Source organism: Heterocephalus glaber, unplaced genomic scaffold (genome assembly GCF_053883595.1).
Source record: "Heterocephalus glaber isolate CG9 unplaced genomic scaffold, H.glaber_assembly_v1.0 deba00001104, whole genome shotgun sequence".
Lineage (NCBI taxonomy): Eukaryota > Metazoa > Chordata > Mammalia > Rodentia > Bathyergidae > Heterocephalus > Heterocephalus glaber.
The window spans coordinates 4,364,876-4,625,743 of NW_028258193.1; the positions used below are offsets into that span (position 1 = coordinate 4,364,876).

The 260,868-nt window shown below is 49.4% G+C and overlaps 2 protein-coding genes, 2 long non-coding RNA genes and 1 pseudogene across 8 annotated transcripts; 1 reads left to right on the top strand and 4 right to left on the bottom strand.

Moving 5' to 3' along the window:
• Positions 1-11,648: 11,648 nt before the first annotated feature.
• LOC147828403 (uncharacterized) lies at positions 11,649-23,459 on the bottom strand. Its single transcript, XR_015450874.1, has 3 exons — positions 23,211-23,459; positions 22,774-23,024; positions 11,649-12,478 (listed from the first exon to the last, which is right to left on the bottom strand). It is a non-coding gene; the product is annotated as an uncharacterized LOC147828403 (long non-coding RNA).
• A 15,480-nt stretch (positions 23,460-38,939) lies between these two features.
• Positions 38,940-221,978, top strand: Mcph1 (microcephalin 1). Of its 3 annotated transcripts, XM_004869587.4 has the most exons (14): positions 38,940-39,036; positions 39,912-40,003; positions 41,716-41,834; positions 56,516-56,603; positions 57,792-57,906; positions 58,674-58,811; positions 61,195-61,284; positions 66,192-67,331; positions 75,501-75,610; positions 101,877-101,920; positions 104,134-104,296; positions 122,401-122,478; positions 213,404-213,641; positions 221,698-221,978. In XM_004869587.4, the coding sequence occupies exons 1-14, from the start codon at positions 39,006-39,008 to the stop codon at positions 221,829-221,831; spliced, it is 2,580 nt and encodes an 859-aa protein (XP_004869644.1). In that variant the 5' UTR covers positions 38,940-39,005; the 3' UTR covers positions 221,832-221,978. The 3 variants fall into 3 exon arrangements, with proteins under 3 accessions (XP_004869644.1, XP_004869645.1, XP_004869646.1); XM_004869588.4 differs by lacking the exon at positions 213,404-213,641; XM_004869589.4 differs by lacking the exon at positions 66,192-67,331.
• On the bottom strand, positions 57,915-58,003 carry LOC147828404 (small nucleolar RNA U3; annotated as a pseudogene).
• On the bottom strand, positions 122,603-174,837 carry Angpt2 (angiopoietin 2). 3 transcript variants are annotated; one of them, XM_004869583.4, is made up of 9 exons: positions 173,914-174,837; positions 148,598-148,753; positions 145,013-145,134; positions 139,883-140,115; positions 137,949-138,076; positions 133,042-133,143; positions 132,414-132,580; positions 128,173-128,303; positions 122,603-125,348 (listed from the first exon to the last, which is right to left on the bottom strand). In XM_004869583.4, the coding sequence occupies exons 1-9, from the start codon at positions 174,199-174,201 to the stop codon at positions 125,188-125,190; spliced, it is 1,488 nt and encodes a 495-aa protein (XP_004869640.2). In that variant the 5' UTR covers positions 174,202-174,837; the 3' UTR covers positions 122,603-125,187. The 3 variants fall into 3 exon arrangements, with proteins under 3 accessions (XP_004869640.2, XP_012922824.2, XP_021103849.2); XM_013067370.3 differs by lacking the exon at positions 173,914-174,837 and adding an exon at positions 158,233-158,631; XM_021248190.2 differs by lacking the exon at positions 173,914-174,837 and adding an exon at positions 151,250-152,567.
• On the bottom strand, positions 215,419-221,699 carry LOC147828405 (uncharacterized). The gene is made up of 2 exons (XR_015450882.1): positions 218,087-221,699; positions 215,419-217,517 (listed from the first exon to the last, which is right to left on the bottom strand). It is a non-coding gene; the product is annotated as an uncharacterized LOC147828405 (long non-coding RNA).
• Positions 221,979-260,868: the final 38,890 nt, after the last annotated feature.

Here is a 260,868-nt window from a genome sequence, read left to right on the forward strand (position 1 = left end):
CCTCTTCCTCCTCCTCCTCTTCTTCATTTTTTTAAGTGCTGGGAACTGAACCCAGGGCCTTTGCACTGAGCCTCATCCCTAGCCCTCTTTACTTTTTATTCTGAGACAGGCCCCTTGCTAAGGCGCTGTCAGCCACTGTCCTCATCACTGAGGCACAATCAAGACTCCCACAACTTAAAGGAAGCGACATCACTATGGCCCACAGCTTTAGGAGTTTCAGTCCTCAGTCAGCTGGCCCCAAGGTAGAAACCGCATGATGTAAGTGCCCTGTCCGTACAAAGATGCTCACATCATGGTGGCCAGAAAGCTGAGAGGGAAGAGCAGAGCCAGGAGGAGACACACCCTTCCAGGCCACACCCAGGGACTGCCTCTAACCAGGCCCCACCTGAGCAGCACAGTCAGCTGGTGAACCCATTACTGGATGAATCCACTGATGAGCACAGCGACCCCGTGATCCAATCACCTTCTAAGCTGGAATTTGAGATCACCCTGCCTCAGCCTCCCAGAATGCTGGGATTGCAGATGTTTGCCACCACACCCAGCTCTTGGTGCATTCTTACAATGAGTAGAACAAATGTTTGCAGAGAAGCCCTATAAGCTGCCGCCCAAGTGAGAACCAATAGCTCTCCTCCTCAGCTTGGTTGCAGTAAATGCTAATGCGATACAGGTGGAAATGAGAGCATTGGGACTCCCTCCCAGCTGAGATCTGGATGTAATGGCCAAGGAGGGAGAGTACAGTGGAGTGACTTCGCACACTGCCACAGCCTTCCCGGGTCCTGCTAGCTCCACATGGCCCTTCCCCAGGGCACAGCTCCCCACTCCCGGGGCTGAGCCCAACCCATTCGGGGTCCACCTCTGCCTCCCAAACTGCTGACTCCACTGAGAGTCAAGGAACTCAGAACATTTGCCCTTCGGGAGCAGGGGAAAGACTGCAGAGCAAAACTAGAATATTCTCTCTGCGACTGGTGTGAAGTGTGCTGGAGGGGCTTGTGTCCCTATGTGATGCACACGTGCACACACCTCGCAACAGAGGTGGTGAACCCCTGCACCTCACACCCGCGGCAGGAGGTGCAGCTGTGTTCCCACAGCTGCTCCTCCACCCCTGCCCAGCGCAGCGGGGCAGCAAAGGGGCCCTGTGCCCAGGAGGGTGCTCCACTCCCTTCCACCAGCCTTTGCAGCCCAGCCCTCCAGGATATGATGGCTGTGTCCTTCTTGTCCTTCTGTTGTGTGAATCAAAACTGTGAAAGGAGTATTTGCTCTTTAGGTCGATCTGCTCTTTAGACCGAGAAAAACAATTCTTCTGCACTGTGAACCAGCCTCTCAGCCTCCTCCACTACCCTCTCGCCCCCAGCCCTGGCCAAGGCTGCAGGGCTGGGCACCGAGGCCGGGCCCGGAGCTGCGTCTAGCACAGCAGCCAGCACCCAGGGAAGAGGCTGAGGGTGAGTGAGGCAGCCAGAGGCGTGAATGGAGGCCGACGAGTGCAGATGGACGGGGATGGGGCATCGAGGCACGGGGTCCCCCAGAACCAGAGAGCCAGGCAGCGGGAGAAGGGGCGGGAGCATCCACATGTTGTTCCGAGGACAGAGGGGTGGGACCGTGTGTCTGGCAATCAGAGAAGGCTGGGAACACAGAGAACAAACCCTGGGGCACCTGGATGCCGAGTGTCAGACTGAGGGAGAAATAAAGTTCCCTCCAATACAGTGGGAGAAAAGTGACTGTGGACCCAGGGGCCCCTAAACAAGGCTGCTACAAATCCCGAGGATGAGCACAGGGCTAAACGGAAGGCAGCTGTAGAGGAGACCGGAAGATGAGAACTGTATCAGAGGTGAAGACTTTATACACACGTTTCAAGGGAGAAAATATTTCTGTTTATTTACATATTTTATTCTTAGCTCCAAAATATTTCCTGGTCGTGCTACTATGTGCTCAGGAGAGAAAGACTTTGATGAACACAACCAGAAGAAAGAAAAGCCAAAAGCCAATTGCTGTATAAACAGATGAAATCAAATGAGACAAGATGGCAGGAAAATTAATTATATACAAACAAAATAACAACAAAATTATAGTACAGGTAAAGTATGGTGAACTTAAAATCCTTTTAAAAAATAGTACCAAGTGGTTCTTTTGTATCCTTTGAGACAATAATTTTTAAGAAAAACGAGTGTCCCTTAGTGATTCGTTTTGGTTAAAAATTGAAAGCAGAGTCTACAAGGTAAAGAAAATTGGTTTTATCCTCTTATTCACAGTAAGAATACAGATTAAATAATGGTAGAACTATGTCATTAACGTTCTATCTTTTTAAAAATAAATATTTACGGGCTGAGGGTGTAGCTCAGTAGAGTGCTTGCCTAGCAAGCACAAAGCACTGGCTTCATCTTTAGTACTGAAAAGGGAAAGAAGCAAACACTGCCTCTGCTGAAACTCTAGACTTCCGGCCACTTACAATCAAAGCAGAGGGTGAAGTTCTGCTCACCCTCACCCTTCCTCTGCCCTCATTTACAGAAACTCCTGACACAGATCTCCTCCAACCTGAAGCAGTGCAGCTCCAAACACCGCGGCTCCACTTGCCCACGCCTGAGCCTTGTGCTCTTGACCTGAAGACTCTGCCACCCTCTGGTTCCGAAGAGTCACAGGAGCCCCTTCATGACGATGCCTGCTCAGAGACTAGCTCCTGCCCCAGGCAGAGGTCTTCACCCTCACGGGCCCAGCATGGATGTCCCAAGTCCTTCTAAGTCCTATGGCTTGGCCCCCTTAGGCGCCATCCCTCCAGCCACTCTCCCAGTTCCACAAGTTCCCTGGAAATGCAGCCCCCCCCCCATGGAAAGGCTCTGCCATTTCCCTGGGACACTCCTGCTCATCTTGCAAATTCCAGAAGAGGTAATCATATTTAGATATTTTAATCTTCCTTGCAACAGAAGTGTGTTACCTGCCACAAGTCTACAAAACATTGAAGGAAGGAGGAACCTTCTGGGCTGCCGTACCACTGGCTCCAGCACCAAGGAGGTGTCTTGAGGCCACCAGCAGCACACCAATACCCACCCCCTGCCCCGTTGAAATGAGAAGACACGTAAACAAGTCTCAAACCAGACTCCCAGATCACCTAAACAACCCCAAAGGGAAATGAGATGGAACAATCTGATACTCAACCACCTGCACTCCCTGAACTGGCGACAAAAGAGGATCTGGAAAAAATGAAGTCAGAAATAATTTCTCAGATAACAGCAGAGATTGTGTCCATAGTGCAAGACATGATTAATAATCTAGAGAGGACACAGATAAAAAAATAGAGGATCTGAGGAGCATGATGAAATCCCAACATAGGAAACAAATGGAATCCATAAAACAGATCCAAACAGATTTCCAGGAGATTAAAAAACTCCATTGAAGATTTACACAGCAGAATGAGCCAATGCGAGGACAGAATTTCAGATGTAGAAGATAAGATTGTAATTAGTGACCAGGAAAAGAAAAATTACTTTAAAATAGTAAGGGACCACGAGAAAGCAAGCCAGGAGCTGCTAGACGATGCCAAGAAGAATAACATAAGACTAGTCGGAGTCAATGAAGAAACAGGAGAGAGTGCAGAAGACATAAAAAACTATTCAGAGAAGTGATGGCAGAAAACTTCCCACGCAGGGGAAAAGAACTTGACATACAGATAAGTGAGGTATATAGGACTCCAAATAGCCTTGATCAAAAAACATCTACACATAGTCATATAATAGTTAGGATTCCAGAAATCCAACAGAAGAACAAAATTCTACAAGCAGTGAGAGAAAAGAAACAAATCACATACAAAGGGAAGCCCATCAGAATCACAGCAGTCTTCTCAATGCAAACCCTCGAGGCAAGAAGAGCTTGGAGTGATGTATTTCAATCCCTAAAAGAAAACATCCTCCAACCCAGACTGATGTAACCTGCAAAACTGTTTTTCAAAATTGATGGAGAAATAACATACTTTCATGACAAAGAGCACCTTAGGAATTTCATGAATACCAAACCAGCACTCCAGAAATTTTTAGACAATATCCTAGGAAAAGACAATGAGGATCACAACCCCAGGAAGCCCAGCAGAATGAATCCATTGGCCATGAAAAGAAATTAAACACAATGGGGAAAAATCCAACAGAAACAAAAATGCATGACAATGATAAGTCAACACATATCAATTATAACCATCAATGTTAATGGCCTCAAAACACCAATCAAAAGACATAGACTGGCAGAATGGGTCAAGAAGCAAGATCCAACAATATGCTGCATACAAGAAACACACTTAATTCAAAAAGAAACTCATAGACTGAAAGTTAAAGGATGGAAAACAATACTCCATGTGAGAGGAACCAAAAAAAAAGCAGGAGTAACTATCCTCTTGCAGATCAAGTGGATTTCAAACCACCATTGATTAAGAGAGACAAAGAAGGGCACTACATCCTTGTAAAGGGAACAATCAAAGAGGACGAGATAACAATCATAAACATATATGCACCAAACACTAGTGTGCCCAACTCTATAAAACAAAGACTAACAGACATGAGAAAATCAAATAAGCATTAATACAATAGTAGTGGGGGACCTCAATACCCCACTGTCACAAATAGATAGATCAACTAGACAAAAAACAAGCAATGAAATACTAGAACTCAATCAAACTCTTGAACAAATGAACTTTACAGATGTTTACAGAGTGTTCCACCCCACAAAATCAGAATGCACATTCTTTTCAGCTGCACATGGGTTGCCCTAAAAAATAGACCACATACTTGCTCATAGAACATGTTTAAGTAAGTGCAAAGGAATTGAAGTTATCCCCTGTATATCATCAGACCATAGTGCAATGAAATTGGTGATCAATAGTAAAAGAAACCACAAGAATTTCATAAACACATGGAAATTGAACAACACACTTCTGAATAACCAATGGGTCACAGAGGAAATTAAAGAAGAAATCAGACAGTTCCTACAATTCAATGACAATGAAAATACAACATATCGGAATCTATGGGACACAATGGAAGCAGTCTTATGAGGGAAATTCATAGCAGTGCATACTCATGTTAGGAAAGCAGAGCGAGCCCAATTAAACAACCTGATGCTGAACCTCAAGCTTCTAGAAAAGAAGACCAGGACAAACCCAAAGCTCATACAAGGGAGGAAATTACAAAGATCAGAGCAGAAATCAATGCAATGGAGATTAAAAGAATGATTCAAAAAAACCAATGAAGCCAAGAGTTGGTTCTTCAAAAGAATAAACAAACTTGACAAACCTTCAGCCAAACTTATCAGAAAAAGGAAAGAAAAGGCCCAAATCCATGTGATTAGGAATGAAAACGATGAAATTATAATGGACCCAGCAGAAATACACTGGATCATCAATACCTACTTTGAGGAACTATATGCCAATAAGATGGAAAATGCAGAAGAAATGGACAGATTCCTAGATACATATGAATTACCAAAGTTTAACAAAGACCTAAAAATTCTAAACCACCCAATATCAACCAATGAAATTGAAAATGTAATTAAAAACTTACCACAGGGGCTGGGGATTTAGCTCAGTGGTTTCACCGCCTGCTGTGCAAGCACAAGGACCCGAGTCTGATCCCTGGTACCAAAAAAAAAAAAAATTTACCAAGAAAAGTCCGGGTCTGGATGGTTTCACTGCTGAATTCTACAAGACATTTAGAGAGGAACTGCTGCCACTACTGTTTCAACTCTTCAATGAAATTGAAAGGGAAGCAGTATTCCTCAATTCATTCCTAGAAGCAAGCATCACCTTAATCCCCAAAGCAGAGAAAGACCCAAACCAAAAAGAGAACTATAGGCCAATCTCACTAATGAACATAGATGCAAATATCTTTAATAAGATACTGGCAAATTGGGGACCGGGGATTTAGCTCTAATGGTTCTGCTGCCTGCCTCGCAAGCCCAAGGTCCTGAGTTCAATCCCCAGTACCGCAAAAAAAAAAAAAAAAAGATACTGCCAAATAGAATACAGAAGATCATCAAGAAGATCATATACCCTGACCAAGCGGGATTCATCCCAGGGATGCAGGGATGATTCAATGTATGCAAATCAATAAGTGTAATACACTACAACAACAGAGCCAATGACAAAAACCATATAATCATCTCAATAGATGCAGAAAAAGCATTTGACAAACTCCAACACGCATTTATGATAAAAACCCTACAAAAAGTTGAAACAGACAGTCTCTAGCTCAATCTGATAAAAGCTATCTATGAAAAACCAACAGCCAATATCATACTAAATGGTCAAAAACTGAAATTCTTCACACTAAAATCAGGAACAAGACAAGGATGTCCACTATCATCATTCCTGTTCAATAATGTTAGAAACATTACCCACAGCAATTAGACAAGAAAAAGAAATAAAAGGAGTAAAGATAGGAAATGAAGAAGTCAAACTGTCATTATTTGCAGATGACATGATACTCTATATAGAAGACCCCAAGAACTCCACCAAAAGTCTTCCAGACTTAATAACCAAATTCCGTAGAGTAGCTGGATACAAGGTCAACACACAAAAATCAATAGCTTTCCTCTACACAAACAACAGGCTCATTGAGAGAGAAATAGGGCAAATAATTCCTTTCACAATTTCATCCAAAAAATTGAAATACCTAGGAATCAACCTAACGAAAGAAATCAAAGACCTCGTCTCTGAAAGCTATAGCATTCTGAAAAGAGAGATTGAAGAGGATATCAGAAAATGGAAAGATATCCTGGGTAAGAAGAATCAACATAGTGAACATAACCATACTTTCAAAACTGCTATATAGATTCAATGCAATCCCAATTGAAATTCCAGCACCATAGAAAAAGAAGAAACCTAGAATAAGAAAAGCAATCCTAGGCAACAGAGACATGGAAGGGGGTATCACAACCCCGAACTTGAAACTATACTACAAAGCTACTGTGATAAAAACAGCATGGTACTGGCAAAGAAACAGACCTGAGGACCAGTGGAACAGATTAGAAGATGCAGAAACAACTCCAGACATACTCAGCCATCTCATCTTTGACAAAGGAGCCAAACACCCTCACTGTAGGAAAGATAGCCTCTTTAATAAACAGTGCTGGGAAAATTGGGTTTCACCTTGCCAAAGATTAAAATTAGACCTATATTATGACCATGTACTAATCTAAAATCAAAATGGATTAAAGATCTAAAAGTTAAAACAGAAATGCTGAACCGGTTGGAACAGAGGTTGGGTAGAACTGGTGAAGACACTGGTGTAGGAAAAGATTTTATGAACAAAATCTCACTTGCCCATGAACTAGCACAAACAATCAACAACTGGAATCTCTTCTTACTAAAAAGCTTCTGCACAGCAAGAGAAACCACCAGCAGTGTGTAGAGACAACCCACAATGTGGGAAAAAATCTTCACCTGCTCTTCCTCAGACAAAGGTCTACTATCTAAATCTATAAAGAACTTGAAAAAATCAGACCTCCCAAATTTAAAGACTCAGTCCAAAAATGAGCATCTGAAATGAACAGGCATTTCTCACACAAAGAAATAGAAATAACAGATAAACATAGGAAAAAATGTTCAACATCACTGGTCATTCAAGAGATGCAAATGAAAACAATGCTAAGATTCCACCTCACTCCAGAAAGAATGGCTGCTATCATGAAATCAACCAATAACAAATGCTGGTGGGGCTGTGGGGAAAGAGGAACCCTGCTCCACTGCTGGTGGGAGTGTAGACTGGTGCAAGCACTGTGGAAATCAGTATGGAGATACCTCAAAGAACTAGGACTGGAAGTCCCATTTGACCCCGCTATTCCACTGCTGGGGATCTTCCCCAAAGAATTAAAAGAATCATACCACAGTGATATATGTGCACCCATGTTCATAGCAGCACAGTTTGTAATAGCTAAAACTTGGAAACAGCCCAATTGCCCATCAACTGGAGACTGGATACAGAAAATGTGGGATTTTTATAAAATGGAGTACTACTCAGCCATAAAAGAATGAGAAATTAGAGACATTTAGAGCTAAATGGATGCACATTTAGGCGATACTCTTAAGTGAAATAAACAGGACACACATGTGTAAATACCAAATAGTTTCTCTGGTGTGAAAAACTGAAAGTGTAAATAAGGACTAAAATGTATAATAGGTAATGTAAAATAGGAAGAAAAGGGGCAAAGGGGAAGGGGGAGTGGGAGGGGTAGGGGAAAGGAAAGAAGGGAATGGAATTAATATGAAAAAATGAAAAATGGAAACAAAGTCTTCATAAATAGGGAGGGTTGGAGAGGTTGAAGGGAGGGCAGGGGATGGGGAAAAAATAAGAACCAAGAGACATTATGTAAAGGTGCAAATTTCCAATGATGAATGTCATTATATTGTATACCTAAAATGTACCAATAAAATTAGTTTTTAAAAAGAAATGAGGATCCCAGTTAGAAAAACATGATATGTCTACATATGAAATATCCTGGATTATGTACATTTACAATTTAAATAAAAGTGCAGGTAACGTGAGTTCCTTAGCAAAGGTTGGAATTCAGTCACAGAAGGTTGAATGATACAATCAACAGGAATCATTCTTGTTATACAAAGGTGACAGATGAGTCAGCATAAGCTAAGTGGACTCGCCAGGAGGTAAAAATAAATTCTCCTTGTCAGCAACTTGAGTGAAGAGAGGCTTTCAATGTCCCTCCTTTACCTGCAAACCTCTGATACAAAGGCGGGAAAACCCATTATTACTTAGTAGCCAACGGCAGAGCCAAGGCTCAGGCCAGCCAAACTACAGATTTCACACTTAAAGACCTCACCTCTGTCCTGGACACCCCAAAACACCCGCTTCGTCCCACCGTGAGCCAGCGTCTCCATCGCTGAGAAAACCTGCAGGAGACGTGGGGGAGGCGAAGGGGCTGTGTGTTGAGTGGACCCGAGGGTCTCTGTGATCCGTAATTCTGAAGCAGGAAAACCCAAATCCTCCTGGAGGGACGATATTCCTCCCATTGCGAGGATCTGGAGACGCAGAGAAGTCAGCAACTCGGCCAAGAGGGGACAGTCACACCAGGTAAGTAACAAAGAGGAAGCGGACGCAAGCCCGGACTTGTCCTGCGCCTGCTGTCTGCCCTCCCTCATCTCGCCAAGAGAGACTTCCGGGAGGTAAATCAGCCCAGGAACCTGACCCCGGGCCCTGCAGAGAGCTCGCCTCCTCACACGTCTCCAAATGTGTGTTTATGTAAATGGCGGTAAACAAGCTTGATTTACATCGGTATCGTCACTATGAGTTTCACTTGGCTTTGCATAAATCATTTTAACCTTCGACTCTGGGTCGGTGAAATTCAGACTCAAAAGTCACAGCAGTGGAGGAAAACATGCCTGAAGAAAAGGGAAATATCTGTCAAGAAGCCCTTGCCAGCCTCCAGGAAGACTTGAAGAAGAAAGGGAGCCGTGTCCCGCAGATCCTAGGGAAGTAAATACGAGACAGCAGAAGTGGAGCGGGGCAGGCTGAGCCACGGCACGGCCAGCTTCCCAACCCCTCCTGGCATTGCCTCCAACAGGACAGCAGCGGGCCAGGGCCCTCGGAGGTGGGGCTTCAGGGAGCCCTGCATCTCACACCTCCTTCCTGGGCTCAAAAAGCCAGGCGAGTCCCTGGGTCTCCGGACCAGAATATGAGCAGTGTTGACTCTGCCCAGTGAGCTTTTACCTCCCAGGACCCAAAGCCACCTCCTGACGGTTCCTGGAGTCCACGGAGGCGATGGCTCCTTCCAAGAGGAGGAAAGAGTAGCCGTCGGCTTAGATTCGGATTGAGCCGCATTCAGCGCATACTTTTAAAAGCCAGATTCTGATAGCTCTCATAGTAGTTCTGGAGCATGAGTGGTCCCTGCTTGTTGCCTCATAATTATCTACACTGAGGTACAATTTATATAGAAATAATGTTCCCATTTCTGAGTATCCAGTTTGATGGGCTTCTGAAGTGAGCACAACCCGTGTGACCCACACAGCCACAGGGTGGGGTATTTTCATCCACTCACGAGGTTTCCTCCTTTCCCCATGCCAGCGCCAGCCACCACCGATGTACCTTCTGTCTCAGAAAGTTGTTTTTACCTTTCCACATTTTCATATAAATGAAAGCACAAGTCTGAACACACTCATACTTACTCTCTTTTGCTCCATGTCATGTTTTCAAGGTCCATCCACGTTGCTGCTGGTACCAATAGTTTGGGTTTTTTCATGACTGAGTAGTGTTCCCCTGCCTGTTTTGTTTGGACATGTATATTTTACACAATCACCTGTTGACAGACATTTATGTAGCTTTCAGTTTGGGGCCTTATGAGTTAACATATTATAAACACTCATAAACAAGTCTTGGTTTAAACAAAGGTTTTAATATCTCTTCAGTAAACACCAGGGAGTGAAATTCCTGGGTTGCTTGGTACGCATGTGCTTAATTTTGTAAGAAGCCACCGTCCAATGTAGATCCATCATTTTGTACTCCTACTAGAAATGAACAAGGGTTCTATTTGCTTCCATGAGCAGCTCACTCCAGTTGGGCTCCTATCAGCCATCTCCTCATGTAGTGTGTTCTTACCTTCCAACCGCTAGGAAACCATGAGTAAGCGGGCATTTATAAAATGGGGGGTTTGAGCTTTACTGTGGAGGCCCCGGGCTGCCCTTCTGCAGGGAGACTTTGCCTCAAGGATGAGTTTTATGTTTTCCCTGCAATCTAAGCTGATTCCTCACCTTAGATGTGTCCTATTTTGTTTTTGTAAATTGTGAATTCTGGACATGTTTGTAAAACAATTGCTCAAGATTTGTGTAAAATGTTTGCAGATTTTTAAATAAATAAAGACATAAAATCCTTTTGAAAGACTCTTCATTGTCCTACATCTTCATCAACATTTGGTGTCGTTAGTTTTTCCTTTCAGCTATTATTGTGGGTGTGAAATGGCATTACACTGTGGTTCTAGTTTGCACTTCCTGATGACTGAGGATGTTGAACATTTTTATTGCCATTTGCTTATCTTCAATTCAGACCTTTTGCCTAGTTCTATTAGATCTTCTTATTAAAGAATTTAAGTTATTCAGTTATTTTATACAAGTTCATTGCCTGATATATGTACTGTGAATATTCTCTATCTGTGGCTTTCTCTTGTATTCTCTTAGTAGTATATTTTAAGAACAGAAGCTTTAAATTTTGATGAAATCCAATGTTTCCATGCTTGTATAGTTCATATATCCTAAGAAACCTTTGCTTTCCCTAAGACCACTAAGAATTTCTATGATATTTTTCTTCTAGATGTTTTATAATTTTAGTTTTTACATCTAGGTCTATGATCTATGTTGAGTTCTGTGTATACTATAAGGGTTGGAGTTCTTTTTTCCAAATGGATATCCAATGGTTCTATCATCTTTCACTTTTAACACTATCCTTCCCACATTGTATTATCTTGGCTCTTTTGTTGAAAATCCATCAATCACATACAGGTAGGTTTCATATTAAAATTAAAGAAACCAATGGGGAGAAGTGACCCATGCTGGGTCTCACTACGGTTTTTTTCTTAATTGTTTACTAATTTATATTCCCAGTCTTTGGAAAGTTTGGAAGTAGTTTGCCAAAATGCTTGCAGCATAATAATAACAAGGAATAAGAACAGAGAAGAGTTAAATAGATCTTTTAATCCCAAATTCAGTGCCTTTTTCCTTTCCCTAGACTGCCAGGCTACGCAGGAGATGACAGACACTGCACTCAGTCCACAAGGGAGGCTCCATTAGGTCCCCACCAGCTCCCACACCATTCCAGGGGCTGGGGACGCAGCATGGCGGAGAGCAGTCTTCTTTGCCCTTCAGGAGCATATATTCTAGTAGAAGGACACAGAAAATAAACACACAGGAGACAGATAGATGGAAAGCCAGAAGAAAACAGAGGTGGGCAAACATTGCAGGCACTGCCGAATCCCTGAAGACTGACTGAATGAAGGGTATCATCTTTAGGAAAAGGCTACCAGGCTTAAAAGAGTGGGAGAGTAAAAAGGGCCAGCAAAGGGCAGAGGACACAGGAAGGGTAAGGGTCCTCAGGGGCACTCAGGGTGGCAGGTGTTAGATGCAGAGAGGCGGGGACAGTGTGGCTGCGGGAGAGACAGAGGCCATGCAGAGGCATGCAGCCTCCCGGGCCACAGCGAAGTGTCTGCCCTTCATTCTGAGACTAATGAGAAGGCCCTGGGGGCTCTGCAGCGGGGCTGGGAAGACCTGATTTTCACTTTGCCAAGGTCACTTCCAGCTGCTCCTCCGTGAGGGCGGGCGACCCCGGGAGCTGCTGGGGGCGGTGGTGCAGACGACGTCTCAGCACTGGAGATGCCAGATGCTGGGAAGGGTCGCAGCCAGGGCAGACTTCGATGCCGGAGCCCCCGAGATGCACTGCAGGCCTGGGTGTCCCGCGGAGAGGAAGAGGAGGCCGCGCCTGGACAGTGACACCCTTTGTGAGGAGGCCTGTCGGGGGGGAACTGGATTTAGGAGAGGGGAAGGACACCAGTCGCTTCTCTTGGGAACACATTAAGTTTCAGGTGCTCAAGAGACACCTCAACACTCCCTCATTTCCAGGGACAAAGTTTGCTGTGCCCATGGGAACGCGGCAGGAGGTCCAGAGCCCCAACCCTGGCATCAGCCCACAGGAGTGGAGGAATCAGCCAGGGTGAGTGTGGATGGAGGACTCAGGATCTGGGGGAGAGAAAGAAGATTTTTATAAGACTGCCATGGCTGTGTTATATAGTAGAGCCCAAATATTTTAGAATAAAGGATGACTTGTCATGGTGTCCTCTATGTCCAGTGATCAATGAATTGTTCACACCTCCTGGTTGTCTGCTGAACACCTAAACAATGCTGAGTTACACGATTATCTCCGGAGAAGACAGACACTGTCATCACCTCTCCTTAATGGAAAGGCAAACCAAGCATTAGAGAGGCTGAGAGACCACTCAGAAAGGGCTGCGAACCTGGTCCTATGACATTAAAGTGGGTGACATTTTATCCACTACCCTGCACTCTGTTAACACGGGAATAAGAAGCTTACATTTGCTACCTCGATGCCGTCTAATTTAAGATGTCACTGACCATAAGAGGCACCATTCATATAAGAAAAAATTCCTTCCATTTAAATGAAGACATAATTATCACTTAGAGTACTCATAAATAATTCTGGAAAGAACTCATTTACCCTTCATTAAACAAAGATTTGTTTCATATATCAATGCGATACATTAGAAAAGGAAAATATAGGCGAAATAAATCAAGATTTTTCTAAAACTTTTTCATGTTTGAGTCCAGTGCTTCTGAAACATCTTTTTCTCAGTAATATTCGTATCAATATATTGTTTCACAAAAAACATTCATCCTTTGCAGGATGCAAAGTGTGGGGACGAAGCCTTTCTTAATCCTCAATTCAGCTAAAGGCCATTGCTGTGGGGCTGCTCAGCCTGCTTCACCATCAGGCAGGCTTTGCCCTGCTCCGACCCTGCCTCCGAACGCTGCTGCCACACCTGCTTCCCACCTTCCTCCACGCCCGCTTGCTTTATAGTTTTGCTCCCACATCTTCTTTTCTAGCAAATGTTGTTGCTGGGTGTCTGGGGCGCTGAGGGGGACAGACAGCTGCTTCGTGACTGCCACCTGGCCCACGGAAAGGGAAAGACAGCCGGGAGCAGAGTGTGCCGGATTTCACAGGAGTGGAGCAAACACCTCCCTCAGGGTCCATCTCGCAGCTCCTAAGGCAGAGGGAAGGGAGGGATGCGGGAGGCCAGCTCGGGCAGGGGCCACACACGCAGCTCTAAGCTGGCCTTCCTGCACCCGCAAGGCGGGCAGCCCCGCAGTTACCTAAAAGCTGTGCTGAAAGACTGCCAGTGACTGTGTTGTTGTTTGTGACTATCTGCATTTCTCACTTTCCTAAATCGGACCTGCCTGGTGTGTGTGATATTTCTGAAGCAATGCTCCACAGTTTGACGTTTTCTTGCTCCACCTAGGTTGGTTTACCAGTGCTTGTAAACGTCCCAACAGAGCGCCTGTGTGCAGAAGAGCCGCCAGGTCGGAGAGGCTGGAGTGTGCACCCTGTCCGATGGGGGCCACCTCTCAGGTCCACACGCTGTCAGCTCGCTGGCCAGGGAAGGAGCTGCTGCCCGCCGGCTGGGCCACCGCGCCTGTGTGGTCCTCGGTGCTTTCAAAGCGAAGCAGCGCACTCTAGTGGTGGAAACAGGAACCGCGGGCCCTTGCTTGTAGGCGTCCGGGCCACCTTGAGCGGTTAAATAAACAATTACACAGCTGGGTTCTGTTAGTGGCGCAGTCTTATATATAATAGCAAACGTGTCAAGACCCAAAACTTCTTCACAACTAGCAGCTGTACCCTCCAGCGACTCGCATAAACCTTCACAGCAACTTTTAGACCCTTTCACACAACTCGGGCGATGTTGGTAAGAATGTACGCATTTTGCCTAAGGACAGGTGTGTTTCCATGGTCAGAGGATTATTTATTTTTAGAATTACATCAGACAGTGTGACTCCTAAGCCATAATTCACCTTTCCCTACTACATGATTTTAAAAATTACTGTAAGAACCCTATCGACAGATTTATTGTCTTTTTATTGCTTATCCCTTCATGCCTCCTTAGCAATTTTTAACTGGCCAGGCTCCATGAAGAAAATGTTTTCCGTTCTCCCTTCTTGAAATGGACACTTTTCTGATCGTTTAACAAGTGGTGTTTCTGGGATAATTGTAAAATACAACATATAACCTATTCTATATTGCATATTAACAACTACATGTAAAGCTGCACTACTTTCCGAGGAAACCGACTTTATCTTGATCTTTGGTTTCCTGATTCTTTTGGCTTCTTAACCACAATTTCATACTTTTTAATTATTTTCCTATCTTGTTCCCACAGTGAATGGCAGCAACAGTATGAAGGGTTTCATCCAGAATTCCGTCTGCTCAGAATATCTTGTTATTTCCCGATTTCTAATGCATAATGAAACCGGCTATTCCTGAGCGTGCCCTCGGCTGGTGAGGTCCCCTCCCTTACCACCCCAGACCCTCGGTACTGTTGTCCCATTTCTGGCGGATTGAGACCTGGAAGCCCCACCTGAGGAGGCTGTGGGGACAATGACCCATGTAACATGTCCAGCACTGAGCAAAGTCCCCAGCCTCGGTAAAGATGCGTTTTAACACAGACTTTTTTCCAATGGACAGAAAAGAACATCCATTGTGAGAAAAGGATTCCCAGGAGGCCGAACAGGAGGCAGTCTCCTATCCTGCCCCCCATCTTACCCTAGCCTTGTTGCTGACTGTGCAGAACCACCCTGCAGCGGCACCAGTACCTCCCCGATTCCCTGGGTAATAAGCAAGCTGATGCTCTCCGAAACCTCATCTCCCTTGCTGCTTGGTTACCTTCTGAAAACCAAACTTCCAGCCTCTGAGCTGTGACTGCTCTGGCTGTGTCCTGAGTGCCCTGGCGAGGCTGGGTGGGTGCTTAGGACCTGGGCAAGGCGGGGCTGCAGGCAGCAACCTCCCACGGTGGAGGGCGGGTGCTGTCGAGGGGACCTCTGTCTGGTTTGACACCCTGTTTGGTTTCCTGTCGCTAAAAAGTTGCCACCAGTTTAAAGGCATTGGCAGGCACAAGCTTAGTCTCTCAGGGATCAGAGGCCAGAACCCGCGTGGGGTTCGCTGGGCTCTAATGAGGGCTGCATCCCCAGGAGGCCCAGGAGAGCCCGCCCACTGCCCCCACCCCTGCCCTGTCCTGTCTCCTCGGCTCTGACCTCCCTAACACAAGGGCCTGCAATGCTCAGGGCCTCTCCGCCTACCCAGCCCCAGCCCCTAACGCCAACCATCTCTGCTAAGTCTGTTCTGTGTGATCGTAACAGCTGACCTGTTTCATGAGGAAGTAAGCCTCTTCCAGGGGAAAGTTATTGACCTCACTCACCTGTTACTGTCCTAATACACTGAAAATATGCATTTGGAAATATTGTAGAAAAGGCCAGATGAGTGGATAAAGACAATATGGCACTTACACACCATGGAGCACTACTCTGCCATGAAGAAGGATAAACGAGTCATTTGTAGGAAAATGGATGCACTTTGAGACCACAATGTTAAGCGAAATGAATCAGACACACAAGCTTAAATATCACATGGTTTCTCCTATATGAGAAACCCGAAATATAATTAATTTAAATGGCAAAATAAAAGATAGATAGTAGGACACAGGAAAATGATCTTTTCCAAATGGAAAGGGGACTAAGTGCCATCATCTACAGACAACTACTGTCCTCCTGAAAAAGAGCTCTTGGCTTGATCCTGGGCCTTCATGGAGACTGAACACTTCCCCATGGGACACCAGCTCACCTCATGGGATGCCAGTGTGACCTGATCAGCCCATCGTGGATTGGGGCTGTCTGACCCACTGAGTCATAAAGTTGGACGTGCACACCAACGATCCGTCATCAAGTAGAAGTGGTGTTTGTGTTCAGGCCCAAGCAGGTTCTGAAGACACAAGTCAGCTGCATGAGGAAGTGGCCCAAATGCCCATGGTTCCTACTCCTGCTATCTGCCTTCTGTCCCAGCCCATGGCCTCATGGAGAGCACACTGCAATCAGATGACAGAGGACGAGAAGACTAGGGTCTGGCCTACATATGATTCTGCACGTTATACAGGCACCACCAAAACCAGACAGCTGCAGTACCAGTCTCTTTCCAGGATATCCCTGAAGGAAACAGGGAAGGGAAATCTTCACAGTGGGCAGAACTTTGGACATTGCACCTGGTCGTACATTTTGCCTGGATGAAAATATGGCGAGGAGTGTGACTATACACTGACTCCTGGGCTGTCACCTTTGGCCTGGCTCGATGGTCAGAGAGACGGAAGGGCATGACTGGAAAATGGGTGACAAAGATATTATGGGACTAGGTACGTGAGTAGGCCTCTCATATGAGCAAAGGACTTAGATATTTTTGTCCCATGTAAATACTCAACAACAAAAGGTGTCCTCAACAGGAATTTAATGATCAAGTGGCTAGGACGACCCACTCTATGGCTAGCAGTCAACCTCGTTCCTCAGCCACACCATCATTACCCAACGGGCTCATGAACAAAGTGGACACAGAGGCAGGGATAGAGGCTATGCATGGGCTCAGCAATGTGGACTTCCACTCACCAGGGCTGCCCTGCCTGCCGCCGCTGCTGAATGCCCAGTCTGCCAGCAGCGAAGACCAGCAGGAGTCCTGGTATGGTACTCTTCCCCGGGGTGATCAGCCTGCGACCTGATGGCAGATTGATTATATTGTTCCACTTCAATCATGGAAGGGCCGGGACTTTGTCCCTCCTGAAACAGAGACTTACTTTGTGTGTTGATTTGCCTTCCCTGCATGTGATACTGCTGCCCCAAACTGCCATTCATTATGGAATGCTGCGTCCACCACCATGGTAGTCCTACAGCACTGCTTCTGATCGAGGAACGCCCTTCATGTCCAAAGAAGTGAGGCAATGGGCTCATGCTTGTGGAATTCACTGGTCTTACCATATTCTCCACCACTGAGAAGAAGCTGGGTCATAAGACAGTGGAATGGCTTTTTTAAGATCCAATTACACGTGCCATCTAGGTGACAATACCTTGCAGGGCTGGGGCAAGGTTCTCCAGAAGCCAGGATATGCTCTAAATTAGCGTGCAATACATGGTGCTGTTTCTTCCATAGCCAGGATTCACAGGTCCAGGAATGAAAGGGTAGAAATGGGAATAGTACTGTTCACCATTCCCCATAGAGACCCACTAGCAAAATGTTTTCTCCTTATTCTTGTGGCCTTACACTCTGCTGGCCCAGAAGTCTCAGCTTCAGAAGGGGGAAGGCTTCTACCAGGAGGCACAACATGACTTCATTGAACTGGAAGATGAGGCTTTCCTCTAGCCATTTTGGGCTCCTCATGCCCCCGAGTCTACAGGTTAAAAAGGGAATTACGAGGGCCAGGGATTTAGCTCAGTGGTTCTGTCTCCTGCCTCGCAAGCACACGGACCCGAGTTCAATCCCCGGTACCAAAAACAAACAAACAAAAAAGGTTTCAGTTTTTGGGGGCTGGGGATTTAGCTCTGTGGTTTCACCACCTGCTGTGCAAGCAGAAGGACCTAAGTTCTATCCCTGGTACTCAAAAAAAAAAAAAAAAGGGAATTATGGCAAGGGTGATGGATCCAGGCTACTAAGGGAAATTGGACTGGAATTCCACAAGAGACTTAAGGAAGAGTATGTTTGGAGTGCAGAAGATCCCTTAGCATTCCCTGCTATTACCATCAGTGGAAAACTACAAGAACACAATCCAAGGGAGAGGACAAATGGCCCAGAACTTTCAGGAATAAAGTTATAGGTTGCCAGCCTTGTAAAGAACCAAGACCTGCTGAAGTGTTTGCTACCAAATGGGTAGTAGAATAAGGTAGTTATAAACACCAACCATGATTGCATGACCAGTTACAGAAACAGGATTGTAATTGTGTGTTTCTTTCCTATTTTGTTAATATTGTTGTGCATATATACACATAGATTCAGCAAATATCTTTTGTTTTCTTTCTTTTTGCATTCCTACACCATGTAACATAACACAATTGCCTTACTACTGGGAATTAAGTATTGTTTAATCTACATTATAATATTTAAGGAGAAGAGTAAGCATTGCCCAAATAAAAGCTTTGCCTCCTATTTTGGAGAGGGAATCAGTGCATTTTCTATTATATACAGGATAGTTCTATCATGTTGTATAGAATATGAACTTGCTATTGCTGGGATTCGGAGATTAAGTATGGTTTAAGGAAATGCATTTGGCTGTTGAGTTGACAAATGGTGGGTTGTGACTGCTAATCATGATTGTCAACTTGATTGAATTAAGAAAGGCCTAGTGGATCGGTAAGGCACACATCTGGGTGTGTCTGGGTGGGTCTTTTCAGAGATGATTGGCATGTTGGCCAGCAAACTGAGGGTGAAAATCCCACCCTAACTATGGGTGCCAACATCCAATAGCCATGAAGCCTGGATGGAAAGAAAGGAGGAGGAAGTCAGCCTGCCTTTGAAAAGCTCCACGCTGCTCAAGTAGGTGCACCTTTTGCTATTGCTGTCCTCAGTGGACATCAGCCTCCAGCTTCCTCAGCTTCCAACATGGACTCGCGCCAGTGACTCCCCATGGTGTGTCCAGACCATCAGTGTCAGTCTGACATTGCATCCTTGATCCTTCTTGTCCTGCAGATTCCAGCTTCTCAGACTAAGCAGTACTGGGTTCTCTGTCTCTCCAGCATGGAGACCATCACCGTGGACTGTCCTGCTGGGACCTGTGAACCTACCTGTTAGTTACTTTTCTCTCCTTGCTGAGACAAAATACCCAACACTCAAAGTTAAAGGGGAAAAGGTGTATTTGGCTCACAGTTCGTAGAGGTTTCATGGGTCCAGGAATGAAAGGCTGGCTCCATGGCAGACAGGCCTTGCAGAGGAGAAACAACATGGTATGCACAAGGTAGCAAAGACCACAAGAGAGTTTAACAGCATCTTTCTGCCTCTTTTATTTTATTCAAACTACTGAGATTAGAGTGGTGCCAAAGCAATCACTCTCGTGTAGTGGTTTAGTAATCACATGCCTTTAATCCCAGAATCATACACTCTAGATTCAGCCACCCCCAAAATAGCCCCACCTCATTCACAAGAGGCTTTGGGGGACCATCTAAACACAAGCCACAGCACTGCCTAATAAGCCCCCTTGCATAAATATATATACTTTCCACTACTTCTGCTTCTCTGGAGAACCCTCATACACTCGTTGGAATGTAAAAGGGTGCAACCATTTTGAAAAATAGTTTAACAGTTTCTTAACAGATTAACCATAAAATTTTTATAGGACCCAGCAATGCAATGCCAAAAAACTGCTCAAGAAAAATGAAAATGTACAAGAGAAGACATATGATTGTTCATAACAGCATTATTCATAATGCTAAAAAACTAGAAACAATTCCCTCATCAAACAGGGACCAAAGAGGCAAATGTACACATACAGTGGGATGCTGTTCAGCAGTGAGAAGGAACTCACTGCTGATCTGTGCTACACCGTGGACCTACCTACTGCAGGACATTATGCTGGGGCACCACACCAACAGCAGAGGAAGAGCCTCCAAATAGCTGCTTCTCCAGAAAAGTAAAAAAGAAATCAGCAAAATTATCAAAATCAGCTCATTCACCACGCTGGGGATTAACCAGAGACTCGCTACAATCTGGGACATGTTCACTCAAGGAAAACAACTGAACTTCAGACAATCACTGAGTTTCTGTGCCTGTTCTGTCCCTAAGCCCCTCTGTCCAGCTGTGCAGTCATGAGAACCAACAGCCCCTCTAAGATAAAAACAGCAGCATTACAACCTCTGGGAAGGAACAAGGAATTTGGAGCCTCCAGAGTTTCCCATTCCCAGAGAGGCGTGATTATTTGATCTGCATAGCAGTTCCCCGGGAATCTCTACTCATAGGATTTATATGTATGCGCTTGCCCTCAGACCTGACTTTTACTGAAATGGCCTGTTCTCCAGGAATTTTGTAGCTCTCTGTTTTTTAAACTTGTTACTCTCTGAGAGGCAGTACTACCCATTGGTGTTACTATGAGGCTGACCAGAAAATTTCGGGGAAGATTGCTGAATGAGATGTGCATGGGGGCTTTGAAAAGCTCTGACAATGTATTTCATTGTTTATAAGGTTGTTACAATGAAAGGCCTGAGGAGGTCCTGAGCTCTCACCTGAGGGCTTAAAGCTTTGACCAACCCAGAAGTGAACATTAAGGCGGAATTTTTCACTGCCGGAGTGTGGAAGGTGCATGCAAAGCACCCTGGCAGACTGGGAGATGTGCTCCAGACACTGAAGGAAATTTCATAGCCATCAATAGCTGACCACTAAGCTAGCAGGGCAAAGACTGCCTCAACAAAAACAAAATTATGCATTTAGCTCAGAAAAGTCACTAAACAAAGAACTATCAGTAATAATCACAAACACTAAGGAGGGAACAGAATTTGATTTCAGGTAACGTTATATAATTTTAAATGTACAGTTTTCAACAAGGAGTTATTAGCCATGCAAAGAAATAAGATATTAGACTTAATAGACAAATATGTAATCAACTAACTCATATCTTAAAAAGGAACCCACCGTTAAAAGGAACCCATCATAGGGCCAGGGATTTAGCTCAGTGGTTCTGGAGCCTGCCTTGCAAGCGCAAGGTCCTGAGTTCAATCCTCTGTGCCAAAAAAAAAAAAAAAAAAAAGAACCCATCATATCCTTGAAAGGAACCCATATCTTAAAAACTAAAGCAAAGTATGATCTCACCAAAGAGAGAATGCAAAGAAAGCAATAGACATTATAAAAAGGATCCAAGGGGCAGGGGATTTAGCTCGGTGATTTCGCCTCCTGCTGCACAAGTGCAAGGACCCGAGTTCGATCCCGGTACCAAAAAAATAAAATAAATCAAAATAAAAAGGATCCAAGTAGAAAGACTGGAGTTGAAAAATATAATAATGGAAATGAAAAATGCATTAGAGAAGCTTGGCCATATATTTGAATAGGCAAAAGAAAGAACCAGGACCTGTAAATATAAATTGAAACTACCCATAGGAGGAACACAAAGGAAAATGAACAGAGCCTTGGGGCCCTGTGGGACTCTAGCAAGTGTATAAACACATGTATCATATGACTACTTGGAGAAGAGAAGAGAAAAGGAGACCAGAAAAAAATCTTTTGAAGAAATATTGGCTAGAATCTGCCCAAACTGGTGAACTAAACTAATCTACACAACCAATCAGCTCAACAAATTCCAACTAGCATAAACTCAAAAGAGACTCATGCCTAAATACACCGTAATCAAAGTGCCAAATCCCAAAAGCAGACAGAATTTTGAAAGACAGAAGACAGGATATTTCTCACATACCACAGGTCCTCAGTAAAATTAACAGCTAACTTCTCATCTGAAACCTTGGGAGTCAGAAAGCAATGGGAGGACATACTCCACATCCTAAAAGACAAGAACTGCTAACCTGGCAAAACTTCAGAAATGAAGAGAAATCAGCAATACATTTGTCAATAGCTTATGTGTCTACTCACATTTAGCAGTATACAAAAATTTAGGGGATACTTTTTTAAAAAACATAAGAAGGTTCTGATATTAACTGTACATACTTATTAAATTTTGATATTGAGCAAAAGGTTTTGCTGTGTCTTTAGTTTAATACAGATGCTTATTTCAGAAGGCAGATTATGAACATCAAAGTTATTTCAAGTCATAGAGGAAGAAATTTAAAGTTCACCCACCAATGATCTTCATAAAATCTCCAGAGAAAATGAATTAAGGCAACATGTTAATCTAATCTGAGTATTTTTACCTAAAATCAGAATCAGAATGTTTTTGTTCATTGTCTTTCAGCACTATAATTTCACCAAAAATTTGTTTGGGTATTTCACTTACATAGTGATACAATCTAGCAATTCTGTTTGAGATACTTATACTAATATAGCTAGAAATGTTTTCTATTTCCTGAATAAACACACATACATAAACACACACACATTCTATTTGTTTTTTATCACATTCTACCTAAATGAAAAGCAACTGAGTTGGCAATAACCTGACTTGATTATAAAGCAGCTGATAACCTTTAAAAATGCCTCAGCCTTTGTTGGTTTAGTTGTCTATTTTTGCACATCAATGAACTTGAATTCCAAAGCTGAGCCAGATTATAACTGTTACCTTTATAGAAGATCTCCTTGAGCCAGATCTGGTGCTTTCCTCATGTCTAATTCTCCGAACAGCCCAGAGGCAGACGTCATTGTTACCCCCATGTTGTAGATGAATAACACAAAGATCAAGTAGAAAAAGACAAGGCTGGGGTCTGAGCCAGACCCCCAAGCCACTGTGACCGAACGAGAGGACTTAACCCTGAAGTTTGCCTTCCATGTGGCTCACTCCTCTGACTGCTCTCCAAGTCACCAGAGATATCCCTGTCACAGAGTAAACAGACACTTAACGCCCTTACCTGAGTTGACCCTCGGCTCCCTCCCTGTTGTTCAGCCCCCTCTCCTTCCTCCCCAGCAGAAAACTCTCCTGCTTGGCCTCCCTGGGAAAAGGCGGAGCCCTACCAAATAGTTCTAAGCTGTTGTCTTGCCTTGTTTCATTCATCTACTCACTGATCCAGCAAATACCCATGGAAGCTCTGCGGGGAACCAGCGCTGGAGGCCGTTCCAATCTGGCAGTGATCGAGAGGCAGCGTCAAGCAGACGACCTGACATGGTGACACAGTTGTCCCTTGAAGTTGAGAAAGCCCTGGAAAAGAGAAGCAAACGGTGCCCGTGCCTTGGTGAAGTGTGGTGGCGAGGTGGGGTGCTGCTCAGGGCCACTTTCCTGAGGAAGCAGCATTAAGTTGTTGCTGGGGAGGGAAGTGGAAGTTGCCTCTCGGGAGAGAATCATTCTGGCAAAGGCTCCAGGAAAGCAGATAAGAGCTTTTGCAGATAGGAAGGCCAAGAGATGCAGGGAGGAGGAAGGGAGTGAACTGAGATGTGTTATACGCACGTGCACATGCCGTGCTGACACTGTGTACTGTGAACATGTACTGATAAAAGTTTGCAATGAGGAGAGCAGATAGAAGGCCCCGAACGAGTAAAAGTCGGGCATTTTCCAAAAGCTCAGGAAAGGGCAGAGCCAGATGGGAGGCTAAAAAGCAGTGAGGCCCAAATCACATAGCGCCTTCCCGTCTGCAGCAAGGGTTTTGCAGGTCCCTGAGGAGAGCAGTCACTGAGGGCTCTGAGCAGAGGAATGACAGGCTCGTTTTCACAAGGCTATGCTGGCTGCAGCGGGAAGGAGGGATTGGGGTGGCGCTGTTGGGAGACCCTCAGCACTCTTCATTGGGCCTACTTCTATAGCCTTTAAATACTCTCTTTATTTCCATTATTGCTCTTCTGTAATGTGGCTGATGTGATCTTCCCCCCTCCCAACATCTTTGTTGCATTTTTAAAAATTCAAGTGTAATTCACAGTTACACACTCATTGTAAAAACAATGTTGAGCATAAAATAAAAAGTGAGCATCTACTTTGGTTCTCCACTACAAAGCACTTCTCCCCGCAGAAGTGAGGGTCAGTCTGGAACCCACTTTTATGCATTTCCATGTCAAAGTGCAAAAGTGAACAGGCTGTCATCAGGATATTTTGGGCCATTTATTTCCATGTGATGATGTTGGGATAAATGTAAAGCTGTCCTTATTAAAGACAGTCGTAGCTATGGTAGGCAGGAAGCTAGACATCTGTGGGCTGAGGGACAAAGGAGGGACATCCAAAGTAGCGTGCTTTGCCAGATGTAGCTCAGCAAAGACGCAAAGACCTCAACACATTTGTAACCACGTATTAGGCCTCAGACCTGAAGTGACCCCACAGAACACAATGACACCCTAAGGTCCCACTCTGAGTACATTCTATCTAATATCTGGCCACCTGGCCATCTCTTTCCAAAACAAGGCACACAGCATTTCTGGGTCCCATGGCCTACACCCAGGGATACCAGAAAGGGGAATATTCTTTCAGCACACTCACAACAGGGCTGTAATACATACATCTCATTGCCAGGCTTTGAACCACCAGGGTACATGCATGACTGTCCCATCCATGACTCTACCCCTTGGACCACCAGTGGTAAAAGCCACCCAACAGGGCAGTCATGCACGTACCCTGGTGTCAAGTTGGCAGGAACTGCTAAGGACCCTCCCTCCCAGAGCTGAGACCTGACTTAGATTCTTATGACTAAGTCCCCCAGGGAACACTGGCCACCGCAAAGGAACAAAGAAGATATTAACTTTTGAGATATTAACTTCCAAAGTAACCTCTAAAGAAAATGGCAATAAACATCATAATTCCCTGAACCCCAAGAGCAGCCTGTATGTGCATAGGAAGTTGTTCAAACACACATTTCTCACAGTTCTGGAGGGTGGAATTCCAAGGTCATGTGGCAGCATGTGGGGTTCCTGACCAGGCCTCTTTCCGGATTTTATACATGGCCCTCTCACTGAGGACTCACCCCGGGATTCTCTCTGTGGCTTCAGAGGGAGAGAGACCTCTGGTGTCTTTTCCTCTTCTTATAAGAACAACAGTCAGGGAGCTGGGGATTTAGCTCAGTGGATCCACCACCTGCCTCAAAAGCACAAGGTCCAGAGTTTGATCCCTGGTCCAAAAAAAAAGAACAACAGTCAAATTAGGGCTCAGTCTTATGACTTCACCTTAGTTACCTGCTTAAAGTCCCATAACCCTGTAGATTAGGGCTTCAATGTTCAGGGTCTGAGGCCAGTCCATAAAAACTGACCATTGCTGCTTTCTTTCCACCTGTGACCTTCGAGTATGTATTTCTCCTTCTGTACTGCCAGACTAGGATACAAAACGTTCCTCTGCTACCAGCCCTCGAGATCTCTTACCCAAAACACTGACTCGAGGAGACAGACTGCAGGTAGCCAGGTGAATACAAAAAGCTGGACACAGCTTCAGTGCACACCCAGATGCCCACCCTTGTCTGCAGAGGCCAGCTGCCCGGGCAATCAGTACGGCTGCCAACTTGGAGCCGGGACAAGGTCATCACAGCAAGGGATTCTGGGATCCCCACATCGCGTCGGATCCCAAATGCCAGGACCCTCACCTTCCACTTCTGAGTAAGTTTTCAGTTTTACACACCACTTAGAGCTGTCTATGGTCCCGAGACATTGGCTCAATCATCATTCAAATCATGCATTTGTCCTCCATCTAACCGACCCTGAGGAGGACTGGGGTGGCAGAACGTAGAGTCTATGCCACAGTCATGGAGCTGGCCCATCCCACCTGAAGACTCGGGAGCTGCTCAGTTTGAGCCTAGGTCTCCCTCTGACCTTGCCTCATCTTCTTTGCAATCCGTCTACATGTGCTGAATACAGAGTTTATGAAAACCAGTGACGTTTTCCAGCCCCAATTCATCAGTTGGAATTTTTTAAAGGGTTGATACTGGAGAAAGAGCCATCTAAGTAATTTCTCTTCTAGAGAATATGAGTGAAACACACTACCAAATGAAGCTGAGATTAAAGGAAAAGAGTTTTAAAAATTAAAAGAGCAGGTGAACTGTTGAGGCCTTCTGCCCCAGAGAATAACGGGAAGATGCTGCTATGCCACAGGCTCCGGCGGGCACTCCGGGGCAGAGCTCTGGCTCTGGTAGTTTTTAAAGCATTTTTATATTACTGTTTGATCTGGATTTTATATGAAAAGGTCACCTAAAAATTTAAATGGGAATGTAGATAATACTTTCTTCCACAATTTCAAGGTAGTGTTTTTATTTTGTCTCAATATTTTTCTTTCAAATCCATTTTCGACCCAGTTTTCATTTGGTTGTTTCAGTTCCTTGGACCTGTGAAATTGAATATTCCCTCTGAGATGTCATATGTGTTCTGCTCTTACCTGGCTGGTTAAGTATATCTTCATCTTACTACTGAAGTATTAAGGGGTAACAAGGCCAAGTTGCAGTGCCTGAAAGAAAAGCAGCAAATCATAGGCTGGGGATTTAGCTCAGTGGCACTGCACCTGCCTTGAGAGTGCAAAGTCCTGAGTTCGATCCCTAGTACCAAGGCAAAAAAAAAAAAAAAAAGAAGAGTAGCAAACCATAATGAAGGCATTTGTACTTACACATGCTGATGTTTCCAGGTTCTGTGACTGGGACAGGTTATAACGCCATGTGTCCACCAGTGTAACATCACACAGTGAGGTGGCATTGCCCTAACAGTGCTCTGTGGTCCACCTGTCCATTCCTCCTTGCCCCAACCCGTGACAACAGCTGAGGTCTTCACTGTCTCCGTAGCTTGATGGCATATCGATGGCATCACACGGTGGGAGGCACTCCAGACTGGCTTCTCTCACTTAATAGTAGGCATTGCAGGTTCATCTGTGTCTCTGCCTGGCTTGGTAGTGCGTTTCTTTTTTAATACTGAATGACATCCCATTGTCTGGGTGTACCATGGTTTGCCTATTCATATATTGGGAGGCGTCTTAGTTACTTGCAAGTTTCCAACTATGAATAAAGCAGCTATAAACATCCATCTGCAGGTTTTACGTGTTTGTTATCTTCAAAAAATTTCATTTGGGGTCTAGTAGTATAATTCACTGACAGAGCACTCACTTAGCATGTTCAAGGACCTGGGTGTGATCCCCAGCACCATACACACACACACACACACACACTTTTCACACCTAGCACTATCATCAGGGATCATAGCTGTTATGATGTTAATCCTTTAGCATCCTTCGTGGCACAAAATAGCCATGTAGATGTCTCACGGGTGCAAGAAAGACTACATTTTGTTTCTCTTAAGTCATTCATTCAGGAAATCCTCCCATGAAAGACTGGTGTGCAGCGGGGAGGTGTGGCAGGGAAGAATAGGCCAAGAGGGAGTGCAACCTCAGGAGACAGAGCTGGAGGAGGTGGCTCTGGTCTCATTCTGCAGGAGGACGCTGCGCCCAAATTGTCCTGCAGAGCCAGGGCCCACACGGACAGTGACTGCCAGAGAAGCAACCCAGCTAAGTCCTCCAAAGATAAGTGCAGCAGGCCTGGTTCTCACTGCAGAAAGCACATGCCCTCCGCCCCACCATAGCACACCTGTGCCTGGCATGCACTCACACAAGTGGTAGAAAGGAGCATGACGCCATCTGAGAACACTAGAAATAGCGTATGTGAGTTTGTGTAAATTTACATAAGCAATACAGGTATGTACATACAGTTGCACATACCATACAGCTAACAAGTATGGCATTCACACATATGCAATATGCACACATATTCACATACCATACACTGTAATATATTTTAAAGGAAGTGACTGTAGGAGAAATCCCTGCCCAGTGCAAGCGGGCTATGAGTGGCACATGCTTCTTGCTTTCCATAATTCAGCCATATTGCTTTATATCAGGAGTCAGACTAGCTCTATGTGACTCAAGTGGGCGTGTCTGACGCTGGACCTGGCAAGTAAACTCCCTCCCTCAATGGCTGCCACGGAAACCTAGGCCCTGGTCTGGGAAGTGGCAGGGCTCTGCTGAGTTATGTGCAGCTGAGGTCTGCGTGACCCCAATTAAAACCCTTTCCCCCAGGCTGGGGACTTAGCTCAGTGGTTCCACCACCTGCCTTGAAAGCACAAGGTCCTGAGTTCGATCCCCAGTACCAAAAAAAACCTGTCCCCTGAATTATGGTTTCTCACTGACCTTGTGTGTTCCATGCCAATTCCGGCCGGTCCCAGTACAGGGGTTTGTTCTATCCAAGCAAGATAAACAGTGCTTCCTCCCTAACAGCCCTGCCTGGCGCCCTTGTGCCAGGTGTTTAGCAGTGTCTCACTAGGTGACTTCAAGGCACACCCTGCTCCCTAGTCCTCCCACGATTGTACTCAATAAATACTGGATGCTCTTGGGGGCCTTTGTCTTTGCTGCCATTAGCAGCACTGACCAGGACCCAAAACTCAGCTTCTCCACTCTAGGTCCCGTTTCTGTCTGTTCTTGAATTCGCCTTGCGCTGTGGTGGCTCACAGGAGGCCAGGACCCACGGCGCAGGTCCTGATAATGACCCCTTCCCTGTTCCCTACACTTTCCCTCTAGCTGTTAAGCGCTGCCCCTGGCCTCTTCCATAAGCCTGGAAGACCAGTTGACACCAGAGCCCAATTCCTCAGAAGCTACTTTCAGTCCCACCTGCAGAGCACAGCCACTACTGGGCTTCCCAAGGGTGCTGGTGTCCACCTTCTTTCTCAACAGAGTCCCCACCACTGTGGAGGATGGGCCACCTTTTAACTCCCTGAAGTGCACAGTTAAATGGTGGGATTGGCGATCTGACATGATGTGTCCAGCTTAGCAACTAGCATAACTTCTTGGGCCTTTTGACTTTTCTTTTCCATACTCCTTAGTTCTAGATTTCCTACTTCTTTTAATGGAGACCTTCATTTCTCCTCCAGTTTCTAAGAACCACTGCAGCAGTACATCAGGGCTGATCCCTGGGACTGCTGTCCTGGCATTAAGTCTTGGGGACAGAGAGACTGTCCTCACATGGTCAGACTCTTACTCCCCCTGCCATGTTTCATGTCCTCTCTGCATGAAAGCCACACCTTTAGGATCTATGTGGCAGATGCCTCTGTTTCCTTCTGGTATTATTGATCAGACCCTGCAGCCTTTGAGTGTGCAATACTTTTTCCACTTGGGTGATCGTATAGTTTGATCTGAGTGTCTTATTCCATTTTCTATTGCTATAATAAAATATCAGGGACCAGGTAATTTACAAGGAGCAGAAAATAATGATGCAGACATCTGTTCAGCATTTGGCAGGGGCTTCTTGCTGCACTGCAGCATGGTGGAGGACACCAGCTGGTGAGACAGAGCAAGTGCAGTGCGCTGCTCTGGTCTCTTCTCTGTACAAAGAGATGAATGCCACCTTGAGGTCTCTACCCTCACAACCTTGTCTGATCCAAATTACTTGCCAACGGATCTACTTCCAAAACCTTCAGCATATGATTTTGGGAACTGAGCATCTGAGACAGGGATTCCAAGCGACAACCACAGCACCTGGTTAATGGTCTGGTGGCAAAGACACGAGGGGGCAATGGAGTCTGATGAGCACTGTCCTGTGGGCAGTGTCCTGGGAGACAGCTGTCTTACTGGAAGCCTCAGCAGAGCTCCCAAGTACGAGGGGGAAGGGAGTTCTATCTCTAACCAGTCAGAAGGGAGCACTTTGCAGGCTGTGGAGAGAGCCCGTCTCACACGAGTCCTGAGAGGCCCTGCACATCCTTGCCGGGCACGCCAAGAATCAGGGCCTGGCCCTTTTTATCCAGGCTGTTTACCGCAGCTGAGCTTGAAGTGAGTCTGAGCAACGGCTCCCCTCCAGAAAAGGCCTGCTCCCTGTTATGGCTTGTGTTTAGATGTTCCCCAAAGTCTTGTGCTTTTTCCCAAGTGCTGAATCTAGAGTGTGTGGTGCCGGGATTAAGGGCGAGCGGTTACTAAACCACATGAGTGACTGGTTTGGCACCGCCCTAATCCGAGGAGTCTGGATGAGATAAAAGGGGCCGAAAGACCCTAAAGCTCTCTTGTTGCTCTTGCTGCCTTCTGGCACCATAAACTGTGGCCCCTCTGCACCCTGTCGTGGAGCCAGCTAGTCACAGACTGAAACCTCTACGAACTGTGAGCCCTCAGAGGCCTCTATGCCCGGCTGCTGGAATCAGAGGGCCTGGGGAATGGATGTGGACCGGCGCTGAGCTCTCTGGCTCTTGCCCTTGCTTGAAGTAATACAGTGCCATCTCTGACCTGAGGGTCCGCATCCTATGCTGGCATCCATGCAACTGTGCGGGTTGATTTGTGAGCTTGTAAATGAAACAAATTCCCAGACTGCAGAATTCTTGACGCAGGTGCAAGGGATACAACTACTCCGACCCTGCCACTCTGTGTCTGAGGTCCTGCTCCTGGGTGTCCCGTCCCCTCGGACCTGCAGGGAATGCAGAGTCGCTCTTGAGCAGGAAGTGTGCTGAAGTGACACGCGTGTCTCCTGGGACTTGCCCTTGAGGCCTCAGTTTCTGCCTGGATGCCTTGGAGCACTTGCCTGGGGGAGCAGGCTCTTCTCTAAGGAGACCACCACCCCACTCCGCCCACTGCTCTGAGGAAGCCCAGAGTCATGGCTTCAAATAGCACCCAGCTCGCCCTCCGTCCACCACGCAGGATCACCATCAGAATGATCTGCTGCCTGAGCTGAATCTGAGACTCAAGTCGAATCCCTCCACTGGCTTCCCATGGCCTTGCCGGTGACACCCGCTGCCCTGCCAGGAGCAAGGCAGCACTCACCCTGCGCCCCCTGCCTCACTGTGCCTGGTGGTCTCTCTCCAGCCCTCCAGCCCTGTGCTGGCTGGGAGTCCTCTGTGCTGCTGGTCCTCCTGGAGAGCTGCGGAAGTACAGGGGAGAGCAAGTAAGTGGGAAGGCTTTGAATAACAAAGGCCCTCCCACGCCCAGTACTGCGATTGGGCCTCTGGACTGAGCCAGCCCCTTCTCCCTTTTTATATTTTACCTTGAGACAGTCTTCTGAAGTCACTGAATTGCATAGGCTGGGATCAGACTTGTGATCCTCCTGTCTCAGCTTCCCAGAGTGCTGGGATTGCAGGCACATGCCACCACACCCAGCTAAAGCATCTTTACTTGAAGCAAAATTTAAAATTTGCCTTCGTAAAAGATAACAAATGCTGGTAAGGATGTGGAGAAAGTGGAACACTTACACTCTGTGGGTGAGAATGTAAGTGGGTATAGCCATCATGGAGAACAATGTGGAATTTCCTCCAAATGTTAAAAATGGGGTGACCATAGCATCCAGCTACACCACTGCTGGGTAATGTCCAAAGGAAATGAAACAAGTCTGTTAAAGAGGATCTGTTTGCCCATGTTCATTGCAGCACTACTTAACAGAGCCAGGAAGTGGAATTGACCTACGAGTCCATCGGTGGGTGAATGGATTATAAGAGTGTGGTGTATACTCATAATGGAATATTACTTAGCGAAAGAAAAAAGAAATGGATTCTGTATTTCGTGCTAAAGTGGATGAACCTGGGGAACAGGACACTAAGAGAAACAAGACAGGCACAGAAAGACACATAGGCCATGATTCACCCATGTGGAATGAAAACAAGATGACTTTAGAGAAACGGGGAGTAAATTGGTGATGATGACCAGAGAGCAGGTAGGACAGGGGGTCTGGGCAGAGGAGGACAGGCTGGACAAGAGGTGCAGACAGGAGGAATCGATTCTGGCAAACAATTGTACAAAACAGTGATTACAGGTACAATATGGAGGTGTACGTTTCAAAACAGCTAGAGAAGACCGCGACTGTTCCCCCACAGAGAACTGATAAACGTCTGAGGTGGAAGGTGTGCCATCGGCCCTGACTGGACCCCTACACAGTGTATATATGTATGAAAACGTAGCATATCAATAAGCAAGTAAAATTATGTTCATTCAATTTTTAATGTAGAAAATTAAAAGCGGGAGATAGGAGTGGTTGCAGTCATTTTTTGTAGTAGGAAAAATATCGGCTCTGCATATAAACAGGGACAATGTTAAACACTTAACAGCAAGTATGGCACAGGCACAACTCAGAGAGACCCCGGCAGGCTTAGGGTTAGCCCTGGCTGGAGCACAGGGGAGCCAGGAGGGATGCAGGAAAGGGGCACAGGCGTCTGGGGCAGCGAACCCTAGGGATGTTCAGCACAGCGGTCACTGTCCAGCAAGCGAACTGCAGCAACTCTCCTGGCTTGAATCCGGGGCCTGAACAGTGAATTTTTCAAACATTTGAGGTCATACCACCCTTATTTTGGTGGCCTGCTTTTTTCAGTTTAACGATATATTGTAAGAATTTTCCCACAGGGAACATTTTCTATGTTTATCTCTTGGTTTCTACAAAGGATTTGAGGCAATTTGGTTTTGAATCAGAGTAAGAGCATTGAGGAACAATTGCTTTAGGCCTCAGAAAATTCTTTTGAACAACTTGCTTTGTAATGGTGATTCTTGTCCCTTGCCTACTTGGTTCACAGCTGTGTTTGTAGGTCCTTCCATGATGCCTGAACCACAGGAGATGAGAAGTAAACATTTGTGGAATAAACGGGGGGAAGGGACATTCTGTGTGCAACAAGAAAATGAGGGAAAGAGCTAACCACATAGGTAACCAAAGCTAACAGTTTTTTTAAACTAGCATTTCCCAATCCCCTGGCAATCTGTCGGACCATGTCCATGTATTCAGCTCATAAAGGGGTCATCATTTTAGGTTTTCTAAATGAGTTTCACATAGATCCTACTAGCAGTAAAGATTATGGGCCACATACATCTTGGCACTGAAGTTAAATTGATGTAGGATAGAAGAAATAAAAGTAGGTAGAAAGGAGACAAGAGGACTGTAGCTTTAAGGAAATGGTAGTTTTAGGCATAATCAAAGTGTAGCTTTAGGCATAATCAAAGTTACAGTTTCCCTTACCTTTACTCCTAGGATGTGTTTCTCTTCGGGACCCATCAATCTGAAATTCCTGGGAATCTTAAACATACTATGAGGCCATGAATTCCAAAAATTATTTCAAACACTTCCATTTTCAAAAGAAACAATGCATAAACAAAACTATTCCATGGCTATCATATCTGTAAACTTCAAACACTATAAATGGTTTGTATTCTAACCTAGCTGATAAAGCCAAGTTTTGTTTTAATGCCCTAAAGATGAAAGATTTTTTTAAAACCCTAAAGATTAAAAAAAAAAAAAGATGCCAGGTAAATGATAACTGACTCAGAGAATGTCTTTAGGCACAACATCCTGCATGGTGTATCCTCAGGATGCCCCAGCCCCAGACCACGGTGCATCGCAGCCCAAGCACCGACTGACTGAGTGTGTCCCTTCACGTCTCCACCTCCCAAGTCTGCTGTGCCTCTTGGCAGCACATCTGGAATTCCTTTTCTGCACTGACACCTCAAGAACCTACTTGAATCGAGCTGAGGTCCCCGTCACCTCAGAGGACCTTGTCCCATGACAAAATGGCCAGCCAAGGAAAAGACTTCCCTCACAGTGACTCCTCACTTATTTTGACTTGCATTTGAGTTAGCTAGGATGAGAAATCTCTACTACCTCAGTTTCCAATTGATAGATTTCCCTCCAATTTAGGGTGGCTGCTGTATATAACAGCTACCTTCTTTCCAACACGCCCCTGCACCCACCAAAAGAGCAACCTGATGCTTGCTCTCCTCCTGGCAACAGTGACGTCACTGGCTCCTCCAGTCCCTGGCCACTACCTCACTCAACCCTGCCTCAGCTCCTGCAAGCCCCTATAAAAGGCGCTTGCTGTCCTGGCCATATTGCTTTTGTCTCTCCTTTGTTCAGAGACAGCTCGGCAGATCTATTCCCCTAATAAAGGCTTGTCCTGGCCTGGTCTGGTCTTGGTCTTCGGCCTTTTACCTGACACTGATGGCAGCCACTAAGTCCCATTTTTTATTGCTTTAACACAGAACTATTTTTCTTGCAATTAGTTCTCCAGTCTTCTGTGACTTCTGCCTTTTTGGTCCCCCTCTACTCAGTCAGCTCAGCTCATGTTTCCCTGGTTTGAAAATGTTGCAATGTTTGTGAGTACAACGGTATTAGTTATTCTACATCATTAAATCATATGTTCATTTTGGAACCTAGAAAACCTTTGCTTTTCAAAGGAGTATTTTGGTATTATTATTCAAAAAAATGTCAGATTCACTTCCGATACACAGAACACTACACAGCTACAGTTTTGCTGGAAAATAAAGTTTTCTATTTCCTGTAATGCGTGCTGGCCAAGTCCTCCTGCTCCCTCCTTCACAGCCCCTTTCTTTTTTAGGTGTTTTAGAAAATGCCATGAGGGAAGTGTACCTGCATGGTCTGCGTGTCACCTTTGAAGTTCCTGAGCTCCTAGGACCCCACATCCATGGCTGTCTTACATGTTTATACGGCACTGTTGAGAATCGAAGCTTCTAAGGGAACTTCAGACTCAGGGGCACCGGATTTTCCTTCTGAAGCGCCAAGTCTTTTATCCGACTTGCTTGCCAGGACTTCTCAGGGATGTGCTCATCCCAATCCCTGTCCAGGCTGTTAGAAGGAAATCTCTGAAAGCTAAAGTCAACATGGGCCGCTTTTCCTTTGCCCTGCGTGCATCTAAAAGGGCTTCTCGCTGCATCCCTGCATTGTGGGTGACTGCAGAGGGGGAAATGGCTTTCATCTGGCATGCTTTACGGAGAGTAAAACATGAAGAAGCAGTGTGGCCCTGTTTTAGATGTTACCAGATCCTTTCGTTAATTGCAATTGTTTTATTAAAAGCCCTGAAGAGAAATCCAATGCCAAAAAAATAAATAAATAAAACTGGAGCATATTAGTGCAAAGCTAGTTTCCCTTGAGCTCGTTAATTTTTATTCCCTTTGTTCTTAATACTGAGCTTTGAGTCCTTGTGGTTTGATAACGGATATTCCTTCTAATATGAAGAGGGAGCCAGTGAAGTGAGCATTGCATTGCCGTATATCTATCTAATCGAAGCTCTGTGGAGTAGAAGGTGCTTGGTAAAAATCTAGAGACAGACTAGCGGATGAACACATGAGCCTGTGAATGAGATTCTGAATTCTAGACCTGACACTCATTCATGTAAGGGGCTCTGTGCTCCTGAGCTGTTGGCCTTGTTTCTCTAGACTGAGAAACAAGTATGCTGAAATGCAAGATAATATCCTTTAAATGTGGTATTTGTGGCAAGGACGGGCCTTTGACAATATGATGCCCATTCAATTCTTTTTTTAAAAATTTCAAAAAAAAGAAAGAAAGAAAGAAAGAAATGAGCTCAGTGCCCATAAAAGAGGCCCAGGAAGCCCACAGTCTTCTCACCAGGTGAGGACTCAGTGAGAGGGCTTCACCTACAGAGAGCAGACGCTCACCAGACACTGGCTCGCTGCACCTCGGTCTTGAACTTCCAGCTCCTAGAACTCTGAGAAACAAATTTCTGTTGTTTGTAAAGCACAGGGCTTGTGGTATTTTGTAGCAGCCTTGATTAGACTGAGAGATTACATCCACACATTACATGATCGATTCGATCTCTTCTTGCACACTTTTGGACTCTCCACTGGCCATTACCATGCTCATAAGCAAGGGTACTACTGTGCTCAACTTCTACTGACAGAGAAGTGCTACACAGTAAGACGGGCCCTGGCCTTGCCTCCGTGTTTTTTCCCACAGAATGTTTTGTTTTGGAAATCTAAGTTTGTGCTGCTCGGCTCCCGCCCAGTGTATCAAAATGGTTTGAGACTGTTTGAATTGTGTGACCTTTCAGGAAGGTTCTATAACTCCGCACCCCTGCTTCAGTGAGCATGCTCACCTACCCTGTAGATCCCTATATAAGGAGGGTCTCAGTTCTCGTAGGGAGCTCAGACTCCTCTGAGCCCGCTAGGGCTCACTGGCATAATAAAGGTTTATTTCCTCCACCTCTTCAACTGACCATGGGATTCTCCAGTCTTCAAATTACAAGAGCTGTAACCCAGAACCGCCACCCTGAGCTGTAAAGCTCAGCTGTGCCTCAGAGCTTTGGCACTTAGCTTCAATACTGAGCTGTAACACTTAGCTATAGCACAGAGCTGTTCTGCTCTGCTGCAACACTATCCTGAGACATTAGCACTATTTTGGACAATGGTAAGTGTCTTAATCACTTTTCTCTTTGTGAGACAAAATATGCAACACCCAATGTTAAAGGATGAAAAGTTTATTGTAGCTCACAGTTGGTAGAGGTTTCAGTTCATGGTTGCCTGGCTCCAAGGGAGGGTGACATTGCAGAGGGGGATCACAGAGGAGAAACAGTCCATAGCAGGCAGAAAGAAGCCAAGCAGCAAAGGATCAAAAAAGCAAGAGCAGGCCTACCTTCCTTCTGTCCCTTTGTATTTATCCAGGCTACCTGCCCTTTGGGTGATCCCACTGATACCCTCCCATTATCCACACCCAGAACAAGCCAAGCCCATCAGTGACTCCTTTAGTAATCACAGGCCCTTCGTCCTAGTCTCATACACCCTAGATCCAGCCACCTCTGAAAAGCCCTCCGACCTCGAGGCCTTGGGGGACATCTGGACACAGGCCATGGAAGTAAACTAGCACCTTCAGCTCTTTTATTGCCAGAATTTTAATTTTCTACCAGTGTTAGTGATTGAACTGAGGCCTTCATCCCCAGCTCTATTCTGAATTTTTTTTTTTGAGACGGTCTGGCCAAGTTGGTCATGCTGGGTTTGAACTTGTGGTTTCCTGCCTCAGCCTCCCAGAGTGCTGGGATTATAAACATGTGGCACCATGCCCTCTCAGAACTCTTTTAAAACTTTCTATTTTGCAATAATTTCAAACTTACAATAAGAGCGCAAAATAGTAAAATAACTATTCCCATAATTCCTCTGCCTGTTTACACAAATGTTAATATGCCTGCATTTGCTTTGTGGCTTCTGTTCTATCCTCCTTCTCTCATGGGAATGTCTCTGTTAGCTAAAGCCCCTCTCCACAGCTGTGCTGACCGGGTGTTCTGTCCCCATGGCTCTAACCTGCTCTCAGTATCCTTCCCCGGCCACGTGACTTTCCCAAGGATAATTCAGAATCCATGGCTCCTCTGGAAAACTTACAGCTCTCAAGACTGATGTGTTGAGACCGGAAACCCAAAACGGTATCACTGAGTGTAGTGCTGATGCCCTAAGTTTGGGGTGAGGGTGTGAAGAAAGGGGAGAAATTGTTAAAAATTATGGGAGGCCAGTGTTTTGGACTGAGGTCCCATGCTAGGCCAAGCAGAGCAGACCAAACCAAAATGGAGCCACTCATGCTAAATGCCACACTAACTGAAAGGTTAAGGAAGCAGATTCCAAAACAGATCCATTCCTCCGGAAAGCATCAGCATCCATTCTTCTTAAGCCACCAGATAAGGAAGTGCCTCTGCATTTGCTCTTACACTGGGGCGACTGATGCTAACTAGCCTTTTCCTATCATTCTGCCTCCTCGTTCCCTCCTAAGCCCACCATTGTTTCTGCCCAATGACAGCACCGCTTTATTGTGTAGAATGGGAGCCACCTCCGTCTATAACCAAATTTGTGCCAATTTTGTCCTTTGATAGAAACGAAGGTTGGGACAAGACAAATTCCCTGAGAGCTGGCAAAATGCGACAAAGAGCTCTAGAGTTTCTGAAGCAGGAAAGCGAACCTTGGTGCTGCAGTACCCGCTCACGACCCCCTTGCTAGTTAGTGGGCAGTATAAACTTCCAAGCAAGGCCCAGCGTGGCTCCCAAAGGGCACCTGCTAAGGAGCACCAGGCCAGAAGGGGAGGTCCTTGAAGGCAGCTAGCTGCTCATCCAGAGTGGGATTTTTCACTGGAGCAAGTCTGGCATTCAACTCATTGGTAAAGGTTTTTACACACTTGTTTCATTTTTGAACAAACCGGGTGTGTTTACAGGCTTGTTTCAGGGAGATTAAAGGGGGCACTCTATCAACACACACGCAAGCCCTTCCGTGGCCAAGCGTCATCCGTGCTGAGCAGCCTCGTCCTGGCAGCCACACAGGGAGGCCGGACAGAGATGGTCCCCGTGCTATTGGACAGTGGGGGCTCCGTGGCTGGGAGATCGAGGGCCTGGACCCCAGCCCTCAGGGCTCCCCACTGAGCCCACCAGGAGGGCACCCAGTCCCCACTGGGATCTGCGCCCTGCTGCCTGCCTGGACAGGGGTCTCGGGTCCTCTCCTGTGACCAAAGGACACCGTGGGACCTGGGGTCTCCCCGCTGGACTGGAGATGTCAGCTTGCCTGTGGGGGTCTGAGGTCTTTGGGTCCCCCTGCAAGGGGAGAGGTCTCAGGGTGCTTCAGGGGTGTTCTCCTGCAGGGTTCTGGAGTCTCAGGGTCTCCGTGGGACCTGGTTCTCAGATCCCCCCTCCAGGACCCGGAGTCTTGGGGTCCCCGTGGGGTCCGAAGTCTCGGGTCCCTCTGTAGGCTTCTAGAGTCTCAGGGTCCCCTGCGGGGTTTGGAGTCTCAGGCTTCCGAGATCTCGGCCCCCCGCCGTGTGAGGTCCTCCCATGGGGCCAGGCGTCCCGAATTTCACTCGCAGGGAGACCGCGTTAGTGGGGATTCAGAGCTCAGGGGCACTCAGGTCCCGCGAGAGTGACCGGCTGGGACGGCGCCCCGACCCCCGCCGCCAGGTGAGCCCAGAGGCGACTCTAAGTCACCTCTCGGAAAGCCAAGGGCTTAAACGCGTTTGCCGGACACCGGCGAGGGAGGACCTAAGGCTTGCGGGCCAGTGGGACGCGGGAGGGGAGGAGCCCGAGGAAGCCTCGCCCAGCCGCCAGCCGTCCACGCCCCCTTTCCCATCTCCCAGAGCGGCGCGCTCGTCTCGCGCATGCTCAGTGCCGCCTGCTGGCCTCTCGCCCGCGCCGTCGCGCGCCATGGCGGCCCCCGCGCCCGCGGTACTGAAAGGTGAGGGGGCTTCCGGTCCCGGCGCTGGAGGGGGCGTGGGCGGGCTCCGGGGTCCGCGAGGAGGCGGGCGCCGCGCGTCCCCGAGGCGGGCCGTGCAGACCCCGAGCGGCCGCCCGCGCCTTCGGGTTTCCCGCCGGTGTCGGGGCGGGCGGCGGAACCCGGCGGCCGGGCTTCCCTGTTTCCGGGTGCCGCACGGTATTCTGTGGAAGGAGCACGGCCTTCCGTGTCCCGGCTCTCACTCACAAGGGGCACACCTGGAAAATCCTTCCGGGAGGGCGAGGATTTAGAAGCTGCCCGCCCAGAGCGGGGTCCACAGACCGCTCCAGGGCCAGGGCCAGCCCAGTCCTGCCCTGTTTGCCGCCTGTGGTTGTCTGGCCAGCGAGCTAAGAAGGCGTTGTCATTGTTAAGTGGTTAAGTGAAATAAGGAAATGGAAGATCGACAAGCGAAAGTTTGATGGACTTTCCTTCCCCGTGAATAGTTTTACTAGAACGTAACTGTGCTGGCTCGTTCACTTTTTGCCTATGGCTACTTTTCTTGCTCTGCCTGTGAAGTTGGATGATCTACCTGGCCCACAAAGCCCAAAATATTTACTGTCTCTTTATAGAAAACCACTCCTGCGCTGGAGTAATTAAACTTTGTGTAGGAATTAGGGAAGAGTATTAAGGGTTAAGATTGTAAACCAGGATGTGTATGAATAAAGTTGTTCTTTGTTTAAAGTTTTATGTACCATGAATAGCACTGGTGCTCTGTTGAATACGTTTTTAATAGAAGTTTCATATTTACTTTTTAATATAAATAGAACAAGAGAAAAACCCTTTGGGCAAGGGATGCTGGGATTACCCATGTGTACTTCATGCTAATATCCTGTTTTCAGATGTAGTGGCCTATGTTGAAGTGTGGTCTTCCAATGGGACAGAAAATTATTCAAAGACATTTACAAACCAGCTTGTGGAAATGGGGGCAAAGGTAAGAAATTCCTTCTAATGTTGATACGTAGGACAGTTTTCTGGGAGGTAGAGAGATACATTTCTGTCTTCTGTTTTGGGACATTAATTAGAACAAGAAGGGCATGGCCTTGGGGAAGTAAGTGGTGGAAGAAAAAAACAAAGCTCAAATCTAAAGAATTGAGAGCTGCCTTACTGACAGAGCAGTTGGTTTTGTAGGTATTGAGTGAGAGGAGGAATCTAAGATGAAAACTGGATTTTGTCCAGTTACGCAGGTGTACTGGGCTGTTCATCACAGCAAGGAGCACAGGAGCAGGTTTCTAAGGGAAAGGGAAAGGCTGTAAGTGTGGGTGTGTTGAAAACATCAGGGCATTGAGTAGACACTGGAACCCGAGGTGGTCAGGGCTGGACCATTAGATGTGGGGTCAGGACCCCAGGGGTCAGGGAGGCCATGAATATCCCTGTGGGCCCTCTGGGTTGTGGTTAGCAGGAAGGCTGGAGCAGGAAGCCTGTTGAAGATTTAAGGGCAAGGATGGGAGCAGGGAGCCCACAACGGAGATAGGGGAAAATGTCAGGAGAGTGAGAAAGCAGGTGTGGAAGACTGTCATGTCTGCTTTGATTGCTCTTCCTCATTATTTGACCATGACTCATGACCGCCACGCCCCTCCACTGTAATATTTTTTTAAATTCTGGTCTTAATGAAGCTTCAGGGTGACTTGCTTGGTGTGACACTGTTTACATTCTTGTGCTGGGCGCATGGGAGGGTTAATTCAGAACGAACAAATGTCCTTTAGTTTGAGAAAGTTTTCTGTACTCATTTCTCTTGTTCATTTTCCCTGCTCCTGCGTTCCTTCCACCCTGTTGCTCAGCTGTTGGTCTGAGTTTCTGTGTCCCGTGTTTTCCTCCCTTCCTTCCTTCCCATTGTGCTCTAGGCCAGGGAGATTTTCTCAACTTCATTGTCTGACGTTTCTGTAGATTCTGTTTTTCACTTGTGTCATATTTTAACTTCTAGCAGCTGTTTAGAATTTCTGATCCTTTTGAAAATGATCTGATCTTACCACCACATGAACATGAGTCTTATATTCTGGAAGTATTAAGCACCTTTTTTTGGAGACAGGGTCATTCGCTGTGATCCCTCCTGCTTCAGCCTCCTGAGTGCTGTGGTTACAGGCATGCACTACCATGCTCGTTTTAAGCACTTTCAATTTTAATAAGCTATGTGTTTCCTTTGTTGTCTGTTTCCTTGGGATTTCGTGTTCTTTCTTTTTGGAGTGGAGAGGTTTGCTTAAGTATCTTTAGTTGTCTGACTTGCTCTTTCTCTTTCCAGCTGCTAAACATGTGGTTCCTCTTGTCCACTTCTCTTCTGTTCTCTTTTTCCTCATGGGGTTGCAATTCTGTTCTTTTCATCCCACTTCGAGCTTTTCCTGGAGTAGAGGTACGCACGAGGCATGATTCCACTACAAACTGGAGCAGGTCTAAGATGAATGTAATTATTGTAGATAACAAACATACACTCATAAAAAAAATAAAAAAGGGAGAAACTGGAGCAGATGTGTTTTTAGCAGTGTTACATATTTGCCAGAGTATTTCTTTGATGGATTCTGAGACTAGGAATGCTGGGTTAGGAGTTTTAAACATTTATTGTGAAATATATTGAATAAAGGATCCCTTTTTTTGAGCAATTATACATAAGAATCTATGAATAAATATTAATGTATATTTTGTTTTCTGCAGGTTTCAAAAACTTTTAACAAACAAGTTACTCACGTTGTCTTCAAAGATGGCTACCAGAGCACGTGGGACAAGGCCCGGAAGAGGGGGACAAAGCTTGTTTCAGTGCTCTGGGTTGAAAAGTAAGTAGCTGTCTTATTTTTTCCTGGAATTACCTAGTATTGGTAAAAGTCTAGTGTTGATATTTTGCATTGATCGTAGAACCAGAAAAGGCTTGATGTTCATCTTTTCTCTTTCTCTTATTGAGCAAGTAATTTAAAGTCTTCCAGCTTAGTGTGTGCGGCTGAGAAGTAGATGTAATACAGTACCTAGTCCTGCCCAGACGGTAGAGGATGTGGAGTGGAGGCCCTGGGTGTGTGCAGGAGACAGTGAGAGTGCACGGAAGCAGAGTGAACAGGTCAGCTCCGGCTGCCGTGCCCTGGGCCCAAGCCGGGCTGAACTGTCTCTCTCTCCTGAGGCTGTCCTTGTGGCTTGTAGACGCTGGTGTGTGCTCGTGTCCTCAGAGGGTCTCCCCTCTGTGTGTCCTAATCTCCCTTCTCATGAAGACATTGATTCTAGTAGATTAGGGCCCACACCAGTGACTTCATTTGGCCTCACTTATCTCTCCAAAGACAGGTACATTCTGAGGTCCTGGGCTTAGGACCTGTGAGTTTCGGGATTTGGGGACACGACCCAAGTGCCAGAAGAAGGCCAAGGGAAAGTTTAGGTGGAGAGTGAGGTCAGGGTGCAGTGGGTGCAGTGTGCGGCCTCGTGGGCGAAGCAGTAGAGCGGGCCAAGGGCCGAAGCCACAGTGGTGGGGACCAGGTGGATGTCAGCTTGGACCAGGGCAGAGGCCGTGGAGCCAGAGTGCAGGGCATTGGTCAGGTCAGGTGAGTGATGTCAGACCAGATTCCCCGAGGGTTTGGGTGTCTGTAGAGAGAGGAAGCAGGGGTGGTTTTATCAGGAACTGGGACTGGGAAGCCTGCTGCAGACAGGGCGGGGGACTCAGTTCTCCTTGGACATGCCGAATGTCAGGGCAAGGCCGGCAGGTGGGTGGTGTTGGAGTTAGTAATGTGGGGATTGCCAGGCACAGATTTCTTTACAGGCACAAGGCAGGCATGATGCTTCCTGCTGACTGCATGGGGACTAGCACTCCTGGGTTTTAGGTTGGGGAGGAGACTGAGGAGCAGCAGCAGACTGCTGATGGTGAGGCCTTTGCTGTTAGTTTTCTGAAGTTAGTAGACTTTCTATTCTGGAAAACACCGATCTCTTTACTCCAACATTCTGACACCAGATATGTGGATTTTTCCAAGCCAAGCAACTCTTCAGCTTGCTGTACCCCAGCTTGGTGCCCCTCAGTTCGGTCCCATTTGGATAGACTGCCTGGAGTGACCATGAGATCCTATGTGGCCAAGGTTCAATCCCACAGGTCTGCCCACCTCAAGATGCCAGTCCAGGCCTCAGGGCCAGGGATTTAGCTCAGTGGTTCCGCCGCCTGCCTTGTGGGTGCAGGGTCCCGAGTTTGATCCCCAGTACCAAAAAAAAAAGTCCAGGCCTCTGCCAGTCTGCCCACCGGCTATAAGTCGGTTCCCCAAGCTCCTCTTGGGTCTGGTCATTTCCTGGAACAGGGAACCGCTGTCCTTCCCTTTTGTTGGTGTTGTGAAGGGCGTCTCTTAACAACCACGTGGAAGAGGTGCTCAATAGGAGTGGTGTTCATGAAGCTTTAAACGTCATTCTGAAGAACCATTGTGTCGTCCAGGGCACAAAGATTTATGCCTAGATTCTCTCATAAGACTTCAGAGAGTTCTCTCACGTTTAAGTCTGTGGCCCCCCTTGAGTGGACCTCAGTGTGTCAGCTAGGGCTCCCCCGTGGCTAGTTTGCCTGTGGCCAGCTAGTTGTCCGAGCACTGTGCTGCAGAGATAACAGTCTGTGCTCATCAGTGGTCTTGGTGCTCTGGCTGGATGTTGCTTGGCCAACATACATGGTTCCTTTCTGGACTCTCAGTTCTTTGTTTATCCTTGTCACCAGCCCCTCATCTGGATTATAGGAGCTCTGCAGTCAGTTTTGAGATTGGGATGTGAATCCTGCAACCTTGTTTTTCTTTTGCAAGATTGCTTAACGTTGTGGGTCCCTTCCATTTTCATGTGAATTTTAGGGTCAACTTGTCACTGTCTTTAAAAAAAAAAAAAGGACAGCTGTTTTTCATCCCCCCCCCCCATTCATTCTGACAGTTGAACCAGGGCCTTTGCACTGAGCTACATCTCCAGCCCTTTTTAATTTTTTATTTTGAGACAGGGCCTCACTAAGTCACTAACTTACCCAGAATGGGCTCAAATTTGGGACCCTTCTGACTCGGCCTCCTGGAGTGCTGGGATTACTGGCGTGCACCACCACACCCTGACCAGCCCTTGGTAAAGTCTGCCTTTTGGATAATAGCCATGCTAATGGGTGAGATGATACCTTTTTTTGGTTTATCCTTTTCTTTTGTGGTAAAGGATTAAACCCAGGGATCTCAAACTAGTTTCTAGCCCTTCTTTATTTTTTGTGACAAGGTCTGACCAAGTTAACCAGACTAACCTCAAACTTCTGATCCTTCTGCTGTAATTTTCTGAGTAGCTAGGATTGCAGGCATGTACCACCACACCTGGCTAGATAATAGCTTGTTATGGTTTCAATTTGCATTTCCGTGATGATTACTGATGTCAAGCATTCTTTTTTTGTGGTACGTGGGATTGAATCCAGGGCTGAGCTGTGTCCCATCCCTTTATTATTTTTTGAGACAGGTCTAGTGAAATTGCCCAGGCTGTGCTCAAACCTGTGATCCTCCTGCTTCAGCCTGCCACAGTGGTAGGATTATAGGCATATGCCACCACGCTGGGCTTGTTCATACACTTTTTGGTTATTTGTGTACACCTTCTTTTGCCAGTATTTTAATGTACTTTCTATCTATGTTCCTAAGAGATACTGGTCTAGTTTTCCCTTGATAACTTGTCTGATTTTGGTATTGGGGCAATACTCCCATTACTGGGATGGGTTCTTCAGTTTTTTAAGAGTTGGAAAGGATTGATATATTAATGTTTTTCTTTGAACATTTGGTAGAATTTATCAGTGACACCATCTCCTCCTGGCTTTCTTTTGTGCTTTGATTGTTAGTTCCATCCTTTTTTAAGGTCTGTTTAGGTTTTTCACTTCCTCTGAAAGCTCAGTCGGTTTCAGTAGTTTGTGTCTTTCTAAGTTTGTGCAGGACATCTAGGTTGTCTGTTGGCGTGCACTTGCTCATAGTTCTCTCTCAGTCTGTTATTTCTGTGAGGTGAGAGAATTGGTTCTTGACTTCAGTCACCCTCTTCTCTTTGGCTTGGTCAGTCTAAGCTAAAGACTTGTCAGTTGGTTTTTTTTGGTACGGGGGATCGAACTCAGGACCTTGCACTTGCAAGGCAGGCGCCGGAACCACTGAGCTAAATCCCCAGCCCAAGACTTGTCAGTTTTGATCATTTGAAGACCTTTTTATTGATTTTTGTCTATTTCCATTATTTAATCTCTATTATGACTTTCTTCTGCTTGCTTTGGGATCAGTTTGCACTTTGTCTAGTTCCTGAAGGTGGAAGATTAGATTATTGATTGCTTCTTCTTTTTTTAGTAGAAGATGGGTTTCCCTTATCTGAAGTGTTTGTGATCAGAAGCTCTTTGGAGTTTGTGTTTTGATACATTTGCATATGCATAATGAGTTGTCTTGGGGGTGGGACTAAAGTCCACACAGGAAGTTCATCAATAGACACATCTTAGAATTTTTGCTGCATCTGTAGTTGGAGTGTTACTCATCATGCGAAGTTATGTGCGCAGTTTTCTGTGTGTGGTATCAGGTCAGCACCCCAAAAGCTTGAGGTGTTTGGATTAAAGAAGCTTAATATGTGATTACAGAAGTAAATTTCTTGCTAAGCACCACTTTAACTGCATTTCACAAGGTGTTCTTTTCTGTTTGTTTGTTTCATTTATTTGACTTTCTAATTTTATTTGTAATGTCTTCTTTGACCCATTGGCTATTTAGAAGTGTTAGGATTGGAGCCTGGAAGGTCTGCCCAAAAGACTCAGGTGTTCCAAGGCTGGGCTTTGTGATGGCAGGCAAGGTGAGTGGGGCTGAATGTGCTGTTAGGAGGGAGGTGGGTCCTGCAGTGGAGAAGGGGAGCTTCCTTCTCTCCCTGCTCCCTGGCGCCGGGTGTGAGCACCTCTGCTCACCATGCGGTTTCTGCCTCTGAGCCCAGCAAGCATGAACTGAACCTTCTGAAACTGAGCCACAACAAGCCTCTGCTCCTTGAGTTGGGCTGTTAGGTATTGTGTTTCAGTGATGAGGGAGGTGACTAAGACAAGGGTCTTCTTATTTCATTTTCCCGTATTGGTAAATTTGAAAAAAGAATTCCAGGCATTTAGAATTTGTTTCAGCACCTAACGTGTTGTGCATCCAGGAGAATGCTAATTATGCATTTAAAATGAATGTGTATTCTGCTGTCGAATCCAGTGTTCTACGAATAGGTGTCTGTAGATCTCCGATGCGATTGCTTTTTCAGTTTTCTCTTCCATCTTGCCCTCTGTTTGGCTCCGCACCCACCAATAGAAGTGGGTGTTGAAGTCTCCAGCTATTACCACAGTGTTCATTTCTCCTTCCATTTTCTCTCAGTTTAGCATTTTGTTTAGTGCTTATCAGATTTAGTGCCAGCAGATTTCCTTAGTTTTTCTTTCCCTTAAGTGTCCATATTTGCTATTACTTGTGAGTAGTATTTTCCAGCCTCTTAATGACACTTGCTGCACTCTTTTGTCCTACTTGTATTTCAGAGGAGTCTGGAGTCTGTCAGATTGTTTCTCCCTTGTATGCAGGGTGTCGTCTTTCTCTGACTTCGCTCAAGATTTTCACCTTGTCTTCATTTTCAGAAATTTGCCTTCAAGTTCTGTGGATTGTGCTTTTTAATTTATTTTGCTTAGATTTCATTGAGCTTTTTGAATGTGTACTTAGGTTTTTTCTTTCTTTTTTTTTTTTTTTGGCACTGGGGATCAAACTCGGGACCTTCCACCTGCGAGGTAGGCAGCAGAACCACTGAGCTAAATCCCTGGCCCAAGGTTTTTCATTTTAAATTTGGTTAGTTTAGGGTCATTATTTCTTTTTTGCTGAATTTCCTTTTTTTTCTGCCTGATTAGCTGCATACCCGTAATGGTTTAGATCTGGCATGACCCCAGAGCCTCATATGTTTGGAAGGTGATTAAGTTGTACGTCTCACAGCTGACCTGCTGTTAGGTGAGCCCTGAAGAGGCAAGTCACAGGGGGCGTGGCCTGGAAGGCTGCTTCTTCCTCCCTGGCTCCTCCCTTCTCCCTCTGCTTCCTAGCCGCCATGAAGCGAGCAGCCATTTGTCCCTCATGCCCCTCTGCCACACCGTTTTCTGCCTTGGAGCCAATGGACTGTGGACTAAAAGCATGAGCTAAAATAAACCACTCCTTTAATTTGCAGGTGTTGGGTATTGTGTCTCAGCAACAAAGGAAATGACTGTGACAGTACCTTTTCTAATTTGCTGTGTATCTCGGGGTGGCAAAGCTTTCCTGTAAAAATACAGGTAGTAAATATTTTAGGCACTGGGGGCTGTAGGATCTCTATTCAGCTACTCAACTCTCTTGTGGAATGAAGGGAGCCATAGAAAATAAGTAAAAGCATGAGTGTGGCTGTGTTGTAATAAGCTTTGCTTAAAAATCCAGTGGTAGGCCAGGCCAGGTAGCTCACTGGTCCCTCCTGTGTAATGTACCTTTTGGGGGCTTGATTTGTCCCAACGCTGTGTCACATCAGAGACCATGCTCCGACCCCACACTGGGCGGGACCAGTGAGCTACCTCGAGCTACACCTCCAGGCTTTTCATTTCACCATGTGGACTCTGGGTTCCTCTGTGCTGCTGCGGACTGTGGCTGTTCTTGTTTTAGCAGGCAGTTAGCTGTCATTGGGATCCCAGGCAGAGGGGCACTAGGTTGTTCCCTATGCCTCACTGCAGGCTGGTGTTTGGCTCATTCATTTCCACTTCAGGATCAGCCAGCGACCTGGGCTTTCACAGGGTGCCTTGTGGTGCATCCTCTGGTTCTTCATTCCCTGAGTCCTGGCATCCCTCTCCAGTGGCCCTTGCTGACCAGCTCCTTCTCTGGCCTCTGTTGTGACCCTTAGCTGCCCAGCAGCCCACTCCCATGGGGACGCTGCTGTGGGGGTGGTGAGGAGCAAACTGTCCCCCACCCCCACCCCATGCAGCTTCCACAGCTCAGGTGGTTGCTACTGGTTTCCCCATAGTTCCAGCATATTTGTGTGAGCTGGCTTGGTGGGAATTAGTAGAGGTGGAACCTCAAGAATGAGTCTAATTCTTTTTCCCTTGTATGTTATTTGATCTCTTTTCCTTAGGACTCTAGATTTTTTCTTTTAAAGTTGGACAGAGCCAATCATAGTGGTGCACACTTGGAAGGCTGAGGCAGAAAGATCAAGAGTTCCTGGCCAGCATGGCTACATAGTGAGTTCAAGGCCAGCCTGAACTACATAGCAAGACCCTGTCTCAATAAAACAAAATAAATGATGGTTGAGGATTTAGTTCAGTGGTGCCACCACCTGCCTCGCAAGTGCAAGGTCCTGAGTTCAATCCCCTATACCAAAACAAAAAACAAAAAAAACAAATGAAGTTGAACAGGTTTATTATAACGTGGTATGGTTGATGTTGTTTGTACTGGGGATTGAACCCAGGGCTTGTGTAATGCTAGGCAAGTGCTCTGCCACTGAAGTGCACCCTGAGCCCTTTTTATTTTGAGACATGGTCTTCTGAAGTTGCCCAGACTAGCCTTGAACTTGAGATCCTCCTGCATCCATCCACCTCTGAGTCACTGGGATTACAGGCATGTGCTACTTCACATGTCTTTTTGGTACCTTTCAAAGTTTGGTTCTGCCTTCTACACTACTGCTATTAATTTAGAGGTTAGGTTTGGAGGGTGTGTGCTTTGCCTTTGGTTTCTGTAGCACTCTTAAATGTTTTTCTTTTTCCTCCTTGCTTGGCATGCTCCCCTACAGCTGTTGGTTTACAGAGCCTGTCAGTTCTGGTCCTGCCTGTCCAGGCCCCTTCCTGGAGCAGAGCTGTGACATGTATGTGGGATGTCCTATGAGGCTACCACTTTTAACACACCGTCTCACTGTTCTGCCCAGTGATCCTCCTGCCTCAGCCTCCGCAGGATGTGGGACTACAGGACCATGCCACTGTGCCTGGCGTTAGGCCTCTCTGTTCTTTATGGAATCTTCGGCCTATTCTCCCTGCATGGTGTACCCACACAGATTTGCAGCTGTAGTGGAATCTGTATGAAATATTTCTCTGTGCAGAGTTCATTGAATGTGTGCCATCACTGAGAGTGTAGCTCACTCACATGTGTCCTTTAAGTGCCTTTTCCATTTCTGTTTTCCTGAGGCAGGTGTGGGGGCAGTGCAGACCAGGCAGCTGCCATTCTTCTTTTCTTGTGGAGTCCACCATGACAGCCTGTTAGTCCGTCCAGGTGGACCTCTGCTTCCTCTTCCTGGCTGGCCGCACCCCTGGTCCAGTCAGCTGCCAGTCTGTTACTGCAGCCAGTGCCTCAGTCCTCCTTGACCTCAGTTCTTCTGCATCAGTGTTTGGGATCCGTGGGACACAGACAGGCCTCAGCTTTGTCAGAACTTCTTGCTGAGATGCAATGACTTAGAGTCGAATCTGGCTGCTGTCACCCTGCCCCCTCCCCTGCCCGCCGCCTTGTGGAAATGGTTTTTAGAGTTGCCCACAGACGTCTAAAGTGACTATTTCATGATGTATTTAAATTATAAAAATTAAAATTTCAGTGTTCATAAACAGTCTCACTGGAATACAGACCTAATCAACACAGTTGATTAGGCATTGCCAGTAGCAGCTTTTGTATTGTAACTGGCAAGACCAAGATCTGTCTTAGTTATTTTCTCATTGCTGGGACACAGTACCCAACAGTCCAGTGAAAGGAGAAAAGGTTTACTTTGGTTCACAGTCTGTAGAAGTTTCAGTCTATGGTCCGCTGGCTCCAAGGCAGGGCAGCCTGGCAGAGGGGAAACAGTCCATGTCAGGGCAGGCGGAGGCAGTGGCCTTCCTTTCCCATTTCATTGCATCAAGGCTACAAGCCAATTGCTCGGTGCCATCTACACCTAGGGTGGGTCTCCCCTCTCCAGTAAATCCATCATCCTCAGCAGACACTGCACCAACCAGTGCACTCATCTAGTGTCATGACCCAGTCACCTCCCAGAAGCCCCTCTTACGAGCACATGAGGCTTTGGGGGCATCTAGATACAGTGGAGGAAAATGTAAAACTGACTGTTAGGCATTTCTGCACCTCAGGGAGGTCTCTCACCTAATCCTGACATTGGGAATTCTTGCTAACAGTTTTTCTCTCCTGAGTCCTGACTTCTTGCTCTTATTTGCTGGTTTTACCCTAATTCTCTCATTCTTCTCATTCCCTTTTTCTCAGTTTCTGCCCCTTTCCAAATGACTGTTTCTCAAGGGCTCTTGAAAATTCCAAAGTACTTGTAACTATTATTCAAGAACAAATTTTTAAGGTCCCTTTAAAGTGCATTTCGTCCCCTAACGTGTAATACACATTATTTTCTTATTTATTATGGTTCATTTTAGTCATAGTTTTGTACATTTAATTACTGGTTATTAGATCTCCTTTGCCATCTATAAGCTATCATAAACTTTGAAACAAGCACAGTGGCGTACACCTGCAACCCCATGTACTCTAGAGACTGAAGCAGGAAGGTTGCAAGCTTGAGGTCAGCCAGGGCAACTTAGCAAGACCCTGTCTCAAACTGAAATTATAGAAGGAGCTGGGGATGTAGCTCAGTGGTAGAGTGCCTAGGTTCAATCCTCAGGAATGCAAAAAAAGAAAGAAAGAAAAACAAACTTTCTTTTGAGTTACGGGTATTTTTAAATGTATATTTTAAAGTGAGAAATCCTCACTGATCTACCTCTTGCCTGATCTTTCTTTCCCTACACTAAGACCCACTGCACTGTGGAGAATTTAGGGTATATAGTTTCAGACTTTTACTAAGCAGTTAAAGGTACAGAAGTGTATACATATACATTTGTAGGTTCATATTTTATATAGTCCATATAAAGAACTAGATTTTTGTTTTTTGGAAAATACATAGTCCTTCCGTTAACCTTATATTAGAGCACTTCTTTCCATGTATGTCCCACTATATGCGTCTGTGTGTGTATGTGTGTGTGTGTGTGTCAGTCTTTTGTAATAGATGTCCAGTAATTCATGTAATTGATCTGTCAGCATAAAAAAGTATAAAGTTTTTGAATTTGTTTTTCCCTTTTTTCCCACTCAGAAATAGTATGGTGTTGTGCCTCTGCATATATTGCTCCTCTGCATGTATTAAACTTTCCATAGGTTTAAATTCTAGACATGGATTTTCTAGTTCACAGGGTTTGGATACTTAAGTATATGATAAGTGCTGCCAGATGACTCCTAGAAAGAATGTGCTAGTTTGCCTTCTTTAAAGCAGTATAAAGGACACCTGTTCCAGTACCTTTCTTTCCTCATTTGTAGGTGTAAAATAAGTTTTTATTTGCATTTCTTTTGATTCGTAGTGAGCTTGAACTTTCTCCCTCAGAACATGAGGTAAGAGCCAAGCTCACCTTCCTGTGCAGCTGTCTAGTCCAGCTTTGTCAGCTGCCCCACGTGACTCCTCCTCCCTGGTTTCCACGCTGTGAATACTAAGAGCATGTGGTCACTAGATGTCACTAGAATCCCGCTTTGCTGGATTTGTTCTGGGAGAAAGAGCCAGTTGTGTAACAGCCACTGGTGAAATTCTAGCATTTCCTATGGACAATAGGAATTTTTATATTGGATTAAAAAAACAAAGGTGAAAGATAATAAAGGCCAACTTGGCCCTCACCTCCAGGTTCTTTTGAAGAAGTTAATCACGAAGGTCAGCTTTGTAAACAATCACTATGGATTGAAAAGCTGTTCACGAGTTTCTGTCCTCACTGGCCTGAGAGACAGCTGCTGGCCAGAAGCCGTCAGCCCACCCTGTGCGACCCTGACTGAGCCGGGCTCCTTCGGACCACAGGGTCCTCAGGCCCCAGTGGCCAGAAAGCAGATTGACTAGAGGGTACGAGTGGAGGCAGCGAGGGTGGGGTGGTCCCCGATGGCCACAGCTTACTTGGTCAGGATCTGGACTGAGTCAGCCTCTGTCCTCAGTCCTCCTGCAGGGCGGGCCAGGGTCTCATATCCAGCTGCCCTGGCTCTGAGGAGGTGGGGTGAAGGCAGGCGGGGAGGACTAGGCTACGGGAGAAGTGACGGATCCAGCACATCAGCTGCTTCTCCTGCAGCTGGGGGGGCCGTATCCTGTGCGTGGGTGTGAGGGTCCCAGCACTTCTGTTGTTAAAGTAAGTGGGAAGCACCATTCCAGCCCCTGGCCTCCTGCTCTCTCCTCCACGGATGTGCAGCATTTGCTGTTGCTGGGAAATGCAAGAGGCTGACCTTTCTCCCACACCACTCTAGGGTTTCCCTCACTGCCATCTGTGTAGGAGATTCATACACTTGCTGAGCAAACGGCTCAAGGCCTGGCGGAGGAGGGAGAAAGCGAGGGGGCCTGCTGAGTCGAGGGCCACAGGTGTGCGTGCGGAGCGCACCAGGGCAGAGCCTTCCCCTGGAGGGAGGCGTGTTCCTCTGCGCTCCATCAGCCTGAAGGAGCAGCGGCTGGAAAATGCAGGCCCGCAAGTTGGTTCTGTGTCTAGGGCATCCTTGTTACACTTCTGCTTTTGACCACTAGATGGAGGGCTGATGTTACTATTTTATATTCTGAGGAAAAATTGAAATCAAATACGGAGCTTTTTTATCTATTCAGTACATTTTCTTTGTTTTGTTTTGTTTGGTACCGTGGATTGAACTGAGGACCTTGCACTTGCAAGGCAGGTGGTGGAACCACTGAGCTTAATTCCCGGCCCTATTCAGTACATTCTGATGGGGCACTTTTTAAATGTGTTTCCACATAGCAGTTTCAGTGCTCTACCATGGAAGGCAGTGTGCAAGTTGCTAACATGCAGTGGTGCTACATTACCACTCTCTCCTCAGTGGGGGAAACATTCGAGCCCACGCAGATGGAATTTAGCAAGTGTGTCTCTGTACATCTTTCTGTCCTCCCACTCTGATGGTACATTGCTGGGAAGCTTATTTGCCAAGGGACAGAACATATCTTACACCTCTTTTGTCTGGCACAGTTCTGTGGATTGAACTGAGCCTTTCCTGAAACTCACTGTGAAGCAGGGCTTCCTGTAAGTCAGCTGTCTTGATTTGGCAAAGGATCTGCTAGCTGCACTTTCTGTTGTGAAATAGAAAAGGTAGTGCTTATCCACAAGGGCAGGTGACACTTCTCACATGCCAGCTGTGCTCCATCGTGACGTCGGGTGTCTTTAATACTGCGCCACCACCCAGACTCTGCTCGTCGCGTCTTCTGTGAGCCACTTCCCAGCCACCCTCTTGCTCTTGCTGTTTTGTTACTGATGCAGTGGTACGCAGGCGGTTAGAAACTGTCCAGGGCTAAAGCTCCGTGACATACGTGTGTGGGCACACCTGAGCACACCTCCCTCCCGGTGGTCTGGCACTCTTTCTGCTCGTTGCCATCTCCTTCATTAGGGCCAGTGCTCTAATCTCCTTACCTCCGGACTCTACACTTCCTGCAGGCTTAGGTGCTCGGTTTGTTTCTTACAGTCAGCCTTGTAGATAGAAGATTTATATAAAATCTACCCATTGTAAATGTACAGATCACTGACTTTGGACAAACTTTTATTCATGTCACAACTACCACAGCCACATTATAGACTTGCATCACTCTGAAGTCCACTCTGTCCCACTACATCAGCATCTCCCGGCCCCGGCCCCCACCCTGGGCAATCCACTGGTAGCCACAGAGGAGCCTGACATTCCGGCTCTCGTATGGTGGACTCCTCCAGCATGTGCTGTTCTGGGGCTGGCTTCTGCTCATTCGGTGTGATTTTTTTTTTTCTTTGAGATTTTTATCCATGTTGTATACAATGATAGTTTATGTCCTTTTAATAGCAAAGTAGTATTCTGTTGCATGCATATACCACAACTGGTCATGCATTTACCATAGATGGAAAGCTTGGATAGTTACCCTTTTTTGGTTATTATGGGTAAAGTTGCTATGGCCACCCATGTTTGTGTCTGTGTTCCCATGTCTCTCGGGTCATTACCCACTCTTGGCTCTGGAGCAGGCGGTTTCACATTCCCACCAGTAGTGTTTGTGTGCTCCATTTCCGCCACCTCTTCACCAACACTTGGCATTTATCCATGTGTTGACTTTGAGCTTTTTGAGTGAGGATGTAGGGGTTTTCTCTTTTTCTAAGTGTTTTAAGATCTAATTGCACACCATACCATTTTCCCACTTCAAGTAGGAGATTCCTGGTTTTAAACATACTCATAGAGTTATGCAGCTATCTCTACAACTTTAAAACAGTTTCCTCACCTCAGGGCCTTGTACCCTTCAGCCATCACACCCCATGTTCCCAGGCCAGGTGACTGCCTGTCTGCTCTGTCTCAGGACTTTCCTCTTCTGGACATTTCCTACAAATGGAGTTGGATGCGATTTGTTGCCTTTGTGCTGGCTTCTTAGTAGGGGCCATTTGTGTTGTCATGTGAGCAGATCTTCCTTTCTTTCTCTGGTCAAATTCCGTGCCACCCTGTGGATTGCATGTACACATCCTAAGGAGCACCAGACTGCAAGGCTGCAGTGAAGACGGTTGTCCTGCAGCCAGAGCTGTGGGGTCCAGTTGGCTAACACTGGCACGCTGCCTGGCACAGCCCTGGCGGTGCCCTGGTGGCAGATGAGGGGCTCCCTGCTGTCACATCCTGTGCATCTCCACACCTGAGCACCCCCACCGGGGCTGGAGGCTTCTGGCCTGAGGCTTCCTGTGGACTCTTCCCTGCCTCCCAGCTACACTGGGGTTTCCTTTTTATTTGTTTGCTTTCCATTCCCTAGATAGCTCTTATCAAGTCCTTACTTTTATTGGTTTATGTCATTTTGTTTTCCTTCACTGTCATTTTATTGGGGTTTTGAGGAACAAGGAAAATCACTTGTTTATTCTACCAGATTTAACCAGAGGTCAAGGACTTTCTGTTTTTATTACCTAAGTATTGCTCAGTCCCCTCCCCACCCCACAGCCCTGCTGAACTCTGTGTCTCCCATCAGTCATGCCGTCCCCAGGACAGTCTCCCACCTTGGCCCGTCCTGCCCCTCCCTCACATCTTTCCTAGCTGGGGCCTGCCAGGGGTCCTGCTCCTCACTGGCCCTGGCATAGACCCTCAGGAAGTCCTGCTGCTTGCTGTTCCTTCACTCTGTCATTCAGGCGTTATTCACGCAGCACCACTGCTTGGACCAAGGTGCTCTGCCCTGTGTCTAGCGCAGTCCTGTGCTCCCAGACCCTGTCTGCCAGAGCCAAGACACCACTGGCACCTGGTGTGCTCCCCTTGGCCCGGCCCTGCCTGCTTGCTCTTCTCTTACTGCAGTTACTGCTGTTTGACTGCAGGTTTGCACATTTCTGCTGTGCCACCTTCCTGGATAACATCTGCACTTTCACATCTGCCTCTTCCTGAAGGTTTTAGGGTAGCACACACCTCTTGGTTTCCATATACATCATGTGTACCCGTAGAAAGGGAAAAGATGGATTTGTCTTGTTAGGAAAATAGCTTTGGTGTCGCACAATCTCGGAAGGGTGGCAGGGATGCCAGGGCTTTTCTGAGCAATGTAGATTTGTCCCAGCAATGCCCACTGTTGTCAGTTACCAGGCTGCATAGAACATGCTGGATCATACATGTGAGTTTCCAAAACTTCCTTTTCATCCATTACATGTCTTAGAGACCTTTCAGTATCAATATGAATTTTCATTGCACTGTGTTGTAATGTTTTCCAAATCTGTGTTTACATATTAGATGTTGTGCAGTGGTAGGATTATGAAAGATAGTGGGAAATGTGGTTAGAATCCATATCATAAAAACAGCAGATGTGTGAGTTTTTTCTGTAGTCATGGGAGTGATGGAAGGGTTTTGACCAGTGGGGAGAGATGACTAAAATGTTCTGAGAGTAATATTTCAGTAATATATGAGTGAAATGGAAGAGGAGAAACCAGAGGCAGGAGATAATTTGGAAAATGAGTGCAATGTTTAGATTTCAGTGGCTGAATGCTTGACAGGAGGTAATGATGGGAGGCCCCAAGACTGAAGGGGGAGTGGTGCCAGCAGAGGAGATCTGGCAGGTGTGAGGACACAGGTGTGGAGAGGGGCGCGCACCTGATGGGGATACACAAAGCCACGCCCGAGTCTGGAAGAACGACAGTCTCCGGCTTTAATTTCACTAGGTCCCTCCTGGCTCTGACTTGCCCATGTGATGGCCTGTTTACTCTCACTTTATATATATATATATATCTAATAGCATCTGATTTCGCCTTTGTAAGTAGATGCACTGGTAGTTTTGAAGTACAAATCTAAAATTGTTGCATAAAAATGGTACTTCCCTACCTGTCTTTCTCTTCTGCTCTTATACTTAAAAACTCCATATGGAAAAGATTTGGGAAAGTTTACGTTGACTTTTGCATTTGGGGTCAAATACATGTATTTTAAAAAGGAATATCTGTTAAAATGATCTCCTCAGGGATTTCCTAAAGTGCCACTGATGGATGTGCAGGTCTGACTCCGGGTGAGTTGGGCAGAGACCAAAGCTTACCAGACTCTTCACCTTGCCTACGCAGGTGCAGGACAGCTGGTGTGCATGCTGACGAGGCCTTATTCCCCGCAACTAACCCCAGTGAGCACACAGTGAGCCTGATGAGGAAAAGGGTGAGTACGCAGGCAGCGACAGTTATTTATTAGCTTCTTTTAATTCCTAGAAAATCATTTTAGAATATTTTTCAAGAGGTATATATACCGATTGTCATATAGTTCTTTGCAGGTATTTTTAGATAACTGAAGATTTCTTCAGCCCCATGGTGGTGAACATATGGTACGCATGCCACAGCGGGCTGTTTGTTATCATTGAAAGCTCTCAAAGGTTCGCCATCCCTGCATTGATGTCATTTGTAAGGCATGGAAGAGACTGGTTGGCCTTCAGCTGCTTTTGCGCTTACTTCAAAATTCAGCGTGTTGGGTCCATAGTAAAGCTAGAGGACCAGCTGCATAATGGCCAGGCGCCAGGCAAGTTGCAAGATGAAGGCCTGTCACATGATAGCCTTTGTTAACGGGGCACGGGCAGGGAGGGCCTGGTGTTCTGAGTGAAGAACACAGCCTGGGCATAGTCAGAAAGGCGAGAAGAAGCCCTGTCCTTAAGAAGTTAGACTGGAGCCCAGAGAAGCACGTTGGACTGTCGCTTCACCCTAAACGCAGAGAGCACGCAGCAGAACACAGACTTCTTTGGGGCCCTGCTGGGTGCACACGGTAGAGTTGGCGAGCATGGTGACGCCAGCCAGCAAGGAGAAGCAGACTGGCGGCGCCGGAGGGAGTGGGTGTCTCAGCGGAGTGGCTTCCTCTCTTCTCTGTGGCTTGTGACCAACCAGGACTGCCCCGGGCATAGCCCAGGCTGCAAGGGCTTTGGGCAGTTCGTGTGTGGGGTGAGTGGGGCTGCTCTGACTGAGGAGCAAGAAGCTGTGACTAACAGTGGCTCTTTCCTTCGGTAATTCTGAGATCATTGCTTTTGTATTTCATTACTTATGTCATGATTTTGGAGGGCAGATGATGTGACAATAGCCAGAAATGGTAAAAAGGCTAGTTCCTAGGTCTTCTGTGGAGACTAAGGATGGTGGTATCCTGAAAAATGTCTTAGAGGACAGTGACTTAGCACACGGCCTTTTATTTAATCTTCGAATTCCACTTTTTAAAAAATGGCGCAAAAAAAAAAGGCACAAAAAGAAATGCTATCAGTTCATAAATAGTGCAAAAAACACTCTTTATTATTGTTATAAAAGTATCAGAAATGTATGAAAAAGGGTTTTTTATTGCAGCATTATTAATTTTTATATCCTGTCTGCACAGCGTAAGTGCATGCAACCCAAAGATTTTATTCCTAAAACACCAGAAAATGATAAAAGACTTCAAAGGAAATTTGAGAAAATGACTGAAGAGCTTCAGAGACAAAAGACAACCCTAGGTAAGGGTGGCAGCACACTTGCCCTTTGGTGCTCTATACGATCAGAGAAACTTCTCTAGTAATGAACTATAGAAACGATCCCTGAAAGTATAGCCTTGCACACTGGCCCTCTGCACTTGTGATTAGGTCTTCCTCGGTGGGCCTGGGGGCTGTGGTCCAGATGGTGAAGGGAGGCGGCCTGGGTTGGGCCGGAAGGAGAACAGCGGAGGTGGCCGCAGACACTTAAAGAGGAGCCCTGTGGGGCTGCACAGACTCTCTACTGTTAGGAGTGACCAAGGAGGAAAAGCAGTCTGTGATCAGCCTTACTGAGATAAATCCTGAGGTATTTCTTGACTGTGTTCATCCTGACTGCGTTCCTACTTGGTCTTTTTGTTTTGTTACCTGAAATAGACAAATTGTAGATAATGTCGTTTTTTGAGGATGTGGAGAAATGCCCAGCCCGTCATGCAGTGGGTCGCGTGTGGCGTGGGCGTGCATCTGGCCGTGAGCAGTGGGTGGGGGTGAGCTGACACCTGGGTTACTGTCACATCAGCGAGCCACCACGCGTCCTGGCTCTGCAGCTTCCTGCTAGTCATGTAACTTCTGTGCCTGGTGTCCTCATTGGCTCCTGGTAGGACGATGAGTCCAGTACGGTCAGGGGAGATGTCTGGGGAAGTGCGGGCAGCAGCAGTGGCGGTGGAAGGCTGTGGGCTCCGTGTCCCGAAGGAAGTCATGCTGAGAGACTTGAAATGTTTTCTGGAGCTTGAAGTTGAATTTTGTCTTTTCAGATGACAGCATGCCTGTTTTCTTATTTGAATCTCATGGCTCATTGACGTCTAGTTCCTCAGTTAAAATTAGTCACCACCAGGCAATGGAGCAGAGGTTACAGGAGATGAAGGAGAAGAGGGAACAGCTTTCCCCTACCTGTGAGTGATCAGTATGTAAAATGAAAATTATGCAAATACGTGAAGGAATTATAGTGTAAATTTTTTTCTTTTCCTAGATATTTTTATTGTTTCTTGGCATTTCAATGAAGACCTCACTAATATTTCTTCTAGAAAATTGTACACTTCGTTAAGATTTTTTATATTGGGATATATAGTATTCTCCAGGTTTAAATCCTCCTTGTCAGAGCTCCTTTTCATTTTTAATATCACTGGAATATTTTCTTTTCCTTTTGAAAGAAGTTACTCTGGATTAGTGCATACAGTGTATCAGTTCATGAGTTCTTTATTTTAATGTTTTTAACTACTTAACTAGTAATTGAACATCTAACAGTACAACTAATAGTAACTCCATCTTGGTTCCCACAGCAGTTCTTTTCCCCTGCAGTGTGGGTGGAGGTGACCTCTATTTTAACTTGTCTTCCAGAACTTCTGCAGAGTATCATGTCACTTTGTGTGTGTAGAAATGGTAGAGATTGGGTTTCTGTGTGGAGGTGCATTTTTTTTTACTTAAATTGGATCCTGGAGTTTGCATTTTTATTTAACCTTTTCCCTACTTCTTACTATTATTACCCCTACATGCCTCTGCCATACACCCTTATATTTCTGCGTACTTCTTGTGTTTAAATATTAATTCATAAAGACATTTAGACGTTTTGATGTACAAAGTACCCTTCAAAAAATTTGACCCATAGATGCCCTTCATTGATTGTTTATAAAAATCCCAATTTTTCCATACTTAGAAAACTCAAGGGCATTAGCCTTGAGTCCTTTTTCAGTTTGAAAGAAATCTGAATATTGAAAAAGTCTAAATTTAATTTGCTTCAATTATTAGTGAAGTTGAATATCTTTCTGTATGATTGTGACTTGCTGAGTATAACTTATTATCAACACTTGTCTCTGAATTTTGTGTCTTTGTCCATCTGCCTATTGTTTTTCATTTCTTTCTGATTTGCAAGGGCTTTTTTTAAGGCAGCATAATCTATCTTGCATTTATATCTTATATGATACACATGGACACTGTATCAGCTGTTAGTTTTAGCTGCATGTAATAATAGAAAAACTGGTGACTTAACTTAGGTAAGATTGCATTTCTCTGTATATTAAGTCCAGAAATGGCAGCCAGGGCCAGGCTGGCTGTTCAAGGTATTTCTAAGAATCTAGGCCCCATCTTCGTGTTTTACTTGCAGCCTGGCTTCCGTTGCTGAGCGTGTGTGCCTCCTGCCCAGCCATCCCCTCTAACAGTCTCCCCGACTTCTTGTCCGTATTCCGCCCTCATGTCAGGCCTGGGCCTAGTCACAAGTCTCCCCTGGTAGCCAGCAGGAGTAAATGCAGTCTGAGTCCTGTTGTTAAGAGAGAGCTGCTAGAATGGGTCTCAGAGAATCCATCTTTGTCCCAGCTGGAATTGCAGTTTTGACATCGTTCTGCACGTGAACTAGTGTACCTTCAACTCATGACCCCGTTGCTTCCCACTTAACTACATTCAGCAGTTACAAACTTAGCAGCCTGTGCTTGCCTTCTTTGCCTACATTTATTCTGCTTTTACAGTTGTTTGATCAAGCTGTCTCAGAAAGGTTTCCTTTTGAGTCTTTAAAAAAAATATCTTTGGGTATGTGATCACAAAAAATGTCTTTTGTTTCCTATGTGTCGCATGCATCATGTTTAAAGATAACGTTTGCAGCCTTGCTTGTTAACATCGTTGCTAAATGTCGGGATATTTTCTGTGAGACCTCTAGGGTTTCTCACCCTCAGCGCTATTGGCATTTGGGCTGGATAATTCCTTGTTGTGGGGACTCTGTATCAATACCATACCTCACCATCTATCCCTTGTGACACCCCAAAATGTCTCCAGACGTTACCATATTCCTGCTGGGGATCCACATCGCCCCTGGCTGGGCACCGCTGCTCTGGTTACAAAGGTGACTAGAAGGGGTTCCTTGAAGAAAGAACCAGGTTATCAAGCGGGAGGACAAGCAGAAAACATCCGTTTACCTTTCTTAAGCTTTGACTAGATTCAGGCAGGTTAGCTTTTCAAGATCCCATATAACTTTCATGGATCTGTCATTTAATGATTTTTAAGTAATATGATTAGTAGAGGTATTTTATGACTTTATATGTAATAGATTGTCCTAAAATTTTCCTTTATTCTTATTGTTTCCTGTTTAGTCTAGAATATGCAGCAGGAAGATGTCCGTTAGTTCGGCGTATATGTTGTGTAAGGCCAGGGAAACCCTGTCTCCAAATAAGCAGTTTAAAGGGGCTGGGGATCAAGCTCACAGGAAGGGCCCAGGTCCAGGCTCCAGCACTGCTGCGTCACGCTCTAGAAAGCACTGAGGCTTGTGACATGTTCTGATTCTCTTGTCAGCTTCCCAGAGGACTGAGCAGGCTCACAGAAGCCCCAGCGACTCTCTGTGTGAGGCGTCTTTGGACATTTCCCGGGATACTGTGTGTGCAGGTAAAATTACTATTTTCCTTGTGTTACATTTACGATACAGAATTGAATGATTGTTTTACCTAGAATTTCGTGTTATTTCTGATGATTTGAACAACTGGGTAAAACTAGAACACCAAGATTTTTTTCTGAACCCTGTACTGTAATAGAATGGACGCATGAAAAGTTCCTGAGTTCTGTCTCCCCTTCGACCCTGTGGTTCTCCTCCTGGGCATTTGCTTTCTCGCTGTGGAATTAATTGCTCACTTTTTAGAATTCTCATGACCTCATGTGAACCCCTCTGTGTGCACTTTACACAGTAGAACAGGGAGCAGCCAGGGCTGAGTAAATGTTGCCTCACACAGCGTATGAAGAACAGACCTCTGGAGTGCACACATGCTTGTGTTTGTACTGTGGGGCCCCAGATTGACTTGTGGTGAGAAGATCTCAGAGTTATCATTTGCCAATGGTTATTTCGGGTTCCTTGTCCATTTTCTGAGCCAGCAGTGGCGCGAGAGAACTGTGTTCAGAGGTACGTGGGCTGTGGGATACCTTGCCAGGAAAGCAGCAGCAGCGATAATGCACAGGGTCTCGATGGCAGAGGTTAAACCCAGGTTTTCTCTCAGTGCACTGTTGATTCTGTTTCATTTCGTTTTGTTGAGAAAGGGTCTTGCTGTAGAATCCAGGTTGGATTTGAACTTGCTGTATATTCCAGGCTGACTTCAAACTTGAGACCTTCCTGCCTCAGCCTTCGAAATGCTCAAATCACAGGCATGTGCCACCATAATGCATTGTTAATTTTTCCTATTTCTTCTGTGCCTGTTCGGGTTATTTACCCATTTAAGTAATGTTTTTTATGCTTATACATTTACAGTGGTGTATCGGTTCACAAATGCTTGTTTGTAAACAATTTGGTTCACAAACAGAAGCTTTTGGCAAAATTTTGTTTTTGTTTGCAAACTCTGCATCAGGGGACAAACAGGAGTGTGGCTGTCTTCCAAAACTGTAGACAAATGAAGTTCATGGACCAAGGTCCCATTGTGTTCCTGTAGGCTGGAAACAAACGGTAACAGCTAATGCTGACTTCATTGTCCCCATGTGCCCGCCCTGGTCTGAGCCTTGCTTCCTGCAGCCCGTTTAATTCTCCCATTAGCCCGAGGCGTAGGCGCCGCCACCAGCCCCATTTTGTAGAGAAAATGTCAGGACACAGAGAGGCCCCGGCTTGCACAGGCTCGCAGGCTTATGGGTGCCAAGTGCGGGGTTTTGACTTAGTCTGGCTGCAGTCTCCCCTCGTCAGGAGGTGTCACTGTGTGTGTCTCTTTCCAAAGTATGATGAACAGTCAGCTGCTAAGACAGAAACCTGGACCCCAAAGATGCACTGGCAGAGGCACTGCATGCCCGGCTGCTGGGCCTCCTTGCGTTCCCAGAGCATAGCTTCAAGGGAAGGGCTTCTGTGATTGCCCTGTTCTCCTTTGTAAGGGAGCAGTTCAGTGAGTTCAAAGGAATCACACCTGCATTGCCTCCAGTTGTGTGGTTTCTCAAAGGCAGGGCCCACCCTGAGCCAATGTCATCAGATGAAGAAAGGTGCATGTGTTCTCTAGCAAGATGACCCCGCTGGCTGGGCACCTGTCCCCCTTACTAGGACGGGTGTGGCTGACACACAGGGTGCTGACCTCCAAGTGGTGTTGGAGCATGAGCAGAGGCAGACGAGCATGGGCATTTCTGGAGCTGGGTAGCAGCTTAGTCTTGCTCTCAAGGAAAGTGTAAGCAGCATGGCAGGGCAGAAAGTTAAGTTTCCCTCGTGGTTCACTTTTTAATATAAGTATAGTATAAGGATTTAATTACAGGATTGGGGAGGTAAAGATGAGCTGTACTAATTAGGGGGATGTTTTGTGGAAGACTAGAGCTCAACCCAGATCATATGGCTGTAGTTCTTAACATCTTAGGTACCTGACTTCCTGGAGAATTTGGTGAAAAGCTATAGAAAAAAGTGCACATGCATATGAAGATATGCTTAAAGCTCTTAGAGCTTCTCCATACTGTGTAGAAGCCCACATTCCCTGGTTGAAATGAAACTACTGGCTTTAAAGATGGCCCTAAAAGGAAATGAGAAGAACCAGAATTGGATCAGTAGTCTTCTTTTTTTTTTAATTTTAATTGTATTGGTACAATTTAGATATATGTAATGATCACGTAAATCATAGGGAATTTGTACCTGTACGTGATGTGTTTTGATCTCTCTTTTTTTTCCCATTCCTTTCCTCTCCTTTCAACCCCTCTTCCATTCCCTATTTTCAAAAGCCCTGTTTCCATTTTTTCCTTCTTTTCTCATACCCCCCCCACCCCATTACCCTTTCCTTTTAAACAATTTTTCCTATTTCACATTATACATTTTGGTCCCTATTTACACTTTGTTTCTTACAGTGAAGAGACAATGCAATATTTACACATGTGTCCAATTTATTTCACTTAAGGGTACAGCTTCAAGGTACATCCATTTAGCTCTAAATGTTTCAAGTTGATCCTTTATAGCTGAGTAATACTCCATTGTGTAGAGAAAAACCACATCTTTTTTTTTATCCATTCATTGGTGGATGGGCATTAGGGTTATTTCCAAGCTTTAGATATTACAAATGGTGTCACTATAAACATGGTTGGGCATATATCGCTGTGGTATGGTGCTTTTAATTCTTTGGGGAATATATCCAGCAGGGGAATAGCTGGGTCAAATGGGACCTCTAATCCTAGTTCTTTGAGGTATCTCCATACTGATTTCCGCAGTGGTTGCACCAGTCTGCACCCCCACCAGCAGTGGAGAAGGGTTCCCTTTTTCCCACAGCCCCGCCAGCATTTGTTGGTGGTGGATTTCATGATAGCAGCCATTCTTTTTGGGGTGAGGTGGAATCTCAGCGTTGTTTTAATTTTCATCTCTCGAATGACCAGTGATGTTGAACATTTTTTCCTATGTTTATTTGCCATTTGTACTTCTTCATCTGAGAAGTATCTGTTCATTTCAGATGCCCATTTTTTGATTGGGTCTTTAAATTCTGGGTGTCTGATTTTTTCAATTCTTTGTATGTTCTATTAGTCCTTTGCCTGAGGGACTACTACTGGCTACAATTTTTTCCCACTCTGTAGGTTGTCTATTCACTCTGCTGGTGATTTGCTATGCTAAAGCTTTTTAGTAGGACGAGATCCCAGTTGATGATTCTTTGTATTGTTTCGCATGTGATCGGAGTTTTGTTCATGAAGTCTTTGCCTACACCTGAGTCCTCAAGAGTCTACCTATTCTCTCTTCAGCAGATTTAGTGTTTCTGTTTTAATATTTAGATCTTTGATCCATTTGCATTTTAGTTTAGTGCATGGGGAGACATATGTAACTAATTTTAGTCTTTATCATGTGGAAAGCCAATTTTTCCAACAGCACTTACAGGAGAGGCTGTCTTTTTTCCAGTGCATGTGTTTGGCTCCTTTGTCAAAGATGAGGTGGCTGAGTGTGTCTGGAGTTGTTTCTGCACCTTCTAGACTATTCCATTGATCCTCAGGTCTTTTTTTGCCAGTACCATGCTGTTTTTATCACAGTAGCTCTGTAGTATAATTTCAAGTCAGGGATTGTGATGCCCCCTGCCTTACCTTTGTTGCCCAGAATTGCCTTTGCTATTCTAGATCTATTCTGGTTCCAAATGAATTTTAGGATTGTTTTCTCTAATTGTGTGAGTTATGTTGTTGGAATTTTGATGGGGATTGCATTAAATCTATATAACGATTTTGAAAGTATGGCCTTTTTCCCTATATTGGTTCTTCCTGCCCAAGAACAAGGGATAGATATCTTTACATTCTCTGATATCCTCTTCTGTCTCCTTTTTCAGAGTACTAGTTTTCAGTGTAGAGGTCTTTTACTTCCTTCATTAGATTGATGCCTAGGTATTTTTTTTTTCTTTTTGGATGCTGTTGTGAAAGGTGTTGTTTCCCTAATTTCTTTCTTAGTGAGTTTGTTATTTGTGTATGGAAATGCTGTTGGATTTTTGACTGTTTACTTTGTATCCAGCTATGTTACTGAATTTGGTTATTAAATCTACAAGTCTTTCAATGGAGTTTTTGGGGTTTTCTATGTAGAATATCATGTCAGCTGCAAATAATGATAATTTAACTTCTTCCTTTTATTTTTCTCTTGTCTAATTGCTCTGGCTAATGTTTCCAGAACTATATTGAATAAGAGAGATAACAGTGGACATCCTGCTCTTGTTCTTGATTTTGGAGTGAAAGCTTTCAGGTTTTGACGGTTTAGTATGATATTGGCTGTTGGTTTGTTATAGATGGCTTTTATCAGATTGAGATAAAGACCATCTACTCCAATTTTCTGTAGGGTTTTTATCATGAATGGGCGTTAGATTTTGTCAAATGCTTTCTCTGCATCTATTGAGATGATCATGTGGTTTCTGTCCTTGGCTCTGTTAATATAGTGTATTACATTTATTGGTTTGTGTATGTTGATCCATCCCTGCATCCCTGGGATGAATCCTGCATGGTTGTGGTATATGATCCTCTTGATGATTTGCTGCATTCTGTTTCCCAGTATCTTATTGATGATTTTTGCATCTATGCTCATTAGGGAGATTGGCCCGTAGTCCTCTTTTTTGGTTGGGTACTTCTGTGCTTAAAAAGTCTGATTTTGGGAACAGGGATTTAGCTCAGTGGTTCTGCCGCCTCCCTCACAAGCACAAGGTCCTGAGTTTGATCCCCGGTACCAAAAAAAAAGTCTTATTCTGGGCTGGGGATTTAGCTCTACGGCACTTCGCTTGCCTGTCAAGCGCTAGCTCCTGATTTTGGTCCTGGTAAGGCAAAAAAACAAAAGTTATTTTCTCGGTCAACTGAAAATTCTGTTTATAATTTAAACCATTTTAAAGTTAACTCTTTATTAATATTTCCAGATGAATCCTTTGCTGGTGGTTTGTACTCATCTTTGGGTGATCTCTGTGGAAGATCAGGATGTGGAAATCAGGACAGGAAATTGGGAGATTCTGTTAAGGAAATTAAAAGTGACACGTGCAGCTCCTCCCCTGTACTGAAAACCAGTAATATTCATCCACTGGCATCATCCAGCTGCCTCAGCGAGTTAAGTCCCCAGAAATGCGCGAGCGATCTTCCAAAGGCAGAGGTCGGTCGGCTGAGAGACCTAGGTGGTGAAACTGTCACGCCAGACAGAAGACAGGCCCAAGGGGTATCTGACCTGCATGAGGTGAAAAGCAGTCCTCCTGCAACATCTGCAGCCAGAGGGCATCTCTGGCTGCATTCAGTGCCCGGGAGCTCCTCAGCAAAGGGAAAAAGGACATCCGTGGACCTGTGTTCACCTCCAAGGTCAACACTGAAGAGGAGGAGGAGCGGCCAGAGGCCTGTGGGCCCCTGGGAGCAGCAGCTTAGATCTAGCAGAAGCCTGCGGTTCCCCACCTCAGCCGTCATGGGCACTCCTGACTGTGGGGTGTCCTCTTATGAGGATTACTTCTCCCCCGAGAACCTCCAGGAGAGGACCTCAGCGGGCCACCCTCCTGTGTCTCGGCCATCGCCAGGCCCTGCTCACTTCAGCTGCAGAAGTCTTTCCAAGAGGGAGAGAGCGAGCATCCTAGAAATGTCTGACCTCTCCTGCATTGGGGAAAAATCCACACTGGTCAGTATCACCGATTTGACAGCAAAAACTACCTCCAGCCTCCAGAGCCCTGCGTGCCTGGCTGCGGAGGACACACCTGCTGCTGAGGAAAGCCCAGGATGCCGCGGTCGGGCTGGGAGTCCCCAGGGAGACGATGCAGGCCCCACAGGAAGTCACCATCCCCACAACACCCACGACCCTGCCGGTCCAGGGCAGGAGAGCAGCTGCTCCCCCGTGCAGGGCAGGAGAGCAGAGAGAGAACTAGTTGGCGGGAGAGGCACCCAGAAAGAGGGCCCTGAAGCTGCAGTGCCCAACTCCCCTGGGAGGCACACACAGAAGGAGTTCGAGCTGCACTTTGGAGGTGACCCTCATGAGGAGCAATCTGCAGAGGAAGAAAAAGAAAACCTAGCCCTGGGATACAGTGGATGTATGTCAATCTCCTTTTCCCAGTGTCTCTGTTACACAAACACATCATAGCGATCCGCACTTTAAATGCATCACAACTTCTTCATAATGTATTTTCCTTCCCTTAACACTTTTTATTTTTTTTAAATGTGTGTTTGATATTTCCCAAAGATAAATTCTTTAAGGGTAGATAGCTTGTCACCTGTGAGGCTTCTGGGCTTGTTGGTCAAGTCTGTCGTTAGGAATACATTTCCCCCTCGACCTCTCAGTGTTTAGGTCAGAAGAGTCGGCAGTACCTCCGAACAGTGGCCCAGAAGGAGTACTTTTCCTAGCCAGTGCAGTCCCTCGTGGCGTGGCCGTGTGTGGGGAGCCACTGGTAGGACCTGTCAGACCTGGCATCATGCTAGTGAGATTGCGTCTTTAGAGAGAAATTAAGATAGCATAAGCCATTGATTATTCCTAGAAAGAGGAGGTATGAAAAAGTAAATCTTGAAATTTTGACATATTTTGTTATCAATAATTTTTGAAAAAACTCCAGGTAATGTTAAATATGAGGAAATATTTATAAAGCATTTTCCTCCAGTAGAAAGTTCATTTTTGACAGTACTTGTTTGACTTCTACTTATTTGCTTTAAGCATATTATTTAATTGATTTTATTCCTATCTTTAATTGTGCGTATTATAGTGACTTATTTATTGAACATATAATAACGAACTATATAATTTTAGTAATTGTACCAAAAGTAGCGATAATATAAAACATTGTGCACTTAGGTTCTAGCAAAGTTAAAGAAATCTTGAGCTGTGACCATGTTTCCCTGAAGATTTGGTTAAAATTTGAATAACAGCTGGGTGTGGTCAGGCTGCCTGTAATCTCAGCACTCTGGAGGCCAGGCAGGAGGATCAAAGGTTTGAGCCCTGCCTTAGGGACTTAGTGAGACCTTGTCTCAAAAAATAAATATTGTAAATAATTTTTAAATGGGCCGGGGCTGTAGCTCAGTGTGAAGGTCTAGGTTCAATCCCAAATACTGCCAAAACAAACAAAAAAATGAATAGGACCAACTTTCTCTACTCTTCAAATGATTTTAACCGGCATGGTCAAGATAGAGAAGTCATTGGGGTTAAAATAACTGCAGATGTCTTACATATCTTTTCCTTGAGCATAAACTCCCCAAAATTATCTCACAAAAAGAATTAAAACAATTTTTTATATTTTAAGCCTACTTTTTATATATTAGCTTTCTGAATGTATATTTAAATCTACAAGAAACTATGTTGCATTAGGCTTAATGTGTTTTAAAAATATTTATAAAATCTTGGTGATTCTGAAGTATTACACAGTATGTAGAATTGTTTTCATAGTTCAGAACACCCTGAGATTTTTTTGTTTTGGTACCGGGGCTCGAACTCGGGTCCTTGTGCTTGCGCAGCAGGCGTCAAAACCACTGAGCTAAGTCCCCGGCCCCGTTCTCAGTTTTCTCCAGTGCATTTAAGCTTACGATGGCATGAACATTCAGGGGGGAAGCCTGGTCTCCCCTGGTGCGGCACATTTTGGCCCTGGTGTCCTCTGGCGTGTGATAGTCCCGAGGCAGCTGCAGTTCCCGCCTCTGTGTCCACAGCCCGAGCCTCTGGCTAAACAGAAGAGGAAGCAGGGCAGCGCCGTGGGCTCCCTGGGACCTGGAGGAGATGAGAAGCCTTTGGAGGTCCTGTGGCAGAGTGAGCCATCCGGGTGTGACTTGGTGTGGCTCGGGTAGAAGCTTCCGTCCGCCCTGACACAGGACATCTTCTGCAGCCATCTGCCTTAGTTCACTTTGTCCCGGAGAGGCAGAAGTTCACTGGAGCCTGGTGTGAGACTCTCGTTGCCTCGCCTGAACATAACCCTTTCACTGATGTTTGAAATTGTGCCCTGGGACTCAGCAGATCTACCCTAGAGAAACTAGAAAGCCTTCAGTCTCTGTGGACATGCCCTACCCAGCAGAGATGTGGGGCACAGAAGACTACTTTCTATCCAGCTGGACCTCTCCACTCTTTCCTGTTGGAATAAAAGTCTCCCGATGTCTGTTTTCAGCGCACTTGCAGTTGTTGCTGTTGTCGCCAAGACAGTGTGTAACAAAGGTCTGCAGAAGAGATTCAGTAATAAACATTAACAACAGGAATGGAGGAAGACTTAATTTCTTAAAATAATCTGGAAATATATATTTTTTTCCTTTTTTCATTTTTATTCCCAATTTTATAAGCAGTACTCAAGTACATTCCCATTGTAACAAAGACTGTTAAAACAATAAAGTTTTCCTCCTCATAGTCCTTACCACTTGTCTTTCAATAGTTAACAGCTGTGAAGGAGTACACATGTCCGCACTCGGTGCCCTTCTGGTCGGTAGGGAGGTCGCAGGGAAACAGCACCCTTCATGCTGCCCCCTGCCCCTGAGGTGCATTCCTGGGGCAGGTACGGAGCAAATGCTCACATCAGGTGGTCAGCTGGGGAGCAGCAAGTATGGAAGGACAAAGGCAAAGGGAAGGAGGTGACATTATAGAGGAGGGGCCTGTGACCGGTGCTGAAATCACACTTCAGCTCAAGGTCAGGCGTGTGTAGGTGTCCTGAAGTAGACAGAAGCCTGCAGGAACGAGGAGGCCAGTGCCCCAGCAAGCCTGGGAGCAGAAGGAGGGTGGGAAGAGAGCGGAGAGGCGGCAGGAGTGCCTCATCAGTGCCTCCTGTCCCCACTGAGGTACGGCTTGTTTTAATTGGTTTTCCAGTGTGTTCAGAAGCCACTCGGAATTGGAACACAGGGAGACCAAATCAGATTTGTTAAGTGTAACCCTGGATACTTTGGAGGGCAAACTGTGGTTTAGGTGTTTGTCACTGGAGGCAATCACAGCAGTGTTTCTTTCCAGACATCTGGGAGTGTGGACACACACAGGTGCAACTAGAGTTTACAGGATGCTTGTGCACACATGGAGTTACCTCACTTTAGTGCCTTCACATTTGTTACTTACCATTTCTGATATATTTACTTCATTTTTTAGCATAGCCTATTTCTGTAATGTTCTGTCAGTAAATGCTTGAGTTTATGGGCCAAATCAAGGTATATAGGTACTTGTTTAGATAATTAAGTGTTAGGAGAGAAAGACACTTTCACAAAATATATATTGATGCAACTCAAAATTGAGTAAATTTTTTGTAATGCAGGTCTACCACTGAGAAGAATAGAATTCTTGGAGGAAAGGGAAAATTGCATTTCATTTAATTGAGGGTCAAATTAAGTGTTCTTGAGATTTTATGTATTTCCCTCCGACAGTGCCTTTTCACATAATGTCACATCCTGATAGCAGTCCATAAGCAGAGGTTCCTCATCATACTCATTCCTTAGGAAGATATTTACAGAATTCTGTTGGATTTGAGCTGCCTTTCAGTGTGTAAATTGGTCATTGCAATTGGGGGCTAAATGGAAGCTGTTTCATTTTGCAAACAGGGATTTTAAATTACGAAACTCCCTTTGCTCTTGTGTCAGCCCTGGAGATGCTGCTGGAAACAGTCTGAGCTCAGGAAAAATGTTCACAGCAAATGTGCATGGGAATGGAGACCTTGTTTTTGTGACTTTCGACAGGAATAAAGCACTTTGGTGTTATTGAAATGACCCCTTTCCGATTCCGACACTGCTGGCTGCAGCTCGTAAACCACCTGGTGTCACTTTGAACCACCACATGGATAAAACCAGTTATCATCTTGAGATGCCTGGGGGTCCAGTTGCCTATCACTCATAAAGAGGAAGAGAGGGTTTCCCAGGAGCCATGTGACCACCAGTGGAAACAGGACCTTTCTACACCCCACTGTCATCCATTGGTTTAATACATTCCTGCCAAGTTGAACCACTGGTGGTGTGTGCATGACTGTCCCATCCGACGGCTGGTACCACTGGTGGTATGAACAGATCTAATTACTTTTTTTCATCTTTTTACTAGTAAAATTAAGCTGCCCAATGGGACAGTCATGTATGTACTACTGGTAGGTCAAGCCTCCCAGCAGCAAGACATATGAACTATGGCCCCATTGTGAACATGTTAATGCAGATTTTCTTCAGTGTGATGAGATTTTACCTGTCAGCATTTTACACATCCATGTTTGCTTCTTTAAACAATGTGGACATGTCCAGACTATGTGACCATTGATCATGAGGTCCATCAGCTTGATTGGGTTAAGAAAAGCCTAGCAGATTAGTAAAAGTATGCTTTGGGTGTGTTTTGGTAGGTCATGGAGGCATCTCCTTGTGTGCTATGTCTGGTTCTTGGTCCTGTCGCCTCTGGTGTTGTTTCCCTCCTGTCTCTGAAATAAGCACCTCTGCTCTGCCATGATGTTTTTCCTTGGAGGCAACTTACCATGGACTGAATCCCATGAAACCGTGAGCCAAATTAAACCTTTAAGTTGTGGGTGTTGGGTATTATCTCTGTGATGGGAAAGCTAACCATTAGGTTCTCTTTCAGACAGTTGTCACCAACTACTGGAGGGGAAGGTAGCTGTTCTACCCACACTGTCTACTAGGCCTTTGTGGAGCCAAGATTCAGACACAGACATTTACTGAACAAAAAAGTTGGCAAGCAGATAGAATAGATACTGAAGTCCCAGTCCGTCCCTTCGTTGTCTGCCTTACCTTATATGAAAAGTTGCAATGGAAGGCAGATGATGTTCTTGGGGCAATTTCTGTAAACATCGTTAGCTTCAGGCTACTAAATATCCTGTGACCGTGCATTTTATCTATATAGCCATTGGATGTCAATCCCTGGGGTATGAGCTTCTGCCCATTCTAGGTTTGCATGCCCTGTTCACGTGTTGGGTAGGGGATGTCCCTGTAGTGTGTAAGTGAATCCATCCTTGAGTTTGTGAATATAACCAGTGAGATACTGACATGCTGATAACCTAGCTGCTGATGTTACTAGTTTCAGCTCATTTCTCTCACCCATTTTAGCAGCAAAGACTTCAGTACTGGGCCTGCAGACTGGAACTGTTTCTGGAGTATGGTGTCTGTTAACTTGGTAGTTGATCACTCCTGGAATCTTTTTGGGAGGGATGAGCTAACATATACTTCCTATCACATAGTCTGCCAAAACTTCCAAACTGTAGTACAGCGATTATCACAAAAAGTTTCATCACAGTGCACCAGTCGCCGTGCTGACTCAGACTGCTGTGGTCACTGCCTACAGCTCTGAGGCTGGAAGGATGGTGAGGCTCTGGAGGAAAAATACTGGGATTAATTAGTGTCTGTGTAGAGGAGCGACTGGGTTTAAGGTGGGGTTTACTTAGATGATCACTCTGGTGGAGAATGACAGGCAAAAATGCTGCCATAATTGTAAAAGATGTATTTGTAATCCTAAAGTAATTACTTTTAATTTTAAATTGGATTTGTAGCCATAAGAATTTGCAGCTGTTTTGTGTCATTGAAAGCAGCATGAGGAATCAGTTAAAAGTGTTGTGTGTGAGCTTAATAAGAACTGAACTTAGGGAATCATAGACACTTTATATTGTTTGATACATGATACTTTGCATATCTTGGGTATTCGGGGGGAGTATAAATGGTAGCAACAGGCACCTTAAGTATTTTAAGTTGAGGAGTAATTATTGTACTTTCTGGCAGTTCACATAATCCACAAATATGTTCGGAAGCATGTTTCAGCCCTTACCCCAGAAAGACTCCGTCCCACTCACTGGGCGTTAGGACTGCAGGCAGGCTTCCGGCTCACCATGGGCTTCGCAGCCTGAACAGGAAGGCTGGCCTCATGGAGAGAAGACTGTTGGCTGCTCAGCTGCTTGGTACGTTCAGTCCAGTAATGCATTCTGTCCCAAGGTTCACATAGACACAGCAACATAATGTTAATAGGAAGCCTTTCCCTTAAGGAGAACAGACAAGTAGGCAAGATATGGTCAGAATAATGTATATTAAAGTAACAAGTCAAAGGATACAAATAACTCCCGTGGGAAATTATATAAAACTTTTATATATTTAGGAAACTCGTATTTAGCTGTTCCTACAATAATTATAAGGGAAAATCTTACACATTTGTTGTTGAAGAACATACTCAATTTTGCCTTTTCCCCAAGGTAACAAAGCGAACTTGTTATTCTGACAGATGAGTCTGAGCAGAGGCTCAGCTGAGATTCACTTGTGCAGAACCGCTGTGTGTCTTTCCTGGACCCCAGAGGTTTATATGGAAAGGAGTTTTTCCAGGTATCTTTTAAGGTTCTTTCCACAGTCTTAAGATTTTACACTCTGTGTTATTAAGTAATTCATTCTGAATTTTAGAGCTCAGAAGAAATTTCCCATTAGGGTACTATCATATACTTGTTAGATGTTAAAATGTTGGATTCTTAAATCAGCCTTAGAAGTGTTCTTAGTCCTTGGCTTTGGCATAATACCTGTTTCTGTGGGTTGTTGGAACTGTGGACATTCATACCCTAGCTGGCACATCTGGACCGGGGATGGGGAATTGGAACTTTGATAATGGTGGTTTAATGTGAAGCAGCCAGGTGAGAGGAGATCCGGTGACAACAGGAGCACCTCAGGGGTGAATGTGAAGCAGCACTCACGGCTGGCAGAGCTGGAAATGGGAGGTGTACTGTGCCCTGACCGGTAGCAGGAAAGTCGGCCTGCTCAACACTAGGCTTGCAGAACCCCCTTGCATTCTCAGCTGCCTTTGGTTTCCTGTTAACATCCTTAAGGAAAACCTATCGCTACACTAGCAGAATGTGTAAAATGTTTTAATAACGGAGAAACCATTTACTTCCATCATTTTGTCCCTGTGTGCTTTGAGGAATCCTGAAAAATATCCATCTTTCTTAAGTTTTAGAAGGTTATGATGCATTTTCTAGAGTTTTTTGTTTAATGCTTTTCAACCTGTTTTATTGGTAGCAAGAACTGAGGCAAGTGACTAAAATCTTTTTTGAAAACATGGTAAACTGCAAACTTACTCATGGTTGAGTAACAAGAAAACATTTCTTTTAGTTCACTGTTTTAATTTTTATATACTCTTTAGTTATATTTTAAAAGCCAAATACACAAATTAGTATTAGTTAATACTAATTCTAAACATTTAATTACTTTTCATCTTAGATCTTAAAGATGAAAAATAAGTTCTCTTCATCTCCTACCCTTGAGGTTAGGAGTTCTAAGCATTTAAAAAGAAAAAGATCCTTGAAAGTGTAGGAAGTAATGCATAAATGACGGATAATCTTTCCTTCAAAGAAGCGAGTTTAGCTAGATCTTACAGTAAGAAGCAAATTACATGATATGCTGTTCATGGCCTCCTGGCCCACCTGCTCCATCAGTGCCTGTACTGAGCTGGTTGAGGTCACTGTGGCCTCGACCCCAGGCTGTAGCAGGGCTAGGACTCTGTGACATACTGAAGACTGTGGAGGAGGTGGGACATCAGTCTGTGATTGGTTTGAGTCTCCAAAGGAAGCAGTTTGGAGATTCATATGCAAAGAATGTTGGTTTCTGGCCCAGAACCCAACCTTAAAGTGTTTATGGGGGCCAGGTTGCAAATAACAACTCGCTTGAATTCAGGAAAACACTTGACCATAGTTGTTCTGCATTTTTCACTTTAGCTAGAACTCTGTTTTGGAAAACAGTAAAAGTTTTCCTATCAGATTCTAAAACTTAACTATATCTGCTTTTATCATACTGTCCAGTAGGTTTGAGGTGGAAATGTGAAGGAGCATAATCAGTAATCATTTGTAGACTGAAATCTGAAGCCTTGTACTGGAGGTTATTTCCTGCAAAATCTCAAACCTGAGGCTGAATTATGTATTGCCTCTGACACAAAACTGCCTTCTCTCAGGAGCTGGTTTTTATCCTTATCTTAAAATCTAAGAATTGAAGGTTGGATAATGCATAAGGAGCAAGCATACATTTTCTTGCATTATCAAATGGACTAATGTGATCCTATTCAAATTTTAACCAAATAGGCAAAATGGTATCTGACCATTGGTTTATCCCATTGCTTGGGATGTTTGCACAGATTAAACCGAACAATCTAAACAAATCTAAAGCACCAGGCATAAGTGGTATTTACTTAAAGGGCCTATAGTTTTCTGTTAACCATTTGCATAAATAAGTATAATTTTTAATTTTTGTTTTGTGTAAGTTGCATTAGCAATCAGGCCACCTAAGCTCTAACTAACCTTTAGTCTATTGGGTTTTAGATGTTAAAAATGGACCAGCAAGGCACGACGTTTCATACAGCTCACAGGAAGGTGTTCAGGACCTCGTCAGACCCCACGAGGAGTCAGAGAAAAGCAGGAAAAGCAAAAAGGTCAGTGAGTCCAGATATTTTCAGCTTCCTAATGCTGCTACGTGAAAATTTCTACTCTGGGTTATGAAGCAAACTAGGCTAGGCTACTGTGTTTGTTTTTTAAATACAGGTAAATGTTGGAAAAGTCTGAATATAAAACTGAGAGCGCCGATAACATTCGGGACAGAGCTGGTATTGGCACTTTCAGCTCTCACGTTGCCTGTGCACCTCTGGCTCGTGAAAATGTCCACAGCTTCCCTCCACAGAGAGTGTGGGCTGCACCAGTATTTGTTACCTTTCAGATCTGAATGAATATTTACAGGATAGGAGTACAAACTAGTAAATCTTTAATTTCTGACCTAGGCATGTTTGTTTTAACCTAAAACCCTCACAGTCTCATTATCATGAACACTGATTCAGGACAGTAGGACACTTGACAGACTAGCAGCAGATGCAGAAGACAGTAGCAAGGGGAGCTTTTCCTTATGGGGCGAGTGTTTAAGAAGTGCAGATTTAGATAGTAAGATACACAGATCTTGGCTTATAGCCTAGAAGGAAGAGTGATTCAGATTTCATCATATGCATTTTTAAAGGCACAACTTTGCAGTACTTTGAGGTCTTTAAATGTGGAGAGGGGAGAGGCGTTTATGTTGACATCTTATGTTGTAATGAGTCAACAGCAACACAGAATTTAGTTTCCTGGTATTAGAAGTCTAGGGCAGAACTCTAGAAGGATTGAATTGGTGAATTCAGTTCCTGACCTGTATCTTACATATGTAATGTTAGTCTTGAGGGCTCACTTAATATGTCAGTAATTGTCTTCCTGCTTATTTTTGTTGCTATTAGATTTCAAGTTAATCAGTGTTAAACTGAAATCTGAGACTTTTTAACACAGTTGCTTTTCATGTATAAGTACAAGTGGTACTTCAGTTCATGAATGCTTCTGTTCGGGAACATTTCCTCTTCTTTTTTTTTTTTTTTTTTTTTTTCCTTTTTGATACTGGGGATTGAATCTAGACCCTTCACTTTTAAATTGTTTATTTTCAGACAGGGTCTCACAAAATTGCTGAATTGCCCAGGTTGGGCTCAAACTTAGGATCCTGCTATCTCAGCCTTCCAGAGTGCTGGGATTACACCCATGCCTGGCTCTATGATCCTTTTGTCTTTAATCTTAAACTCGAAGTAGCACATATAGGTAGTATCCTGTCTCGGCAGCCCTTAGGGGCAAGCTGGATGAAAGTGTTAATCCTGAATTCTGTGTACCATGAAGGCAGAGGTATAAAAGGAAGGAAGGTCAGAAGGACTGGAAAGCCTGGAGCCTAAACACAAAGCAGCTCAGCTGGAAAGTGGAGGCCTGGGAGTAGATGCCAGAACCTGCCCAAAGAGATGCTGCTCAGCCCAGGAGCTCTGTGCACAGTTGTTCTCTTCGGTTCTGTGGCTTCACTGTGGGTTGTCATACCATAGTGGTGTTTTTGTTCTTAGCCTTCTTCTGAGTCACAGCTTTCTGGAAAAGGCTCAGCAGCAGCCTCTTCTGCCTGTTTTCCAGTGTCTCCACCGCTGGGAATGCAGTCACTGGTGTTACCCCGTGCAGCTGAAGCTCTCACCTCAGGGTTTCCTGTATCTTGGTGTCTTATAGCTCTCGTTTCTTTCTGAGTTTTTTTTTTAATTTTTATTTTTATATTTCATCTTTCACTCTTTGTAAGTCTATTATGATGCTAAATGTACATGTTTAGTTTTAACATCTTTATTGTACTTTTCAGCCTATGTAATTCTGTACTTGCAGTACTCTAACAAAATCATTAATCTTTTGTTTTGAATATGTGAAGCATATTTAGTTTGAAATTTATACCTGTTAAGTTCATTTTCTGGCTTATTTTCTGTTCGTATCTGTTTTTATTATCTGTTGTTTCTCTTAGTTTTCAATCATATGTTCTGCACCTATCTGCCTGCTTACTTTTGGCTTACCTTCCTGTCAGGAATTGGGATGATTTGAAGCTTGGCTTCTGTCTCCGCGACGCAAACCGTACCCCGGGAAGATGAGCTTCACAGGCTGTTTTGCCCCTGAGGGCTTCTGCCTGGCCTCACTCTGCGAGCTGAAAGTGTCTTCCCATAGCTGGTGCTTGCTTATCTGCACCTTCTCCAGCTGTTGGAATTGATCACAGTGAAGAGGCTGCTCCCAGCTGCTTAGTCGCCCATTACTGGAAATAATGGGTGGACTTTAATGGCCCTTTCTAAAAAAGAAGGCTTTTATAAATAGTATTTTGATAAAAATCCTTCTTAAAAAAAAGCAATGAAAGAGTGAAGAGAAAGGATTTTTAAAATGAACTTTCTAGTCATAGTTTTGCAAAAGACACACTAAACAAACATCTGAAATGACCTTAACTCAGTTTCTATTAAGGAGAAAAAGCAAAAATGAGTCAATAAAAAAGTAGGAATCTCAGAGTTGCAATTTCCATTAGAATGTTTCTGGCTTAGTGAAAAGTCACATGTAAATTAGCGAGGAAATCAGTCTTTTTAAAACTTACTTTATTTTTTCAGTTTTTTGAGACAGGGTCTTACTATGAAGTTCAGGCTGGTCTTGAACTCACTATGTAGCCCAGACTCCCTTAAACTCACAATGGTCCCCCTGCCTCAACCTCTTGAGTGCTGGGATTACAGGCACGTGCCACCACGCCTGGCTTAGACTTATTTTAAACACATATTTATAAACTTGTTGAGGGGCCGGGGATTTAGCTCAGTGGTTTCGCTGCTTGCTGTGCAAGCACAAGGACCCGAGTTCGATCCTGGTATCCCCCACAATAAATAAATAAATAAATAAATAAATAAAATAAACTTGTTGAGCCTTTCTGATTGTGACAAGCAATTTTAGTACTTCTGTACTCTGAGTGTACAATATGTATGCCTTTTCAGAGGGAGAAAGGTAAAATGTGATGACAAACTTAACCTGTTTCTTACTTGTTGGATGTTGTCAAACATAGACCCTGAAAAAGCAAAATGTAGATTTAATGCTAGTACTCTCCAAAGGTACATGAATGTTTTTCCTCCAAGGTCTTTTGTTTATTCTACTACTTTTGGGCTTGTTGTTATTGTTGTTGTTTAAAAGATTATCTTCAGCAAAATTTTTAACCTCAGTCTGGACAGCTTTTCATAAGTGGCTGAGTCATAAAATCTCATTTTGAAGCTGTCTCTGCCAATCCTGACTGTCCTGAGAGAGGGCAGGCTGTGGGTCAGAGCCCAGAAATGTTTGCAGATGGCTTTCATAAGCTTGGAGGCCTGGGGAGAATCGAAGGACCAAACGCAATGCACTTATTGTGACAGTGGTTAAAAAAAAAGAACTACACGTCAGATAGAATGCTCACATTCCTGAAGTTTCTTAAATAGGCTAGGAAACAAATGAATAATAGCTTGCATATGTTTTGATAATTGCTTATTTTCACATTTTTGCTAAAACGTGAACCCATAAGGACATAGACTGTGTCCTGTCCATCTGTTAATACTCAGGATAATACAGTAGCACACACAAAATACCTTCTGTGCAAATAAGGGATGCATTAGCTTCCTTTTTACTTTCTGAGTGAAAATGTTGAAATCGTTTCTAGTACTCCTAACCATCATTCAGTAATGTTGTAGTCATCATCGTGTATTTGTGCGTATTCCTCAACTTGGGAGATGGTTTTGAATCAGTTAAGTATGTATTCTCAGGCGGATGTGGTGGCGCACACCTGGAATCCCAGCACTCTGGAAGACTGAGGCAGGAGGATCACAAGTTCCAGCCCGGCCTGGGCATTTTATCAGCTTAGCAAGACCCTGTTTCAAAATAGAAAAAAAGGCAGGGGAGAAAAAGAGAGAGAGACAGACAGACAGACAGACAGACTGGGGGGATGGAGCTCAATGGGAAGGCCCTGGGTTCAATGCTGGTACTGCCCTCAATCCGTCCATCAGTAGGGTGTGGTCTCTTGCCCAAGTGTTATGGGCGTTGTTGTTGAAGTATTGACTCCTGGGTTCATTGCTGCTATTTCTCTGCTCTAAGAAAGATGGCCTTGAAATGAGTATTTCATTGTTATAATGGAGGTAATAACACTTTATAGGGCCAAGGATTTAGCTCAGTGGTTCCAACACCTGCTGCACAAGCACAAGGACCCAAGTTCGATCCCCGGTACCCCCCCAAAAAAACCCAAAAAACTTTATGAATGTGATTTTCCATTTTGCAGTCATTCCAGGACCTTGGCTGTTTGCCATTAGATAGTGTACTTGGCTGGAAGCATATATTTTTGTGAGTGGTTTTTATTTTAAATTTAACTTTTAAGTTGCAATAACAGTGACTCATTAAAATGACAGGTGATATTTATTTATCTTGAAAATTCATTCCAAATATTTTGTTATTAAACACTTAGGGGAATTGCAGCACTTCCTCGAGGACGACACACTTTTAGAATGTCCATGTAAATAATTTCCCATTGTCCATGCCTGCTGGACACGGTGAGATAGGGCCTGTCTGGTGGGTCCAGCTGCCTTCCCGGTTAGACTAGCTGAGCCCAAAAGTGTCCCTGATTCCTAGCACTGGTGTCCAGTGACCTGCAGTTCCGTGGTGACCGTTTGGCAGTGAGCCCAGTGTGGGCAGGGCGGGATGTGCTCATTGTGACAGGTGTGGGTCTCGTCCACCCACAGATGTACTAGAGATTATACAGGTTTTCCCCAGAAGCTTACAGTTCCCACTAGCAAGCATGTTATTTTTTTATTATGTATGAGAGAAAATATTTCTGTGACAAACATGAAATAGAATCTCCAAAGCACTCCATCTTTTCTTGAATGTGCTTTCGTGTTCGATGCCAGATGGCTTTTACTTGCACGCAGGACGAAGCACCTAGTCCAGAAATCATCAAACATGCTTGGCCTGCAGGAGGCACAGTAGGTCCCCTGTTCCCTCTGCTCACCTGGGGCCCATAAAAAGCTGGCCGCCTGGGTCACAGGGTGCACTTCCCACGGAGAGGAGAGGCCTTTGCGGCTGGCGGGGGCTGTGTGCGGGCTGTGCTGGGGAGACAGAGCCGAAGACCAGGCCCTTAAGCACTTGTCCTTGTCGGTTTCCAAGGTCCAGCTTGAGAGGGTCCACTGAGGTGAATGATAGCAATCCATGTTAATTTGCCTTAATCACTTTCTTTTTTGAGACTTTGGGGAACATTCTTTTTTTTTTTTTTTTGGTACCGGGGATCGAACAAGGGACCTTGCGCTTGTGCAGCAGGCAGTGAAATGACTGAGCTAAATCCCCGGCCCCATTCTATTTATTTTTAATAAATTTTATTTTATCCCACACCCCCCTCAAGTTCCCTCCCCTCCCTATGTACAAAAGCTTTGTTTCCATTTTTTCCTTCCATTTTCACTTTTTTCTTGTCCCTTCCTTCCTTAATCAGTTTTGAGATGGGCCGGGGATTTAGCTCAGTGGTTCCACTGCCTGCTTCGCAAGCACAAGGTTCCGGAGTTCGATCCCCATTACCAAAAAAAGAAACACTCAGTTTTCAGATAAACAAAAATAATGTGCTAAAGTAACATTTAAATCCTTATGTTTAAAAAATAAAACAAAAAAGCTTCTTTGTGTGTACAGGAACTAAGGTAAGTAAACCGATGCTCAGTTCTGGCCTTCCCTCAAGCAGACGCCTGTCCTGTTGTCAGGGAGCAGCCCTGGCAGGGAGCTGTTCATATTTCAATGCTGTCCCCAGGCAGCTCATCGCATCTCACCCTGGTCACTCTGTTCTTGACCAGTAATTAGTTTGCAAACATGACTCACTTCTGTCCAATAGGGTGTGAAAGGAAGTCTTACTGGGAGGTTTCTGGAAAAGCAGTCTCACTGCAGATAGCCCTGGGAAGAAATGGCTGGATGGGTCCCCTGGAGCACTACAGCCAGAGGTGGAAGCCAAAGGAGTGAACCCGAGGGGAGGGAGCGGGAGGCCGGCGGGCGGGAGTGCTGCACATCTTACAGCTTCTTTCCACTGACATCAGAGGGATGTTCTCTTCAGGGACTGCTGCTTCATTCATTGTGTGCCTCAGACATGATGCTACGGACACATCCAGGAAGACATAGTGGCGTCCATCTGTCCAAAGGGCCGGACCCCACTTCAAGTGCGGGGCATTTTCCCAGGCAGGTTTTAGGCTCTTCTTTGGAGGAACACGATTTCCTCCCCAATCATAAGGTTTTTATTACTTTGCCTTTCCTTAAGTCTGTTTCATACTTTACTTGTTTAAAAAGTTATTGCTTTCTAAATATTTAGGAATATAAATTATTGGCTGTTAATCTAGGAAATAATTTTGATTTTTAAAAAAGAATAAAATCAGGTTTATTCAAAAGCAAAGAAATTAAATAGAAATGACAGGTTAAAACCACAATTTAAAATTAGTGAAGCATTATTATAATTTGCTAAAAAATAAAATATGAATACTTTCAGATAGATTTTTGGCAGTACTTTTGTGACTTTTGGATATGAGTTAAGATTCAGTTCATATATCAATGGTGTCTCCATGTAAGAAAATAATACCAAGTTCAGGGACTAGCAGAGCGGAGCAGTTTGGTTTGAAGCACTTATTTTATCTTCATTGTCAGTGCTTTTCATTTCAAATATGCTATGCTTTTGAAATTATGCCTTTTTATTTTTCTGCAGAATTATCTCCTATTTTTATTTTTTAAATATATTTGCACTCATAATCTAATTCTGTTCTGTAAAAAGACACTAAGACCTGTCTCAGTTTATAAAGTTGTATCTTTGGTCTTTTTTACTAATTTGTTCCACTTCCTTAGCTGGATTTTAATGAGGAGGAGGCACAGATAGGAGACTCAGTCAGAAGCAGTGTAAGGGTAGGCTTTGAGGCACAGTCCTCAGGGATTTCTGCCTCTCCTTGAAACAGGTCTACTAGCCAGGAGCCCCAGGACCTTTTGTCCCCCACCTGCTTTGGTGAGTTGGGAGTGTTGAGGGGTTGGCAGAAGCTGCTTCTGCCTGGACTTGGGCGAGACTCTTGAAGGCCAGAGCTCAGGATCTGAAGCACAGACGCTGTGCCCACAGCCGTCCCTTTCTGTGGTGCCAGAGGTGGACTCCTGGGCCTTGCTCCCTCTCCACAGTGCGCAGCCTCTTCCTGGCCCACGCCCTCAGTGCCTCCTGGGGCTGCTGCATTCCCAGGGCTGTAATGCACTCTCGCTCCTAGAGGAAGGCGTGGTTGGCCCAGACCTAGCCACCCAGAGCCCTGTGAAGCCGGGCTCCTGTCCCCTGACCCTGTCCCTGCTCCGGCTGCTGTCCTGACAGAACAGGGCTGGCCTGAGGTCCCCCTTGCTGTGGCATCTCCACGGCCCTGGCGAGCTTAGCACCAGAGCCCGAGATGGCTTGTGTAGGCCCGGAGTGGGTTTGAGTCCTAGGCGTGCAGTGTGCTGGGTGACACATCTTAGTGAGGTGACACATTCTTCTTAACAACTTGGACATTAATGGCAAATTATTTGGATGTACATTTTGTTTTTTAATTTCGTAAATAAATCTTTCTTCAGTACAATGAACATTCAAACCTGCTACTGATGCTATACTGATCTCTATTATTGTAGTATTTGAAGACATTTAGGAAAAGCATTATATTTTTTAGAAAAAGTAATCTAAATAATAGGAGTCTCTGGGATTCTCCAAATAAAACATTTCACTTAAGGAAGGATAATGAAGTTATGGAACAATTGGTTTGAGAAGTTAAAGAATTTGCACCCAGTGTTCTGCATTCAGCCCAGCTTTGGAGCATAGGATTCGTCAGATTGAAGATGGGTGTGAGCTGCTTGTGTCACAGAACTGGGCCTCGGCCCCCAGGTGCAGATGTCAGAAGATGCCTCAGGTGGTGTGGCTGCCAGGCCGGTACAGGATGTCCTCACAGGGCTGGAGGACTCTTCTGTCACATTTGCTTCGTTCTTTTTTATTTTCTCTGTATTCACAATACATACAGTCAGTTGATTCTGATAGTTCCCACATGTCTAGATTACTTCTGTCAGCAGTGAACAAACTCAGCAATATTTGTGAAAATGTGGATCCTGTTCTTATTTTATTATTTTTAAGGAAAAGTAGTTTTATTGATTACCTAAGGCATTTTAAGGTCACATCTCCTCACACTTCCAGGAATCTGGAAAACCTAAACCCACCCATAAGATTTCAGAGAATATTTTCTTTTAAAATGTTTCCTTTTATCACTAATAAAACAATACATCTGTTTAACTTGACTGACCTTTGATCTTACTAGAGCAAAGCCCCCCCCCCCCCCGTACTTCCCACTGTCATGCTCTCCCTCTCTTCGTCCTCCGTGTCCCTGGGCACTGCCCCTTTACAAGTTCCCAAGAATGCTTTGCCCCATCCTGGCTTCCCCTGCCTGGGGTGGCTCTGCACCCCTGTGGGTGCTGTGACTTCATGGTCCAGCACTTTCCTGACTGTCGGGAATCCAGCCCTGCCTGCTCTTTCTCCACTGTACTGGAAACATACTTTCTGGAATGGCATTCTATAACAGACAGCTGGAAGTGTGAGAGGAGGTGACCAGAATAGAATTGGGAAAGTTCACTTTTACATTAACGAACTACAAATAATGTAGCAGTTTCACTCAGAATTGAGGCTGCCCATATATTGCAGTTTTATTTATTTTTTTCATTTCTGAGGTCCTCATACTTTTTTTTTTCTGGTACCAGGGATTGAACTCAGGACCTTGCACTTGCAAGGCAGGTGGCAGCGGTACCACTGAGCTAAATCCCCAGCCCAGGTCCTCATACTTTTAAACTAAAATGTTAGAATGTGTGCTTTATGCTTTTGTTTCTTCTTACATTTGATGAATACACATTCCCTTTTTTTTGGTACTGGGGATCAAACTTGGGACCTTGTGCCTGCAAGGCAGGCGGCAGCAACACTGAGCTGAATCCCCGGCCCAAACCCCTGAGGTCTCCAGGCTGTGTCCCCAGCAGTCTCCTTCCCCTCACTCCATGCTTAGCAGGGTGAGAGCTCTGGTTGTGAGTGTAAGGAGGCCCCCTGTGTTGTCCCAGACTCTAGGAGAAAATCTGTGTATAATCTCGAGGAGAAGGGGTGTGTTAGCTGAGTGAATCATTTCTTCCATCCTAGTGAGAATTAGACTCCCTGTTTTCTTATAAACTTAGCCATGTCACAGGGGCTTGTCTGTCTCTTTCTCTAGATCCCTTCCTAACAGACTGCTTCCCTGTAAGTATCGCAGCTTTTAAACAATTTTTAATTTTGTGTAAAATTTTGGTAGGCAAGTGCTTTACAGGTGAGCTACATCCCAGCCCTTTTTAAAATTATGTTATTTTGAAACGAGGTTTTACTAAGTTGCCGGGCTGGCCACAGAGTTGAGACCCTCTGGCTCAGTGTCCCAAGTACTGTAGCTGAGACTATACAAGGGTGTGCCACCATGCCCAGTGCAGTCTCCTTTTAAACCCAGATTGGACTTCCTGTCTTGTGTTGAGCAGAAACAAAAGGTGTTCCCTGCTAATTGCATAATCCTCAGCCTCTGCCAAGAGTAAGCAGTTCTGGAGGCGGGCTGTGTTCAGAGCTGCAGCTTTTATCTTTCTTCCGGACTTGGAGCTCCTTCTGTCTTCGTTCACTGCCTCCCTCCCTCTCCCTTGCTGCTTCCCATCTCCCCAGGGCAGAACCCGGGCCACCCTGGATGCTCCCCTCTGCTTTAGCCCAAGCCTGGCATCTCTCTGTCCCAGCTGCCCAGGGCCAGGTGCTGTCTTATTCTATCTCTGCCCCTCCCCTCCAGTGTTGCCCCAGTTTTTCCCGAGTTACTTTCTCTTACCTTGAGGTAGCTTTTAGCATGTTGATCTCTAAGTGCTATGGTGGTGAAGCCTCAGAGCTGCTTTCAGGCTCCCACAGTTGTGTGTGTGTGTGTGTGTGTGTGTGTGTGTGTGTGTTTTCACCCTGCCCGGGGGCAGTCAGCACCCATCTCCAACAAGCTCCTTTCCTTCCTTGGAGCCTTAGCTCGCTTGCTGGTCTCTTAGCTGTTCCCAGCCGTGCCCCCACTTCGGGCCTGGAGTTTCCTTTCCTTTGCACGCTGGACCATACTCATGTCTGAGGACAGCAAGACTTTGATTGGGTTTTGGTTTCTTATTGCAGTGCTGTGGCCCTCAGAATCCTGGGGCCTCTTAAGCGCAGGGATGGCTGTTTGCTGGGGCCCTCCTGTCTGCCTTATGCTTGGCGCATTGTCCCAGCTCACTGAATACTCCTCCCTGGACACTGAGTCCCTTTCTCGGGCTGAATGATTCTGTTTTCATTAATTACACAAGAGTTTCGTCATGTTTTCATCACTTTTCCTAAAAACTGACTGAAGTTCGCGTGAAGTTTGAAATTAAAGCCCTCCATCAGTGACGTGTTTTACTCAACTGTTGTTACAGGCTCAGTGAGAGACCCGCAGGGCCGGTTGTGGCTTGGGCGTCTGTGGCTGTGGTGGGAACTGTCTTCCCAGGCATCGACGCAAGCACGTGGGTGTGTGCGGCGGGGAAGGCACTGCTTTCCTTCGGATGTGGCAGTAGAGGGACACTCGATGCAGGACACTCAGAAGTGGGCAGGTCCTGGGCCACCAGCCAGGAGGGCAGGTGCTGCGGGGGTCAGCAAGAAGGGTGCTGGGGCTCTTAACTAGTTCTCCAGCTGACTGTTGGGGACACTGCCGAGGTCTCTGTCCCCCGCCCTGCAGCAGCCATCGGGGGTCCGGCCCCGTGAGGCTCACGTCAGGGTGTCCCGCTCAGCTCGTGGAGCCAGCAGCTCCGGTGTGATGGGGCCAGATGGGGTGTGCTCTTGCTCACACTGAGTCATGTGGGAGAAATCACAGGGCTGCTAATGAGGTGTCAGAGGGAGCTGAGCAAGGTGCAGTCAGTGAAGACTGGTAATGTGATAGCCTCTGGCCCAGTGTGCAGTGGCGCTCAAGCTGGTTTTTCCATAGGGAGAATGAAGTCATCTAAGGCCCTACCAAGCCAAACAGTTTTCATAGCCAGCAGTTACCTGCGGTGTAGAGAGGCCCAGTGTCACTCGGAGACGGCAGGCTGGAGCCTGACAGCCGGGGGGAAGTGCTGTAGATGCTGCCCAGCACCCCACAGGGGCATGTGTTTCCTGCAGGCTCCACTGCTGACCAGATAATCTTGGAGACAGATCGTTCACAGGTGCAGAATAAGGCTGGACTCACTGGATTTATTCACATAGGTGCAGCAAGATGTAATTTGCCAGGGAGGCCTTAAGTTGGATCTGTGGGATCTTTTCTAAAGGATTCTCAGATTGCTCATTTAAAAATCAAGCCAAGAGCTTACCAGCGGATTTCACCTTCGGTACCGTGAATTGGGTGGATTCACTTTCCCCAAGGTCCCAGCATCCCTGTAGCTCCTGGGCCTGGCACAAGGTGCCCCTCCTTGCCTTCCTTTGAGTCTAGGACCTGCTGAGCCAGGCCTGGGCTTGTTTCCAAGGGGACTTGATAAGCACTGGCTGCACAAGGCCAGCCGCGGATCCGTGGGTGTCCGACCCCTTCTGAGGGGAGCATTGTTCCTCAAGTCCACATTCTGGCCAGGCCCATGCTGTGAACCAGTGTTTCAGTTGTATGTTATTTTCTGGTAACAAGGAAGGCACAGGTGTGGATCTATGCCGGTGGTCATATTGCCCTGAAGACGAGAACACTGAGTGCTGTGTCTGAATTCTGGAGAGGTGAGACAGGTGCACAGGCACCATCCCATGTGCTTCCTTCCTGCTCAGAGTCACGGGCTATGAGCTGTTAAGGGAGAGAGCAGAGAGCCAGCCAGCTTCCTTTAGATGACAGTGCAGAACACCAAAAGATTAACAGTGCTCCAGGTGAGTCCACAGTCCTCCCTCAGTGGCTTAGGTAGGCCTGGTAATTAATTCTTACTCTGCCTGGTCCTGGCTAGCAGCCCTAGGAATCTATCTGTTTCTCAACTAGAGTTCTAACAACCCTGATTTAATCCCTTGGCAGGGCCACAGTAAAACCGAAATCTGTAGATTATTGCTGTGAACTGGTTATTGACAGTTAACACAACTAAAAGATATGAAGAGAGTTCATTGTAAGAATAAAGGCCATGGGCCAGGATGTAGCTCAGTGGTGCCACTGCCTGCCTTGCAGTGCAAGGTCCTGAGTTCCATCCCTGGTACCAAAAATAAAAAATAAAAAAAGAATAAAGGCAGATAACAAGTAAAGTTGGTCATGGTATTCAAAACACAAAGTTTTAGTCAAAGCATAGAATTAGTGGGGAGTACAACTCTCACATGTGGGTAGTAAGAACATTTTAGCAATACAAATTGAACTGTGGAAAACTGATCATTTTTTTTGGTTTGAAAATTTCTCCTATACTACTTATCAATAGTAGCACATCAATTGGACCCAATCATTTCTAGCACCTGTTTTTTTGCTGTTTTGTTTTTGGTACCAGGGATCAAACTCAGGTCCTTGCACTTGCAGGACAGGCGGTGGAACCACTGAGCTAAATCCTCAGCCCTGTTTTTTTTAAATAAAATAAAGGAACAAATGTTTGTTATTTTCCAGGTGTCTGGGGAATTTCAGACACCTTTAGGTGCAAAAGATATTTAGGATTTGACTTGGGGAAGGCAAAACATCAGAAGTTGTTAGGGAACTTTGAACACCCGATTTAAGACAAGGTCATGGGTTACTTAGAAATGTCCACTTAGCCAGCAAATCCAGATAGCTTTGGAATAATATCCATGAGTAGAATAAAAATGTACATTCTTATACTTTATGTCAGTACCTCACAGAAGACATAGCTGCTTATATTAAACTGGGAGTTCAGTGTCCTTCATTTCTTGGAATTTTAGGCATACTCAGTTTATAAGTGCCTGTTTATCACTGTGCCAATCACAATAGAGCTTCTTTAAGAACTGATATAATCTTGTCTGGTAACACATCTCCCTAACAAGCATAATCTCTTTGAGAGCTCCCAGCTAAGTTGCGATTTTAGTACCATAGTGTTGAGCACCCTGCCCTGATGGGCAGTGCTGGGGTGCTGGACTGGGTGCTCACCCTGTGTGCCTTTCATGGAACCTCTTTTACCTGCGGGATGGCCTACTGCCTGGTTGTCCAGCCTGTCATGGGAGGTCCCTCACATGGGAAACTTGTGTATCTATCCTGGTGGATACTGTGCGCTGTTGTCTGATCTGTGTCTGGCTTGTGCCACTTGGCATCACTGTGCTGCCGGCCTGCCCTGCACACTCCTTGGCCTTCCAGCCAGCCTGGGGTGGCCCCTCATTCTTCACATGGGAAGTGAAAAGTCAGCGTTCCCCCACAGTGGGGAGTACGTCCACAGGCTCATTGCTCCTGTGTCCTGGCCAGGGAGGGTGCTGAGTCAGGAGGGTGTTCTCCACTCAGGCCATGAAGGGCAGTCCTAGAGAGTCAGGCAGAGAGCGTGCGGATGGACCCACAGGCAGGGCCTTTCCTGAGGCCCAGGGCATTATCCAGACAGGTTTCCTGTGGGAGGTCATCATTAGTGGGTTTCAAGCAAGCTGGGCGAGTTCTTCCAGTCACACTGACTGAGAGGTGGGCATGGAGGGGGTCTGCACAGGCCAGGCAGGGTGAGGGGCGGTGGGACTCGTCCCGTTGGCATGTGCGGCTTTCCCCTAGGAGGACACTCCCTGGGAGGAGATTGTGTAGGGCAGACATCGGAGTTGGCCACACTGGAAACTGGGAGAAGGGGTGCAGACGTGGAACCTGCCTCGGTCTGAGTGGCTGAGCACCGTTTCTTTCTGTATGAGAAAGTTAGGGTTGAGAGAGGCGCCGTGGCAACATGGAGTTGTCAGTACTCACTGTGATGGCCTTCCAGGCGTACGGGCGTCTGTAAGCATCCAGACAGGTGCAAAGAAGGTGTAGCTTCAGCTCTAAAAACTCAGTCGGGTTAGGCGTAACAGAAACACAAAAGTCAGTCCATACATCTACTTTCTGGTGCATGAAGTCCTTAGTTCTTTTGAGCTCAAAGTAGAGAAGCAGACATACTGAAGAATTAAGCCGAGTCTTATTTTTACCAACGAAGACAAGATCTCCATAAACTATGCACCCATTTACTGAGATCATTAAATGATCAGACTGTGAAGCCAAGAGAGGCTGGCACCAGAAATCAAGAAGAATGGAAATCCAGTTCTCACTGTGCCACCAACAGAGGGGAGTCTGGAGCACAGGACAGGAGCCAGGCTCTGTGGTGAGTCCCTGACGTCCCGCAGGAAGGAAGCACTAAGGACCACTGTGGCCGACTCCCCTAGACCAGAAAGCAAGGTCAGGTCCACAGCACCCACTCTGAGAGAGACAGGTGCACAGCTACAGCTGTCCTTGCTGCCCACTCATGGGAGCATGGTCCTTCACGAGGAGTTTCCCGAGGAAGGAGGGTCCAGGGCTTTGTGGAGCAGGTGGACCAGAGTCACTTAGAGTCTCCTGGGGAACATGAGGGAGCTGGCCATCATTCTGAGTCCCTGCCCAGAGAGAGAGTGCAGGTAGTGTGGTCCTTTGGATGAGCCTCTGCCGAAGGCATAGAGCACTAGGAGAGTTTTTACCAGGCTCTGTTTCCCAAGAGCCTGCTGCTCAGGGAGTGCTCAGCTTTGCCATGAAGAAGCAGTTGTCAGCAGGGCAGGAATGTGCCTCCTGCCCATCCACATCTCAGTTGTAAAGATCTGTCAGACTTTTAGACATTTAATATCTTGGTCCTTATGAAAGTTAACTTGTGATTTGCTCTTTCCTGATGTTAAACAAGGTGTACTGATTCTCAGTAGGGTTGTGCATTATGGCTACCATCTTACCCCGCAGGTTTAATTGGAGTGGGGTAGTGAAATTGGGTTGCCATATCATTCAAGAGAATAAACTTTATTCGCTTTTTAAAAATGTGACAGCAATGAAACTCGAAGTTTTAGATGGTCGAAGCTTAAATAGCATTCTGACCTTCTGAAAGAAATAGAGGCTAGGGGTTTCTGGGGGGAGGGCACTAGGAAGGCATTTGATCAGCCTTCACCTCAGATTGACCCAAACCTTGAACACTGACTGCATTCTTTCACCCCTGTCATGGACCTGCTTGGTTTCACTGTGGAACTCACAAATCACAGTGTTTAGGGTCTTCCTGACCTGGTCAAAGTGAGACCGTTCAGTGGTCCATGGAAGCCTTCATACATTTAAGATGTGAGAGGATATGGCACATCAGGGGGACCATTAAGATGACCATCAGGAGGCTGAGCCCAAAAGACTGAAGTGTATTCCTTACTGTGAGCCAAACAAAATGAAACATGTCAAACTCAAGGCAACATAGACAGTTCAGTAGTGTCTGCACCCAACTAGCCATGGTCTGTGCAGAGTGTGATGGCAATAAGGACTATTACTGCACTGTCCCATGGCCTGATTCAAAGAGGTATCCAGTTGCTTTGTGGCCTGGTAACACAAGCCATGGTAACCTGGACTCACTAGAGGAAACATTAAGATGAGGAAATCTTGGAAACACAAGCTTGTTATCCACTGTTTAGGGTACTTGGGTTTGATTCCTGGGTTGATGCTTGTAAATTGCTTATGGACAGTATTCAGAACCCTTAAGAAATGATTACTTCTCAGAAGTGTCTTCCAGGTGTAGCTGGCTTCGGGGTTTTGTTTTGGTTTTGTTTTTTTGGTACCAGGGATCAAACTGGGGTCCTTGCGCTTGCGAGGCAGGTGGCAGAACCACTGAGCTAAATCCTGGCCCATAAGGCTTTGGGGTTTTGAGTCAGTTGTAAGATTCTACCTTTTGGATTTATTGGGGATGAGAAGTTTCTGCCTACTTTTGGCCAAGCTGCCAGTTCTTTGGCGCTGGCCTATGGGGATTTTTTTAAAGACCCTTAGGCAATCTCAGTCTCGGTATACCAGGAGGAACAACTGGTTAGCACAATTAGGTCACCTTGGCTAAAGTAGTGCAATCAGCAATAACAATAGCATTAAATACAGCCTAGAAAATGACAAACTGTGGTAACTGTTAATTTGCCACCTTTAACCATATGAACTAGATTTGTGGTCATATAACGAAGTCTAGAACGAATCTGAAAATTGTATGCAATGAATAAGGCTTTAATATGGCGATTTTTACCTTTAAGGGAGCCATGATTTAATAGGAGTGGGGGTAGGGCAGAAATAGAAGAGGAAGAGATCAGAACCAAGACAAGAAAACGGGTGAAGACAGGTGGGAAAGAGAAAAGGAAGAACATTTTTTAAAGAATAGAACACAACAACAAAAAGAAAACATGTTCAAATAATCGAGAAAAAAAACAACAAGAACCAGAAAGGAGAAAAAAAAGGAAAAAAATCCAATTCAAAGTGTGTGTCTCTGCTGTCGCTGGTAGGCAACACAGGCAAACAGAGTCCAGAGCCAAACTGGTTAATCCCAGCAAGCCAGCCGCAGCTTCACGGTGGGGCAGTGGGTATCCCGGGCAGCCTGCCCCTGTAGTTCCTCTGAGGTTCAGGCTGTTCCTGGCTGTGAGGCTGGAACCAGATTCCTTGAGCCTACAACAGTCTGTGTGCCTCCTGCCAGCTTGAACTCCACTCCCTGACCTCCTGGTGATGCCCTCAGCACCTACAGCGAGGCACCAGGCGCCATTAGATGGAGTCTGCCCATGGCTGTTCTGAGTTCCAAGCTCAGTCGGCCCCTCTCCAAGATGGCTACCAGCCAGTCACCCTCTCCTGGGTGACACCTGAGCCCAGATACCTCACCAGCCGCCGAAGTCCCCTGCGTCCACTGCTCTGTTCCACTGGTGCACTTCTCCGTGGAGGCTTCTGGGCTTGCCCGCAGTCACTTCCCCTGCCAAGGCGCCAGGCTCTGGGAGAGAGTGCTGCTCGGCACCTCCCTCCTCTCATTACAGTCTCTCTCTTCACTCCCCGTGGAGTTCAGTTCTCGCCTCAGATCCTTCCCAGGTCCCAGAGACCCACTTCCTTCTTTTCCTCCTTCTCCTCCTCACTCCGCACCGCTGGATTCCAGTGTCAGGACACCAAACCTTGGGGAGGCTTTCTCTGCTGCTCACCACTCCGCCATCTTCCCGGAAGTCTTTCTATTTAGGGTAATTGAAAACCAACTGTTAGTTGCTGCCTTTAGTACATCATGTCTTTCTTTTTCTTGATAATTTCTTTAATCTATTTGATAGCCATGTCTAAAGAAACATCACTGTCAGCACCTTTTAAATTAAGCTTTCTGTAGTAGCATTTAAGGGAAAAGATAGGTACAATGTTCACTTTTGTTCAGTATAAAACACACGCCCCCAGCATAAGGGAAAAGGAGACCAAAAGCTGTGTGGTGCTCCATTAAATGATTTTGTTTAACTCATGTGTTATCATCCATGGTGACTCCTACCCATCAGAACCATGGTTTCTCCCTGTAAGACCGAGGGCCTTACCAAACGCTCCGAGGAGCTGACTGCAGCGAAGAACACCCAGGAAGGAACATACCAGACAAGTTGGAAAGTAAAACAGACCTTTATTAGTCTGGCCAGACGGCACTCCCAAAGCAAAATAGCTTAGAGAGGCAACTGGCTCAGAGTCCGAGGCTGTTCTTATAGGGGGTTGAGGGGGATGTTAACATATAGAATTAAAGAAAAGGGGACAAAGGTTAGTGGTCGACTGTCATGTATTGATGGTCAGCAGACATTTGCAGCTTGTTCTATAGATTTTGGTGTCCGGAACATTAGTTCGGGGCAAACGAGGAGTTGAGTAGTTTACTTTGGGACTTTAGGTCTGTTACAGATTTTTATCTAGTGTCCCAAAACTAACAAGCATCTTTATCCATTAACTCACATTTAATCACAATGGGGCTGGAGAAAAGGAACAAAGGTTATGCAGTCCCACATCCCCAGTTTATGGGTTAGTCTCAAATCCAAACCATCAATACGCCACAGCGGCCAGGACTGTGTCCCTAGAAGCCCCACTGAAATCTTTCCTCAGTGCCATGTAGAAACGAACTTATGGTTGTAAACCCAACAGTCAGTCATGCTGGGTTGGTTTGTTTGTTTGTTTTTGCTGGAGTGTAAGCCTTGCCTGAAGCCATTTACAAATTGTGGTCCCATTGCTGATATTGTGGGAAACACGCAAGAATTAGGACAACTCTCCAAACCAACCTGTGTTTTCAGCCAGATCTCGGAGTTCAGAGTGGAGCCCGTTAGTGAACAAGGCAGACAACAGCTTCCATGCCACCTGGGATACCTTTCACTCTTATCTGGAGCTTAAGATTTTGGCCAAGGCCGAAGGGAGGATCAAGAACCAGGCCCCAATCTGAGGGCCCAATTTCCCTCATCTTTTAGCTGAAAAACTAACTAAAAGCTTCATAAATTCAGAGTTGGCAGAAGAAGACAGATAAAGTACAGTTGCATTTGGAGTCAGTTTAGACTTTCAAAACCCCCTGCACGTCAGTTGTTCATGGGGCATTCAAGATTTCTTTTCCCCCTTCCTCCCTCCCAACCACCCCATAGTTGAACAGTTTGGTTTAGGCTAAATCCTCCCCACTGTAACTCTGTTATTCTGGGAAAGACTCACCTGCTTCTCGAGTTCTGTGCCAAGAGGAAAGCGTTGCAGGCTCTTGCTTCCAGGTGAACCTGTCCCTCCCGTCTTCTTGTTTCACTCTCCTCTGCTGTGGTGTGGACCAAATATGCCCCCCAAAAGGTTCCTGTGTTCAAACAGGGGGCTCTTAGAACATGACAGGGTCACGAGGGTGCTGCTTCCATCGTGGCTCCATCGCTGGGAAAATTCATGGCTGAGTGGGTTGTTAGGAATTGGGGCCCAACTGGAGGATGTGGGTCACTGGGTGTGTGACCCAGAAGAGCTCATCGCTCGACTTGGTCTCTCTCTCCCTCCTCCCTCCCCCCTTTCTTCCTCCTTTATTCCCAGCTGCCGTGAAGAGAGCAGCTTCACTCCACCACCCCCTTCCATCCTGATATTTCTGCCTCACCCAGGCATAAAAGCAGTGGAGCCTCTGAAGCCATGATAACCAAAATAAACCTTTCCCCTTTAAGTTGGGTTTTCTTGGGTATTTTTTTCACAGAACAGAAAGCTGGCTAACATATCCACCTACTGAACCTAGTCCAGTTTCTTCCTACCCCATCAGACATTTTAAGTCCTTTAACTTGATCCAATCTAATTAATGATCAGAATGCAATCCAATCCTGAAATGTGTGTGGCCCAAACGTTGCTCAGAGAAGCTCAGAGAGCTTGAAACAGAAGGACATGGAGCTGGAAGCCAGGAGAAGACTGACCCAACCCAGTACCAGGAGAGAACAGTGGGCACCTTGGGCCTGCTGGGCCTTTCATTTGGTCCCTTGAGACTCCGGGGTTGCCTGGTGTCTCTGGTAGACCCCATCTCTGACACCAGACTGTTAAAATTAAAGTTTTAGACATAACCAGTTCAACAGAGTTTCCCAGAACAGCGAACCATTTGTGGCTTGGGCAGCGCTTGGACCCAGGAGCTGCTCTACGAGCTCCTCTCTGCACCAGGGGCAGGCAGCATCTTGGACATAAACAGGAGCAAGTGTTAGCAGGCTGCGTGGTCCCAGCCTGGCGACTGCCTCACTGAGCATGGCCTGAGCGACTGCTGCTGCACTTAGCTGTGACTCGACTTTGTTATGGAAGTTTGCTCCATAACATCATCGCAGATCTACCACTGGGTTAGATCGCAGTTCACTGTGTGAGATCTCAAGGTACAGGGGCCTCCTCGGGGCAGCTGTAATCTAATTCAACAATTGCAAAAAGAGATTAGCAGGGCTGGGGATGTAGCTCAGTGGCACCACATCTGCCTGGGAAGCACAAGGTCCTGAGTTCAATCCCAGGTACCAGGGTGGGGAGGGGGGAGATTAGCAAACTGGATCCTCAGCTGTCTCTAACCAGAGAGACAAGATCTCTGCGTTGCTTTAGTTCCTCTGTGCAGAGTCCCAGGTGACCAGAATGAGATTCCCCAGCATTGCAGTGACCTGAGCTTTCTCCCTAGGCCCTGCCACTTCCAAGTCCTGCCCTCCCTATACCCCACTGGGACCAAAAGCTTAACACGTGGCCCTTGTGGGTATTAATGACCCATACTGTACCAGACAGGGGAGTCAGCTGAACCTCCGCTGGGGGGATCTTGTGTTTCTGTACACAAGAACTATTTGCATAACTATCAGTTTCCTACAACTTACAAAGTTGTAAAATAGCTCAGAAAGAGTGATAGGCATAAACCCCCTAGAATGTAAGTAAACAGTGCAAAAAGGTTCACTGTTCCTCTCCAGCCTTGATTTTACAGCAGTTACCTTTTTGGCTGTATTTACCATATCACATATGCTATTTTCCCATCCATCATTTTTAAATTCATTTCCAGGTAGCTTCAGACATCCATACCTGCCATATTCTTAGGAGCTTCCTTGATTAATCAAAGACTCATACTGGATATGTTTTCATATATCCCTCACTTGCAAGATGTGCTTACTGCATTACAGATCACCCTTTCCATTTCACCATTGCGTTTCAGGCCGGGGCCCATCCGCCACACGGGGCATTTGCTCGCTTCCTCTGGCTTCCCCAGCTGGACCGCATCGAAGAGGCTTTAAGGGCTTTCAGCTCTGAAGCCCCCACCACCTCAGTAGCTGTCTGTCCTCTTGCTTTTCCATCTTTTCTCCCCAAAGAAACTTTTTTTTTGTTGTACTTTAAAAAAAAAAGAAGCTTTTGTCTTTTCGATTTCTTATCAGACATCTGCAAGACAGAGGATATAAATGCACAGTGTTAGTTTTTACTGTATTCTTGTCTTCTGCATATTTTTTTCTCTCCACTTTGGGATTGGAGTTCCCCTGTCAAAGGTTTCTCTCCTTGAGCCTGGTCTGGGATGTGAGGCAGGCTTCGGGTGGACTTGGAATCACGCCCGCACTGACACAGGCCCCGGCATGGTTCTCTTGCTTGGACCATGTTAATGGCTGTGGTCGTAGAATGTGTCGTAGAATAGGTTAATAGATGATATGAAATATATGTGTATATATAAAGTAGGTATATAAAGACGGATCAGTAGACATCAACTTTTATTCCCTATTTTGTATTGCTCATTTATAATGGAGAGCTAACAAGTATTTTCTTACTGTCCGCTAGGCGCTGTTCCAAATTCTGGCCATAAAGTAGGAAACAAAGTTCCTGCATGTGCGGACTCGCCTTGTGTTTCTGAGGGAGGGCGGAGGACAGACAGTGAGAGATGAACGCACACAGGGCGCGGTGTGGGGTGTCGGGTGCAGGTGTTGAGCAGGGAGGAGGGAGGGTGGGTGGAGCGCCGTGGAGCTGCGGCCAGAGGGTCTTCCGCGTGGGGAGGAGCTCAGACTGGGCGTCTGCCCGGGTCACCTGTGGGGTGAGGACCGAGAAGAGCCTGCGAGCCTGCGCCCAGGGAAGTGGCCTTCAGCCTGCCGAGCAGAGTTGCGGTACCAGTGAGGCTGCGGAGGCAGTGGGCTGGGGAAAGGAGCAGCGCTGGGTTCTCTGTGCCCGCGCTGTGCTGTGTGGCGGACACGGCTGTTCCGACCGCGTGGGGTACAGCTCCGAGGCCGTGCGTGTGCGCACGGTGTTGCGCAGCCTCGCCACTGTCTGTTCTCAGACCTTTGCCTCAGCCCCAGCTGGGCCTCTGTCGGCCTGGCCTGTGTCAAAAGCCGCCCCCGCCCGCCTGGCCCCGGTAGCTCTCGTCCTCTCTGCCCTTGCTGAGGGCCCTTCCCAGGACCGAGTGGACAGGAGTCTGGGTGTCTGGCCCTGCGCGTCCGGCTTCTCCAGTAGCACGGCGTGCTCCGCTGACCTTCCTGTGCGTGGCTGCTCCCTCGTCCCGGGGCCGGGGCTGGGCCGTGCTGTGAAATCCAGATTCCGTGTTGGGAGGCGGGGCCTCGGACAGGTGATCGGGCGGCCCGGTGGCGCACGCCGTGATCCTGGCCCGAGCCTGGGACTCACTCTCCAGCACAAAACACTTATGAAACTGAAAAATAAATAGCCATCCTGAATGGATGAGTCTTGTCATCGTGGGAGGGCGTTCTTTATCACAAAAGGGGGTTTTCATGAAGGTGAGTTAAGCTCTCCCGAGACACAGCACGGCCCCGGCCAGGTGCTGGCGCCTTGGCCTTAGCCTTTCCGGTCTCCAGAGCTGCGGAAAGTCAATCGCTGCTCCTTCCGGATAGCCCGGCCTGACCTTACAGCGTCATGGAACACAGTGGGACCGGCGGCTGCCTCTCCTGGCTGCTCAGGGTAGTGCTCCAGCGAAAATTCAGCGCAGGTCTCGGGGCCTCGGTCCTTTTGTCCTGTGCGGAGGACGGTACTGCCAGTCCATGGTGGTTCTTCCTTCCACCTGCTGAGCAGCCACCGAACTGTTTCCTGCAACACCTGGCTGGTCTGCAGCCCCTCCAGCAGCACGCTCAGCTTCCAGCTTCTGCACATCCACCAGCGCTAGTTACCCCGCTCCGTCCGTCTGTCTGCTTTTAAATATGCAACCCGGAGGTACGGAGGGTGCTCTCCCGGAGGCCGTGATGGAAGCCCCGTGACTAGTGATGTGGGCGTCTGTTCCCCCGCTTAGTGCTCATTGCTTACTTTCTTCGGGGAAATGCTTATTCAAATGGTTTGCGCACTTTTCTTTCCCTTCTGCTTGTTCACTTTTTTTTTTTTTTTTTCTTTTTTTTTTGGTACCAGAGATTGAACTCGGGTCCTTGCGCTTGCGCAGCAGGCGGCAAAACCACTGAGCTAAATCCCTGGTGCTTGTTCAATTTTTAAATTGGGCTTTGATTTTTTTATTGAGTCATAGGAGTTTTTATATATTCTGAATATTAAGCCCATGCCAGATACACGGTAGCAAACGCTTTCTGCCATTCTTTAGGCTCTTCTCACTTTCCTAATAGTGTTGATAATATCTAATGTAGCTTTTTTATGTTTTTGCCTGTTCTTTTGGTGCCTTATTTAAGGAACCATTGCCTTTTTTCTCCTAAGAATTATATAGTTTTCAGTCTTAGATTCAGGGATTTGCTCTGTTTTGAGTTAACTTTTATATGTGGGTTAGGTAAAGGTCCAGCTTCACTCTTTTCCATGCAAATATTGGTTTTCCATCATCCTTTATTGGAGATAGTGTTCTTTACCCATTGAACAGTCTCGGTGTCCTTGTCAGAACAATGGGCCATCGATGCAAGAGTTTGTTTCTGAGCTTTCAATTCTGTTCTGTTCTGTCCTTCCACCCATCTGTCCCTGTGCCTGTGCCTGTGCCATATAGTTTTGATTATGTAGTGTTGCACTGAGGTTTGCAAGTGGGAATTACGAGTCCTCCAACCTTGTTATTCACCTTCAAGATTGTTTTGACTGTTTGAGATTCCCTGGAATTCTGTATGAATTTGGCTCTGGATTTTTCCATTCCTGCAAAAACAAGAAACGAAAGCACCATTGAAATTTTGATAGGGTTTGCACTGAGTCTGCAGATTGCCTGGGGTAGTACTGACATCTTAAAAAAATTAAGTCTTTCAATGCATGAGTGTAGGATACGTTTCTATTTATTTGAGTCATGTTTAATTTGTTTCAGCAACTTTTTTTTTTTTTACTTTCAGCACATAACTCTTACAAATTTATTACTAAGTATTTTATTCTTTTTTGATGCTATTATAAGTGGAATTGTTCGTTTCATTTCCTTTTCAGATTCTTCATTACTAATTTATAGAAATATAACTGACTTTTTTTTCCTTCAATTCTTTTATCGGTACATTTCAGGTATACAATACGTTTACATTTATCATTGGGTGCTTGTACCTGTACATGATGGATCATGGTTCTTATTTTTTCCCCATTACCTGTGCGCCCTTCACCCCCTCCACCCTTCCCTATTTACAAAGACTTTGTTTCCATTGTTTTTCTTTTCTCATAATTTTTCCTTTCCCTTCTTTCCTTTCCCCTTCCCCTCCCACCACCCCTATCCCTTTGGACCTTTTCTTCCTATTTCAGATTATCAATTATTCATTTTACTCATTTTAATCCTTATCTACACTTTCAGTTTCTCACACTAGAGAAACTATTCGGTATTAACACATGTGTGTCCTATTTATTTCACTTAGGAGTATGGGCTCAATATGCATCCATTTAGCTGTAAATGACTAATTTCTCATTCTTTATGGCTGAATAGCATTGCATTTTATGAAAAAACCATATCTTCTTTATCCAGTCTCCAGTTGATGGGCATATGGGCTGTTTCCAAGCTTTAGCTATTACAAACTGTGCCCCTATAAAGATGGGTACACATATATCTCTGTGGTGTGATTCTTTTAATTCTTTTGGGAAGATAACCAGCAGGGGAATAGCTGGGTCAAATGGGACCTCCAGCCCTAGTTCTTTGAGGTATCTCCATACTGATTTCCACAGTGGTTGCAGCAGTCTGCACTCCCACCAACAATGGAGAAGGGTTCCTTTCTCCCCACACCCCTGCCAGCATTTGTTATTGGTTGATTTCTTGATAGCAGCCATTCTTTCTGGGGTGAGGTGGAATCTCAGCGTTGTTTTCATCTGCATCTCTCCAATGACCAGTGATGGTGAACATTTTTTCATGTATTTATAGAAATACAACTGACTTTTGTGTGTTGACTTTGTATCTGACAATTTTGTTGAATTTATTAGTTTTCATAGTTTTTCTGGATTCCTTGGGATAGTCTGCATATAAACCATCTCAGCTGTGAGTATAGTTTGACTTCTTCATTTCCAGATTGGTTCTCATTTCTCTCTTTTTCTTACCTAATTGACTGGTGAGAGCTGTGATTTTGTTTTGGTCATGTTAAATTTGAGACCTTGACTAGACTCTATTGGAGATGTCCAGTAGGCAGCGTGCTGGAGTCTGGAGTCAGGGAGGCATGTGCAGATCTGAAGTTAGGAAGCATCGGGCCCCACTTGGCAAGCAGGGGGTGAGCAGGGAGGCACAGTGTTGGCAGGGCAGGGACCCGGAGGAGCTGGGTCTGCACTTCAGGGCCAGATGCTTTCCTTCTCCCTTGATGTCGCCCCAGAGAGGAGTAGCACCCACTGAGAGAACACCACAGGCCTCTGGGGGGTGTCAGATCCCTGGGACTGTGCAGGTCCACACCGGAGTGGCCTGGAGGCGTAGGGTCAGGCTCAGTGTGAGCCTCATCTGCTGACCAAGGTGCCCAGAGAGGCCTGGTCTCCAGCCCTGACCAGCGCCACGCAGGGGCTGCTCGAGTGTGGTGTCAGAGCGTGAGAGCCAGTAGGTGCGTGTTCCAGAGGACGGCTGCAAAGACAAGGAGCAGTTGTCTGTTAGCTCATCTGTCACTCCTCAGATTTCTTCCTTTTTTGAGACAGAGTCTAGCTGTTTAGTCCAGCCTAGCCTCAAACTTAGGAATGACCTGCGTCAGCCTCCTGAGTGCTGGGATGCAGAGTTCTCCCTCAGAATGTCTTTTTGATTTCGTGTTCCCTCTGCACTCTTTGTTCTCTGCCTTCCCCAAATACACAGTGCACCTCTCCAAGTCAGGGGCTCTGTCAGCCTGCTGCCCTTTGGCGCCTTTTGTTCTTCTGGTTTAGTGCGTGTGACCATTCAGGATCCGAGGGCGTTCGCGGGGCGAGTCACTGCTCACACTGCAGTTGGCTGCACCTGAAGTGCTCATACAGAAGTGCGTGAGGAGTGTGAGCTCATTAGATGCACATGCATGCCCATAGAACGCACATCAGGCTGCATATTACCAAATCATTAATAAATAGTCATTTCTGGCTGATAGAATCACAGCGCATTCATATTCATGTTTCTAATATGTATGTTTCAATACCATTCACATTTTTGCATTCAACATGCATTTCTTACTAAATAAAAAGTATTTAAAAATCTCTTAAGAAACTGCACAGTTCCAGATAATAGCAGATGCCAGCACAGGAAGTGGGTCGGTGCTTCGTGCAGTGCGGCTGGACTTGCTGGACCACTCGGGAGAGGCATGCCTGTGTCTGGGATGGGTACACAGGGCTGCCCGCGGGGCGGGGTTAGGAACAGGGACAGGGCCGGGGCCGGGCCGAGCTGAGCATCACGATGTCCTGCCTGTCCTCTCCTCATGGCGGAGACCCGCTGGCTGACTGGCGAGCGCTTTTACCTTGCGTCTCCATTATTTTGGGTTGGTTTTGGAATAGTATCAAATTTCTATCTCTTGGGCTATTTTTTCCGGGAATATAAAGATTTTTTTCTTTGATATATGCTTAAATGCTTATTTTTAAATGATGTAACTTTTCAAAAAACTTATTAAAGTTTATTTCTGTGGGAAAAGTTTCTTTTTATATTTCTGACTGTTTTTTGTTCCTTCTCTTGCAGCTTCAGCCAACAAGAACATTAGTCATGACAAGCATGCCATCGGAGTAAGTACAGGCTGTTTGGATAACGCTGTCTTCAGTGTGCAACCCGGCCTTTTCTCTTACACGCTGGCGTTCCTTTTCAGTAGATCGTAGATCTGTACTCTGCTTTCCTCGGTGATTAATAGGTGAAAACTGAACCTGCGGTTCAGTGTTACCGTTTCGTGCTGAAAGCATGTTGGGTTGTTGGCACAGCATTAACAGGTTCTGCACTGTTTTGCTTCCCCCCCAACACTGGGGATGGAGCCTGCTTGTTTAATTCCTAATGACTTTGTTTGTCCACCCTCACTCCATAGATATTCAGTAAACAGAAATGCTGGCCAAAACATTTTCCTTAAAGGTCTTAAAGAACACAGCGGCAGGAGGCTTTCCACGGCCATTGAAGTGGCTATCTGTGCATCTCTCAGAAGGGTTAATGGGCCGCTGGCACACACTTATCGTCTTCCTTACACATTTAGCATAGTAAAGAGCATCCAACAAAAACAGGAGTAGAGTTTTTGTAGCAGATTTTTGAATTCCTGTTAAAGGAGAAAACCACACTTTTTAAATCAGTCATAGGCTTTGAGGTTTTAAGACATTCATCAAAACACTGGGATGCTGGAGTGAAAATTGTGCTGCAGACAGAGTGCGTGTGTGATCACTTCGTGTGGCAGGCTCCTCTTCCTGCCTGTAGCATGGCAATGAAAGGATTTGTGCTTAACTACGCAGCACACCTCATGGAGTGCGAAAGGAGTGCATGCAGGATGTTGGAAATGTACTGGGAAATATATTGAACGTTTAAATAGTCTCATATGGAAAATAGGATTGACGGTGTGAATAATATTTTTTAAAGTCCCTATTTGTTCCCTAAATTAAAAACAGACATTAATGACTATTTTCGTATTAAAGATTTTAAAAAGAAAACTTTTCCTTCAGGCATATTCTTATTCTTTTTCATCTTAGATTTCTTGTGTGTCTTAAGACCTGGACATTTTGATTCCATGTTGAGGGATCCTGCCTTTAAAAGACATTGTTACTCATTGCATAACTGTTGGTTGCTGCCAGACTTGGAGGAGAAAATCTGATATCCAGAACTGAAGAGTTCTAGAGATCTAGTTTAGAGGTTTTTATTCCGTTTTGCTTTTGTTTTAGGTTTCTTTTGTCTTTTTTGCATTGATTTTTTTCCTAAACTTTTTTATGATGATGATAAGCATGGCTAACTTCTCAGTTCAAGCTGGGACAGAGCCGGATCTTGACTGTCACACTCAGCTTCTCCGCCTGGCAGAGCTCTAGGAATTAAACATCGGTGTGGGTCCACTCTGCATCTAGCAGGCCGACCAAGTGCTGGGGATAAACTTTGAGGCCCAAGAGGTGGAGGAAGAGCCCTAGAGGCAGCAGGTCCCAGCAGGGCCAGCCATGGCCTCTGTCCCCGTGGAATACCTTGTGCAGAGGGCCAGCATGGTTCCCTTAGCTCACGGGTGCGCTGTGGTCACAGGCAGTCTAGATGGCCTCACGTCCTTCAGTTTCTCTTGGGAGCATCACACCTTGCAGGGAAGATCGAGAAGCAAAGAAATCGAACTGGAGCTGTCGGAAAGGTTGTGGTAAAAGGAAGAGGGGAGAACCGAGAGTTGCTTAGAAAGGATGTTTGATAGACTGTTTAAAAACAAAACAAATGGTACATGCAGCATTACGAGAGTGACAGACCAGAAGATAGACAATGGTGAACTTTATGAAACCAAAATGCCTCTGTCAAGTTTGCCTTAAGATTTGATTCAATGGCTTAATAAAAGGGTCTGAAGTTTCTTCGTAGTAGGAAACCTGTGTGTGACACTCAAAAATTTTTGTCTTTTTAAAATACATAAGAAAGAACCTGGTCCTGCCCTGACTGTGCAGGCTGGCCTCAGGGTGCCTGAGAAGGGGTCGCTGTGTGGAGGGTGAGCACACTGAGCTGCGGCCAGGCCTGGTCCCTGCTCTGTCCCCGCCAGGCCAGTGGCCCTGGGGGTGCCGCTTACAGCCTCAGGCCTGTTTTCTTAGACCAGTTTGAATTGGGATTTGGAGAGTTTTTTATTTCTTTAAATTTCATGTTACTTGACTGATTGTTAAAAAATGAACACATGAGTGCTATAACCAAAGCCAATTAAAAATTTTCACGTTCCAGTTTTTTATTTTCATTCAGTTTAGTTGCCTCGATGTTCACGAGCAGCAGACACTCATCAAGGCTTCTGTTTCCCCCCTGCTAGGAAGCAGAGCGTCGTCATCCAGGTGGTGGACACCCTGAAAGGCTTTTCCTTGGCGCCGGAAGTGTGCGAGACCACGACGCACGTGCTGGCCGGGAAGCCGCTGCGCACGCTGAATGTGCTGCTGGGGATCGGGCGCGGCTGCTGGGTGCTGTCTTATGAGTGGGTGAGCCTGGAGCTTGGCCTTTGACGGTGCAGTCTCCCCGAGGGAGGGCACTCCGGGGTCTGTGCTCTCCTGGAGCAGGGGCGCTGGCTGGAGGGGTGGGGGCCGAGGCCGGGGCCGCAGGGGCTGCAGGTAGAAAGAAACAGGTCAGATGGGCTTGGGCTGCAGACACCAAGCGCGTTTTCTCACACACTGAGTGTTGCCCTGTGTTTGACCAAGAAATAATGTGACCAGTGCTAGTGATGGCTTGGACAGCTGAAAGAGTCCAGTGCTTGTTTTTACAGATGGATTTACTTAGGATGAAACATGTCCATTTAACCCATTTGTGTATGTTTTGTCTTGGGTGCGTGTACCCGTAACATCATTTGTTCTTATTTCTGTGCATTAATGGTACTTTTAGAGTATATTATCATTTTCATAAGTCATAAAAATTGAAATGCTCTGCCACCATTCTATTCTTACTTTGACCCTCCATGACACAGTCAAATGAAAGCGACATCATTTGTTGCTTGTTAGTATTTTGCATCCAACTGTTCGCCTCCCTCCTCTCCTGCAATATATTATATTAATTCTGTGTTAATTGAAGCCAGCAGAATTATACTATGCAAGCAGACTACAGACGGACGTATAAGACTGGTCCTAGTCTTTTTCCCGTGTCATAGCTTAACCCTACAGCTCCATTACAAGAAGCTTAAGAGGTCTGTGATTAAAGTCACGAAACATGAAAAGTTGAAACTCTAAAGAACAGTACCATTTGCATTGGTGGCAATTGGAGATCACCTTACCTAACTATGTAGTAGTGTCGCTTAGGGTTTATTTGTGTGAATACAGCTTACCATCAGCTTCCGTGAATGAATGCCTGGGTTTCTTTCCAATTCACAATGTCTCTGTATCTTGATCAGTCACCTCCTCCCCCGTTTTGTTTCAGAGGAGAAACGTCCTCTCTTTTATGAAGCAAATATGCTTTATTCTTTGCTCAGTCTTCTCTTCTGGGACTGAGCAGCCCAAGCGTGCAGACAGGAGAAGGTAGCGTTCACATGGATGCTGCAGCCAATGCTGTCCTGTTGATCACATGTGGAAACAGCACTGCACGCAAGTTTAGGTCATGGTAACGCTGCGTGGGGGTCACCACAGAAGAGCACAGCGGGCAGCAGGGATATTGTGTAATTCAGTGGTCATGTTCAGGCTAGGCTCTGTCCTGGGGAAGGGCCTCAGAACTGTAGTCACACAAGGGATGGCAGAAGTATATGTACAACAGAGACCAGAAAGGAAGAAGTATCACATGCAGCACAACTGCATACATCTACTAGAAAACTCTTAAGAGCTGGTTGCTGAGTCTAACAGGTTGTCAGGACTCGAGGATACAAAGTCAGCACTGAAATACCTAACTCTCATTGGTCCCATCAGGCTTGTGCAGGATCTGCATGCTAAAATCTGTACAGTACTGATTAAAAAAACAAATAACCACACATGGACGGGACATACTGTGTCCATGGATTAAGGCCTCAGTGCAGTGTCCCAGCCCCAGAAGGCTCTGCGTGTGTAGCACTTCTCAGTCTGCATCTGAGCAGGATCTTGGAAGACACAGACAGATCTCAGTAACCCTTGATGCAGCAGTAACCAAGGCAGCTGGGATCGGCAGGCAGACTCCAAAAGCAGGCCCACAAAAATACTGTTCGTGGGGGCCGGGGATTTAGCTCAGTGGATCCACCACCTGCCTCAAGTACAAGGACCCAAGTTCGATCCCTGGTACCAAAAAAAAAAAAAAATACTGTCCGTGGGTGTGAAGGGGCAGTTCCACGGAGAAGTCCAACAAGATGAGGGAGCCCAGCCTGTGCCTCGCACAGTGTACAGCAGGTTCCTCAGAGTGGATCTTAGGCTAAATGTGCAGGCATAAAGCTCTTAGACGTGAACATAGGAAAACAATCATGACCTCAGGCAGAGTTCTTAATATACCACACATGCATGACCTATAACTGAAAAAAATTGATAAATTAGACTTCAAAATTGAACAATGTTACTCAGAGGTATTATAAAGAAGGCTAGTAATATTACTAAAAATTGCAAATCTTATGTCTGGCAAATGACTTAACATCCAGAATATATAAAGAACACTCAAAACTCAACAAGAAAATAGCCCAAACAAAAATTGGCATCCCAAATTTTTTGAACATTTTGCCAAAGATATACTAGTGACAAATAACCACATGAGAAAAGGCCCAGTAATCCTGATCACTAGCAAAATTCAGTTTCACCCACAGTGAGACACTACTGCGTATCTGTTAGCATAGCTAAAGTTGCTGGCAGCCCCTAGCAGGGACGCAGGACAGCTGCAACCCTTGTGGGCTGCTGGTGGTGGGAGGAGGCTGGACGGCACTCTGAGCACAGGGTGACAGTTTCCTGTGAAGTGAAACATCCACTTGTCATCTCACACAGCAGCCCTCCCCCAGGTGCTGACCCTGGAGAAATGAAAGCTTGTGTTCACGTACAGATCGCCACGCAAGTGCTTGTAGTGTTCTGCTCATAATTACCCAAACCCAGAAGCAGCACAGATGTGCCTCAGCGGGAGGATGGTGAGCAGACAGGTCCATCTGTGCAGTGGAACACTGTGCAGTCATGAGTAGAAACCACGGCGCGCCAACTTAGATGGCCCTCTGTCGGGCTGTGCGACGCCACTTACCTGACGGTCCAGAAGAGGCGAACTGTTGGGAGGGGTTGAAGCAGGCGGGAAAGGGCCTGAATGCCAAGGGCAGCACCAGCCACAACCCTGAGGTGCTGGCATGGCACACAGGCAACGATAGGCACACACTTGTGCACACCCGATTTGATTGTCTGTAGACTTTATGTGGACTGTTCACCTAACATGGCTCTGTGAAAACTTGCACCACCTGCTGCTGCAGCTCGAGGCAGATTCCCTTCAGGCAGCCTTCGTCTTCCCAGGTCTTCAGCTGCCGCCCCTCTGGACACCTCTGTCTCAGCACTTTGTCCTCACCTCATCTCTCCTGCCTTAGAGTGCCTTTTTCAGTGTTAAAAAGAATAACGTCCCCGGGCTTCTCTGCCTTCTGTGCTACCTTCTTCTGCCTCTTCGTGGTGGCATTCACAATCTCTCCTCTGTCCGCGCCTTACCTCCTGCTGCCCTGACACTCGGCAGCGCATCCCTCCTGCCTGGCTCCCACCTGTCCCTCCCCGTGCACCAGCGCGGTGCCTACACGGGCGCTGACACCCACTGCACACTTACTAATTGGACCACAGCACACACACTGTGCAGTTTAGCAAGTCATTGTAGAGCGAGCACCGTGGTACAGCTCCCTGACCAAGGAAAACAGTGCTACCCGCAGCTGGAGGGCCCCGCATACCCTTCTCCATGTCTTTAGTGGAACTCCTGACACCTCGCATCTGTGGTTATCAACCCCTTTTCCTTGGTTAGCTTTTAAAATATAGCTCACTCTGCATGTTTCTCTGCACTTTTTATTAGCAGAATCACACAGAACTGTTTTGGAATTAGCAGAATTGCTAAAAGTAGCCCTGCTCATCCCTGCATGCTGGCTGTGTGACCCAGGTCCCTGGGGACAGGAGGGTCCTCTTCCCCTTTGGGAGCCTCCAAGATCAACTGCAGCTCTTCTTCTGCCAGGTTCCCGACTCTGCCCCCAGGACCTGGCTCCAGGCTTGGGCCATTGATGCCCTGAGAGGTCCTATAAAGACCCACTCAGACCCAGACTTCCGAAGGACAGGGTGGCCCTGGGCACACAGTGGGGAGGGAGAAGTTGAGCATCCTTGCGGGAGGCGACCCAGGGCCAGCTGAGCCCCCCAATCCTTCGGAGAGGGGTCCTGCCAACGCCGGGCTCCTCCTGGTCCTCACCAGGGCCTCTCAGCTCTCTCCCTGGAAAGCTGTTTTCTTACCCACACAGTGTGGCAGCCCCAGCTGGCCCTGCCAACCTGGTGTGGCAGGACAAGGCCCACATGGGTCCTGGCTCCAGACTGGGCTTCCCTGCACACCCCCGTGTGGCTGGACTGCTGGACAGATTGTGGTATTTTTACTTGACACTTACTTCAGTGTCCCCTTATTTTATTTATTTGTTTACTCTTCATAAAGAGAAAAGTTTATTTCAGCTCACAGTTCAGCAGCGTTTTTAAAGTTGATGACAGTTGATGGCATTCTTGAGCCACCTCATCCCTTGGCTCCTGAGCCAATGCCTCCAGAGACCCTTTCTTGGCTGCTCTTTCTTAACCCAGCCACTCCTCTCTCAGGGCTCAGAGTGTGGGCTGCCCCAGGGTCATGCTTAGCCCTGTCCCTACCCATCCTCTCTGCTGCTGCTCCACACTCGTAGACACTCACTGCAAAAAGACAGAGCTGATCCTCTGCTAAAACTCTTGCCACATGGGCTTCTGGATCGGAATCCTAAGTCTGAAACTTTGCATAGCTTTTACACTTCAGCGACGCTCATAGTTAAAGCCTCAGCCCGGACTACTCTCTGACCTCTAGACCCTCACATCCTGCTGCTTATGAATTTAAAATTTTCACTGGAATGACTATGCTCACCATGTTAAATTGCACTCTGGTCTTTCCTCACCTCAAATAGGTGCAGTACCTCCTCCATCTCTCTCTGATCCTTTGGCCTAGCCAAAGTTGAGAAGAATCCTTCATTCTGCACCATCCCTGACCCCACCATCCCTGAGTTCATTAGTTCTACTCCCAAGTCACACTTAGCCTGCACGTAACTGTCCCTCCCACTGCCACCATCACTGCTGGGTGCACTGATCTCCCTTAATCTCCTTTCCGAAGCAAGGGAGCAGGGCTTGGCTTTCCTCAACTCATCACCCATCCTCAGCACCTGCAACTTCTACTTTCTCTCTCCTGCCTCTTTTCAGCTCCTTACCAGAGCTGGACCATTCCACAGGCAAACGCAGCTGTCACACATTTTGCCCAAAAATACTCGGGCAAATACTTCTAAGAGTCAGTCACTTAATAAAAACATAGTTAGCAGTGATTTGACTAATATCATCAAGTAGCAAATCCTTACTCAGATTTCCTCAATTACCGCATTAGTTTTTAAATAGTTTATGTCAGTTGGGAGCCATTTTTCCATAGCTGCTCAAGTGATTAGCCCTGGCAGATGATTTTGCTGGTTAATTCCCTCAGTGGCTTGCCCCTTCAGTTAGGGTGAAGCCTTGCATCCTTGGCCAGTGCAATGTCCTGGCTGCCTTTCTTTCTGGCTGCTATGCTTGCCGCTCCCAGCCTGCCAGTTTCCCACCCCACTTAGACCCCTTTAGGACAGCCAACACTCCTTCCAGTCCTCCACACATCTCTTGAAGTCTCTTTAGGAAAGTCTCTAGCCCAACCCTGCCCCGCGTCCCAAAGGAACAGACTAGGCTGTACGTTGCATATAGGTATTTTAGGTAACGTTTGTCCACCTGGCCCTTGGCACCATGTAATTACTTAGTATGCTATCCCAAGACTTTGTTCACTTCTCTCTTCCTGCACCTGCTGTGTGAACACTCAATGAATGGAGGGGGGATGAGGGGAGAACACCACCTCAGCTAAAGGGCATCCCCACAAAAGACTCACTGTGTTGGATGCTTGCTTGCCAGTGGGCTTTGGGCTAGAAATTGGATCATGGGAGGATTCATCCACTGTGTAAAGCACAAACTTTTGGCATACTGGAAGGTAATGGAAACTTAGGGGTGGGGCCTAGTGAAGAATGTGGGTCATGCTTCGTGACCTTGGGGACCATATATGCCCTGACCCTTTCTGCCCCGGCTCCTTCCCTGTTTCTCTGCTTCCTGGCTGCCATGAGGTGAGCACTGTTGCTGTACCATACCTTCCACTGTGATGTTTCTGCCTCATGATGGGCCCAGTGGCAGAGTCAAGCAGCCATAGACTGAAACCTCTGAAACCATGAGCCCCATACCCTTCTTTGCTAAGCTGTTTTGCTCAGGTATTTGGTCACAGTGACAAAAACCTGACTGACACACAGAGTGTCTAATAATACATTTCACGTAAGGAATACCAAGTGTCCATGCTGTTTGAAACACCGCTTCTTTCAAAGCCACAGTAGCGTTGGTGGGCAAGTATTTTAACTTTTTCACAAACCATATAGTGCTATCACCAGATTCCAATTTTGAGAGTAATGATTGCAGCCTTGGCCTCAGTCGACAGAAACAGCTATGGGCATTGCCTCACCAGTGACACCTAAGCTCTTCACAGTCTGGAAACTGCCAGCACCTGGGTGGTTGACCAGATGCCGAAACCTAAAGTAGAACATGTGCTTGTGTGACTGGTGTCACCTGTGACTGCTGCCAGTGCTCCTTGCTGGCATGACATGCATATTGATGCCGCTAGGTTATGCTGGCTTCCACCCTCAAAAAAAAAATTAGAAATGAGCTGTATGTGTTCATCTCAGTCTCCAATGGGACAAAGATACCTGCTTCTTGCCTGGCTACCCTCCTTCAGTTATTTTAAGAAATTCAGTAGTACACGCATAATGTATTTCTTTGGGACAAAGTGGTGGCTACCACCATTAAGCTTAAAATACCCAATGCAGTACTCACCTACAACTTGCATATAGATTTAGATAACGAAACCCACAGATTGCCATTTCCTCTAGGGTCAAGATGTGAAGTATCCGGTATTAGCTACGTGACAGATCACATTGACTTTGCTGTAAAAGACCTCTCTCTCTCTCTCTCTCTCTCTCTCTCTCTCTCTCTCTCTCTCTCTCTCTCTCTCTCTCTCTCTCTCTCTCTCCCTCTCTCCTCTCTCCTCTCTCTCTCTCTCTCTCTCTCTCTCCTCTCTCTCTCTCTCTCTCTCTGTCTCTCTGTCTCCATCCCCTTCTGTCTCTGTCTGTCTCTCCCTCTTCCTCCCTCTCACCCTCTCTCCAGTGCATTTGGGGGGTTCTTTAAATATTCTTTTTGGCTAGCATTGAAAACTTGCCTCCAAGAAAAACACTGCTGAGAATGTTTTTATTTCAGGGTTTCTGTAGTGTTCTCTGGAACTTTCAGTAAAGGAGCGTGATAGCAGTTCTCCAAGCTTAGATGATGGTCAGTGGCCAGTTGTGTAAAAAAAATAAGTGATTGTCTAGCAATTCAGCTTTAATTATTTAATTCATTTTGTTGTTTTTTTCCTCAAGGACACTGTTAATGATTTCTGCATGTTCACAGCAGTTCCCACTTCCATCATTAATTGTTTTCAGAAAAGAGGATGATTCATGCTTGTCCTGCATCATGACTGACTTGCCTGAAAAATCCACAGCAATAGAAAACTGCATCCGGTGTTGCTGTTTCCTCTTCATGGGAGACAGGAAGTAACACAACAGAAAGTGAAGAAATTGATTTGACCAAAGGGTCCCTTTGGATTCACATTGTGTCATTTTATTTTGTCAAACATGGTGCTTTGTGAATCTTTGGACACCCTTGTCACCTCCTTCACGCAGTCTGTGTTGCTTGCACTCTCTGTCTGTCCTGTCTGCACTTCTGCCTGGACCCCGAGCTGCTCTTTGGTCCTGTGAGCCAGCCCCCTTCCTCTCCAGCTCCCACTCCACATGGAATCTGAGAGCCTGTGAGGAAAGCTTGATACTAGGATTTTAAAGCTAACTCAGGTATAAATGAAAATAGGGGCTTTGTAAGTTAAATCAGTCTACTGCAGAGCTTCTGTGAGATAAACTGTTAACAAATTTCAGTGTTTTGTAACTAAGATGTCCTAATGAATCGATTGGTTGTCCTGGTACAGTGTGGGCTTTCTCACACTGGGTTCAGTGAGCCCCGAAGCCAGCGAGGCCTTTCCTCTCCCTTTACCCCGAGGGGCGCCGGTTGCCCTCCTCATGCAGAGCTCGAATCTGCTCAGCCACTGCTTCCCAAGGCTCCTCCAAAGGCACGTCTGAACACCGTGCTTATCTCCCCTTGTATCGGCAGACAGGCTGTGCTTGTCTGTCCTGCCGAGCAGGTGTGCCTGAGTCCTGGCCGTGCCCAGCGATGAGGCTTTCAGCCTCCAGGCTCTGCTTCCCAGCTCGATCCCACAGCTCTGCTGTGCCTCGGCAGCGGGTCTTTTGTGTTACGCAGCAACTTCACATTGCTGTCTCCTCGCCCTCACAGAGCGCCTCTGCAGTGGAGAGGACCTCAGGAGCTGAGACTCTGGGCAGCCAGGAGAGTGAGGCGGCCCTGCCTGCAGGTCTGTGAAAGTCGAGGACAGGATCGTTCTGGGCTGGGAACATGAGCAGTCATCTCAGTGCACACCTGCTGTAGAGAGGTTCACTGCTGAGTTCTGGGTTCTCTTTCAGGACAGACACACCCTCCCCTTGTGATGTCTCTGCAGCCGAGATGGCAGGGATCCTGTGGCAGGGGTCTGCCAGTAGTTCCCCCACCCCACCAGCCTCCTCACCTGGAAGGACTTGGGTGCTTTCCCATATCAGGTGCTGAGCTCTCTGTGATCTCACGGTTGAGGGCAGGTGCAAAAACGTGACTCACCTGGGAAACAGGGATTTAGCGTCCCGTCTGTGAGAGCATGGAGAGGTATGTGACCAGGACTGTGACTCTGCCCAGGAGTGACTACCAGTAGAATCTGAAGGAGCCAGTGATGTTTTAGAGGACAACAAACTCACCTGCAACAACCACAGACTCAAATATGAAAGAGGTTCCATCATCATTTTCCTATCTGTACGTTAGGAATGTTCTCTTAGTTTGTGAAGGTGCTGTAGAAAACCTGCCTAATGCATCTGGCACAGAAAAGAGGTATATAGGTCAGAGGGAGGAGGACAGGCTTCAGAGAGGCCATCAGGGCCCAGGCACAGCTCCCTGGGCTCCTGCCAGAGCGTAGGCAGCCACTCCAGCTAGGGGCGGCCGGCGGCAGGCTTTGGTCTCCACACAGGATGGGTTCCTGGGAGGCTGGAGCAGAGGCAAAGTGACCAGAAGGCAGCGAGGATGACCCGGGTGGGAAGCGGCAGTGGGTAGGTGCCGAGATCAGGCTGGCCTGCCGTGTGGGTTGGAGAGGCGAGGCGACTCCCAGCCACACCTCTTACTGCACACTGAGGTAGACAGTGGTGCCAGTCACTCAGATGGCATGCAGTGGGGAGAAAGTATGGGTAGCACTTGGGGTGCAGTGAAAATTCTGGTTTGGGCATATTGAGGTGATTCCTGTTGGTCATTCTAATAGAGGTATCACGTGTGTGTGTGTGTGGAGGGAGAGGTGAGGCCTGTAAACAGTGACTTGGGAGCCGTCAGCGCGTGGACAGTCCTGCGCTGTGGCATCTGGGAGAGAGGAGGGAAGGGAAAGCAGCACCAAGCCAACTGGAGCTGGGAGGGGGTGGGGCACGAAAGAGGATGGGAGGCCTTGGTGAGGCACATTGGTGACATTTTTTTTTTTTTAGGAAAAATATCAAAAAAATCAAGACTAAAGATATGAATATTAAAACAAAATTCACTATATTGGGCAATTGTTTAAATGGATCAGACCAAAAATCAACCAGTGGGGTGGTTGCTGCAGGCTCATGGGAGATTGTCCCCATCTGTCCTTTGGAAACCATAGCCATAGTCCTCACACTGCTTTTCTTGAGTTTTCTTCTGTGCCAGGCCTTAACTCCTTTAGGGCTCCAAGTCCCCCCTTGCATTGTGATGGAGAAGGCCATGGCCTGGCATCAGTGCACTGTGGGGGAGGCCTGGCAGCCTCATGTGTATCTGACGTCTCGGGCAACAGTCACTTTGGCTAACGGAGCACAGCACCTCACCTTTAGTTACTCGTCGGTATGGGTATGGGTATGTGCAGCCTTGACTTGGTTTATCTGAAACCTTCCTTTTTTTTTGGAACTGAGGATTGAACTTGGGTCTTTGCACTTGCACAACAGGCAACAAAACCACTGAGCTAAATCCCCAGCACTATCTGGAACCTTTTACAAACCATCTTGAGCTGTCTTTCTCTCAGACACCCACCGGTGGCCTAGGGGTTTCTGAACTCTGTCCCTGCACTAAAATCAGTTGCCAAACTCAGAGGTAAGCGCTGTCAGTCCGTGAGTAAGTGCCATCTGTGAATTAGGCTTCAGTGACAATGCTAGCTTTTGAAGAAGGCAGATGTAAAAAATATACTAGATTTTAGAAAACCTTTTTCAAAACTACAGTTGACAACACTGTTCATTTTGCTACCTGATACTCTCTGTGTGTGACCCACACAATGCACTTCCCCTAAACTTTATTTTATAGGTAATGAATTTTAGGGGAAATCTTTTAGGCTTCCCTTTACCAGGGAATGAGAAATAACTCAAAGTGGTTTTGTCAACTGAAAAAGCAGCTTGCTTGTAGGTTCATGATAAGCCTATTTCTTGCTTTTTAATTGGTTTTTATTTCTTTGCAGGAAAGTTTCTCCATCTGAATATTAAAATTCTTCATATCTAATGATTGATCAAGCACTGATGGTCTTGGGTTGTACATATAACTAATTTTTGGAAAGAAGGACAGAAAACAGGTTCTCTTAGGAGCTGTAATACCTGGCTTATTGTCTGTGTTGGTAACAATGATGTCTGCTTTGTTTTCCTACAGTGATGTTTCTTGCCATTTATTTTAGTTACATTGGAATTTGTTGTATTTGTTTCTTTGTTTTCATTTTGATAAGAGAATTATGTGCATAAGTTATTTATAAATAACATTTAAGTACAGTTGAGAAATTTGGGGTCGCTCTAGTTAACACTTAGCAGTATTTAAAACGTGGCTCTGAATGAGTAGTTACTTTGTAGAATCAGAGAAGGACCCATTTTCATTTCTGGAAAATGGAGAGAACTGGGTAAAAGACAAGCAGAATAAACTAACTCCAGCCTGTGTCCTGCAGAGCACACAATTGTGTGGCTCATAATCCTGTGGCCTGTTTTCCTCTCAGCATCTGGTATTTAGTCTGTACCAGGAGCATCTTTTCAGAGGGCAGAGTTCGTAACTACTTTATCGCCTGTCTTCCCTTTCTTAGTGAAACAAATTGTGTTAAATTTTCAGTTTCTGGCCACTTTTGTGAAATGTCTAGAGCAGTGCTTCCTATACCTCAGTAACAGATGGATCACCCAGGAGAGCTAATTAAAAAATGTGTATTCTTTTTTCTTTTTTCCAGTACTGGGGACTGAACCCAGGGCCTTCACAGTGAGCTAAATCCCCAGGCCCCCTCCACCCCATTAAATTTTTTTTGGCGGGGGCGGGGTGGGGGTGGGTACTGGGGATTGAACTCGGGTCCTTACACTTGCGAGGGCAGTGTAAGAGGCCAGTTCTGGCAGCAGAACCACTGAGCTAAATCCCCAGCCCCCCCATCAAATTTTTTATTTTGAGACAGGATCTCACTACGTTGCCCAGGCTGGGCTCGAATTTGAGATCCTCCTGACCCAGAGTCCCAGGGTGCTGGGATCACAGGTGTGCACCACACAGCACCTTTGTGTGCTGCAGCCTCCCAGGTAATGTCCACAGGACTGGCCCTGTGACCACACACTGGCCAGGTAGGATGAGGGGACAGGGGGCTAAGCAGACACGCTGAGGATAGAGGTGAAGCTACTCTCAGGTGGTCTGAGTCACGTAGACAGTGTGAAGACAATGGGCTGTGTTGTCGGGATTTACAGGAGCCAGATCCGCTGGTCTACACCACCGTTATATGTGGAGATTGGGCCCTGACACTTGTAGTAAATTGCTCATGGTCACAGTGATTGAAAATGGTGAGTTTTGAATTTGACTTCTGCTTCTCCACAATCCACAGCCCACATTTTCTATAGCATGTACTCCCAGAGACAGCCTGAAGCATATTTGTGTCTTCTGAGCCTGCACTTTTAGAGCTATTCTCTGACTACATACCACCTGGTGCGTCTTTAAAGATCAGTGGGTGAATTTGATTTTAATGCTAATGCTGCAGGTCACTAGCTGCAGGGCCCTGAGTAAGGCCAGTAAACTCAGGCCTCAGCTTCCTGATCCCTGAGAGGGTGGAAGGGCCATTGGGATGAAGTGCTCAGTAAGCACTAGGTAAACAGCACTCACTGCTGCTATTATCCCGAGCACTCGGCTCCTGTCCCCAGCCTCGTTAGTAAAGTGACCCTCACAGGAACTCAACAAGACCATGTTAAATGAAGGAAGCCAGATGCAGAGGTACCCTAGCGAGTGATTCCCTTCAGAAGATGCCTCCCAAATAAGCAGCACCTCTTGGGGGAACACAAGTTGGTAGTTAACAGGATACAGAGTGAAGCAGAAGCGGGGGGACATTGCCTAATGGGTCGGGTGCCCCCCTGGGTGACAAGACAGGGCCGAGAGAGAGGCAGTGGCTGGGCAGCATTGGGAATACCTGGAGCGCTGCTGAACGTGCACTTCAAATGCTTAATTGTGTATTTGGCAATTTTCAGTCCAATTAACAAAATCGTATGTGGCAGATTGCTTCACTGAGGCAGGCATTTCATCCTCCAAATATGTTTGTGTCTTAAAGGAACTTTGTGGAATAATAGGAAGCATTTCTTAGCGTTCTGAGATGTGTTAGAAACACAGAGCAGTGGCTTATTTTGGAACAAATATTATTGCCTTGAAATTTTGCCAGACCAAGCCAGCCTCCTTGGACTAGACCTCCTCTGTTTTCTGGCTCCAAAGTGCTTGGGACATAAGTACCCACTTATTTTGTTATTTAAAATTATACTATTGGCATTGCCCATGGTATTTGCCTGAAGTTCGTGGTAACCTGGAAGTAGTTCCATCACCACACTCGTTCATTAGCCACAGGTGGCTCTTCTGGTTTGTAACGATGTGTACCGAGCCCCCATGACACAGCAGTACTGATGAGCTCCGTGTCACAGAGCCGGAAAGAGCAGGAGCGGCTGAGCCCGGTGGACTCTGCCCTGGGAGCCAGGGCGTCCAACCGCCTGGCTGGGAAGGGGTTGCGGCAGTGAACCAACACAGCAGTGCACACACTTGCAAATTCTGTCCCACTTTGCTGTTTGAGAAAAATCACCCTAGTAACAGACAAAGAATCTATAAAGGCTGGGGAGAAATGTTTTACGATTTGATTTGTATAATTTTGTTAGCTAAAGATAGTAAATGTACTAGTAATAAGTGACTTTTATTTCTGTGGCAGTAAAGGCACTCAGATGCTGAGTGTTTCTGTACCGTTCAGAAACCCTAACAAGCAGCCTTTCCACACAGTGGCTGAGGGCCGGTGAGGGCTTCCGTGCAAAGACAAGGTGAGACGCCAGCAGGAAGCAGGCCGGCCTCTGTCTTAGACACAGCCGAATCGGGGACTAGCGTAGACATTTGAACTGTGTCGAGTTAAGTAACTGTGCTGTCGGGTTTTCAGTCCACTCGCTATGCTTTGCAGCCTCCTCATATGAAGAGTGGTGGTGACGTTTGCCTGAAAAGAGGCCCTGTCACTGAGCAGCGAGGTTCCCACGAGTGTATTTGGTGCCACAGCCACACTTGGCCTTTACAGGGTGCTCGGGGACGGCCCAGTGCCAGGGCTGGGGAGCTGGGGACTTCGCACTGCAGAGGGAGCTTAATGTTGCAATTACAGTGATTTTGTCTATCAAAAACTGAATGTTAACCGATCAGTAATTCTTGAATTAAGTTACCTTCACATTTTAGTTATGCTTTTCATACCAGTAGTTAATTAAAATAGCTTGCTATTGTTTTCCTCCTTTTAAATTTTTTTTTGAGAAGTCAGAAATTAAGCATTCCTCATTAGCATTTTTGCCGCAGAATACTTTGTGAATAATTTTATCTTGGAAAACTTGAGGAGAGAATTTGTTAAACAGTGAAGAAACTAGGTGAAGCTCAAGAAGAAGTAGGGCGGTCGGTGCGGGCCGGTGCTAAGCTAGCATCTCCTCCATCACTCAGTTTCCTAGCTGTTCTCTGGGGGCTGAAGTCGAAGCCACCAGGAAAGAAAGCAGGATTGTGCCGAGCAGTGGGCGACAGTCCCTGCTTCTCAGTTACAGGAAGCCTCCAGTTCTCTGAAGGGGACACTGCGAATGTGAGGGCACTCCACCTTCTTCTAATTTTGCCGTGAATTTAAAATGCCTCTCAAAGATGCGCTTTTTAAAAATAGTCAAAAGAAAAAACGTGTGCTTTCCATAGGTACCTTAATTTATACACAAGAACATGTTCGGTTTTTATGCTGTCCTGTTAATAACAGAATTATCCTGCCTCACAAATTGGTTCTGGGGCCTTTAATGTCCTCTCTCTCTTCCTCACTGTACTGGAAGTGGTGTCCGGTGACATGTTAGGAAGGATGAGATAAAGCTGCTCCCATTCACAGAGGATGTCTTTGTCCACAAAGAAAACACAACAAATCTATCTTGTTTAAAGTTCTTAGAAGGGCCGAGGATTTAGCTCAGTGGCACCCGAGCCTGCCTTGCAAGCACAAGGTCCTGAGTTCAATCCCTGGTACCAAAAAATAAAGTTCTTAGAACTGGCAAATTAAGCAAGGTTACAGAGTTCAAGGTCAGAATACAAAATTCACTTGAATCCTGGCAGTGAACAGCTGGGATTCCAGTTCTCCAATGTGTGCTATATACTGGCACCACCCAAAACTGAAGTATTTAAATCTGATAAAACATTTTCAGGATTTTTCTGGTAAAAACTTATGGAAAAAAACAACAGAAACCTAAACAAAAAGAGAGAGACACTGTATTCCTGCATTGGAAAACTACTTTTGAACTGCTTTCCCACTTGATCTGTAGAGTGTCAGCCCTAGTCGCAGCCCGGCAGGATTTCATTGTGGGCGTGGACCCACGCGCTCTGTTTTTGTTTGCTTTGTTTGTTGTTGTTTGAGGCAGTGCTAGGATTCACTCCGAGCTACATCCCCAACTCTCTCTTCAGTTTTTATTTGGAGACGAAGTCTCACTTGCCCAGGCAGAACTTGAATTTGCGACCCAACCCCACCTGCATAGACCAGAGCCTTTCTGAAGGAGAGGAACAAAGTTTGAGGCGCGGGTGTTAAAGGGATCCAGGTGAAGAGTAAATAAGAACTCTCTGTGGATTGTTTTTTATGACTCTTGTCAGACTAAAATTACCCGAAGTAAAATGCTTGAAGCTGAGGAGGATCACTGTTCCCGGCTTCCCTTTAGCAACAGCATCATTTTGTAGCATGAGCTCGCTGCAGCTCACCTGCCTCTCCTTGCCCAAGTGGGGCAGGGCGATGATGGGAAGGGAGAACACCATCTGTGTGCGCCTGGAGCGGAAGCAGCTGCACAGTCACCCTGCGCCGTGCAGAGTGGTTTCTTTCATAGCTATTCATCTAAAAGCCTACTGCAAGACGGTGCTTCGTGTGTGAATTCACCAACAGGTCTGGATTGATGAATGATTGTCAGATATCAGAAATACCATTCTTCTTATCTAATGTGTCACACGCAGGATGCTGAGAACTGTTGTAGTAGGTGCTAAAATAACTTTGTACACCCTTATTTTTGGTACCGGGGATTGAATTCCGGACTTTGCACTTGCAAGGCAGGTGGCGGAACCACTGAGCTAAATCCCCGACCACTTTGTACCCCTTTTAAAGACTAAGTAGAATTTAACCTACCTTCATGTGTCCCTACCCTTGCTTTATTTAGCTTCTCAGTTATTTTGAATGATCGAATATTTTATGGAAGTATGTTGGGTTAGTATTTTCTATGTGAGTTCATTACAACCCTGCCTCTGACCTTGCAAAGTAGATTTTCCCCATTCTGGACACGGGTAAGGTAAAGATAGCTTTGGCTAATGAAACTACTGAAGCACAGAGCTGACACTGTTTTCTCATTTGATGAATTTAATAAATTAGTATTTTCTGCTATCTTATGCAGCATTAATTCTGGGGGTGCCCACGTAAGTTAAATGTATAAATTTACTTATCAAAATTCTACTGTAGCTCTTTTCTTAACATTTAGAAAGGAACAAATTCAGAGGACTTGGGCTTTCTCCTCGAGGCTGTTTAAAGTCACTTGACATTTTAATGTGGGTTTATTTGAACTTCGGTGCCACCCGCTTTTTAAGGGTGGTTCTTGGCTTCTCTCACAGGCGCACCATGTTTCCTACCATACTGCTTCACATTGTCTCACGTCTGAAAATAGGCCTCATCTTGGAGCTTTGTGTACTAACTTCACTGTGAGCTTGTAGAGACACGTACATATTGATAGCCTGTCTGTGTCTCTCAACATGATCGTATACAGTGGCCAGTAAAAGTGAGGTAAACACTTTGTACTTACGTCTTTTTAACTACCACCCATAAAGAGCTAGAGAGAAACCTGGTTTGGGTATAAAGGTACCAATTTTCTAAAGCCTTGTTTTGCTGAACTCATTGACAAATTTTTCCCCCAGTGTTCTTCATGCAATAAAACTTAGGAGAAAAGTACCTAAATGATAAAGGTGGCTGTACACGCAGAGCTGACTGAAGATTAAGTAATTACACCAAACAGCTCCTGAGAACATGACTTGCATTCTCCCTGTCTGAGGGACACACATTCTCCCTCACTGAGCTCCGTTCCTGTTCCGCATTGGCACCTTCCCCCCTGAGCGGCTTCTCTTGTCTCATCCGGGCTGTTGTTCAACTCTCCCATCCTCTGCCCTGCCCCACGCTGGTGCCTCTCAGCTCACCAGGGTGCAGACACCGTGCTGCCAGGCAGCGCTTTCCCTTGCTGCTTGTCCATGGCACACCTGCTGTAGCCAAGAATGAATGGATGGGCCTTTCCCAATGACATTCTCTCTGTCTAATGACTTTTACTCATGATATATGACCCAGCTTCAAATTGCTGCACCTGAGGTTCCCATATCAACAGCACTTGAGAAAAGCCACCCTGTGTGGCTTCCATTTATACCTCCATCCTGTGTAGCTCCCCTTTATACCTCTGTCTTGTATCCCTTCATGCCTCCATCCTGTGTGGTTTCCCTTCATGCTCCCCATCCTGTGTGACTTCCCTTCATGCCTCCATTTTTTGTGGCTTTTCCTCGTGCCTCCTTACTGTGTGGCTGCCTTTCATATCTCCCACCAGGTGTGGATGACTTGAGTTTGGAGCTCTTGTTCCAGGACCTAGCTGAGGTTTTTATTTCTGGTGGGCTCTCACTAAATTATTCATAGGTGAACACATAATGTAGTTGTTGAGTAAATAAATGCATCCATTTAAAGGTCAGGTTGGTGCAGAGAACTGCCTTCATTTCGGGTGTCCTGTTCTCATTGTTATTTATCCCACTTTTGTGCCTATTCTAAGAAAAATACATTGTTCTCTCACATTGAGTAAAAGAACTTTAAAGAAGCAAATATTTAAAATTGGTCTGCCATAAACATTACTGAGACTTAGAAACTAACAAACAGAATTGGGCCTCATTCTTGGTCACTCAGCAAAAAGGAGCTTATACTTCAGGTAGCAACTCTACAAAAGGACAGTGGATTCACGGAACGTAAGAAGTAGAAATCCAGATTTAAAAGATTTGAGTGTATATTTCAGTTTGATTACTTTAGCTGTAAAAGTCTACCTGTTTGTGGAAACACATTACTAGGGAGTTTGGTCATGGAATAGAACTTCAGAACCTCATTATTGAATTAAAAAATGAAAATATTCTTTTGATCATTTTAAAATTTATGGACTCAAATAATAGCAGAGTGGTGGTAATGGTGAAGATGAAGGTGAAAGCTTGCTTATGAGACATGCCTCTCAGAGGACACGTTCTCCTGAAGCCATCAGCCATTGCTAGAAGCAAAGTCACAGATCCGAAGGATTACTGTTTGACTTGGGGCTTGTGGTCTCTCTTCTCCTAATGTATTTTTTAAATTATTAAAGTCATAGAATAGTTACAGAGGAGTGTTTATAAATTACTATAAATCGATAACTTGGAATTTTAATGTATATATTATTTCATATATTTAAAAAAGGGTTGTTGTTTAAATATTTGATTTCCCTAAGATAACAATTTGTGTTTCTAGTCATCATGAATCTTTTTCTTAACCAAGTATTTATTAGTATTCATAAATTTCGTGTAACCTGGAGATTCTGTAGACACTTTGGTGTCCAAGAACACTACTTAGATCTATGGAGTATTGTCACTGCCGCTTGTTTCTTTTGTTTTTGGTGTGTCATCAGAGTGACTCTAGGCAGTCACTGCCCACAAAAGCCTAATGAGTCGATAATATCCGTCTGCTTGCTCATTCCTTATAGGTGCTCTGGTCTTTGGAGCTGGGTCACTGGATTTCTGAGGAACCTTTTGAACTCTCTACCTACTTCCCGGCAGCTCCTGTAAGTCAGATGTTGTTTTTTTCTTACAATAAGTGCAATTTTGTTTGCTTAGGAAATCAATATAAATATAAACTCAACTGATTAAGTCAAGTGCAGTCATGCTGAAATTAAAGACATATCCATGGAACTTAATACCTTTTATTTATTTATGAGATCATATTGAGAATGTGATGGTACTTTGTAAAATTGCAGTAAGAAGTGTCTCAAGAAATTTTAGTTATGAAAGCCCTCAGGATTGAGAAAAACAAAAGTAATTTTAAAAAGTGTATTCTGGGGAAGGTAGCATATCTTGTATATGGTTTTAAAAACTAATGCCTTTCCTATTAATAGAGATAGAACTGATAGGTATAAAAATTGTGGCTTGTTAGCATTATGATATAGTCTTTACATTTTGATGGTTCTTTTAAACTCCACTTCAGTTTTACTGACTCTTAAGTGTTTCCGATTTTTAATGGAAAAGTTCCAGGTTCTGTTTTTTAAAAGATTAAGCAATAAAGAAGTGAGTGATTTGATACTTTATTGGGAGCACAATGGGACAGAAGTCAGCTTTCATTTTCAGAATTGTTGGCTGCTGCATGACAGCTGATTCCTTCAGCAGTTGGTGTCTGTCTGATGCCAAGCTGAGGGCTTGTCTGCCACCGTTCTCCCGCTGCTGCACTCGGCTGTGTGGCAGCCTAAGTCGGCCTCTGGCTGTGACATAGCAAGAGACTGGGCTCTGCCTTGTAGCCACTGCAGCTATCTAGGTTGTTGTATCGTTTTTGCTTTTTTAGGGTTATTGTTTTGATTTCCTTTCAACTCTATAAATGTTTTCTTAAGGAGAGAAAAAATTCCTCCCGGCAGGACTGTTTGTTTGAAATACTGTATAAGGAACTGAAGTGTAAAGTACAAACACAAATTCCTCCCATTCTCTGTCAAATGAGATTATATATAACTCTGAGTAACATAGTGAGGTTTGTCTTTGAAATTCGTTTTTCCTGCCTTCATGAGAAATTGATATACATGGTCTGTTGTTGCCAGTTTTTTCTGTGTTATCATTTTCTTACCTCGGGCATCTGTCATTAGGGCCATTGAGATACTAGAAACTAACTGTGGGCTTTTGAAGCTGTGAAATTTTCTAATTAGCAGATTTTTTAAAACCTGATGTAAATCCATGATAGCCTGGTTGAGTTTTTAAATCCTTCTTAAATGTCACAATAGGAGCAGTTCTCAGCCAGGAGGCTCAGAGGGTAGCTGTGGGAGTGCAGCAGGGTGGGGTGGTCCAGAGCCTGGAGGCCCTCACTGTCCCCTGAGCACCCTGTCCTGACGCTGCGTCTCAGGAGTGCAGGGAAAGGAACAGGGAAGAGAGCAGAATAAAGGAAAAAGCAATAGGCCAGTAAGATGCAAAGACACACGTAGGAAATGCTGGCCCCCTTCCTAGCTGTTGACTGGGGAATGAATATGAGAAACTGCTTCTGAACTCATCATGTAGATGTGTGTTAGTGTTGATGGTGCTATGAACTCTTCAAAAGAAGCCAAAGCTGCAGGAGTTAAGATTTTTGCAGTTCCTGAGCAAAAAGCTGCATCCTCAAAATTTTCTGTGAATTTTTGGGTGTACTCAGCATCAGATTTTGGGTCTGCATTCTGAAGTACTTCTTTCTTTCAGTCTGCTGATGGATGTAAAAAAAAATTGCTAATACAAATCTTTTTTCTTAAATAAGAGTCAAATCGAGCAATATAGCTTTGTGAATGTCTCGGAATGTTTTTCTCAATCACAAATTAAATTTCAGCTTAGTCTATAAAATAAATCTAGTGAAATGAGAAAATAAACCTCTTTGCAGTTACAGTGAGAAGAAAATATCTTTGTCATGGACTTAAATGTATAATTTCCTCATTATTTAGCTTTTCCTTGTCATGAGGCACAATCATTTCATAACCAAATTATAAAATTTACAGTGTTATCGTAAAAGTTAAACATAATTATCTCACTTAATAAGTTATATTTAATTACTAAAACTACCTTCATATTTAACAGCCAGCTAGGATAAAAATAGTACAATCTTCATACAAACCCAAATAGCAAACACTTCTATCAATAATTTCAAAGATTCTGGAAGTTTTTATCATAGAAACTTGAAATATGTATTTGAGCATTAACTTAAAAAGAAGCTGTCAACAGCTATGTAAATATGCTGTTTTTAAAATACAAATTTAAAGCAAAGCACGTCAGAGGAGTAAAAATGCTCTATGTTTTTCCAAATATTAAACTGTAATAACCACTTAGAAAAATCCCTGAATATATATTTTTATGGCTTAGAGACTTTTAATTATAATAGTGATGCTAAATCAGGACATATGGCTATTCACACAGTCTATAAACAGTGCTCGGAGGAATGCAGTTCCAAGATTATCTGTTTTCCAGTTATTTACTGAGAAACTCGCACATGACATTCTTGGCTGTGACAGGAGAGTCTGTGAATTGTCACCGTGTCTCAGCCTTGGATTCATCACACGTAGGTGTGCTGCCAGCCCACGCTGCCAGGTTGCTTCTGGCCTGGGGTTTGGCTCTGGTTCCCTCAGCATGAGCAGCAGTGCTGTCCCAGACTCAGCTATAGTCGGGAGCTCATGGACCCCATCGGCCAGGAGCTGCCTACGGTGGGAGGGAGAGGACACGGCGTGCAGCAGTGTGGGTCAGTCCCTTGGGGATGTGCGGCTCCGGGTGGTCTTCAGCACTTAGAAATCCACTGGCCGAATCATCATAGTGGTGGCCTTGAGTGAGTAGCCTGACCCCTTCCAGTAGTACCACTTAATCCCGTTGAACTTATTCGTGTTCTGCCTTTGTGGATAGTACATTCCGTTCAAGTTAGAAGGGCCACATGCATCGAACCACCAGCCTGTGAAAGTGGAACACAGAGGGAATCAGGAGGGAAGTAAGGCTGACTGCACAGGGCTAACAGTGCTTGGCTGAGCCAGTGCTCGTGTCCAGGGCCCTGCGGCAGGCGCGTGCAGACTGCATGCTGTGGAATGTGCTGCATGGGCAGGAGAGTGGTCCCTACTCCACACCCATGCAGTCATTCTCCCACCTTGGCAAATGTCCTTATGGGCTGGCTTGCTCTTTTCTCTGTGCTGTATGCACAGCCTGCCGTCCATCCATGGGTGTCTGATTTGGGAGACAGTGCAAGTGGAAGAAGGGGTAAGAAGTACTCACAAGAGCCCTTAGAGAACTCCTGCCCTGCATTACTCTCCAGCCCCTGCAGCGTGGTGGGCTGAGTGATTTGGGGTCCCCTTCTTCACAATTGTGTTGGTTAAAACAGAACCCAAATGTTAAGTACTCCGTGGAGCTTGATAGAAAGGAACCCTACAGCTACCATGGTACAGCAGGGGGCGCCAGCACAGCAAGTGGGCAGGCTCCCCCTTCATCCTGGTGTGGCCCTCAGACAGGAGTATGCCAGGTGCCAGGGTCCCAGAAGGACCCACCTCCGTTCTCCTGTGAATCTGAATGAAGCTTCAACACCTTGTGTGAGAGGGATCCATTGTACGATACCCTCTGTGTTAATTCTTTGATAATAACACAAGTATTATTGATGTCTCAGTAGCTAGAAAATAAATCAAAGTGAATGAAACTCAGTTTAGGAGCCTGGGAAATGGTATTAGGATAGCTTTTACCACACCTATAAAATTATATTCCTTAAAAATACTCTGATTCCGAGCTGGGAGTGGTGGTGCACACCTGTAATCCCAGCACTCAGGAGGCTGGGCTGGAGGATTGTGAGTTCAAGGCTGGTTTGAGCAACATGAGGAGACCTTCTCTCTCAAACAAGCAAACAAACAAACCCTGATACTGAAAACCAGTGTAGCGTTTGCACGTTGGAGTGTGCGGATCCTGGGGCACCTGCCTTCTCTCCTGACGGCAGCCCTTTGGCTTAGATAATTCAGATGTAGGAGCTGAAAGCGCCTCTTGGAAGGCATGAAATGTTCAGGAATACCAGAGGTGCGGATCCGGGCCACTGGAGCCTGCTGACTGACTGCAAACACGCCGTCTGCAGACATCTGCCGGTCACGGCCGAACTCCGGTCCAGACCATTGGTAGGAACTTGGCCTCGTCACAGCGGAGCCTGCTCTCTTCTCTCTTGGGCTGCTTTTCTTCCCCCGTTTTTCCCCGGCTCCACTCTCAGCCCCTAAACCCTGCTCTGGGTAAATGAGTGCATCATTTCCTCGGATATGAACGCAGCCCTCCTGCTCTCCAGCCCTCCTGAGTCTTGAGTCGCGTGGCACGCGGGTGGTCTGGGACCCTCCAGCCCGCCAGACACATGGGCCGAGTGTGGGAATGGAAGGCAGGAAGGGGATTAGGGGCATTTGTGTTCCCCTTGTCCATGGCTTCAGAGAAGATTGTTGTGGTGGGAATGAGGGAGACCAGAAGCTTTTGATAAAATCAGTGTAAGAAGTTTTCTCCCCTCGAAATAATATGACTTTCAGGGGAAACCCACATCCCCAAGCAGTGGCTGTATTATCTCAGAACCACAGGATTGATTTTCTAGTGGGCCTTAATGCTTGCAGTAGTAAGTCATGAAAACTACTGAGTTTCATTTTTTTTCCCTAAATAAATCCTCCTCTGCGGCTACCCGCTCAGGACCCCTCCAGTCCTTCAGGAGCTTTCCTGTCAATAAATATCTTCCTACTTTAAAAAAAAATCCTCCTCTTGACTGTCAGCCATTCCTATATGAAGTCCAAATACAGTGTAAGCTTTGGTCTTTCTCTTGTCTTATGCAGCACCTGATCTTTATAAAATATATCAACCACTGCTCTAACCTTTGCTTTTCCTGGGTGAGCAATAAATCCATTTTTTGCTAATATAAGTTCTATTGCCCACTAATTAAACCCTGCCAATTTCTATTGGCACTCTTGGCAGAATTCCTGATGCTTCTTAAAATCTTTTAGTGTTAAGCACAAGGACCCGAGTTCAATCCCCAGTACCAAAAAACAAACAAACAAAAATCTTTTAGTGTTTTTTAAGAACCAATTACACAGCATTTGTCAGTCTTCTTTCTTATCTCAGTCATTGCTAGGTGGTTCCTGTTACTCCATTCCTAAACTTTAAAAAACTGGAAGTGTAAGTTGTCTAACAGTCGGTTCTTTTGGGGGAACTCTTACATATTTCTGATACCGACCCAGCTCTCAACATGAGGGCCACAGCAGTCTAGTCATGGAGTGGTTTTGGTTATAAAATAGTCTGGTGGGAAACAAGAAAGTCCTTGGTTTAAAGTCTACAATCACTCATTGGACTCTGATGCACTGAAAAAAAGCAGGTTGCTTAATTAGTTTCTTTGTTGGTAAGTTTTTGCTGTGTATTAATAAAATACTTATGAAGTGAAAAGCCCTTATTTGAATGTTAGCATATTAGTAAGAAATAAAGCAAAATGGAACAAAGCCTCTTTCTCGCATGTGCCCCCAGCGGGCACAAACTTGGGAGCGCTTGCTCAGTGCTGGATGTGCCCTCTCCTCGCCAGGGCTCTCAGGGGACACTGGTGGCCGGGTGACAGTTCTCACCCTTGTCACCCTCTCACTTCCAGCTTAACAGCCTAAACGCTGAAAAACAAATTTACCTGTGTTGGGCTAGTTTGTCTGTTATGAAGTGTTGGATGTGGAAGTCCCCGTGACTCGCCTTTTGTACTGTGGAATTACTCAATACAAATAGGAAGACAGAAGAGTCATCCCTACCTCCTGTTAGCATTTGTGAACATTTGCAGATACATTTGTCGTTGTCTGCATCCTTTGTGCTAAAATCATTTCCTGGTTGGCTTATGCTGCTTATTTTGCCGGCTGTGCCTGTGAGTCCTTTAAGGTGAATCCTGTAAGCATGCAAAGGAAAAAATAAAAGATGTAATTGGCTTGGGTTGTTGATTTACTGTAGTGGAAAATTTTTCATAGTGTAGAATTCCCTTGTGCAGAAACAAGTTCTGTGCTGGTGAGTGCACTCCAGTACCTACTCTGGACAAAATATTTTGCACTGGTATAAACAGGAACCAACTTATCATCAAATCCTTCAGCGAAGAGGGATGTTTTCATGAAAACTTCAACACATATCACTTGCACAAGTATCAGCAGGCCCTGTAGAGCCCTGCAATTTATTTTCCTGCTGCTCTCAGATAAACAGAAGAGAGGAGCACAGCATGGAGAGGCATCCCTCAGGTCTCCACTCACTGTCGTTTGGAACGCACTGCATGAGGACTGAGCCACCTCAGCAGCCACTGTTTTCAGCAGGGCTGGGTGTGGGAATGGAGAGGACAGCAGACAAGGAATAGTTGTGGATGCTGGGATAGAAACATGTACAACGGTGGAGAAAATAAACCTCTAAGGCCACCTTGCCTCATTCCTCTCCAGTAGTGCTATAAGTCTGGTCAGCTTTGAGAAAGGAACACATGGCCTGCTAAGACAGCCTGTGCTTTTAGGGTGTCACAACAGCATGGCTTCCATTAGCCACCTGGCCCAACTAGGAGAATCGGAAGAAAGCCAGAAAGTTGTACGGTTTCTGAAAAAATTAACTTTTCTGGAGTTCCCATGTGCAGGCGGTTCAGGACCGATCAGAGCTCGCTCATGAGATGGCAGTGGGTGTGGGAGTATGATGTCCATGTGTTGGGACAGAAAACCTCTGGTGCGTTGGATCCCCATGTTCTGATGGAGATGCAGGCACAGGAAGACCTGGACCACAAGTCAAAAGTCCTGCAATGGCAGCATTGTACTGTACACCTCTTAAATGATGCTTGTCTTTGTGAAACCTGCTGGTATTCACTGATCACCTTGGAAGCATGTTGCTTTGGAAGTAATATAATTTGCAAGAATTCCTGTTGGAACACAGTGCCAAGAAGAGAGGAGAGGCCGGCTGGGTGCCAGGCGCTTAGCAGGCCTGTATGTCAAGCCCCTTGACAGCCTCAGGGCTGGGCGCTTTGCCTGCTGTTAGCTAGGTTCAGAAGTCGGAACCAGGCCAGAGTCAGACCTGGTAAGCTAGGATATGCACCAGACGTGCTACCTTTTGTGTTGTCTCCATCCCAGCCTGCACTTTACAGCGGTATTTGCTTATGGAGGAGGAAGCTGTGGAAGGATGGGGACGCAAAGCACATCCAGTGAAGCTCTCTGGGTGAGGCTCCTAAGTAACTCTCAGGTTAATGGCTCAGAGGTGACTCTTTTTTTTTTTTTTTTAATATAGTAACCCTAGAAATTTCATGCAGCATTGACTAAACTTCTGAATTTCAGCATTTTCCTACATATTTGAAAAATGAGACTGGCCAGATTCTTGCTACAGAATGTCAGTAAGCAGGCTCTCCTCGAGGCGAGGCCCCTGAGCCCTCTTCTTCCCTCGGGTCTCTTCCCGTGGACCCGAGAAGAGCCTGCGAGGAGCTGTCTCCTTGGCTAGTCCTTTGTGCCTCTTGTCTCCTTCAAACAGTCTGTTCCCATGCAGCTCACTAAATTTCCCCAAAGGCAAGCAGAATAAGGGAGAATATTATTTTTACTAGTGCCTGTTTGAAAAACTGTAATTTTTGATCCTTTAATGATGGCCCACTGGTTTAAAGTACTTTCTTTTACAATTTATCAAGAATAGCCTCTTTCTTTCTCTTTCTTCCTTCCTTTCTTCCTTCCTTCCTTACTTTCTTTTCTTTCTCTTTCTTTCTTTGTTTGTTTCTCCTCCTACCTCCTCCTCTTCTTCCTCCATTCTTCCTGCTTTTGCTGCTACTCTTCTCCTCCTCCCCTTCTTCTTTTTCTCCTTCTTTTCCTTCCTCCTCCTCCTCCCCTTCTCTTTCTCCTTCTCCTCCTCCTCCTTTTCTTTTTGAAGTATTGGAGATTGAACCTAGGGGCTTTACACTGAGCTACATCTCCACCCACCCCACTTCTCAACAACCTCATCCTTCTTGGCTTATCCTAAATTTCCATTCCTTTTCATGGTTGTGATTGACTTTGAGACAGGTGTCACTGTATTGCCCAGTGTCCACCTTAGTGCTGGTGTACAGACATGTGCCGCCACATGCAGCTGATTCTAGCCACACTCTTGGATTTGCTTTGATTGTGTATTACTTGATCATCTACAACAGTGTGGTAAAGAGGTAATGCAACATAGGGGCCAGGGATGTAGCTCAGTGGTTCCGGTGCCTGCCTCGCAAGCGCAAGGTCCCAAGTTCGATCCCTGGTACCAAAAAAAAAAGAGGTAATACAACATTTAATGATTAAATCTACGAAACTGCTGAATGGTGAATAAAAAGTGACTAATTTTAAGGATTAATATACAAATAGCTTTTGGCTTTATTAAAAAGTCCTATCCTATTGGTGCATTTATTCATTTCTTATAATATGCACCTTTCAGTTTTCTAACATTTGGGAAACATTTCCTAAGGGGGGAAAACACAACAGCTACTACACAGAGTTGGCCTTCTGAAGCATTTGTAGATACTAAGTTCCAGTCACATCACTAGTCTTTTGTCACATCAACATCATGTTTTCTTTGTGCAGAGATTTTTATATAATATGTTTTATGTTGCCAAGGAAATTAAGCTTTAAACCAGTGTGTGTTTTTCTAAATGGGGTATCCAAAAACTGGTTGCATTTCTAAAGGAAATGTCCACTAAGAACCATCTCAGTTTAAAATACTTTTCTAATGTCAGCATACAAGGGTAATGACCCATTCTGTAAAATCTTCTTACACAAACAGTCTAATCCTTAATTTTTGTGTTTCCCTTTCTTTAGCTCCTCTGTTGTAGATTCCTAACTGTTGCCAGTTGAGAAAATATTTAGCTTGGAGGTGACACAATGAGAACCGCTTGTGTCTCGGCATCGGCTGAGGTTCTGATGCCTTTGGAGCCCAGCAGGGCCTGCTGGGCCCAGCACCTCTCTCACCCCACATCTCCCCTGCTCTCCGGGAGCCCTGCTCTCGGTATTGAGAACGGATAGAGTGGGCTTCTCAGACTTCTTCACAGTCGAGTCTTTTCAGACACACTTTGAATGGAGCCCGTGTCCAAGCCAGGGCTGCCAGGCATGGCGTGGGTTTCCGGTGGCGGTTCAGGCCCTGTGACTGCAGCCTATGTTCTGAGCTGGCCGTGGGGACCCTTCCTCGGAAGCCACCCTAGGGCTTTACCCACATGTTCCAGCAGGCCCAAGCTGGGCACTGCTGAGGTTGGGGTCCTGGGCCCGGTGGCGACTGCTGCTCCTCTGAGTATCCCTTGCGGCTCGTTCATCATGTGCTCCGTGGTCCCCAAGCCACCAGTCTGGCTGCATGGGCTCCTGTGGACCAGTGCTGGTGACAGCTGCCCCAGGCCACTTCCTTTGGTGCCAGTGGCCCACACACTCACCTGCATCTGACAGTGCTGGGGCCACCGCGCTGTCTGCATGGCTTTGCTGCACCGCCCAGCACTGCAAGGCCATCATACTCTGGCTCTGCTCTCATGGTGTTGTAGAGCCAGGAAGGAAATTCCCATCCAGGTGGCATGTGCCACTGGGACATTCAAGGCTACTACTACCAGATGGCAAGGACCAGGAAATGCAAAGGGGAGGCTGTGAGTCGGATGCGCTCTGTTTCAGAGCAGAGTGGTTGCCTGACTGCCACGTTTAAGCCTGGCAAGTAATCCTGTCTTTGGACTGAGCACAGTAATTCATGTGTTTAAACGTCAAACAGCAGCTTAACTTCTAGTGCCTTTGGGAAGAACGCAGTACAGTCCCAGATAAGCGTCTGTTAGGGCAGCAGGGAGACTTAGCATGCACTGGTGTCTGCAGTCTGCTGTGGGAATTGTCGCCTTAGAAGAAACAGGCCAGGCAGAATGCTGTACATTGTTCTAACCAAAGCTAGAATTTGAAGTAGGGAAACATCTGTGCAGCCAGAAACGACTCTAAGAAACGAGACCCCGGCCAGGTGTCACACTGTCACTGTCCACAACACCGTACCGCGTTTCCCTCTCCGCAGGCAGCGCCCAGCTTACCGGTACTTGAAGTCTTCGCTGGCCAGGGAGAAGTGCTCGTACAGGGAGTATGCCTCGCTGCCCTCCCAGTCCTGCAGGTGGATCCTGAGCACGTAGCCCTGCAGGCTGCTCAGCTGCGCGACGAGCTCATTCCCCAGCCAGTGCTCTCCCGCCGGGTTCCCGAAGCCCTGGAACCCGAGTTGGGAAACTCAGTTACTTTGTTTATTTTTTCGGTACATATTTGAAACCCAAGGCTCATCAGTTTACCATGGAGTGACTGCCAGCTCGTCAGCAGAAACACTCCCCGTACTGTGGGCGTGCAGCGTCTTCCCCAGGAAAGCCAGCTTTGCAGGGGTCAGTGTTAGGGACCTCACTGTTCCTGGGCGAGCTCGTGTTGGGGTAACCCGGGCTCCTGGGGTCCTGGGTGAGGGCGTGGATGTGTAAACACAGCCTGGGAGCAGGGCACAGGACGCCTGCCTGCCTGCCTGCCTGCTGGGCCTGGACGCCAGGCCTCCAGTGGGGATGCTGGGGAGGACCTGCCCTAAGAAGCTCGGTCAGAAGTCAGTGCCCTGCGCCTAAAATTCAGAAGACCTGGACAGTTCCACAAAGGACATTAGTTCTTTTGAGATAGTTTAAGGAATGTCCATACCACTTTATACTCCCTCCAGGTCCTCTGGAAATCAACACTGCCATTTTCGCGGCGCTGAATGACCGTCCAGCCGCCTCCGCCCGTTTCCATGTCGCAGTAGGCCTGCCAGAGGAAGTGAACGGTTACCGCACGCAGACAGCAGTGACAGGGCTTCGTGTGGGGGAGACAGATGGGCATGGACACACACCGCATCACATGTGCCAGGGGCCAGATGCCAGGACCAGGCACACATAGGGCTGACACTACTCCCAGACTCTTGTAGGGAAAGTTGGAAACATTTGACACGACGAAGGAAAACAGCCATATAATATGTCTTTCTTGTCAGCATCTCTTGCTGGCTGGGGACCCCAGCCCCAGAGATGACCCAGAGAGCAGTTTTTGAGGGACTTGTGAACAGGTCACCACGGGCCATTGCCCCAGCCCTCACTTCTCCAACTGGAGGAAACCACTGAATTGTGTGCACGGCCTCAAAACCTCCCCTGCCTGCCGTGCCCGGCAGCTCTGTAGGCAGCTGTAGAGAGCCGTCCACTTTGGATGCAGGGATCCCAAGCTCCTGCCTCCTACCCCATGGTGGATGTTGGGCTTCTCTGTGTGCAGTTACTAAAGGCCAGGCTCCTGTCTGGTCCCCGAGCTGGGGCCTGGCACTTGTGTGCCAGAGCCCTGTGCCCCCCGCTTGGCCAGGCAGCTCTGCTCCAGGTCATGAGTTCAGGCTTCTCTGTAGGTTGCTCGCTGCCTACGGTATTTTTCTTCCCAACTTTTTATTTCTGCCTTTAAACTGGCTCCATGGATTTAAACTTTGTCCAGAACACAGAATTCTTTCTTGGGCAAAGAGCATGCATGCTCAATTTCAACTCAGCTGGAGTTCTATTATGAAATTAAGAACCCCTGAAAATAAGAGTACATAAATAGTTTTCAATAATAAGATTATAGTAGGACAAAAATTGTTTTCCAGAAAGTAAGATAATTTCCTTAAGCCATACAGGGTAGGGAATATTAAACTTATGATTCACAGCCAATTCTGAAGACTCTTCCTTTGTTGTTTCCCATGGTCTTTAGAGGGTAAGGGAGCGTTTTGGCAGGGTACGCTTAAATGTGAACGGTTGTGTGTTTGCAAGTTAGGGCCCAAGGGAGGAGAGCCGAACTCAAGACAGCACCTAGTCCTGTCCTTCCATCTTCCACAGGGGACACAAGCACCCCAGGGGCCCACGAGGCCCATGGAGAATGTCGCTCAGCACCCGCTCTGCAGGGACCCTGTCTAGCACTGGTCCCGTCTCTGCCTTGAAGGTCACAGGGTCATATTGCCTGCCCCAGTGACCCTGTTGTTTAGAAAAATAGATGGCAGGAAAGAAAAATGCATTTACCATAAGAAAATTATTTCCCAGTTTAACTTAGACATATAAAATTGATCTACTGAAGGAATCCCCTTCAATATCACTCTGTATTGATATTATTTTTATTAACTATCACAGTTGTGGTTGAGATATGCCAGTTTTCCAAGCCCAACTCTGCTATGACAGCATCATTCTGCATCTTTGAAAGGCAGAAAGATTTAAAGTTGATTAATTTTATCACAGTCATTCAGCTGTTCAATAGTGTACAGAATTTGAATAAAGTCTCCTTAATTCCTATGTAATATTTTTCCCATTACATCATGCTGCCAAAAACAAAGAAAGTTGACCCTTTCGTTAGTAGGCCAAAAGTCCCTGAACATAGCTCCAAGTGAAATCAGTTCATGAATAGTACTGTTTCTTATTTGCCTATGGTCAACAAAACAGTCAGTGCTGCTCAGTTCTATCAATGTGTCTTTTTAAAAATACGGTTAGTGAACTGGTTGAATAAGGACACTGGTTTGAGATCCATGTGTACTCACAGAAGTTAATTCTCAAGTATCCCAATGGCCTCCTGAGTTGGAAGAACTGACATAGTTCCCTGGGAGCCTATCCCTCTTCTGAGGATACGTGATTGATATCAGGACCACTGTGATGAGGTTAATAAAGACCTGCCCTCCTGTCCAGAGCCCTAGCCATCTTGTTCTGGGAGTCAGAGCGGAGACTCTGGGACATCGAGGGTCCCTTCCAGGGTACAGGTGACTTGAGCCAGTCACTGTCCCTCTGACTCCACCAGTTACCATGAGAAGCCTATTAGGACGTTTCTTCATAGTCTATCCAGGTTTTTAGAAAAGGAACAGAAGATCTATAAAAACTAAAGAATTATAGTCACTGAGTCAAGAAACTTGAAGAAAGAGCATCCAGACAGAATTGTCCACATAGCCAGGAGATATTCAGTGAAAATGATGAGGTAGATTCTGTCAGGATCAGAGAAGCAGAAATACCCAGAGGATGCCAAGAGAGCAGCCCTAGGTGCCAGCAAGCTAGAGGCTGTTAGTACTCTCCATGAGCCGTGTTGCATGGACCAGGGACCGGGCCATCTTGCCAGAAAGCCTGATGCCATCAGCAAATAGTGCTTGATCAAGTGCTGTGACCAAATAGCAAGCACATACGTATTAGGAATTAAGTGTCCTGGGAAACTGAAGGAAGGAGACTCTTACGCTTCTAAATAGCAGAAGACGCCATTCCTGCTTCTGATAGTGTTCCCTTATAGTGTCTATCTTGTACAAAAAACCAATGAATTTTTCAAAAGTAAAGTTGCAGTACTTAGGCCTTTTGGGGAAGAAAAATCTGTTCAAAGAACGGTTGAACATTGTTTTCTTGAATTAGGTGACCCAGGGCAAAATCGAGTACACTGCTGTGCCTGGAAATTGTCCTGTGGTCTTTGGAGAACCCTGATTTTTTTTTCCAAGGTCTACCCTGAGTACTGTCCCCCCACAGGCACCGCCTCCAAAGTGGGAGATGTTGTCCTTGTGACAGGTCAGGGCTGAGAGCTCAGAGGGGTGGAGTGACAGCCGCAGGCACACACAGCTGGAATTTAAACCCAAATCCACCTGCCTCTCCCTCAATCGGATCGGGAATTATGGCAACATAAGCCTAGAAGGCAATTTCAGAGGAAATTTAATCTAGATAATTTATTATAGAGAAGAGAAAATCGAGGTTTTGAAAGAGTTGTGTTCCATGCTGTGTAAATGAATTTATTTTAAATGTGCAAAGGGAATACAAATCTTAATGTTTCCCACCCTGACCTGAGACTCACGGCAGGGTGTTCTGGTCAGCGATGCAGGTGGTGTGGCGCAGGAGTCTCCCCACGCTGTCACTTCTGTCCCGGGCCCTGCGTGCGCAGCAGCCACACTGTGTCCATGTCCACTGCTCTGGACACTGCTGTCCCTTTTATCTCTAAGCCGAGAACACGCAACTTCCAGTGCCAGACAACAACATGCAAAAACCTGTGCAGTTATGCAGAGCGCTTGGCAGACTGAAAGGCAGTGCAGCCCAGGGTTGGTTGCTTTTTCATCTGCTGCAGCCTATTTGCCCCCCCCCCCAATACACTGTTTCTGAGCCACTAAGGACATTAACTGATTTTCAAGGTTGATTTCCAGCAGCATGAATGAATTAGAAAGGTTTCTTTGGAAAGTATTATCTTAAATAGTACCACATTTATCTTTTAATCCATAATCAAAGTATATGTTACTGTTTCAAATTCCACATCTTTAAATTCCCAAATGCTTGTGTTTTTCTTTGCTACAATGTTAAATACCAAGTTCAAAAGATACTACTTCCAGGAGCCTCTAACCTTCCCATCTAGCATAGTACCTACATTTTTTGGAGATATTTGTGTCAGTTCAATGTGTAGCCGCTTTTACTTTAGCTCCAGCCCTCCCTGCAGACATTGCGTGTGTACGGCTGCCCGTATTTACCTCACAGGCCACGGATCGCCCTGAGCTGTCTCCCAGAGAAGCAATTTTCTGTGACTGTGCACCTCAGTGTGTCCCCGGCTGTGCCAGGAGTGGGCTCACTGAGCAGTGCCGCATGGCCATAATGGCTGAGTGTGGCAGTGTCCACCAGCCTCCTGGACAGTGCTGTCATTCACTTTCCACACAGCAATGGGAGAATGCCTAGGGGAGCTGCTGTCGAGGGTGCTCTTTTAGGTCCCCCAGACTTCAGCAGAGGAGGTCATGCCCTTCGCAGAGGGTTCTCCCAGCATGGGCTGCAGACCCTGGGCATCCCTGGGACTGAGCAGCCGCAGGTCCCCGAGGAGGAAACCACCTCCACATTGACACTGGGGCATCACTGGCCTGCGGCAGTGTTGGCGTGTGTACCCGTGAAGCGAAACAGCGGTTTAAGACTACCGGCACCCTGGCGGAACTCAGGACAGGGATACAAACCACGCTAGAGTCCTTGCACTTTGGACAAAGGAAAGTCAGGGTCAGTTAAAGAAGTCTTTGATAAGCAATAAAGTTTGTTTGTTGAGACCAGGCCTCCCTATGTTGCCAGACTGTCCCAAGCTCCTGAGTTCAAAGGATCCTCCTACCTGGCAAACAGTGAGTTTTATTGCACCTCTGCTCCTGAGGACCTGTGTCTTAGATGCTATGGGAGGTGGGAAGTATGCGGAATCACTTCTGCATGCCACAGGGCCATGGTTGTCTCCAAGCATCATGTTAGTGTGATTGTTGTAGGTGTGAACTGAACGAGCCTTGTTTCCTTCATGGAATACAGCTCGCAAGAGTAAGCAAAAGACAAATGGCAGTTATGCAAACTTCAGTTTGGGGAAGCTGTTGTCTTTAAAACGAATGAAATAAGTCAGGCTCTTCAAGGAAAACACCAGCCCATGTGCAGTGTTCAAGCAGAAACAAGACAGACTATCTCTCCACCATGACACCCAGCGTCCGTGGTCCACACACAGCACCTGAACCCCAGCCCTCGGTACTCAGGGTCCTGGAGGCTTCTGCTCGAGGTCCCTCACCCTCACGTGCCCCTCTGGAGCCAGGGTGTCCGTGTTGGGAGCCTGGTACCTACCTTTATCTCCTCTGTAGAGTTGGGGAACGTCAGTGTGTAGACACCACTGGTGGTGTGTCCAGCTTTGAACACGGCAGCACAGTCTCTGAAAACCACCTGTCCTTCCTCAGCAGCCATGGCATTCTTTGCTGTGTTTAAAACATAAAGCATTTCAGTGGAGTTCGTGAAAAGAGAAAAGTTTATTCAAGGCCCAGTCATTTGGGGAGTTTGATACATTTGAATTCTTATACTAAGCAAAAGAATGTGCTAGTCCTTCTCTTCTTTCCTAAAAAGTTACATTGTCAGCCTGTTTTCCCATGATTGTGATTCTTACAAATAATCCATACTTTGTTATCATCAGTCATGTGTGACCCGAGTACTTCACAACCAGCAAAAGAAACTAGTACTGTTTACATTTTAAGTTTCAACTGTTACTTTTTAAGTAGAATGATCAGGAGAACTTCCTACGGAGGACTAATCAGGGAAGGGACCTTCAGTGTCACCGGCTGGTCTCCACTGAACATGCCTTCGGGTGTCGCCCCGAGACCGCTGTGTTCATTTCCCCCTTTCCCTTCATATATCTGAGGCTAAGGCTTTGACTTCTTTGGAACATTGGGTGGACGCACTCCACGCCCTGGATTTTTAGCAACCGTCTCGCTAACAGTTTGCACTTTAGAGGAGCATGGTGTGTATTTGCCTGCGCATTTTAAATTCTTCCTCTAAACCTAAGTCTTCTGGAGCTGTGAAGTCCCTTCAGGTTTTACACCGCCGTCGACCTTTAGGCCTCCTCTTCCATTTTGCCACACTCAGTCCTTGTGTCCTGCGTGGCTCTTCCGTCTCCCTGACTTGGGAGCCCCGCAGAGCCACAGTCCTGGAGCAGGCACAGCGAGTCTCCGCCCACCAGGCCCCGCGCACGCGCACGAGCGCTGGGAGGAAGCTCGCTCTGCGCTCCTTTTCTCACGCTCCTGGTTTTCTGCAGAATGTGAGCTGCAAGGCTTCTCCACCGCACCTCATCCGTGCTGGCTCACGCTGTCCTAGGCCCACCAGCCTCAGAAGATTACCTTTTCTTTTTCTATGAATATGAAAAAGACAGGCTTTTTCGACACCATAAGGGGGCAAAACTCTTGATGGAAAGCACACACTGTGCACAGCAGCCTGGACTTGGTGGCAGGATGTCAGGACTGTGTCACTGCGGCCATCTGTATGTTTGTGTAAGAGAGCGCTTTGACTGTTTCTGTCAAGGTGGAGGCGGCTGCACAACACTAGGAGAGCGTTTTGGAAACCATGCGACCCACGCGTGACTCCCCGCAACTCCCATGCACAGTGTATCTGTGTCAGACGAGTTCAAGTTAGACGGACCTTGTGAAATAAACCACAGCATAACTAGGTCAAGCTTGCTTAGGGAGAAAAACCGAAGTGCCACAAGACTGTGCAGCACACCCTTAGTTAATGTCCGCCTATCCCCCATATCTAGGAGCAGCTGGGAGGTAAAGCAGTAATGAAGAAGGCGAACGCCTCCAAGGCCCTGGTAAGAGCAGGGATTAAGGCCCGTGCACCGTCACTGGAAGTGTTCCTTCCTTTAATCCCCACGGCTGTCCTGTGTGCCAAGGGTGTATTCCCCGATGAAGGCCAAAAAAAGGAGGACCTGCTCTGGCTTCATAACTCGTTAGCCTGCTCCCTCCCCTGGACGATGGTGCCAACACACAACAGGCTCCTTACAGCCTTGAGCGAAAGTACACCGGGGAGCTCTGCCTCCCAGCAACTGACTGCTGTGCCTCTCCCCTTCTCCTTCACTCCTCCTCCTCTCTGCCTGGTTCTCGTTGAGCCCCTTTTGAGCTTTCATGAGAAATATAAGAGAAATTGGGCCTTTTCTGAAAGATGAGAATCTGTTAGAACTTTGACAGTCCATCGACTAAAGGTTACTAAAGCTGAAGAAAAATGTAAATTTCACTTACAGTTTGGTGTTGCTATCATGGTCATTAAAGTGTGAACCGTCTCCATCAGATCCAGCTGCTGCTTCTGGAGGGTGGAGGTGTTCACGGAGGCAGTGACCAGTTGCTTCTCCAGCTCCTTGATGATGGAGTTTTGCTTGGACACCAGCACCTGGAGCTCCGCTTTCTCTTCCTTCATGGACTGCAGCTGCACCGAGTGCTTGTCCTCCATGTCCAGCACTTTCTGCTCCAGGACACTGTGGGGAGGGAAATGCTCGTTCATTGGTGGGGGTTCTCAGACCTGACGGCTTCAGAGCCAAATGCTCCGTGAGCACCTGATCACTGCCACGGTTCTCATGGAACTGTTTGAATGTAGGGCACTGTGACGATGCAATGGGGTTATACAGCTCCGAAGAGTCTCCCGCTCGCCATGACTAGAAAGACAGATAGATACATGGGGGGGGGGGGTCCTGCGCTGTGGTAGAGGAACATGCGTGTCACAGGCACTTGGTGCTATAAGGTGTTTGGGTGACCTCCACTCTGTCCGAGTGAAAGCACAGAGCGAGCTGTCTCCGCTGGAGAAGACACCTGATGGACTGAGGTGCCGGTGCAGAGAGGCTGAGGTGTGATGGGCTGTCAGCCCTCACTGCAGGCACAGCTGGCCGTCACCCAGGCGGCCCAGCCCTGCAGGTGTCAGGTGCAAACCTACCTGGGCAGTGCCTGTCATGCTCCCCAGGTGCATCTCCACCCAGGCGAAGGTGTGAGATCCATGACCCCTGGCGGCCCTTCGGTTCAGTTACTCTGTGCGTCTAGTGTGTTGTGTTTTGGCAGTGATAGCTTCTGAACCTTGAACCCCACAAACAACCCCAACCAGCCAAGAGACTGGACTGTAAGTGGTAATAACTGTAAGTCATAGCAGCTTGTCCATAACCAGTGCTAACTGTCATTATTAGAAGTTGAATTCCAGCTCTTAAATTTATTCCAGCCCTCTGGTCATTATAAATCACTATGTGATGACAAATGTATTGGCCGAATGCTGAGGCAACAATCCATGGCTATCATGCAGTTATTTTCATTAGACTTCGTCAGTTTTTCCATATCCGTTTTCAACTATTGTTCCTTAATGCTTCTCTTGATATTAGCTAACTTATTTTAAAAGAGAACTATCATTTTCTTTTATTTTATAAGAGAACCAGCACTCTTTAAAAAAAAAAAAAAGATATAGCACTTTCATTAATTTATAAGTCAAGATGATTTACCTTAAGGAAAAGGTAATTTAAAAGTTAAGTGCATAAGTTTTTTCCTGCTTTCTGCCTAAAATCAGTCTCAGTGCCACCAGCACATACGCAGTATGCCTTGGGAAGCACTGCTGCAGCTTGGCCCGGAGAAGCCTCAGAATGTGGGGCACCTGTGTGTCACCAGTCTCTCCTGCTGGCACCTTGGAAGTGATGTTCTGAGCTCTCTCCTGCTGCTGTTGTCATCTGTGAGACAGCGGGGCAGTAAGATGTGTGAGCCACAGTCTGGAGTTGGCTTATCGCTCAGTGCAGTGGGGCTGCTTTCGTCCCTTCCTCCTGAGCCTTTACTAGGACAGCTCCAGAGGGCAGTTGCATCCCAACATAAAAGAGCTTGTTTTGGGGTTGAACATAAGCGTGCATCTAAGACTGAAGCCAGCATCGGATCATCCCGGCCCAGACTGACTGAGGGCAGCGCAGCTGAGGAGGTAACAGGCAGATTGCTGCATTTCACAGCTGTCAGCAGTGTAGGGATCCTGTTACAGAGCAGCATTTCGCAAAATGCACATCAGGACCCACTCACTAGTGGCTTGTAACATCAATTTAGTGAGTTGCAGCTAGCATTTTTTTAATGGAGTGGTAGAAAACGGATCAAGATACAGAATGAATTCATGGCAGGGGCCTTGCACATTGCAAAAATGCCATGGCCAGTATTGATCAGTGCCGAAGGACAAATGCAGAGCAAGTGTGGGGAGCAGACACATCGGCTGGAAACAAGTACCCTGACAACTTGCTCACTGGCATCTCATTTGATTTTCTGGCGTATAGGATGGTCTACTAGATTGTCACCGTAAAGTTGGACTTCAGTACACTTGATCTTAGCCAAAAGGCCGAGAAATGATGGACTTTAGTACAGCTTCATTTTATATCAGCATAACTCAAGGTTAATTGGGAACTGTGGGGAAGAATCCTATTGGCAGGAACATCAAGAATCTGAATCACATTTGTTATGGTTTGGCTATGGTCTGCGTCCAACAAAGGTTCATGTGTTGGAAGCTCCTGAATGGCAGCATGGGAGGTGGTGGAAGCTTTAAAAGGTGGGCCCTGGGGGGAGACCTCAGCGTCGGGGGGCTGCCCTGGAAGGGATTAAAGGAGCTCTCACCTGAGCAGCCGCCACACCCGAGTCCTCTCTGGCTCTGTCTGTTGCGGATGTGAACTCTTCCTCCTAAACGTGTTCCTGCCATTCTGTTACCATTTGCAACCAGGCCCTCGACCCTGAGGCTGAACCAGTGAGGCTGCCTTCTCTTGGACTTCTAGCTTCCAAAGCTGTGAGCTAAGTAAACTTTTGCACGTTAGAAAGTGAGTCTGGCTTAGGGATTTCATTATAGTCTCACACACATGTGCGTGCATACACACACCCCACACACACACACACACACCCACACACACACACGACCAAATGTGTTTCTTTTATGAGTGTCTCTGCATTTCTCCAAAGGGGATAGTGTCTTTGGCAATATGTTCCCAGGCCAGAGCAGTTTAACTGAGCTCTTCCCATAGCCCTAAATTAATCATTTATTTTAGAAGAACAAAAGAATAACAAGATAAAAATGCATAGTTTTCAATTTCAATTTCAGCTGGGGAATCTAAATGTGTAATAATGGTAATTTTGAAAGAAATGTTGCTCCTGGTAAATATTATCGCTTCCTTTGAACCTGTTCCATACAGACAGCAATTTTACTTTCAGGGAATGATTGAACTAGGTTTTGTCAAATGTAGAGCATGGTGTTCAAATTTTTACAATGATGTTCTTGCAAAATATCTTAGACCAGTGAAAGTTTAAGGCAGAAATCACTCTTTGAAAAGATGTAAAGTAATCCATGAAATTTCATATGTCCTTTTATAGTTATTTCATTGCACATTTTTAACACGAGAAGAGTGTGATTTCTGCAGCACCTCAGAGCTTGCTCCTCCTCTCTGTGTAGATTGGACTCCATAGGGCTCTGTGGCTTCTACCACTGTCCTCAGGGTTCGCAGTTCAACTGGGGACTGGACATGAGTCACAGTGTTAGTTTTGTTAGATGTCCTTGACAAGGTTCTTTTCATAGGGAAAATGATGAAACATTTGAACTTTACCTCATACAAAACTAGATTTGATTTACTGCAGAAGTACGCATTGATCCATGTAGATTAAAGTAGGGCAGAAAGTGAGGATTGTTTAAGCAAGAAAGACCAGAAAACACAGCAAGCTGCCATGGGCCTGGAATCATTCTTCTCTGTATTGTAAAAGCTTGATATAAAAGAAATTTCACTGAATCATGAGATGATCAAAAATGTAGTGAGAGTTGTTGACTGTATTTCAGAGCAGATCACTGAGGAGCTGACTTTGTGTAACACAAAGTCACACTTCTGAGCATGGAGTCTAAAGAATAAGGTTCATACTTTTCTATGTAAAAGCCAGCACGATTTGACAAATACAGTCAGTCCTCTGTATCACAGGTTCTACATTTGAGGATTTAACCAACCTTGGATTGAAAATATTTGGAAAATACGGCCTCTGTAATAAACATGTACAGACTTTTATTTTCTTGCCACTTACATAGCATTTATATTATGCCAGGTATTATAAATAATCTAGACACAACTTAAGATACTCAGGAGGCTATGCGTAGGTTACATGTACATACGATGCTGAGATATATATATATATATATATCTCAATATGTATAGCACCAATAGCTGTTCCTATCCAGGGTCCTGGAACCAGTCTCCTGTGGGTACTGAAGGACCACAGAATTTACAGAAGTGGTACTGATATGTTTATCATTATGGGACACTAAATCAGAAACCCGTGGGAGAAACAGCACTCGGGACTAGAATATGTCCACAAGTACTGTGTACCAGGCTCTGGACGGCATTACCGCTAAGCAGACAACAGCGAGCCAGGCTCACCGTGTCCCTAGCACTACTACACAGTGAATTAGCGAGGTCACTGCATTTCAGTTATTGCTCTCAAGCTTTTATTTCCTTCTGTGCAGAAGAGAAATTTGAATCACAAAAGGAAAATATTTGAAGAAGAAAAATCTCTTTGCTTTTCCAAACCCTAAGTCAGTAAGAGTCCACCTTGGTACCTGAAGAACAGAATGCATCACTGTGTCGCACCTTTGTCTTGGCTGACGGTGAAGAGTGACCGTGAGTTAAGTCTATCGTCACTTCTGGGTGAGACTGAAACATGAGTTAAATCATGAAATGGAGAGGGTGTGTGGTTGTGCTGTTCTCCAGATACGTCCCCAGTGAAAACGAGGGGACGAGCACCCCGATCACCACGCGTGTCCCCCGCCGGAGGGAGCCTCTGAGGCAGCCCCTGCGAGCACCTGAAAGTTTTGTTTTTGTGTCCTTAGCCTTGGGTTCTTTTCCGGTATTTGATCTGAATATTAATGCAATCGTATTCAACATTAACTTTTTTTACTTTCTGTGCTTTAAGAGGAAGTACTGCATCACGAAGTGAGTACTGACTTACAAACATAGTTTTCCTACTGCAGACCATCTTGTTTTGGAAGAACCTAAGTCTAAAGGTAAAGAAGCTTGGTAAAGTTAATGTTAAAATGTCTGGGCCAGAGTCACTTCCTTCACAGCACTACTTATTATAGATTAGCATGCATGATGCTGAGGCGGTTTGGAAGGTTACTGTAAGGGACCAGAGAATGAAAACAATACCCAGGACTATATCGGAACTTCTATGTTCGTTATTTCTCAGCAAATGCTTTCCCTCTACCCCCTCCCAAGGTTCCGGGGGTGTATGCTGTGCATGAAGAAATCCATTATCCTGGAGGCCATGCTTGGAACTAAGTCACGTGAGGTGGGCTTTTCTCTCTGGAAAGTATATAGTTCTGAGTTACAAAGATCTGCACACTGTAATTACCTGTTCTTATCTTGTAACTTGCTTATTTCACTGGTCTGATCCAAAATCTGCTTTTCCAGCTTGTTGGTAGAAAGCGAATGTTCTAGAAGCTGAAGTTCAAGTCTTATTGTTTGATTTAATACCTACATGCAATAAAATAAAATTCCTAGTTATCATTTTAATACATTTAATCTTATACCTTCCTTTTAATTCAGTTGCCCATGTAATTGGAAAACATAACACATCATTTATTAACCCAAGTGTCTTATTTTGGCGTGGTTTTTATTTTCAGAAAAGGCTTGGTATCTTGGATAACACTCAAGTGTGTTGAACTTTTTTCACCTTGTTTTTATTTTAGAAAGTGGTTCTGGAAAATGGTTTGTGTGAAGTAATATAATATTTTTTTCTCATACTGCTATATTTTATCATTTTACCCACTGAGACAATGGGAGTATTAAATGGTTCTATTTCATTGACCAACAGCTGTTGATAAATTTAAAAATATTTTCCCCTCTGCTCAGATGAAACACTGGTTCTCATATTTGTTTGTTTGTCAGTAGACTAAGGGATGAAAAGTTACACACTTCCCTTACATAAAAACGCAGCTCATTTTTAGCCTGGCATTTCCTAGCTTTTATTTTTTTCTTTGCCATTTTTCTTTTTCCCACTTTAAAAGTCTTTTCAACCAATAGGAAACAATAAGATGTCAGTATAAAGTGGAACCCAGTGTTGCTCTGTGGCCTTTCTCATGTATAATGTGCAGCACCAGGGGACACAACTTTGAAGATGGATTCTTTAGCATTTGGCTGACTTTTCCAGGAAGAATCGATTGCTCACATCCTCCGTGTCCTGCTTATTCAGGATGTGATGTCACGTGTAAGTGGAAGTCAGAATTGTTGCCAAAGAATCCAGGTCCTTGAAAGAAACATTGTTTGGTGGGTGTTGCTGTCATTGTCGGGAGCCCTGGCTGGCCCGAGGCACAGGGCTTACGTGAGCGAGGCTGGTCCCACGTCCCCGCTGGCTGAGTTCACTGCAGCCAGCCCCCCTGTCAGCCCTGGGGTTAACACTGGAGTGTGGACCCAGCCTCCATTCTTTGGCTCAAATGAATTGGAAAATCACACTTCCTATTTAATTCGTAAGAATTAGAAAATGCCAACATTTTGGGAGAGAGGCAGAGGAGGTGGTGTATAGGTCCTAGGATAACTGCGGTGTTTTCCTGCTGCTTTTCTGAAGAGTTACGCCGTTGAGCTGGCCTCACGGCCCCGGTCTGCTGGTGACTAAGCAATGCGGGGCTCCCAATTCTTCTCTTCAAGGTCTCTCTCAGACCTCCAGCCACACAGCCGTGCCCGATTTAACAGTCTCTTGCTCTGGCAGGCAGGTCTCGCGTCTGACCAGAAATCTCCACGTTTAACTTTCAACCTGTTTCACGCAGCCTGTATCTGATCAGCACTTGGCTCCTAGTGGACTGGGTACATAGTCAGCCTCTTTTTTTCATTAGTATATGTTTGCGATAAATAACATGCACACTCACTGTGCAGAATGTACGTACACACTGCATCTCATCCGTTTTACCTCCCTGCCCTCCTCTCATCTCCCCTCATCCCCACATCCCTTCCTGTCTCCACAGCGTCTCTGTTTCCATCGTGTCTTTCATTACTCAGTCTCTTGATGTGCTTCGTTAGACTCAGCCATGTCCACGTCTCTCATTGGACTTTGTAGACGGTTGATTTCCATCCATTTTCCTGTTTTCCTGTTAGGATCATGTGATATCTCATTTCACAATAGGCTTTGTAAAAATCACGTGACCCAAAAAAAGCACTGACTTACCCAGGGTGGGATAAAGGCTTCCATGGTTGTTCTGTGTCTTAACACTCTTTTGTTACTATTATGTGAAAACATAAGTTGTGTTGATATCTGGGGACATGGGACATTTTTGAATGAACTCGGTTGCTAACCAGTTTTACTGCCCAAGGGTAGGGAAAGGCACTTAGCCATTGCTAACTTATTTTACCAATTGACTGGATACGTGGATGTATTTATCTTAAATTATGTCTTTTCATTTCCAACTAGAATTAAATTTTAATGCCTTATGATCCACTATGGAAAGTATTTGTTTACTTAGAAAGTAGACCCTCGAGTTACAACTGTCCTGACATATGAACAACTTGAGTTACAACTGGAATTTTAGTTTTAACTTACAACCGAAGTTTTAAGTTACGACCCAAATGTCAGTGCTTGTGCTTCCGGATGGTCTCAGATACAGAGAACATTACAACACCCTTTACTGTGTGGGGTTAAGAGAGAAATCCCGGGCTGGTGTCTCTCTGAGGACCCTGAGGTCTTCTTGGGTACAGGAGAAGGACTTTGAAGGCTGTGGAGAGGAGCCTGAGCCTTCATTGACCAACGTGAGTTACAACCAATCCTTGGGACCAAATTGAGTTCCTAAGTCAAGGGTCCACTGCATTGTTTCTAAACTCTTCTGGTGTTATTGACAGACGTAGCAGTAAAATCATTGGTTTTGTATCCTGTTATGAAAATCTTTATTCTACCACTTTCCTTCTGTTTTCTGCCCCTCATCAGTGGTTTTAGGGAGACAGTGAAAGGACGTGCATCCCATTCTAGAGGTGCCGTCTGGTTTCTGGGCCCTAGTGCACCTCCTGGCCCACCCAGCACTGCTGGTCCTTTCAGACAAGGCAGTGTGCAGGGATGTGTGCAGGAGGAGGAGTCCACAGTCGAATCCACTGCTTCGTAAAGCTGTGCTTACAGTCCAGAGGAGGAAGGCTGTAACTTCGTACGCCCGTAGAGGGGCCGGGACTGGGAGTGGAGAGACCACCTGAGAGCCAACTCCGCAGGCCGCAGCTCCGCATGCCTGCACTCATTCTGCTGCCCTCAGGCTGTGCTCCCCGGGGCTGTCCTCACAGTCACTAGCTGTGGGTGTCCAGCTTGGCTCTGGATGCTTTGGGGATTTTTCTTTTTCAAATATTTATATATTTTAATGTTTTGCTGCTGTCCTAATATTTTCATATTCTGTATTCTTTCATCTGCTGCGATTAATCAGTAGTCAGAGAATCTTAAAGCAGAAAGAGGACTCAGCCATCAGTGCTTGGGCCCAGACCCATATCATCATGCACCCCGGAGGCCGGACGCGGCGAGGCCTGGCTCAGACCTACTCTCAGGTGCAGAACTCGGGCCCCTGGCTCTCGGTCCGCTGGGTGTGCACAGCCCGGTGCTGCCCATTAGTGCGTCTGCCATTGTCGGAGATTTAGGTTTTACCTTAACTCTAGAGTGAGGCTTAAGGGTGAAATCTCCAACTCTCTGCCTCAGGGATTTTCGCTTCTCAGTGCACACAAAGTTGGGGCTCCGACAGGAGTCTGGGAAGAGCTGTGGAGTGAGGGGCTCTGACCACGCATGGTGCCCTGATGTCCCGGCAGGGGCTGCGCCCGAGCCTCACATTAGGCCACACCGACCGAGGCACCCACCACCGCACAGGTCTCCCCCTCCTGCGCTCACGGTCATGTCACTGTGCCGCACCCCACTGCCAACCCCAGGACACAGGCCGTGCAGAGGAGCTGGCCCAGCCATCCGCGTGCGCTGCCCGTCGCTCACCTGGGCCTCCACGTCCGTCAGCTTCCGCGTCTGCTGTGCCGTCTGGTTCAGCAGGTTCGTTCCTATCTGGATCATGGCGGCCGTCTGATTCTGCACAGCGTTCTGCTGGAGCTCGGCCATCTGCTTCTTCATGTTGTCCTGGACGTAGCTCTCCAGCTGGGGAAGAGCAGGCGGTGGGCAGTGGGTGTTAGTCCAGTGACCAGCGCCCTGGCGCCTACGCCTTTGCCACCTTTTCCTTCCTTCAGAAACTCTGCTTGAAAACCTGTGTCTCGCCATAAAATCTTTCCGTTTCTTGGGCCGGGGATTTAGCCCAGTGGTTCTGGCGCCTGCCTTGCAAGTGCAAGGTCCCGAGTTTGATCCCCGGTACCCAAAAAAAACCCAAAAAAACTTCTAAGCCTGGGGATTTAGCTCAGTGGCACCGCCCTGCCTCACAAGGGCAGGGTCCTGAGTTCGATCCCTGTTCCTAAATAAATAAAATCTTTCCATTTCTTAACACCAGCAGTAAATTTCAGTGCTACTTTTACTCCAAATCTGGCAAGTTAGGACCTCCATATGTAGGAGAGACAAGTCTCACATGGCCTCTGCGTCTCTGAAGTGACACTGGAGATGGTCACGCTGCCCCAGGCACAGGGCAGGATGTGGGCGTGCGGCTTTGGACGCTGTTCTGTGTACCGCACTGACTCCCAGTGCCTGTTACTCGGGAGATGAGCATCTCAAGTTCGAGGGCTCTGAGGCAGCGTGAGGGAAGCAGCATGCTCGTAACCCACAGTTTCCTCCTGGCTCCAGCCATGCTGCTGGCCCCTTCCTCCTCACTGAGTTCGCTGGACCTGTTAATCCTTCCTAAGCTGTGTGTTTCCCGTGGTGTCAGCACTGTATAGACCTAACCATCCCAATCCTGCCTTGGCCCGTTCTTCACCCAACAGGAGACCTCTTCTTCCCTCGGTTCCTGAGCAAGGAGGACATGCCAGCTGCTACCACGTGGGTGTGGCTTGCCCCCCACCTCCCGTGCTGGGCCTCCCGTCTGTCAGTATGGAGAGGTGTCGGGGCCTGTAGGAGGGCCAGGCTATGTAGTGTGGTTGTTTCCTGCTTAGGGTCCCAGGGCCTCTTGGTGGTGCCGCTGAGGGGTCTGTGTAGGACTGTGGTGTGGACCCGAGGCTCAGTCTCGCAACTACAACTCTGCGGGTGGCGGTGCCCTCCCCACCCCAGCTGTCCTCAGTGTTGGGCTGCCGTCTTGGTGGGGGAGACCGAATCGCCATGAAGCAGGACAACTGCTAGAGCTCTGGCCATTCATGAAATTCCGTGGTTGACACATTTACTACCCTACGTGAATCAAGATAGATTAGACCTTATAAAAAATTAAGTACTAGAACCAAGATCCGTCATGTACATGTACAAGCACCCAATGATAAATGGAAACGTATTGTATACCTAAAATGTACCAATAAAAGAATTAAAGCAAAACAAAATCAAGTACTGCTGTTTCACAGTCTTAACAACCATCTCTCCTTTTGTAGACTTCCTAAAACCTCAAGAATCTGAAAGCCTATTACTGTTTGTCAGAACTAGATCAGGCTGTTTAGTATCTGTGATCTTAATGCATTCTTCCCTTCTTCTGCTTTACCTTTTAACAAATGCTGATCGTATGATTGAAATGCACTGTGTAAAAGAATTCACAGAGGCGGTTTGATTCTCACCGCCACCCCAGCCACCCTACCCGTCACCATGGGAGGAGTGGAATTTCGAGGTTAAAATTAAAGCTGTGTCATCAGAGGAATCGTCTTAGTTACTCAGCTACTCTTAACACCCAGCAAAGATAATATTTAGAGAGATTTACTCTGGGAAGTTTGGAACTATTAAGGCTTACTCCAGTTGTAGCTTAGTTTAAATCCATACCCAGAAATAATAATTTACAAAGTAATATAAATGAAACTCTTAACCTTCACTTTGATTTAAGTAGTTAAGAGCTAAATAAAAGTGATTCTGTCTTTTGTTATTCTGAATCTTATAACCAGAGGAGGAAAATAAATCCTTTAATATCTCCCTCCCACACTTCAAGCTACTGGGTCAAATGTGGTTACAGCTGTCAAGAGACATGAGAAGAATGTTTATTGTTTTAAAATTTAAAATCAAGTTCCAATTTAAAATTAGACTTGAGAACATTAAAAGACATACAGCCTGTTTTTGTTTTTTTTTCTTTTTTGGTACCGGGGATTGAACTTGGGACCTTGTGCTTGTAAGGCAGGCGGCAGAGCCACTGAGCTACATCCCTGGTCCATACAGCCTAATTTTAAAAAATAAGATTTCTTAACTTTATTTTCTAAGCTTGAAAACAATCCATTATCAAAATGTTTTCTGGTCACTACTGGTCAGCTATTCAGGATGACAGAGTATGTGTCTGTGTGTGTATGTGAGTTATTTTACATTGAAGCAAATTATACAGGTGTGTATAAATGGAAGGTGTTTTATACAGAAACTGAATATAGTGTCTATATATGGATAGTATCAGTGTAGATGGAATATGTACAGGCTTTGAAGATGTCATCTAAAAAAGTAAAATTCTGTATGACACAGGCCAAATTGCTGACTGGTTGAAGTCTTTGGGAGAAAAATAGAACAGAGGCAGAAACATCAAGTAGTAAATAGGCATTTTACCTGGGTATGAAAGACCTTGTTCTTACACTTGGGTGGAGGAATGAGAGTTTTCAGAGAACATGTGACCTGACAGTGGATGCTCTCTCTAAGAACAAGAAAGAGTACAGGCATTCTTCAGACAGTTAGAGCGGGGCAAGCCCAGCAGAGATTGTTGGAGGCTCTCGGTTGCTTCCCTGTGTCGGCTGCTCTGTAAATCCCTTCTGGCTTCTGGATGTCTCCTTGAGAGCTGGTGGACTCAGAAGCAAAATGTTATTTCCACATTGAGGCCACGTCACACTTTCTGCCCTTTCACAGCCAAAAGTGATGCATCTCTGAGTCAGCTTGGGTGCACCTTCCCATTCGGTGTTTCTCGGTGTCTTGGCAAACGCATAGATCACCTACCACTCTGTTAAGAGCCATTTTACCAACAGGATATCCTAGAATTAGAAATTACCGGTACCGGTTTTATCTCCTGGGAGCATCGTAACAAAAGGAACTGGTTTTATCTCCAAAAATCAGCACTAATTTTTAGAGATGGAAAGAATATGGATGTTCACAATATAATGTAAGAATGAGCATTTGCAAATGGAGACCTCCTGTTCAGAGCCTTCCCTTAAGTTCTGTGTCTCAGGCCCATGAGCTAGATGCCCACTGGCTGGTCGTGCAGATAGCAAACAGTACCTTGGCAGTTCCCTGTCTCTGGACTTTCCTCACTTCTTTTTTAGCTTGGTGCCCTGGAATGTCTTTCTGTTTAGTGTCTCTCTTATTTCTATTGTCTGTGGTTACAAGCCAGACATCTGCCCAACTCCTTCCTGGTGTAAGGAAGTCTTCGTATGCTGCTGACCAAGAGCCATCGCCCTGCAGTGCCCGCTCTGCTCTTCCGTTCTTGTCGTCCACACTTAGTGCTCTTAGCAGAAGCAGCTCCAGGATGCCTGTGCCTTGGTTCTTTCCAGTCCCCTGTGTGTGGCTGCACATGTTCATGCCTTTCAGGGATGTCTGACGGCACCTTCTTACCTGATGGCAACGGTGCGGGACTGGGACCCAGGTCCCAGGTCCCAGGGCCTCTGACTGGGTCCCTCTCTCGGGTGTCCGAGAACAGTGTGGACTCCTTTCGTCCTCTTCTGACCGGCTGAAGCTCTCCCCTGTGGGTTTCGCCTTGAGCCGTTCCTCTCTTCTCAAGTCACAAACAAATTATCCACATTTAACATTGTGGGGCTGTTGCTACCATACACTGGAGCTGCCTAGATTGTTGCTAGGTGTCGTTGGATTTGCTGAAAAAAAGCTGCATTCCAAGCAGTCTTCAAAGCTTGGCCACACAGCAAAGCTCAAACAGCCAAGACAGAATATTTTAACACAGCATGAATGTGTGTGTGTACATGTACACAATTGCAAACAATTTGGTTCACAAACAGAAGCAGTCAGCACAATCTTGCTCCTGTTCAGGAGCTCCGCATCTGGTGACAGACACAACTGGGGGCTGTCTCTTCCCCAGAACCCTGGAACAAATTAAGTTCATGAACTGAGGTGCCACTGTATATGTATAATATCAGGTATATTCTGGAGTTTGTCAATAGATAAATATCCTGAGAGTTTTGTTATTCTAACATTTTGAATAATCCAATAGACAGGGGAAAGTGAGTCCATTTTTGAGAGCACTGTGACAGATTGAAGAATACACATTAAAATGTTTCTCTGGCCATCTTCCTTCTCACTACAGTTATCATCCTTACTGTTCATACCAAAAGAAAAGTCATCTTGTAACTGGCTCAGGAAAGGAAAACACCAGTCATGTGTGAAAACTATCCCCAACTTGGGATTCTGAGGCTGGTCCCTCACCAAGTGGAGATGCTGGTCAAGAGATCATTTCTATTTAAAGTTGGGTGTCCTCATCCCTTTTCATTAGTTTTTGTCCATCTGAGGAACCAGTTTTCCTAGAAAAGGTACAAACAGTTTGAGGTTTCCCTGGAAACATTTCTCTCTAGTGTTTCAGTTTATAAACGAGAGGTTGCAAGTGTTCTGTCTTACACACACACACACATACACACACGGGATGTTTTCTCTGCCCCAGTGGTCCCCTCCCACCTTCCTTCTGCCACGTCTGTGGTCTGGATCCTCATGCAGCCCCCGCCTGTCCTCCCATTGCCTCCACTTCAAAGTCAGAAGCCAAAGCAAACTCAGTCCCTCTGGGGCTCACATTATTCCCTGTACCCTGGCCTGTGCAACAGAGTCCAGATTCCTTCTCTGGGAAGCATACATTGTTAACCTATTTTTCATTGCTGTGACAACGTTCCTGGGGCTGCCACCTTGTAAAGAACAAAGGTTTCCATAGCTCACGGTCTGAGAGGCTGCAAGTCAGAACAGCATGGGACCAGCTCTGGCAAGGACCCTCCCTGGCTGTGTAGCATCCCGGTGGATGGCGCCATGCAGGAGCTCATGTCACATGGAGAGCTCACGTGGAGACGGGAAGCCAGAGAGACCAGGGTGGGCTGGTCTTGCTCTTCTGTGACAACCTTGTGGGGAGAACGACCCACGCAAGGGTCCCATGAGGATGGTGTCCCCGGTGACCTCTGTGGGCTGCACCCCTGAAAGGTCCCGTGACCTCCTGGAATGCAGCACTGGGGCAAAGCTGCTGGTCCATGAGGTGAAGCACTAGCACTTGCCACGCCCGAGCCAGAGGCACGCCCAGCAGCCCCCTGCCACCTGCCCGCCTCCCGCGTGGCCCTCCACCTCGGCTCAAACCCTCATCCAAGGACGCTGTGTCTCACGTTGCATTTCCATACCAAAACATTTTGGGTTTGCTTTTTTTTGGGGGGGGTGGTACCAGGAATTGAACTCAGGACCTTGTGCTTGTGAGGCAGGCATGGGTACCACTGACCTAAATCCCTGGCCCTGTTTTGCTTATTTTAAACCCAACAGAGTAGGATGTGCTCGTGTTCACTTGGGATAGTGAGACTCTACCCGCGGTACGGATGCACCCTGGTAACAACCAGCAAAACACTGGTTCTTATAATTAGTGTGAAAATGTGAGTGCGAGATTATTAAACCCAGGGACACTGTCTTGGGAAGGCTTTTGACCTAATGTTCTGGGTTCTTTGTCTCGCGGGAAGTCTGAAGCATAGTTCGAAGTCTCCAGATAGAAAGGGGCAATGCTGAGCTTCCCGCCTCCTCCTGGGAGAGCCTTGTTGCTCTTATCCTCTTCAGTGTGGAGATGCTGCTGCCTAAGCCGCTGTGCACTCAGCAGTGTTCGGGAGGTGCTGAGATAAAAGGCAAAAGGGCAGGAGTTCGAGTTTGGGGCGAGCTTTGTCCTGCGGGGCACTTGTGGGAGGTGGGGCCACATCACGACTTCCCCGGGTCCCCAGCTGCACAGTGAGTGAGTCTTCCCCGATTGCTCCGTGTCTGGCTGCCAGGCAGAGCTCTGACCCAGGGAGGCAGCAGGAACCTCCCTGACGAGAGGGAAGCCCGGCCCTGTACGCTGATTTCCAGGGGCTTCTCGGGGCCTCTCTGGCCTCTGTCCCTACTGCCCACCAGCCCCACCTGCTTGCCAGGGTCTTCCTGCTCCCGTTAGTAACTTGAGTGACTTTCTGCTCTCTTTGCTGGGTCTGAACAGCCAGCCTCTTTCCCGCTTTCCTCTGAGTGAAGAGACCAAGTGTCGGGGCCTCCAGGAAGGGGAAGGCATGACAGGGCAGTGGGCCTCCCTCCCCGTGGTCCCTTCTCGGAGACATGCCAGCCGGTGCGCCGGCACCCCCGGAGCGTGGCTCCCCTTGCCTCACACATGCCTGTCCCTGCAGGGCGTGGTTGGGGTGTCTCCTCATGCCCGCACCTCTTCGCTTCTGTGTGTCCCCTTCCCGTCAGTCCAGGACCTGAGAAGGAAACGTGTCGCCCCTGTCCATGGGTTCCAGTCCTCTCTTCCTGAAGCGCTGGGTGCTTTCCTCAGCAGCAGCATCGTGAGGGTGTGTGGGGTGAACAAGGCTCTGGAGTGTCCTCAGGTAAAGTGTCTGGATGTTCACGTGGCACTGGAGTCAGGTTTTACACAGGAGTGGCTTTTGGAGGGCTCTCGGGGTACACGTTTACCTCATGGTGCCTTCCAGTGCCTGACACTGCGCAGATGCCCGTATGGCAGTTACATAGCAGATACTGCGAGGTTGAGTATAGCACAGCAAGACTATCAGCACTCCGCAGTAGCAGCGTGGCCTGCATATGTACGTACATGTATCAAGTCTTTATCTCAGTGGATTCTCACATTCTTAGCCTGGCTTCCCCAGGAGCAGAGCCTGAGACCAAGGCAGGCATGCAGGAAGTTTATTTAGGAAGTGGTCCCAGAGAGCGGCTCGGAGGACGGCAAGGGGCCAGGGAGGAGGGACGGCCAGTTCAAACGTGTGGACCCGGCGGCCCTGCTGTGGCAGCTGGTGAGAAGCCTCGCAGGCCCTCCTGGGAAGCCCTGGGAACTGGGTCACGGCAGCACCCACCTGGGACAGAGGGCGGCTCCCCCTCTGCCGGGCTTGTGCTGGGGGGCTTCCCACCCCTTCCCTAAGATGGCAGGGTGGGACTGCAGGGCCTCTTTCGTACGGAAAACTCAGTGCCTACCCCAGACTGTGTGGACCCGAGTCTGGGCTGTGACGGAAGACAGGCGCTGGGATGTTGGCCCGGATTCGCATGGGATGGCTCAATCATGGCTCCCAGACAGCACGTTGGGCAGAGTGATGGCAGAAGAAAATGCTCCGAAATGACAGTGTTTCTGGGCAGTTGGAGAGGGCAAGGCCGGAGACAGGAACCGGAAGCCGAAGTCACCATAAGGAGAAAACAGAATACTAGCTCGACAGGGCTGAACCGCCAAAGCCGTGGGGACGTCCGCGTGACCCTCAGCAGTGCCCAGCTGCCTTAGCTCCTGCGGCCCTCAGCCGTCATCTGCGCCGGCCAGTGGTGTTTTAAGGTCTCGGCTTAGGAGACATGAGTTATTTCCTACAGAGTTGGTAGGAAAAAAATGTACAGCTATCTTCTTTAAAAACATACGGGACTATAAAATATTACAGACAGAAGCAATTGATATGCAGCCCTGAGGATGAGATTGACAAATTTAGGCCACAGTATACTAAGAATTTTTTTCAAAGAAGCTACAGTCCTGTCACCTTTTTGAATTTAAGGCACACTGAAAGAAAAAAGTGAGCAGATATCCTTCTGCACCAGATAGGGTCTTGGGACCTGTGAGTGTGCAGACTTCTGTGCACATGCGTGTGGACACACGTTCTCTATGGCACGGCCTGGTGGGGGAGTCACATCACAGAGCTTGTGTCAGTGAGGACACAGAGCCTGGCGCAGTGCTGCTGGCCAAGGGTGTCAATTAGAACCCGGTCTTGGCCCCGGCTGGCTTTTTTACCCTGCGCTGACAAACCTATACCTACCTCAAAGAGAGGGAGCTACCCGAGAGCTCGATTCTGTACTTGATTTTCTGTGATGAAGTGTTTCAGTGACAGAGGCTGTTTGTGCATTTCCTCTGTCCCGTTCCTGTCTCCCTGCGGGACTGTGGGTCTGCTGACCTAGCTCCTGGCCGGCCGGGGTGCCGTCCTCCCTGAGGGAGGTAACCTGGATTTACATTGTCCCAAGACTGTCCTGGTTGGCAGAAGGGGGAACAGGTGAAGGAATTCAGAAGATCTTCATCTAGAAGACGCTGTGAAGGCATGGTTGTGTGGACACTGGAAACTCATGCAGTTTCTTTTTTAGGGGTGCAGAACCCTGCTGCTGCCCTCCAGCCTGCCCAGCCCCACCCTTTTGCTTCATCAGCCCCGCCTCCAAGCGCTTGGAGGCAGAGAGAATCTCAGTGGCGGGAACGTCTGAGCCGATGCTGAAGGTGCAGGGAGCATTGAGTCGTTTTAGGAGCCCGGCAGCACATAGCCACCCCCACCCTTGGCCCTGGGTGGCTGCCCTGCTCTGGACCCTTACTCTTGCTTCTCCTGCGAACACCCTGTCCCTCCTGCCCTCTGGTGAGAGGTGTGGGCGCCCCAGCGACGTGTGCTGGCACTGGGGGCTACAGGGTCTCCAGCCCCTCCAGCCTTCACGCCCTGCTCCAGAGAGGGTGCTGCAGTGTAAGGCTACGAAACTGTTAGACGAAAGTGCGTTCTCTCCATCCTGACCGGCAGTCGCAAAGCCGCGGCTGCCACTTTTTTAATTTAATGATTTTGAATGCAACTCAGCTATTTAGGTGGGAAAGTCAGCCCCTTCCATATGATTAGATTATCTCTCCTCTAACCTCTGGTTCAGTTCCCATTCTCCCAAGTGCTTTAAGCTTCAAGTTTTTTCATATTTTCATATTTATTTACATAATTTCAGCTCCCTTGTGTGCACATACTTTACAGAATTGTACGTCTGCCTAGGCTTTGCAGAAGCTAAAAGTAACCAATCTTTTTATAACTCACATTCGAAACACAAATTATTTGTTTAAAATTTTGTTTTGTTTAAAAATTTGTTTAACAAGGCCCTGCTTTACGCATTACTCTTTTTTCACATTACTCTTTAAAAATATATTTTAAGCATTTTGATAAACTTATTTTAAATCAGATTAGCAATAGAATTTCTTTAAAATAAGAAACAATCCAGCAAAAGCAAGAAAATGCTCAACCCTAGATTATGCGGCAAGCCTGAATGGCAGGAAATTTTTTCTACTAATAGTAATTTATCTCCATTACTTGATCTGAAATTTAATAAGAAGTGTGTGAAGTGTACATCAGCATGTTTGCTCTTCTCCATTTAAGATCATGGTAGCTAAGCTGGAACACTGTTCACTTTGGAAGGCTGTAGAAAACCCATATTCGTGTTCTACTTATGTCTGTGCCTCACAGTCCAGCAGAGCGTCCCAAAAGCCACACACCATGCTCTGTGATGACTAGCAGATTGTGCCCAGAGGAGAGACTCACTGGGAACGGCAGATGGTGATTATGGCCCTGGGCAGAGCTTCTAGCTTCTAATTACATCTCCCAAAGCCTCCTGACCAAAATAAGCAAGTGTCTTACCACAAAATACATGCTGTGCTGAACGTCTCATTACAGAATGCCAGTTCTCGGGTGTTGTTGTTTCTGACTCGTTTTCAGCAGGGGTCCATCAGATTTCTGTAGCAGGGGTGGTGTGCATTCCTGTGAAGGGGCCACACTCATGCCAGTGCTGTCGTAGAGCTAGATGCACAGAACTTGGCCATAAAACGAAGTGCGGCTGCTCCAAAGGAGTTTCAACTCCCAGTATTTTATTTCTATTGCATTAGCTACTTGTCCTAAAATACTTTTTGTATAAATAGCACTCTAACAAGGAATTCTAAACGAAGACCAACATATGGCATTCAGAGTCACATTTTACCATGAAAGAACCTTTCTTACATGCTAATTTGTGTATAACATCTATTTAACTGTCCAGATCATAAGGACTTGGAATGTTTTATAGCTGATTATGTGATAACAGATACACCGTGCTCAGTAATCTTTGGTAAGCACTTTTGCTAGTTCTTTTCTCAAACTAGGATATTTGTTTTGATTGGTGATTGTTGTTCTATGGAGACTGACAGGATGGATAAATGATCTGCTGTACAATTCTGAAAAACAATGTAAGTGATTATTGTGGAAATTAAATGTATTCATGGGCCTCATAGGGGTCAGAGAGGCCACACTCTGTGGTATTGTGTGATGAAGCTCTGGCTGGGGGAGACTCCCGGGCAGGAGGAGTCAGGTTAATGGCTCTCAGGAGGGAGCAGCCACACTGGAGATGTCTCAGGTCCTGGTCTTGGTGTCAGTCACTTGGGTGGACTCAGATTTTAAAAGTTCATCAAGTTGTGAACTTAAGGTCAATATACTTTATACATGTCCTTTCTATACTTTATATCTTAATAAAGAGATTCTTAAGAGGAAAAGATATTTCAAAATGAAATGTTTGATAATTTTGTTCTGAAACCATGATCCTAGTTAGGATGGATAATTTTATTTATCTATATTTATTTTTCATCTTAAGACATCTCAAATAAGAACTTCAGAAAAGTAATTTTAAAGTCACTGTCTGCAGAGAACCATGGATGAAATCATTCTGCTGCCTGAAGAGGGTTAAGTTTGTTCAGTTAGGTTACTTAGTAATCTAAAATTCTAAATCACAGTTCTTTGCAGCCAGGCATAAAAAAAAGGCAGGCACTCTTGGAAGCCCAAGAAAGAATTCATGCAGTTCCCATTGGTCTAAAAATAAATAATAAATAAATAAATGTCTGAGTCACCCATTGGATTTTGTCAGAGTTGGGTGGCTTGAAGTGTAGGGAGAAAATCTGGGCTCCGAGTGGTTGTCCTACCCAGCAGCCAGTGGAATGAATACAGAATTACTCCTTGGAAACTGAAATAAATGGATTGATTGAATTTAATTCTACTTTGAGTTTCTCCAGTGCATGTGTTTCTAAACTTCTGAGCAACAGTATGAAACCCTGAGTGAAACAGCTTCATCCTTGTTGGAGTGCCAGTGTAGGACTTAACCACAGCAGGGTGTGAGTCCCGGTCAGCTCCACAGGGCTCCTGGCGCAATATTTTCTGACTTCTTCTTACTCACTGGTAAAACGTATGGAAGTGGTTCCGTGCTGGGTTACAGTGAACACTGAGTGAAACCGCTGAGCATCCCTGTGCCCAGGCGCCTGGGTTACCAAGCCACCCACATGCCCTCAGGAGCTCATTCAGGTGCTGCTGGACAGACCAGTCGTGCTCAGCATCTATCCGCACTGAAGGGTTGGGGAAGCAGCTCCAGTCACGCCAGCAGAGGTGCCTCTCTGAAAAGCGGGGCTTCTGGCAGCTGCTATTGCAGAAATCAAGCACTATAGGAAAACCTAGAGTTTAAAATGAGGGCAAAGGGGTGGAGTCAGTACCTGGCAAGAAACAAAGTATCCCTTGTCCTTTCAATTTATGTGTATTTGTGTTTCCAAATGGCTATCATGTCAAGACATGATAATTTGTTTTTAACCTAAAGACCTAGTAAATGCAACTGTTGGGTTATCTCCTTTGACCTACAAGTGCTGTGAACAAAAAGTAATTAATAAGCTGGGGATTTAGCTCAGTGGTTTTGCCGCCTGCTGCGCAAGTGAAAGAACCCGAGTTTGATCCCCGGTACCAAAAAAAGAAAAGTGATTAATAAGACGCTAAGGGTGCTAAGATCTGGCTGGAGAGCGCATTGCATAGAACCTCTTCCTTCCCCGCCCTAATCCAGACAGTGTCTTTAACTTTGATCTCTGTGGTTTCATGCATTTATTGGAAGACCAGCAAATTGAGAAGAACTAGCAAACTGCCTAAGACCTTCACTAAGATGCACACTTCAGTAATTTCCTCACTTCTGAGATCATTAAGCGAACATCCAGGTCCTTGGTGAGCACACTGGTCAGCTCTTTGGAAGCAGCGCGTCCTGGTGGAGGCACTGTCCTGGCCCAAGCGTGTGTCCCCAGGGGAGCCCCAGTGCCTGTCGGTGGTGGGTGAAGAGCAGATGCAGCCCAGCCCTGCGAAGTCTCGGGCCCAGTTTCTGCTTGTATTTGCTAGTTTGCATGCTTCCCATCCTCACTTGCTCAAAAGTGAACTCGTTTTATAACATGAGGTTGCAGAGAAAAGCTAAATGGACTTGAACACCACTGCAATTTGGGAAGTAAATTTTCAGCATGATTCTCCAACTGCTTGTGGTGAAAGTACAAGGCCCTTGAATCCCTGTCCCATAATTAGTTTCAGTTCTGGAGGCCTCCCCTGCTCCCATCCTCAGACCGTGCTCGCACGACTCTTCCAGGGGAAGCTAGTGGAAAATTCCTATCCCTGTTAACTCGCCTGCCATGAGCTATAAAAAGCACGCCATTCAGAATTGACTTTTCATCTGTGTGCCGGGATTTCTACTCACAACTAGAGAGAAGAAGTCATTTCCAGAGCTGTTTCTCTTGGTCAGAGCGGCGAGGCCCAGCATCACCCTCCCCACTGCCAGACAGTGGCCCCCTCTGCCGCTCTCTGGGCTCAGTGCCCAGCGAGTGCTGCTGCAGGGCAGCAGGGACCCTGGCACACAAGCCCCTGGGGACCTGGCCTGCTGAGTCACTGGGTGGGAACGAGGGGCGAGCACTGAAGACAGAGTGGTAGCCGAGGGCTGGCTTCCTGTTGTTAGGTCTGACTGTTTGTCTCAATCAAAATGTGAGTCATCTTGCCCCCATTTTTAAACCAAAACTCACTGTGGTTACTTCTGTAATTTGGTCTTGACTCCTACAAGCCAGTTTAATTTTATCGGTGGTACTGAATTCTTGAAAGCTTCCCCCGGCTGTAGAAACTCAGTTGCAAATTAAGGTGGCCCGAGTGCCAGCCTAAACTCTGAGGCTGTGGGTCTTCATGAAGCCCTGGCAGAAGGACCTGCGCTGGAGTTTGGCTGCTCCATGGGATCCAAATTAGGAGTATTTGGTTCCACTGGAATCTTGGCCCTGTCCTGGGGCGGCTGTCGGAGGCCCAAGTTAGAACTTAAGTGAAGGTCTGCCCACGCGCCTTTCCTGTGCCCACCCTTTCAGGTGGTGTGCCTGTCTGTGACTTGTTTCCGGACCCTCGCCCACCAGCCCCCTCGGCCTGAGTGTCTCCGGGCTGAAGTCCATGCTCGCTTCAGAAATCCCCCCAAAGTGCCAGGGAAAATTCAGGATCAGGATCTGAATCCTCATCTTTCTCGGTATCTGCAGGGACTGTGAGCTCCGCTGGGCCCCTTCGGGGAAGTGGCTCCAGGCTTTTCGGGCACCCTGGCTGTGCATCCACCCCTCTTCCTGCTCAGGAAGCAAGATGGGGTGGGCAGCTGTGAGGCGGGGGCTGCAGTGAACCCCTTACCGAGCTTCCTACTGAAGACCAGGAGGCATGCGCACAGAAGCATCGTGCTAGTTAGGGAGAGCTGGGAGGGGCAGGGAGACCATCCGGTGCTCACAGAGGCTGCTGCAGCCTGGAAAGCTGCTGAGTGGGAGATGAAGGTGGCTCCCGAGCGAGCTGGGGGTCCACACTCGGGCCCTGTCTTTCCCACTGGGAGTTGGTGCAGCCTGTTCTTTCCTTACTCATCTGCCATGCGGGTTGCCGTGGCCCCTTTCGGCCTCTGCTTGTAACCTTGGGGGAGTTTATTGTTTGGCCTGTACTCGAAGCTGCTGAAACATCTCCCCTTAGAAGTTCCCGGGCACCGCCGGGATCAGCCGAGACCACTGCTCAACACACGTTCTGAAGGTGGGCTTCCTTAGGCAGCAGACGGGGCCTGCGCTCACTGGAGGGAACTAGCCGTCAGCGCAGCTGTGCGGGCTCCGAAGGTCACAGCACGAGGGCGGCAGCACACGGATGTGGCCAGCTGGCCGGTGCCGAAGTGCGGGCTTCCATGTGAGAGCCACGGCGGCCCGCAGCAGCGGTACCCAGGTGGGCAGAGTGGCAGGGGAGAGCGCCTCAGCAGCACGGCAGTGCGTCGTCCCATGGCGTGGTGCTGCAGGCTTGGCCGGCTTAGCCTGCGGGCCGGTAAAGCTGAGCCTGGGCAGGGCCCCGGCGGGCGGGGCACGCGGCACTGCAGCTGGGCAGCAAGGGAACGGGCGTGTGTGACCCTGAACAGGACAGGTGCGTTTCCTTCTGCGTAGTGTGTGCCGATTTCCTAGATCAGCCCAGCGTGCACTCAGAGGCCGCTAGGCCAGAGTTGAGTGAGGGCAAAGGAGACAGGCGCCAGCTGGGAAGGGTGGGGAACCCGGGCGCCACCGTGAAGGACACAAGTTCCTGCTCGCTCTTCTGGGCTCGCTTTGCCCTATCTCCTGCAGCGCTGCCTTGGAGAGTGACACTGCGGTTCTGCCAACGACCTTGCTTCGCGAGGCTCCCTCCGTCTCTGAAAGCTCGCCTTCCTCTAGTCTCCAGACCTACGTGTGGCTGCTCTACTGCAGGGGGGCTCGAGTCTCGAACCCGCAAGGTGGTGGCTCGCGCCTCTGCCACACTAGAGCGGCACCAGGTGGAAGTTTCGGGTCCAGGCGAGAGTGAAGAGGTGAGGCACAAGGGGGTGCAGCCTCCCTTCCCGGCTGGGCTTGACGCAGACCCAGGGGGCCTTGTCCCTGTTCACTACCTCCACCTCCACCTCCCCAGCCCAGCGGGCGCTGGGCACAACTCCCCACAGCTGGCTCTCACTGCCCTGGGTCCCATCCTCGCTTGCTCATGGCAGGATGAGCTCTGGTGGGACACCAGGTGTTGGGGACAAGGTCAAGCCCCTACTCTCTCCTGGTCCTCGCAAGCTTTGTTGTTGAAATCTTTTGAGAATCTGCTTTATTTTGAGAATCACTGGCATGAAGGAAATGCATCATAGTTTGCATGTAGTTACCGCTGAATCCCTCTCTGGGCTGGGTTTCTTTTCTGTAAAGGGAGAGGAGGTGTCTACTGCCCATGGGTACGAGACAAGGGACCCAGGGGGGCTCCTGATCGATGCCAGCTGCCACCACGGTGACGCTCAGCAGCATTGTCGCCTCCGTCACTTTGCTGCGTCAGCCCCAAGAACTGCACAGGAGGGCTGTGACTGCTGTTACGAGGCACAGTGTCATCTCCGCAAGAACTCACAGACTTCTCCTGCAGGCAGCGCAGGGTGCCACCTTCATGGTGGAAAGTACAAGCCATGTGTTGCAAGGTCAGCCTGGGTGACAGGCCCTCCCTGCGCTGGCTGGGCCCCAGCTAAGTAGAGAGAGGCTTGTGCGCCAGCTGTTTTTCACCCAGCGCCCATCTGCCCTGCTGGCACAGCAGCCCCCAGGGTCCTGCACCTCGCGGCTGGGAGAGCTTCATGGTACAGAGTGGGCTCATCAGGGTTTCCGTGCTAACAGTTGCTGGGTTAAGGGGAAAACACATCAGGATTTGTTGTGGTCGTTACCCTGAAGGGAACCATATTTGAAAATATGAGCAATTAATTAATTACACATCACAAGATGAGCAGATGTTATTTAGGGGGTAATGTCCTGATTAGTCTTGATTATTTTAAAACCGGTATCATTTTCTTTATCCCAACAGTCACAGTTTTTAAGAACATTTTGATGTGTGATTTGAATCTACACTCATCAGGGATTCCTCTTAGCACTTGATTATGTGAATCATATATGTCCTTTTTTTAAAAAGGAAAATTGAATCTATTTCTTAGCAGTTAAAAATAATAATAGAGAACTTCATAAACATACCCCAAATGTGAAGTGTAGATAATTAGTTTGTGGTTGGAATTTGAAGGTTTTATGTTACTCAGCAAAATATAATGTAATCTCTAGCAGTATTTTTTTTTTTTTTTAGTACCAGGGATTGAACTCAGGTCCTTGTGCTTGTGCAGCAGGCGGCGAAACCACTGTGCTAAATCCCCAGCCCTCTAGCGTATTTTTTGCTCCAGAGCTTCCCACAAAGAAGCCCAGTTTGCTCAGGGAATTTTTAAGCTTCATCTGTATGTAATAATTTTTTTAAGATTCCAAAAACTAGATAGTCTAATAAAACTCAGTACTTGAGTTATCTTCAGACTAATGTTTGTAATTATCCAGTAGATAACCAAGAACTGATAGCATCTGTTGATCCCAGAAGCCTGACGGCAGAGAAAATGCTTTGAGAAACCCAGAGGAAATGGTGCCTCTTAGGAATTCTGCACCCTTTCTCCCCAGATATGTGGGTTGATGGGTTAACCCCAAAGGGGCTGCTCAGAGGGTAGTGTGGGGCTACCCTTTAGCATCTAGTTAGTTCCTGCCTTCTTTTCCTAAAACACAGCACATACAGATGGCCAGCATCACAGGCAACTCACTGGAACTGAGGCAAGAAAGCTGCATTTATTAATTAGATGTGGCCATTGCCATGGGCTCAGCGCCGAACTGTGACAGAGGAAGCACAGGCAGGCGGCCCGGAGGGCGACGGCCCCTCATAGGGGACGCTGTGCTTCTGCGGGCAGGCGAGTGGTGTAGAGAATAAGGGTGTCTTCCATGCACACTTACACTTGTTCTGCGCAGTGCTGAAAGGGCGTTGTTTACAGAGTGGAGATGCACTGTGAGCTGTGTGCTCAGACAGGACAGAGGGCAGGCCATTACAGCCGGCAAGGGCAAGGCCGGTGGAATTGTAATCTCGAGGCTGCAGTACAGATCTGCAGCATGTTTCTTATCTTGTTGTTCACGTTAATTACAACTGCGGTCCTTATGATTCCGTAGCATCTTACAGTGGCTCCAAAAGCAGCTTGGCAGCCGCAGCCACCCCCTTCCTGGAAAGCACAGCTATCCTGCACACTCACCAGTGTACGTGAGAAAGCCTGTCCCTTCCTGAGGACACACAGGTGCACAGTTAGCTGAGCTGAGTAGCCAAGTGCCGTGAGGTGTTCCTGCCTGCCCAGAGGAGTCTACAAAGTGGACGAAGCCAGCCCAGAAGGGCACTCGCTGCACGGCTCCAGGAGAGCGAGGTTCTGGAACAGACAGACCCGGGAAGCAGGAAAGGGTACATGGCGGGGAGGGCACTCCAGGCTGGGGCGCTCCTCTGCAGGGCCCACAGCGGTCCGTACGCGCCTTACATGGTTGTCTGAGCCCACAGAAGGCTCAGTGCCTGAATGAACCTCAGGTAAGCCCTGGCTTTGGGCGGTAGTGAGGTGTCGGAGTGGGTCCCTGGTCCTAACTGGTGCACTCCTCTGGTGTCAGGCGTTAACAGTGGAGTAGGCCATGCGGGCAGGCAGGGTATGGGAAATCTCACTTGCCTCTTAGTTTTGCTGTGAACCTAAAACTAATAAAAATCTCCTTTTAAAAAGTCATTTACTATTTGCAAAACACAACAAAGAAACAAAAAAATTAATTCTGTGACTTCAGGTTGCACCAATAAACTGAGCCAGTACTCACTGGAGTCTTCTGAAGTAAACGTGCAAACATAGACCCCAGGAAAATATTTCTGAGGCCTCCTGTGTAAACATTTTCTTCTGTTTCTATTTCTCCTATTCTGATTGTGTCCAAGATTATTCCTTCTTTTGGTATAGAATGCCTTGTCCAAACCCTGGAGACCATGGACATATCATCCCCCTCTCTAGAGTTTGGCAAAATTCCTCAGGCTGGCTCAGCCAGAAGTGAAATCCCTAAAATGATCTCAGTTTTTCAGCCCTTCCTGCTTCCTTCTGGTTGGTCGTCCTACAGGCCTCAGAGGCCCCTCAGCCAGAGCAGGGTGGGCAGCTACCCAGCCCTCCTTCAGCACATCTTGGAGCAGAAGACTAAGGTAGGATGCATGTCCTTGGAAGTGACACACAGCTCAGCCAGTTACACTGAGGCGTGTGGCCTCCTTCCTCTGCCTTCATGAATAAGGCGATTTCATGACGTATTTTTTCCCTTTTGCTGTTAAGATAATTCCCAAGATACTCTTTGGGCAGCCAAAGAGAAATCTTCAGCTTGGAGCAAATTCCACAGGATAATTGCTGTTAACTGGTGACAGATAGAGATGAACCAAATTCAGTCTTAAACTTTGTCCTGGGCATTTGCCAGAACACTCCTGATGGAGGTGCACATGTTTGTCCTGGAATACCGAGAAATCGTCTCAATACCAGGAGACGCAGGTGGGAACCATCACCAGGCCAGCGAGAGCTCGGGCTACCTGGTAGAGGAGTGCAAATCAGCCAGAGTGCCGCGTGAGCCTCCGAGGACACATGCCCAGCGACAGCCTGAGACCACCTGCATGCCGGCTTCCTTTCAGTACTTTCGTAATCTCTCCCACAAGGCCAGGAGCAGTGGCCAGTGTTCAGCACACAGAAAACGACCGGACCAGTATGAGGCTCTGTCAACACAGATAATCCTCTTCCCAAGACCTCTACATGTGCGCAACACTTCCCTTAAAAACAAACAGACAAAAAACCTCCACTTTCCTTGAAAGATTATAAAATTACACACTAAAAATGAGAGGTTACTTTTAATGTATAATTACATTTTGTTGTTGACCTCTCAAGTATTAAATATTGACTTAGTACTTCCTGGTGTTGTCAAGTTGATTCCAAAGGTAACTCACAAATGTGTGAAAGGTTACTTAAAGGTTAGGGACCCACAGAGGCTTCAGGTAGGCTCTAGTTGAATTGCAAAGATAATGGTTTTAGCTGGCTGGAGGAGTTCTGCATAAAAGGATTAGGTCCACTTCTCAAGAGACTTTCAATAGGTTTCACAGCTTTTGTCAACTGGAGCAAGCCAGGATTAGGACATGAAAGAAAAATAATTTCATGGGGAAATATCTAATCAATTTAAAGACAGCCAGCAAGCATACATGATCTACAGGTCAGTGTTAGAGGACAGCATCCTTCCCTTGTGTTCCACCCACTCATAAATCAACCATCTTAATCCCAATGAATTGTTGAAACTTTGATTCTAAGACGTCATCTGTAAACATTTTTACTGCTTTTACTGTCTTCAAACTGTTCGGCTGTGCATTTTTCTCATTGTAAGCATTAGTGTAATGCTGGTGTCGCCCCTTTGGGTGGGGCTGTCTGTGGCTTATGGGGAGATGCACCCAAAGCACAGGGCCTAAAGCCTGTGTTCAGACGGAGGGCCACCCGGCACTCCGAGAGGGCCGACACGGGCCGGCTTTGAAGTGGGGAGCTGTGAAATCCAGGATTTCACCCTCCAGCAGCTCCGGGAAAGGGCTGAAAGGGCTGTGTGAGAAGCTGTGTGGTTGCTAGGAATCTCCACATGTGCTCCTTGTAGTTAGCATCCACGCTAATGTGTTTTTACTCCCCTGCACTACAGAGTAAACTTCTTGTCATTCATTACCTTGCTCAGAAGATATTCTTAGTTGCTCTCCCCTTTCTGAGCACTGGCAGCACCATGCTCACGTGGAGGGAGGGCGAATCCGCAGGCCTGTGTGGCGGCAGAGCTGTGAACGAGGAGCCATCGTGAGCCGCATCTGCTGGGAAGTGTGGCTCTTGGCTGCCTCCACAGCCCGGGCCCTGGACCTCGAAAGACTGGATGTGCATGATGGGCACCACTGCCATAGCGACTCGGGGTGTCGGCCAAGTTGCTAAGCCTCCCACGGTCACTTCTTTTTTATTTTTAATTGAAAGTTAAATAATTGGATAGGTAGAGCTGTATGTAAGTATGGCAGTATATACAGTGTGTCTAAAATACTGACGTCTAGGCATTCGCGTGAACATTAAATGTTAAGAGCATGCGTCACAGTGGTGGGATACACCCTGCTCCATGTGTTCTCTGTATGCTGCGCTTTCCTGACCTTGTGTTCCGTGGTCACCAGAGTGAATGGCCACCCCTGTGCAGCCCCCACACCCTGGGACCTGCTGTTGCCTCCTCTTCCTCGAGTCCGGCCCCTCCAACTGCCACGCTGCTCGCTCTGAGGAGCCAGGGTGGCTGACGTCCACCGTCCCGCCAGGCTAGCCTCCTGCCCTCTCTCCGCCTTAGCCCAGGCACCGAGAGCAAACACTGCCTGGACACGTGCAGGCCCTCAGGAAATATTTTTTGAACAAATACATGCGCATTAATGGCCCTGCCGCAAACCGGAAACACCCCAGAGGTGGGCTGTGATGGCACCCACCCATGTCACTGGCTGACAGCATGAGTGCTCCAGGAAGATCCACTCAGCCCACTCCCCACAGCGCCCACTGTGTCAGAGGACACTTGTGCTGTCCCTGTTCATTTCCCCTGGATCCTGCACTCGCAGTGCTAAGCCCCGCTGTGCTCAGTCCCATGTCATGTGGCACCACATCCGCCAGGCCTGTGACAGATGCCTGGGCCGAGGAGGGGAGGCCGGGCGAGGGAGTCAGCTCACACCGTCGTCGCTGCCCCGTTACAGGGCTGCTGCTGCTACTTCCGTGATGACCGTGCGGCTGCACACTCACGGGCGCCCCTTGTACCCCAAGAATTCTAGGAGGACAGGAGCAGACGCTCACTGTTGGGCTCCTTAAGTCGGCAGGGGATGCGGCGGAAAGAAGATGGGTGTTGTCTCTCTAGATGGGTCCTGTGTAATTAATTAGGCCGCACGAGGGAAGGGGATGAACGAGGCCTGTCGAAAGGCCTGTCCCACAGAACAACACGCGCACAGACAGACAGCAAGGGCAGCGCACCTGCCAAGCTGTCGCTGTCATGAATAACAACGTTCCGCGGACTTGGACCCCTGACTAGGACGTGGTCTGCACACATCCCTGCTCCATGGCACAGCCCTGGGTGCACACTCAGGACGTCTGGAGCGCTGGCCGGGCCCTTCCGTGGCAGGTGTGGAAAGATACAAACCACCTCTTTCTCCCGCCAGAGTAGTCCTGCAGTCCCACACCTCTTCCTCACCATCTGTCTGTCTGTCTGTCTGTCTCCTCCCTGCCCCACCACACACACACATTTTTACACTGCTCCACCTGTCTAGTTCCCGAAGTAGTTCCAGCCTCTCTTTACATCAGTTGTGAGCCGAGAAGGACTCTGACCACGTGCATGTCACTGGATGCGCTTTAAGAATGAAAGCCGAGGGCCGGGGATTTAGCTCAGTGGTTCCGCCCCCTGCCCCAAGAGCACAAGAACCCAAGTTCCTTCCCCGGTACCAAAACTAAATAAATATAAAGTATGAAAGCCAAGCACTTTGATGTTAAATTCATCACAGTAAAGGGCTAGTATTAAATCTCTAAGTGCCAATCTCAAAGAAAGAGAAGACACGCACCTGCCTCTCAAGCACAAGGTCCTGAGTTCAATCCCTAGTACCACAAAACAAAGACAGACAATTAGGGCAGAGAATGTGCTTCCTATTTTCTACTGCTTCATAGTCTGACTTTCTTTAGCCTTGCCCATATGTTACTTTCATGATATTTTTGTTTCATTTTAAAAAACTATCTTTATGGTGATAGAATTTATTTGAACTGTTGGCAAGTTTTTTGCTACAAATATACAAAACTTAGTTATTTTGTGGGTTAAAATAAGCGGCATGCCCAGGCTGAGCATGTGACTTTCATTTATAAAGTAATTTTTCTCTTCACCTTCCAAATACGGTAACTGCACAGAGTGCAACCCCATCATCAACTGTAAAAAGCCATATCGATTAAAATCAGTTGACTCAGCCGTCCTTATTGAGACCACATAGATAGTCTCGTGTCCCAACAGGAAGATGTTCTTGGCTCTGGGCTGCAGGGGAGCCATGTCCCATGCTAGGAGGCACAAGGAGTTCATCCGCCCTTTCACAGCCCCATAACAGACACTGCTGGACTATGGAAAGCTAGTGTCACACGTGAGATGCATGACACCGGGACACGGTGCACGTTTTTATGTTTCACCCACTGTGTGCAGTCAGTACGGGCACTGTACTGCACGTGTCACCTAGAACACATGCTTGCTTTGGCGGCACATGTCCTTATAGCATAACACACACAGCAAACTGCTTTTCAAACTTAAATATATTGCACTTTCCGTACCAGGATTAAACTTTTTCTCTTGTTCATTTATATAATAATAGCAGCTATTTTCCCATGATCTTGGATAGAGGGTTTAATTAGCTCAACTGAAAGTACGAAGTTTGCTTCCAACCCCGAGCAGGGTCGCCTTTCATGATTCAGGCTGTGCCTGCCTCAGGGACTGCAACGTGGTTCTCCCCAGGCTGCAGGAGGCCCCAGGGCTGTGGGCGCAGCAGGGCTGTCTTCCCTGTAAGGAGCCCAGATCTGCATTTTACTCTTTGGGATATAGGGCTACTACGGAGTGTTTTTCAGCCACGCATAACAAAGCAGGCGCGCACACACCCCTGCTTTCTCTCCCAGGGTGGGGCTGGAAGGCGAGTTGCTCTCTGCCCCTCACCATTAGTTTTTCCCACTGCAGTGAGCCTGTGTATGGAGTGTGACAGCCTTGTTCCCGGTGATTGTGAGTAGCAAGCAGCTCTCGTGTACCCCATTACAAGGACATAGTCTCACTTTTAGAGAAAGACTAAGGTTCAAGTTTGGGGTTCCGGACCCATAATTGTGTCACTTTAAAAAAGAAGTATTAAGGCAAAGAAAATGTTTACATCAGTGTAATAGGCATCAGCTGTATTTCTCAAATCATTTTGTTTTAAAGTGGCTATAGAATTTGCAGTTGTGTATAAAATATAAACCATTCATCAGTGTGAAATGGTTATTTCCTTTCCATATTTCCTCCTATCAAAAGAAAAATACATTTGGTCTCTTAGCACAATACAATCCGTTTTGCTGTTATTTGCAGGTCTTGAGTGTGTTCGGCATTTCCGGGACAGAGGTTCAGAATAGTTGCAGGGGAACGTGAGGCGGAGGGGTGTCTCGGTCAGAGGTGAGCGCAGTGTGCCGCCTGTGAGCGCGTCCTTCCTAACGCTGTCCAGAAAGGGAGCCTCCCTGCTGTCCATTCATGTGCTCCCTCCCGCTCATTCAGAAGCCTGACGCTTCCTCCGCCTGGCAGGTGAAAGGGACGGCTGGGGCCGTTGCACGGTGTGCAGGCCGCTCCTTTGATCACGCTCGCCACGCACAAGCCAGAGTACTACGCACCCACCTGAAGACTAACCAGAAACTTGATCTCACCTTCTGCCTGACAAGGTGTTCAACTTAAGAGCTTAAAGCCTCGGGTGGCTTTTTTGTTTGTATCTTATTTTTAGTGTTGATCAGGGCGAGAAAGGAAATACGGAAACATTTTTTTAAAGCCCAAAAGAAAATATGTAAAACAATGAAGCACACAGAATGGTGCTTTTTCTTTCTTGATAATCTATAAATAAGTGTTGGGTTATGGTGTTGGCCCTTCAATTATAGGGCTTATCTCTAATTACATTAGACACTGTTTTCTTCCTTAGGAGAAAAGCAGTGTTTATTATTACAGGTGGCAGAACACCAAGGAGAAAAACAAGCAGAGGGTTACATTTACTCACTGCACATGGGTTTCATATTCACTTTTTGCTGTTGTCCCCAAGCCCAGAGGCTGTAAACCGAGCGGGTGAGCAGGCAAATTGCTGTTCTCAGGTGCAGAGACACAGATAGCTACAAGTGGCAGGTGCGGCATGGATGAAGAGATCAACTCATTCCTGGTGGTGCTCAGCCAGAGAAGGGCTTTGGAACACTGTTGTGCTACTGTTCAAATATTTATGCATCAGCCCCGGGAATGAATAGGCTTTGGTCACCTATGCAGGATTCCTTGTCCTGTTCCATCTTAAAAGTGTCCAGAGGCCTGGGAGAAGGGGTTTTTGCCCAGGGAAGAGCACCAGCTGCTCTCCTGGAGTTGCAGGTGCCCCCGCATGGGCTCAGCCAAGCCAACAGTGCAGCTGTCCTGCATTTGGCAAGAAGTCCTCTCAGGTTTCGTGGCTGTTTACTTTAGCAGAGGACTTGCTAGCCCGAGGATTAGAGTGTTTACTAGATGGACACCCCTCACTGGGTAGTCGTGGGAGGTCCCTGAACGCGAGCATGACAGTTCTCCAAGAAGCAAAAGGAAGGGAGCAGGCACTCCAGGTGTAGTTTGCCCTCCAGGTATCAGAGCCCGGTTCCGGCATACTCTAGCCTTATTATTTGTGCATCTGTGGACTTCAGTCTGCCAGAGTGCATTAAGACAGGAGAGAGACTGGAGGATTCGTGCCAGAGCTGTAGAGACTGCTGAGAGCTTGCCCGTGACATTGTCTGTGTGGGAGCCTTGGGCTGGGTTTCTCATTCCTGTTCTCTGGGTTGCAGGACCCCTCTGTCGAAACGGCTGTGACAGTGCTGGGGCAGCCACTCCTCCAGACTCAGGCTCGAGGTTCCTCCCTGAAGGTAGGGAGTTAGTGGGATGCACAGACTAGCCCTCTGGACCTATTCTGAGACTAAGACAAGCATCCAAACACAAGCCTCGTAGTGCAATAAACGACTGAGAGAGAGAAAGGCTTTTCTGGGAGAAAGTGCTGAATGAGGTTCACTAACCTAAAAGATTTTACTTGGCTTTAAATAATTACTGTGTAAGCATTATGATACATCATTATATTTAACAGTCAACCCACTATTTATATGTCTTATTTAAACTTCCTTTAGAATACGTATGGTTCATATAAAGAAAATGCCAGGGTCATTTGGGGTTTGTATAAAATGATAATTTGTGAAGGCAAAACAGCTTTCAATTTCTTATTTTGGTTATGCTCTCTGTAAAAAGTCTAGGACCATCTGCAGACTGTCTGGCCCTCTCGGTGTGGCGGGTTCGAACATGACAGCCCCACGTGGGGCTGGGTCCAGAGCCAGCTGCTGGAACTGAGTGGGGGCTGCACTGCCTTGGGGACACTCGTGAAATGTCCCCCATCCCGAAGCCCTTTGCCGCTGAGCCCTGAGATTCTGAGAAACCCCGGTCTGCTTTATTTAATTTCCTCTCATTTACCAAGAGGCACAATCTATTTTCGTAAAGAAATTCAGGAAATTGGTAAAGCACTTGACTGCATCCATCATATATCAGTCATTAACGTGATTGTCACGTTTTCCTGGCTCCGCATGCCATGGCTCGCAGCCTCCCCGAGACCCCAAGACCCACTAGGAAGGTCCTGGCAGCAGTGTCTCTGAGCTCCAGCTCCTCACACAAAACAGCTGCGAGCTCTGCAGAGCAGCACACTCCCTCTGCTCACTAGCACAGACTCCCAGCTTCAGAGAGCTCAGCACCACTCAGAAACAGTGAGCCCTCTTCACTTTAGCCCAGAGAGAACCAAAGAAGTGGCCCTTCACTGCCCTGCCCAGACCCACTCACAGCTGAGCTGGTCTCGGGCTTCCGTCATTCCCTCCCCCAGAGAAGACCGGGCGCCTACCTTCATGAGCCACTGTGTGTTGTTCTCCAGCATGCTCTCCAGCACCTGCAGCCTCTGCGTGGAGTCGTCGTAGTCGAGGGGCGCGTCCCTCTGCACTGCATTGGACACGTAGGGGCTGGAGGCAGAGCGGCAGCTGTCCATCTCGGGCAGCAGAAACGTGTAGCTGCAGGGCCCGTGCTGGACCTGGTACTGCTTTCTCCCAGTGCTCTCCACACTCTTCCGAAAGTTATTGTAGGCTGCAGCCAACACAAGATCACAGCCCAAAGTAAAGAAAACAATCTGCCACATTCTCTCTCTCTTCGGGTTATAAACCACCGGCTCAGCAGACTTCCAGGCACATGTGAGTTCAGAGTCCTAACACACTGGACTGTGCTGCATGGCTGAGCCCATCGGTGAAAGCGTTCTTTTTCTTCCTTTCCTGGTAGCAGCCTTGCTTCCTAGAGCTGCCTTCTCTCCAGGCATGCAGTAAGCTGTCAGACTGCAGTGGGAAGAACAGCCCGGCTCGCTGGGGAGGGCCCTAGGGGCTCACAGAGCAGCTTTCATGTTCTTTGTTTCTCTTTCCCCAGGTTCTACCGTGTCAGTATCCGAATCAATCACTTTCCTTCCCTTATATGATAAGCTGATAAGCGCAGCCAGACATGTGTAGCTGCTGCCCCGCCTCCTGGCTTATCCCTTATCTTCCTCTAGGGGGTCACTAGCCCGGCAACAGGAAAAATGAGAGCAGCATGCTCACTGCCCAGCAGGACTGTGGGCTGCAGAAGCCCTCGGGAACACTGATCTGTTGCAGGCCCCTGGCATGGCCGAGCACCACCCTAATTGAGTGTTTCCTAGAGAGAGTGCCGGGCTCTCTTGCCATGTGAGGCTGGCACAGTATCTAAGGAGCAACTTTAATCTTCAAGTACAATGACAGTTCCTGTTTTTTCCTTTAGGAATAAAAATACTACAAATATGTGAGGACCTCAGTTTATTTTTGTTATTACGAATAAAGAGGAAGACATTTGGCTCTTGTAAACTGTGCCTTCTCAGAGGGAAATAGTTGCACTGGGATTGCCTGACTGTTGAACTGTTAGCTAAGTTACACAAGATTTTTCATTTAAACCAGTTTGCTATTATTAAATACAGTTGGAGGATCAGTTTCTGAGCTGACAGTTATTCTTTATTTAAAAAATCCACTGAAGGGCCGGGGATTTAGCTCAGTGGTTCCACCGCCTGCCTTGCAAGCGCAAGGACCCTAGTTCGATCCCTGGTCACAAAAAAACAAAACAAAAAATCCACTGAAGTATTTAAAATACATGAAGTATACTTGTCTGATTAATGGTGTATTGAGTTAAAATAGAGAAATCAGAATTTGAACAAAGTGTACTGAGAGAGCAGCGTATAACCTTCTCCTTACTGTACTGGGCTTGCTGGGATCTCACTTTGTAGCCTACTATCAAAATCAAGAGGCAAACCTCTTTCCCCTTTTGCTGACCTGCAGTGACCTGGTCTCAGTTTCAGGGGCTGCTCTCATTGCCAGGGCTTTTCTGTTTCATGCTACCGCTCTGTAAGACCTGAAGTTGCTTTCCTGAATAACACTCACACTGGGGACCCTGAGCACCACCAACCCCTCACCCCTCCGCCACGGGGTGCTGGGCCTCGCCGCCGTGCTGTCCGCGTCTGCGGGGCACACAGCACCCAGGGAGACTACCTGTGCAGGACCGGGGTGCAGGGTAAGGAATTAGGGTTTAATTCCTACGTGCATCTGGAATTTGTACAGTAAATTTTGTTTTCCTAGAATCTGTTTTCAGGAAACCTAATGATGTAATTTTGTATTTTTTAAGCTGCACCCTGTGAATGGACCAATTCCCAGGTAACCTCAGATCAGAGATTCTAAGCCCGAGTGAGATTTGTGGGCAGAACTCACCAGGGTCGGTGCCCGTGCTCTGACTGAAATACAGACTACCTGCCTTCCTTTCCTTCCTTCCTTCCTTCCCTCCTTCCCTCCTTCCCTCCTTCCCTCCTTCCCTCCTTCCCTCCCCTCCTTCCCTCCTTCCCTCCTTCTCCCTCCTCTGTGAAGCCAGCAGACAGCAGTTGGCAGTCTGAGGCCTTCGTGCCATGTGGATCGTAGGCGTCTTACCACAGACATCTCAGGGTGTCACTGCACAGCAGTGGCCTGTTTGGTCGGCCTGGACCCCCATGCTGAGGGAATAAGGTGGTGCTTGTCAACTTCTGAGAAGGGTCTGGGGTCTCCATGGACCAGCAGAGAGTCCTGCAGCTCAAAAAGCTGGAACTTGTGCAGTGGGGGGCACTAGGAGGAGAGAGTTTGTTCCACTGAGATACGGTGCACGGTTTCCACTCAGGACAAAGTGAGAAGACTCAGGGGTGGGGGCAGGTTTCAAAGAGGACGGTGGCCGGCAGCAAGCTTTCCGCTTTGCTCAGCCTCAGTTTCCCTCACTGTAAAATGGTGACTGTTCTTCCCATAGATTTTCATAGTGAGGTGAGGGATAACAGTACATGCAACTTAGGAGTACTCATTCCCTGTCCTTCTAGTCACTTTTCCTGGATGGAAACCAGTTCTTCCACCATCGAGTAGAGTGTTATTCTCTGACTCAATATGAAGCAGTAGCATGAAGTGCACACTTCCTCTTCTAAGTTTAGCCTTTCTTTAAGGAAGCATATTATAAAGTATTGATACCGCACATGTGGTTTGAAGAAGCATTCAGATGTCTTCCAGCCAAACAAAATAAGAAAGGGAAGAGGAGAGATGCTGAGGGATGCCCACCCGCCGGCTGCTTTCATGTCAGACACTGCAGGGTGCAGGGGTGGAGATCGCCTCAGGGTGTCGGGAGGGAGACCCCTGGCCAGACGGCACACCTGGGAGAAGGTACCTAGCTGCCGGGTCACCAGGCCTGCATGCCACTGTCATGGCCCGCTCCTCAGCTGTCCCCTCTGGATCCAAACGTGGAAGGAGCAGCTCTTTGTAGATTCCAAAGTGGGGATTACTGGACCGGGAGGGTCGGGATGCTGTGCTCAGACCCGCAGGCAGCATGCGTTTTTGCAGAGGCCGGACAGTGGGTTTCAGCTCTGAAGCCATCCTGTCTGCCACTGCTGTCCAGCAGCACGGCTGTCACACCTCATTAGCCACGACCAGCTCTGGACAAGCGAGCGTGGCGGGGCCGGGGCAGCTTAACTCTCAGGCACTGACCCTGGAGTCCCTTGTCATTTTCACACTCACGGATCGCTGCTCCTCCAGGCTTCTCCACTTAAGATCGAGAGCATTCATTGCTCATCGACTGAAACAGGTTATGGGCTGTCGTTTGCTGACTGTGAGTTAGAGCTCAGGGGAGTCACGGGGGTCAGGACACGGCCTGTAAAGCCACTGTGCCGTGCCCAGCTAGGGAACATGGCAGCCTCTGCTCCGCTCACAGCATCCCCCCCGATGCAGCCAGTGTGACATGTGCTGGGGAGGCGCTTGTGAAAGGCCCACAGAGAAGCACGGCTTTAGAATGCAACATGAGAACAATGCACTAGACAAATGGCACCAGCGTGGAGCAGAACATGGCCTTGGGGCAGGCAGGGAGACCCTGGGCTACCTGTTCAGACAGAGCCGCCACCAGCTGTAGCACATGACTGAACAGTGGTGACCCCACCAGGCCAGGTACACCTGCTGCAGTTGCCCGGGCAATGCCAGTGCAGCTGGGATCCCTCCACTCTTGAAGGAGGCTTCATTCACAGCCATCTCTGGGCTGTTCATTTTTCCACAATCTTGGGCTTTCCTCCATGGCTCGCTGATAGGACAGCTAAGGCAGATGAAGATATAAAATGAGAAATATTATTACAGGCTTCCCAAGAGCCACTGCCTGCCATCCAACTGGTTTCTATTTTCTTAGCAGCTCTGTCAACAGCTGACACAGTGCCATTTGTTTCCTTCTCCCCTTGCTATACGGCACTGCCTGAGAGTGCAGAGGCTCTGTGTGTGCTCTGCAGAACTGACTCAGATTCTCTCCAAGCTCCGTGATAGCACCAGAACGACCCCGCTATTCCTCCCCAGAAGAAGGAGGTCGGCCTGCCCTTCGCCTTGATGTCTGGCTGAGGCCCTAGCACGTGGTCCCAGCTGGGCACTGTCCTGCAGGCTCAGCCTCCCCAAGCCCTGCAAGTGTAGGCTGATGGCACCGATCAGCTGCCACCTGGGTCATGGAGTGAGAGCTGTCACAGCCTCAAGGCCCCAGTCCCCCAGAGCAGCCTGCACAGTTCTCTCAGATGTTTGTTCATTTGATGGCATCACAAGGAGCAGAAGCTAACAAAGGACATACACTGCAGATGGGCACGAAGCAGGCATCGGTGAGTGGGCCCACGTGGCCAGGCCACCACCTGTGTGCCTCGTTGTCATGGTCAGCTCTGCCCTTGGCCAGGTCGGCTTAGCCGGGGAGAAGGCTCGGCTCCAGAGCCTGCGCCCCGGGTGCACTTTGTGGAAGGGCAGAGCGAAGGTGCCTGCCATCTGCTCAGGCTCGAGTTTCCATGGGGCCAGGCAGCTCCTGAGCCAGCGTCCCGTCCACACCCTTGGCCCACAGAGCCGAAGGCCACTCTCCTCACGTCATCGCTGCCTGCAGGCCTCAGGGTGGCGACGGCACAGACATTTTCGGCCCAGCATGGCCTCCATATTTGGAAAGCGCCGTGTTGGTATATGAGAAACTCTCAGGGCTGAATTACCCTGGACGTGACGCTGGGACTGTTCTGCAGACAGATGGGCACACTCGGGACTCTCTGGCGCCAGGCACTCTGGAGCTGAAAGGAAATTGAGAGACATCTTGGCCATGTCTCCTCCCCACCCCTGGCGTCCTTAACACTGGTGAAATAAAGTCTGTCGATGTGTTTATATGTGAACGGAATGCCCAGTGTGCAGGGAGACCCTTAGAGAGCTCACCGCACGTGAAACTGTTGTCAGAGGAAAAGTGGCTTTTACTGCTCCCTCCCCTCAATCGTGTGCAGTAATTAACGAGAACTAAAGGAGCAACCACTGGGGAGGGGGGGACAGAGAGAGAGAGAGAGAGAGACAGAGAGAGAGGAGGATTTTGGCCTTCCAGAACCCGACCCTCAGGAGCAATCTCTCTGGTCTGCAAGTCTGCCCCGTTTCCAGGTGTGGAGCTGGATCTGAAGGACACAGAAGCCAGTGCAGCCAGCCGCACATGCAGATGAGTGGCCGGTCCACCCCTGAGCTGCTCATGGCGGTGAGTGGTGTGAAAGATAATCCCCAGCTGTGGGCTTTGAGAAAAGTCCGGGAGGAAAGCCCCTTGGAGTTACCGTGGAGACAGAAGAAAACCTCAGCAGGCACACCTGTCTGCAGATGTATCTGACAGCCCCTGCCCAGCTCGCCAGTGAGGAGACCGAGGCTGGGGTGGGGGTGAGAAGACAGAACCCCAGCACCCATGACCCTTCCTTACCCAGTGGCGACGGCTCAGGAGAGCTTAAAGCAACAGTGTGCGCGCTGACTTCAGCATGGCCACCCCGGCCCGTCACCCCCATGCGGCACAGACACGCACTGAGTGACAGATCCACTTGCTGCCAGAGCCTGCGTGGCCTCTGGTCACCCGAGCTGGAGCTTCAGGTCACCACACACGTGTCAGTGTCACAGACCTGTGCCCCTGCGTGCAGGGAAAGTCCTCAGTCAGTGCACACGGGTGCATGGCGCAGCAGCCAAAGCTCATCGTCCCGGGAGCCTGGGCCCAGCACAGTCTGAACGTATCACAGACGCTTTCTGAGCACAGCCATTTGCGCGTTCGCTTTGCCGCATTAGCAATCCTGCCTTGCTTCACCCATCTCTTCAGCTCATCCTCTAGGTAACGGGGAGCTGAAGCACCTTCTGGAATAGCAGCAGCCTCTGAAATGAAGCGATGATGCCTACTTGAGGGCAGTTTTGTGCTTTCACGTAAACATGCAGCGTCTGACATAAAGCAGCTGCCCCGCTGTATTTGGAGCACAAGGTAAGAGTCATCCTCTTGGAATGGGCACTGGCTCCGTATGATTCGCCTTTCTGAGCCTTGAGGAAATGCACATTTTGTTAAGATCGGCACCGGGCTGCCGAGGGAGGAGAAAGCCTCTGCCAGCTGTGTTTCTGGCCGTCTTTCCGCATCACCAGCGGGTTTTCATCCTCCGTAGCTGGAGAAGAGCCACAGCTACAGACGATGCCCCGATGGAGGCACCTTGCCCCTCGGTCATCTCCTGGTTGCAGCAGGTGACTTTTCTTTGCCACAGAACTGCACAAATGATTAGTGCGCGTGGAGGGCAGGGTCGGGCTAGTGACTTGAGCACATCCGCAGTCCCCGTGCCTCCCAAGTGCTGGGCATTCTGCCTCACGTTGGTTAAGAAGGGACCAGGGCTTTGCTGCAGCTCATCTGTGTTTGCTGTGAAATCACGTCAGAATGGGACACTTTATCTGAAATAAGACACAGAAATCACGTTTAGACAGGACACGATTATCTTAAAGAAACTTAACAGGTTCTCAAGTCTTTCACATTCTGCACTGCCACAGACCTGCATGGCATCTGCTTTTATATCTCACATTTATATCATAGAGGCACACTGTGTATCCTGTGTGACCTTACAGACTTGAAAAGGAAGAGCTTTTTATTTACTGGCTGTTTGGAAAATAGCCAAGTAACTATTTTTTTAAGATTGCCCCACAAATTCCTTGAATTTTTAGGAATATTTTAGTTTGTATAATTATCCTGCTGTATAAAGTTATCTCAGATGCTGTTTGATTTTTAAATATTTTCATTCTAGTATTTTTATGGAATATTTTATCTTCCCATCAAAAAAAACAAATGCCAAAAAGGTCAAGATACAAACACAGCTTTTAAAAGGCAGTGGGTAAAATTCTCAAACAATGGGCAAGTGCATTGCCTGTCAATATTTTTGCCAGTAATTCTGTGTCCTGTTTTCTCCCAGTAGAGAGAAATGCTAAACATTCCTTTCAGTGGGTTGATGTCAGTGGTGACTGTTGTACCCATGACCCAAGTTAGGTCAAATAGAATCTTTTCTTTGACTAACACAGAATTTCATTTGAGACTTTGAGGAAGCTTTAGTGGCTGTAATTTTACAATTAAATGTTCCTAAATTCACTGTAAGAGAATTGCAGCAAATGCAGATCCAGTTACTCCTGAACAATGTGCCCAGGTTCTTTATCATACCCTTCAGATGGAGAACTGTCTCAGTATTTCACACAGTGAATTTCCATTTGAAAGGGGCTTAATGCCACCTAAATTAATCTTCATTTAATCTAAATTTGTAATGTTTTATCTTAATTATTGAGAAACATTTTTAAAACAGATAAAAATGTCTTATGTGCTATTTACATTAAGATATATTATCTCTCTTGGTTATAGGTCAACATAAATAAAATTTCTTATGTCAAAGACGTAAAAAAAAGTACATGACCCCTTTTGGTGTTCCCATCCATCTGGCTAACTTACTGTGAAAAAGCCTTCCTGTGGGAAATTATGCTTGATTATGGAGTTACATGTACAGAAAAGTAGTTTTTGAAAATTACATCAGAACTATGATAAATAGCTATGTATAAAAGTTATGGCTGTGTATATAAATAATCCTGATGTTCTCATTTAAATGTTTGAAGAGACTCCTGAGCTGTCCTGGGACGGCCCCAGCTCCCTGGGGACCCCTGTTGCGGTCCATGCACTGCCCCTCACTGCCGTCTGCTCCTGTCTATAATGACCCACACCTCCCCAGAACCTTTCCTGTCCAGGAAGGGTCTGAAGTCAAAGAAAGACTGACACAAAAGAGAAAAGAAAAGGAAGTAAATTGTGCAAAGACTGTAAAGAGAGGACATTTATAGAAATATTAAGGTGCTTAGTTCCTGACATCTGTTTCCCTCAAGAAAAAAAATTCAATCATGTTTTGAAAAGCTCAAAAACCACTCTAGCAGAATACTTACAGGAAAAAGAAATTTTGTACTTTCCCTCACAATCCGCATGCCTTTCAATGACCTGTTTAGTTTATACATCAAAAAGTCTTGCCAGATTACATTAAAAATTAAAACAGAAAACTATAAGAAATGGCACCTGCTCTAGTGCTAGTGTGACTCCCGTAGAACACTCGCCTGCGCCCTCTGCTGGCCGCGTGCACGTGACCGGCAAAGCTGCCCACGTTACTGACATCCGAAGGGAACTGGTACGTGATTTAGGACATAAGTCAGTTGCAACTAATATATAACCTGGAATGCTTTTGCTTTAGTTTTAAGGCAAACAGCACACACAGGCGGAAGTTAAGCATCACACACACACACACACACACACACACACACACACGGTGAAAACCTATCTTTAAGCCTTCGGGCAGCAGAAGCAGAGCCAGAGCTGTGTCTGCGAGCCTCCCAGGCAGATGGATGTCCCCCGCATGCGACACCACTGCAGAAAGCGGAGGGCAGCACAGGGACCCCCAAAGGCAGGTGAGGCTCAAGAGCTGCCGCCGCCCAGGGCTCTCTGTCTGCTGAGATCCACACTGTTCACTTACTCAACAGAGTGACCGAGGCTGAGAAGCCTCACTACTGCTGAGAAGATGCTGTGCGACAGAACAAGTGCCAGACACAGAGCTGGAGGGACAGGAGCTGTCGGGGCAAAGCATCGGGAGGAGTGACCTGCAGTCTGCTGGGGAATTGGCTGCCGCAGGGCACGGGCCTGGCCCCACCGGCACAGCACAGGCCCTGAGGCTGGGCGGAGAGGAGCTCAGAGGCTGGAGGAGACGCTGCCTGCGCCATGAGGCTGCAGAGACGAGTAACACAGGGCTCCCGAGTGCTTCAGGGGACCCGTCAGGGTGACTTCCGGGTGGACCGCACCTGGGGAGTCCAGGAAGGGCATTGGTTCGATCTAAGAATGACTTTCACTTCAAACAACTAACAATGCTAGAAGAATCATCTTGAAAACATCAACGAAGTGACAAGACAATGGGGAAACAACAGGCCCAGAGCGGGGAAGGCAGGAGCCAGGGATTGAGTGTGCTGTTAGGCACCTCTGCCCTCCACCGTTCATCACACTGACACCTTCATGCCCAAGTGATCTGAGGAGGCGGGGGCCAAGGGCACCCCATCCTCAGGCAGAGAAGCAGCTGCAAACTACCCACCCTGGGAATCACAGTGCAGTCCGTCTACAGTGCGAGTCCGGTGAGTGGGGAAATCGCAGGCCACGATGGCTTCTGTAGCAGCATCCGGGCTGGTCACATCCATCCCGCTCCCAGTTGCGAGAGTGTGAAGAGCAGCAGTGAGAACAGACTGGCAGACCTTCACAGACGGCACAGTTTGTACATTGTCCCTAGCACACGGTCACCACTGTGACAGAAGGCTCTGCAAGCTGGGCGGCCTGGACCAAGGAGATGCACTGTCCCACAGGTGAGGACACTGCCGCCCGGAGCAAGGTGTCCATGGGACATCGCACGCCCCCAGGGCCTGGCCGCCCATACCCCTCCCCACGTCAGGGTTTCCTGGTGACCTCTGTGTCCACGGCGAGCCCCGTGTAGCCGTAGTGTTAGAAGCGGAGCCACCGTGTCCTGTGACTCGTGGGTGTCCGTTACATCCGGAAGGACCCTGCTTTCCAGGAAGGTCATGTGCTGCGGTACTAGGCTTAGAGCCACACCACTACTGTGTTTAAAGATAGAAAAATGTAGTAACACCTAAGGGAGGCACAAAACTAAAGATAAAAAAATCTCGAGGATTAGAAATGGGAGCGCATGTGAATAAAGAATACAATAATTGAGACCAGGGATTGAGCTCAGTGGCACCGTGCCTGCCTCGCAAGCACAAGGTCCTGAGTTCAATCCCTGGTACAAAAAAAAAAAAAAATACAGTAATTGAAATTTATAACTTAAAGGTCAAGTTTAGCAAAATCAGACATACTTAATGATTGGACAAGTGACTTGGTGCGCAGAAAGGTAAGACAAAAGACAGTGCCTGGCCAGCTATGGTGGCACAGGCCTACAGTCCAGCTGTCTGGTAGGCTGAGGGCAGAATGGTCACAAGGTCCAGCCTGGCCACCTTAGCAACTCAATGAGACCCTGTCTCAAAATTCTAAAAGCCTGGGAAGATAGCTAAGTGTAGAGGCTCTGGGCTCGGTCCCCAGTACCACAAAAATAAATAGATAAGAAGGACAGGGTGTCCCAGGTGAGGCTGAAAGGCAAGGGTGCAGGGCAGGAGAGCGGAAGGACCTGGAGCCGGAATCCCAGGAGGACGAGGAGGGGAACGCTGAGCACTTCCCACTGCAGATTCAGAAGCGGCCTCGAGCAGGTCAGCCAGACTGCGTCAGAGTAAGAGCAGCGTGGGGGGCACTCGGGGCTCGGCTGCAGCTGCAGGAACGATACCACATGCAGCTGTGTGTGGCTCCTGTCTGTATGACGCCTTCCTGTGGAGCACGTGGGGCTGAACTCGGGCCACCTGGGCTAGGAACAGGAAGTCAGGCGGGTTCCAGACCAGCGTCAGTGCCCCTGGCCTAAACCATCATAGCTGCTGTTGGGTGGAAGGAGGACAGTTCACGAGATCCCTGGAGCCCCGGACAGCTCCACAGAAAGGCTCCTCGATGGCCACCCTTCTCACAGGTCACTGGCACCGGGCCTTGTGCTCCGTTATCCACGTGTCTGCTCCACCACGGACGGACAGCAGCAAGTAAGGCAGTGTCTAGGGTGTCGCCAGGGATCCAAAACAGCATAAGACATGAAAGATGCACTTGGTGTCATCAGGAATTGGTCTCCAAGGGCCTTGATACGGGGTGAAGCGCGCCCAGCCCCCAGGACCTCAGAGTGGGCGTCACCTGAGCAGCCGCTCCAGGCGTGAGGAGTTAAACTGGGTCTCCTGGCAAGTGGGGCCTTGCCCAGCGTGACACCTGGTGTCCTCAGGAGAAGCCACGAGAAGACAGACACTCTTGGAGAGCTCGACCCTGAAGGCACAGATCAGCAATTCTTCATGAGCCAAGGAGCACCAGGGATGGCCAGCAGCCTTTGGGGAGAGGAGGAACAGGAGCCAGGAACAGCCCTGCCGGGACCATGAGCCTGTGCGCCCGGCTCCAGAACGGAGAGGAAATTTCCATTGTTCAAGCCACTCCATTTGCAGCACTTTGTTACACCCACCCAGGAACTAATGCAGACTCGCAGCTCTGTCCGCACTCAGCCATCTGGCTCCTGCACCTCCTGCCTGGGCTGAGGGACGTCCAGGCCACTGGTGGGTTTTCACGACCCCTGTGAAGCTTCGTCTTGCAGGGAGAAACGGCTTCCTAGAAGTCCGAGGGCTCTGATGCCATCACCCTCAGGAAGGCCCGGCCCACAGCCCAGGGAGCCATTCCGATTCTGTGCAGGGAGAGCAAGCGCTCAACCTCAGGGCTCCAAGCGTGCTCATAGCTCCGGGTCCCTGTGGCTGGCGGCAGGCGACAATGATTCCTTGTCTCCACCAAGGTGTGGCTCCTGTAACCAGAGGCCAGGCCGTGAGACTTAAAACGTCAGTGCAGGTGAACAGCTGCACCTGTTGGATGCAGTGGCGAGAGACCCTGTGCGGGGTACCCTCCCCTTCTGCAGAGCGTTGGTCTCCCTCACATTCATCCTGGGGTCCCGCCCTGGTGGGGCCCTGCACAGTCCTGAGGTGCTCCCCAGCCCAGCCACCCGAGCTGCTGGTCTGTCCACACAGCCCGATGCCTTTGCCTCAGAGCGACAGCAAGTGCAGGTCCCAGGGCCTCTGGCCAGGCTCCTCCTCTTTAAGCCGAGGTGCCGCTGGAGCTTCTGAAAGGAGCCTGTCTCCTCTTCCTCGGTTCTCCTGAACCTGCTGCATCCAGATGAAGCCACGAAATAGGCTCTCAGCAGCTGCAGACAGACTTGACCGTCACATGGGCAGCACCCAACTCACGGTGGGCTGTTCCTGGGAAGGCGCCGTCACAGACTCCAGGTCCACAGTGACTGTCAGATGAACACACGGATCTTACTTTTCCAACAGTGTTGTCCTTGGGGATTGTTTCTCCAGACTGCAGTCACATTTTCCTACCTTCTTCAAGCCAGTTTAGACCTTTTTGGGCCATTTGCCTGCCCTCCATGGTGATAAACGCTTGCTGGTTTAGGTCAGAATAGTGTTTCATACACCCCAGGCTGCAGTGCAGGGCGTTTGGGAGATGACTGAGCACACCCTGGACTGTCACAGTCCTGCTGGTTCCAGTGTTTTCCCTCTGGTTCACATGGCCGAGTGTGAAAGAGGCCGTGCTCCTGTACGCAGGTGCCCTGGTCATCTGGCGCGGTCTCCGGAGGTTCTCCATCTCTTACCACAGCCAGGTGGTCTGCGGCTGGCTAAGCCGGGGTGTCTCTGCTTTGCCGCCTGCAGTCCCTCAAATGAACTGTCCTGCGGCACGGTGTCCGGAGGACCTCCACAAGACAGTCCCCTTGCCTCTGAACCCTGAAACATGGGGCTTCCTGCCATTCAGGGACAGCCTCACCCCTTGAGCAGGCCAGGAGCCGCCTTGCCTTCCCAGCTCTGCATCCCTGATGCTTGAGGCCTGTCTGACGGTCACTGGCCCAGGATCTCAGAGCAGAGCAGCTTGAGCCCCTGTAATGGCTCACGGGAGAAGGAAACAGGTGGTAATTCTTTCTGAAACTGGTATTTCTAGGAAAACACTCAGCCAGAAGCTGCAGCTGCTTGCTATCCAGTATCAGTTCTAAACAACATTCTCATTGGCAAAAGAAAAGTGAGAAAACAATGCGGCTTGAAGCCTAAAACTTTGGGAAACCCCTTTCCATAATGTGCTATTTAGGGCTTAAAAATAGGCCTGTTTTCAGAACATAAGAAATAATGTCCAACTTTTCTAAGCCTGTTTTTATAAGACTATGTTTTAAATGTCTTGATTAAAAGAAAAATATTTGATCACTTTCTAAACATAATCTAAACCTCAGTCTGGAGTAACGTTCCCCTTTTCCAGAAGGGTCTGTTTCATGACTAGGAGAATGCCATTTATTTGGAGGAAACAGAGTAGGGTCCAGCACAAGACAGAGCAGCCCAGGACTGGCCCCTGGCTGGGACTGCCACAGTGCTGGCCCAGGAGGAGAGCAGAGCAGTGGCTCCTGGGGTAACCTGGGGACACCGAGGGCTGAGAACCCCCACCCCGCACCTGTGCAGTGAGGTCCCTCTGCTGCTCTCCGGAGTGGGGTGCGTATGGCTGGTGGCAAAGACGGGAGAACTGGGAGGAGCCAGCAGCAGGGGAGGAAGCTGGGGGAGCCAGGGCGGTGCTGTGCCGGGGTGCCAGCTTCTGTGTTTGCAAGCAGCTCTCAGGCTCCCTGAGGCCCAGGAGCCGGCAGGTGTGCGCCGGAGAGACCTGTTTCCTGGGCGGAGGCTGGTGCCTGTGTGCAGGCGCGCGGCATGGACTTTCTTGTGGCTCTGGAGGTGGCCCAAGAGCCAGTGCACTTTGAAGCGCTCGCCAGCTCTCTGACCACCTGGGAACCCGACACCCCTGCTGCGTCCCCACCTGCAGCCACTGGCTAATCCCCAAGCGAGTGGCTCTGTAATTGAAACCCTAGGTTTCTGTGTTGGACTCGTAGCTAGACGTCCCACAGTGACCTCAGGACCCACACACACTTTAAAAATAATGCTACAGACTTAGAAGCTCTGGGACGAAGGGGCTCTGGAGCTCATCTGGTGCCGCCCCCATCAGAGACATGAGTTCCTGCTCTTCACAGAATGTTTACATTCGTGTCAAAATCAAGGGTTTAGTGAACCATAAAAGTTCGAAGTTAATGCAAACAAGAGTCCCCCCCAAAACATATTTCAACTGATTTTGAAGGAGACAAAGCAGACGGAGATAACTGAAAGTACTCCCTCCCTCTGCTCCAGTTCTTTGCTGCTTTCCTCTCCGCCTGTACCACCCTTTTAGCTGCCTATGCTGAGACCGTCCAGACCTCCAGTAAGCGCGTTGGCAGGACACGGTTCAGGGCAGCCTGGCCCTCTCAGACTCTCAGAGCTCAGCGAGCAGAAGCTCAGAGACAGGCCATTTCACAAGTGCTTCTCCTTGTCCGTGCAATGTCACACAGTCTTTTCCCAAGTGTGATGGGCGTGGAAAGCACCTGCCAGGGTCTGTCTACAGTGACTTTGCAGCAAAACAGCTCTGTCCTGCCTTTTTCCAGTGACAGGCGTACGCTGAGACTGGCCATTTGGGAAGTCCTTACCTGCAGACTCATTCTGCTAAACAGGCGGGATCCCCCTGTGCTGCCCAGCTGCACATTACCCTGCGTTTCATAGGCAGCTATTAAAACTGAGACAATGCCAGGAGGACCCAGGACCCACGGCATGGAACTTCCTACCCAGTCTGCTCTGCAGGCCGGTGAGCCAGTGGGCAGCCCTCTTCTGCCCAGGCCCACAGCAGGCCTGATGCTCCCTCAGTGGGAGCCCTGGGGACAAATCTTATTTTTCTAATGTTTTCTGACTAGTACACATTGCCACTCTTGCCTGAATTTTTCAGTGGCAAATAAAGGAACGGAGCAGAAATGGAAAGAAATTGCTGTCCCTGGCCGGCCCTGCGGGGAAGGACATAGGGATGGAGGGAGCTGGCCCACTGCAGCCCTTGCCCTGAGCGTCCTGTTCAAAGGAGGCAGTTCGGGAGCTCCACGGGGAAGCGGGACCTGTGGGCCCTCGGGTGTGGAGCTGGCACCAGGGTGCAGCCCTTGGGAGCCCGGTGCTGCCTCAGTCTTATCTTGGCTGCCAAGACCTGCAGTGAGGATGCTAGGCGCTTTCTCCTCCTCCGCTCCTCAGAACTGCCTTTCTAGTACCACAGAGTAAGAAACTGTTGTACTTTTTCTTTTCTTAAGATGTATTTGTGACATCACTCCATTCATCTCTGTTGTTTAGGCTGGATTTCTGTAGAGAATTAATATCTCCTCTGTGTTGTCCATGACAAAGAGTGAAAAAGCTTGTGCACCTGACTGCTTTTTTCTCCTCTTTACAAAGTCTGGCGGCTGCAAACTTGACCCACACTATTCCTCATGACCACGGTGCCACGGACCTCAGTGCTGTCCTTCAGTCTGTCCATCCACCTGTGTGCAGTACTTTGGACTGAACACAGGGCCTTTGCACCAGCTGCACCCACAGCCCTGTTCTAATTTCATTTTTATTTTGAGACAGCATCTTGTGAGTCACTGAGTTGTGCATGGTGGCTCAAACCTGCAATCCAAGGACTCTGGAAGGCTGAGTCAGGAGGATCACAGAGACGGCCTCTTTAAACACAGGAGCTGAGTGGTCGTGACGTGAGAGCCGCTGGTGGTGCGGACATGGCGTGCAGTCTCCTATTGCAAGGAGTGTTAATGCAAGTCCATGCGTAGCTGCGACTGCCACTGTTTCCTGAAAGCAAACGAAGCCACCCTTCCTTGAAAGCAGACGATAAGTGCCTCAAGCTTGCCTGAGAAGAGAGCTTTCCCCAGACAAATACACTGCCCGCCGACTTCCCTGGGGCCGATGGCTCCAGCCGCCTCTGCGGTCCTCCGGTTCTTGAGCGCTCCACTTCAAGCCTTGTCCTCAGTGCAGGCAGGTACCGCGGACACACAGGAGAGCACCGCTGCGCACCTCTCGGCTATGTGCTGTCCGCCTTCCTGGGCCTGGACACGTACGTTTGAGGGGAGTTCTGGCAAAGAGAACTCAAGATGAAAGCAAGCAGGGGACACGGGCCAGGTGCTCAGAGAGACGGCAGGGACAGCCGGGGCTGGGGCTGGATGCTGAAGGCTCACAGTGAGTCCCGTGGACCAGCTCCGCAGCACCCTTCAGGATGGGCCGCAGCGGTGCAGGTGAGACACACTCCTCCACGTCCTGGCTCTCGGTTCAGTCTGCTGTCACACACCCTCTGTGGTGTACACGTCCTGAGTGGAAACTCGCTGTGATGACTCCTGTCCTGTGGGAACCCTCCCGCCACAGCGTGGCGCCTGTGATCAGCCTGAGCCAGGGCCCTGCTTGCTCTCTCGGTGTTGTAAGGAGCTGTTTCTGTTGCCGGTGCTACACTGATTTGGTCGTGTGGAGAAGTCTGTGCCCTGCCTCTTTTCCTTAAGGAAAAATCCGAAAGGAAAATGAAGTCTGAGAATCGCAGTGGCCTCTGAACTGACCTCCGACGGCCGCCCTGAAGTCTAGCCCATGTCCTCGGGCCTCCCCGCCACACCTTCTGCTTCTGGCCGAGGTTCTTTGTCCTCATTGCTCTTCTTTCCCCCCCGCTTTGTTCCAGTGCACTCCCCGCCGGTGGGCTCTGCACTGTGGCATGGTGGCCCGGGGCAGTCACCACTCCCAGGCAGATGCAGAGCGCCTGTCGCTCGGCTGCTGACTGCAGGGCCTCTGAGTGGTTTCCAGTTTGCAGCTGCTGCGGACTGGTTTCTGGTGGAGATCTGTGTACAGTTACAGCCACTTGGTAATTGCTTAGGAGAAGAGCTGTCCTGGGGCCCGAACAGTTTGTTGTGGTTGGAGAACCTTCCTGGTGATGTGGAGGAGCACAGTGCCCTTCAGGAGAGGGTGCTGTTAATTGCAAGGAAGACCCACAGATAAGCGCAGAGGGGAACTCTGGGCAGGCTCTGGCCTGAGCCCCAAGTACATGAATCTCGGGGCCATGAACTGGCAGCAGGATCGGGTGGCAGCGCCCCCAGGGCTCTGCTGGGATGCAGCTGCAGTGCCTGACCGGTGTGTTGGGGAGCAGCCCTCTCTGAACTGCTCCTCCTCAGCTGTCCACAGCCTGGCCACCTTGGGAAAACGGAGGGAAAGAGGCGTTTTCCCTCTGCTGCATGGGGACAGCTGGCATTGGGCAAGCTGCGCTAGGAGAGCCTCAGAAGCCAGGGCCGCTCCTGCCCCTGCCTCTCCTCCAGTCCTCAGCCAGCGCCAGCCAGGTTTGGAGGCTCCTAAGCCTCACATTTTGGCTTTTAACTGAAGCGCCTGTGTGGGTTCCTCCTAGGGTTACTGCCTGTTAACTTTAACTTCAGCACGCGTAACGTGTTCAGGTTGTGCGCGCCCCACACCTCCCCTCACCTCGCGTCCCTGCCCTCACCGGGTGGTGCCCCCTCTTCACCTTTCTCGCCCTTCTGCCCTCAGTTTCCCGCATTGCAGGGCAGCGCCCAGGCCCTACCGAGCTTCTCTGTCCCACTGAGCCGGCCCCTTCTTCGGCCCCAGGCTGCACGCTGCAGTGTCCAGCGGCCCGTGTGGAAGGGCTGGGGTCCTGACCCGGGTGGGGAAGACTCGAGTCGGCCAGGGAGGCTGCATCACTGACAGTGTGGGTGCTGACTGGGCCGCCAGGCCAGCGGGCTGGGCAGGGAGGAGGAACGGTGGCAGTCATGGCACTGGAGGGAAGGAGCGGTGACCACTGGAAATGCCCTTCTGCCTTGACAGATAGATTCTCTTAAATCATCATTGTATGAAACTAGAGAACTGTGTTCCAAAAAACCGAGGTTGTAAAGTGACTGCTTCTTCCGGGGTCTCCGGAAGCCAGGCTGGCTTTGTAGTGAGGGACGGGAGAGGGGGTCATGACCTGGAAGCCGTTCACTGAAGCTCGGTCCTTAGTGGTGGTTTTCTCACTCACTCAGGAGTCTCCGTTTCTTCTTTCTCAAAGAACTGTTGGTCCTCCGCCTTATGGGAGTCTCTCAGTACGAAGTGGGTGTGAAGAATATTTATATACTAGACTTCCTCTCTTTCCTCGTCTTTTATGACTGAGGATATTGACATGAAAACAGGATCTTTGTATCCAATGAGTTCATCTGCTGCCGATTTCCCATCAGAAATTCCAGGCTTTGTGACATCAGTGTGTACTGGTCTAGATGTCGCTCCAAGAGCAGGCATCTGGAAATGATGAAACCCCAACAGCAGGAAGACAGGTTAGTGGGGAGAGGGAGGAAGCAGAGCGTCGCCGAGCACCTGCTAAGTACCAGCCGCTGTCATCCTTGGCCCCTGTCGTGTTACTAGGCTGGGGGAGGAGCGTGGTGAGTCCCGTCAGTTGCTCTGCTCCTGTTTTCCTCCAAGGTTCCCAGTGTGCTGACTGTGTGTGAGGTCTCTGGGATGCATGGATGTCTGAGCCACTGCACAGATGCCACGAGGCTGATGGGGCCTGCAGATGCTCTACAGTGTCTGTGCTTGCTGAAGTGAAAATAATCCCAGAGAAGTCTTGATTCACAAAAGATTACTTTACTTTAAAATATCTGACGGATGTGCTTTAAAAAGACATGTATCCAACAATGGTGGTGCATGCCTGTAATCCCAGCACTCAGGAGGCTGAGGCAGGAGGATCATGCTGACTTCGAGGCCAGCCTGGGCTACATAATGAGCTCAAGGCCAGCCTGCACTACATAGGGAGACCCTGTCTCAAAACAAAAGACATGTAGTAGTCCCAGAAATGATCTAGCTCTACTGCATTCCAAGTGTTAGCCTCATGGTACAGCTTTGTGCATTATAATGTTCTTTTCAATAATAAAAACTACAAGAGTGAGGAGCACTGAGGTCCAGAGGAACGTTTGAATAAATCTTGCAGGTGGAAAACTTTTTCCAGCATGTTGAGCACCAGGGAAAGTGTTAGGAAGTTAAGTGAAAAAAGCAGTGAGTTGCGACCACATAGTAATTCCACAGAAGTAAGAATGGACAGTAAAGTAGGATGGGCGTTGGGAAAGGGCCGGAAGGAATCACAGCACGGCTGGGCCTTCCATGCCGTTGGCCTGTGGTCACTTCCTCCGTGGAGGGAGGAAACCGCTGGGGATGTGTTTCCTGAAATGTGTCAGAAGCAGTGTGAGTGAAGACTGAGACTTGAGCACAACACAGGCTGGGTAGGAAGCTCCGGTCTCGTGGCCCTCGGCCACCAACCTGAGGCCCTGTGAGGAATCTGCCACTGATGCTAGCAGTTCTCACGTGGCCTGTGGGATGCCAGTCTGTGCTGAGACACTGTCACACGAAGCAGCTCGCAAAGATGTGAGCAGCCAGTATAAAGGCATAGATACTGGGAAAGAAGCCGAAGAGCAGGTGAGAATTCTCCAGCCGTTGCTGCACAGTAACTCGTCCGGCCTCAGCGTCCCTGGTGCGGCAGAGTGGAGCTCTCTCGTCAGTGCGGTGCGAGGCTCCGTGTGGCCACCCTGACCTCCTCGTGGCCGGTGGGGACACAGCTGCAGCCCCGATCCTGTGCTGCAGCTCCTGCGACTCGTGCATCATCCTGCCCGTACAGGCCCTGTGCTTCTGTCTCTTGGTGACATCGTGGCTGAACTCCAGGCCGTTGCTGTGGAGGTCTGGCCCTCATGCAGTGTCTGTCGCAGGCTGTCACAGCTGCATGATGGCCCAGGAAATGTGATCCTCGCTGCCGGCCCAGAAGTCCTCTGGCAGTCAGTCATGGAAATTTCCCCTGGAAACTACCCGGGTGTGGAATGAATGGTTCCCAGTCAGGTGGGGCAAGAGGAGCGTGTCTTCCCCTCCCGGCCTCTAGGTGTGGACAGCCTGCGTGTCCTTGAGTGCAGCTGGCCCTGCCCTGTCAGAGGTGCGGGTACACCCGGTCTTCCAGGACATGACTCTCAGGGAAGCAGAGAGCTTTGTCCCCTCCCACTTTTATGCTGTTGGTGAAGTTTGAAGGATGGGTTTTATAGAAATACAGCGGGACATTTAGCTCCTGAGTCGTATTTGAAAAGAGGGGCAGTTGACTCCTGCTAGGGGCAGCTCCATCTAAAATCCATGGAATACCTCATTTTGAGCTGAGGGGACGCCGTGTTCTCTGAAAACGTGTGAACCAGATAGTGGATGTACCCTATCACATGCACTGTCAGCGTCTTGCCACTTTGCTCCATGTCTGAAATGTTTGAGAATAAAATACTGAGGAAAACCTGTGGGTCTAAAGTAGAGAGAAATCCCCTGAGGCTGGTTGAAGAAGGGAAATTTTTGCACTGGGCAAAGGATTAACACTAATAACTTTTCCCTTGATACTATGTTTCAAGCGCAGAGAGAGCAATTAAACAAGGTGTAACAATGTTCCACGCTTCCAGCTGAGCATTGTCAAGTCCTGGGGTTTGGTTATAGTTGTTTCCAGTTTTGTTTGCTTTTAGTAAGTAAAATATTATAAATACCACAGAGTTGTTCCCAGTGTTATGAAGTGGAAACCCCCTTACTTCCCTTTCTTCCAGTCCTATTCTTGCTCTTTCTCTTAAAGAAACCACAGCCCTGAGTTTATCCGCGATCACCTGCACACAATCATCATGTAATTTGTTCATGATTATTTTTATTTTTTTGCAGTAGTGGTGATTGAACCCAGAGCCTTGGCATGGAGCTGCATCCTCTGCCCTGGCTTAATTTTTTGTCATTCTGGAAAGCTCTTGCTAGGTTGCCCGGGCTGGTGTGCGCTCACGGCTCTGTGTCCCCGTACTGTTTTCCACACGCATGTGGTGCATGTTTAGGAGCCCTCTGTGTGCTGCCACAGGTCTCGGCCTCACGAGGAGGACATTGGAAGAGATCTTGATATCTTGTGGCTCCAGTCTCAGGTTTGCCACTGGCTGGCGCCTTGCCCTGAGCTGGCCCCTCATCCCTGATGCCGTCTGTCGGGACGCAGGCAACACCGAGAAGGAAGCAGGAAGTAGACGAGACAGTTTTCCACCTTCACCTTCTCAGGCCTTATGTAGACCTCAGACTCATCCTTGAAGACGGGGCTACAGCGTGGCCTCCAAGCCAGGATGTCCCCAGGTGCACTGGACGATGTGCGCCGCTTGGCCCTGGGGTCCTGGAGCCGCACAAGCTGGAGAGGGTGCTGGGGCCAGGCTCGGAGCAAGCACAGCAGCGCAGTGTGAGCGGCTCGGCCAGAGCCTCGGCTGCGCTGCCCTTCTCCCCACGGCCTTAGCTCAGCTGCCTGCAAGCACTGACTGCACCTGCCGGCTCTCCCGGGCAGTCGAGCCACTTTCTCCCTTCACAGGCGAGAAGCTCCTGCAAGGCTCTTGCTGTTCCCCACCCAGCCCCACGTCTGCCGCTCTCAGCCAGAGTGCACACGCGTGTGAGCTGCAGTCTTCAGGCTGCCTCGGCGAGGGAGGTGGGTGCAGAGGGCACCATCCGGAGCGGCGGCAGCCTGGTGTCCCTGAGAAGGGCCGCCCGAGGCCTGGCAGGGGATGGCAGGCGGGGCCGCAGGCTTTAGGGAATGGCTGTTCCTTTCCACACGCGTCAGAGTGCGACTTTTCCAAAATACACAGCTTCTAAGTTAAACAGGAGAGCTCGTGCTCTCACTTGGACTCTGCTAAAATGGGCCTTGTGCACACGTACACACACGCACGCACACACACCTGCTTTGCTGGAGAGCAGAGGGATGGACAGTGTACCAAGGTCACCATTGCTGGACCTTCCGTGTTTAAAAGTGCCAAACCTGTTTAAATGCCACTCCCTGCAGCAGGCACACACCAGGGTCTCAAAAGTTTGATAAAAGCGAAAATTCACAGAGCACCTGGGCAGAGAGAAGGTTCCTTTCAACTCACTGCCACACTCGTAAAAATAGAAAGGCCTCTTCCTCAGCTCAGTAGCTTAAAAAGAACCTTGATGTTCTTACATGGTCACCTAAAAGGAATGCCTTCCTCCTCCGACGGAAGGATATTCCTAAGAGCATGCTACGCCTGTGACAGGAATTACCGACACCTCTGGAATTCTTTCTCAAGTGACTCAGGCCTCTTTCGGCCGATACCCAGGACTTAGTCAGGGGCTGCGTGACGCCAGCTCCCAACTGTTTAGTGCGCGGCGCAGCAGCAGAGGGAGAAACGGAGGATGTGCTTTTGTGCATTATTCTTATTGTGATGAATGATGCTTGTTTTCCTCCCCACTTTAATTAGAATGTTTCTACATTTGCCAAAGAAAATGTTGGAATGGAGACAAAACCCTGAAATTATAGGAACAGGGCTTGATGTAATAGCTTATTTGTGAAGGAAACACAGCTTGTTGGGATTTTATGAGAGCAGGAAGTGCAGGATTCAGCACACAGCACACTCAGGTGCTGGCTGAATCATCTGTTGTTGGGAATCAGTGCGGGTAGTTTTCCCCGGGTTTACTTTTTATCTTCGTTTTGTTTTTTCGAAAGTGGTGGGGGTCAGGTGGGGATAGGAAATTACACAGATCCAATCAGAGGTTGTGTACAGTTTTAAAAATCAGCGACCTAGAATAAACAATAAAGCAAGCAGGAAATTCCTGTAACATTATGTGTGCCCTTTTATAATTACTGGGTATAAAATGAAGAAAACTAAGTGCAACAATAATTTGCCTTGATGCATTGCTGTTTAAAAAGTGACCATGAGTCGGGGCATTGTACCAGGGAGCAATAAAGCTGAAGAGTGCTGTGGCTTCACTTAGGCTCCACTGGCTGTTAAGTGGTCGGTAAAGTAAACCTGAAGCCCAGCAACAATTTACCAGTTTGATTCACAGTGTTAGCAAGTTGGAGAATTGTCTGGAGCTGAGTTGGTTTCGACACAGAAATCTTTAGGTTGGAATTTCCTGTCCTTTTCTGAACAATTAGGTCAGGGTGCTGCTTTGACGTATGCCAGGCTGGGTGCTGGGTGCTGGCACGCAGGCGGCTGCTGCTCGTGGGACTCGGCGGGAGCTCGCAGGCCCAGGCACAGTGTGTGGGGAGTCAGCTCTGGGAGGCTTCCCCGGCTGACTGTGGGTGCCGGCCTGCCGGCCCTCTGCTCATCCCATGGAGCAATGCCTGCTCCTCCACGTACATCTCCCGCTGCCCACCCCTAGCGTTGGGGGTGCCGCCCCCAGCCTCAGCCTGGAGGCCAGTGGAGGCCAGCAGGGCCTCACTTCTCATCCCGGATTCGTCAGAGGCTGCAGGTGTGACTAGGCAAACCATGGCTCTGTGTGGAAAAAATCTCTTTAGTAAGGTTTTTGGTTCACTAAGTAGCACTCACCAAGAGTATTACCAGGAAACGACAGGCTTTTGAGCAGTTTGACTGTTGTTAGGGTAGGTGGGTAAGCCAGGCTTCAGAGGGGCCTCGTGGGTGGAGGTCTGCTCACGCAGACACCCACGGCTCTCCACATGGCACAGGGTCTGCCAAGGTCCGGCTCCGTGCGACATTGCCCAAAGCACTGGGCAGACTCGTCAGCTGCAGAGGGGTCCGCGGGCAGCCTGGGGCTCCAGCTGTGCCCGTGCAGACTGATGGCAGGGCAGGACACGGAGGGAGGGCACGGAAGTGGCGGGGTGGGAGGCCCGGTCACAGGGGCCTCAGAGACCCACAAGGGCTGAGGCCTGCTCTGCTGGTGAGGAGCAGGAGGCCCTGCCGTCCGCGCCTGGTGAGGGTGTCCATGCAGCGGTGGTGGCGGCGGAGGTCCCGGCAGTGTCCAGCACCACGAGTGTCCACGTGGCCCTTGAGCTGCAGGTGCCTGGGAGACGGGAGGAAGGCCACTGCGACCCTCGGGAGCCCTCCCCGTGAGTGGCGCCCCGTGGGCCCGCTCCCGCCTGCAGCTCGCTTCCCCTCCCCGGTGCGGTACGGTGCGCCCGGTCAGGCTTTGTTGTTGGCCAGTTTGGTTGTCGCTTCCTTGTTGTTGACCGAGGTATTTGTAGACAGATCTTATCTCCTCTCTGAGTCACTTTTGGCCGCTGCACAGTTTACTCCTTGGAGCTCTGCTCTGGGGTCTGACCTCCTGCCACTCTCTGGAACGGACTTGTTTTGTGTTTTCAGATGTTATTCCTTTTGGACTATTTTAAGAGATGGCAATAAACTAAATAAGGCCTGGGCTAAATAGGAATGGTCTTGGAATAGCGTAAGATTAAAATGTCCTTGTGCGTGTACACATGTGTAATGTCTGTGTTGGGGGCCTGTGTGCTTTGTGCCTGCGTGTGCACAGCCAGTGCTTGCTCAGTTTTCCTGGGAATGATCTGTACTAAATGTCTGAAAGAATGAGCCATCACAAAGTGGCGACTGGTCCGCCTGGCTCCCCCAGGAGCCACCCTTCTGGGAGTCTCGGGCCTCAGAATGAGCTCATTTCTCCATCCCATTAATGGGTGGAGTTCTCTGCCCTGTCAGACTGAGCACAGCGGAGCGGCTTTCCAGGCCACAGCGCTCCCTCCTTGTCCCCGCCATGAGCTCTGGTCCCAGCCAGTGCGCCCCCTGCCAGCCCTGAAGGAGAGGCAGGCGCTCGATGGGTCAGCAGGACCCCGGAGGCCTTTGAGTCCTGAGCAGCCCACTGCTGGGCTGAAGCAGAACAGAGCGTTCGAACGGCAGCATCTGATTCTCCAGCAAACCCTGGCAACGCAGACCATTTCTTAGGATTATCCAGGAAAGTGCAACAGAACTAGCAGGAGCAAATCGAGTTGTGACTATAAAGGAATAAACACAAAGATGGAGAGAAGCAGGATCACAAATATTTAAACGGAAAGAAAAATAAGTCTGCACTGCAGCCCCTCACTTTCTAGGTGAAGAACTAAGGACCCGGGAAGAGAAGGAGTTGCGTCATGGGGCGAGGAGTCAGCCCCTCCTTGTCACCCTGAGGTCTCCTGGTCCAGAGGCCAGAGGGCCAGGTCCGGGATGTTGCTCGTGCCTGGAACCTTGTGTTCCTTTTCCCAAATGCTGATGGCCAGATGGGACCTTTGTTGCCAAGAGCTTGATGGTGGCTCATTCTCCTCTCCTTCTCTGTCCCCTGCTGCTCAGGGACCCAAAGTCTCCCAGCCACTTCTGCACCCCAGGCGGGTCCTCCCAGGCTGCATTTCTGACCAGAGACTCACCAGTCTGTAAGCCGTGGAAGGAGGAGCGACACGAGGAGAAATCAGGCTGACCACGGCCCGCACCTCTGGCAGGAAGTCCAGGGTTGATTTCACTCTTCAGCTTTGAGCGTTTCCAAAATTATTTTCATAAACTTTAGAAAGCTAAGTTGCTTTTAATGAATCCAGATTGGTAGGTTTCATTTTAATAATGAAATTTGTAAGCAAAAACAAATTGCAAGTCCAAAAGGGTTACAAGACTCTAGGGAGTACTTTAAAGAATATGCATGATTGTAAACATAAAGACAAACTGCCTGAAAGCTTGAAGTGATAACTTGTTTCCATTTATTTGTACATAGAATAAAATATCTAAAACATCTAGCGAATTTCAAAAGGAAGGGAATAGAAACTTATGGGAAATCAAATATTCATCCCAATTCAAACTTAAAAATTCACAAGTCTCTGAGGCATTTTATAAACCAGAAACCAAACTATAACTTTGAATAAAAGCTTCATTTTTAGAAAATCTGGTCTAGGGCTGGGGGTGTAGCTCAGTGAGTACTTGCCTAGCATGCTCCAGGGCCAGGGTTCCATCCTCAGCACCAAAAACTAACTAAATGAATATAAATAAATAGCCTGCCCTATAAGTGGTGCTGGTCATTTTGTGTCACGGTGAGATGCCTGCCCTAGAGGAGCTTCCCTCGGTCCTGCAGCCTGAAGCAGTGATTGTCGAGGACAGGAGGAAGCACCTCTCTTCCCGCCTCGCCCTCCACAGGGAGCAGCACTGCCTGGCTACAGGAGAGAGGAGGGCACATTCCAGAAAGTGTGGGGGCCAAACAGAAAACCAGCGGGCAAACATAGGAAGCCAAGCCAAGAGGAGGCAGGGTTCAGAGTGGTCAGACCATCCATTTAGAGTCCTGGTCTTGTTCAGCCCCCTGAGTTGAGGAGTGGCCACATCTAGGGGAATGCTCCCCCAGAGAAGGACTCCAGCATCTCCAGAAGAACTGGAAGGAAAGCGAGCCAGGAAAGAAAGGCAGAACCTGACCTCCATGCCAAGGGGTGGAAGCAACTCAGGGCCCGCCTACACCCATGACTGGGGCTGAGCAATCAGTGTGACACAAGAGCTATAGAAGTCACTTTACCACTGCTGAGACAAATACCCAGCACTGTAACTTAAACTACAAGAAGTGTAATTTGGCTTGTGGTTCAGGGGATTCAGTCCATGGCCCAAGAGAGAAGCATCATAGTGGAAGGGCACGGCAAAGGCAAGCTGCTCACCTCATGGCAGCCAGGAAACAGGTGCCAGAGATGGAGGCACAGCCTGGGAACCCGCCTCTTCCAGCTGGGTCCTCCCCGACCACAGGACATTCAGCCGTGAGCTCGTCCATGGACTAAGCTGCCAGTGAGTACTGTGCCTCACCATCCAGTCACCTTCTGAAGCCCTACCTCTGAACACGAGGCTGGTTGGGGACATTTTACATCTAAACCCTAACAGGATCTCACCTGCCACGTCTCACCTGCTGGTGGCCGCGGGGCTGTGCCAGGTGTTAGCAGTACCTGCAGACGAGCAGGCGAGGAGAAGCAGGTGCAGCCCAAGGTAACCCAGAAAGAACGCTACCGTGGGAAGGGTGGAACTGAGTTCATGAGAAAGGAAACTCATCTCTTGTGTGAGGGCCGAGAATGCTTCAGATGAACTGTTTTGTTTTGGTGCCAGGGAGCTAACTCAGGACCTTGTGGATGGTTTGTTCTCCCCTTTCAACCTTTTAAAGACAGGGACCCTATTTTATTCTATGTGGGTCGGTGGGCCACAGCAGTAATGCCCACTTGACAAAGTCCTTAGTTACAGAAGCGCATGACTGTTCAAACTCTTAAAGGCCTACGCACGGACGGCCCCGCCTTCTGAGCTGTTCTGACTCTTAGCTCCACCCCTCTTTCTTACTGGAGCCACTTAGGAAGAATTTCTAACCCTGCCCCTCTGACCACAGCTCCTTCAATTCTCAGCGTTCCTGGCATCGGGGCCCAGGTTCCTGATCCTCTTTGATCCTCCTCTATGGGGGTGGTTGTCCTCTCCCCCGAGGACGCAGCTTGGCAGGGGAGGGAGGAAGGGCACACCCACCCAGCTAGCCAGGTCAGGCGAATGCACCCTGGCCATCGTAGTGTGGAGCCAGGTCGCCCCTCACAGCCCCTGGTGTCAGTTGAAACTTTGGGGTGCCCGGAGGAGCAGTCAAGTTTGATGGCGTGGCTGTCCCTTCTCAGCCTGAGCGTCCCAGGACCCTCACTGGGGGCCTCGGCCACCTGCTCCCCCAGTGTCCTGACAAAGCTGGTTCCTGGAGAGGCCCCAGCATCCCGCTGCATGGGAACGGGTCCCTAGGCCTGAGGGGCGGTTGGGTGCAGAGCTTCCCGGACTTGTGCTTAGAACTCCCAAGTCTCCATGACGCTGTGGACCGGCTCTAGTCATTTTATGTAAGCAGTGCAGATTTCTTGCCATCCACCAGTTAATTTTTAAAGGATCAGATAAAAGATTTGATAAAACTAAGGAGTGATTTCCATACGTACTTCCCATTTATACTTTACACACTTTATACTTTCTATACTTCCACATGTAGCTTCCATATATACTTTATACATACTTTTTTCTGAAAAAAGAGAGTTAAAGGCAATCAGGCAGCCCGGGGTCACGTGACATGGAAAAGTCCTAGGTGCTGTGGCCAGCGTGGACCAGGCCGGGCCGCCAGCCTCAGGCCAGTACAGGAAGAGCCCCGGCTCGAGCCTTGGCGTGCCTCTCGAAGTTGTTGAAAACTAGGAGGCATGAAATCCAGATTTATGGCTTTAAAAGACAGTTATCTGTGGATTCCCAACCATCACTTACGTTGCCTTTGAAACCCACGTTTGGCACACAGGGAGCCCTGCCGTGGGTCGCCTGCACAGCACTCGGAGAAGGGAAGAAAGCGGGCCTCTGCCGGTGACCCGCTTCCGGAGCCTGGAGCCGTCGCCCTCCCCCGCAGCAGCCCACAGGCCGGCTCAGGCCCCTTCTCAGGGACCACCCGCTCCTCCTAACCCTCCGCCCTCGCCTCTCCCCGCTTTTGTTCTCTATAAGTTCTTTGGAACGTCCTCCATTTTTCCCCAAAACACTGTAGTACGAGAACCAAACCGTGCCCCGTGCTTCACAGCTCAGGCTTTGCCCGAGGTCTCTTCTGCCAACACACAAGGATCCTGTGCTCCGGCCGGCCTGCCGTCTCCCGCTGTGGCTGCCGATCCCAGCGCCCTCCCCTGAACAGATGCAGACGGGGCAGACAGTCCCGCCACCCTGAGGTGCAGGCTGAGGGAAGCCGTGCGGAGGGGCTGGGCCCCGTCCAGAGCCCGGGCTCTGCTCCTCTCTGTCGGCTTCTCCACCATTTACACCTGTGTCCTCTGGCGCCTCGGAGTTCCCGCAGACTTCCTTGGGAGCGCACTTTCACTCAGTGGCCCAGTCAGCCCTCGCCGCCTCTAGCAGCTGGGCCCAGGCCCTCACAGGCTGCCTTGCTCTGCTTTCCGGGCGCTTCCCTGAGTTCAGCAGCGCAGGGCGAGTGGCAGCACGCAGAGCCAATGCGGTGTGGGCAAACCCCACGGCAGCTCTGGCACTGCCTGCGGCTGTCGGCCTCGCCTGGCTGGGGAGTGTGGGAGAGCCAGGGTGCTGTGTGCAGCTTCTGCAAATTCAAATCCCAGATTAAGGAGGGGCTCAGACCTGTTTGACAGAGAATGACTTTTTGTTCTGGTTACAAATCCAAAGACCTGCATGTCCCTAGAGAGCCACTCTAAGGGACTGACTGATGTCAGACTCTGGTCTCAGGTCCAGCGCCCGTGTGTCAGGCAGTGCGCTGCGTGTGGCGCCGCATGACAGAGAGACGGCTTGGCCCACACACAGCCCGTGCTCTGGTCACATTTCCCTAGGCCTCAGCTTCGCGGCTGTAGCATGTGGATAATGCTGGTCTCTGCCCCTCAGGGTTTTTGTAGCAATTGGCTGTTTCATGCAAAGTGCCTCAGAAGGTTTAGCAAAGAACAAGAAAGTAGTGTTAGCTGCTTTCCTGAACTCAAGGATTGAGACTGCCAGCTATCGAGTTACACGAGGCAGAATCCTAGGAGCCAAACTCACTGGCACCTTCAGGGTAGAGATGGGCACCGGGAGGGAAAATGAGAAGCGTGCTAATGGGACCTCTGGCCTTTATCTGGTGCCTTCCTAGGAGCAGGCCCTGGGCTCGTCCGGCTTCCACTTCCTTCCGGCCTTTCTGCTGGGCAGATGTGTGGTGATTTCCACCTGCAGAAGCTGAGCATCGAGGCAGCTGAGGCCACGGACACAGAGAGAGTAACAGAGCTGGATCTCAAGCCTGGATACCAGGCCTGTCCTTATCCCGCCCTGTCATCCAGCCTGGAGGGACTTCCTCCTCTAGGGACAGGGGAGGTGACATGGGCATTGTTGCAGAATTTGGCAAATGGGGCCGTCTTGTGGTTGTTTCTGAGACTTCTCGAGGTGACTAAGACGATGAGAGAACCCTGAAACGGACTACACTGAGATGGTTGGTACCCTCTTGACCTCCCCAGGGCAGACCTGTGTCCACTCTTCCGGGACTGAGGGCTGCACCATGGGCCGGGTCGCAGGGGGCTCGGGTCTGCCCTGCACTGCAGCCCTGGTCCTCAGCCCAGCACAAGGCCCTCCTCTGTTTGCCCTCTCCAGGGAGCAGGCGATGATGATGGAGACGCAGAGCAGGCAACAGCTGGCCTGAGAGCTGAGCTGATGTGAGAGAGAGAGAGAGAGAGAGAGAGAGAGAGAGAGAGAGAGAGTAACAGGAGAGAAGCATACAAGGAGAAGTTTTACAGGACATGGAGCCCTCATGAGGGAGCAAGGAACCAGAGAAAGAGCAGAACATGGCTTTTATCTTAGGGAGATCGAAGGGAGACGACTGTGGAAAAGTAACTAGATGATGCTAGAGCTGCAGGACAGCAAGAATTGCTTTGAAAAGGTCTGTTTGCAGAGACCTTCCTGGGCTGCCACCTCCTGGGAGAACCTCCCTCCCGTCACAGGGAAGCCTGCGCCTCTCACGTGGGAGCCCCTCTCCCGCCTTCAGGAAGAAAGCAGAGATCCCGTGTTTCTGGCATCTGCTCTTCCCAGTGCCATCAGCTCCAGGCCAAAGCGGCACATTTCGGGGAGCAGGTCCTGGTCCCTCAGAACCTGCCCATGGACTGTCGTGAGAGTAAGGAAATATTTGGCAGACATCTAGAACAGCGGCTGGCACCCGGGAGCTGCTGCGTGCTATGAAATAAAGGATGAGGTACAGATCTGGACCAGCCCAGGAGCCAGGAGGGCAGCCCCGAAGAGCTGTGACAGCTGAGCCCGAGATTCTACCTGGCTAAGGTGGGAGCAGCTTGTGTCCAGGCACTGAGAGAAGCCAGAGCCACAGAGGCTGCTGAGCCGCAGGGGCCAGAGCAGCGAGGGAGGGGAGAGCAGATCTGGCTGCAGGTGCGAGGAGAGGCTGGGTCAGGCACAGGTCAGAGCACAGCACTGTGCTCCGAGTACCGGGAAGCTCCTGGAGTTTCTCAGGGCTGCTTCTGTGCAGACATTGTGCTGAACCAAAGGAGCCGGACACTACTCGCCAGTGCTGTCCAGAGAGACAGAGGCTGCAGAGTCCACACTGGCACCTTTGCTGTCACTGGGACAAAGCACCTGACACCCACAACTTGCAGAAGGAGAGGGTTATTTGCCTCACGGTTCCAAAGGGCTCCACCCATTGCTAACTGGCTTCAGGCAGGCAGGCCTGGTGGAAGGGCCTGGGGAGGAGAGGTGCTTGGCTCTGGGCAGCCCAGAGCAGGGAGCCGCTGGAGCCGGGGAGGAGGTGCAGCCTCCAGGTCCCTCCCTTGCCCATCCCACCTCCCCAGTGCGTTAATCTGTTAATCCACGACCCACTCACCTGCCAGAAGCCCCACAGCTGAGCCTGTGAGACCTAGGACACAGTTTAGACCTCCACCCTAATGGGAGCCTCGCTGGGGGATGGCTCGCCTCCTGGTGCAGCTGAGGAGACCCAGAAAGCCAGTGGCCTGTACACCTGAGGTCGGCGTAGTTTATGCACTCTCCTGCCTCGCGTCACTTATAAAAGGAGAGTATGGGGGTTCGAGAATGGCTGTCAGGCCCCAGCTGCGAGCAGCACACCTGGTGTAGCACTCCTGGAGTGTGGCTGGGAGGGTGACGGGGGAGTGGAAGATAATGGGTGGACTTCAGGTGACCTTCAGGAGGAAATTCACAGGCTTGCTGGCGACCTGTGTGGGAAGGAGCATGGCCGGGGGGTGTGGGCGCCTGCAGACACATCCCATCCCCGGGGCATGGGGCTCGGTCTGGGCTCTGCTGGGTGCAGCCCCGAGTGCTGCCCAGGGGCTCAGTGAGGTGCAGAGATGGGCGTGGCTGGCACTGCTCAGCCAGGGACTCCTTCGTTCCAGGCACACTGGGCTTGGCCCCCTGGGGCCTTGTGCTCCTCACTCCTCTAGGCCTTGCCGTGCCCGTCAGTACCGTGGAGAGGTTGGGCCGGAATACACTGGAGATGGGAACAGCTTTAGACAGCATGTAATGTGACACTGCGCTCTCACCTTGTGGGCGTGTTCACTCCCTGAGCAGTCTCACAGTTACAGTCAAGCAAGCCAGTGTAGTGCAGACCAGGATGCACTGCGAGTCCTTAGAGGAGATTTGCAAGGGCTGCGGGCTGCCCTGAGTCGCTGAGAGGACACTGGGCGGAGGACCACTGACTCCTCACCACCAGGGGGAGAAGGGAAGACCCCGCGCTTCGGCCAGGTGTCTCTACTCGTGTCCGCCTGCCAGCCTCCTCCTGCCCTGCTGCGAGGGTCCTCACTCGGAAGCTCCATGGTGGGGCCGGCGCTCCGCCCCTGCCCTCCGCCCCTGCCCTCCCGCCTGGCCAGCCGGACACCTGCCAGCCCCGCCCTCCTCGCACCTGCTTCTGCTCGGCGTGGACAGCGATGCCTGTGGCAAAGCAAGGCCAGGTGTGGCACCTCTCTCCTTCCTGGGGCTCGAGCCGCCTCCTTTCCCGGGACCAGGCTCAGCACACCAGCGCTGCCCCACAGCGGGAGGGCTTCCAGCACTGGCCTCTGCACTCCCCTCCCGGGGGTCTCCCAGCCAGGAGTGGCAGAGCCATCTTCTTGCCCCAAGACTGTTTCCGCGGTCCTCAGCCCACTTCCCCAAACTGAGAACATAAGGAACTGATTTCCTTCTTTTCACAAAACCTCCTTTCTACGTCTTTCATTAACCATGTTTCAAGTTAAAGACAGAATCTTTGAGCAGCGAGTTAAGTGAAAGAGAATGTGTCCCCTGGAGGCCACTGCTCACCTCTGCTCCTGCTGCTGCAGAGCGGCCGCTTCCTGTGAAGCAGACTCGGGCTCCTCTGCCGTCCGCGCACATGCTCCTGACGTCCATGCCAGCAACCGGGTCCTGCGACCAACGCGGTTCTGAGCCTGTGCCTGGAGTGAGTGCCAGGTGCCCGAGTTCCAGGCTGGGTCCCCCGCAACTGCCCACCTTCTGTCACTACTGTGGGTCTGGAGCTCCCTACCGGCTGCTGACTGGCAGCTGTGACCCTCCCTGGGCCTGGCCACTTGCTGAGGCAGCCCAGAACCTACGGACCGGCTCATCCCAGAGATGGTTTTGGAGGGGATCCAGGGAGCAGCCAGGAGAAGGCAGGCATTGGACCCGGCAGGCGGCCCCTGCAGGAAGCTCCTTGTACGCACACCCCTTCCCCGCCCCTCAGAGCCTGGCAGCTCCCAGAAGCCTGAGGCCGAGGCCATTGTGAGCTCCGGAATGTGTGTGCCCAGGGGTGACTCCTAACCAGCCGCTCCAGCCCATGCACCCCATCTAAGGCCAACCCTGAGCTCTGCCTCCCAGCACCTGCTCCCCAGGATCACCCCTCTTCCACCCTCACCTTCTGCTGGAGAGCAGTTCCGGAGCCTCCCTCCTGCTCCACACACCTGCCTTCTGGGAGCACCGCTTGCCTTCCGCCTCCGGGCCCCTTCCTGCCCTCCCTGATCTGCACCCCCGCGCCCAGCCCCTCCAGTCCCGTCCGCCTCTGCAGTGTACCTTCCGTGCTCCACACCCCGGTGAGCCTTGCATCCTGCCCTGGCTGCTCTACCTCCTCGGCTCACCTGTGCCCCTGTCCCCCACTGTCTGCTCTCGGCCCTTCCTGTTCCCGGCTTCTCCTTCAAGCTGGTGGCAGCCCAGTCGTGGGACCCCCTCCCAGGCCTCCTGCCCTCCAGCCCCCGGCCCTTTGTTAAGATTTCCACCTGGTGGCCTCTGCCTTGATTCCCCCGAGAAGTAAGTTTTGCTTCCCAAGCTAGAGTAGGAGCTCTTGTGAAGCAGGCTGCACAGACTCCTAGGTCTCCCGAACACAGTACCCCATGGGGACCCCAGGAATCGTGCACTCAGCAGCCATCGGCAAGCACACACCACCTGTCAGGCGCCGCTCTGGGTGCGGGGTGCAGATCATTCACAAAGCAAGGGCTCTGCCTTTGGGTTCTGGCAGGAGAAACAAAACCAATAATGCGGAAACTGACCTGTTCCATTAAAAGGTGGGGAAACTGACGGCGCAAGGACCGGGCTGGAGAGGCGGGGTCGCAGGCCGGGCGGGGCGGCGGGGCGGGGCCTCAGGAGGTGACCGCTGAGTCGGTGGGGAGGGGTCGTCGGTGGGGTCACAGCAGCAGGGCGAGAGGTCTGCGCACCCTGGCGGCCCCATGGCCGGCGTTCTGGGAGCTCTAGGCGCAGGGGTGGGAGCAGGGTGAGCAGACAGCTCCAGAGGTGACTGCGCTGCCGCCTCTGAGGGCTCTGGGTCTGCGCCTGGGCTCTGGACCGTGATGGTGAGGGCTGCGGGCGGAGCGGGCTGGACATGGGGTGTCACAGACGGGCCTGCGAAGAGGTCTGCGTGCAGTAAAATGTGGGCTTCGTCCGCACACGGGCTCTGTCGGCCCTGAGGTGGGGCGGGGCAGCAGGGGATGAGTGGGAGGAGGGAAGGAGCGAGGGCGGATCCCAGGGGCCCAGCACGGAGGCCGCAGAGGGGGACAGCACCCGGCAGGAGAAGCAGCTGGTGACGCAGACCGAGCACCAGAGGCCCGTGAATGGGGCGCAGGACTCAGGAAGGGTCGAGGCATCTGCAGCGTGAGGTCGTCCGGCCCCCGTGGGATGATCCTGAGCGCCAGCAAAGACCTGCACGCTCTGGAGTGAGGGCTGGCCGCTGGCCGTGGTCCTCTCCGGCAGACGTGGGCCAGGACCTGACAGAGGCAGCAAAGAGGAGGAAGGGTGTGGAGGCGGCAGACGTGAGAGCTGCTCTTTACTCCTGAGAAGACGCTGAGCAAGAATTTGGCCCTGGGGAGAAAGCGGGGGGAGAGCCTGGGCCAGGGCCCAAGCCCGGAGGGATGCAGCTCCGCCCCGGGGCGTGGCGGGCTGTAGTGGCCTGCGGTCTGCAGGGGGTGCACAGGTGCTGGGCCTCCCGGAGCTCCGGGAACTGTCCTTCTGTGGCCTCACTGCCCCAAGGTGGCAGGGACAGGAAGCGGGTGGCTGTGTCAGACCCGGAAGTGAGTCAGCCCCAGCTCACCTCACCGAGCACAGGTGAGGGCCCAGGCTGTGGGCGACAAGGGATCCGGTCAGCTTGTGCGTGACACCAGCGTCTCCTCCACGTTGGCACGGACCGTGGGAGAGGCGTAGGGTTTCTTGGAACCTGACCCTCCGCCCCACGTCTCCTGCCCGGCCTGTGTGACTCTCCTCTGAGCACAGGAAGCAGGCGACACCACCAGCTTCCGGGTGGACTTGCCTCTCGCTCTCTCTCGAGTGCCCACCCCAGCCCGGGCCTGCCTGCTCCGTGCCTTGTTAGATTATCTGTCCTTTCCTGAGGTCTTCTGACCTCAGCCCCTCGCTCCCCCCTCCCTTAGCCTTCCTCCCTGTGGACTCCGAGAGCTCACCGGCTCACGCCAGGGCACCCGCTAACCCCGGCATCTCCCTGCACCGTCAGAGAGAAGGTGGCTGCCTGCCTGGCCCGTCACTGACATGCACTGAAGTGCCGACAAGGTCAGCTTTTGCCATTGCTGCCAGCTGCCGATCTGCCCTGCCATTCACACCTCGTGGTCCGAGACTGTGGTCCAAGCCCGCCAGGACTGAGGTGCCTTCCTGTCTCCTGCAGCACCCTGAGAAGTGACGGCTTCTGCTCATTCTTTGTTCCAGCTCAGCTGCCATGAAGTCTTCTCCTTGGTTTCCTGCCCTACTTCTGTGGTCTGACCTAGAATGCCCAGGAGGAACAGGCCGTGTCCTCCCATGTCTGCGTCCTCACACGAAGCCTGATAGCCAAGCAAAGGAAGCAATGAGTTAGCCAGTACGAGAGTGAGCAGGACTTTTTCCTGCCAGGACCACTCGGACCTCACTACAGCGCTGCCCATGCTGTGAGCAGAGGCAGGAGGCCAGAAGACCCCTGAGTTCAGATAGGGCCCTGTACACAGGAGCACCCGGAGGCCGGGGACAAAGTGGGAGCAGCGATTGAGGTGACCCTTCCAACTCGGGCGCCCCACGGTGGCCCTGGAGCTCCACCTGGCGCCCACTGCTGGGCTCCTCCCTCCCGCTGCCCGGCTGCTGTCTGGGGGTCAGTGTGGAAGGTCGGCAGTTGGTGATCCCAGGACGGCAGGAATGGACACAGACTGCAGGTTGACGAAGGGAGCCACCTCTGCTGGTGGGGGAACTTCCAGTTATGTTAACCATAAATTTGCCGTCTCGTTATTAGATAAAGAAAAAAACCAAACAATCCCGGAGCCTCCCTCCTGCCTGGACGTGCAGGTTCCCTTCTGCCTTTCCTGCCTGGCCCGAGTCACGCGTCCCTCCAAGCCACCACCCCACACACCGCTGCCCTGGTTCGGAGCCCCTCACCCCACTAGGACACAGGTCCTGGCATGGCCCTCAGCCAGGGCAGCTGCCGAGCCCCAAGAAGTAGACGCCGTTGCGGTGCGGAGGTCCTAGGGAAGTGCCCTCCCAGCAAACCTCCGGAAGAACAAACTCTTTTGAAAGGAAAAAAGGGGATGTCAACAAATGGAAAGGCTGAAAAACCATAATTCTTACTCTTATTTTGTCTCCTAAATTAACATACAGCAGAGCTGACATTTTCACAAGTCTGTGAATGCAGCACATGGATCAGTGTGGCCATCTGGCAGGAGCGGAAGAAGCCAGAGCATGTGCCATCTTCCGGGTCCTGTGGGTGCTTTGGGGAACGGGTGAAGCCCGGATGGGCAGAGTGTGTGGGAGGCATGGTGGGCAGACGTACAGGACCCCAGCACAGGCCAAAGGGCTGAATGACGTTGCCAGTGAAACTGCCCAGGCTGGATTCGGGAATTCCTGCCGCAGAGCAGGGCATGATTACTTGTGCTGATGATCAAACAGCAACAGCGTGACCACGCTAAAAGGCACATCTATACTCTGTGACGCGTCAGGAGGGTCTCACCAACCTCAGACACCCTGAGTCTGATACCCACTGTCCCGGTCAGTTTCTCATTGCTGGGACACAGAATTTGACACCTGCAGCTTCAAGAAGGTGGGGTTTACTCTGCCCATAGGTGACTGGCCGCAAGGCAGGGGGCGTGGAGGAGGCTCTGGCGGAAGAGAGCCGTGCGTAGGGAATCCAGTAGCCTGGAAGCAGAGCGAAGGGAGGGGTGAGAGGGAGGTGCACCCTCCGGGCCACGCCTAACCGCAGGCCAGCACTGAGCCCTACCGTCCAGTCTCCTTCCCAGCATGAGGCTCTGGGGCCTTTTAGATGTGAAGCGCAGCCCCCACCTGTGTTTCCCTGCTGCTAGAGAAAGAACTTCTCGGTGGCCACCAGACATTCTAAGACACATCCATCCATTATTGCTAGTGTGCGAGGTCCATCCAGATCAGAGCATGCAAGACCTCGCTGCGTGGCTGGGTCATGGATTTGTCTCGCTGCCACTGGTGAGAAGCAGAGCTGTGGGAAGGCCAGGACCCGAAGCCCTCTGCTCAAAGCCTGCCACCGCCATCGGCTGGGCCATGTTCATGGAACCTCCCTCGGTCCCACGGCAAGCGTCCCCTTCGAGGACCCCACACTGTCCTGGGGGGTCTCCCTCTCTGCCTCCGAGCCCTACTCACACGTGCCTGTGGAAGCTTGGTGGGTAGGGAGATCCCACAGGTGCGCTCTACAGGGAAGAGCCTGCACTGACTGAAGTCCAGAGTCCTTGGCTGGAGTTAGTGAACCGTCCACCGTGGGGGTTTTGTTTCTTGGCCTCGGGTAAACAGCTGGGATTCCTTGGAGCTGGGAGCATGGGGAATTCTGTTCTGCGTATGTTTGCCAGCGAGACAGTCTCCCCTGACTGGCTTCCGGTGGATAAGTGTGCAGGGTCAGAGCAGAGCCCTGCTGGGCCGATGGCTTTTCTGATGGAGACACAAACATAAGCAGCACTTTCAAAGCAAGCTGCCCTCTTGCATCTTTTCCAAGATGGTCCTCATTCTCTACGAGCAAGGGATGGAATGAGCTCATGGAAGAGGGAGGTTTCCACCTCCCCACAGCTGCCTCCTGTATGGAGACCGTTTGAGTCACTGATAGCAGGAGTCAGAGACCCTGAGCTCCACGCGAAGCTTCCGCTGCTCATCTGCCTTGTTTGAAGCACCTCCAGCCAGTCCCTCCAGCACATTCCACTCGCTCCTCCTATCCGGGCTTCTTTGAAACGGACGCCTGGGTTGTGTGTGGTCCCCTTTCCTAGGCCACATGCACTCATTGCCCTCAAGCAATTTCATGGCCCGTGAATGGGGAGGAACCAGTGGCCATGCATGTGACCGGAAACTGCCCACTGCAGGGGCCCTCCCTCCCCAGGAGGCCAGGCATTCTTTGCTCTGGAGATTACTCTTAGAGCCGAGTGCAGGCAGAGTCCATGCTGCATGTCTTTTAGGGTTGTGCTTTTAACTTTGTCTTCTTAATTTTTAATCATTTTTTGCTGAAACTCTTAAGTCAGTGCAGACGGGCTGGTCGTCTCTGGGACCCCTCAGGTGGCAGCAGACCTGACCCCAAGCTGGCGGTGCAGACTCCACCTCCCCCGTCCTACGGTGCCCGCAGGCCTGGCCACTGCGCTGCTTTCTGGGGCGGGAGGGTAAAGTTAGAAATGAAATTACTGTTCAGAGCAGACTGCTGTGAATTGCTGTGACAAGGGGGCCAAGAAGCACAAAGAAAACCCACAGCGAGCTCCCCTCAGAATCTGTCCACATGCGGCCTCCTCCCCCATCGCAGCTGACACACCGGTGAGGCCCAGTGGTACCCTCGGGTGCAGCCAGCACTCTGCCAGCTGCTCTGTAGCCTCCTGTGCTGCTCAGCCGGGTAAAAGTGCCCTGAGGGCCGGCAGGCTGCCGAAGGGGAGGGTGGAGGGCTGCAGTCCTCGGCGGGCCAGGGCCTACAGTGTCACAGTGCGGCCTCCCCAGCTCGCACCGCCCCGGCCCATCTGTCCTTGGGAGTCCTGGGTGTGTCCTGCGGGCACTGGGCTGTCGGGAGCTCGGTCACACTCGGAGCTGCGTGTCCTGTTCCCATGGCAGAAAGCGCTGCTCACCAGGTTTTCCTCAGCAGCGAGCAACACACCCTCGTGTCCTTGCCTGCGCTGCATTCACAGGGCGCATCCCAGGTCGGTTTTGATTTTAGAAACGGAGTCCTGGATTGGGCTTCCAGGAGTTTCCTTTCTTATGCTTGGAAAGCAGTGTGGGTGTCATCTCAACTGATGGGAGTCGGAATGAATTTCTGCAGTGTTGTACCGCCTCTAATTTCAAGTGGAATAAACGAGTTCAAGGAAGAATTTGGATTTGCTGCTTCCGTGTCATAGGCTTTAAAGTGGGGGCCTGTGTGATGTGTGAGTCACCATACTCACCATCGACTTGGAGGAGCGTGGCAGACAGCAGGGCCCGGTGAGCACAGGCAAGGGAAGAATGGTAAAGCCCAGAAAGTACGGCTGAAGTCACATCCTGTGACTGGGTTTAGAGCAACGGGCCTTCCCACTCTTCCTTAGGCCAATCAAGGGTCCACAACCACATCAGAATAAAAGGGATGGTTAGCTTGGAGCGCTGCCTCACCCCCATTCCCAGCACTCTGGGAGGCTGAAGCAGGAGGAAAATCTGAGCCCAGCCCGAGCAACTTTGCAAAATCCTGTCACAAAATAAAAAGTAAAAAAGGGCTGGGGATAAAACTCAGTGCAGAGACATTGGGTTCAATCTTCAGGGCCATAGGGGGAGTGGGGGGCTCACATCCCCGTTTCCCAGATGACTCGCTGTCAGCCACAGGGGCGCAGCCACCTCCCTAGAAACTCCCGGAAACTCTCCAGGCTCCTCCCCCAACCTCCCATCCCTAACGGCGCAGGAGTGGGACTGTGCTGTCCGCAGTCCCTGGGCCCTGGGCTCACTGGGCTCCTCAGATCCTGCCCTGGCCATAGCCAAGGAGCCCAGGTCTCCTAGGCCAGATGGCAGCCCAAGAGCTTCTCGGACATGAGCCCTCCCTCGGCCGCTTCCATGGGATCCAAGACAGTCACTCGACAGCTGACTGTTACTGGGCGTTCTGTTTTACAATTTGTAATAATTCAAAGGCAAACTCATACTGCTCCCTATAAACTTGTTTTCTGGGGAGTTTCATTGGTGGCCACTTTGGGAAGCATCCATTTATGTCATCTGTGTCATTCGTTTCTTGGGTCCTCGCAGTTTATCTGGTCTCTCTCTCCCCAGAGAGGCAGTGAGCCTCACCGTCCGTCAGGCTGCCCTCCCCAAAGCGCCCAGCCTGTCCCCTGCCTCTGTGACTCTCCCTTCTGTGTGCCCAAAGGTCTGCCGGCTCCAGCGCCTCTCGTCCCCCGGGCAGTACCGTGGAACCCTCTTTGCCGATCAGCCCACGATGTTCATCTCTCCGGCCAGCAGCCCCCCCAGGGCCAAGCTGTGTGAGCTGGTCCTCCTGTGTGGGGGCCACATCAGCCCAGGACCCCGACATGCCAGCATCTTCATCGGGCCCTACAGCGGAAGGAGGAGGGCCACCGTCCAGCACCTGTCGGAAAAGTGGGTCCTAGGTAGGAAACAGGCACCGACGGGGGACTGGAGAGGCGCGTGGGGCCCTGGGGTGTGCATCAGATTGCTGCTGGGGCCTGGCGTCAGGATGGGTTTCTAATGGGACAGGTGGTGCCCATATCCACCTCCTCGTGACTGCAAGACCCCTGCCCCTCCCTGTCCACTGCCAGGTTTGCAGGGCTACTCGGCCAGCTCAGGGGGGAAGCCGGGGCTGCTCCAGGGCTCAGCGCCCGTGCCCAGGGCTGTGCGCTGTGGGTTCGGGTGGTGAGGGAACCCCTGACCTGGGGAGCTGCACTCCTGGGTAGGGCCCGTGTGGATGCACCCGAGGCTGGCAGGAGCACAGCCTGGAGGGTGGGGGGCGCCATCCAGGCCCCTCCTCAGTGCCCTTCTCCAGGGTCCTCGGTCTCCCTCCGCCCTCATGCCGGCCCGCCCACGGCCCCGGTGCCCAGGAGGCCCCTCTGTGCACACCGGTCAGCTGGCATCAGAGCCACCGCGTGACCTCGTCTTAGCCCAGCCACAGCCTCACCTCCAGCTGCAGTCCCGGGGCTTGCGGCTTCGGCACAGGCTTGGAGGGACACAGTCGAGCCCTGACAGTGAACCAGCCCAGCTCCAGCGCCTGTGGCCAGAGTCCTCCCCGGGACCTGGGACCTGCAGCTCCCTCCCTCCCTCCCACCTTCGAGCCCCTCCCCTGCTCCCCTCCTCCCACAGCGTTCTTCCTCAGTCTCCCCTCCATGTGCTCCCTGTGCCCCCTGCCTCTGCGTCCCAGCCTCCTGGCCTTGCTCAGCCTGGGCTCATCGGATCCCTTTAGCAGATAAGCGGGCATCACACTGTCTGAGCTCCAGTCGCGAGGACCACAGATGTTTTCTGGATGGCTTCTAGATGATCAGTGCTCATCCCTCATGCATTTTTCAGGTGTGACAATCAACAGCAATTTTTCAGGCCGCGGATTTAGCTCAGTGATTTTGCCGCCTGCTTCGCAAGCGCAAGGACCCGAGTTCGATCCCCGGTACCAAAAACAAGCAGTAATTTTTCACTGTCTGGTAGAGTAACTTCTTTTGCCTGGAAACTAACGTTTTTAGTCAGTGCAAAAGCCAAGAGGCTGCTTACTCCTCTAAATGCCACACACCTCGCCTTCTGACAGCCCGTGATCCTGAACGGAGGCCCTGGTTTTGTTTTCAGAAAGCGCGCATCAGAAGGACAGCTGCAGGCCAGAGCTGTGCTTCCACAGCTGTCCGGGGCGGGGCTGTGCGCTTGATTGAGGGCAGCAGCAGAGCCGGGAGTCGCCGGGCAGAGGCCCTGGAGTCTGGCCTTAGCGTCCAGGTTGGGTGGCTGGGGCGCTGGCCTCGGCGCCTGCATCCGGGCATTGTGTGAAAACGGGCCCTGGCTCTCGGGCAGCCCGAGTGCACGGCCCGCCAGCCTGGACCAGGCCTTTTCCACACGCTGAGCGCCCGCCTTTCCCCTTCCAAGCTGAAACTCAGCCCACCGCCTCCAGCTGTGCACGCAGGACAGAGGGCTTTCTGCGCATGTGCAGTCAGTCCTGCTTGGCCGCAGAGCCCTGGGACAGGCGCCGGCTTCCTTCTCCGCCTGGCTCTGCCCCGCCCCCCACCTCCCAGGCGCAGGCGACAGTGCTCGCGCACGCGTGGAACTGTCACTCCGGACCCGCACAGAGCCAGGCGTCTTTGGGGAACCTTCTTCCCATTATCTTCAATTATAATAAACACTTCTCTGGGGAGTATTTTATTCTCAAAATGTGGTAAGATTAAAACTAGGAATACATCATTGTTTTAAAGTTATTTTATAATGAATTATGAAAGGCTCTACTCAAAATTTAAAAATTAAACTTATTGCAGCTGGAATGTCAGCTGCTCTATGCGGCCAGACCCCTGGGAGTCTTTTTAAAAATATTAGTTTATTACACGTGTGCAGTATGACGTGATCACATTCCTTGTGAGAAGTCGGTGCTGTAAGTAACTCATCTGAATTCCTGTTTGCATCCCTTATCACTCCCCCACGCACCGCGGAAGTCAGCGTGGAGATGCCTCACAGAATCCAAGACCAGAGACTCCCTTTGACCCAGCTGCTCCGCTCTGGGTGTCTTCCCCAAAGAGTCAAAGGTCGTGCTCCAGAGATGAGCTGCAGCCCCTGTCCACTGGCAGATGAGTAGAGGAAGAGAATGTGGCAGTTGCGCACCACGGAGCACTGCTGTGCATAAAGCGGGACAGACTTGCGTCACCTGGAGGAAAGTGGATCCACCTTGGCCGCCGTGTTAAGTGCGATAAATCAGACACTGGTGCCTATGTGTCACATGGATTCTCTGCTATGAGTAACCCGGAGTGAAAGAGCAAAACAAAGGATAGCAGGGAGTGGGGCCATAGGTTTTTCTCAGGGGAGAAGGGGCCCCTGGAGTCTGCAGAGTATTTTGGATAAAATACTTAAACCTCTTACAAGTAATGTGTCGTGCCCCTTGTAGGTGTGTGAGCTGCCGTCCGGGATGAAAACTCCGGGTTTTCTCTGCAGTTGCTCTGTGTTTCTCCTGCTCTTCGTGGTTTTGTCCCTTTGCTGCTGGAGAGAAGGCAGCAGCGCCGAGAAGCCACCCTCCCGGTGCCAGTGCCCAGGGTGGTCTCCGGGGAAGCCCTCTCCCCTGTCCGAATGGCCAAAGCAGCTCCAGCAGCTGGAAGCAGCAGTGCATCACCCTGCGCTCACCCTACTCAGGAGAATCCCTTCCAGCCCCAGGCCTGGGGACCCATGGCGCTCAACCAGCCGGGCCTGCTGAAGGCCATGGCATGTGGCTGGCAGGGACAGCAGCAGTGCAGGAAGTCGTGGAGCCCTGCCACTCCCTCGCGCACAGGGTGTCCTGGACGCTCAGCGCTGGCCAGTCACCAGTGCTCCCTGGAGCCCACTTTCCCGAAACAGTGCTGTGCTCCGGCCAAGAATCTCGTGAATCATCCAACCAGAGGCCACGGGGACTTTCGGGAGAGAAGGCCTGCCCAGGAGGATGCTCACATATGTGTGGGGACAAACAGGAAAACAGGAATGGACTTCCCCACGCCGCCGGGAGCTGGGAGCTCACCTTTACCTGGTGTCCGGAATGCCTGCGGTGTCTGGGCTTCCGCAGCACGCCCTGGAGCACAACTCCCCTCGGGTGCAGGGAGGCGAGCTTCCGGCCTGAAGGAGCCTGGAGGGTGGGGAGGGCCGGGGCCACCGAGGCTCTGCGCTCAGGTGCTGCACTCATTCCTTCTCCTGCTGTCATCCCGCTTTGGTCGTTCTCGCCAGAGTTCCAGCCTCGGGCGCTGCATTCTTGTCTGGGCTCTGTTCAAGAGATAAGGCCTGCCTTTGAGCCCTGGTGGGAACCTAAGGCAGTGTTCTCCACAGGGCTGCCAAAGCAAACGAGCTGAGCCCCGACAGGACAGGATTTCCACGCAGCCCAGAGCCCTGGTGGGAATGTCCCCACCCACGACTTCAGGGCAAAGGTCCCTCACAGCCTGCAGGCCCTCTCGAACTGCCTGGTCATTCTCGGAGTCCCCGATGCCTGACCAGATGCCTGACCAGAAAACCGCATTAACTGTGGCACCTGGGGGAACAAGGCCTCTCGGGAGGCCCACAGCCTTGGGCTCCGAAGTGATGTGGATGAGGAAAGCTTGTTCGAGGTTGTCGCAGTCCACAGTTCCATTGCACACAAGCAGAGGTGAGGCCGGCCTGCTACCCTGAGAAGGGGCCAGGAGCCTTCCCGGCCACTGCTGGCCTCCTGCTCTCCTGAGCTGTCCTTGCTCCTCACCTGGGATTGGGACCGGCAGACCAGAGCCTCTGAGAAAGTCACTGCACTGCAGATAGCGTGGAGGATGCTTTCTGCTCTGAGCTGTCCTCGAAACAGATGAACTCTACCAAGGCAGAAATGAATGGGAGACTTTGTCATTTCAGTGTCTAATGTTTATAGGCTGAAACAGTATTTTAGTATAAGCTGTGGAAAGCTATGGAAAGAGTAGGCTCAGAAAGGGAGTGTCTAGGCTCAACTTCAGGCTGCATCCATTGGTCACTACCGGTCCCAGACGGTTCTCTTTGAAGTGCCCTAAGCTGTAGGGCCCCTTTGTTAAATTTACACCAGCACAGCCTGAGGATGCAGATTTCTCTGGAGGTGCAAGGTGAGCACCAGTTAAAGGCGGGCAGGCCCTGGAGACGTGAAGGCAAGACTGCTCCTGCACCAGCCAGAGGCGTGTTCCTCAAGCCTCACTTAGGCCAAGAGCCCAAGCCACAGCCCGACAGGCAGCTGTGCATCCCACTCAGAACTGAGGGTCATCCACATGGCAGCACTTTGTACGCGTCCTTAGAAATTCAGGCCTGGCTTGGGGAAGTCACTCTAGCTGCTAGAACCATCTGCATTGCATAGGTGACTTCGCAAGAGCATCTCGCTGTGCAGGCTCTGGCTGGGGGAGAGTGCCCAGGAGTTTACCTGCTGCCCTGTGTCCCGGGGCTCCGAAAGGTTAATGCTCAGAAAAGAAACTTCAAAGCTCAGCCTCCTGATGGGATGCTGTGATAGTTCCAGGCTGCCTTTGCTTGTGGACCTGGTTAATTACTGCTTTGGGCCGACTGTAAACGATTGTCCCAAGGCCTGGCAGTGTGTTGAACTTTGGCTCCTTGGTGCTGTTATTGCACAGTGGGCTGTGCTGTTAATGTTGAACGTTGTAGAAGGTAAGCGGTGGAGCTCGTGCTGTGGGCAGAATTGCGTTCCCCTGGGTCCCTTAGAGTGCGACCAGATGTGGAGACAGGACCTTTGCAGAGGTAGACGAGGTGAAGTGAGGTCCTCAGGGAAGGACCCTCATCTAAGCAGACGCTGTTCTTCAGGTGAGAAGGAGACAGCAAAGGTGGTGTGCGCAGAGGAAGGGCAGGGTGAGGATATGGGGAGGCCACATTGTCCCCCTCAAGCAGGGCCCAAGCTCACACCTAGAGCCTGCTGCTTACAGCACCCTGCCTGCCAGCTGGGTTCCCGCGGCCCTCCCTGACTACAGCTCCAGTGCAAGCTCCGCAGGCCCAGTAGGAAGCTGAGGAGTCAGCTTCTTAGCCAAGGCTACACAGGAAATTACTGAAGACTCCGAATCCCAACTCGCTGGCTTGCTTTCCATTCCATCTTCTTGTGAAAGGCGAGGCTCAGGCTGGGGTGCTGCTCTCTGTGCCTCACTCAATGCTGACTGTGAGCCCGGTCTGCAGTGTGGTCCAGCTGTGCCTGCCGGAGCCGTGTCCTGGAGGCCGGACGGAGGCCGAGGTGCACTCCGGCTCCAGCAGCCTGGACTCCCCAGCTTGCAGGAAGGAAGAGGAGCTCGATGCAACCATCTCATTTCAAACAGTTTTTCTTCCACTTCTATGCTTGAAACAGAATACTTATATCAAGGTGAAGTAACCCTGAAGAGTGCAGGGGGAGGAAACTAAAGGCTGCAAATATTAACACAAGGTGGTGGTGGTTGTTTTTGTTTGCTTGTTTTGTTTTTTGAGGCAGGGTCTTGCTCTGTAGTTCAGGATGGCCTTGGACTCCCTATGTAGCCCAGGCTGGCCTGGAACTTGTGGCAATCCTCCTGCCCCAGCCTCCCAGGTGCTGGGACAACAGGTGTGCACCACCACGCCCGGCTAAATATTAACAAAATTGAGGCAAAGAAATCAAGAGGCTCCGCAATAACACAAGCTGAGAGGGGGTCCCGCACAGTAAAACTACGAGGGGTTCTGCAAAGAAAGGAGGGGAAGTGCGGTACACGCACCCTTGCTAATGCGTTTGAGAACAGTAAGGAGGGTAACTTTTAGGAAACATTGCCAAAAGTGATTCAAAGAATAGAAAATCTAAACAACTGGAGCCATTAAGAAAAAGGGGGCCTACAAACTGTGAGCTAAATAGACCCACACCCTCACGATGCTGGACATGACCCATACTTTCACGGTTGATCTGATGAGTTAAAACAAATAGATCCCATTATTGTATTTGCAGCTCCCTGATTACTAAGTTGCTGTTGAGTATGGAAATCTTAGGCAGGGGATCTACACTTCATGAATTGCCTACCGTATCGCTTGCCTATTTCTAATGACCTCACATGGCTTCACAGACACCCACACGATAGGCACACTGACCATGTACTGAGTGTTGCAAAACTTCTCTGGGGCTTGTCTTTCATTTTGCAGGTGAAGTCTTCAGTATTGCTGAGGTTTTCATGTTTGCTATTTGTTAGGTAATCAACTGCCTGTCCCTCTGTGGTATGTAAGGTTGGTGCTTTTGCTTAGGAAGGCCTTTCTCACCCCTAGACTTTAAAATTGTCTCCTATGTGTCTTGTATCCTGCTATTGATGTTTAGAGCTCTAACCTACTGCAGTTTATTTATCGTATGAGATGTGACAGAGGAGCATGTCATTAGCTGAACAACTCCTCTCTGTGCTCTGAACCCTGTTGGGATTCCCGTATGTGTGCGGGCGTGAGTCTAGCCGTCTCCTCTGTCCGTCCGTCAGTCCGTCCGTCCACCCGTCCACCCGGGCGTCTGTCTGCCTGTTCTGTGCTGATCACATCCAGCTGTGAGACTGTAGCCATGTGACAGTGCAGTGCAGAGTCTGGACTGTCAAGTTCTGTCATTATTCCTCCTTTTCAAAACAGCACTCCTGGGTGTTTTCTCTTTCATATAAATTTTAGAATAAATGTGTCCTTTTTTTTTAAGTTTGAAATTTTTGGATTACATCGAATTTTCAGACTCAGTAGGAAAGAGGACCATTTTTTCTACATTTTTTTTTACTTTCAAAAATAGCATCCAGTCAGAAATCTAAGAATGAACCCACAGAGTTTTACAGCCTAGAAGACTGGAGACTGAATTACTTTATAAGCTGGGCGTAGGAAATGGCTCTCTACCTCTGGCCCAAACCTAGGTGCAATAAAACAAAGTATCCATGTAATTTGAGTATATAGAAAAGAGAAAAACTTCTTCTGACAGAAGTTTGCACAAGAAAAGGCAAATGACAGTCTGAAAGAAAACATAGCATGTACCACAAATAAGGGACTAATATTAAAATATAAATCATAATACTTGCCTCGCTGTCATGGAGAGACGCCAGTGGCATGCTGGTTCTAACAGTAACTGTTAGAGTGATACTATCTGTAACATTACCAGTTAGGAGGTAATGGTGTCCATATACATGTACACGTGTATTTTACACGTGTTACAGCCGCTTCCTAAAATCTATCTGAGGCTCCCTGACCAGCTCAGACCCCGTGTAGGACTGGATTTGTACTAGGAAGGAAACAGTTCAATTCTGAAATCATTTCTTAAGCCATTTTCCACCTTTTCTCTGCGTTCATAGGATAAAGCCTTTTCCTTTGCTCATCAGTGTGACCTCGTTAGGTCCTTCCAGGGTCACTGCCTCATTTCTCGGTTGTGCAGTTGGGCAGCAGCATAATCAGTGAGTGCTCAGTCAGGCCGGCCGGGTTTGGCATGTGCTGCATTTTCTGGCAGGCCTAGACCTCAGTGGGCAGCGCCCCCCACCCAGGAGAGGGCTGGGGCCAGGGGTCACTGGTGACCCGCCTAAGACAGTCGAGCTGCCAACCTGCCAACCGATGGGATTCAGAGCTCAGCCCGGCCTCTTCACCTGGACCACAACAAGCCAAATCCGGGAAGGGGCCCTGTGTGGTCAACAGAGTCCCAGCTGGCAGCGAGCACCGCACAGCCTCGGTCTGCAGCAGGTGCAAGCCTGTGTTAATGATCACACGCTCCCTTGTACCAGGCAGCACTTGCAGTGGCTCAGATAGGATCGGGTCTCGTGGTAGGTGAGACAGCCCAGCTGGCAGAAGGCTCTGCCGTGATAAAATGTCCCGCATCTGTGACCGGACAGGACATGCGTCTGTGAGTGCTGGAACTCCGGCCGGGGTGGCAGGGGACTGGCGACTTGATTTTACCCTGAAAAGCTGTGTGTGCAAAGACACACAGGCCTCCTCACAGCAAAGCACGTTTAGGGTGCGGCTCTGTGCACCCGGGAACAGGTTGTCACTCCATGGCGGGCTGCACCAGCTGTCATAATGCCACCTGCCTTTCTCTGTCCCCAGATTCCGTCATGCAGCACAGGGTCTGTGCCTTTGAAAGCTACCTGCTTCGAGGGAGCGCCGTGGCCAGCACTCCGGGCTCGGAGCCTGGAAAGGAGGCACTGGCCCAGGATGACTGCGGCCACAGCTCGGCCTGAGCAGCTGCAGCCTCCGAACCCTCTGCGCACAGACTCTGGACGTCAGGCTCTTTCCCCGGGATGCTGCTGTCTGAACCTCAGTCCTGATCACAGGCCTTTGTCATTTGTCATTACACACTCTATTCCCAAATAAAGAGTGGAGATTTCCGTGTTTTATCACTGAGATCAGTCTAAGCCCCTAGGCTTCCTGGCTCAGATTAGAATTTCTAGCAATACATGGTGTCCCAGGTCACACTTGGCACCTGAGGAAGGCAGGTGTGGGATCCAGGGTCAAAGTCTTGGGCCAGCTCAGTGGCCTGCAAGGGGCGGGGCCTGTGCTCCGGGAGCTCGGCCTCTGGGGTGAAACCACACAGCTCCGGATAGCGTCGCCTCCCAGCAGGATGGACTGAGACCTCCGAGCAGGTCTGTCCCCTTTCCGGGTTCCTCTCAGCTGCTTCCCACCATAAGCGATGTGTGTCCCTGATGGTCCCTGGATGCTCGTCACCGGGCAACAGCTGAACCCGGAGCCCTGCAGCCCCTCACGGCATCAGATAGCATCAGGCCTGGCTGCATGTGGCACCTACCACACGAGCGACCTCTCGAGGCTGACGCACGCTGTGCTCACTCGAGCTGGGGACACCGCCCCAGCCTCCTCCTCCGGGCTGCGTCCCCAGCATCAGTGCTGCTTTCCGATGCTGGCCAGGATCCCCTCCCTAAGAGCGGACATCCCCAGAGACAGGCTCCGGCGGCAGCACTCTGGCCACGTCACACAGGCGCCCTCCTGCAGCCTCCCAGAGCCCCATGCATCCCCTCCCACAGGCCTGCGAGCTGAAACCAGAACTCGGCTCAGAGCTCTCAGAACTCTGTTTTGTTTGTTTTTAATTTTGAAAGATACTAGGCTCCCTCTCTCCACATCTATTCAAGATAAATTAGAGATTCTAGCCAGAGAAGAAGCCAAGGGAAATTAAAGGCAGACAGACTGGAAGTAAAACTCATTATTCACAGACTACATATTATATTAAAAAACTGTAAGGAATCAAAGAAAAAAACCACTAGAACTCACAAATTTAGCAAGATTACAGTGTATAAACGCAATATACAAAACTAACCGGGTAATTCTATGCATTATCAATAAGCAGTTTGAAATGAAGTTGAGAACACAATTCCTTTTATAGTAGCAATTAAAAGGAATAATTGGCAAAAGAAATGTTAGGCCTATAAACTGAAAACTATAAAATTCTGCTGATAGAAACTGAAGAGCTAAATAACTAGAGAAATGTGTGTACTTCAAGGGTTAGAAGATGTATTAGTTACTTTGCTCTCTTTGCTGAAACAAAATACCCAACACCCAAAGTTAAAGGGGAAGGGGTTTCCTTAGCTCGAAGTTTGTAGAGGTTTCAGTCCATAATCAGCTGGCTCCAAGGCAGGGTGGCACCTGGCAGAGGGGCATCGCAGAGGAGAAACAGTTCACGGAGCCAGAAGGTAGCAAAACAAGAGTCTTTCCACCCCTGTATCTTACTCAGACAACTTAGGGCAGGCAGCAGCAATGCCCTTAATTCTTGTGCCCGTGGGCCTAGCCTGACCTGAGTCAATCACAGGACCTAGGTCCAGCCACCTCCAGAACAGCCTATGACCACAGGAGGGTTAGGGGACATCTAGACAGAAGGCATTACACATTCAAGAGCCCATAAAAGCAGAAACTCAAGTGGCTTTTTGTAGAATTTGGAAAGCTGATGCTAAAATTTATGTGAAAATGCAAGGAGCCTCTTGTAAACAAAACATTTTTAAAAGAAACAAAGTTAGAAATTTGACAAAACCAGCTCAAACTACAACAAGCAGAAGTGTGATAAAAATGAACGTGTGGATCAGGAAACCCAGAAGGAATGCAGATGTAAATCCTCCTGTTTGGGGTCTGATTTCCAGCAAAGGTGGCAAGGCAGTCGGTGTTATAGAATATCCTTTTCAACAACTAGTTCTGGAGAAAGAAAATAATGAAAATTTCAAACACACTTAGCTAGCAGAGAAGGTGCACACCTGTCATCCCAGCTATTCAGGAGGCTGAGTCAGGAAAGTCACTGGTTTGACACTGTCTCAGAAAGAAAGAAAACAGGCCCTTAGGTCCTTATCTCACTCCATACATACAAATGTACTCAACCAGACTGAGAACCTGACTCCGTATTTCTCACCAGGCTCACTCCTTTTGGACAGGGGATGATGACGTGAGCCGTGTACTGCGGTGAGTTTATCCACATCCCTGTCAGATGACAAGAGCACACCTTGCCCAGAATGTCCCAGCTGAGAGTAGTGAGAGCTCAAGTGACAGCACCTAGGAGACAGCATGGCAGGGCATCGGCACTGGGCTCGATTCACAAACACAGAAATTGGACTTCATCAGCATTTGGACATTTTCACCCTTCCACATAAACCACCACAAGATGAGAAGATAAGCATAGGCTAGGAGAAGATGCTCTCAAGTCATCTGTCTGATAAAGAGCTTCTATCCAGATTGCGCTGAGATCGCCGTGCTCACTGATAAGATAAGCAAGGGCAAAGGCTTCTCACAATTAGATACCTAAATGGCTGACAGCATGTGGAAAGATGCTTGACATCATTAGGCATTGGGGAAATGCAAATTAAAAGCACACTGAACTCTGGGAGGCTGAGACAGGAGGATCACAAGTTCCAGCCTAGCCTGGGCAACTTATTAGCTTAACGAGACCCTGTCTTAAAATTTAAAATTTCTAAAGGGCTGGACATGTCGCTCAATGAGAAGGCCCTGGGTTCAATTCCTAGTACAGAGAGAAAGCACCGTGAGCAAGACACCTGTATTCCTGCAAGGATGAGCAGGGTCTAAAGAAACTGGAACTTTCATGCATCGCTGGGCCGCCTAGAAAATGCTATAATCACTTTGAAAAGCCATATGACAGTTTCTTTAAAAATTAAACACTTTTCCATATGACCAGCAACTTCATTCCTAGGTGTGACCCCAAGAAACAAAAATGCATGTCCACACTGCAGCTTGGATGCAGGTGTGCGTGGCAGCATTACTGTAGCAGCCCCAGTTAAACAGCCCATCAGCTGCTAAGTGGAATCAAGATGTGGTGCAGCCAAACCACTGAAGGCTGCTCAGGAACCAGGGAGGACTGTGGATGCCGGCAACTCATGGGTGATTCTCGAATACAGTGCAGGACACAGATGTGATGGTGCCCACCAGCTGAGGCAGAAGGACCAGAGTTCAAGCCCAGCCTGGGCAACCTGTCCCCCAAAAAGGGGCTGGAGACCTAGCTCCGTGCAAAGGCTCTGGGTTCCCTCCCCAGTGTGGGGCAGGGGAAAGGGGTGATGGGATAAGAGAGAGAAGCCACAGCTAAAGGACCACGCGTCCTATGATTCCACTTCGTTAAGATGTCTATGGTCTGCAAAGCTACGGAGGCAGAAAATAGGTCACTGGTTTCCTGCAGCTAAGGGCAGGAAGCAGATATTTGGAGGTGATGGGAACATTCTAAGACTGGATTGGGTCCGGTAACACAGCTGTATGCCTACTGAGCAGCACACTTCACTGAGCAGACTGTGGTATGAGAAGTGCACATCAACAAAGCTGCAGGCACAGCTGGCTCTGGGGCATCATCGAAGCTGCACCTCTCGGGACTCCTTACCATAGACCTTCCTCTTAGGCAGCTCTGGGCAACTTGCTGACATCCTCCCGCCTCCAGCTGTGAGCTCCTTTCAGCCTGAGCTGGTGTGTCGCTCTGTGCTGGAGCATTTGCCCAGCACTCACGAGGGCTCCATCCCCAGCTCCACAGAAAAATTTTAAATCTAAAGACTGCCCTCGCCTTTCAAACCAATGCCACATTCTTCCTAAGCAGCCTCAACTAAGGACGAGGCACGGCAGGGCCAGGGAGCCTGGGTGATTCTGCCCGACCCCAGGCTCCACGGGCTGGTCCGGGCTCCAGAGCTCCCACCGAGTCGCCTGGGACCTTGTTCCATCTGCACTGTGGGCCAAGCTGTCCGGTCCATGAGGTGTGATCAAAAAGCACGGTGGGTATTTAAATAAAAAGTGTTACAGTAACAGATTCCTCTCAAAATCCTGCCCCTTGCTTCAGACACTCACACCACTCCCCGAAACAGTTCTGGAAGCCCTTTCTCATGAGAGTCTTTTCTAGACTGCCTCCAGGTCTTGAATCAGTTTTTGGCAATTTCTGTCAAAAATAAATTGTGGTGCCTCCTCATCCCGCTTATTCACGGGTTCTCACAGCATCTACCTTGTGGCTCTTCCCCAAAGTCAAAATGCTCCTGGGCGTTGTGCGTGGATTCAGGACATTGAGGCAGCCGGGCCAGTGCAACGGAAGACACCCTTGAAAGGCGACTTCTGGGCCTGCTTCAGGAAGTGCCCCCGGCCGTGGGGGAGTGTGCTCGGAGTAAGGGGAGGATTTTAAGGGGCCGAGGGCAGCGAGTGTTTTGCCGTCATGCAACGTTCATTCTGTCTTTGGTCACACCACATACGAGGTGTGCTGAAGCCTTCCTCCCCTGATCCTGACCCCAGCTCCTATGTTTCTCAGGTGACCGCTTGGCAGCATCAGTGCAGCCACCCAGAGGGCCCATGCGACAGGTGAGGGTCAGCAGCGGCCCGGGGGCCCCAGCCGCACACCCCTCCAGGACGGGAACATTCAGTTGACCACGATCCTCAGGTCAGGTTTGCCTCTAACCCACTTACAAGCTCCTGGTTTCCAGGTGCGTGGTTTGGGGAGCAGGGGTGAAGGACTGGGGCGTGCGTTGTGATGGGAGGGTCGCACCCCGTCACCCACACAGGTGCGTGGAAGAGCTGGGGACCAGGTGCTGTCCTGCTCTAGCGGCCTTGGGCTGCTGCCCCGCGCAACACCCTGTCGGAGGCGAGGTCCCGTGAGGGAGGAGGTGGAGAGGGAGAGGCGGCTGGGCTGCGCCTCCGGAGAGGACTGGCGAGGCTCTCTCGGCCCGGGCTCCGGCCGTGTCCTCCTTCCCAGGCGCAGGTCCCGCCTTGTGGCGCCATCTGCAGGGCGTCCTTCCAGAGCCCAGCGGTGCCGGCCGGGCCACGCCTGTGCCCTCTGGATCTGGGGCAGGGGCCTCTTCTTTGCAAAGGACCAGGCCTGGTGTTTGCTGCTGTGAGGACTGTGCACTAACACGTGGTGCAGCCGTGGAAACATCTACCGGGCTAGCACACAACCGGACTGAAGGTTTCCTTGTTCTGAGGTGGGAGACTTCCGTGTGCCCACGAGGTCCTTAACCTACACTCCACGCGATTCCGGGAAGCCTTCGTCCACATTTGCTTCCCAAGACCTCGTAGGGAAGTGGCGGGGGGAAGCCGAGGTACAGACAGACGCCTCACGGCTGCTCCTGTGAAACCGAGGCAGAGCGATGGCCGCGCTCCCGTCCAGACCGGGCCGCGGGTCTCCCGAGGGCGAGCTGCACGGAGGAGCTGCTGCAAGCACTGCCCGGTCCACTCCTCACTTCCGGACAGAGACAGCCGCGGAGCTGAGGAGCAGCGAGTAACGGGAGAATCCAGGTGGGGACCGCCACCCCGGTTCACCTGGGCACCGAGGCGGCCGCGAGACGGGCTGTGGGAAGCGGCAGCCTCGGTCAGGCTCACAGCCGCCGCGGAATCACCCCCCACACGCCTCGGCCCGAGCCCCACGGCGGCTGCCCTGGGCTCCGCCACCCTTGCGGCCCACGTGCCCACAGTGTCAGAGCAGGCAAACGCCACCACCGAGGCGTGTTTCCGAAATGCCATTCGGGGTCCTAACAAACAGTTTCTAGATAGGCGCTACCACGCCCCTGATAATCTCATTCGAAGGGTGTATGAGAAAAAGTTGGAGCGCTGTAACTTAACAAAGCGCTTACGACAAGCGCTTCTCCAACTTAGGAGCTCAGCTCACCGGGGAGCCAGGGGCAGATTCCAGCGCAGATTTTCGGGCGTGGACCAGCTGGCCATTTCCCAGGCCATCAGTCAGTAGCAAGGATCAAGAAGCCCCGGAAGCCTGTAAATTTGCGTTGCATCTGCTTCTGAACAGGAATGAATGATTTAGGGTTTTGATGCCTTGTTAAGCCGCGTTGCTGTGTCTAGCAGCGCGCTGCTGATACGTCCTTGTAAAATTCTTAGCGAGGTCTGCACAGGGAGGCTGACGGGCAGGGCCTCAGCGCCGGGTGGCGGCGCCTGTGGTCCTGCCTCTCAACGAGGCCAGCGTGGGCACCGTGCAGACTTGGGGAGACCCTGTCCCCAAATTTTAAAAGAAGACCTTGGGTTCAATCCCAAGTGCAGGAAAAAAAAATAGCTTTGACCCCTCGGGGGTGCGATTTAAGTTGTCGGGGCCCCGCCTTGCGGGGGGGTGGGGGGGTGGCGCGCACAGAGGATGTTTCCATCGCCGGAAGGGCCCTCGCCTCGCCTTTTCACAGAATCTCTTTCCTCCCAGCTCCCCCACCTCAACTCCTGACAACCACTAATGTGTCTTCCGCTTCTTTAATTTTGTCATCTAAGTATTATGCAGATGAAATAATCAACAGTGCGTCAGTCGGGCACTGGTTGGTCTCACTATGTATTCCAAGCTGGCCCCGAACTCACAGTGACCCTCCTGCCTCAGCCTCCCAGGAGCTGGAATGACCCTCGCGGGACAGCGTTAGCTTTTCTCCTGCGTGCCGTGCGGTGGGTCGCTCCCTCCTCGCTCGCTCGGTGCGCAGGGCCTGGTGCGGCTGAACTGCCGCTGTGTCCCGCACCCTCGCGCCACTCGCGAGAACCGGCCTGGGCTGTGCGCAGTGCCAGACGTGCGAGGCCGCAGAGCAAGGGCGTGGCGTGCTGAGGCGCCGCTCTGGTCGGAGGCCAGGCGCACGCGTGGGCGGCTCCGCGGGACCCACGGCCCCTCGCCTGCCGGCGCAGCACTGAGTCCCAGGCGCCCGGCCTTCCGCACAGCAGGCGCCGCTCCGGAGCCGCTTCCGCCAGGGTCAGGGAGGGGAGCCGAGCCGAGCCCAGCCGAGGCGGTGCTGGGGGACAGCGCGGGGCTGTACCTCCTCCGAATGGGAACCCACTGTGCGCAGTCGCAGTCGGGGCCCTGCCCGGAACCTCAGGCAGGGCCGCCCCCACGCGGCCCGGGGCGCCAGAAGCCGCCGCTCAGGGCCGGGCTGGGTGCCCCGGGCCGGCTGGAACCGCCCCTCCCCGCTCTCGGGAAGGCCACACCCGGTCCGGAGGCGAGGTCCACATCCGTCCCTGTCCGAGAAGGAAAGAAACGCCAGGGTGTTCATAGCAAGGCATTACAGCAGTGAGGTCCAGAGACAGACAGAGTAAGGTGTCAAATGGACCAAACCCGGTTCACCGAGCGGGAGCGGCCGTGTGCTGCTTACAGGGGCTCAGCCCCACAGGCGAACGCCCGCAGCACGCTTGCCCGCAGCACGCTTGCTCGCTTGCTCCGGCCTCCTCAGGTGTGAGGCCTGCCCTGGGTGGTTATTGTATTGCACGTAACAGTAACAACCGGAGGCTTAATTGCACATACACTGAAATAAATACTGATCGCAGACGCTCATTCCTGCTTTTCCTGGCTTTGCTTCCGTTGGTGACCTTTTCTCAATTACAGGGAACCCTGCTGAGAAGGGGCTTTGTGTGCAAAAAGCACAAAGACAAAGAAAAGGAGGCCAAACGGCTACTGTGAAGGGCTTGGAACCCGTGCCTCGCCCCTCCCAGCTGCCCTGTGCTGGCGTTTGGCCTAAGTGCCTCCCTTCTGATGCTGACAGTGTTCCCGTTAGAATAGGTGACACAGTTCAGCTGGGCGTCAGTCCCCAGTCAGCGTGACGCGGGGGAGGCCTCAGAGGGGATGCAGAGCTCGGGGAAAGTCGGGCCTCACCCTCCCCGACATGGCTGTGCAGACCCCATGTGGGGGCGTCCTTCACGGGCGCGGCTGGTGAAGCCTGGGTAGACTGGCCTCCATCTCCAGGGTCCAGCCCCAGCCTGAAGCTACCTAGGGGCCATCGGGAGGAGCCCCCCCCCAGTATGCCCTGCGGCTCCGCCACTTCCCCTCGCTGCCCTCCACGCTTAGTTCATCAGACTCCTCACATCACTGTAGCCCTTCCACTGTGGTTTCTAAGGCTCATTATTGACTTTGGTCAACCGTACATTGTTCCTTAAAACTCACTTGAGATTCTGCAGTTCCAGTGAAGACACATTACTTACTCTATTAAAACAAACACAGAAGTGGGCCAGGGATGTAGCTCAGTGGTGCCACGCCTTGTGCCTCAAAAGCGCAAGGTCCTGAGTTCCATCCCTGGTAGGTACCAAAACAAAACACAAAAAAACAAATACAAAAGCATGAAGAGAAGTATCTTCTACCCCTTGTGCAGCAGACGTGGATGCCAGCTACTGGAAGACTTTAAGACAAATGCTGAGTTTGAAACAAATGGAATGGGGAAAAATGTATAAACCCCAAGGCCCGGGGAGCAGTGGGGAGCACAGGCGCCAGCCGAGACAGGGGTGGCGATACCACACAGAGAGCGGCTTGAGAGCACCAGTCCGCAACCCGCGTGCACTCCGAGGGTGTTCACACCCTCGGCCACACGCTGAGTGGGGACAAGCTGTCCCAAGGGGAGGGAAATGGTGCAGGCATATTCACTGTGGCGTGGCTGACACTGACACTGGCAATAATCAAATGCCCAGCACTATAGAAACGATTCACTAAGTCATCACACCAGCCTGATGAAATGTCAGGCAGCATGACAAATTTACACTTGTGAAAACTGATACAATGTAGGGAACATTTATGACACGAAGTTTAAAAATACTACATTATATTCTTACTAGGATCAAAACCATGCAAGATTATGTACTGTAAATCAGTACAGTGAAAATATACCAAGTAACAGAAAGGACTCCAGTGAGGCAACCAGTCCAGGGTTAACCTATATTAGATTTTTGTTAGTGTTTCAATATTTGGCCAGTAATATTACTATTAGTTTTGAAAAACATTCAGACTCAAATCCTGTTGCACTCAATGCCTTAGGCCCTTAGCACTTGGGTGTTGAATTCTATTTCCTGTTTCTTTGCCTAGGAGTCAGTCCAAATTTTCTGTGGTCGTTATTCAAATATTCCAGGCCTGAAATTTCTTCGGTAACATTTGGGACAGTCACACCTTCTGAGAGCCTCCTTCAGGGGTCAAGTTGCACAGATGTTTGTTTGTTTGTTTGTTTTTGAGACCAGCTCTTGGTAAGTCGCTAAGTTTCCTGAGCTGAGTGGGGACATGGGATCCTCCTGCCTCAGCCTCTCAGAGTGCTGGGACTACAAGTGTGTGCCACTGTGCCCAGCTTTAAATGTAAAGCTCGTTGCTAACTAAAAGCCAAGATCCCCATGAATCTCTCCTCTCCTCTCCTCCCCTCCAGTTTGATCATTCTTCCCCTCCTTCTTTGCTTCCCGTGGCTAATTTCTTCCTGTATTCAACGCTATTCTTCTCTTCCCTCTCCTATTTCCCCTTCCTTTCTTCGGGTCAGAATGGGTTTCACAGGGGTGGGAATGGTTTCACTAAAACCGAGGCGCGTGCGCGGTCCTCTCCGGTGGGAGCCGCCAGAGAATTCGTTTTTCCCGACGGCAGAGGCCCCAACGCGCCCTCCATGTGGAACCGTGAGGACATTCACGTCTCAGTCCAGTAACGAGAAGGAGCCGCCCGGTCCTCGAGGAGGGAGATCGCGTGTGCCCGCCCGAGCTTGCTTACCGCGGCATTATTTGTAAGGAGATGCACCCGCCAGCCCTCCCACACCGGTAGGCGCCCCGGGCCGTCTGGGTTCTCAGCGCGCACGTCCGGGGCAGTCTGGCGCCCTCCCTCGCCTGAGAGGAGCCCGGGCGGTCAGCGGCCGTCCCTGCGCGCTCTGCTCACTCCCTGTCCCGCCCACCCCGGCCGCACCCACCCAGACCCTGCCCGGCTGGCACGGGCTCCCTCTGTCGGAAGGCAGAGCGTGGCTGCAGGTGGCGGAGGCGCCCTCGTGGGGAGTTGGGCGGCAGACGCGGGGTCCGCACCAGGCAAGGCCGCCCGAAGCTCAGCGGGCAGCCCATCACGATCCCGAATGAACAGGAGACACGGGGCAGACAGGCTTGCTTGTTGACTGGAATTATTGGGTATGCTCATACCCAATTAGTTGACCTACTGTAAGGCTAAAATATGTCTGTTTTACGCTGGAAGTGGTGGTGAACACCTGTAATACCAGCACTCAGGAGGCTGAGGCAGGAGGATCGCTGTGAGTTCGAGGACAACCTGCATTACATAGTGAGTTCAAGGCCGCCCTGAACTACACAGAAATACCGTCTCAAAAAAAAGAAAAAGCCCACTTTGGAATTATCTGTAATGTAATTATCTGTAATCTGTGTTAGGTACTTCAGAGCCCCCACAGAGCAAGCCCCCTCCTCTCCTTTCCCCCCGCCCCACTCCGGCCCCAGGGAACTGGGAGCTTCCGAATAGCTAAGGCACGACCTCCCTTTGTCAGTGACTCCCTGCCTAGTTAAGGTCTTTCTGCCCCACCGGTTTCGTGGTGGGATGTTCCAGGAAGACAGGGGCTTCCCGAAAGCGGTGACTCCATCCCCCCGACCGAAGCCTGTTGCTGCATACCCCAGCCCAATCACCCACCCCCACAATGGCCTAGTGCTCTCCCACCTGCAAGACCCTGCATAAGCTTCCAGCTCAGCCCCTGCAGTGGCTGGTCTCCCTCCCGTGGGTCAGCCCGGCAGGCTGCAGACTGGCGCCCCAATAAAGCGTGCTCGAACGTCCGTGTGTGCCCCCATTCTTCCGCGACCCTTTCACCCTGCTCTCAATATTTCTTCTCTTAATTTATTTAAAACTTTGAAATTTATTTTCTGTGCCAGGAAGACAATATCTAGTTTTTAACTGAGACAATAATTAAAATCATCGATCTGAGATTAAATAAGCACGTAGAAGTGTTCTTCAGGCTGCACTAATCTTGTCCTTGGTGTGGGCTCCCAGTTCAGGCGCTGAGACTTTCCCAAAGCCTGAAGCCCTGGAGGCTCCGAGCTCTGCCTGGAGCTGAGATACTGGCCGCAGCCGTCACTTTATTAATCTGGTTTCAATTTGCAAAGTGTTTCGATTCACAGCTTATCTATGGGAACAAATCGTGCTTCTATCTTGCATGTTCCAGAGGGAAGATTTACTGAAAACAATTAATTTAGCGTCTCGGCCACAGCGGGGAGCGAGGGCCTGCTGGGTGCCGGGCAGGGAGCAGGGAGGCCGAGGCGTGCAGACTCGAGCCAGACTTCGGGCTCGGCGCCTGGCCCTTAGGCCCTTATCAGCCTCAGTGGGAGGGAGGCCGGGTGAAACCGGGTGAGGTCACTGGGAGCCCTCAGAGCAGGGGAGGGCTGGGCGCAGAGGCCCGAGTTCGGTCCGGTCCGGGAACGGACGGGGGCGCCGCTGGGCACAGGAGGCCGCGGCCGCTGGGCTGCTGTAGGGGTGGGCAAAGGCGAGCCCAGGAGGTGCCCGGCGCCCGGCGCTCCGAGCTCAACCGGGACTGGCATCCTGAGCTCTGGCGGCTCGATTTTCCTGAGCCATTCCCAGCACGGCCCGGAGAAAGCTGCGTTGCATTCGGGGTCACCTTGGCGGGTCCTTGAGAGCAGTCAGCCTTCAGCGCGGCCCCGCTTCCTGACAGAAGGGAGATTCGGGGAAACGCCCCGTGACCGTGACCGTGACCGCGGCCGCGACTGAGGGAGCCTCGCGAGGGGGCCGGTCCGAGCCAAAGGTGACGGTCTCTAAGCGGGGCGCTTTTCCTGAGCACAAGCCAGGGCTCCTCTCCCCGGCCCGCCTGGGCCTGCCGCTCTCCCCTGCAGCCCAGCGGGCAGAGGCCGGACCCGGGCGCCCGGGCCAGAACTGCCCCGGAGGCTGGGAAACCGGTCTTGAGCGCGTTCGGGGAGCTCCAGGAGGCAGCTGGTTCTCTGCGACGGGAAAAGGGCTGGCGAAGCCCCGGAGGAGACTGACAGCAGGTCCGTTCCCGAGGACAGCGCAGGCCCAGGAAGTGGAAGGGGCCCAGGAAGGGGCCGGGGGCCGCGCCTTCTGCACCCTGGAGCCTGCAACTCGTGACGCACACGCGGCTCGGCCGGGTTCTTCTCTGCGGACCCGCAGCACAGGGTCCCAAGCTGGGGAGAGCCGCGGGAGATGAAGAAGAAATTGGAAAATAACAAGAAAGAAGGATACGTACCAAGATTACGCTGCACAGCCGGACGCGCTCAGGGCTCTGGGGGCCGGGGTGAGCTGTATTTATAGCGTGGGAGCCCCGCGTGGCCTAGGCTGGAGGTCTTTGGCTCGTGATCGGGCATGCGCAGAAAGGGAACAAGGATACACAATGTAACTGTCTCCTGGCCCCTCGCCATCCAGGGTCCACAGTCGATGGAGGAGAAGGGAGTAGGGGGTCAGGCGACGCCATCTTCAGGCTCGGCCCACGGCACTTCTCTCACTGGCTGAGTTCTCTGAACATTTAACACGCAAAACCCACTCTTTGCTCACAGCCCATGCAGAAACTGGTGCCGGCCACATGTGGTCTTCTAACTCCTGGCGCTGATCGAAGTGAGTTAGAAGAAGACTCGAGGCCCTGAGAATCCAAACAGTGGAGGAGGGCCCGGGAAGCCAGCACAGCCTTCCCAGGGCAGCCTGCGTACAGAGGCATGGCCGGTTCATTTCACGTGAAGCAGACGACAGAAAAGTATTAAGGTGAAACCTTGTTCAGTTATTACAGCAGCAGAGAGCACGGCCAGAATGGCCTCCCCGTGGACAGGGAAAGACCACAGAGAGGCGACCACAAAACAGACCTTGGTGTATTTCAGGAAAAGCTAGCAGACCAGGAAAACCATCTAAACCTTGAGAAATCACATGCATCAGAAAAACTCACTGATGAGACAAGAGGATTCTGGAAAGAGTTAGAAATTTTAAAAAGTGAATTTCAGAAACAGACTAAACTAGGAGGAACACAGTATCAAAATATGGGATACCTTAAGAGTAACAGAAAGTAAAAACGAGGAACATTCTTCAAATAAAAAAGTGAAGAATTTTACAAACTGCCAGAATGTAATAAACATTGAAGATAGGCAAAGGAGATGGCCTAGGAATTCCTGAAGAAGAAACCAAATCAAAGAAAAACTGAATACAAAATACTACCATTGAAGAACATGTTGACGAATTTTTTGAAAAAGATTTGAAACCACAAATTGTACATCACATTCCTGAGATGATCACCTCAAAATAATCAAATTACTAAAATCTGAAGAAAAGGGAAAAAATCCTATGGATTGTTCTGCTAGTTGGCTAGGGCTGCCCTACAAAAAGGCATAGACTTGGTGAGTTAAATAACGGCAAAAATGTGTTTTCTCCCAGCCCCAGAAGCGGAAGTCCCAGATCATGTTGGGGTTGTTGCTAAGAGGCCGAGCTCAGAGCAGCGAGCATGGCCTTCGCCCCGGACCTCAGATGACTTTGTCATGTGCATCCCAGTGTCACTGCCTGTCTCTGTCGGACACTGGTGACGGTGGCCTTGGGGCCCCATGACCTCCTATGACCTGGAAACCACCTCCAGATACAGTTAGGCGCAGGAAGCAGGGGACACAGTTCAGCCCACAGCGGATGTTTCCAGAAAGCACATGACAGGTAAGGAAAAACAGATGATCCTCAAATCTTTTAAGCTATGTTTCATGCTAGAAGAAAAATAAAACGTAGACATTCAAAAAGAGAACGTATGAGATGAGAATTTTAAATCAGAAACCACTGACTTAACAGTAAGGACTCGGGGAGTCCGTTATCGACATGCCAGGAGGCAGGCAGCTTCATTGCCTTGAACGTTGACCAAAAGCCCACCAGGGTCACAGCTGAGGTAAGCAGGCGGAGTGGGAGCTGTGGGTCCAGGCAGCGGGCGCGATACGGTAATGGGTGGGTGGACGGAGAGAGAGCAGAGAGAGGACTGCACAGCCAGCCAGGGGACAAGTGTGGACAGAGCGTGGTACCTGCTGTACAGCTCTAACCGTGCGTGGAGAGCAGAGCTGCCTCAACAGTAAGAGGAACTGGAGGAGGAATGGGGCGACACACACAGAAACCCCAGCACACAGCCATCTCGCTTCAGGATGAAACAGCACACTGAGACAAGACAAAATCTAAAGACTATTTAACAGGCTGCTTCACAAATAACAGGCAGTATTTGCTGGAATGGAAGAAGCAATGTAATATACTATACCAAGCAAGATAAAAGTAAATTGATACATAGACATGTTAACCTTAGTCATGCTACATAGTATCAAAGACAAAAATAAAAACCGGGCACATGCCTGCAATCCCAGCACTCAGGAGGCCGAAGCAGGAGGAGCCCCAAGAGTTCAAGGCCAGCCTGTACTGAGTAGCGAAACCTCGTCTCAAAGACAAAAATCAGATTGTAAAAGGAGCCAGAGAGAAAAGGCAGATTATCTACAAAAAGCCAACGAGACTCACAGCAGTCTTCAAAATGGCAATCAAAGCCAGAAGGAAGCATAGTGCCCTTGGTGCCCTAGAAAAACATTACAGACCTGGGATGCAAATCAGGAAAATAAAGACACCTGCAGAAAAACAGAAAATGTGAATGTTTACCCAAAACTCAGCACGACGCATTGAAAAGCTGCAGTTCAGGAAGACAGAGCGGACCCCAGCAAGTGTGGAGGCCGAGGTGTGGTGAGTGGACAGTAACAACTGCAGAGACGGCTGTGCACACTGGAACTGATGGGCGGCAGGGCTGGGGGTTAGGGCGGAGCGAGATTTACCGCGCTTCCCTCCAGCAGCGCGTGAGCGGGACGCGGCATCGGCATCGCAGGCTCGCTCGGAAGGGCGTGGAACGGTCTTTAACCTCAGACTGTAAAGTAGGAATCCAGCCCTTAAGTACAGCCACAAGAGAACGCAATACGGCCTACACCTCCGAAACCTGTGAAGATGGATAAATGAGAAGCGAAGCAGAGGCTGTCCGCAGGCAGGGCCGCTTCCGGTCAGTGCTCTCGCGAGGCTTCGTGGAGGCTCAGCGGGGCTGCAGAGGCCGGGAAGAGCCAGGCCCGGGTCCGCCAGGCTCGGATGAGCAGGAAGCGGGAGGGAGGACCCTTAGGCCTTGCTGCCTGGAGCTGTAACGTAGGAAAATGTGATTTAGTCTCTGGTTACTAAAGTATTTTTAATTAGTTTTAAAATCCTCACCAATTTGAAAGCACCGGGTGGCTCCGCGGCGAAACGGACTTGCTTCGGACGTTACCTCCCTCTCCAGGGCCTCCCCTGCGCACCCTGCAGCAGAGGTGGGAGGAGCCCGGCTGCTCAGGACCCGCACCGGCCCAGGACTGCGGCTCTGGTCCGGTCACACGCCTGTGCGCTTCAGGACGCTGCCGGATGTTCACAGTGAGAATGACTGTTTGTGGCGAGAAGTCACAGTCAGGTCAGCCCCTCGGTGACAGCACAGCTGTCTCCAGCGCTCAGCTGGCGTCCCGTCCCTCACCGTGTCCCCATCTGTCAGGCTGATTCTCCTGTGCATGTGTGTGCGTACAATTTCACCCTAACCGTCTGTGGCTGCCTTCAGTTTTGCACTGTAATTTGGCCGACCATTGCTTTTTTTAATCTCCTAAACAAACGGTGGGCTTCACAGTGGCTCCTATGTCTTGGCTCCAGAGTGCAGCCACGGAATGTCACGGTGCGTGCTGGAGCCTTCCTGCTGGCTGCATTCAATAGCTACTGACAGACCAGCTCCAGACTCTTCCAGAAGGAAAATTAGTCTGGAAGGAATCACTCAGTCTGCACCTTACGAGCCACAAAACACCAATGGTCTCCAAATCGTCGGGTGTTATGTAAGTCAGTGAGCCAAGCATTTGGAATTCTACAGAAATGGTCTCAGCTGCCGCTTCCGCCCTAGTCCAGCCGTTATATAACCAACGTCCATGGCACTGTTGAGCTGTTGTAGATTTCAGATGAATTACCACACAGCAGCGTGGGTTATCCACTGTCCCTAGACTTGCAGTGCAGACGAAGCCTATGGGCGCTTGGCAGCTCACCTAGACTTGGGGTCAGCCTCCTCTGGGCCAGTGGATTTTGTCCTGAACTGACCCCAGCCTGAGGGCAGGTGAAGCCTGGAAGGACCTGCCCGGGAGGGAGGCTCTGTGTCCAGCGGGAGGAGACTCCGGGGCCTCCGCTCCAGGAAAGTGCCCTCGTCTTGCAGCTGTGCCCACTCTTCAGAGGGATCAGGAAGCACAGCAAGCACAGGGCCCTGCAGGCAGGCAGCTGGGGCAGAGTGGGACACGGGCCTGCGTGTGCCCGTACTGGAGCAGGAGTGGGGGCTGGGAGAAGAGGTGGTCCCACGGGGCTGCCCACCCACATTCTGAGGGCGTGGCACTGGAATTGTGCTTGCCGCCTGCTTCCTTACCTGCCGGGCTTCAGACTCGCGTGCATATGCAGTGATGGGGCTGCTCCTGCCGGGACCACTTCGATGGCATAGTAGGGAGGGCTGAGACCCAAGAGACTAAGAAGTGGAGTCAGACCAAGGGCATGAGAAGAGGGGACCAACCACAGGGGCAGGGTGCGGGCCGGCCAGGGCTCCTGTGGCTGCACCAGTGGCCAGGCAAGTGGCCTGTGTCGTGTCCTGGACACGGAGAGGCAACAGGCGGGCTGCGGATGAGGCTCGGGCCAGGAAGCTGGATTTGGGGTGCCCGAATTTGAGCCACCCAGCACTGAGACCAGTGTTGTACGGAGTCCACCAGCCAAGATGGCATCGAGACACTGGGCCTCAGCCCTCCCAGCCTCTGAGCCGCTGCCTCCTCACGAGTGACAGCCTTCAGTTCACCAACTGTGGGGAGCCGGGGCAGAGCTGTCTCCTGCTTCCCCCGGAACCACAGAGCTGCGCAGGCACCAGGTCTGACGCCCCGTCTGGCCCTCTGCCCTCTGCCCTCCGCTGCTTCTGGATTTCCGCGCACAGTGCAGCGTCTGAGACAGTGGCGAGAGGCCGCCATCTTCTCGGAGGAGCATTTGTTGCCATCTGTTTTTATCTCAAGGCTTAAAGCAAAGAAGGCAGAGCACGTGCCTCGTGCTGGTCCTGTGGCACCCGTCCCGCATGCTCAGCTTTCATCAGCATCTTCTGGAAAGACGCGGCCCTGACTCCCTTAGCCATGATCTTGCCTGCTGTGATTTCGGTTCCCACCATCAACAGCATTGCGTGGAAAACTGCAGAAGTAAGTACTCGCTAAGGGTGAAGTTGCAGGCCATCCTGGGCAGTGTGGTGCACCCCTCCCTGAGCGCAGGAAAGTCCTCCTGTCCGGTGAATCCGCAGCCTGACTGTCACCCCGCAGCCGCCTTGAGCATCGATGGACCGTGGCAGGTCGCAGAGCTGTGTCCAGGTGACCTGTCAGCAGCCCCCATGCTAGTGTCATGCATGTCACTTCCTGTCCTCACAGAAGCACTGCACCCTCTCAAGTCAGCATGAGAAGACAGAAGGGCGAGCATCACACTGGAGGATGTCTAAGGAAGTGAGCCTACAGAGGATCTTCACAGCACATTGGTGCAGAGCTTATTGTTATGATTCTGTTTGTCATCAGCTGTCGTAGTTAACTGCCCACTGTGTCTGATGTGTAAATTAAACTTTATCACAGGTGAGTGTGTGCAGGGAGAAACATGGCAGGTACAGGCGGCAGGACCACCTGTGCTTTCATTTGCCCACTGGAGTCTCAGAATGTAGCCCAAAGATGAGGGGCCACTGAAATCGGAGGAGGACGCTGATGACAAGACTTCAGGTTCTCCTCCCCTGCTGCACTGGAAGAGGAGGAGGCTTGGACCCTGGCGACCAGAACGGCCCGCAGAAGGAGGCTGGGCCTGCCTGGGGAGGGCAGCTGTCCTGCTGTGGGGGTTTCAGGGTTGGCCGCGCCCTTCGAGGCCAGCGTGGTTCGGAGCCTCCCTCGCCTCCCCTGTGCACCCTGAGGGCTCGGGTCTGATCTCCTCCCCACCCAGGCCAGCCTCCCCGAGGTTTTCCTGCCCACATGAGCTTCAGCCTTGACCATCTTCAGCAAGGACCCTAGGAAAGTACTTCGCGTGGAGCTGAAACTCTGCTGCTGCTCCCGAGATGCCTAGCTCAGGTGGAAAGGACCAGTGGGTCCCCTTCTGTGTGGACGCTTCACACAGCCCCTCACGGAGCCTGCAGAGCCCCATCAGAAATGTCTGCTGCCTATGAGGCCTGAGTGACTTGCCAGAGGCCACCCTCTTCTTAGTGGCAAAGGAGAGATTCCCATTCAGCGAGTCTGGGCTCAAAGCCAGGGTTCTTTCCAAATAAGGAAAGAACTCCTGGGAAGTGGGAGTGAGGGAGGGACTGCTTTCCTGCAGGGTGAGGGCTCTGTAGTCAGTAATTTGGGCGCACAGTGTTTTGCCTCCTGTCCCCTCGTCTGCAGTGGAATCCACGCGTGGGCCTGCCCTGCAGTCAACCCACTGCAAGCACGTGGGATATTGGAGGACAGCGTGGGTTGGCCCCAGCTCAGCACCTTCTCGGTCATGAGTGTGCCAGTCAAGACACTGCTGCCTCCCACAGGTGCGAGTTTCCTTTCCGAGGTCCCCGCCCGAGGCTGCAGGCAGGCAGCAGTGCAGCCACACAACTCCACAGTGACAGCTGGAAGGCAGCGGGAGAAGGGCAGGTTTCAGTCCACTCAGTTATCACCATGCGAATGTCCTCGACTCAGAATGCTAGCTTCTAAGGTTATTTCAATCACTATTGAATAATAAGGCTGCCTTTGCCAAGCAAGATAAGTTATCCTTTGGGGATAAAAATAAGAAATGAATTCAGTATGATGCTGCATACTTTGTATGAAACAGAGCCATGTCAAGAACATAAGTACCCCGTTGGAATTGAGTTATGTTAACACACTCAGGCCAAGCGGGGACAGATGGCGGCCAGGGGGCGAGATGCTGACTCGGGTTCCAGGTTGGCACCCTAAGCCCGTGAAGCTGCGGTCTCAGCATTTACGGCTTTCACAATCGATAAAGCCTCCGCCCGCTGTGATGGGCACAGACAAGGACAGCGCAGCTCTGAATTTCTGGTTAGTACGGTGAACCGAAACGCTTTTTGAGCACAGTCTTTTTTTTCAGTCTTTCAAAACCTTCTTTTCCCATCCCAGTAAACACTGTGCTCGGCAGTCTTTATCCAGAATCTCAGAATGGTGCTCCCTGCTATGTTTGGGGGAGCTCAGGATTGGGCTCCATTGGCCGCAAACCTGGAAAAGAGCCTGTTGCTTTTCTGATAAGCATCTGAGGAACTCTGAGATATGAGTAAATCTTCCAACCGAAAATGCATGAAGCAAAGCTAAGGACCTGAAGTTCCAGTGGGTTCCACCTCAGTAAGTGAAGGGCCCCAGGGTGCCCCATGTGGACAGGGAGGTTTAAACTACAGCTCCAGCTGAGCACCAGGAGGGGAGCCTGGGGAAGATGGCACTTGGATTCAGCTCGAAAAATGCCTAGGAAATTTCTGGGCAGAGGGAAAAGGTGGAGCGGCCACTCTGGAAGAAGCAGCAGCTCTAGATACAGGCTGACAGGTGGCTTTAGTAAGCAGGGCTTACGCACCCTCATCGGCTGGTGTTCACATGCGTGGGACGGGCAGGGTGGCCTGAGGGCAGAGCGGGCCTGGATGAGTGTGAACACACAGCGCCTGCTGACCCTGCTGGCCCAGCCTGCGTTTGGGGAACGTCGTCCTGACAGGAGCGTGGCCGATGGCTTGGGCGGGCCAGAGAGGAGGAGCTGGTCGCTGTCACGGAGGTGGGTGGTGGTCAACACGGGGCGGCCAGCTGCGGCCAGGGCGGAAGGGATGGGTCTTCCCGAGGAGGATCCGTAGGCCTGACTGCCTGACTTGGATGGACGGGAAGATTGTGTCGCTCTTATAAAGTGGGAATGAAAGGACTGAGAGCCTTAGGAGAAAGAAAGATCTTGCACCTCGGAAGCCTCAGGACCCTCGAAGAGTCCGAGTGAAGATCTCAAAGAAGCAGTTGGCAGAGCTTCTGAACACCAGGTTCAGCGACCACACAAGTGCCGTGGTTAGGAGGGCGCCAGACGGGGTAGTGCTCCATGACACGGATGCGGCAGAACTCAGAATCCTCCAGTGGATGCTGGCCAAGCGCCCACACCACTCCCAACGGAGTCTGGAGATGCCGCTGTGTTTTGAGTGTGATGCAGGCCTCAGTTGCATCACTGTGTTCGTGACTTTTCTCATTGCTGAGACAAAATGCTTGACACTCAAAGGGGGAGAGGTTTATTCGGCTTACACTTCAAAGAGTTTTCGGTCCCTGAACAGCTGGCTCCCAGGCCGGTGGCAGAGGGGCCACAGTTCATGGCGGCGGAAGCAGCAAAAGCCGCAAGAGAGGGGTTAACGGTGTCTTCCTGCGCCTTCCATCCCATCCGGACAACCGGGATTGGGACGTGCCAAGCCAGTCACTCACGCGGTTTAGTGAGCACACGCCCTGAGTCCCAGCACCGCACACTCCAGATTCAGCACCTCCAGAATAGCCCCTCATTCACGTGAGGCTTCGGGGGGGCCTCTAAACACAACCATAGCAGCCCCATCTCGGGGTTCTCTGGGCGGGTCTCGAAGGTCCCCTCCGGAGGACCAGGAGCAGCTACCTTTGCTGGCAGGTGGCGCGCGCCCTGCTGGTGACTCAGACATCTGGCCCCTGAGCCAGGAGCGCTGGCTGTTGCTAGGAGAGCGTGGCATGTAGGTCTGTGCTGCGTGGGTGTCGGCCTCCTCTCTGCATCGCTCCTGTGCTGACCACGGGGTTCCGATCAGCACGCCGAGGCCTCTGGATACACAGCCCTGCCCTTTCCCTGGCGCTGTGTCAGTGCATCTGGCCTGACGGGCGCACAGTCCCAGGATCTGGCCATCACTGGCTGGACAAGGCTGCTTTTTGGCTCAGACAGAATTGTTTTTTGCATTTTTCTTATCTGAGCACACAAAATAATTTTATCCCGAAGACTCCCACACCGTGTATAATGAAATTACCTGTAAAAACAGGAAGGAAAGTCCGTATTGCTCTGATGGCATGGTTAAAGCGCTTTGATCTGAGGTTCAGTGAGTGACGTGAGTCCTTGGAGGACTCGGCCGAACCAGCCACCAGGACAGAATGCAAGAGAAGTGGAAACTGGGGTGAGGCGAGATCCAGGGGCGCTGCTGGGCTGAGGCGAGGATGGGAGCAGCGGGCAGCGGCGCTCGCTTTCCGGGGTCCCATTCCGGGTTTCACCTTGGCTGCAGGGCAGCCCTCTGAGGGCCTCAGCTTCTCCCAGATGGATGTGCCTGGACCCCATCCACAGACTCGGTCGACCCCACCTATGCTTCCAGAGGTCCTTCTGCCACTTTTCATTCAATGCAGGGAGCGTGAATGGCCTTTCGGCAGAGCTAAGGGTGACCACAGATGGGCGTCAGGAGGCAGGCGACAGAGCATGGGCCCTGGGGCCCCGTCAGCCCTCTGAGCGCGGCCGTGCAGCTCCCGGCTCCCAGGGCCCCGCCTCGGCCTGTGCCGAAGAACAGGTTAGCCTTGCTTCCGGAGCCTCCCCGGGACCCCAGGGGCCCTGCTCAGCCCGGGGCAGGAGAGGTGTGTGGCCCGGGAGGCCTGGCCGCCCCCATGACCAGGGTGTCCCTGAGGAGCAGGGAGGGCGGGATGACAAGGGCTCTGCCAGTCCTCCCTGGGCTCTGTCCCTTCCTGTCCAGGCCTCTGCCACCAAGTGAGCTGTGTGACAGCAACCTCATGACAGGGCCTCCTCTCTGCCATCGCCGAGTACAGTGGGGATGCAGGGCAGAGGGGAGCCGCCCGGGCCCTCCGCCTGCCTCACCGCACCCGGTTCTGATCCTGCCGGGACCCTGGGGACCCAGCTGCGGAAGGGGACCCGCCACCCCGAGGACCAGGCCCAGGGCCCAGACTGAGGGCCGAGGAGGCGTAGCCTTCACCCGCTCCTCCTGCTGCCCCAGTGCTGCCAGGGCCCCGAAGCCCCAGCTGCTGCCTGTGCCCAGATCTCCTGCTCCCCTCAGGGAGGCTCAGCCTGTGCCAGCCACCTCTTCGGCTGCTCCTGTCCCTTGCAGCGCGCGCTGCGGTGTCCTCCAGAGGAGCACAGGTGAGGAGGTCGGTGAGGGCACTGCCCCAGGGCCCGGTGCTGCCGATCCCCCTCACCAGCGGAGACAGATGGGCTGAGCGGGCGTCCAGAGCCTTCGACAGGTCCACAGACCCTGGCTCTCCCTCCCAGCCCAGCACGCCTGGCTTCCGGGGACACCGTCAGCCCTTGGCTAGAGATGACGGGCAGCCCCACGGGCTCAGTGCCCCGGCCTCACCCCGCGGCCTCGGAAAACCAATGCTTCGAATAGGAGAGGCAGCATCAGTGACAAGTGGACGGACCACGCATGAAGCCAGGCTCCGGAGGCTGAGGCGGGGAGGTCACAAGTTCACACCCAGGGTGGGTAACGGAAATTTAGCAAGTTCTTGTCCTAAAATTAAAAAGCGGGGAGAGGCTTGCTAGGGTACTGGGGATATCGTTCAGGGGAAAGGTCCTGCGTTCAGTCCCTGGTACCACCAAAATGAAGAAGCTGATGCAGTCAGTTTATGTAGGTCAAATGGTGACACTGTCCACTCGGGCAGGCGCGGACCCTGAGCCGCCTGGGAGGCCGGAGCTGCACCTGCGCTTGGGCGGACAGCACCGAAGTCAGGTGCAGAGCAGGCCGAAGGGCTCCTTCGGGAAGCTGGCCTGTGTCTGGCTCCTCCCGATCCTGACAGTTGGCCACGTTGAACCTGCACTGGCCCTGCGCTGCTGTAAAGCCCATCGCGCTCCCTCCGCCACGCGGAACCCAGCCTGCAGGTCACTTGGAAACATGGCAGCCCGGACAGAATCGCCTCATCAGAGAAACCACTGCTCTTTCACGTGTAAACAGTTTTTGCTACAAGCCAGGATGTATTTATTGTGATTTCCAGAGTCACTCTTGGAAGTATCTGGTTATCATAACCACAGAGAGACAGCTTATTAGCTTTAACTGCCGGGTAAAAGCATGTACATTTTCAAGATTTCTGCTTTCACCCTTTTAACCCACAGAACAACTATAAATAGATGGTAAGGTCTGGGATTTCCACAGCTAAGTGCTGCTATAAATAGTTTTAAACATTTTCCCACTTCGTGCTTTCTAGAGGAACATTCCCCACTTCCTTTCTTGGATAACCCCTGGGAATGCAGGGAGACCACATTCAGAAGGTTATTGAGGAGTTCAGCGAAACTTTTAATGAACCTATTAGCAACTAAACGTTCCTGCGATACTGGAAAAACTGAGGGCACAACGGTTTAACAAATTCATTTAGATGTTTAAATGTAAGTAGATATTTCTGGGAAAGGCATGTAAAAAGTCAGCCGTTAATCTTTCCACCCATTTTCTCATGTTACTGGGAATGGTCTCTTGAAACACAAAATCAAGCCCACAGCCATCCTCTGAAAGTTCTTGTTTCGCATAAACACACTCCGAGGCCTCAGCTGAGCTGAACAGGCCACTTCGGTGGTTACAAAATGAAGACTAGCTTTCCTGGGCCGGGGTTTAGCTCAGTGGTTCCGCCGCCTGCCCCGTAAGCACAAGGACCCGAGTTCAATCCCCGGTACCCCCCCCCCCAAAAAAAGACTAGCTTTCCTTCTCCTGTCCTTCGACATGAACACCTAGAAGCGCGGGTCGTGGGCTCTGCTAGGCCAGGCCGCCGCCGCCTGAGACCCGCTGCCCCGCCGCGCCCAGGGCCGCAGAGGCCAGCAACGCCTGCCCGCCGGCGCCCTCTGCTGGCCGCGGCTTCCGCGGAGACGAACCGCGCAGGGCCGGGAAGGCCCCCGATGGGGAGGCCGCGAAAACAGCCGAGGGCGGTGAAACTCCGCTTCCGGTTTCGTATTTTGAGTTGGGGGGGGGTCAAGTTCTGTGAAACATCCTGAACACTGAGATCTGACATCTCCTGAGCGCTTTCGGGTTTGCCGGGGTGCTGAGCACGGAGCGCGGCTGCGCCCACTGCCCGGCACCTTCACGCGGGCGGCCTGGGGCGTCGGGGTCCCCGCCGAGGTCCGCCCCAGCCTTTCGGGTCGCTTCTTTCACGGAGGGCGACGCGCTGCACCCTCCCGGTCCGCCCACCGCCCGCCTGCCCGGGGCGTCTCTTCCGCTGCGGGCGACCCCCAGCTCCGGACGCGGCGTCGCCCCCGGGGAGGGTCGGGGGGAGGGGCCGCCCACCTCCGGGCTGCGCGGCGCCGCGGCTCACGCACGTCTGCCCTCCCGTTTCCGTTTCCGTTCTGGGGTGCGCACTGAGATGTTCGGTCCCTTTCGTGGGTCTCTCCTTGTCGAGTGTAAGAGTCCCTGCGTGGTTTGGGCCCCACTCTGCTGCGTGTTTCGTGCAGACGGTTTCCCCTTCCCCGTGGCCACGGCCACCCGGAAACAGCCCTCCGGGTTTATCCCTCCTTCCTGCAGCCCCCTCCAGGTCCCGGTGAGAGGCTGAGACCAGACAGCGAAGAGAGAGCGTGGCACAAGCCCTGAAGACAGCACCCGAGAGAAGCAAGCCCCCGCCCCCGGAAGTGACAGAGTGCTCTGCTGGCAGCCCCACCTCCCAAGTCACTCGGGGAACAATCGCCTAACTTCCCCACCACGAAGCTCCGCTTACAGTGCCCACCGAGAAGTTCAAACGTGCAGTGGATTTAAACCTCACCTCTGGCTGCAGCCAAACACCTGCCTCCACTCTGTCCCCCCAGGCCCCTTGCCCCTATAGGAGGTCACCTAGCCAGCCCCTGGCCGCTGCTCTGCCATTGTTCGAGACAGCCCGGCACCTGTCCCCTAATAAAGGCTTCGTCTTGGGTGTTGTGTTTTCGGCTCATTCTCGTCCTCTCCCAAAGCACCAATACGCAGGGCCCCTTCCGGGGAGTCCCGGAGCAGCTGTGTGCAGCCACAGCAGAAGGGGGCTGCCGTGCTGGGGCGGGGAGCAAGCAGCAAAGGCCAACAGGGTGCATTTGCACCTGGGTGTTCCTCAGGTATGTGCTCAGTGCCTTCTGGGGGCCGGGCACAGTTCTGGGTGTTGGGGACACGGAGTGACACAGGTCAGCCCGTGCCCCTGTGGGGTTAGACCCCAGTGTGGGGGAGACACAGGAGGGAGGTGGAGCGGAAGCTGTCTCCAGAGCTGACGCCAGCCGGCCTCCCAGCAGTGTGCTCTGCTGCTGTCCCCAAAATCGAACTACTTCCTCCCTACGGGAACCTCATTAGCTCTGAGATCTGCCGGGACTGACAGAAGGACGTGCACACAGGCCTTTTCTGGGTCACCCCGAAGACTCTGCACAGGGTCCGTGTTCACCCCCTTGAAGCCTGGGCTGTGCTGGAGAGGGGCGGGTGTGTGGGAAGCCACGAGAGTAGAGTCCCTGCCCTGCTGCCCATCCACACCCGGCCCCTCAGCATTGTGGGAAATCACCGCTGCTGCTTCAGGCACCCAAGCCTTGGGCTGGCTCCTTCGGGGCCGACTGAATAGCAGGCAGAACCATGGGCTCCTTTCTGTTCTGAAACACAGTATGCTGGAGGCTGCTGGTGCAGCTCACGGGAGCCAACTGCTTCGTCTTCAGGAATTCTCCCAGTCAGAATCTAGTGACACGCGGTCATGGCTGTGTCTGGATATGCCCCTAAACCCTCATGCAGTCATGGGTGGGGCTTTTCGAGGTGGCTGGGTCTGGAGTGTGTGATGCAGGTACAATGCTGGGATGAAGGGTGGGTGATTACTAACTCAGTCCAATGATTGCTTTGGCACCGCCTAATCCGAACAGCCTGGATACAACACAAGGGACAGAGAGAGGCTTGTCTTGCCCCTTGCTGCTTTGCTGCCTTCTGCCTGCCATGAGCTGTTTCTCCTCTGCAGTGCCCTCTGCCATCCAACCTGCCGACTATGGACTGAAACCTCCACAAACTGTGAGCTGAATAAACCTTTCCCCCTTTAATCTTGGGTGTGGTTTGCCTCAGCAAGGAGAAAAGTAGCTAAGACACAAATATTTAGACAGAGTGCACGAAGGTGTTTTGCAGTAGTCTCTCTAGTGTCCTTGAGCATGCAGTTATTGCCCATGCTGTGCCTGGGAGGCAGAAGCCACCTCTCTGGGGTCTGTGTCTCTTCCCAGCTCCATGGCCATCAGTGAGGGTACACATGGTGTACGTCGCTAAGGGCTCTGACCAGGGCTGACTTCGTGGTTGATATTAGGAGTTCAGAAAGTGCTGGAGCAAATGCTATCATGGGCTAGATTTACAGGTGTGGCATAGCCATTCTGTTATGCATGGCTCAAAAACTTGAGAAATATTCTTCCAGAAAACTCTCACCCAAGTCAGTGAGATTCTCCTGCACATCTCTGATGTTTGACTGAATGTCGGCCTGGTTCATGTTGGAACCAGATTGATTTGACAGTTCCAACCCTAGGCTGGCTACCCATGCAGGACTACTTCAAAGATGAATAAAAACATTTTGACAACTAATTGGATGTCTGCGTTTTACAATAAGTACGATAAAAAGCGGTGTGTTTTTATTGGCAAATTGTATGCTGTGTATCTTTTAAATCAGTAATTTTTAAAATTGCTGAAATTTTAATTTTTTTCAGTGCTCGGGATTAACCCCAGGGCTCATGGGTGCTGGGCAAGTGCTCTGCATATCAGGAAGACGGACGGGAACACCCAGAACCTTATGTGTACACATGTACACACGGCTTCCTCCCACCCACGCCTGCTCACTGCTCCCTGCACACGCCTGCCTCCTCCAGACACAGAGGTGAGCGGGACAGGGCTCCACCGACTCATTTCTGTTCAGCTTCTGCCACACAAGATTTTATTTGCCATATTTAACGCACTTGGCATCATTTTCAGCTTGTTTATTTGTTTTGCCTTCCTCTTCAGGAACGGTCAGAGGGCGGGATTCTGGGCCCAAAAGCTCTCTGGGGACACAGCGCCCACCCTGAGTAGCCATGGCCTGCTCACTCCCCATCCTAGCCCCACTGGGCCCTGACCTGCCCCTGCCTGCTGAGAGCTCGGGGCCCTCTTTCCTTGGAAGAGCACGGGCCCTGGGGTCCGCCTGGCATCCCCAAAGCTCAGAGCCGCGACTCTGTCAGTTAAGATAGCTGGATCCTGTGACTCAGTTTTAACAATCAGAAGGTGTCACCTAGGCTGGGGATTTAGCTCAGTGGCACCGCACTTGCCTGGCAAGCACAAGGTCCTAAGTTCGATTTCAGGTACCAAAAAAAGGTGTCACCCACTCATTGTATCAGTAGACATTATTTATTATATTTGGCAGCTGAACTGAGAAAAGGGTGTTTCTCTTTTTTTTTTTGTACCGGGAATCAAACTCGGGACCTTGCAATTTCAAGGCAGGCGGTGGCACCACTGAGCTAAATGCCCACCACTCGGTAGGCATTAAAGCAGGTTTAAAAGAGTAAAAATAAGTCAGTGAAAGTATAACCTTTTGGTGTGGAGCGTGACATTTGCCCTGCACACAAATCCTCCAACAGGGCAGGCGTGGAGGGCTGGCTCTTGTCTCAGACCTACATCGGTGAGGTGGCAGGAAGGCCTGGAGCAGTGCCCCGGGCCTCTCTGACCCCGTGGCCTCTTCAGGTGCTGTGTTCCTGGTCACTCTGGTAGCCTGCTCTGTGGTTATCTCCTTGTCCTGGGCACAACACCTGACACCCACAAGGCAAAGGAGGACAGGCTTATTGTGGCTCGGCCTAGGGTTGGAACCGTCAGCCCATAGGCAGCTGACTCCAAAGCAGGTGGCCTGGCAGAGGGGATCACTGAGGAGAAACAGCTTGTGCATGGCCGTGGGAGGCAGAGCACGATCCAGAGCGTTTTGTAGAATGTCGTTTTACTGGAATTGGTCTGGTGTTTCCTCGTGGTTGGACTGAGAGGAGCTTGGGGAGGGAGGAGACACTGAGGTCCAGCACCTTGCTCGTCGTACATTGCAGGGAGCCTGTCCGCAGGGCTGAGCGGCAGTGCCGCCCCCCTCCCGCGGAGGGGCGTCATCACGTCTCCCCACTGTGCCCCTCGCTCTTGCCCTCTGTGGAAGGAAACCCTGCGCTGCCTCCTGGGTAGGGTGGCCTTTCAGACAAGGATCTGGTTGATCCCCCATTGCACCTGGTCCCAGGTGTCACCCCTAAGTCCTCTTCCCAGGGCAGCCGGGAAAGTGCCACTGTTCTCGAGACACCGGAGCCACGGTCCTCAGGCGGCATCCCATTCTGCAGTGGCCCTGAAAGCCCCGCCACTGGCCCCATGGCCTTTGTTCGTGGTGGACAGGATCAGGGTTCACAAGCAAATCGCCCCAAGGCACATCTGCAGCCGGACAGAGCAGGAAGTGACGGACGCCCCAGTGCCAGTGACATCTCCTCCCGCGTCCTGACAGCACCTGGCGCTTCTCTCTTCCCTACATGGACCTACAGGGAAACCTTCTCACAAACACAGACCTAGGAGTTTGGAGAAGCCCACAGGGTTCTGTAACCATGGCAATGGTCAGGCCGCCCTCAGCCTGCGCTGTCCCCGTCTGCCGCACCAGGAAGCCACGGAACGACTCACCCAACGGCGCCTATTCTGGGTGGGCGTCAGTTTATTTCCCTTCTGCCAACATCTGGAAGTGGGGTTTCTGGGCGGATGGCAGGTGTAAGCTCCACTGGGAGGCAGCGCAGCCTTTGATCACCACAGCGGCCATGCTGTTTCCTCCCGAGAGCTGCATAGCTGTGTCCTCCCGGCCTCCCGCTGGTGAGAGCCTCTGCTGCCCGGTGGGGGCACGGCCGTGCCTTTAGTCTGCTTTTCACTAGTGGTGCGTGACGCTGGCTCCATCCGCATACCCAGCTCCCTTGCTAAGGAAGAGGGTGTGTTTCCTTCTTGTTGTGTTCTGAGAAGCCTGTCCACATTCTGCTTACAAGTCCTTTGCCAGACTTTGTCATTTGCCTGCAAGACGCCCCACTGTCTCAGGCCTCTGGTGTTCAGGTGAGAACTCTTCAGTTCTTTCTTCCCCTAGACGTGGCTGGTGGTTTTTAGGTGACTGCAGCCTGCACAGCTCTTCTCTTCTTTTCCCTTTTGCAGTGAGATGATGCTGTCTCTAGGATAATTTCCTTCAAGTTCATCCAAATTGGGGCTCACTGAGCTTTATGCTTTTCCCCAAATGGATTAAGTTTTAGGCATGCTGTTATCTTTCAAATGGTTCCCCCTAGGGAATCTGTTTGTCTTCCCCTCCGGGTCTGCAGTGGGGTAAACAGGGGACTTTTGAGACTGTCACACAGGTCCCCGAGGCTCTGCTCCTTTCGCAGCACCTGTGCTCCTTCTGGACATTTCTGGACCTCATTCTCTAGCATCTGTAGCATCTCACTCTGCCGTGGACACAGCCAGGGGCTGCTCGGGTTTTCATGGGACCTGGTATTATGGACAGCTAAGCTAGATAGAAATGTAGTGGGCAGCCAGCCAGCGCTGAGCCCTCAGGAAGTCAGGACAAAAGGTGAAAACACGACTACCCCAGCAGGAGACACATCAGCTGGGGCCAGGCCTCAAGATGACAGGAGGACCGGGCCTACATCCTGCCCTGAGGGGTGGGGTAAGTGTCAGCGCCTGGCCTGGTAAGGTCTAGGCCCATCAGTCGCCTCAGAGTGTGACTGAGACCCCATCCATGGCCTGCCTGAGAGCTCTGCTCTTTCCATGCACACTTGCTGAGAGGAGACCTGCTTCCCTGCTGGATCACCATTACCTGAGCCACTACATGTGTAACCTTATCGGTTGGTCATAGCTGCACCCACATTGTACACTCACGGCTTTGGCTCTATAAAAACTTCCCTGTAAAGTGGGGTCCCTGGCTCCGCACTCGGGCCCCCTCCTGCCTCTCAGGAGCTTTATCTTTCCCCTTCACTAAGTATTTTCCCACTGTTAACCTCTCTTGTTCCTAGAATTCATTATTTGATTTTAGAGAACACGAACTGGGCGTATCAGACGTCTAACACCCTGGGAGGTATAGCATTTTCATACTTCATCTCCTGGAACACTAAGATATGCATTTTGTTCTTTTTCATAGTTTTACCTTCTCTGTTGAATGCTTATTTCTGTCTTTTCCCTTACTTCAAGCATGGTTATACTACCTTCATCAAGACTGCTAATTTCAGTAACTGGGCCACCGTGTAGTTAGCCTGTGTTTGTTGGTCTCTTTCTTGTTGAAAAATGGTCGTAGCTGCCTGGTCCATGGCATATCAGGTAATTCTGCTTTATATCCTGGACATGCTGACTGTTACAAAGCAGGTCGGGGCCTGTGGTAATAAAACAGGGTCTCGGTGGCCAGGTCTGCAGGTGGTCCCTACAGTGAGTAACTAAAGGCCGGTGAAGCCTGCACCTCCGCCCTCTCTCATCTGTCCCCTTCAGTACCTTAAGACTTGGGCCAGAGCCCACTCAGCCCGCCTACCTCACCTCCCTTCAAGATTGCACACACAAGGCGAGAGAAGCTAGGTCATTCCCAGGGTTTGCAGGGATTTGCCACTGCCAGCTCCTGAAGTACCCAGTTTTGAATGCCCTGGTATCTCCTGGTGACCACCTCTCCAGCCTGAAGGTGCCCGGTGGGACCCCGGGAAACAGAGGTGCCAGAAGTCCCATGCTGCCGCCCCATGAATTATGCCTTCAAGCAGGATGGTCTCCCGGGACCTTGCAGAACCGGTCCTGAGGTCATGGTCAACCAGACAGGCCCACTCTGCCAGCCCAAACCCCAGCTCTTGTCGTTGATCCCCTTCCTATAAAACTGAGTGGGTCTGTCAGCCCCTGAAGACAGACCTCCCAGCTGGCCATGCTGACCAAAGCTCCTCTCCTGCCCTTCACCTGGGCATCCCCAGACAGTGGCTGAGCCTGGTCTGATAGGACCTCCAGGGCCAGGGCTTCCACCCTCAGACCCCACTCACAAGAATGCTTAGTTTCTGTGGGTTCAGCAGATCCGCTGCGGGTTCTTTCTTGGCACCCTGAGTGGATTTGCCACCTCGGGACGGTTCTCCAGGGCTGTCCTTGCTGCTCTGGATGGTCCCGTGCAGTCCCAGGAGGGGAGAGCCTGGGACTCTTGCAGGCTGTGCTTCTGCACCTCACTTCTCCCCAGGACCCCTCCCTGTGCCTCTGAGGACAAGGACAGACTCCTCTCGGGAACTGAGCCGTCTGCATCCTGCTGTGGTCACACAGCTCTGCAGAGGAGAAGCTGGCTTCATGGTTAGGGCAAGAGAGAAAGGAGATGTAAAAGAGAAAAGAAAAGGCCTGCTGCCTGCCCTTGAGGCACAGGGTCCCCTTCCTGGGGTTCTGTGGTCAGACAGAGAGGGCTCCCTTGGAGTTCTTATCTCTCAGGGTGATTTAGGGGAACAGATGCAACTCCCAAACCTGCTAGATACCCAAAATGCAAGTTTGTGTTCTCTAGAATGGAAGAATGAGGGCCAGGGATGTAGCTCAGTGCCACTGCGCCTGCTTCACAAGCACAAGGTCCTTAGTTTGATCCCCAGTACCAGAAAAACAAACAAAACAAAACAATAAAATGGAAGAATGAATTCTAGGAACAGTGGAGGTTAAGAGTAGGAAAAATTTATTGAGAGAAAGAAAGCTTCTAAGAGAGACAGAAGGGGGACCGGAAAATGGGTTGTCGACCCTGCTTCTCAAAAGTGTTTTATGGAACGAAGCCATGAAGTGAGGTGGGTTCAAGGGGGGATAAAACTATAGTCAACTAGTAACACTGCAAGTACAGTCACTTAGGTAATACTGATCCAATGGGAAATCACAAGGTGGGCAAAACTATGATCAACCAGCAAGAGGATGACAAGTATAGTCGCTTAGGTAATACTGATTGTTTGGGGATCCATGGGGTCGCAAGTCACGTAGCAAGCATACAAGAAAGTGCAGGGATTTTCGGTAAGAGGTGCGTCAGGGATCTTCCTGGGAAGATCTTGATCCCCCACCCAGGTGATCGATACCTATTTAGAGTATCAGTCACTGCTATTTATCCTCCCTTTTACAATGCTGGCCTTCAGTGAATATGTCTTCACTCCTCCATGTTGGCTCCCGGAAGGCTGGCCCTGTCTAACTGCCTACAAGATATCTAATTAACTGACCTGTCCACACTAAGGGTGCCAGAGCAGCCTTGGGTGACCGGAAGAGAGGAAGCAAGGAAGGACAGAAGGCAGGCTGTCGGGGAGGGGACAGGAAGGACGCAAGTTCCCTAGAAACTCAGCGGTCCTGGCAGTTTTTCTCTTCTTGCTCCTCCCTTCCTTCCTGCTCTGGTCCACCTTTCGCATCTCCAGGCGCTGCTGGTTCGTTCTGTATGTTGGCTGTGAGGGGAGAGACTCAGCCACCAGCACTGTTCCCCGCATAAGCACCGGTCTGGCGTTATCTCCCTCCCTGCGCCTTTGGCTGGGCAGGGCCGAGCAGGACCCCGGCCCTCCTGGCCCATGTGACACCGTGTCCAGCCCTGGGCGGTCCAGGCTGAAGTAAGAATACTTGTTGCATTCATTCATATTCACCAGAGGAATGAGTAACAAAATATGGAAGTGATTTTTTATAATAATTTATTGTAAAATACATGTAGCGAGTTTGCTCAGGGTTTGAATGAATGCCAAAAACTCTGTAGACACAGCCGGATTTCGAAAGATTTAAATGGAAGAAATTTTTTAAACCGTAATATTACCTAATAGATACAGCTCTTGGCAGAGAGGGATAGCTTAGAAGTAACAGGCCATTCAGAAAACAACAGAAACTGGCACTGATTTTCAAAAGAGGAAAAAAATGTAAAAATCCAAGCTGCAAGTTTGGAGAGTGAAAACAGCACTAACACGTGACGCGGAAGACAAAGGGAGACGGGGAGCATCACCCCGAGCAGCCCCAGCGCGGCAGCTGCAGAGCGCGACCGGAAGCCGCTCAGGGCCCGGCGCTGGGCGCACGAGCGGGGGTGGGGTGGGGGGGGGTGGGGTGGGGGGTGTGGCCTCGGGGGCGCTGCTGTGGCCGGAAGGGGCGGCAAGGGTCGCTCCCACCCCTCAGCCCTCCGCGGGAGGCAGCATTTGTTCAAAGGACAGAAGTCATTAGGGACCTCGGGTCCCAGCAACGGAATCGCGGAACCTAAGTGTTGTTACGGCTGAACTTGCAACGTGGTTTACCAGAATGGGCTTCTGGAAACCAAAGCGACCGTTAACACTTGTTCTAAAGCACAGAAGCCCTTGCACACGCGCACACACACGTACAACACCGCCCGGCATCAAGCAATGTTAAACATAATCCTAGGCTGCACCGCGGAAAGCTAGCAGCGAAGGAGAACGGAGAGTGTCGTCTGATTGATTTTGCAGAGAGCCGCTGTGGGCTACACGCCCATGGAATTCTGACCCGGACCCCGCCAGCCCGCCAGGTCTTGGATGCCACGCGGAGGAGGCACAGCTGCTGAGGCCCAGGTCCCGGGCCTGACGCAGCCGCCTGCCTGCAGGGAGCTGGGCCGGCTGCGGTGAGAGGAAGCCATCTGTAGACTCGGATCAGATATGGGGCGAATGCTGAGTGTGGCCAGGGTCCAGTCACCGAGAGCCTTAAAAAGGTTGAAGCCAGAGGTGGGCCTGGTGGTGGTGCCTGCAATCCCAGCACTCAGAAGGCTGAAGCAGGAGAATCGTGGAGAGTTTGAGGCCAGCCTGGGCTACATAGTGAGTTCAAGGTCAGCCAGGACTACATAGCGAGACCCTGTCTCAAAAGAAGAGAACAAAACAGTCGAAGCCATGCACGGAGATAAGGCCTGTAATCCCAGCACTCTGGGAGGCCGAGGCAGGAGGACTGCAAATTTGAGCCCAGCCTGGGCAACTCATTTGGCAAGAACCTGTCTCCAAAACAGAACAAAGCAAAAACTTGGAAATGCAGCACAGTGTGAAGGCCCTGGGTTCAAGCCCCAGGAACCCCCCCCCCCCCAAATACAGTTGAAGGAGGCTGGCACCTGTCAGACAGCTCTGGATGGAGAGCTTGCCCGGGAAGGGGGGAGGGGGAGGGGAGGCGGCAGCTTCCAGTGCGCTCTTGGGTGTGGGAACCCGGGCAGCACAGTCTTCCCTAGGGAGGCAGCGCTTGGCACGCGGGACATGTGGGCGGGGAGCTCCAGCCGCAGACTGCGCTTTCCGTCCTGGGGACAGCGCCCCCAGGCCGAGAGGGGAGCCCCATCCGTGGACGGCCGTTCCCACCTCATCTCCCGAGGGTGGGCGTCTGTCCCAAGGTGCCCTTTTCTCTGCCTGAGCGCCCTCTCCCGCGCAGGGTCCGCAGCACTCTACCGTGGGAAGTGGGGCGCTCAGCTCAGGCCCGGCAGCTGCAGCGGAGAGGAGTCACAGACGGGGTGCAGTCCGGGCAGGGGCAGAGCTGGGAGCGTGCAGGGAGCCACCCCCCCCCCCAAGGGAGGAGGCCGTCGGAAGGACGGATTGGGATTGTAGGTGCGGCTTGGTGGGACCCAGTGGAACTGACTGATGGAAGAGAGAGACCTGAGGGCCCCTGATGTTTTCAGCCCCCCTTACTGCGCGCCTTCCGGCCACAGGATCTTGGCACATCCTGTTTCCTCAGCCTGAACCACCCTTGACTTAGATCCTTGTGCAGCTGACTTCTCATCATTCTCACTTTAACATACGAGTTACAGACGGGGCTCACGGCCGGGCAGAGAGCCAGGGTGGCTCAGGGCTCCGTCAAAGGCCCCTTCCTGGCCTTCATCCCATGCTCCTCTCCGCGGGTCAGCCAAGCAGCGTGAAGCTCCTCGGCTGTGTTCAGGTTCCTGCCCACGGCACGGTGAGGTCCCAGGAGCGGCTTGGAGTCCCACCTTCATCTGATGCTCTGCTTAGCCACGCGGGTGCCTGCAAGGCCCGATTCCAACACCCCACCCCTGCCTTCCGGCTCTTCTGCGACCTGGTCCCACAGTACAGAGGCACAGGGGATTATACTGCACATAGTTAAATGTGATAGATTAATAACTACCACAAATTGTCATTTTCTAAGCTGCGCTTGATGCTATGATATTGCTGATTGTAACATTTGGCCTAACATGTTGTGATCTAATCAGTTTTCCTTCTTGGTATAAGGAAAATAAAATAGCCTCAGAGTCATTAGAGCCTCAAAACCTAAACACAAGCCATATCTGGAAGACACTTCTGAAAAGCAATCATTCCACAAGGGTTTTAAACACAAGCAACAAAGATATCTGCATTAAGCAATTTTGAAATATCAACCCAGGAATTAAACCAAGGACAGTACCAAAAACAAAAATGAGAAGACATTTAAGCAAGGCACAAATGCAGGCTTCCACACCACAAAAAGGAAATTCTGGGGGAAATGAGGTGGAAAAGTCTGATAATCAACCACCTGGACACCCTGAACTGATAGCACAGGAAGTAACAAAGCAGATGCATGAGGCTCTAGAAAAATTCAAAGCAGAAATAATCTCCCAGATAAATACAAAGATGGTGAGCAGAGTGAAAGACATGATTAGAGGCTCTATAGCAGAAACAGATAAGAAAATAGATGAGCTCAGAAACATGCTGGAAGCCATGAATACCCAGCATAAGAAAGAAATGGAATCCATGAAACAGATTCAAACAGATATTCAGGAGATTAAAATCTCCACTGAAAGCATGCAGAGCAGACTAAGAGAATCTGAAGACAGAATATCGGATATAGAAGACAGGATCGCAGTTAAGGACCATGAAAACAGAGATTTCTTAAAGATAGTAAGGGACCATGAGAAATCAATCCAACAGCTGCCGGATGATGCAAAGGGCCCTTCCTGCCTGCTTCACGGCTGTGCTGGATTCGGCTTCACTCAGACCTTGTCTCCCCCATAGCCTTCTTTTAAACCCTGGGCGTAAACGCATTTTATGTTAAATAACATTCGTACTTAAAATAACTGTAATTTTAAAAAGGACACAAAATTTAGTGAGAAGACTGGTGCCGTTCTCCTTCTCTGCAGGTCTCTAACGTCTCCTGGAAGAGTTCAGAGGGGCACTTCTGTCTGCGGCCCCCGGGGGGGGGGGTTGCAGCACAAACATCTGCACGGATGTGTAACGAGAAGCGGAGAGGGGCCTTCCACAGCCTTCGCAGACCACGGACTCCACCCGCTTCCTATCACACCAGACGCGAGGAACCGCTAACGTTTTCAAAGTGAGTATCACTTGTAAAGTTTGCAAACTGTAGTCATGAAGTTTGGGGACTGTAGTATTAGCACTATCGGCCTCGCGTGCACCTGGGAATAGGACTTGTGCACCCCGTGTGTACTTAGCAAACACTCGCCGGGCCGCGCTGACCTGCTGCCGCTGCTGTGGGAGCCTCTCCTCACCGCGCGAGATCACGGCGGCCACCGTCGCCTGTGGCTCCTCCCAGAGCGTCAGGGCTCCGTAGGCGCCAAGCTTCTCCTAACTCAAGTGTTCCTGGGAACTCTTACTTACGGGCAGTATCATCTGCTGTTCTATCGCTTTGCTCAGAGAAAGTGTCAGAATCACCGATTTAGCTGCTCCTTGTTCTCCCAAGAGAAAACGACACTCCGTGAAGGGTCGTGGGGTGCAGCTCCGGCTCATTCAGAGCTCTTCACATTGCTATTTCCACCTCCACCTTCCCTTCACTCTGGCATTTTGGTTTTGTTTGCCGGGAGCTGGTGGCGATGAGACCGGTGACCGCAGCACGTGCTCCTGGGTGCTCACAGGGGCGTGCAGTCCCCCAGTGTCCGCCTCCAGGTCTGCGCCAGCACCATCCGCACCATCTCGGCCCCTTCAGCACAGAGAAAAGGCACACGGCATTTTGGCGTCTTGCAAAAATACTCTGTGCCTTACACTACCTGAAAGGGCCTGGGGGAACCTGAGAGGTTCAAGGTCCACACTTAAACAAAAAGCACTGCCCTACCCTGATCTGCACCCCTCCCGGGAGGGCAGAGGTCAGCGTCCTCCCAAAGCTCTTTAGGAGGGGCTTTATCTACCAGAAAAGTACACATCCGGAACCTCTGGCTGAAAGGGTGAGACACGGGGAGGGACTCTTCCAATTCCATTCAACACTGAAAACAGATTACTGAGCCTGGTATAGTGGCGCACGCCTGTTATCCAAGCACGCAGGAGGCTGAGGCAGGGGATCATGAGTTTGAGGCCAGCCTGGACTACAGAGCAAGACCTTGTCTCAAAAACAAACAAAAAAGGAAAACACAGTATTGTTTTAACTGTTTTGGAACAAGGATGCCTTCTTATTTTACTTGACAAACGTAAATAAAAGTGCGAGTGGAAACTGACCGGAGAGGCGCAGTACTGGCTACGATTTGAAGAGACTGTTAGGTATTGTAGCTCAGGGACTTTCCATTCTTCCACCCCGACAAGCAGACTCAGATCTGCTCTCTTCTGTTACCTCTGAGGTGTCAATTTACCACGCACCTGAGTAGGCAACAACTTTCCTCATGAAGATGCATGGCAGGTGCTCTGCCTTATGGACAGGAGGCCAAGAGCTCAGCACACAGGCTGGGTTCTCCCAGCTCGGGATGAGGCTGCCCTGGGGACACTCTGCGATCTCCTGGGATCATCCTTGGGAAGGTCTTCTCCACCTCAAGATTATAAAACACGTGGATTTTTCCTAGTATACTTGTGTTTACTTTTTTAAATGTATGTTTTATAATTAAATCCACCTGGGTTCTACTTTGGTGTAAGTTGTGAATATCCTCGAGAATATGGAAAGATGTGGTCACAGTTTTAAGGATTCCATTTTCAGATCCTCAGACTTCAGGAAGCTGATCTTCCTGAGATGCCCCTGGCCTCGAGACTGGGCCACTTCTCACCCGGGACCCCCAAATCTTGCCATCCCATACAATACAGCCTTAAGGCAGAAGAAATAGTAACCCCAGGACACTAACAGAGACCCTGACAATTTCTTTTAAATAAAGCACTGTTAAGAGATGCATTTTCAACAAAACTTTACTTAGAACCAAATAGATGTGATTCACAGTGACTAAACTGTGTATTGCTAAGGACCGCACCATCCAGAAGAAATTCTATGCTGCTCCCTAAAAGATTCTGATGTATAAAAGCACAGTCCACTAAGAATTGTGGTAGAAGTGGAATAAAAAATGTTTTCAAGGACAAAAGCGATCAATGTAAAAATTCCAGCCGGTGAAAGGCTGAAGTATTTTAAAAAGGGACCATGGTGGGTATGAAATCACTATGGCACTGTACTTACATCCCACTGGGTCCATTTATAAAAGATATTTGCTACCACTTTACTTTCCAGATAGTATTTATAGCCCATCAGAACCTACTCCCGCACCTATTTAGATTTATGATAGAAGACCTTCAGGTAGCAAGAGTGTGTTAGGGGAATATACAGCAGTCTGCAAGGGGCGACCAAATACATTCTCTGATAGTGGTCCCAGGGCAATGCTTCCCCAGAGGCCCCGCCCTCGCCTTAGGCCTTGGTGGGCCTCGGGGCTCCTCCCCTCTTAATCTAGTTCTCCCTAGGCCGCCCTCAAGCTTCCGGGGAGCGTCTCTGTGCCAGGGCCCCTTCTTTGTCCCCTGACTAAATCCGATCCGCCACACATGTCCCCTGGTGCCATGAGGCTCCCCCTTTTCACTCCACAAGGACTTCTTGTTCAGTGTCACTGGAAAAGGCCAGACGTGAACCCTGTTGGTCACTGTCAGGCCCTGGTGGGGCAGCAGCTCGGGGAAGAAGCACCATTCCAGCCGGGCTGGGAAAGGAACTCACACGGGCACGGTGAGGGGTCAACAACAGTGCAGGAGAAGGAAGCAGAGGCACGAGTGTGGGGTGGTGATCCCAGCAGTCTGGACGGAAAGGAGAAGCCGAAGTCTGGGGGTGGGTTGCAGCGAGGCACTCGTCTATCCCCGTGGCCATCCAGGTCCGAATGGTCGCAGGGACCTGGTGTGCATTTTTCCAGTGGGGGACGCCGGGGCAGCAGGATCCAGGTCTGGGGCTGTCTTTCTCTATCAATTCGACAGCTACCCCCGCCTTCCTAGTTCTATGCCCAAGTATTTATGGATTCTAGATATTTAGGCAAGAACTTTAAGGACCAAACATAAAAAGCAGTCTTCTTGCAATTAAAAGA

Coding starts and splice junctions, on each gene's coding strand:
- Mcph1 (XM_004869587.4), top strand. CDS start 39,006: ATGGCGGCCCCCGCGCCCGCGGTACTGAAAG. Junction 39,037..39,911: donor CGCGCCCGCGGTACTGAAAG/GTGAGGGGGCTT, acceptor TCCTGTTTTCAG/ATGTAGTGGCCTATGTTGAA. Junction 75,611..101,876: donor AAAGCAGGAAAAGCAAAAAG/GTCAGTGAGTCC, acceptor CTTCTCTTGCAG/CTTCAGCCAACAAGAACATT.
- Angpt2 (XM_004869583.4), bottom strand. CDS start 174,201: ATGTGGCAGATTGTTTTCTTTACTTTGGGCTGTGATCTTGTGTTGGCT. Junction 140,116..145,012: donor AAGTTACAAGATAAGAACAG/GTAATTACAGTG, acceptor CCCTCCCCACAG/TGTCCTGGAGCAGAAAGTGC. Junction 125,349..128,172: donor TTCACAAATGCTAACAGGAG/GTAGGGATGACT, acceptor CCACTTTCACAG/GCTGGTGGTTCGATGCATGT.